This window comes from Pithys albifrons, chromosome 2 (assembly GCF_047495875.1).
Source record: "Pithys albifrons albifrons isolate INPA30051 chromosome 2, PitAlb_v1, whole genome shotgun sequence".
Lineage (NCBI taxonomy): Eukaryota > Metazoa > Chordata > Aves > Passeriformes > Thamnophilidae > Pithys > Pithys albifrons.
Genome location: NC_092459.1, coordinates 22,344,643 through 22,633,000, shown reverse-complemented (window position 1 = coordinate 22,633,000; position 288,358 = coordinate 22,344,643). Strand labels below are relative to the sequence as shown.

The following is a 288,358-nucleotide window of genomic DNA, read 5'->3' as shown; positions in this document are numbered from 1 at the left end:
ATTGCTGTCAGCTCAATCTGATCTTGAAATTTCTTTCCTGAAGAGACATCCCTCTGAGATCAGACTCAGGTGGAAAATGAGACTTCCTTGTCTTCTTAGCCAATGTGAAAATAAAGCCAAATTCACCTACTTTCTAATATACAATCTCTTGGACAGATGATGTGTCCTTTTCTGGGAAAGACTGCAGTGACACTAAACCTATATATGCTTTTATAGTACAAAGGAGGCCTTTTCATGCAGCAGCCACAGTCTGGGTTTACATATTCTGCCCAACCTCTCTTACTTGCATAGTAGGAAATTGTGCCATAGGTTAGCCACCTCTCAACCCCCAGGTTTGAGTGTGGAATTCATATCTGCTTTTTCACTTCTGGCCTCAAGTAGGAAGTCTCCAGAGACCACAGAAATCCTTAAAATATCTGAAGAGTCCTCATCATTGGAGGAAAACCATAGGCAATCAGTATATTTGAGGTAGAAATGCAAATGCAGAACAAACCAAGCACGAGGAAAAAGCGTTTCAACTTGCTATGTGTTATAATGTAGGCTGCCACAAAACTTTGGGCAAGCTATAATACTTTAATGAGAACTCACCTTTTGTTTGTGCTATTTATACAAAATTATTATATTCCTTTAAGACAATTTAATGGAAACACTGCTGTTTTCTTAGAATGCATAGGATTAATGTGAAATTATCTCTATTTCAGAGCAAGAAAAAGAATCAGGAAGAATCTGCATGACACAGAGTTTTTTGCCACTGGCCATTGGCTGCTGCTGAAAGAACCAGCATCTGCTAAAACTGAGAACTGAGAAATGGTCTGCTCGCTCTGGCTGCTCTTGGCCATTTGTCTAAGCTATCTGATCCATATACCCCATAATGCCTCTCCAAATCACCATTGCAATAGACTGAGCTTTATTAGGGCAGATTATACCTGTCACTTTTAAGTATCTAGGAGGATAAGAAGTCACTTGAAGAAAGTGAAACATAAGAACAGCCAAAGTAATGACTGTCAGTCCCTTTGCCACTTTTTTACCCAATTCTTGAAGCCCCATATGGATCTGGTTCATACAGGGTATGGAAACACACGTGCAGCTGAGTTTCCTAGGCATTCAGCAGCAGCAGGCTTTTTTTGGTAACAAATGTCTGGTTTTCATGTAGTGATAGGAGCTACCCATTTTTAGCAGCCATTGCAGCTTTTAGAAAAAAACACCTTCTGTCTGTAAGGTGAGCAATTGGAAAATCTCACACCAAAAGCCATATTAACAAATGGGTTGTCGGAGGATCAGGTTGCAGTTCTGTTCTTGCAGTCTCAGACTGAGCAATAGGTTTTGCTAATGTCTAAAATCGGTTGGAAGTAGCACAAATTAGTATCAAAGAATATGCAAATGGAAAGAAATTACTAGGTCATCTTGTCACCTTCCAGTAGTGTAGGACTGCTCCTTATAAGTGGCTTTAACAGTAAAATTAACATGGCTGATTTTAAACATGCAAAGCAATGTAATTTTTCTTCTGCTTCATAATATTCTTTCATACATACTTTTGGCTAGATTCTTCTGGTGAAATGTCTAAATTTTCCACACATTTTTCCCCATTTTGCTAGGAAAGGTTGAATGTCCTTCTCCATTTTACTTTTACAGCTCATCTGAACAAAGTGGACAGTGAGTTTGATGGCACCTGGCCTTCATCTCCCAAGTGGCTCGTGCATATTGAAACTGGAATGTTGTCTGGAGGAGGCCAGATAGACATTTCCACATGGTAACTGTGTAAGGACACAACTGCTTGGCTAAGGTGCACCTTCTCTTTGCTCTCAGTGCTGTCAGCACATAAGCAGAGAAATAGAAAGAAGAGCTTCGGAGACCTGTTCTCTTGGGAGATCTAACATCCACTGATAAAGATGTTCTTGATTTATAAAATCTGAGTATTTTTACGCTCTTACTTAATTTACTCTTTCTTTATAACTTCTTAGTAAAAATAAGTCCCTTGCCATTTCTCTGAACCATTTCTTGATAAGGAATCTCTTTTTTCAAGAGGATGTGAGCTTCAGTGGGCATAACGTTACTGTTATCATTCCTATTGCTAACACAATTACTATACTTCACTGCTCCAGGTATCATTCTCTGACACCTCTAGTCCCCAGAAACTCAGCTGATGCTAACAGGACAATTCACATGATCAGTGCAGGTATATTTGTGCAAGCTTCAATTGCTTTACATTTACAAGTTTCACATGTCATCTGCAGCATAGCTAACTGTTCACACAGAATGAAGTGATAATGAGGATGCAAGGGCCTATAGGTTCTATGGACGTGTAGCTCACTGTGAGGTGTTTATGTTTCTCTTGGATAAAAATACCACTTTTTTAAATCTAAGGAACTACTGGTAGACTGCTGCTTTGAACAAAGTCACAACAGGTCTCTAACAGCAAAGGAAAAATTTGGATTTTTTTTTGTTCCTGTTTCATTATTTACCTTTGTTTTATGCCTCCAGACCCATTTCTCAAGGCAATTTCTCATTTTGTCAATGTCTCTGGGGAAGGTTTTGTGACATATATGACACTAGGAAAGAGAGTTTTCTTTGATGGACACCTCGTGGTTTTGGTGAAGACCTCCAATGTAATATACATATGGCTATTATTAATAATTAATAGAAACCCACACCTTAGCACTCAACTCTCAAAAAAATTTATGAACTGGCACAAATAGTTTATATCCCAATGGATCCAAGGCCAAAATCTGGTTCAAGTAATTCAAAACTGTAAGACCGTAAGACTTTTTGTATGCTGATCAAAATAATGGCTGACAGTGGTTTTCAATGACTTCTGAACATCCTTCTGCACAGTTCTATATCTGTGGATATGTTGCCAACCCTTCCAAGACTACTTCAGCAAACACAAATCAAAACCTGTAAGATATCAACACTCCTTCTGATCTTTAGCTGGCATGGAAATCTCCACAAGATCAGTGAAAATGAAACTTTCCTGCTGTTCTTACAAGGTTTTGGTATCTAGAAATATGTATCCTGTTCCCTACTATATAGGGCTTTTCTCTCGTGGTTTAAAATTATACTGTTCACCTCCATATGTGTTCTGATACATGGCAAGCTGCACTGGGTATTTAGAAAAGCATGTATGAAGACATGCCTACATTGCTTAGGTATAGATTTGGCCATTTAATATTGTTGTATTTCAGTGGTTTGGATTATAGCTACCTAAAAAAATCTACCCTCTATTATCTGATCAACACTTGTATAGCATCTGTCTCTGCATAAGGTGAAAGGGGTGGTATATTTGCCTTCATGTACTACAGAGAACGTGCCAAGTCCTTGCTTTGAGATTCAGAGAATCCCCTTAATCATTCAGATTAAGGTGAGTTTGTCATTATGTTAGCTTACACGTAAGGAAAGGAGTGAAAATTAGTTATATTTCAAGCTGCTGTCTTCTTACTAGTGGAAAAGCAGCAAACATACTAATTTACAAATTTATCTCCAGGCTTTGAATTGACTTTGGAATTTTTTAGTAAGGAGACAGAAAATAAAGGACTAATTTGTGTGCAAATATCAGGTTGATTTTGAGATCAATCACTTGAAATAATAATAATTTTAATACTCAGCCTTTTCATTTTTAGATTCCAAAAAATTACAATCCCCTATGACTAATAAGAGCATCTTGGAATCAGGTTAGTTTTAAAGCTGTGCTTAGTCAAAATTATATATTCACTACTGATTTTCTTGATCTAGCTGATTGTACAGCAACAAAAGCAGATGATATAATCACTGGAGGCAGATTAGAAGAGATAAAGATTGAAGCAGTAAAGTGTGCAATGTCCTGATACAAGAAATACATAGGGCTGCTAGTGAAAAGACAGAAGCCCCATTTTAGAAGCAGCCTGTATTTCAGTCACTACTATTGCAAATTAATCCTGCTTTATACTACTGTTAATAACTTTCTGAAACACCCACAAAAAGAAAAAAGACAATGAGAGGTAATCACATGAAGATATTGAGTTTCTAATTTAAGGTCAGGTTACATATAAATTTATTCAGAACCAGCAGCTTCTGGTCAGTCATTACCAGAATTGCATAGCGTTGTGCTGCAGTCTGATCTGCTTGAAAGTCACGCAGTTACAAGCAGATGTTTGAGAAGATACATTCTAACTCTAGACATAGTAGAGAGCCACTCTTTTCCTCATGCCTTGCAGCAAAGGTTTGCATTGAATCACAATGTTTTTCGATCCACTTTGTGAGAATCCTTATCTAATAGATTTCAACCAGGAGAGTTCCCCCTTGCTTATTCATGGCATCATAGGGTGTATCTCTGAAGAGGACTGCAACAGCGGGTTTTTGGAACTGGAAGCCTGAGCAATATGAAGTTAATGTTAACAGACATGCACAAATTCAACCTCTTTTCTGCCAGGTACAAAATTCTGAAGGCACTTTTTCTGAAACTGGACCTCAGAGTTAGAATCAACTTTGGACTGCATGAGAATGAAACTTGTTTCTGGCAAAAAAATTCCATGTTACCCTTGAAGCATCAGTTTGGACTATCCATAAGGTTTTTGCCATATGTTCTATACATGTTGCTTCAATTAAAAAAAAAATTACAAAAACAAAATTATGAGAAATGGTATGTCCTCAAAAACAATGCCAACATAGTTGAGCATTTATAGGAATGGATATTAGCAATACTGCACCCACAATTATGTGGTGCAATCCCTGGCGTATTTTGTAACTGGATGTTGAACTCTGCCAACGCAGTCAGTAAGCTTGTGTTTTTACTGTAGTTTCAACAGTGTTGTTTTTCAATAGCAGAGACCCAACATGTGTACCAAGTAACAAAAGAATATTGCAATACTACAATATTACAATACTAGTAAGATATTACTAATGGAATTATTTAAGTTATTGTTTATTAGAAACACATTAGGTCAATGTTAATTATGTATTTTTCTAATTCTATCTATTGGAAAAACCTTTTTTTCTTGAAGAATATTTACAGATTTTAAAGTTTATATTTTAAATTCTATTATTCTGAAATTATGAAAAAACATTTACAAATACTTCACAAACTGTGGATGCTGCATGATATGGGTGAGTTGCCTTCTAGAGTTATTGCCAGTACAAAATGTTAACATGAGGTATAGTAGTAAAATCAGTGTCATCGGATGACAGGATAACTCAGGTCTGAAGGAACCTCCTGAGTTCCCTAGTCGGGCCTCCTGCTCTAAACAGGATCAGCTGCAGTCAGAACAGGTTGCTCAGGACTTTACCTCTAAAAATCTCAGATGTGGGGGCCGCACAACCTCTTTCTGGGCAACCTGATCTACTGCTGGGATGTGCTTAAGGTGAAAAATTTCGCCTTATAACCCCTCCAAACCTCTCTATTCAGCTTTCAATTTACTCTCATCCTCCTATGATACCCCACTATGAAAATCCTCACTCCATCTCCCAGATCACTTCCTTGTAGTTCTCCCCTGGAGCTGAAGCTCATCTCTCTCAGCATCTCCTCAAAGGCAAGTGCTTCTGCACTGACAGTCTTGGTGCATTTCCCCAAAATCACTGCAACTGATCAATTATTGACTTTTTACGGGAGGGCACAATACTGGATGCACGCTGTAGTTGTGGTCTAATGAGTACTAAACAGGGGGGAATAAAGTTGTCCCGGATCCACTGGCCATGGTCTGTTAACACATTCCAGCTGCCAGGGCCCACTGCTGGCACAGGCTCATCTGGGTGTGCATCAGGACTCCCAGGGTCTCCTCAGAATAGTTGACCCTCAGGCAGCCAGACCCCAGCCTGCATCACTGTCAGAGGTTATTTGCCTTTGTCTGTCCTTGTTGAATTTCATCATTTGTCCTCAAGGTGTGAGTTAAAGGAGTCATCATGTGTGGTACTGTTCCAAGCAGTACACATGACTGGGAATCAGACGAACTCACATGAACCAGGAGAACAGGAACCATCCCCCTTTCTGCTTTTTGCCTCCCTTGGGCAAATCACGTCAGCTCTCTGCTTTAATGTTGTCATCTAAAAAAGCATTTACTGGTATATTTATTTCCCTTTGCAGAGCACTCCTGGCCAGGTTTATGACCAATATTTGATTTCATCCTTTTGAAACCAAGAGGATGAGGACAAACAGGAATTGCACCGAGATTTTCACCTGCAGCATCATTTATGAACAGCTGTTCAACAAGTAGATAAACTCAGTATATAAAAATAAATATATGTGTCAGGCAGTGAATCAAATCTAAAAATATTTTTGCTTTAAACCTATTTCTCAAAAATACCTAAATTTGAACAAGAGCACACAAGCTTAGTATTCATCAGAAGCATCCAGCAGAACTCTGAGTATAGTGCTTGGAGGCTGACTCTAGAGTGGCTAAAATAGAATTCTATGTGATTCATAATTAATTTTGTCTTTGCCATTTTTTGTTTAATATTTTATCTTTAGGCTCATTTTTCCAACCTCTGTTATAGATGGTCAGTCATCTGCTCATAATCTTCTGTTGACAGAGTTCTTAATAGGTACTTCATGATGTTGTGAAGTTTGTCTTGGGGTTTACTAATTGCAAGAGTAACATCCCAAAGGCAATGTTTCTTAATAAGCTGAATATTGCAGAAAAAAAGGAAATCTCTTCCTTAAGTTGTTCCCAAGTAAAGTTTGCACATTTCAACAACTGTGGGATATCTGCACTCCGGGAAAAAAAAATCCAGGCCAAACTTTCAAACTGTGTTTCTGCCTGTGATTCATGCTGTACACCCCATGCAGCAGGGTGTGACTCTTCTTGCTGGGAACATGTTCATACAGGTCCTCGATGAATACCTGTGAAACACCATGCTTATTTCTGGCAGAGAAATAAATTTGCTCAGAAAGTAAAAAATACTCCTCAACTATCAGTTTTCATGCTAAGTTTTTTGTTTTAAAAGGTCCAGCACTGGCAGACACTCACAGACAGTACTTTGGAGGTGTCCATTGAAGACCAGATGTTCATTTTATGAGAAATACTCCAGAAAGTATTGTTTCTTTTCACCATTTCATCTATCAGGCTGTTAGCTAGAAGGTGTTACCCTCTAGAAATGGTTTAAAAGTATTATCTGAAGTGACACTGTTCTCCCACCTGATACCTTGGTTGTCTATTGTTCTTCCCACAACACAGATCATGCCATGGGTAGCTCTACTATAATTTTTTCTATCTGTAGACTTAGAAGAAACAATAAGTCTTTTTTATGTGATGTCTCCTTTTGACATTAGTAAGATTTCATACCAAGAACACAGTCCTCCCACTTGAAAGCTATACCAGCACTAGTGTCAAAGAAAAGAGTGAAACAAAGCCCAGATACCCACCCAAGTTTTTCCTGTGGATAATAAAAGGCATCAAAATTCAAGCAGTTCCAACTCTATCTTATCCACAAACAACATAACTTCTTTTGTATATATAAATATGTAAATAAAGAAGGACCTGGAATCCTTTCACAAAATTCCTCTGGAAGAGTTGTAATACAGAAGGTAGTTTGCAAAATCCAACAACATGAAAACTCTGATTTGAAAGAAAATACCTTCAGACTCAGTGAAAATGTACAGCAGACATTAACCCTGGAAAATAAGAGCTCTTAAAGGAAGTAATGATTGACTGTATTTTTCTCTCCCACACCAAGATGTGCTGTACTGACATTTTATAAATGCTATAGGTGTGGTCAGCAGTAAATCATGACTCTCTGGGGAGTTAACTTCTCTGCACCTTCAGCTGTATTATGCCTGGAGGGCAGCTGTCTCACAGCATACTCATGCGCAACTCAATACTTAGGCAAAGAATATTCACATTCATGTTACAACATGGGAAAAGTATTTCTGTAACATCGGTACTTTTCCAATTGAATTTTCTCATACCAGATGATCATCCTGATACTTAAGGGCTCTTGAAAAGAAATGTCTTGGCTGCTTATGCAGCTAGAGCCTTTAGGGTTTTGGCGTTTCTCAGCAAAAAGATGTTTACCTTTCTTTCAGAGTGCCAAGCGTTAAAAAACTCCTTCCTGAAGTATTACAGTTCAAGAAGGCAAGTTTAAAGGGAAAAAAAATCAAAGCCAGCAAGACAACCCCACCTTATCCACTATCCAGTTAGCAAGCTTGGAAGATGATATAAACCAGCAAATTTCCAAAATAAAAGCTAGCAAGTTATGCAATTTGGTGTTTCTGGTGGCAGAAAGAAGTATTTGGCTACCTAATCTCGGTGGTACCTGTGTCGTTCTCTAGCTGTTAGGTCTGACCCAGCCAAATATCTAGTTGAAATTGAAGTGCATTTGTATGACTAATACTACTGAAGTTGTATTCATTCCTTTTATTGTGCTTTGTTTTGTTAAAGATTAGTGTGCTCTTCTGATTGTCTTTTGTTCTTTGACTAGACTGACATATTCTGCATCATGCAGCATTGGGTTTAGTTTTAGGAATATAAATTTCAAAGGTAGCTATATCACATTGACATACAAGGAAAGTCTCATGAATTCATTCTGTCATGAAAATGTAATAGACCTCAATGGCTATTCACACAGAAACTCTGAGGAATAAAACTACAATAAACACTTGTGTTGAAGATACAGCTCAACCTTTGACTATTAATCAAAAATTTTTAAAAGCTGATTCACTCCTTCTGCTGATAATATTTTCTACATTTAAAATCAAACCCACAAACCAAATGAAGTAGTGCTGTTATGTCATCTTCTTGTTGTTGTTGTCATCAGACAATTCTTTTTTCAATAGTCAAGTGAGAGTGAGGCACTTTTACCAACAAAACAATGTCATGAGAAACCTCTTGTTTATACTGTTTAAATCAAATAAAATATTTTCCTTCATTTTCTGATTAAAGGCGAAAAAAATTTGTTGACATCAAATGCATAAAATCCAAATTTAGGAATTAATCTCTACTAATTAGGATTTTTTAAGATACATAGTAAAATTAATTAACCAATTATTATAACAATGTTAGATAGTATTTTACTGTACAAATAACACTAATGGAACAGGATACCTATCATTTCAGTAAATTTTGGATACTGTCAGTCTGTTTGCAGCAACTCCAAATGTTTGTGGGTTTTTTATTATTATTATTCTCCTTCTGATTGCTTCTGTTTCAAGAAGCAAACAGAAAAGAAGTGAGAACTGCTTGCTGTAAGTCTCATGTTTGTTCCAGATCAAGGCTGAGTGTTTGGAAGTTGAGCAGGTTTCTTCAGAACTTTCCTTCATTAGCTGGGAAGTACTTGGTTTCCCTTTTTTCATTTGGTTTTTGGCTTATATTCCATGAAAACCCCAAGAACCTCACCAACAGGCTAGTAAATCCTACAACTGAGCTCAAGTGTAATCCTGCAGTTCTGTGACAGAAACAAAAAAAACCAACAACAAGAAAACTTGACAAGCTAACCTCTCAGTAATGTTTTCTCCCTCAAGTTTCAGTTTTCAGTGAGGTAGGAAAAAAAGTGAGAGACACGCCACCTCCCAGAATTTACTTTGATGTGATGAGAAAGAAAAAATGCTTCAAGGTTAAATAGGAATGTAAAATTTGGAAGTGCTCAGTACTTTCTAAAATATTACTTGAAAAGACCAGGATACTAACCTTGCAATATTTATTATATACAGTCCTTCATATCTGTCTGATTGAATTTTGGGGAAAAATATTGTTGTGATGAGGCTATGAGGGAAAAAGTCACTTTATTTGTTCTCCCTTAAAGTTATGCTTTTGCAGATGAAGTCTGGTTTCTCAAATTTATGCAGAAGATAGCTCAGTAGTATAATCTCAATAGATAGTTTTTAATCCTGTTAATGACAGAAATGGGAAATCCAAGAAAGCCAGGTTTTCTCTGTGTAGGTTTGGTTGGTGTGTTTGTGGTTTTGTTTTTGTTCTTTTTTTAATTAATTAAAACTTTTTTTCCCAGCAAAATAGGAATCAATATTTTGCATTTAATGCTGCAAATGATATTGACATTTTAGTTTGCACAAGAGTGAAATTGCATCTTAGATACAAACATTTTTATTCAGCCAGAGTTGTAGCACCCTGAATGTTCAGCAGAGGTTAATACTCTTTCATTATTTACAAGTTACATATGGGTTAGTCATAATGTGGTGGACGCCAGGTAAATCACATTGTCTTATTAAGACTCTGATAACTTCAGATTTCATGCACTATTCATAAGGAAACCAAGGATGGAACCACTTTAGACTCCTAAAAGTTGTCTAAGGCAATCACTATAAATTCTGTTTTATATCAGTGACAGAAGGAAAGTTAGAATCCCCATAAGCTATACAGCTTTTCCTAACATAAGTGATGTGACAGGTGAAATGGATGGTCCTAGGAGCTTCCACTCACCAAAAGGAGAGCCAAAGATTGCAGTCTTTCACTTAGATGAATAATTCTTAAATGTATTGCAGTGTATTGCATTCTATTACAAGAAATGGTAAGCAATTATTCCCCAGCCATCCTTTGCTTCTCACACCATTTTTCTCAGAAGACATCTGTGCAGCAGCCACCCTTACCATTGCTGGGAAATCCTGTTGGGATGGACAGATACTTTTGTGCCTTTATTTTCACAATGACACGTGGCATCTTTTTTCTTTTGTCTGCATTTTGTAGTACCATCTAAGAATCTGAATTGAAATGTATAAACTTAATGTCTTCTTGGAAATGCATGTCAAGGCATCAAGGAATTGTTCCAGGAGTAGCTCAGCTGTCCGGCTGGTGCAGACCCAGAACAGTTTTTCATAGAGGGCAGATGGAGAAAAGGGAGAGCATTGCTCTGCCCACCCAGTAACACAACCTGTTATAGGGAACTTCCCATTATAGGTGTGGAAGGTTATGTTATCACGAATCCTTATATTCATCATCGTCCTCATGTCAGCTTCATTTTCAGTCTACATTGGTAATGAATACTTGGAATAATTTCTTCCCACTACAGTCTCCAGAAGCATCTCTCTTGACTCCAGATGGTCTTACTGGGCTCTAATTTGAATCTTTTTGTTACCAATAGAAAAATTTAATAAATTGCAAGCGGGAGAATAACGTATTTCAGCAATGGCAGGACTATTTTGGTTTCAGTTTTATTTTGTTGGGTTTTTTTCCTGAAGAAATCTAGGCAGACTAACTGTACCTTATATTTATTGCATTTCTATTTAAGCATTTATTGCTTGGAGCCAAAAACTAAACTGTAGCACAGCAAAATAAACTGATCTTATATTGTAATGCTTCCTGTATTAAAAAGATTTTTTCCATTGCTCCTTCAACCTTTAACAAGGGAAAAAACTCATCTCTCTCTTTTTTGTTTTACTAGAAACATCAGTCTCTCTTTGAGAAAGAGTTTCAGACGGATACAATTCACCTGAGATGTCATGTTGCAGCTGTCATCCCTCAAAGAGATGAGTTTAAAGGGAGGCAAAGGTGAAATAATACTGATTCTTATGCTGCAATTCTTATATCCAAATGGGGCAGAAGCTAAAAAGGACAATAAATTTTATTGAAAATTTGGGTTATTTTTAATCATTCATTATGAAGTAGTACACAGCAGGATAAAAAAAAAGTTATTGCTTTGTAGATAATCCTTTCCAATAACCTTGGTTATTAGACATAGAGTCATATACATCCTATAGAAATACAAATTTACCCTTATTTTTATAGAAATGGAAGAGAAAAAAATTATAAAAGGATACCAGTTTACATAACTAAAATACCTTCCTGAAACCCCAAGTTATATACATCCTGAAAGAGTTATACTTGAGACTGAAAAGACAAAGATAGTGTTGGAGGTAGGTAATAATTTCATTCAGGGAGAAAACACTACTTCAAAAACAGAGATAGATGGCTTCATACTCCAGATACTGCTAGAGTTGGAACAGTAAGTTGCAAGGAGATCTTTATGGCACAGTGCCTTTTCTGGGAAACATCTAATAAAAATGAATGAAGTAAGCTGAGCATCTGTATTGTTTTTTTTATCTAAAGTCATCCTGACTGAAAAAGAAAGGTGAGCTCCCTTCGTGATCTTCCTCTGTTACAGGTTATAGTGAGCCTGTAGGATCATCTGAGTGAGAGTGTTGTTTTCTTACCTGACCACAGTGTGTCTGGTATATGGATGTACCTCAGGCACAGGTCTACTGCAAGCAACAGGACTTTAACTTTCCTTCCTTTCAGGGAGTATCAGGCAGAGGGACACTTTGTAGTCCCACAGCCCAGCTGTAGGCAGATGGCTGCAAAACCCTGCTGTGACTTCCTTCCTCAGAGACAGGCCCAGCAGGTCTGCCTGAGCTGGTGTCTTTCTCACAGTGTGTTCTGATTAACATTTTGTGGTATACTGTGGTCTAAAGGGCTTCTTCACAAAATGTAGGTATATGAGTAATTCTTTTCTTCAAAAATCCTTCCTCATCTTGTGTGTATCAAATTTTTGCTGAAGTAAGTCATGGTTTTTACCACAGAAATGAAATCTGAAAGCTCTGCAGAAGCTACAGCTTCTTATTGCTGTTCAGTGACCCAGCTGCTACCATGGGTAGAAGAAAATAGGCTATATCTTAATTTGCTGTAAAGTGGCTACTTGTTCAATACTGGATTCAATGCAATACCCCAAAATGCCAGTTTGCCTGTGTAGCCTGTCTGCTCAGCTTCTCTATCTTGCTCCCTTACACCACTTTCCTCCTACAGCTCTTGCATTTGGTGGTGACACTGGAAGTCACATAAGCTTCAACTCTGATGGGGTAAAGGCAGAGCATCCCCATGGAGCATGCTGCTGCTAGAGATAAGCTTGTCCTTGAATCTAAAGGAGCATTCAAAACCAGACCACCTTCTTTATGTCTTATGAATGACAGAGTTGCTGTGGGTTATTTCCTCTTGAGGAAGAGATGAAAGCAAGAAAGTTTCTCTCAATGAAGGATTTGCTGTTTGTACTTCATGTGGCATTGCCTAGATACTGTAATGACTGATGTCTTTAAAAGAAATAATCTTACACATAAAAGAACATTATGAAGGTTGCAGAGTCAAGTACTCGGAAGACAGGACATGCCAGAATTGACTGCCTGGGCATCCTTAATTCAGCTGTCTTTTGCTGAATATACTATTCCAGTGTAGTTACACAGGACACATTCTTCATTAAGCATGAAGAGAGACAGTACTCCAACAGCGAGCAGTTGTTTATTGTATTTGCTTCTCACTGTTCACTGTATACCCAATGGCCTTATTTGCCTCACATTATTCAAACACTGCTGTAAGGTAGAAATATTCGTGTCCTCTGGAGTGTCAGGGTGCTTCATTCTGTCCCACAAAACTCAAATTAACTGATTTTTTTAGTAAGGAAACCAATACAGAAATTCTTAAGGTCAAAGGTAAAGATATCTATCAGTTTGAGGTGTCAGTCTATGTAATCTAAACCAGAAGCTTTCAGAGTACTTTGAACTACATGTTCAGGAACAGTATCTGTTCACTATAACTGCAACTTTTACTTATTTCATATGAAATAAAAGTTTGTTTCTAAATACATAGAGTTTACACATACAGATAAATATAATGTACCGAGCTCTTGGCAATATAATACCATGTATTTCTGGTCTGTTATGTTCTGAAAGATATTTTGAGTTCGTGTTTTCTAAGTCAGGGCTCATTGAGTCAGTACTCATCAAGTGCATTCATCATTGGAAACTGCATAGAGGCATCGTGGATTCCAGAGATGCCTTCAAAATGCCTTGAAGACTTTCTGTAATGCCACATTCTGAAGGAGTGGTTTTAGTGCAGGAATCACTCATAAAGATACTACCCCTGGACCTTCACCATAACATTATTCGTTATATAAATGAACTGCATTTGACCTTTCCTGAACCTCCATTTAAAATAAATGTCCATTAAATACATGTACAGCAATTGAATTTTTTCTATGGAAAAATATTTTTATGCTCTTGATATTTTCAGAAAATGTTATCCCCCATCTACATTGGTAGAGCATAAGCTACTTTATTATGTGAACTCACCTATTATAAGAACAAAATTCTGCTCTAAATTTTAGTATGAGAGGAGTTTCCAGGCATTTGTAAACCTCATTCTAAAATGTATTTGGCAGTTCTTATAGTATAGGAGGTTTGGACTCTGTTTGTCCACAGTATATTCCAGCATATCTGTGCCTGTGTAAGAAAATTTACACAACTGCACAGGTGGCAGTGTCATGCCATGAAAATATATTCGCCTTTCAAAGACATGGTGAAAGGGCTTTAGATGCTTGCTGAGCAATACAACAGTCTAACCACAGTTTTGTCAGATCTACTGTTAAAAAGAAAGGTATTTTGAAACAAAGACGTCTGAAGTGCTCTAGCTAATTATGAAGTTTTATATTTGGTTCAAAGGCTAAACTGAGAGCTGGACAGTTGAGGAAAGGACCCTGACAGGACTTCATTATATATTGAAACTGTTTCAGGTGCTTTTTTTTTTTTTTTTGTGATGTACAATTTACTGAAATAACTGTGTGTAAGTTTCACCAGGATAAAGTTACTTGTTCAACAAGAAATGAAAATGTAACTGCAACCCTTGGAGTCACATGAAAACATAAAAGTATAGCTTATTTCTGTCTGGTTTGCATAATGGCAATGTTAACTGAAAATATTATGAAGTGCAATATAGGGACCTAATTTGACATCTTTTTGATTTTAATGGAAATTGGATGAGGCACTTAGTTCATAAATCTACTAGTGATGTATAAACTAGTATAAAGCTTTATTTGCTGCATATCAGTATAAACTTTCTCTTGTTCTTTTTTGCTCAGTTATGAACATGTGAATTTGACTACACCTGTTAAGATGTGGTTTATTCAAGAACCTTCTGGATGCAATTCTGTGCAGCGGATGACCCTGCTTGAGCATGGAGCTTGGACCAGATGACCCAGTGTAGTCCCTTACCTGGTCTGTGATTCTGTTATATCCTTTGAGGTTTATTCTCCTTTAAAAGCCAGTTTTTAAAATGAAAATTTTGTTCTCAACTTCTACAGTTCAGCTTTATGCTGGAACAGGTCACCATGAATCCAAGTCAATGACAATTGTTGTTCACTCAGAAGAGATTCTGCCAACTTAGAAGCTGCACAGCAGTGGCCAGCAAATAATACATACAATGAAACCTTCCTGTTTTCAACTAGTAGAACCCGCCTAGTCACTTCAGTGCCGATGTAACTGCTGGAGTATTAAGCTCATCAGCAGACCATTAAGTAATATTTATTTGCTGAGAAGTTTTTGTGTCTGGAATTTTACTCCCATACTGGGATGAAAAAGGATGTCCCAAATTCTTTATTATCTCTATGATCCTCAAATAGCAACAAATTCACATTTTACATTATTTCTACTCATCAGGCAAGACACCTAGACCAGATGATCCTAGTAGAACATCTACTAAAGACAAGCATTTATCTGTTTTTCCTGGTTCAGCAGGTGGGACCAGTTTATCTCTGTGTGGGGGTAACCAAAGCTAAATAACCTACACCCTCTATTTATTTCCCATGAACCATTAACGATGGACCATTTGCAGCAGCTGCCCAGGGCACACCTGAGCCCTCAGGCTGTGAGCTGGGTGTGAAAGACACCTGTGAGACAAGAGCTGTGATAACTCCCCTCCAGAGAGTCGTTAGTACCTTCACACCCAGCCTGAGGGGGCGTGTCTGCTAATGGGCCATCAATGATTCCAAAATAGCGCATGACTCACGGAGTCAGATCACCCATTGTTTAACTCTCCACCCTAGGGGAGGTACTGGGTGCTCCCCACCTGGACCTGAGGGTACACAATCTGGGGGTTTGAAGACCTCAGGGAACCACTCGCCAGATCCGGAGAAGGATCAGAACCTTGACAGGTGGAGGCCACCACTCTTCACCAGACTGTGACTGTCATCTGCACCAGCAGTTTTTTTCACTTCCTTTTGCTTTGGGCTTGGGGGAACCACGTGGGTCTCAGTACAGGGGCTAACAAGCACCATTGTGTTCGTGTCCCAGGGTGCTGGGTTGTACTTCTGGGTTTTGTGGGTTGAGACCAATTTCTCTTTGTGCCATTGCATTTGTTGTGATATTGTTATTAAATTGTGGCTCTGACTTGTGATCTCTTTTGTGTTGGATTTGTTTTCTTCTGCTGGTTTACATTTAAACCAGCACACTGTTATGTAAAACTGATTATTTAAATATGCATCTGAGACCCTATCTTTTGCTAATGTCAACTAAGGGAAGTGATTTAGCCAATCTGGAGGTGAGAATTGCTTTCATAGCATTGCCAGCCCTTGGATTCAGTAAGAATCAGAAAACTATGAATGTCACTTAAAGGCCCTTTTTCTCCTCCTATGGTAGCTACACATTCAATACCACTTTGGTAATGTAGATGTGTGAGGAGGGAGAGAGAGGAGGTGGAAAGAGAGAAGGTATTCACTGAATAAGAGAATAAATACTGTCACCCTGCAGTTTAGGAGCAATATATTGCAATCTGAGCACTGCCTACTATTGTATTCTCCAGGGCTGTATAAAATATATTTTCTGCAAAAGCATCTAACTGTCCTTGTACTGTATTTAACAAAAGCAGTGTATTGAGATTTCAGTCAAGGCCTTAGCTAGAGAAATCTGAAAGGGAAATTGAAAAGGAGACTTGCACCCCTGAGACTTAATTCCAAAGAATATTATCATGGTTGAGATTTTTTCCTTGTGCTATATGTTTTAATCTCTAGACAAAACTCTTTTTAAGATAAAGTTATATATTTCATTGATTACTACAAGAGTAGTTAATTCTTACATTCTGCCTTCATTCTGTCCTTCTTTTGACCATTCTTTTGCATTGTTCTTTTTAAAAGTGTTAGATATTGTTTCCCCTTCAGTATTCAGGTTTTTCTTCTTTTTTTACTCTGCAGTACTTGTAACCTTTTTGGTACGATTTCGTAAAAGCTATATTTTGCATACTTTGCTAATATTTATTTTTCTAAGTTTTATGTCCTCCAGTTATGTTTTGGGTTCTTAAGCTATATTACTGTAAATAGTCTTTTTTCTTTTTTTTTTTTTGTCATGGATAATGCATTTTGTCAAAGTATACCTTGAAATAAATCCTACACTGTACAGTGCATAGTTTACTTTGTTAGATCTCAGTACACATCAGACAACTCGTCCTCCCTAACTGGTACTCAGAGGAGCTTATGTTATTCAAATTTAAAGCTTTAAAAATCCTATTCCTTTTTTTCAGGCTTTTGACTGAGTTGTATTTATAGATCTATAATGTAAGAACTGAAAAAAAAACCTCACCAGGCCTTGACACTTGATATATTTCAAAATTAGGAAAATAGAACTATAAAAAGGACAACAGCACCATCTAAGAAAAGGTCCCCACAGATGTCAGCTCTAAAATGAGCTGTGGAAAATCCACTTGAATTTAGTAATTTCTTAGGCACAACTTTTCAGCCAAAGTGGCAATATCTGCAAGTATTTGGTTTCTGCTTTGAAGAATTCGGCCTTTTGTGCCCTTATTCTGGGTTTTTACTTAGCTTAGGTCACTCTCTACTACCTGGCACAAGCATTTATTAAAAAAAAAAAGCCATAATCCATTTTGCGACACCTTTGAAAGTTCAAAGGTCTTGTCTGCTGGCTTACAGAAGTTTAATACAAAAACATATTTTTTCATTAATAATTCTTTCTGAATCTCCATCCCCTCAGATAGGCAGCCAAAATGTCCTGTAAAAGTGCTAAAGAACTTGCCAGAATAATTGATCTACTGAAGACCTGTGTTAGTCAGAGTAAATAAATTGACCAGGTTTGATACTGTGGTAGATGTGGCAGAATTTTGTGAGAGACTGTCATCTTCATAGGGAGACAACTTCAAAAGATTGTGTAGTTTGTAAGGACAAGGACACATTTTGTGTACAAATATCAGTGTATAAAGAACTGCAAAAATAGCACAGAGCACTTAGATCATGGAACTGTTGCTTGACAGTGACTCTTAGACAACATCTAGTCCAAACTCTTGCTCAGAGTAGGACTGTCACCAACACTACAGTAACTCAACTGTGTTTTGCCTGAATTTTGAAAACCTTCAGGGGTTAGACAACCTGTTTCAGTGTTGTGTTTCTTACAGGTTTGGGGATTCTTTTGTTTCCTTATTTCTGACCTGAACCTCTCAAGATTGCATATGTCCTTTGGCCTTTTTGTCATACTGATTGCCACTACCAAGAAGATTTTGGCTCTGTCATCTTTGTAGCTACCTTTCAAGTGGTTGCCACCTGGTGTATGAACTTCTTAGCCTTCACTCTGCAATGCTAAACAAGCTCAGCTTTGTCAATTAGGCAAAGGTTTGTAAAGTAAAAGGGAGTGTGAAAAAAGACTATTCAATTCAAACCGCAGGCAGTAGCTGATGAACAAATAAGTGTGAAATGTCTGAGAAAGCCATCAACTGAATTACTATAAATGATGCAACAGTTTTGTCAGCCTGTCTATTTAATACGAAAGTTGTAGGAGTCATTTCCAAATTAATATTTTACAGAAGGTATGGGAAAAGATGTCCAGTTTTGTTCTGTTCAGGCCCACAGAGATAAAAGACTTCAGAATTAAGAGGCTCAGAAAAGTCATGAAGCAAAGAGGATAAACTTCTTCAATCCTTTGTTCATTTTGTTTGCTCCTGTTCTTTATCTCCTTTTTTACTGAGTAAAACTATGTCATTTCATACCAACAGTCCATAGTTGACACCATACTACTATAGGTTAAGTTTACTCTGATGGAAAGAAGCATCTTCTTATTTTTTCCTTCTGTTTCGACAGAAATATTTCCAGGGAATTAGATGAAGAGGGAAAGGTGTTTTGCCCTGATAAAGATAATTCTAAGTTCATTTTCTACATGAAAAGTTATGCAGCCATAACTGAAAAGTGACTTCTGTGACTAAGCTACCTTTCAAAGTCATTTTCCATCTGAGAGGTAAATGCCCTAGATTTTTGCCTTTTAACTAAAGTAAGATAGTGTTTTGTGCAGTACAACTTACCTTTTAAAGCTGTAAGGTAGTCAAATACAATGTTTTAAAAGTTAAGAAGACCTAAATGTAATGAAAGTCTCTGTTAGTGGAAGAAATTCTAAAACCTGAAACATACCTTAAATTGTGGTAAATGTGAGAAATAAACATGAAGATTAGTAATAGATGGTTAAAATTAATTTTTCCTCTTTAAGATGGTGGGGAAAAAAAAAGATGAAGAAACAGTATTATCCATTCCCATAAGACCTTTTGTCAGCAGGTGCAAACACTTCTGTTCTTCCTGAATATTTTTTTTTCCAGGAGAGAGAGTAGCTGAGATTTATTTCTATTTAAGTGTAGCTGAAAAAAAAAAAAATGGAAGGGCAAGAATGGCAGAACAAGAAATCATTTTGTGTTATGGTTGGGAGAAAAAAAAAATACATGCTCTTCATAGTTACATTGTCAAACCTCACAACTCAGCAACGGAGATAGGTTAATAAATGGGCAGATAACAATATGACAGAGTAAGAAGAGTGAAATAAATGACTAGAATAAGAATTGGGATAGGACTAACAGCTTAGTTGAATGAAAGATCACTTATTACCTCTTTTAAGAAGACTTAAATTTCAGATTTGAAGAGTAAGTCAGATCTCTCAATAAGAAGAGCTGTAAGAAGAGCCTGAAGTGCTAATCTTCTAAATGGAAATTTCCATTGGCAGGTGGATATCACATTTAAACATATATGCTCACAAACATATCTTGGAAAATTTGTGTAAAGAAGAGGAAACTGGGCGCAAATACTTTTCTGGATGTACAAAGGTTGTATTTGCCCTTTATGTTGTGGGTTATGCATAAATTTATTTTGTATTGTATATCTGTTATTAAGGCAACTTTGAGAAAGCATACACAAATTGACAAAAAATTCGGAGAAAAAGACACCCCTTAATTAAATCATACATTAGACATATTGGTGTTTTGTTTCATCACAATCTTTTGTCTCCTCTAAAGGTATCAGGCAAGGGACAAAAACTTGTAAATACCACTGATTGACAGCTTTTGCACTTTTCAGCTTTAACTAATGGAATTCCCCGGATGCCTGAGTATGCACAACAGGCTAGCTGATTTTCTAACAAATAACCTAGCAAATTCCTTGCAGTGGTCTAGGAAAAGAGAATGTGAGCAGTGCATGCCCTGTCCTCAACAGAAGATGCTGTGAAAGGAGACAAACAAGTGAATAATGGAATGGTTGTTTCACAACCTGCCAGGCTTGGGTGTTTTTGTTATACATAAAAGCTATGTCATAGGTAAATTAGAATGTGACATTTTGGGATAAAAAGAACTGAGTCAGCTGTCAGCAAACTTCTCTTTTTGAACCAAAGGTTTCTTCATCAAGTAAACTAATTTTATTGCTATAAGCAGGACCTAGGGAGTGAACTAAACTGCATGCTGTGTAAAACAATCATTTGACCAGGCTACAGAGCAAACAAGGGATCACACCAACTTGGCAGTATAGCTGTATTCAAAGTGATGAAAAGTCACTTACATTTAGTTAAAACTGATATTTGCACCAACGGGTGACTCATTCCTACCTCTAGCAGTGAAAAAATGTTTTCTACTTATTGAATATGTTATAAAATGTACACTTGTCTGATATGCAACATCATAAACATAAAGCTCATGTTGTGAGGACTATTTATTGCAGTGACAACAGCAGCTATCCGTCTTAGGACATACATGGTGACAAATATTTCTAACATATATAACATATGTAATAAATTTTAAAGTATTCATCTCCTCTGCATAGCTCAGCAGAGAGGACACTGCCTTTACCAATAATCAGCAGTTAGACAGATAGCTCAAATTCTACAGTTAAAAATTATATATTTTGATAACAAAAATCCTATTGTCATAGGAAGATGACAAATTTTAGAAATTCATAAACTTCATGTATTAACTCTGCAACTTTTAGTTGAAGTGGATAATACCTTTGAGAATAATTAGAAGTATTTTATTTTCTAACTTCACATAAAAATATATATATTCTCTGAAAAAAGATCCTTCTAGTTTTCACTGACACAAATATCTCATTTTTTCTATTATTCACTTTCTGTGTTTCATCATGTAGAGAGGAAGACAGATTACTTGAAGTTTTTTGGATGAAATGCCTATGGTAATGTCATTGCACATGCTTTAAAAATAACTTTCAATCTTTGATTGAATTTATTACAAACAGATTTTTTTAAAAAAATACTCATCTGCACTTTTCAAATTTGTAGAATCTGTAGCTTCAGAATTTGCAATGCTCTTCCCTATTAACAGACATATTTTATAACTACAGAATTATAGGTAAGTAAATCCAGATGTCTCTTTCTTTTCCTCTCCTGAAACATCCAACATATCCTAAGAGAAGGGCAGGTACTTTTACAGTTGCCCAAAGAAGTTGTGGATGCCCCTGCCTGGGGCGTGTTGAAGGCCAGTTTGGGTGGGGCACTGAGCAACCTGATCTACTGAAAGGTGTACCTGCCCATGGCAGAAGGGTTGGAACCAGCTGATCTTTAGGACCTCTTTCAACCCAAGCTCTTCTATGATTCTAAGCATGAATCTGAAGCTAAGAGTTATGTCTTCTGTTTTTCTTTCAGTACATTGTAAAAATGTACTAGCAAAGGTTGAGGTCTAGTGACACAACATGCAGTGTGCTGCTGTTTGCAAAACAGCATGTCAAACTAACCAAAATATTTGCAGCACTGGATTAGGAGCTGGAAGGAGTCACAGTGTGGTCATGGAAGTTAAGTAAACCCCATGTTTGGCTGAAGGACAGAATGAAGCAAGCTTCAATCATCCTAATTTAAACTTGATACTTTACCCATTAGCAAAGCCTATATGAAAATAAGTGGCACCAAAATTAAAGAAGCTATCATATTTTTTCATGAGGATCCATTACAATCCTGAATTCTCAGGCAAATTATTCAGATGACTCTTAATATACTGATTGGAGTTTCTCAGAGTATGAGCAACATCCTTCCTAAATGCGTGTTCAGACCTGGTGACACAATCCTGAATCACCTTGCTCCATAAATGTTATAATCAGCATAGTCACAAAATATTTGTGGTAAAAGTTATAACCACTATTATCATGGCAATCTCCTCCCCCTCCCTGCCCTTAAATCTGAAAACTCTAAATAGCATGAAATTTCACAATGCATTGTTCACGTAAATGAGTTCTATTCTGGGAGGAGTACACAACATGAAAATTTGTGGCTACCTTTACTGTAGCTCACAAGTATCTTATTTGGTGAAATAAAGTGTATTTCTTCTTCCTTGCCTTATGAGCACAGCAACTCATCACAACTGTTTCAGAAAACCCAACAACATAGGACACAAGACTCAATTAACATTATGTCTATAGAACCTAATTACCTGTATTTGGAATGGCTGAAAAGTACAGCAGAAGTACTGAGCTAGGCAGCCTGGCAGGATGAAACATCACAATTTTATAAATTGGCCCCATTACTATCATATTGCCGAGCTCCAGAAAAATATTTTTGTGAGCTCCGGTTGAGTAGGTTATTCAGCAAATACATAAAATAAAGATGTGTATTTCCATAATGAAAAGCAAGTTTGAAGTGTGAACCCACATTTAATGAAAAATATTGGAAAAGGCCTTCCAAATAGGAAATAATGTTTTCAAATGTATGACATAATACAGAAGAGTTGTTGAAACTATAGAGGCAAAATGGCAATTTATATTTAGTTTCTGTTTTGTTTTAGCTTTTTTTGGTGAGGGGGTTTCTTTTAATTTCTTGGAAGTGATAAACAGTCATGGATTCAAACTAGTCTTGCCACTTCATTCCCACCTGTGTACGAAGTAGTGGTATGATCCTATTGATTCAAATAGGGAAAAACTGTAAGAAAATGCCATTTCCTTTGAAGGCTTTCTTAGTTTCATCTTAACAGAAAAGAATAAGTGTGTGAACATACCCTGTACTCGGTTCCTTCCAGCACAAGTTTATCTGCCTAGAAAGACTGCCTTTGTTGTCATGTCCTACATGGTTGTTCTAAGATGGCTAACCTGCCTTCTCTAGGAACTCATATCACAACTTTAGTTTATTTTTATTTCTGTCCAAGCTCTCCTCAGGTCCCACAGAATGGAACTAGGAGAAATAGGGTGTGCTTTCAGAGTCCTTCACACAAATGAGAGACCTGAGGCAAGGCAGAATAATAAAGTCATAGAACAGTTTGGGTTGGAAGAGATCTTTAAGGATCATCTAGTCCAACTCTCCTGCAATGAGCAGGGACATCTTCAACTGCAACAGGTGGCTCAGAGACCTATCAAATGTGACCTTGAATGTCTGCAGGGATGGGGCTTTCACCTTGCTGGGCAACCTGTTCCAGTGCTTCATCACCCTCACCATAAAAATTTTTCTTCCTTACATCTAGTCTAAACCTACAGATTTTTAGTTTAAAACAATTACCCTTTTTCCTACTAAAACAGGCTCTGCAGAAATGGTTGTCCCCATCTTTCTTAGAAGCCACTTTCAGGGGGAAGGCTGCTCTAAGGTCTCCCTGGACCCTTCTCTTCTCCAGGCTGAAAATTCCCAAGTTTCTCAATCAGTCTTCATAGGAGAGTTGATCCATCCCTCCAATTATCTTTATGGCCCTGTTCAAGACCTGCTGCAAAAGGTCCATGACTTTTCTGTGTGGGAGTCCCTAGTTCTGGATGCAGTGTTCCAGGTAGGGCCTCACTAGAGAGAAGTAGAGGAGGAGTAGCAGTTTCCTCAACCTGATAGTCACCTCTGCTTTTGATGCAGCCAAGGATGTGGTTGTGTCCGGATGAACTGGATTAGAAGTTCAAATGCCCAGCACTAAGCAAGGGGCAACTCTGTGAGAAAGGACCAGCACAGTTAATCAACTGCATGAGTAGAAAAGGCTCCATGTCCTGAATGTAGCAAAGGGCCTTTTTGCAACCAAGAATCAGTTGCTCCTCCTTGAGGAAGGTCAGAGTTAACTGGGTGTTTGTTTAACTTTGCTGAAGGGCAGCCTATAGAACTCTGGACTAGGCACTATTTTCTGAGTTTGAGCCTCAATTCTGCTGTCCCAGAGCCATCCTCTCTCTCTTCCCATCTTCAGGGATCATTCTCCCATTGCAGTTAGACACCACACTCTGTTCCAAACTTCTGTTTTCCCTACGTTTGTTTGCAAAGGCTGGCATAGTCAGAGTTGTGCCTGGGATGACCTCCTGCTATTGCCCCCTGGCTGTGGGCTGGAGGCAGCCACAGACACAGTCCAAAGCTGATAGCCCAGTGGCAAAGTGGTGGTCAGCCCCACATGAGCCACACTGAAACCACCCAAAACTGAGCATACGCAGGCTTTTAATGAGCTTGTTGATACTGCAATGAGGTTGTCTGAAAAACACTCAGAAATCAAGACTTTCCAGGCCAGACCCACTGATCCAGTGATGATAGCTCTAGAGTGGTAGAAAGCATGTATGCCTACCTCACTCTGAAAATTTGTGTCTTAGTTTTCTAGCTTAAGCTGCCAGTAGAGAGGGGTGTGAGCCAAAGTATCAAAGTTTTTCTGTGCTGACATTGGCAGGAGCTTTGCATGGAGAGAAACTGAACTGAGGATTCCAGCACACATGATTGTACCGTAGGCTTGGAAACTACCCTGCTCTGCAACTATATCTCTGTGCACTAGGTATTTGGGATGCAGGTTTCCACACTCATGCTATGTGAGCCAGGCAAAGGGAAAATAATGGGATTTTCCCCAAGTACTTGTAAAAGCTGGCAAATGGTCATGTCAGTAATTGAACTGTTTGTAAACTGAGGAGGAAAGAAAGTCCTGATAGGATAAAATGTTGTCAGAATAACAGCTCACTTCTGAGCACCTAAACACAGGGGAAACTCCTGGGAAGTGAGAGGAAAGCTGAAAATGCAACTATTAAGGCTTTTATTTAGCAGTTAACAGGCTAGCACATGCATTACTGTGTGCCTTTGCACAATCAAGTTCTAATGAGCTGAGCAATATCCTTTAAAAAAACATTGCTGTACTGTACTCATTGGGATGCATGATAGGAAAGTGTTTGTTGTTCCCAGTTGTGAACAAAGGTCAATGCAACTGGATCTATGTCATGGAATTTGACATGAGAGGAAACATGAAGGCTCATATGGAGAGGTCTTTTAGAGTGGCATCTACAAAACTGTCTTTTGTGAGAAGAGGACTGCCTTACATTGTTTGGGGTTTTTCATTGAATCACTGCTATGGCTGCAGATGTTCATGAAAGAGCAAATTAAAGTTGTTACACAAATGTTACAAATGTTTAGGTTTTCATGCTTATTCACTTCATACTTGTCAGAACAGAAGGTGGGATGAGTATTTGCCTGTAATGCTTCCCAGCAGCTCTATTGCTGTTGCAGTGCTCATACTTTTAAAGTAGTTGTTTGACCCGTCCCATCATTTCTGTCACTTTCCTTGTCTTAGGATCCCAAGGACAAGCAGAACTTGTAGGTTGTTGGCCCTGTCTTCTTTCGACACAATGGAAAGATATTATTGAAAGAATCTCTGCTAATTTCATCTCATGAAACCTTCTGGGTTTGCTAATCTCCTTCTATGACACGGGGAATGAAGAAATAGTAGGGCCCTACATTAAGCACTGGATGAGTTAAAAACTCCTCAATGTCAAAAGCAAACAAACAAAATCTGGTGACTATAAATGAAAGCAAGAAAAACAACAAAATTGTATAACACCTGTTGATGTGGTTAGAAAAAACAATTATTCTATGAGAAACAATTAAATCAAACAATTAACCAGTAGGTTGGCATAAGGCAGCTAGGTAAAGCCTAGGAGTATGGGAAAGCAAACAGGTTAAGCAGGTTTTACTGCCGTCTCAATATCCCTGAGGTACCTATGGATAATACTAGGCTTGCCCTGCTCAAGTTTCATTTGAGTTACAACACAGATGCCAAAAACTGGTGTTCTACTTAACGGAACACCCCCCTCCCTTCCCAAACCTTTGTTATTGAGGATTGTGAAGTCTTTAATAAATGTTTTCTTGCTCAGATTACATAAATGAACAACAGCCAAAGAGAATTCAGTGGGAAGGCTGATCTGAGGTTGCCCTGCTGCATCTGGGAGAAAATCTTTACAACTAGCTAATGTCTATTCAATTACTCATTTGGTTCAAGTTTTTCATCACTACAACGATTGTTACATTCAATTTTTCAGAAGGCAAGGTAACCATACATACACCAAAACTTTTCCACCAGATTGTAACTTGGGTTATCTAACTATGTTTAATATGTATGCATTTGTGAAACAAAACCAACAATTCTCATACTTATTTTTAAAAAGGCCAATCCAGAGGTTTTAAATAAATATAGATAGATATCTAATAAGGGTAATAAAAGAAACAAGATCATTTTAAAGTAATAATGCATGCTGAAGCTGTACCGAGATGAAAAATATTCCATGTGTACAGGGGAAAATATGCCTTCTGTTTAGCTCTACGAAGTGTTAGGTAATCTAAGCATTCACCTCCATTTGTCATTATATAAGAGCAATTTACAGATCTATTTATATTTATAAAGCCTTCTTGACTCAAATGTGACCAGAATGAATTTTCTAATGTTTTTACCAAATCTTCTGTTCCATTCTCTGACAATATTTTTCTAATAAATATTTCTATTGTAATTTTGTGGGTCTCATTCAATGTTTGATTCATATAGTTACTTTACATTTACTTATGATAGCCATTTAAAAAAACAGACCTGTAAAGGCAAAATAAGAAAAATGGGAAAAATATAGAATGAGGTAAAATGAAAACAAAATATACAAGTTTTAACTAGTGTCCATATCCTGTAATTTGCATACAGTTTTCCTGTTGTAAAATTAGTTGTTTATGCTATTTTATTAGGGATCCACTCATTAACATGAGGTGAATCAGGCAAAATTGTTGATCACAATGTTTTTGCAGTACCATGAAAGACAATCCCTGCTACAGATGTGTAGATCACTGATGGTTTGGGTTTGTACAGTCATTGATGCTGGGCATAGAGGGTCTGAAAAGGCTTAGCAAGGCAGGACTTTCGACAGAGTCCCCAGGTAAATTCTCTGTGTGAACTTACAGGAATTCCAACTCTGTGTAGCTTTCACTTTCCTGGTGTTTGGTGACCTGCTTTAATGTTAACCAGCTGGTTTTCAATTTTTGAACTGTCTGGGTGAAAACACCCAGGTGACCATCCAATTTGAATGTAACTACTATCCAAGAGAAAGAAAAGATAACTGCAATCCCTATTAGGAAGTGTGAATTTTCTTCTGCTTCAGGGAGTCAAGGGTTCTAGCAGCTCAACCACAATTTCCTCCATAATTTTGCTGTTCTAGTTGTTCTGTACACCAATCCCCTCATGTTTTCAGCTGAAGTACAACTTGCTAAAAGAAAGTGTTAGAGAGATAATGAATTCATGCTTATAAAGCACCATGATTTCCCAGAAGGATTACATGTAGCAAGCCCTTGAGATATGTCACATTTCTCGTGAAAGTGTATTTAGTCGTACAATGTATTTAAGAATGAATTATGTTTTTCAGCCAAAGTAATATCAATTTTTAAGGTAAAGTTTTATGTTATGAAACTGTTTATTTTCATGTTTCAAATGTCCTCTTAAAAAAACTTCAGCCAAACAAAAAAAATACAATCATTTCAGCAAAACATTTAAAATATTTCTTTGATCTTTTGAACATGAACTGTCTTATGTGTTATATGTGAGCTCGTAGCTCCAGGTAAGTTCCCTGTACCATTAGCCCAAGTTTGCTTATGCTTATATAAAAATAAAAGTCATGAAAAGGTAAAATTGCATAAGTCTTTGACACATTGCCCAGCACACATCTTTGTTCTGAGACTAAGACTATAAATGTATAGAATATTCCTGACAAATTCTTGTCTAATCTTTCCCTAAAACTATCCATTTTTGTTCAATTGCACTTCAAAACTATCAGAAATTATCATCCCACATTTGGAAAGAATATTAAAATAATTTAAATTGATAGTTTACAAGAATGGCCTATAGGTTTGGAGGTGTGTGAGGGGAAAATGCAAGCAAATAAAATACATTTAAAAGTTGATAAGAAAGTAAATAATATTTTGGATCTGAACATCAGCCCATTTAAAATGTGGCTTATCAGTAATCCTAGAAACTTCAGCATATAATAACAAAATCCTGTTAAATAAACATTTGGCAAAGACAAAAAAAAATGAACTATCATACATATTGTTCTGAAAATCTCATATAATTTAAAAAATCGTTGGAATCTTACTTTGTGGTTTAAGTCATCTCTTAAATATAGTGAAATAATTATTAAATTTCAGGTTTTATAAAAATTGTCTTTTTCTACTAAGTTCTTTATTTTAGAAAGAAAACTCAATTTGAGGTTGGAATAGTAGGATAGGAAGAAGATTTAAAGAAGGAATTCTCTTTCTTTCTTTCTTTCTTGCATTAACCCTCTGATCCATTTTTTATAAAGAAAAAATAGTATTATGATAAGACCCCAGGAAGAACTGAAATACTAATATGATTTTTCCAAAAATATGGATTAAGTTGTATTGTTTGCTAAAAGTTGTGCAGAAATGCTAAGTAAGAGATAATTCACACCCTTCATAAATTTTATGGCTTGTTGTCAACGACTGTTAATCTGAGATGAAGCTCGCCGGTAGGGGTGAAATGTGTAAACTGTAATGGCTCTCCCAGCATCAAGTGTGTAGGAGGTGTTTAAGAAAGTGCCAACTCTAGCAATGTTGGCACAAGGTGTCTCTTTCTCTGTGTTTCTCCTTAATGATACTCTTCAAATTACTTGAAAGCTCTTCCCATACATGATTAACCAGCACATTCAGGACAAGTAGATGAAGAGTTATCTGTATTACGATGCTGTACCCAAAACTGTGATTCTAAATTTTGACTTGCTTCCTGAGCAGGACCTTGACCCTCAAGACATATGTGCACTGTCCTCAACGTGCTGCAAAGTTATGCCTTGCATATTAATGTGTGAAAGGCACGTTACTCGCCTACTAGTCTCCCATGCACCTCAAGGTGTGTCTTACTAGTTCTAGCTTGCAGAAGCAAAGAGTTTTCACTGATATGCTATGGGATGCTCAACCAGTTCTCATTATATCTGCAAATAAACAAGCATGAGTGCAGATATAGATACATATTTTATGCCAGTGGAAGCCATCATATAATGCTAAACCTCAGAAGTGACAGTAACAACTTCTCTGTATGCTTTGCTTTTAGCAGAATATCCACATATCTCATTTTATGTAGTATAGGACTATCAGCTTTCATTTCACGTTCAAAATGTGACATGGCACCCTTCCAAACCTTTACAGGAATATGAAACCTGGACACTGAGAATTAGTAACTGCCCCATGGAAATTACTAATCATTAATGCCTCAAGAAAGTTATGATGAATACTCTATCCTCTTTTATATACTGGTCAACACAGTGGCATTGTAGAGAAATAAAGAAATGCAATAGTGACAATAAGAGCCCAAATCTGAGGTGAACCATGGTCCTAAATTCTCTTTCTAAGCCAGCCAACAGAGTTGTATGAACTTTCAAAGAGGTTCACAATGTTTGTGCTCTTTAGGAATGCTGAAAGGAAAAATGTATGCTTTGGATTCCTATAGCTTCACTATGATACAGAGTTGAAGACCAGAGGGGACCACTACCATAAGTTTGTCACTGTAATGCAAGCCACTGATCTTTTACAGATCCTCTTTTGCCCACCTATAAAAAAAATACATCAATATCCAGAATTATGTATATTCCTTCATATAAAATTCCTCTCATTTCCCTCTCCATTGGGGGATTTTCCATTTCTTTGATAGCTCCTCAGAGTTTTTTTAATTTTGTTTCATTACCTCTTCATGAGACCTATGACTTGACAACACCTTCACACCCATCTAATCCAGTATTGGTCTCTCTTTTTTTTTCCAATGGTACTATAATTAGAGTTTACCCATTTGCACAAAGGCATGCATTTAGTTATTTACACCTTCTGTGAAAAGAACTTTTCCTATTAAACAATGAATTTTCAGTGTACATAGCCATGAGTCAGTTATGGGAGTAACGAAGGATTAAAAAAAATAGATAAAATGAAAATACAGATAATAGCAAGGACGTGAATTACCCTGTGAGAGTACATTTAGTACATTCTATTCTCAAAGTTTAAAATGTCCAGTTTATCCAGTTTTTGCTCAAAAGAATGGTACTTTTACATAGCAACAGGCACGGTTCAAGCTGTTAGTGTCAAGTCCTCTTTATTATGCATTTTGTGAACAGTACTGTATGTCATATATGCTTAGGAGAAGAAGGAATGGGGAAGATGTGGTTAATACACAATTTAGGTAATTCACTCGGAAGAATTAAGTGAAACTTCTGGTCCTTGTATGTCTTCCTTTAGAATCAGTCCTGTTATTTCTGATATAACAGGCATGTACATTTGCCCAGTTTAAAATTAATATATATGATTTGATTTCATGGTTTTAGTTGTTTGCAACTACCCCTCCAATGAGGAATTCCTGGGAGCCCAATAGGGCTGTCATTCTCTTTGACCATAAGGCACATGATCCCATGATGCTCCTTATATATTCCCACACTTGTATGATATTTTGGACAGAACATGGTGATCTAGCTCTTCATAGGGAACCCAGATTTTGAATTTTTCATGACTCTGAACCTGCTTCTGACTGCAGTATCTTTATCTATCACTGTTGATCTTGTGTCAAAGATCAAGCTTCAGTCAAGGCTGGGTGATTCTCTTCTCTACAACTGTAATCCTTGTCTACATGTAAACTCTGGGTTTCCTCACCAAAGCTATGGGCTTTGACTTGTATTCCATTCATGATTTAGACTGTTATCACAGACTTCATTAGCCTCAAAAACTTGTAATACTGGATTTACTGCCTTAGAGATGAATGTGTTCATGGGTATGATTTTTTGGGTCTCATCTCCCAGGAAAATGTCTGTATTTTACAGAGACTGTTGTCTCCTTAAACATTCCTGATTTGTCATTTGATTGTTGGCACAGGTATAGGGGATTGACTGTGCCTTGTTAAGAGCAAGGCCATCTGTTGCCAGAAATAGGACCATCTTATAGCAAGCATGCATCATTTACAATCATGACATGAATTGTTATTTAAGTGTCTGCCAGTCCCACATGTTTCCAGAGAGTGTCAATAATGCTTTTAATTGAGCCACTGAAGGGGATTTTAGCTGTATTTGGTTGCATTAATGTGCTTTGCTCAGTCAACATCAAAAGCCATGAGTATTAGATAGATTTGAACATGATATCAAGTATTAGTGTGTGATTGCTCATACTGCACAATTGCTAGTGCATTCCCTGCCATATGCACAATCTGGCTGGGCTTGAGGGAGGATGCCTAGCTCTAAGGACACAAGCCATGATGTGCCATTTACCTGCAGGACCAAAGGACAGCACCTTGCATATTATATTTAGCAGCACATATGTAGCCAAAGAGTCTCACAATAACCTGCTTCTTTCAGCCTCTGAGTTTAACTGATCACTAACACAAGTCAATCAAGAAGACAGTTGTTTCCAAACAGTATGGTCTGTAGCAGTTCAGTTCCCAGTATCCAGAGCCTATTTCTCTTAAACTAAAAGTGGTTATTTTGGATTTTGTCCACAAAATGATACAAGTGCTCAGGAAGCAGAGGTAGAGAGGAGCTCTAAACAAGGTTTGGGACCAACACAGGAGCTACCAGGGAAGCCCCTGTGGCAAGGTCTGATCTCTGTCTTTGATGTCCTTGCAGTGTGCACTTGCAGGTGGAGAAATTCAGTCTCATCTTCCCCCTAGACACAGGGCTCTCAAGTGACATGTTCGCTTTATTACTTAATAAAATCAGGTCACATACTAGCTATCACAGTTTAATAGTCAAAAAATACTAAGAGACTACATATATTAATGTTATAATAAATAAAAGATACAGGCCATGGGTCTGATTATACAGAGACAGTGAACTGACAAGTTCACACTGAGGTTGCTGATAAAAGTGTTCTCTAATCTTTAGCCAAGAAATGTTTCTTGGAATACACTGCAGAAACATAATGAAGCATTCTCCCTTAAAACTGCAATTTAAATAAAGTATCTAATCAGCACATATCCTGTCAGCTCCAAGTCTTTTTAGCCTGTTCGTCAAAAAGTCAAGCAATAAAATTAAGTTTTTTAAAGTAAGTCCAAATTAACTAAACATAAACTATTGCACTAATATTCAATTGTTTGAGAGGATATGCTTATAATATAGAGGTCTTAAGTACTTGGTGATTTATATTACTTATATTATCATCTTCTACTTTTCTCTTATTAAAGATTGTTGTACACCTTTTTGTCATTTTACTCAGATTAATAACTTATTTTCATGCCTGACATTATCTGGTGGCATAATTCAGTCTTTAAAACACAACAGAGCAATTTTTTTTATTTATTTCTATGGTACTTTGATCGATTTCTGAAGATTTAGTTAGATATAAAAAAGCTTGTTGTCATTCTACATCATCTCCAGCTGAAGATTATGACTCAAAATAAAAGATTTATTATCTCAATAAACTACTCAATAAACATTTATTTTCACTTGTACGGTTACCAAAACCTTTCCACAGAAACCAAATACAGTTGTGATAAAATATACTGATTTTGCCATCAAGCCAGCAGTGAGCAGTATCAGTGGAGATTTTCTAATGAGAACTCCTTGATTTCTCTTCCTCTTAACCATATGTAAGAGGTTACTTGCAAATCAGACCTCATTTGCACATTAGTTTTTTTCAGAAATAGATATGTCAATGACAGCTGAACAGTAGTCCAATTTTCTGGTTTAGGTGGGGCTTGTCACATGAAAGGGAGGAGTGAGACAGAAATGCAAAGATTTCAAATCTTAACTGCATTATTAAGAAATTAATAGCAATAAGTGCTTCCACACAATCAGATCCTTATGTTCCCAACGCTGCCTATCAACTGTGGACAGCACGCAGGTTGGAAGGTTTTCTGACCTCTGATATGAAGCCAACACTTAAGCTGGGGAGAACTTATCAGCTAAATAAGCGCTTCCAGAAAATTAGAGCCTTATGAACCCAGCAGTGCCTGACGAACTGCTGGACAGAACACAGGCTGGAAGGATTTTTAACCTCTGCTTTTGAAGTCACACTTAATAGCTAGAAAAGAACTTTCCCCACAACAGCTCCCAAAATAACATTTATTAATACAAATATGTGACAGTTATTGTGGGTTTCACTTTGCCAGTGATAACATTTAGCTGCAAGATTGTATTTAATTGATAATAAAAGACCCCCAAAAGAAACCAGCACAAAACACATTTTACAGAGGCAAGCACATCAAACTCAAGTTTCAGTACAGCAATGTGTCTCATTTTCACGACAGACAAAAACTAGAGACAAAGAACTACTAACCAGAAACACAGCAACCTAAAACACTTCTCTAGACACTCTTTCAATAACATAGGACAATAAAATAGCTTACACACCACTCTCTCTGTAACACAAAAAGAAAGAACAGAGCTGCTTCTTATCAACACACATGTTGAAAAAGAAACTGCACATTGGGAAAGAAAGCAATAACTAATACAAAGTAGCAAAGTGTAAAGCAAGTTACTGTTATTAGTATTAAGGTATCAAAACACAGTTAGTAAAGAAGGTGCTTATAGAGTAAGAATCAAAGTAGCTGTTAGCGTAAGATGTAAGATAGAATGTATAAAGAAGTAAGCTTTGTAAGAAAGTAAGGTTAAGTAGAGTATAGAAAAATAGAAAGCACATGGTCTCCTTACCCCTCCATTGTTCCAGTAGGTGCTAGAAGTTACCCCAGCAGAGTCATGGCCTTTTACCTCTCCTGCAGTTAAAACTGCATTTCCTTTTATACTTCTTTTTTCTTCAGGTGGTTTAGAGTGGTCATAGAAGATATCACAAAGGAGGGCTGTGTCATTATTTAACAACACTCCATCCTATGTTAATCTTATCAGTTTGAAAGCTTTTGTCCTCTGCTGGGAGCACCCTTCCAAGGGGCTGAGGCATTTCCCTCAAACCATCCAGGCATATCAGGGCTATCACCCCACAGAGTTTCTTCCCACAAATTCTGATTAAAATAAACGCTGCAGAAATATGAGTTGTGCTGTTTGTTACACAGCAGGAGTCTGAACATGAGTTGCTCAAATACCAGATCATCTACAATGACAAATGAAGGTTGAAGCAGTTTGTTTCATTTAGTTGCTTTTACTTTATTTTATTGACTGTTTCCAATATTCCTATGTAGCCAGAACTATGTCAAGTCATTACAGAGAACTGTGCTCTGGAAGTAGTGGTGAATTCAAGCTGCCTGGTATTCCTGAGTCATTTCTGCAACTAGGCTACTGGTCTCAGGATGCTAGAGGTCAATTAATCTGTTTCTGAACATGGGTAGGGTATTTGTAACTTATTACCTTCCTTCATAATGGAGAAAATGTAGTGCTTTAATTGTCTAACAGAACTAGAGGATTTAGTTCTTCTGTCTTGCAGATTAAAGTCCCAGCCCACTGAAAGGAGTGGGAGTTATATCCAATTTCATTGAAGCTAGAAATTTATTCTAAGTTGCAAGAACACATTGAAGTGACAACACGGTTTAAGCCTTTATGCTTAGCTCTATATTTCCAGAGGCCAAGACAATCAAATTCATTCTAGAGGTATTTTTCAATTTAATTATTTCAATAGAAAAGAGATTGTTTAGGTTGAATATACAATATTTTGTATTTATATTTATTGTGGTTTTGTTCCTTAAGCGCTTAATTTTTTTCCATTCATCTTAACATACTTTGCAGAGCTTCAAACATGGTTTTCTGCTACTATTGCAGAAAATCAATTGTAAAATCCATCCATGATTTTAGATTGTTTTGCATTTGGAGTTTGCTTCTGAGTGCTCAGTGACCTGAATTTTGCAATGTATTCAGGTCTGTCAGGTAGGACACTGGCATCTGAAGGAAGACCAGTTGTTTCTGAATGTTTTCACAATTGTATTGCAGACTAGGTTGTGTAATTGTATTTTGCCAAGCAGTCTGCTGCTAAAAATTCAGATTTTTATTGATCAATAGACAAATAAAACAGAAAATAACTCACATGATAACTAAACAGCACTATACACAAAAAGACAGCAAGATGTCTAAATACAATTAGCTGAGCATTGTCACATAGATGAACGGACTAGCATGATCCACTTCTCTTTTGCAAGCTAAGCTAATACATGTGCCCAAATAGATTAAATAATTTGACTAACAGGAGTACTAGTCATTCTAAGAGTTGAAAATCATAAAATTTTCCATCTGGTAGGATGTACCTTATATTACATAATTCATACAACTAGCCTAACTGGTGTTTTTTTGTAGGAAATTTAAGAGAGTGGTTATTTTCCATTTCCATAGAAACTATTACCTCATTTAACAGTGCCTTTCCCCAGTCCTGGGGATCCTTGAGGGACACACAGTTAATTAAAGTGCACTCCATGGGCACTTATCACGTTTTGAGATTTTCCCTGTTTAATTTGCTCCCCACAACTTACCCCATAGGTAACTTGAAAACTCAACAGATCGTGTAGGAAAACAAAATGCCTGTTTTATAAAATGCCAAAGACAAGGAAATAGAGATGAAATTAGAAAATAGCTACAGCCTACAGACTCATGGGGGAGAGGGAAAGGCAGGGAATGGTCTTTCTTCCTTCTTTTATTCATCAGTTTCCCCCTTTAGTGCTCTTCCAGGGTGTAAGAATAGTGCTCCCGCTTCCTCTTAGCCTAGCAGTTGCCATTAGGAACAAACTCAAACCATCTTTCTGGGCTTCTGGGACCTCTTGGCAAGGTCATACTGTTTCCTTTGAGACAAAACCAGCAGAATACTGTTGCTCCAAGTGCATCGTGATGAGTGGTGCCAGAAGAGCTGGTCTGGGCCAGGGTCTGTACAGGAAGACAGGAGGACATCTCCCTAGAGAGGGCTGCTGCAGCCACCTTTCCTTGCACCCTGAAGCCGCTGCTGCCTTCCTTTCCTGAGGTGCCTGCCAAGCCTCTGCTCCAGCAAAAATGCTGTAATGCAAATGTCCTGCCTATAGTCTTGATTCCTTCTGAATATTTTTCTTCATTACAAGTGCTTCCCCTTGGATCCTGAGTCCCTATAGGGAGAAGTGTCAGGGCTTCCTCCTGAAGCCCCATCCCCTGCAACTGACTGCTCATCCAACAACAACACCTGTAATGGGGAAGTTGAAAATGTGGGTGCGGATGCTTTTGGGCCAAGGAGAGAAATCTCACTTTGGATGATGGTTTTAAGTACTAGTCCATTTAAATATTACTGAGGATGAGGGTAAGTATTTTTCTGGAAAAAAAAAAAGACCAAAAATAAGTTTTAGATTTTTAGGAAAGATAAGATATTTTTAGCACTATAAATACAGAGTGCAGATGGTACCTTCTATCAGAAATAAATGTCTCAAACAGATATTCCTGTCGGCTAATACCAGATTTCTCTGCATCCTGGGTTCTGAACTGTGTTACTGCAATAAACTGGAGGTACACATGGGTGGCTTTTGATCCTGCTACAGTAACTAGATAAATAGGTACCTCTGAGGAACTTGGGGTGAGGCAAAGAGGAGATTGGTATATATGTAGATAATGTTTATATATACATGTAATGTTTATACATATGTATGTGTGTGTATGTGTATGTGCGTGTGCATGTGTATATGTGTGTATATATGTGTGTGTGTATACATGTAAAATATTTCCATTAGGGCATATATTAAAAGTCTTAGAAAAGTGGTTCCTTGTAGATTAGGAACTCCAGTTTGCAGCTATTTCAGACAAAGATTCTGAACAGCACCAGAAGCAAGCAAGACAATTTTATCTACATAGTTTCATTGACTATGAATATAAATTTTTATTAAAGGAAATACAGTATGCTGGTATCTATATCACTTAGGTACTGAGAAAATAACTTCCAGCTGTGAACTTCATCCAGCGGAAGCTGTTACCAATGTAGATGGCATTTAGCCAAAAAGAGAAAGAGCAATAGGGGTCCAGTCTAGTAAAAATGGCATGAATCCCAAATAACTTCAATCTCAGAGTCACAAATGCTTCCAAGCAAGCTAAAGCCAACTTCCAGCAGAGAGCTATTGTTCAGGAACACTTAGGTAGATTAAATGGTAACACTTTTGATTTGAAGTAGTCTACCAGAAAGGGCTCCACTTAGCCATGCTTCTTAGAGCTACTGCTGCTCACAAGACCCCATTTTTTCTGTGCTCCTATTCTTTCTTTAAAAGCATGGTCAGGAAAACAGTGCTTTACTCATTATCCTGCTTTGCAGCAGGACCTGCTTGTACTGGGAAAGGTCAAGTGATGTCTATTAATTCAATACTCAAATGAGCTGTTGCTTGCTATGAGTTTTTGAAATGACAGGCATTAGTAAAGCCTTCACGTTTCTCAAGCGGGTCTGTTATGTGAGCAAAGACTTAAGGTAGGACTTACCAGAGATATATCTGCACAAAGGCATTGAAGCAGCCATTTTGGTGGGCCATCCTGGAAGCAAAAGAGAGGAAATGACATGCAGAAGACTCAGAGGCGTGAGAAAACTGCAAAAATAACAGGTCTCCAGGACACCAGCTCAGTAGTGCTCCTATCATCTGTACTATTTCTTACTAGAGTCTGTACAGATCATGTGAGTGCTTACCTCATTTATCTCAGCATTGCCTTTACACTGGCTGAATATCAGGCAGTTACTCCACCTCGAGCTATATCTCTAAGCATTTCATACATTCAGGGTGCAATCAAGATGACGGATCTTTTTGACAATATATACATTCCTATAAGTATGAAAAAAAATCATATAAACAATCATTTCAACATCAATGTGTGTTCCTATTTAAAAGTCACAACAATAAGCAAATGACATACGAACCTCTCTTTGAACTTCCACTCACAAATTGATGATCAGCAAGAGAAAATCCTGAATATATAACAGCAGTGTAGCAACATTGACACAGACCTTAGTGTTAAGAATGAAATATTTCTAATGCAGCCTGACCACCACCCAGGCTGGTACTCCTTTATCTTTATAGCTTCAGTCAAAACTACAGGCATGACAGTCTGGTCACTCATAATCAGGCCACAGAGAACTAGACATTGGGCCTATGGGCTCTGCTTTTCATATTATTTCTTTTTGAGGAGGAAAAGTAATGTTATCTCACATATTACATTCTGGACATCAGGATAAGGTTACTAAGGCAACATGTCAATCCATGGTATGATTTCTCCTTGTTCAAAGGGCAAAAATATTTAGTGGCTGTCAACTTTTAAATGGTCAACACTACTCAGCATTGAGAATGGGTTGATGTGAAGCACCCAGAGCTGTTGCACAGGCTTAGTTAAGGAGAGAGTTCTGATCACATTAGAATGGCTACAACTGAATAAAGCAGAATTACAGCTCAGGTTGTGGAAAATTAAGGAGCAGCATCAGACTTACATGTATGGTCAGCAGATATCAACCAATGATTTCCAGAAGAGATGAGCACAATGAGTAAAAATGCTATTTGCTATTTATGATTATAGCTGAGATGATTTTTTTAACTAAAATATCTGTTGTCCTCATGGATATGATGGTAGAGATGGACAACAACAATTTAAATGGCTAACCTCGTCAAAACCTTGCAATATTTTCAAAGAGAGTAATCTAAACTTGTGAAAAGCTCCATTGGCCCACTCATTGCTTAGTTCCAAAATCCATATGAAGGAGGAAGGAAAGTTGCATTTTCAATTACATGTACTTGATGTGGGTGCATATTGTTGAATTTTTATTGAATTGTTTAGGAATGTTAAGAAACACAAAGTCATACCTACAGATTTTATAACCCAAAGCTGGAAGACCTCTTTCTCACATGCCTACAAATTTCAGTAGGTTGTCTGTCTGAAAAATAGACTTACCAACCTGAGAAATAACAGCCAAGACTAGCTTAAACTGTATCATTTTAACTGCTTTGGACAGTTAAAAATAAAAATTTTGAAGAAACAAACAAACAAAAAACACCCACAATCCCCCCCCCCCCCCTCAAGCTACTTTGCAATATGTTTAATACTCATTTCTACCAACAGACATGTGAGAAGTCATGCTCTGAGTACTTTTTATTCTGTGGTGACACAAAATATCAAGTGCCAAATAAGAAGCATACAAACCTTCTGATGAAAGAAGCCAGCAAAGTCCCATGCTACTGAAGGAGAGGAAGTGTTAATTAGAGACCTCATAGTTACTGACCTGCCAAGAACTAGTAAGGGTAACATTCAAATTCAAATGGTGTGTTATTTCCTGATTATTACACATTCAGATATTTAGACCAAGGTCAAGATGGAAGATGTTTTTATTTTTACTTTCAAAGTGTTTTTCTGCACTTCATGTTAAATTCTGTTATCTGCAAATATAACAGAGAACATAAGGCAATAAAAAACTCAATTCAGCCTTAGATTAGAACTATTAAAATATCTATAGACCTGGAGACAAAAGCTAGTTTGAAGCAGACATGCTACACCAAGAGAAACCAGTGCAGCTCCAATCAGTGGTATCAATTTTCATTCATGTGCAGCAGCAAGTCCAGCACTGGTTCTGGTGGAAAATGCTGGTCCCAGTGGCCAGCTGTTGCTGCAGGGATCTAAGGCCCAGGGCAGTGTCTGTTCTGCATTGGCAGGATTTAAGTGTCAGCCTTCCTACCCTATTTTGGAGAAATGCCTCTTCATCGCCACAGCAGTTGTAGGCTCCTACATTCCTCTTGAATGATGTGTTTGAGTCCCTGGGCACTGCTAGCAAGTACCTTCAGGAGTGCTTCCCTGTTGGCTGCACTTTGCACAGGTAAAGGTTTACTCTACAAAGGCCTATGTGGCTTTCAGGTGAGGCACCTGTGTGCTCAAGTCTCTCTGAGACGTCAGTCCTGACTTTGAGCAGCTCTTGTGCTAATTATAACAGCCATGTGAACTTTAGTCTATATTTGACTAAACTAAGTCTTGTCACTGAAAGTCCTTGGGATTTCCTGTACACAGCCTGTTCAGTAGCGTGTGAGTAATTTAAACTCTTTGCAGCCATCTAAAAATTAAACTCCCAATCTAACCTACATCACCTCAGAGACACCTCCAGAAGACAAATTTCCCATACTGTGAACACTTCTCAGGTGCTCTTTTCTCTCTGTTGATCACAGATGGAGCTTAGTTCTTCATATAGCCTATGATCAAGGTTAAAAAGAAGGATTTAATGTTAAGGCAATTTAGTCTTGCACTTTAGTTTTGTGTAATATGTTATGTGCTGTGTATTAACTTGGTTCTTTATGGCAAGTGTTGTTTTTGTCATTGATATGCTTGAACAAGCAGTCATAACCTCAATACTAAGAAAAATACCTTTGCATATGAAAACTTAAACCTGGAGTGTCTTATTGGTACTGGTTTCAAATATTACTTTGGGCTAGAAGTAGATTATTTTAAAGCACAGTTTTTAAAAAGATAAGATGAAAGCAACACGTTAAACCATATGAGAGAGTACAGTGAGTGGTAAAAATACAGCTTTATGTTGATAGTTCAAGTGACTTGCATTATCCATTCTACAGCTAAAATTCCATTGTCTTTCTGTTAGTTAATCAAAAAATACAAGTCAGTTATTTTCCCCTTTAAGCCACACACTAAAATGTAAATGCACTGAATTAGCTGTTGATTTCCGTTGAATATCTAAGTGCACATACAAATTAGCTCAGAATCTTTTCTATTAGACAATGGTCACCTAAAATAATTAAAAATTAGTTATCGGAGATTCTTTTCTTCAGTAATTCATTCTGTAATTATTAATAATTGTAGATTAGAAGGATTTTATTGGTACATTAGTAGGTTAAATTTTTTAAATAAATACTGCATATGACATGTAACTGAAGTTCAAGCTTGGTTCAGAGTAACATACTGTTATGGACATCCAAAAAAGGCAGATTCAAAATATTCAGAGAGAAAAAATGAGTTTCCCAATGATTTTTAATAAATATGAAAAATGACTGTTATTTATATCTATAAAGTACTTCCTGAAGTGACTTAAATCAGAGGAAGACAGAAGGTCCAAACCCTATTGAATACAAGAAAACTTGGTGCATGCAGGTCAGGATTTTAAACCTGCATGCTATTTTGATACTTGCATGGTCTGCTTGTGCATCATATCCAAGCGCTGAACAACAGATATGCCCTTCTGCCCTCACATAAGACAAAATCATGGGTTAGATATTTTTGGGTTTCCTACCCCAACTTCAGGCAGTTCAATGCCTCCCTGACATCCAATCCCATCAGATCTCAGAAGCCAAGCAGGTTTAGCCTCAGTTAGTACCTGGATGGGAGACCTCCTGGGAATACGGGGGGCTGTAGGTTCTAGTCCTGAGGACTTCACTGTGACTGTCCAAGCTTGCTCGGCTGCGGCGGATGGACCTTAGGAGTTAAAGAGTGGGGTCAGTTCTGCGCACGCTGTGCCTCACCTAAAAAATCCACTGCGCAGGCTCAAAGGCACACACACATGGGTAGAGCCCTTCCCAAAATCTTCGTTTGAGAAGCCTGGCCATACATACATAGACATACACACCCCAACTCCAAAGCACATGTGAAAACTTATGCTGAATTTTTGGTTATCCTTATTTCACAGCTAATACCTAACACCAGTGGAGGCTGTGCTCCACTGCCTTGTAATGCTCATGATTTATGCTGTTGGGGTTTGGGGATTGCATGGGTGTAATGAAGTAACAAGAGCTCAAGGAATTAGGACTGCTGACTAACAAAGTGCCATTAGATGTAATTGTTTGGGGAATATGAGAGCAAAAGGTTATTTTTTGTTGTTGTTGTTGGGGTTTTTTGCTGACATCTCCTTCTATCTGGCTGCCATACAGCCTGAGGTATTTATCCTATCTCCAAATGTCATTCCATAATGAAGTATCATGAAAGTTTGGTGGTTATGATTTCAGCACACTATCAGAGATCCTGCTAAATCCAGATAAATCACACCTGAACTCCCAAAAATCTTCTGAAAGGGCTGAAAGAATATGGGAAATGAACTTATTTTTGTGGCATTTTATGGAAAAGGTTTGAAAAACCAGACTAACTTCAGACCCTGACAGACTAGAGTTTACCTGAAAGAAAGTACTTGAGAGAGGTCCCGTGTGCCTCAGCAGTTAGAAAGGGTACTGGTTATTAGCGGTCCATACTCAACAGAATATGCCCATACTCTCTCTTCTAGTCTGTTCTGGGTCTACACTTCAGACAGAAGAGTGTAAGATGTTAGCACCTGGAAGAGCCAAAAGATTTTTTTTATTAATTATTTATATACCAATACATTGATTATTTTTTTTCTTAGGATCCATTGTAGAATTTGCCATCCAAATGGAAGCTGATAGATCTGAACCAGTAATCTCTCCTTTTTTTTCCAGTACCTTAAATTTCAAAAACTAATAAAAGCTAGTAAAACCTAGCTGGTGTTAGTGTACTGGTAATTTCATGTGTAAAAACAACCCTCTTTGTGGTCAAGTCATCTGAAATGACATGAGAAAAAGGGCATGATGACGAAGAATGGGTTTCAATAGCCTTCAGCTTCCATGGTAACAATGGGATTAGTACGAAAGGTTCGCAGAGTACATTTCAGGAGAGAATATGAAACATTATTCAACATTTCAAATTAAGTTGGAGATGTAAGAAATGCATTATCAGAAGAAACATGATAAGCATTAATCAACAGATCCTTTTTCTTTCTGATGTTTTTATCTGAGACATTTCTTTCAGAAAGGAAAAGTTTTATTCTGTATAATCGCATTTCCCTACCAACAGTTTTAGACCCACCCGTGCCCACGTGGGCATTCAGAGCCCTCTTCTTGTTTAGACCTGAGTATAGAAATTCCCCATGCGATAAGCAACAGATTTTTTATTTCTTTGCAAGCTGCTTGTAGACACTGCTTTCTCACTAGGTATTTATCATGAACTAGTTTCCTGATTTATGTGACTCACTTTATGAAAATTATTTATTTCCTATTAAATCATTTCTATGAAAAAAATGAAGTCAATCATCACACAATTAATTTTATCCAAAGCCTGTGGTTTTGATTATACAGTGTTTAATCAAATAAAGAATGATATTTCATAAGTAGCATTATTTGAAGCTAAGCTGATGAGCAGAGTGACTGGAGGACCCAGAAAACAGAGCAATAAACAGGAAACGGCTTTGTGACAAGTAAGGTAATGAAGTAAAGGCTGTGATGAAAACTGAGGCAGCAGTGGAAGCTATCAAAAAAATTAAAGCTCCATGTTAACGTTGAATAGACATAAGCTAATAACTCAAAATAATTATCTTCTGACATATCTTCAATTTCTGTGTGTTCTGAAAAGTAGGGATAGAGTTTAAAAAGAATGGGTATTTAAAAGAAAAACAGATAAGAGATGATGTTTCAGGGACAACTGAGCCCTTGCAGATAAGTGCAGAGGAACAATGTCTGGAAAACAAATAAATGTTCAAGAACAAAAGATCTATGAGCAAGGCCAAGGACTGTGGTGCCTAGTAAAGCAAGCAAAGAGCTGTTGCTTGTCAGATTAGACAAGAGGATTAATTCATGATTTTTTCTGCTTTGACACAATCATAAGGCACAGAATGCCACTAACTTAACAGAAATCAAGATGTCATTAAATTTTTAATGACAAAAATAAGCATTCTGAAACACAACAACATTTGTGCTAGCCAGTTGCTCTACCATACCTAAGAGGATGGCTAGAGAAGGAAACACAATGCATGAATAAGCATGAAACTGCCCCTTTAGCCTACTTTCATTTGATTTTATGAGGCTTTTACACTCCTATGTGCATTTCCCAAATATATTTGAGGCACTTTATTTTTCTGGCTAATCTTCTTTCATTACTTTTAAATCTGTTGCATATCTGGAAAAAGAGTAGGAGCTCTGTGCACTTTATAAAAAAGCATCACAAAGTATCCTATCAAAATACTTGGCATCAAGTCATCCAGTCTCATAAGTATTTTGTAAGAATACCATAATTACCTTTTTAACAGCTTTTAATTCAAACAACCAAACACACCAAGTCTGTTAACACAATATAGATATCTTGTGTCAAACCCAGGAAATTTCTTTCCACTAACTATCCAATAAACTTCCCAGTTACATCTATCAAGAGAGTACCTTCTTTTTTATTATTATTTATTATTTTTTACATCTATAGCAACAAATGGCAAAAAAGAGAAGATAATAGAGAAATATGAAGGGTAGCATAAGTTTCAGATCAGAAGTGATGATGCTCCTCTGGAAGGTCTGCCAGGAAAAGGAAGCAAATAAGTTATGCTCAATAGTATGGTCTTGAAACCAATTTGAGTCAACGGAATTCAACAGGAGTTTCACAGTTTGATTTCAATGATTACCCACTTTTCTGTGAAATCAAATTATATGGTTACCTGTTAGTTTTACAGGAGTTATTAGTGAAATACTTCTGGAAATAAACTAGGATTTTTCAGACCAAATATATTTGCCCATTACTAATTCACTGACTGATGACAAAGAAATGATGCACACCCCAAAGCCATCGACAGACAATTTGGTTTCCTTATGAAACAAGAACAGATACCAGAGAAACAGTAGAAAAAGCAGGCAAGTTTCTTATTTTCTATTATAAGGAAAGAAAACAAATATTTTTTCTGAATAAGATGGTGCTGGCTCTGCTGTTGAAGACACCTGCACTGTTTTCACGTGCACTGTTGAACTTCACTGCCCAAAACCCTTGGAGGACATCTAAGTTAGCCAGTTAAGTGTTGGTAATATGTAGATTTTTACATAAATGCTCATGTTTTAACTTGCAATAAAGTGCAGACATTTAAGTTACTTTAAAAAATCAGTCCATTTTTTGGCTATGGCCATGGATTTGCTAGGAATTTATTTCACTGGACCCTTTTTACGTAATACATAAGATTTGAATGTGACCTTAATATCTTTAACTGCCATCTCTTATCTACTTAGAACATAACCATGGACTTTGCATGAACTTCCCACTTCTCTCCTTGTGCAAGCTTCTTACCATCCCCAGTGAATCCTTAGGTGTTTTCTTTGCTTATATACAGATTTTGGTTCATTGTCTGTCAAAAACCCGCATGGATTCCTCTGTCCTAAAGAGTCTACTCTGCTGTGAGGTATTCTGTCATTGTTTTTAAAGTAACACCCCTACTGCTATTTGAAACAATGCCCATAATACTTAATATTGATAAATTTTCAGTTGACCATTGCATTCTGAAAGGTATTTTGTTCATTTTTTTAAGTGAAAGCAAGAGTCACTTTCAGGAATATGCAACATGCGAACAAAATACCAAAATGAGTTGATCTCAAAGGTGCAACAGCAATGACAGCTCAGTTTCTTCAAGAGAAGCAAGATATTTGTGTTTCCAACGCCATTCTGCTGCAAGTCTCATAGTTCTAAAAAAGGTTGTTACAATTAAGTTGGGAGCAAGTAATGATACTTGGGGTTTCTTTACACGTTGACATTAAAACTTTGTGCATTCTACAATGAAGATTTTGGCTTCCGTAGGAATTTTGCCTAGAAGACAGAGTTTCATTTCTTTAGCTCAAGTTTCCTAATGATTTCCTCTATTTCCAGTTTTCAAGCTTCTTTTGCATCTGTCCCTGACTAATACTAATTAGGATATTTTCTTTAAACTCTCATCTGCTCCACCAAGCGTTTTAAAGTCTGCCAAGCACACCATCCAAATTTTGTGTGCTGCTTCTGCCACCTCCTGTATATCTGTTTAATCTCTGACAGCAAAAAGCAGGAGGGGAGGAATAAATTAATGTTTATTAGCAAAACCAGTTAAAATAGCATCAATACAACCGATTTATTCTTCCTTCAGGAAAAAAAAGGCAAACCAAACTAACAACACGAAACTTCTATTCATCAAAAACTTTTTGCATAGATTAGATATTTAGAAAAAGAAAGGCTTTCCTTTTTATACCATGACATTTTTACAAGTGGCAAGTATTTAACAAAAAATGCAAGATGGGAAATGTTTGAAGAATGTCCTAGTTTGGGAGATCAGCATTTTATTTACTTGGTGCAGAGCATTATGATAGATTTCATAAAATTAAATGAACAATAACAAATTTCTTGCTTTCACACCCTTTGAAATATTTACAGATACTGCAGTGGTCTTCCTAGAATTTAGTTATGAATTTTTTATAAGACTTTTCCAATTATATTTAATGAGATAGAGATTAAGAACTGACGTAAAGCCGACTTAAGTTACTATGTTGTTTATCTACTCAGGCAGGAAACCTAAACTCCGTTTCCTACATAGATTTCAGATCACCTACAAATGAGCTTTTTCTTTCTCATTTACAAGAGTTCTCCTGAACTTACCTAGCAAAAGGTTTCACTCTCAGAGAAGACAACCTTCCCTTTCATAAATAATTTTTTCTCTGTGTTGGAGGAAAGCTTATGTACAGCTTCCTTCTAAGATTTCCAGAGAGACAAGTAAAAATGCATGAAAAGGAAAGGGAGAAGAAGGAATTTGCAGATGCGTGGAAGACCAAGTGAACAAATGAAATACTGCAGCCTCATCTTTCCCTGCTGCTTCCTGAGGACAGGCCATGTGAACTGGCATTCAACCACATATTGTCCTGCTGTCCAGAGAGAAAGCACCTAATCAGTAATTCAAGAAAAAATGTCCAGTTGAAGATGCCTCTACTTTTAGGTAATAAGAAAAGACAGTTTCAAATGGTTCAGAAGGTCTATATGACTATTTATGTTGTACATTTCTTGCATACCAAAGGAAATAAAATTTTCCTACATCATACTCACAATTTGCAGTAAGTTCATCTTTTAAAAACCAGCATTTTCAAAAAGCTGTATACAGAACTGTGACTCATCACCCCCTATGTAGCTTAAGAGAAGAAGGTTAAAGTAAAAAGCAATGAAACAAACACAAGTCTAGTGTCTAGTCTCTCCCCCCCTCTTCTGCTTTAGTTCCCACCTTCCCAGAAAAGATTCAGAACAGTTTATAATGATGAAGAATCATAGCTCTATAAATCTTTAAAAAGGCAAACCGAAAAAGCTGCTTGTAATGCCTCCATAACACCCTTAAGGTCTTTATTACTAGTCATGTCAAAAGCTGTCGGAACAGAATAATTGAAAATTATGTGTAGGAGAAATGAAATCTAGATTTATTTAAGCCAGTGGGAGTTTTATCATCAACAATGACAGCTGTAGAATTTCACGTAGGATGCTTACTGTTGGCATCCAGTAAATAGTTCAGCACCTTTTTTTAACACTCAACTGGAAACTTGTGAACAGTGTAGTGCATCAAATCTTACAGCCTGACCTTCGTTGATGGATATAGTTACAGCAAATGTGAGCAAATCTGTAGAGACAGAGGGGACAATAGTAACATGTTTGTAAGATTGCTTGGACTTTTACAAATTGAAAGTATTAAATGACTAATATGGGCATAACCCCTAAACTCTATGCAGATTTCAGTTCTATGAGAATTTAATATTCTGTTTTGAGTTGTTAATTTTTTAACAGCTGTCATCCTTTTGACTATGCAACGGTCCCTTTCAAGTCTGAAGCACAATGCAGAAAATTTTGCACTTCTATTGCTGCTTGTTTATATCTACTTACTGTAATTCCTATTCAAATAATTTTGAAATTAAATTAACAGCCTAGCTTGAATTGTCAGTTTGAATGCTGTTCGTTTTTAAAAAAGTAAAAAAAAGTCAGCAAATATTTAAGAGCACAAAGAAACCATGACAAAACATTTTGACCACAAACTGTCAGGAATGGAAATCTGACATCTTTTTATTCAATGAAAAATATGATATCTGAATGAAAATACACTATTTTTCTGTCTTATATGGCTATGCATGAATGGACTTCAAATTTCCTACCAAAACAAGACTAAGAAGAAGCAGTAGCTTTACCAGATTCAGTCTTTGATGGAAAGACAGAAATACTGGAAAACAAGCAACAACTTCTTCTCGAGGTGGTGACCAATGACAGAACCTGAGGAAATGGCCTGAATCTGTCAGAGGAGGTTTAGGCTGGACATTAGGAAAAGGTTCTTCACCCAAAGGGTGGTTGGGCTCTGGAACAGACTCCTCAGGGAAGTGGTCATGGTACCAAGCCTGACAGAGTTCAAGAAATGTTTGGACAAAATTCTCTCGGGCACGTGGTGAAGTTCTTTGGATTGTCCTGTGCAGGGTGAGAAGCTGGACTCTGATGCTCCTGTGGGTCCCTTAAATTCAGGATATTCTATGATTTTATGCACACAAGTATATTCCTCATACATAACTCTGTGTCTGTTAGAAAATATAATTTCTTTTTTCTATCTCCCCTCCTCCTCTGTTATGTGGAAAACACGTGTGGAATACTTTGTAATGTCCACTTGCTTAGTTACACCTAGTTACTCAGGAAGCCATGGATCAAACCCATCACAGTGTCATTTAAAATTCACAAAGGCTGGGACACAGACTGTGTTACTGTAACTCATTCTTTTTTTTTTTTTCACTAAACTGAAATTCTGTCACTATTTATCTTTTAGACCTTTTTTAGGCTAAAAATAAGGTTTTCTGGATAAAATTTTCTAGAGTGACTCCAGAAGGGCATTTTCTTGCAGCAGAAATGGACTCTGCAATTGATATTAAAAAAAACAAAAACAAAAAACCAAAAACCCAACAAAACAACAACAACAAAAAACAAAATCAAAGAGCAAGACAGGCACAAAGGAAGGCACTGTGTTTATATGTTCTGCAGACTTCAGTTTTCCCCCTTTTTCTCTCTCATTCTCTGTCTACTCTGTTTATCCATTTCATTTTTTTCACTTCATGCTCCTTTCCAGGCCCTTTCAGACAAAATCTTTATTGAATAGAAGGTGAAGTATGCTGTCTAGATTCTCACCACTTGGCAACAGCAGAAACATCCTTGCCCATCTGAGGTTAGTAACTAAAAGGCATCTGTTCATTTCAGAATGAGTTATGATTCAATGTATTAATTCACTCCATTGAAATGACAGATTATTTTGCTAAGGAAACTTCCATGTCCTCTCCTCCAGGACCCACTCTGGCAGTCCCACTCTCACCATCGGTGATGAGACTAAGGCCCCTTTACAGCTACAACCCACACTCACACAGTCAGAAGGGTTTACTCACTGGCTTAACCTCAGGTTTCCCATCACAGACAGAGTCTCAGAGGTCCCAACGCTAAATTTAATCTTGATGTAATAGCTAAATAATGCAAAAACAACTTAAGCTGGTGCCTCCAAAGGGGACCCCAAAAAAAGGGAACCCTGAGCTTTTATACCCTCCCAGTCTAAGAGTGGCAAAATCTGTAACTCTCGTCTCCTGCCCTGTCTCTGAATGTCCAGTCCCCTGGCTGGGCCACAGGTGCCCTTTGTTGTGCAAAGGGTCAGCAGGTCACAGCCCTTGCCTCTGGTTTCCACCACCTCACTGCAGCGGCTCAACAAGACACCTGCACTGAATGTATCCCTCAACAATTTGACTAAAAGTTTTAGGGCTTTCTTTTTCCTTCTCCATTACGATAAATCTTCTCAGATTTTATAGTATTACCTTCTTTAATAAGACTTGTTAAAGCATGTAAATCTAAGTAATGTTTTCTTCAAAATAGAGCCTGACTGGTTTCTCACTATTGACCATATCAAGTCTTAGGAACAAGGTTCTTCCAATCTCAGTTTTTCAAATGCCTTAAAATCAAGTGTTGCTGATATCCTTAAAGGTATTCTATTTTCTGTCAAAATAGACCTCATATTTTCAGAAAAGCAAACAACAGATGGGTTAATCAATTTTTATTTATTAAATGATAAATCTATTGAATTTAAGAAACAAAGGAGACTGTACTGCATGTGTATGGATGCCACTAAATTGTGTTTCATTGTGCTTAGCACTGTGAACAGATAATTCTGTAGTGTTCTGCCAGGGTGAATTCATTTAATCTACTGGGTTCCATATTTGTATCTGAATAAAAATGAAATGCTGTGTAAAAGAAAACTTCAAGTAAAATGGTATTTTCACTTAAATGATACTTCTGCCTCTGCAGACTTGAAATATATTTACTGAAAGAAAGACAGCACTTCATGGTGGCAAGGCTTCTGTGAATGAAGATAAAAGAAATAAACAACAGTTTCCTGAAAGGCAATTTACAAATAAATATAATATTTCTTAATAGACATTATACTAATATATCTTCATATATATAAACCATGATCATATGTTACCCCTTTATTATGCTGAGGTAACAACTATCATAAACGAAAATGCATGCCTGAATAAATGAATATGTAGCCAGGTTTTTTTTATCTTATAGAAAGATCCAAAACATATTTCAGGGTACAGTTATGGTATCCTGAAAGGGACCATCAGTAAGACAGACAAGGAGTACACAAGGAGACTCTGGATGAGTCATTGCCTTTGAAAAATCTGGGTTTGTGGCAACTTTTATGATGGATCACCAAGATGAGACTATTCTGCAAGCAATTTTTGTGTTATGTAATTACATAGGCTCAGCTTGTCCCATTGTGTTTTTATCCCATAATAAACTATAAAACCAGATACTCTTTGAAAGTTTCCACCTTGATTTGTGAATTTAGACAAAGTAATCCAAATTCAATTTCTTAATTTTATGGGGCAACAGAAATGTGAATACAGACATCGACCTCCAGTGAATCTCTAAATGATGGAATCAAAGCAATGAAGGGAAACAAATTTAGATCCTACCTTACTCCCTTATTGACACACATTAAAACACAACACATCCCTGATGGAGTTGATTTGTTGCTCTGAAAATAACATATGGGTAAGAAAGCAGAGTACTTTAGTTAAATAAAACAGAACCATACTAATCAAGGAATTTTATCCTACTGCTAGTAAACAAAGCTAGTAATATGCACATGACAACTTTCTAGCTACAAAGAAAGGAGTTAGATTGCTGAAATAATAAAAGTTTCTCTCATTTTTTAAAATGTTTTGAATTCTACCCCTTCACCTATGCTATTCCCTTCAAACAGAAATACTTCTTGGGAAAAATGAGGAGTTCTAAGTTTCTCTATACACTTGTTGGAAAAAACAATGAATGGGAGCAATGAAAATTACATTTATTTTCAAATCTAGGAATTAACCTTCAGGTACTCATAATAGGATTTGTTCATAAAACCCATACTTTCAGACTGATTTGTTTTTTCTGTGACTATTTTAACTGTTTTTCTTACCTACTTTTTCTCCCCTCAAGAAATTAGAGCTGTCAAGAAATAATGCAGCAGATGGACCATCTTTCTAAACTACAGCAGAAAAGCCAACAGTGATTGTAGCAAGCAAAAGGACATCACTGAAAACCATCACTTGAGGCACAAGCAGCCACTTTACTAGTCAACACGTGGCATGTATGTTCCTGCTGGGCCAAAGTATTTCCCTGCTATTCTCCTGCTCTGAGTGACCACGAGTGCTGTTGCAATTAAGACGGTTGTCAAGGGATAAAAACTCTTCCTTATACACGTACTAGTGCTGCTGGAACAGAGCAGCCCCCAAGGAGAAATGAGTTGAGCAACTACAAATCAATTTCAAAACCTTTTTAAATGTCACCCAAGAAAAACTGATGTTGCAAACCAGATGCACGTGTGTAACCTTCTTTCTGTTTTGGTCCCATGTGTGAGGGGAGTTTGGAAAGCAAAATGTGGAAACAGAGAGCTCAGTAAAGAAACTGCCACACATGTTTTTGGCAAAGGACAATGTACTCTGTGGGTTTCTTTGAAGAAGGTTAAGCACAGGTGTGTTTATTTTCCGTGACTTCCCAAATGAACACTTCTTTGAAACAAGGAAGATAATTTTGGTGTCAGTTCCTATCCTCATTAAGGCAAAGTGGAGTACTGAGCACAGTTGCTCCTCTGGCTCTCTTCTATAGTATTTTGTGTATGAATAGGTGGCCTCAAATCACAATTTAACTCATATGAGAAACTGGTGGGCATAGCAGGGAACCTGTCATAGTTTTATAATCTTTTATATAGGAATAGCTGCCCCAATTGCCTCTGCTCTAATGTCCTTTAATCATTAATATTCATATATATCGATATATATGTGAATGTATATATATATGCATAGGTATGTGTATATGCCTGCAAATGTTTATATACATGTTCTGCTTTATTCTATTCCAAAGGACAGATCTCTGTACAGATAGTCCCAGTCAATATGCAGAAGACAGGAAAGGAGGTTGAAAGAGAAAGATGTGGTTTAGGCATGGACCTCCCAACAGCAGTGCCAGGAGTACTTGGGGAGGCTGGAGCCAGTTCAGGTGCCAGGGAGGCCTTGGAGAATGGGAGGAGAGCATTAGAAGGAGCACCAGGCCTGGAACATACAGCATATGAGAGCAGAAAGGCAGCAGGTTATCACTCAGCTGCAGGAGTAAAGGGTTTTAAGTTCTCATAAACAAAAGTAACTGAATGCTTTCACGATACCACATAGCAATTTCAAAATTATAAAATAGCATTATTTGGAAAACATACAATTTGCCACTACTGCCCCATATGAGGGTCATGCAGGCAGGAGCGGGTGTGAAAGAGCTGTTTGCCCAAATAAAAGAGCATCTTTGTCCTAGATTTGCAGGTTGTTTGTCAGTTTCTGCTAAATTTTAACATCTTGCTGTCTTTGCATCTGAATACAGTGACTATACTACTGTGTAGGTCTGTGTTTATGCTCCTCATGGACATTTGGACTTTTCAGATATGACTATCACAAAAATTAATGATCCAATTGTCTTACTCTTCCAGGAGGTTAGCCATCAGTGCCACCTCTCTGTGTGGCATGTGCTTGCCTTTTCTCAGGATTGTCATTATCTTTAGGCTTTTTTAGTGATTTACCAAAAGTATTTTCCACAAGTACTTTCCACATTGTTATACTATGTAGAAGGGCGTAGCAAACTGTGGTGACTCCAACGTTTCTGCTGCCCATTCCCAATGATCTCAACTTCCTAACTCTATCCATCAGCCACTCTACCACAACAACCAGGAAAACATTGTTATCCTGTCAAATAACAAATTTTTCTTGTAAAAGAGATTCAAATGGTGGTATTGTTTTAGACAAATTCTTCACCTTCCCTTTATTGTCACCTACTGTCCTTCCTTCTTACTTACTTTTTCCTACTTACCTATAAAGTCGTGACCATGTGGTAATCTGTACCAGCAAATGGAGCAGGGCTGCATCCTCACGAGCCTGTATGTCTAAGTGTCACCAACTGAGGTGACTGGGATCGTGGGGCAGCTACAGGTCAGGTTGCAACCAAAACCATTTTATGTGTCACTGATCAGATGTCAATGAAACAAACATTTGGATGGAGATTCAGACATTCCATGTGGTTGCCAATATAGAAAAAGCATCATTGAGACCTGATTCAGTGCCTGAGCCCTGCAGCTGATTAAAGTCTGTAACATCTCTGCTTACAATCTAGCAGAGGAAGGGGGTTTGCATAATTCAGTTAACTTCATGGTACCTGAGGTCATCATGCTCCTGATGATACAAACTGCATGAGATTTATGAGAAGGATGAGATGATAGCTAAGAGTCTGCCATCAACATTATTTTTACAAGGCAGGCTTCATTGACATCAGTGGTATGAATCATTATATGACAGCTTACAAACAGAATGCATTCAAACAGCTAATTGCTTTCATTTGAATGCAAGACGTGACAGACTCCCAGCTAACACAAAACAGTTGGCAGTTGCTTATGAGATGATTGCTATGACTATGAGAATGGATACACATGATTCTGCTATGATGTTTACTAAAATTCCATTTCATTTTTCACTGAGATGCTCTATCTAGAACATAAATCAGACAACAGATGCTTGAGAGGTAAAGATGATAATGAGGCAGATGTGACAGGACCATTTCTGTTGAGTCTCTTTGAATGAATATTCTATTCCACACACTCACTTGCCTCACTCCAAGGATTACCTACCATCAGCAGCTAAAAGTAGGAAAAAATAATAAAATTCTCTGAAAAGTTTTTGAAGTCATTCAGTACCTGGAAATACACGGCTGCATCCTTTTTGAATCATGATCCCACCGAATCTTTATCCCTGTAATTTCCTATGGTAATGCAGTGAGAACTAGTGAGTCAGTAAAAGGTCCTGCTTAGAGCATTTCTCAAAAAGCTTATATATCTTGAGTACAAATAACAACACTTTTCAGCTCATGATAATAGACAAGCAGGAAGACAAACATTGCTCTGCAGAGAGATACAAATTTTAATATTTATTACTGCTTTTTAAAGTACAAACATCTGTCAACTTACAAAGACAGAACAATAGAATAGAATATTTTCTCCCATCTTTTATGAAAGCCTTTGTTTTCATTCCTCAAATCCCTTTCAAAAAGGCTAACTAATCAGCTACCAGTTTAGTTTTCAGCTAAAGGACTTTGCAAACCTGACTCTGTATCCTCTCACAGGCGTTGCTTCAAAGTGAAGAGACAGAATGTCAGTGGTTCTATTCATTTGCTGCATTTCAGGTCATGAGTGCTTTGAAGAAAGGTATGATGCAAACAGCTCTGTGTGTGAAGAAAAGCGTGTCTTTCTACATGTCATGTCCTTGTGCTGCATAGCTTCCAGTTGCTCTCAGTTTCACAAGTGAATTCTGTAGCCTGTAATTGTCAAGGTCAGTTTCTACCTTGTTTTGGAGAGAGAAACAAGGGAATGCTACTCTTTGTCTTCAAAAAGTCTTCCAAATTATATCAACTGGATTTTAACTTTTGATCTTGTAAGTTCACCTTTAAGGTCATTTTGTGCAAAGCAGTATGTTTGCTGACCAGTGCTGAGAGAAATGAGAGGTAAAAAATCTAGAGAAAGGAGGGGTTTTTTCCACATTACAAAACCAAAAAACCCCATGACATTTCATGTTAATTGACACAGCTTAAGCTCCCTACTTTGTATCTAAATAATTAAATGTTCAGTGCGGGTTTTCAATGACCCATCAGTACAATAAATTCTTGCACAAAATGTAGTTTTGCTTGATTTCACTCTTTGTTTGCTTGTTTATTTAACCTGACCCATTGCAATTGTGATTTAATGATGGGAACTTGACAATGAAACAGAGGCTTCTCAAGATCTGTTACACATGAAGTTGTCCTATTCTTAGTAAGTGTGTCTGTCCTTGCCAGCTGAGTTTAAAGCTACTTGGTTTTGTTAAATCGTACAGAACTAAAGGTTATGGCAACTACAGGAATCATAACAACAACAAAAAAAGCATTTTTAAGTTCTGGAAATCTTTCCTTGTATTTGCCCCTTGTTTCTTTATAGTTTTCAGCAAGAATTGTGGCATAATAAGTTAACATTGTCTCAGTAGGAAATGAACCTTGCAAAAGTTTTAATCAATACTCTGGTCATCAGTATTCAAGACTCCTGTGTTTATTGTATATTCAAATATTGATTGTAATGCTGTATTAGAAGAAAGGCACTGCTTTCACAGCATTGCTACACATAAGTTTTGATAAAAGATTCTGATCTATATTCTGACCACCATATTTAATACATATCAATTATTTGTAGTGAAGTCTGGTGCTTAATTGATTGTTTTGAAGTGAAGGGGCAGGCAATGTTCTGTTAATTTGAGATTAAGAAGGTGAAATTTTGACATTTATCAACTTTTATATTCTAAGATTTTTTATTTTTTTATTTTTTATATTAGCTTTATTGTTAAAGAAATTATTAACTGAACATTTTTTGTTTTTTAAGACATTTAAGTAAAATAAGAAACATTAGAACTACAGAGGAGAATAACATACTTCAGAAATTCATTTAGTGGGACACTGTAATTTATGCTTTATGCTGTCCCAAAACAAAATCTACTATGTATTTTTGAATCTAGCTCTTCAGTTTTCTACATTACTGGGATGTTGTAGATGAGAAAAGAGATTACACATGCATCTTGATACATTGCTGTCAAGTGACTGTACAGAAATGAAATACAGGGCAAAGACAAACTAGTTGCTGCTTTGTATTTGTGGTAAAAATAGAATTAAAAACTCCATCTTGCAGAAAAACAAAGCAATATTCAACAGGTCTTTTATCCTTTTGACAGTTCTGTGTCTTTGGAAGGGTGATAAAAAAATGATTGCATGGGTAACATATAAAACTAATTTGGATAAACCTTCAGTTGAACTGTATCTATAGTATTTGTATGTGCATTGTCTACTTGAAGAATGAAGGAAATTGTCTACGGTGATTGATACCATTCTGGTCCCTTTTCAAATGGTCATTTTATAATCTAAGCACCTGTCACTTATCAGCCCGATGTTACAGCAGGCAGTGTGTGATGTATGACATACTGTCCTTTTCCACAAAGTGTAAAACTACCCCTTATAAACTCAATCCAGTCCCTTATAAACTTTGCTTTCCTGGCTGGATGAGTAAGTTTGTAGAGAGTGTTGACCAGGCTTTGGTATCAGCCTGGCTGAGGACTGTTTTATGTCACTGCTTTGGCTTCTCCATCCCTCTGCCTGCAGGCTCCAATACTGCTGACCACAGACCCTAAAAAAGGGAAGGCAAATAAGTACCAAAGTCCCCACCTTTTACTTCTCTCTATTGCCTCCATCCCATTGCTCTTAACAATGCTCGCTACACCCCAACTTCTCTGCCTCATTTCTTTCCTCTCCTGGCACTTCTCTGTTCTAACAATGTAATTATTTAATACTTGCAAATGGGAAGACCTAACTATGCACTCAGAAATGCTGTCACACTTTATTGAACAATTTCAAACTTTATCTGCGTTCCTGAAATTGTTCCTGCTGCTTTTGTAATTTTCCCTTTCCCTTCATGTTAATGTCTATGGCATAGACATAATGTGTATGATGACATTAACACATATGTTAATATGTGTGACAGGGAGGTGAGTAGAAAGATGTATGTGGAATACAAATTGAAATAAGGTTTCACAGAAGAGAAGCAGGAAACAATTTTAAAACAGATACTGGTAACCAACACCAGTATTGGTCATTGGAGTTCATGCAATGTCTAGAGCAGATTAGCAATATGATTTTTAGCTATTTAATCCCAGTTTGCTGATATCTTTGGCATTTATACATTTGTATGGCTCATTTACCTCTTCATGCACTTAGAATTCTTCAGCACAGAAGTTTCTCTGGACAAAATGAAGTCCCTGTAACCACAGGCATTAACCCAGCATATTTTGCAGTACTAGAACTAGTTAAGACTTGCTGGGATTCCCTCCCCACACCCCAAAAAAGTCTCCTGGTTTCCTCTCTCTCAGAACCTTCTTGATCTCTGAAAGCATGGGCCGTGATTTAGAAGGATGATCATTTTGTGATTCCTTTGTCTCAAGAAGAGATGGCTTGACTCCACTAATGAAATTAAATTATTGTGTAATATGAGCTTAGTTGTGACTTTTCCATTCATTAACTCTTCTTAATGTTATAAAAACAGAAGCTTTAAATTATGCTACTAGAAATTAAACACAAAATATATGGGTGTTATAGCTTATCCATAGAGTGTATATAGAATTCCAGTCTGAGCTTTGTAGAATTAAGTCTGGTTAAAATTAAATTGTAAAACCTCTGTTTAATTAAGGCCTCTTTTGTAAAACAATATTTCTGTAATTGCTCTAAGTTTCATCTTACAGATCTGAAATTTTAAATGGCGTTTATGTGTCTATCTGATTTTGGTTGGGGTAGAATTCACTTTCTTCACAGTGGCTGGTATGGGGCTATGTTTTGAATTTATGCTGAACACAGGGCCGGTTGATAATATAGAGATATTTTTGTTACTGTTGAGCAGTGCTTAGAAAAGGGCAAGGCCTTTTCTGCTTTTTGTACCACCATGCTGGGAAGGAATTTGGGGGTGCATGGGAGGTTGGGAGGTTACACAGGCAGAACAGACACCCTGTCTGTCTCACAGAGTGAGAGGAACTGTTTTCCTGCAGAGTTTTCATTGCAGGCTTTATTCTTGCAAGAAGATTTGCAGAGTCCTGGCAAGCAGAACTGCACCACCTTAGGTGTTGATGGGTCATCTAAAGTATGAGACATGTGCAGGCAGGCAAAAGTGGACAGCAATGAAGTGAAAAAAAGTACAAGACAAACTGAAATGTCACTATGCACCTCTGTGTTGTGCAGCTTTTGCAAGTGGAGCATCTGCAGACAAAAGAACTGGAAGATGCTTGATCGTTACAAAGACAGCTGCTTGAACTTTAGTAAGTTCTGTGGAAAGATGTGATCCTGAACACAGGAAAAGGAAGAGAGACTTGGAAGTTTAAAATATAATCAATGATTTTTGAACTAGAGGCACTAAAAAGTAGACAGTATACTTAATTCCTTATATTTCATTAGTACTTAGAGACTCCCATCACCTTTGCATTCTGTTGAGATATGTGTTATGTGGTCTGGCAGTAAGAAATACTTCCTTTTCTTCTTACAAAGATTGTGCAGAGTATCTAAGAGGTGATCTGACAGGCATCAAGACTAGCAAAAGTAGTGGCAAGTCTCTTGGAGAATACAATGTTATATTCTGTATTATTAAGCTTGCATCCACACCACTCATTTTCTTTAGAAGACTGAATTTTTGCAGTGGCCTTTCTTATTCAAAATAACCTGTGGTTTTTCTGGGTTTGGCTTTGGAGTATTTCTCTACATAGCTTATAGCTTGGAAATACAGTTCTAATACATTTTCCAGATCACGAAAATAATTTTCTTTCTTCCTCCAGGAAAAATAACTTCAAATTAAACTTGGCAGCATGGCTTTTTCTATACCCAAACCCAATGTCTTGTTATTGATAAAAAAAAAAAAGAAATGTCTGTTGCTTTTTAGATTGCCTTGCAGGTACACTGAGGGCTGGGCCTGTCTCATGGGTTGGTATTTGCCATGTGTTGAGGACCTCAAGAGCTCAGTCTATCTGATCTCTGCAGTCCCTCCTGGTCCTGCAGTCTCTGAAGTCCTCCATCCATTGCAAGAGTAACTGCAGCTGTTTCTTTCAAAGCTTCTTTCAAACTTTAAAGTTGGTGAACTGCTGAGCAATATCAGCAAAATAACCTCAACAAATAATACTATTCGACATCTGTACAGCATAGTATGAAGATATGGTTTGATCCAGTGTTCTATAAGTAGCATCTTCCACTGCTGAACTTTTCTGTCAGGATTTATTAAAAATTTTTTTGCACCTGTGCTATCAGTATCCATATTCTTCTCATTCAACCACTTTGGAAAATACACCTGTCTCCTGTCTTGGGGCTGCTTGGAAGCAGTCTGGTTTATCCAAAATCCTCTGTCTTGAGGCAGCCTTTCCAAGGTACAGTGACTATTAATGTGTTATGAGTACATAATTCCTATATTTGAAAACTGTCTAGAGCTAGAATGTTTATCAATTATTGAATATTAACAATGAGGTTTTCACTATGAAGTTTTCCACATGATCAGCTGCATCAGAGCAAATCATTGCTCTTTAAGACAAACCACAAAAACAGAGGTGGCGTGCAGCTTCCATTGAACTAGAGAGCCAACATTAAGCAATATTTGAAAATGAAGAAGTGTTACTAATTAGTGTTACTTTCTGAAGAAAACTGTTCTGCATCCTGGAAGATGGAAATCTCAAGATGTTTTTTTAAAATACTCCCATAATTGTAGCAGCTTGTTCCACTATGCAGGTAAGTTTAATTTCTACAGTACACACACTTTTCAGAACCAGAAAACAAATTATACAAAAGTATTTAGGACAGCATTTAGGACTAGATTGTGTCTTTAGATATAGCAATGCTATACAGTTAGATACCAGTTTATTTATGTTGTATTCTTTAACCAGGAGAAATTTTGATAGGAGTAATTTTCAAGCCAAAATTATGAAAACCTAACATGAATTATATTATAATTATCAAATTTGAAATATCTAGATTTCTAAACAGTGACTGGACAATCCTAGACTGCTGCCAGCTTCTTTCCTCTCTTTCCCAGGGATGGAGTGTTATTTGTTTTGTGCTTTAAAGGACTAAACTGCAGTGCAAGACCTCTAAGCTGCTTATAAGCCATCTCAGACATTGCTAGTAATTGAAAGGAAAGAGGGCTGAAGATGTTCAAACTTCGTCTGAATTCCTAGTTTTTTGGGTTTTTATTTTAACCAGCAACATCACGTGTTACTTTTTTAAGTTCATGTATATCTTTACACATGTCAGACTTGATCCTCAACCTGTTGCTTGAGCTACAGCCAGGCTGAGCCCAAATTTGCTGATTGGTGAGAGATCACTTCCCATCTGAGCAAGGAGAGGTGTTTGATAGGAGAGGTGACATAAGGTAGAATCAGGAAACACTAAGCAAGCAAATGACTACAAATAACCAAAACACTGGGAAAAAAGAGCTCTTGATACATGTCACACTATAGAACAGAATTAAATATAGAGTGACAAGGTTGTTTTTGTAATGATACAGGGGCTAAAAAAAAACTAAATCAAAACTCAGTTAATGTTTCATAATTTAGGACAAGAATTTATGAAGAAAGCAAAATTCTAACATTTAAATAAATGGGGAAAATCTTCTGAACAAAGGCACTTTTTTTTACTGCTAAAGATTACTGAGAAATCATGGTAGGAATCACAATAGGGTATTATTGCCAAGCAGAGGGAAAGGATCATCCTCTGGACCTGTCGGAGCAGTCTCCAATGCCGTTGGCCATTTCAGCTGCCAGGGCTCCCTGGTGGCTCTTGCTCTCATTGCAATCCAACAGGACCCCTGGACCTTCCTCACAGAGCTGGTTGACAGTCTGCTGTGGTGTGTGGGGAAATTCCTGCCAAGCTGCAGGTCATGGGTTCCTGTCGGCCCATTTCTCCAGCCTCCTGTGAGGAGAGGCTGGGACTGCCCCGTGCCCGACACAGACGGTTCCAGCTGCCTCTGACCCACCCATTACAGGGCACAGCTGAAGGGAAAGGTGTTTTAACGATTGCCTTCCTTTTTCTCACTACTTGAATCTATTTAAATTGGCACTGAATCAATGTTCACAAAGCAGAGGCTGTTCTGCCTGTGACAATGACTCTGGTGAGCAGAGTGTCTTTGTCATCATCTTGACTTACGGGATTTCTAATCCTGTTGCATCCCCATGCAGCTAAGTAGGGGCAGTGAGAGAGCAGCTGGGTGTGCATTTGGCCTCTGGCCATGGCTAACCCATGAAAAAAGCTTTTTACAAAGAAGAGGTTCTGAAGATACTTCATTTCAGAGGGAAATCAGAAATTCTGCATCAGAAGAATATACAATTTTTTAATTGCATTTCTCATCTTTATATTAATTAACACTGCAATATTTCATGATGCATAATTGCTGTGTAATGTGACACTGAAGCATTAATGTCACATGACTTATCACATTAAATGTCATGCAATTGTTACACATTGTGCCAGAAGCAGTTTAGCTCAATTTATCATTATATATTCAATAATATACTATAGCATAATATAATTTTTTTTAAGTATTTTGGTTAGGTACTTGTTGATACTGGCTGAAGATAGTGTTAATCTGCCTTCAGTAAGTATTTCACTATAGGTCCCTAAACTAGCAGTCTATTTGTCCCAAGATCTGTTTTCAGTGAGTAGTGAGGCAGAAGCATTTTGGAGAATGCTGATTGATGCACTGTTCTGTACTGTCATGAGAAAATAGAAAGATAAAATAGCAAAAAAGAAATAAAAATAAAGTGATTTTGAAAGGGTAATCCCACACAATGTCATTATTTAAACTAAAACAATAAATATTTTAATCTTAATGCATTTCTCTAAGAAAAATTTAATTTACAAAAGAAGAATGAAATCAATATAGCTTTCTGAAGAATGATTTAACCAATGATTAAAGGTTTAACAAAAACTTTACTACAAGGTTTTGTGCAAATCATCAGTCAGACTGACAGCTCAAATAAATGATCTACTTATATCTAAGAATGTGAGATCCCAGTCTTTGGAATTACCTACAGTTTTTTCCTAGTATGAAATTTTAAAAGTATGAGATGCTTCTTATGTTTGCTTTCAGTTTATTTATACTTTCATTTTCTGATTTTTAGAATGTCAATTCTGTGCAAATTTCTTTTTGGCATAATGTTCCACCCTTAAAACAGCCCCCCCAAAAATACTGCTACTCTTTCCCTATTTCTCAGGTTTTATAAATAAACTATCTGAAAAAAATCAACTCACACACCTGCTTTGGTTTGACATATCGTAGAGAAACCAGATACACTTAAGGATCCAGATTTTCTTTTATTCATTACTGTAAAATGCAGTGGCTTATTGCAGATCCAGGAGCACAAAGAGGCTCGATATACAGAGGATGCATTAGGACACAGATATCGGCTTTCCAGTACTGTGCAACTGAACCAATGCAGATAAAATAGGCTCTAGGATTTCCAGGTCACCAGTCATGAAAGAATATTTGACAGGTCCTGTTCTATTTAAGAATCTTATTTTTTTCTGCTTGAAATCTTATGCATTTACCGTTATTTCTTTCCAACATAATGAGCTTATTGTATGAGACTATTCTATAAACCTTCCTGGGTTTTGTTACATCTTTATCTTAGCTTTGTTTTTTTTCACCTCTAGGTCGTTTCTTAATTTCAAAGAGTACAATACATGAAACAGATCATAAAAAAATAATATTATCACTTCAGTTATAAGACATAATGTTTTAGTTGGTTTATATTTGCTTCTCTGCTTCTACTTTTGTTCTCTTCTTATTCTGTCCATTACTAACAGATAAAGGAAAACAGAAATCCCAAGCATGTGCACCAAAATGATTAGTAAATTGCACCATGTTTAAATCATAAGTCGTGTTCAATTTTCTTTGTAAAAAAAGCATACCGTATGAAATTAGACTTACAAGGTAGCATCTCTTTCCCTGAAAAAATGAGTTATCTTGGTTTCACATACATTCATTATTAGCTTATTTTTTTGAGACTTCCCTCTTCTCTTCTCTAGGGTTACTGAAGAGGGTACAAGATACTTGATGGTAGACACACACTTTGTGGAAAGCAGACTAGAAGTTTGTCATTATAATACACTGCTTAAAGTATGTTTTATAGACGCACAGTACAAAAAATGGCTTTAATTTCAATCAGTTTTAGTCAATCAGAAAATTTTGAATTGTAAAAATTAAGTAAAAATAGAGAGAGACATACTGTTGAGAAAAGTGAAGAAAATTTAAAAGGTGATCGTAGCATCCTTGGTTGCATGTCAACATTAAAATATTTGAAGTGTAATTCTTAATGAGTCACCACACTTTAAGAAAGGCTTTTATAAATAAGTTATTTCAGAGAATAAAGTGCAAATTTTCCAATTGTGTATTATTTGTTGGCCCTTGCTGTTAGGCATAAGAACACAAAGACATTTCAGTCCTAAGTATTCTCAGCAAGTTGAAAATGTGTCCTGTTTGCAAAGCACAGGCATTTGTTTCTGAAGAGTGTTTTGGGAGTGCAGCATTCAGCCAGTACCCAGTGTGTTATTCAGGAGCATTATTCATGCTCCCGTGTGTTCATTCCTATCTCTCCTCCATGCGCTGTGCTCACCTATTGGGTGGTCTGGCAGATATGAATAATTTCCATCATCTGTCTGACCATGCCTATCTTTGTTCCAAATGGAAAGTTGGTTCTCACAGCCCTTTTTTTCCTGCTCAATCCCCTGTTTGGTGTTTTGATTTTTCATTGCTCACCACTCTGTCATGGGAATTGCAGAAAATACCTTATCTTGTATTTCACACCACAGAAAAGAAACAGAAGTGAAAAGCATAGATTGCTATGACCTCCTTTCTGCTTCTGCAGCTGGTAAGGTGGATTTTTATGCTATGGTATAACCTTCTTTCAGGACAGATTGCCTCTGCCTCCCCTGGTTCTGCGTGCTTTGGCAGAGACACAGTGTCAGTCAGCTCTGCTGCCTTTCAGCTGAACACTCACTGATGGTTGACCAAATACTAGTGGCAAGTTGTCTGCATATTGTAATGGTTTTCGTTGTTTGGTTTTTGTTTGTTTTATTTTTTAGTACAAGATTTCACCTTAAAATAGTGACTGTTTTTGTCATCATTCTTGAGCGAGTGAGGCAAACAGTTGTAAATATGTCATACTGTGCAATCTCAGGGGTCAGGGCTGTACAGCTCGTGTGTCAAGGCACAATTTGACCTTTGAATGTATAAACATCTGAAATGTAATGTACATGAGGAAAAGGGCACCTGTAAGGGCAAGAGAAAACGTTCATTTTGCTAAAGCAACAATGACTGGCTGATCCTTAGAAAACAGCAGTTTACTCAGGCTCATTGCCTTGCTTAAATCTCTACCAGGTTATATTTCAATGTACTCACTGACAGGGATGGGGAACCTTGGAAGTCCAATTTCAGGAAGAAAGGATTTTTATAGAACTGGACTTGCTTTTCACTTGTAAATAAATAAAAGAGATGCCATATGGCAGTCTCAAACAAAAGGATTAGAGAAAACGCAGAAGTTGAATTATTAGTACCCACCCCCAAAAATTCAGGGTTTTGATGATAAAAATATTTAAATTTTAATATCTGTTCAGATCTTGGACACTTTGTATGTACCTGTGAGGGCTGCAGAACTTCATGCTCAGATTTCATGTATAATAGAGTGCACAAATACCTGACATAGGTTTTTTAGAGACCAAGCTTTAATTCTGGCAAGAACTGATTCCTTAGGGTTTAAATATCAGATCTCTAAGAGATAATATATTCTGTCTGAAAATCTTATCTGTCAGAAAGATAGAGGAAAATAGGAGTCTAAAAATGAAGCTTCTAGTTATTTCTAGAGCCTGAAGCAATATTTGATACAGTTCTACTGTTCAACATGAATAAAGGTTGAAGATGGCATTTATAATTTTAGATGGATTTAGCCAGCTTCTGAAGGCTTTGATATTAATAACTTTTCACCTCCAATTTAAAAACTGCAACTTCCATGAAAAATTCATCCAATTATTATATCAGAGAAAAAAAACAAAGCAGACATAGTTAGATATTTAATGGCATCAGTTCAGTATGATTACCAGCATGTCATAAACATTAAAGTAGAACTATGTAAATATTTGAACCTAGGAAAAAACCAAAAGGTAACACTGCCAAAACTTCAAGGATATTTGAGCCCCCTCAGTGAGTGACAATTGTGTCTGCATTTATTTATTAAATGTGCAAATGTACCAAGGCCTTAATATTTGCCCAAATTTTGGGTCACTTTTTTCTGTGAAAATATCTAAAATAGCAAATAAACCAACAAATCACTAGAACATCAAAAAGGTCTTGTGTTAGTTCAGAGAGTGCAGTCATTTAGAAGCAAAGTTTTATTCTTTGCAAAAGAAAAGAATGTGTCCCAAAAAACAAAAAAAAACCCAAACCAAACCAAAACAACAAACAAACAAAAAAAAACCAAAAAACCCCAACAGAAACCCAACCAAAAAGGATTAAGTGACTAGATAAAATTAATGGTTTTATTCAGAGTTCCATGAAGTCCACAGTTTTCGTTTTAGTTCCTGGGATGATACCATCTAATCCTACAACCTATTCATTAAATATTTTTTTAAAGTGTATACCAAATGCATGCAGTTATATCAGAAACATGTTCAGGGGCCATAGTTCTATCTGATGTCAGCACCCAACCTTGTTTAGTGCTGCAAAATTAAAAGGAAATTAATGAAAAGCTATGAAAAGTTATTGAAGCAGATAGAAGTGACAAGGTTTCACTGGAAATAATACATAGAAAAAGGATTTTAAGCAAATAATTAAAATAATAAAAAGTAGAATATAACTACCATACCACTTAGATTCTTGTTTACTGCTGTACTGGAGACCCTTCATTTTCCAAATATAAAATATGGATAGAAAATAGATGGCTACAGTGGAAGGAAAAAAATGTTAATAGAAACACTGATTGAAAGATGTGGTTTATCATTTTATGCCATATTTGACAAAACATTAAAATAGAAATTAAGAGCTCATAATGTACACTTAGTTTCTTTGAGACAAATAATGACAGGTAACAAGAAAGGCAAACAAGAAGGCTAGGAGCAAGGGCAGGAGTTGCCCAGGTCCCCTAGAAACTTGCTATGCAACTTCAAAAAATAAATTTCTTGCTTTTGCTACTGTACTGCTGCATGAATGTCAAAGAACTTTTAATACCTTTATTAAAATCTGCTGACTACCTTGTTGATAATGATATTAATATCCTTAGTTAATACCATGATAAATGATCTAAAAGACATCATTTGAAGGAAACAATTCCAAGGTGTTCTTTCTCTCCTAAAAGAAACCTGAATTCAGTACCATAGGCAGAAACAAAAGAGACTGCTGGCATTTGTGTGCCTGTTGAACACATCCATAACTTGTGAATGCTAAAGAAATTTTGCAGAAGGCAAAGCTGAAGGGCTAGGTTAATTGGTAAAGAGAAGGTTTAGTTTTGTTTTGTCTTACTGCTTGCAGTTTGTATTTATCCCTCTTTCTTTCAGTTGACTTACAACTTTGTTAACTCTGTTAAAATATTTTTAATTATATCTTGCAATTGATTTCCACTTCCAATTGATATTGCAGAAAGCCTTTTTGTGTTCAATGATACACTTATGGACTAATGAACTGAGGCAGCTACTAACAGCCATACAACAGTCCTAAAAACAGCCATTTAAGCAGTGAAAACAAAAAACAAAATGAAGAATAGTCACTAAATGGGACTCTCTTTCCACTAGAATACTTCTTTTATCAATCTAATGGGTCAGTTCCAGAGAGGGCCACAAAGACAACCAGAGGGCTGAAGCACCTTTCTTGTGGATAGATGTGCAGAGAGTTGGGGTTGTTCAGCCTGTGCAGGGCCGTTGCAGGCAGTTCCCCTTGGTCATTGGGAATAGGGAATCGGCCCCCGCTTTCCTAGCCCGAGGTGTGCTGCAATGGCAGAGACGACATGGCGCAGTCAGGAAGCAGAGGAGAAGCGGAAGGCATTTATTCAAGTGAAACACTCACTTATATAGACTTGGGGGTGGAACTTTCCAGAAGAATAGGTAGTCCCTCAATCCCCATTGGATGAGGAGAGGATTGAGAAATGCACCAATCACAATACAAGAATTGACCATAAACAACCAAAAGGAAACCATACCAAACAGCCAATAGGAACGTGACAGGCTCAAACTAGAGGGAAAAGAGCCTTAGGGGAATTATGGGAACAAGAACCTGGGTGGGATGACTAACGGGAAAACAACTGGGATGCCATGAAAGCTTTATTATAACTGCATCACAATATTTTAATATCCTTAAACAGCAGTAATATTGTTTTCTCTGTCATGTTCTGGGGCTGAAGCCTCCAGCCTGTCATCATCATTGTAGATGCATTGCTTATAATATGATTTCCATTGCTGATAACCTTTGTGTTCTCCCACAAGCCTGCAAAAAAAGAAGGCTTTCAGTAATTAAAGGGTACTTATTAGAAAGGTGAGAACAAACATTTTAGGAGAACCTGTTCTGATAGGACAAGAATGATGGCTTTAAACTAAAAGAGAATAAATTTATACTAGATATAAGGAAGAAAATTTTTGCAATGAGGGTGATGCAACACAGAAGCAGGTTCCCCAGAGGTGGTGGATGCCCCATTCCTGGAAACATTCAAGGTCAGGTTGGATGGGGCTCTGAGAAACCTGTTGAAGCTGAAGATGTTCCTCCTTACTGCATTGGGGTTGGACTAGATGATTTTTAAAGATCCTTTCCAACCAAAACTATTCTTTGATTTTATGGTCTTGGTTCTCTTTCCATCTTTAAGTATTTGCTTAAAAGTTTCATATATTGAGCTTTAAACATTTCAGTCACAGTAGAATAATATTTTAAAAGTGGAAAATAGCACAACAAGTGTTGTTTCAGTCAGTTCAGGCCTGGTCTGAGACTTCATGCAGTGACAAAGGGAGCACCATCCTTGATACATCAGGCAATAGGGGTATGAGTGCCAGACTTTTAACTCCCAGAAAATCATTTCCAAGTATTGTTTATCATGTGGAGAGATCCAACATTAAATTTGCATCTGAATTGGATAGTTGCTACCAGCAAGACAATTATAAATGGTTATTTTATAGAATGCTAGTATTTATTCTTATAAAATTCATTTACTATAATTAGCCGACTCCTATACTGAACTTCAGGTGGTATCTAATGCTATCTGTATCCCCATGATGCTAAGATGGTGCTGATGTTATTGGGATTTTATTTATTTATTTTATGATGTTGCATGGGGCAATTATGCTGTCTAGCTTATGATATCTTTTACTCCAGGTTAAAGTTTTAAAGGAGTTAGCATTCTTGATCATAAATAGTTGCAAATGCATTTATAAAGACTACAAAAAGCAGGTCTTGCAGTTCTCATTTTGCCTTACATTTGCTCTGCCATTTATGAGTATTTAGCGGATTTTTCAAATTAATACATATGTCACTGCAAATTTGTAAATGCTTATTGTACAGTGTGCTGGTTTAAAGGTGAATCAGCAGGGGAAACGAACTCACCACGAGAGAGATTATAAGTCAGAGCTAAAATTTAATAATAATATTACAATAACAACACTGACACACAAGGGAAATTGCTTTCAACTCACAAAACCCCAGCAGTATAACCCAGTGTCCTGGGGCACAAACCCAAGGGGGTTTGTTTGCCCTTGTGCTGAGACCCCTGTGGTTCCCCCAAGTCCAGAGCAAAAGGAAAAGAAAAACCTGTTGGTGCAGGCAAGGGCTGTGGTCTGGGCGAGAGCGGTGATCTCCTCCTGTCAAGGTCCTGCTGCTGCTCTGGATCTGACGAGAGGTTCCTGAGGTCTTCTTACCCACCACTTATGTACCCTCAGGGAGCACTCAGTCCCTCCCCCTGGGCGGGGACTCACACAATGGGTGATTAACTCTGGGAGCCAGGGGGTGTTGAGCTGTTGATGGCCCATTAGCAGCTCTGCCCCCCTCAGGCTGGGTGTGAAGGTGATACTGGCTCCCTGGGCAGCTGCTGCTAATGGCCCATTGACCTTGGGGAATGAATAGAGGGGGTAGAATACACAGCTTTGATCACCCCCACACAGGGTTAGCTGGTCCCTCCTGCTGAACTAGGACATACAGTTAGAAACTGTTTGGTTAGTTGTGAACCAAAGTCAAGGACATCACCTCAGACAGGAAAACAGTGCCTCACTGGAAGTGTGTGAGATATTTAGCTCAAGAGATGGTTATGAGATAAAGTTATACGGGTCTGCCAGATGATGAAAAGTACTTTTTTTTTCTGTATAGACATGTCAATGACTTACTCAGAGGTTTTGGTGTTTTGGTTTGTTTTGGGGTTTTTTGTGAGGGTATGAGATGTCAAAATGATAAATGTTTAAGTGATAACAAGTAAAATTTAGAAAAAACGTGGCCCATATGACATTATTTTATAGCTCAAAAATATTCTGGAATAAAAATATCCTTATCATTTATAGCTTAAAGTGCTAATTCATGTTTCCTTTCAGTAGCTTATTTAGAAAAACATGAATAAACTGATATTTGTTCTCTGAAAGAGAGCAGATTAATCAGATTTCCATTTCTATATATGAATGACTTGTCTTTTCCTGAACAATCTCAATAACAGAATTTTTTTTTACATAGTGCCTTTTAAAAACTTATTTTGATGCCATAGGTTCAGTTAAGGTCAGTCTACTCCTGTTTACAAATTCTCTTAAATAATCTGTAAATGTTCTAAGGAAATTTCCCAATCCTTACCTGAAACTATTTCCCTACCTGTAATAGAGTATGAGAGCAGTCAGCATTAATATATGAAATAAACAATTTCAATCCTATTGCAGAGGGAGCAATCCTAAAGGAATATTGTCCACCAAAGTTCTTAAAGCAGAAGTACCAATATGAGACTAACAAAATAAGCCATTTTTGTTATCTGCTCTTTTGGGTTGGCTCTGAATTTGCATTTTCTTTTTTAAACATGGTTGGTGGCTTTAATTACTGAATTTGGCTGCAGTGGAGGTGCTGTCTATAATTTGAAAAAGTTCTCCCTGAGTTAAAAGAGGCAGCCTTATTTTAACAAGGGGATTATGTCAATTCCCATTTGCAAAGGTTAATTTCAGGTGGAAAAGATCCCCAAAAATGACTCTGCTATCTAAATCTTTAGATGAGTCACAATTATTCTTTTCCCTTCCCTCTTGGCTTATGGATTTCTATGCAATTAAAAGCCAGACACTGTGAACTAAATCAAAGCTGAATCAATTATATAAGTCTGCTCTTATAGACCTAGTGTGCTCCAGGATCTAGTCCAAGGCCTTTAGGTAAAATTCCAATACTGGTACTTTGTTTCAAACAAACCTCAGTCTCCAGTTTGGACCAACATCGCAGTTTCAAAGTGAAGGTAACATAAAGGTAAGGTCTTCATTTTTTTTCCTTCCTCTGACACAAATCAACAGGAATGGAAAGAGAAAATTGTAAACTGCTACTCACTAGATACAATTATTGATAGGGATAACTGACACATTATCTTGTGCCCTCATCAATGATTTTTGAAAAATGATGGAATTTTCAAGTTTTTAAAAAAATGTGAAATTCTCAATGAAATGTTTTGATTTTGTTGTTGTTGCTGTTGTTACTTTGTTTTGTTTTGTCCAAAAAACAAAGATCTGGTTTTCACCAGGGTGAATTTATTGATATATTACTTATCTGGAGACCAAAAATATATTATAAAAAGGCAGCTTTAAAGCAAAATATATTAATTCACATGCTATCAACTCTCTCTGTAAAAGCCAGCAGACAGAAAGACCACTGTAAAGAAAAAAACATACCTCTCAGATACATAATTTCCAAAATATTCTAACTCTGGATTTGTAGCTTAAACTCAGTTGATTTCCTAAGAGAAAAAGGTTTATATGGGTAGAGGAATTAGCATTAAGTAAAGGAGAATCTCACTAATTTTCAGATAAACTGATAAACATTTTTGCAAGTACCAGAAACCTAAACAAAGGTAACAGTACAGATATCCATTCCCCAGGTAGCAGATAATAAGGATGTTCTCCAGATAGGATGGAAGGAGCAGGATGATCAAGCTGGGTCCTTGCAGCCAGGAAAGGCATCAGAGAAATTCCTTCCTGTAGTGAGAATAGGTTGAAATATTGTTTGTTTTGAGTTTGCAGATTCTTGTGTTTTCATGAGATCAGCTCAGAAGGGACCTCTGGTCAACTACTCCACCTCCCCCACCCCCGTTCTGTTCATTCTTTATAACTTTCTTTCTAAGTCAGTAAATAAGGACTTGGTTTTTGCTTACCTCAAGTAAATTTGTCATTTCTTTAAGTTCCTGCCACTGTGCAAAGATGAGACAGTAAGTGGCAGGACACAGAATCACAGAGTATGCTGAGTTGGAAAGGACCACAAGGATCATCAAGTCCAACCCTTAGCCCTACACAGGCCTGTCCCTGAGAGCCACATCAGGTGCCTGAGAGTATCATCCAAACACTTCTTGAACTGTATCAGGCTTGGTGCTGTGACCACTTCCCTGGGGAGTCTGTTCCAGGGCCCAACTCTGGGTGAAGAACCTTTTTCTAATATCCAACCTTTTTCAGACACAACTTCAGGCCATTCCCTCAGGGAAACATGAGGTTGATCAGCATTATACCCTTGCATCTGTTGCTGGTACTTACAATGCACAGACTAATTTCACAGAATCATCTCTCCTCACAGCATCATTTCTTTTCAACAGAACTTATAGAATCTCTCCTGTGTGGTGTAATGCCCTCCCTTCAGTTAAGATGACAAATAGAAATACGTCATGAGAAAGTATTGCAATAATTGTCACTTCCCTGGCTTTCAGAAGTGTGTGATTGCAAGGAGGTGTTTTGCCAAAGCTCATCTGTTATTAGCTTCTTTTATTGGTACATAGGCATTTATAATGCTTAATTTTTTCCTACATTGCCCTTGTAATTTAAGCCCAATTTTATTCAGCACCAAATATTAACTCTAAGCGCTTCACTCAGATACGAGAAAGTTGTACTACAGTGTTACAAAAGTGACTATGCATGGGATAAAACCAGTTCCCTTTTTTCAGCTTTAGATTTGCAACTTTTTTTCCCAGGATGACCTATTTCTTGTATTATAAAAGCCCAGCTCTTACAGTGCATGATTCACGTTCCGTGATTTGTGACTGTTTTATATACCTATAGCCCACATCCTCTTATTCATCAGCTTTACAAAACCAAGCAGTGAAATCCTGACCTGATTGAACTCAGTGGGAGTTTTGACATTGCCTTCAATAACACTGGGATTTCACCTAAAATCTTTGTACCCTTCAAATGAAACAGCCTTTGGTCTTTTCTTTTTGGAGGAAGAGGAGAAGCACTGAGACACAGGGTGATGGTATTTATGATTTAATTAGATGTATTTCTTCCATTTGTGAAACAAAGCAGTCAGTAGAATCAGAGGACATAAAGGTGAAGTAATCAGAATTTTCTCAGATGGGAACACATTGGCTGAAATCTGCACAAACATTTCTTTTGCCAGGATCTGTAAAGACCTAGACTTAAGAGACCACAGTGACTCATTTGGCTTGCCAGCTTATTTATAAACATAAATATGTTACAAAGAAAATGTCATTCTGGTCTCTATTAAAGAAAAGACAGACTTGGTTAATCAAAGTTTTAAATTAATCAGAAGTGGAACAAAGTTATCCAGAGATTTAATTTTAGCCTGAAATTAATGTAGTTTCCATTCTCCGATCTTTCTTTTATGGCCCATGACTGATGGATCACTTTCTTTCCTCCCAGTGAGTGCGAACACAAGGAGTGGGAGCCTCTCTCATGCTGGGTTACTGTTAGAGAGCTTTCTAAAATCCCTTCCAGTACTTTGTGCACTGAACTCCAGTGCAGAGGCATTGAAATTTATATAGGGTTTCACAGATGAAAAAACAGTACTGTCTTATACTTCAAAGGCAGCAAATGCAAGCAAGAAGTGTTGGCTGTGTGCTCAGCACATGAGACTTGGCCAGTGCAAACATATTCCTAACATTGATGTCATCACCAGGGTCACACTCTAAAATGCCCTGCTGGAGCATACTAACAGGGGGACAATTACTGCTGCATTGCCTGTGTGGTGATGGAAAATTGCTGCTTGGCCTGTCCTATCACTGATTCCTTATTTTCAGTCATTTTAAGGAATAACTGATTCCTTATCTCTCGCTCAGCCTGTCAAGGAATACACTGAGTCTGAGTAACAGTGGTCTGTTGTTAACCTGACATATAAAAGTCAAATGTAACAGTAGTAAAGAGGTGTCAAAACTGAGCTTTGGAATTAATACAGAGAAATATATTTTTAATATTTCTTCCCTCACTTCCCCAAACACAGTCAGAGGAGTTATATCTTGACTGATTAAAAAATGAGAAGCATTCAGCATGAGGTAAGCAAGTTGCCAGCAGCTCGCTGAGCTGAGCATGTTAGTCTCTATTCCTTCATTTATTTTGTTAAATTACATTGCTTAGTGGCTCTCTCATCTCATGCTTTCACCTCTCTCTATTGCATTCCATTCATATTACTTTTGACAATGACTGCCTGTTGAATCACAGACATGAGTGTACATATACTTCACCAGCTTCATTAAACTTAGCCACATACTATGCCTCTGAAATATTAAGGTTTTCCTTGTGTTATAGATAGAAATTCACAGATAACAGATTTTGTTTGCCTCCCTTGAGAGCCAAGAAAATAATATATTTCACAAAGCCTCCTCTCATTGTGCCTTGCAGAACCCAGGAAACACTGAAGTTTGATCCTCCTCTTTCACACAAGCTGAATGAAAGAAGGGAAAGTCCAAAAGAAATACTAAAAAAGCTCAAAAGAAATGCAAAAGCAAAACTTATTTAAGTTGAATAAGGAAGATGTTTAATTCTTGTGCTAACATAAATACCATACTAAAAAAAAAAAAAAAAAGGCGGAAAGATCTGCTCTAACACACTCTTTTTTACTTACTTAGACTATATATACCGAGAATTTCTGCAGGAAAGTTACAATCTACTTACTAAACAGAAAAGCTGCCACTATTTTCCATCACTTTTATCATCGGACTATAGCAAAAGATGGATCTACATTCCTCTGCTCCTCTTGCAACTATTCCACAGCCACTGTCTGAAAAAGTCACCAGATAACTTTCCCTCCCCAGGTGGAAATATCACTGAAGTGCATCTGAATGTCAGTCCTATGAATGTGTGCAACAGGTGTGGTGCTCTGGCAGCAGCTCAGAAACTGTTGAACTGGTGAGAGTCCCTTCCCTACAGCTGCAGAGCAGGATGAGGTGTGGTATCTAGGCACCCAACCCCTCAGTCCTGTCAGCAAAGGCAATACCACAAGTGACTAGAAACAGACTTTCTCGTGGTTGGTGATTAAAGGGTTCAGCAGTTTGGTTTGCCCAAAGAAGTCAAAATGCTTGTCTTGTCTAAGTACCTTCAGTTGCCAGCAACACCTGAAAAAAGACATTTTCAGGATCAGTTTTGGAGCCTAACTCCAAATTCAATTGAAATCCTGTGCTGTTCTTGGTCTCTTGCTTCATTTATTCTTCTCTGTGATGTCAGAGACAAGTTTTCACTGTGCCTTTTCACTTTGGGAAGACAAAAGGTAATTGCTACAACTTGTAACCATAGCAAGGGCTGGACCAAAGCCTTACAATTAGCTAGCAGGATTTTTATTGATTTAAGTAAACCAAATTCAATTACATATCCTTCAGTGATTGTTAATAAAATTCATCTCTTTCCCCTAACAGCTTCCTGATTAATGCTACTTATAAAACTGAGATGTTGCCTTTAGAGCTTATAACAAACCAATGCTTTTCAGCTCCCTTCAGAGCTTGGGCAGCTTCTATACTCAGCTTCCTATTAAACTCAAGATTTAGGCACTAACACTTTGCAATGCCTAGTTACCAAGCTTTCCTGAAATGGAGGCATGTAGGCTTTTTCTAGGAAAATGTGTATATTTCATCCCTCTTGTTTGGGTCCCAGGGTGAAGTGGAGAGCACTCAGTGGCCTGTGATGAGCCTCAAGAAGTTTCTGCAGTCAGACATCTTTGCTCCAAACTTCAGATTCTGTTTTGGAGAGTAAAAAGTGGATGTCAGTGATAGCAGGGAGAGGGAGCAACAAACAAGAATCCTTGATCCTCCTTCTGGGATACATTTGACATTAGCAGTGACTGAGAAACAAAAAATAGTAATTACTAGGGGAGCTTGACCTGTATGCAAGACTCAAACTTACCATCTAAGAGCTCTAACCACTGATTCATATTCCTTGCTTGTTTTTCCTCTATATATGCTTTTGAGTCTGGCTCTTAGATACATACGATGTGGTGAGTGACAAACCAGTTATCTGAGGGACTCAAAATGATAATTGTTTTGACCTACATCCCTGTGATGGTAGTAGTTATTCAGAAATCACTACAGTAAGTGGCTGCACTAATTTGTACCTTTGATGTATGCCTGCTGAGCACAGCTCTTATCTTTGACCTTGGCATCAGTGAAGGCATGACGAATCCCACAGGTTTTAAGGCATAGATTAACTTGTTTGAAATTATTACTTCAGTGACCTCTATTTCCAATAAAGAAGCATATTTTCAGTATGCTATAATGTCAATGAATGTTTTACATTGTACTCTTCACCAGTTACAAGTAGCTCTTGTTAATTCCACTATGCATTCTCCTTGGCTATATTCTGTGCTATCAGTTACAACACAAAAAATTGCAATCAGACCTGATGTTTTATTTTTATGCTTATGGTCTTATTTTTCAATGAGAGTGGAATATGATCAGACCACAGGTTCTCTTGAATTTTGTTTACATATGTTACATTTTATTGTCATTTTACTGCCAAAACCAAAATTTACTGCACTTATTTAAGGCAGCAATTCCCACTACTGTAATGAAGAAAGACTAATCAGCCTTCCAATATCATTTTTTAATATTTGAAGTCTTTAAAATGACAGAGAGATTGTAAAGGTAGTTTCCATAAATTTAGAGACTAAAACACTGCACAGAAAAGAAAATTAAAATAAATTAAATATATTTAAATAAATTATAAGAACACTTTTTGGAGGTATTTTAATCTAAATTATCTCAATAAGGCTTTTTACAGTCTGAAAAAATCAGAGTAATGATATTCTCTGTAAAGAGGTGGTGTCTGTTATAACTGATATAACTGATAAGAAAGACCAATTTTCTAGCTGATAGTAAGTCATGTTTAATGGCTATCTCTTGCAGTTATTACAGATTTGTTAGTTGCTCTTATCATTTGAATATTCTATATTTTCAGAAATTAATTCTTATGCACAGGGATTTGAACTGTTCTCTACATTGGTGTTTCCAACACTAATTGTTCTAAATATATATATATATATATATAATCCAGTCTGTGGATCTGGATTTGTAGTTTCCCGGGGAAATATGCTCCCCTTCCAGCCCCATATAGAATACAGTCTTTCATCATTTCACTTCCAACATGGTTCATGATGTTACATAGTTCTATCTGAGTGCTTATCTAGGCTGCCTTGAATTCCTTCTCAGCAGTTTTGAGGATATACATTTTTTTTCCTCTGTAATAATCCTGCAACAATAACATGTGAAGCAAATATTCAAATTTGCAAGGACTCCAGGAGGATGAAGAAAATTGGCTGGATACTGCTGTATTGTCAATATGTCTTCTGTCTGGCAGAGCAAGAATCCTCTGACTATATCCCTGTCTGTTTCCACACAATGTGTCTTCCACTTTCCTGACAAGAACAGTATCAGAAAGATCACTTGGTGTGATTGGTGTCTTCTATTAAGCTAGTTGAGCAGGAAAACTTGGATTATTGAATTAGTTTAATGAGTTTCAAGGAAGACCAGAAGCTTATCAACATAATGAACATACAAATCTCTAGTGAAGGGGTGTTATGGGTATGGCCAGGTGGGCCTAAATTTAGGTTTCAAAGTTCAGATTAGACCTGAAATTGTCAGCTGACTTGAGCTGGGCTGAGCTAGCTAACACCTGACTTCTTCTAGCCAATAATATTGTATTCCATACCATATTGCATCATCTCAAAAGGGGTAAGAGCTGGTGTGTGGGTGTGGCTTGGGCAGTTGCTTCACAGCTGTGGTCCCAGCAAGGCACTCTGCCGTCCCAGGAGGGATGGGGAGGCCCAAGCACGGAGCACCGGCTTAACATCATGTTATCTGAGGGAAGTAAAATGTTCTTAGCTCTTCTCTCTGCTTAAATCTGTCTCTGAAGAATTGACTTATCTAGAAAGATTTGTAGTTAAAATGGTAGAATTTGTGTTTACTGGGAAGTGGGAAGTTATTTCTTGTTATACATAACTTGTGTAAGTGTGTGTTATATTGTAGTTTCCTCTTAATTTTCTCTTTTCTGTATAAATACATGTAGTTAGTTTCAGCATAAACCTGGTTTTGAGGGTTTTTCTTTCCTCTCCCTCTTCTTTTTCCCTTGGCTGGTTGGGAGGAGAAGGAACCCTTTCACTCTGTCCTGGACAGCTGGCGTTTTGCCAGCTCAATCCAAGACAAGGGGGAACTAGTTAGGTAAGAAAAGATGCAGAAGTATCAGCAGTATTTTAGATGCACCTACACTGAAAAGAGAACTATGACCAAATAACAAAGAAAAAAAAGGGTATATGTTAACAACAATATTTTAGTATGAAAGGTATCGCTGAGTTGATCATTTCTATAACATGAACGCTGATGAAGAACAATCTCATCTCAAGGAACAGAAAGAAGTGTTATAATTTTGTATTTCAAGGACATATGCACTTTTCCTGAATCCAAGTTCTGATGATAATTAGATTCATTAGATCTCTGCACAATGATAGAAAATAAAAACCCAATAGTGTTGCTGTAAAGTATGGTCTATTGCTGGCTTCTAAAATAGCAAGATCAAGTGGAAAAAGCCTTTAAAAAAGAACAAAAAGGAAAAAGTGTTAACACAACCATCTGACAGGCAGGCTTTGATGTTAATGGCAGGTTTCTAACTCCTGATCCACTGAAGAAAGAGAATAAGACAATACAACAGGCAAGTGGGACATATCTTTAGATCCAGGAAGTTAAGAGAGAACCCAAAGAATAGCATTTTCTTCTGAACAACTTTGGAAAACTGGCAATATGGTAGACATTGATCATAACATCAGGCAGTGTTTCCTTCCTAGAGAAAAAGAGAGACCACACAACAGGAGAGGTCTAAAAGCTACTGCTATCATTGCAACTTCAATTCTCAAAGAAGTATTAGAAAAAAAAAAAAAACAACCTGAAAATTCTACTTATCTAGAAGACACTAAACTGAAAAGAAATATATCAGTGTGGGTTAGTCAAAAAGAAATCCTGTTGAACCAATTAAATTTTTATGATGTGGCAACAAATCTGGTAGTTGGGTGAAAACAGATGTTTTGAATTTAATAAAACTTTTCACCCTGTCCAGTAAGATATTTCCTTGGCTTCCTCCAAAAGTAAATTCCTGATTAGCTTCCCACAAATTGGATAAGTAATTGGAGAAAAATTTTCAATAGGTCAAAAGTTTAAGGATTAGTTATGTGCTATAGTGGGATTTTATAGGTTCCATAATTTAAAGATTTTCATTAGGGACCTGAACAAAAGGCTGTGCATTAAATGTGCAAGAAGCCATGTGGGGCTGTAAGTTTATTGTAGGAAGATTAGAAAGAAACATCTTGACAAATGGGAGAAACTGTCAGAAACAAAGCCAAACAACAACCAGAGGAAAAACAAACAAAAATCTGCAAACAAACAAAAAATACTAAAAAAAATCCCCACCTGCAAATAGGCCCCTGTCCTAGACAGGAAATAGTGACAATCAGAAATAAGTTATACATAGCAGCCAATGGCATATAGTAAGAGTGCAAATAAGAACTCACATAAAGATTGTTTACAAAAGAATCAATCATAATTAAAAAGTGCTATTGAAATACTGAAGGATGGAAACATAATTGTTTAAACTGAATCACTGGAAGTAATAATTTGTCTCTTCTCAGCACTGATATGACCTCCCCGGGACTACCATTTCCAGTTGTGAATGTTACAAAGAAAAAGATGAGCCCATAGGAATTATTAGACAGTAAATGTGGAAATATGAAAATGTGATTTTATTTCTCAGGAGAAAAGAAAACTATGGGGAGACAGGACGGCAAGTTTAAAAAGCTGTTAAAAAAAGGAAATAAACGTTTTTCATATCTGCTGAAAATGAGACAAGTAATATGGACTAGAATTGCAGAAGTGGAGTTGTACATCAGGCAGGCAGAAAGGAATCTAATGGGAAAGAGAGGTAAGTACAGGAGTAGACTGCTTGGTTATAATGTGGTGCATCTTCCTATGCAGGTTTTAAGAACTTAGCAGGGATCTAAGAATAGTTTAGATAGTTTAGATACATCCAGTCTTGCCTCAAAATGGGGAGGAAAATGAGATGGATTTTCTGATTCCCAGCTTATTTTCTTTGATTCTGAGAAAATTTCTATTAAAAATAAAACAAACAAACAAAAAGATAAAGAGAAAAGAGCATTCAGGTTAAAACCAGTAGGCTACATTGGATGACTAGTGTAATCATAGGAAATACTCATTTTCTGCATTTCTTTTCCACTGAAATGTGTGTGCTTGACAGGTATCTTTGTCTGGTTTAAAATTCAGCATTTATTTCTCAGTCTAGAGCATATATTCCCACCTGCCCAGTTTTGTCCTTTTAGCACAACTCACTTTGTGGTTCTGAAAGCTGGATAACATTTCTCATGCAGTGAAGTACAGTATAGTGCTTGTACAGTGTAACTAATGAATCATACAGCAACCCAAATGTTCTCAAAAAGACTTTTAATTGAATTAAACGTCCTTGAGGTCTAAAGTAATATTCTCTATTACTCTTAGTCCCATTAAAGTTTGTTCCTGTGCTGGACTAAGGCCATCTTTGACTCCCTGGTTTTGAAATCTCTTTTGCATTTTCTATTTTTATTTTTTTAACTGGAATTACATGTAGGCTGTAGGTTGGAATGAGCTATAAATTCTGCTTTCCTAATGGATCGCAAAGAGGCACAATCACTCAGTTAGAAGCATATTATTTTGTTATCTTAATAGCATGCAGGCAGCTACTGCATTTTGAATGTGAGTTCTGTTTCTGTACCTCTAATATGATTGTCCTGATGGCAATTTCATTACAGAAGCAAAGAGCTTCACATATTTTTTTTAATAAGGAAGGATAGTGTTCTAGATTTGTTCAAAACCTTTAGACTATTATTCACTGTCAGAATTTGACTCACGTTTCATGCTGTAGAAAAAGGGCATAATCCAAGCCAATTAAGTTTTTCCATTCACGTTCTTTTTCAAAAGAATAATCCAGCTTTCATAGGTATAAAAAGAAAACAGTGCTCAGGATTAATGTATGTACTTCTCTTAGCCATGGGAAATGTATAATGAAAGATCACTTAACAATCCCATATGCTGGGGGTTTTTTATGTTCCTAATGGACCCAGCAGACTAGCTAATACCACATCTTGTTTCTGGCAGGATTTAGTATAGGTGCATTAGCAGGAAGCACAAAAAACAGTATATGCTCAATGATCCCTCCTTAATATACTTTTTTCTCTTATTAATTTTATTAGTTATAGTTGTATTTACAAATACTTTCTTTTATATAATTGATTGTCAAATACATTCTTTATAAAGAAATAGGGAAAGGGGAGAAGGGAGAGAAAATAAGGGAAAGGAAGGGAGAGAAAATGCCCCATGAAAACCTTTATCTTTTATATTGCTCATTACTGAAAAGTGGAGGAACATTATCTGCATGAAAGCCAAATTCTACAGTGGTGGAATAAAGAGAGTGCAAAAGTTTCTTTTTTTATGCTTTTAGTACATTAGGGGTGTTCAGCCCCTTGGCCTATGGTCAAAACCCCACGAGGAAGCATTTAATCATGTTCTGGCTGGTTAGCACCTCTCAGAGGGCAGTCCTTTGCTGTTTCTGGAGGCAGGCAGAGCAGGGCTGCCCAGCTTGGCTGGGCATACAGAGCATGTCTTCAGAGTATTCAGTAGCCCATCTTCTCTGTCCCCCAGGAACAGAAGCTGCCAGCTGAGTGGACGAAAGAAGTGCTGCTGTCTCGCACACAGGTAGAAGCCTGTGTTAATTTTTTGCAACCACACCCTTTATACTTGCCATAAACAGGCTTGCAGGACACTGATTTTGAGTTAATTGAACTGGAAAGGTTCTCACACTACTGAGCAGTACTTGTCAGAGCAGCCAAAGTGTGCCAGGATGCTCATACTAACTTAGGAGCTTTTTGCAAAAGGGTACTGTGTAAAAGAAGAGTCTTCTGCTCACTGTCAGTAGCCTGGAGAGTTCCTTGGCACACAGAAAGAAAGGGATAGACACCTGAATATTTGGGATCCTTAGGGAGTTGGCAACAAATGCAAACAGCACAAGTCACTGAACAAGAAAGAGGGAAATACAGTGGCTAGAAATGTCACCTGATCATGTCTGTGAGACAAAACAAACACTTCTGAAACAGATAAAGACTGGAAGAGAAACATCTGTACTTTCACACTCATGTGGTTCAGATCTACTCCTCAAGCTCCAGAAAAACTAATTTTCACAGTCCTGAAGCAGCTGTTTAGGGAGAGGCAGCAGCACTGTTGATACTCACTCATAAGTGCATCAGCGACACTGATCTGTACCACATACAAACACACTTCTGCCTGACACAATTTAGAAACCTCACACCTATATATCTGAACAGACTTTATCAACATCTTCACTTACAAGACAGTTGGGGAAACAGCTCAGAGCATGAGCAAGCAGTGCATGATGTTAGTCTTCTGGAAACTGTCTCACTAGGTTCATGATTCTTACACAGAAATAAACCTTAATAAATACTATTGCTCTCAGTGGAATCGGCAATCCAGTTCACTGGTGCACTTTTTTACTGTACACTTGGACTATTTTAGCAGAGAGAGATCAACAGCTACGTGGTGAATTGTGACCTAAGGAAGACTGGGGGAAAAAAACTGGGGGGGAGGAAAGTGAAAAAAATGTAGTAAGAAGAGTGACTATATGGAAATGGATTAACAGAGCTTGCAAAAGAGACTCTGACTGAAGCTGTGAATGGCTGGAAAAAGCAAACAACATTTGAGAAATGTCTACCAAATGTAATTTTGCTGAGGTATCTAAAACAGCTCCAGAATTTTTCTTGCAATGCCTGACTGGTAGGATGGGAAGTGGTTGAAACAGTATAATAAGAGACAACATGGCAGCAGATTAGGCTTTTAACCCAGCAACAGGCTTCTGTCCACAGAATTACTGTGCCATGATTTATTGTTTGAATGCAAATGTTAGCATGCCAGGTAGCATCTCAGTGAGCTGTGTCTTGGTCCCCTGCTCATTCATAGAAATATCAATGCAGGCAAACTGGATGTGAACAATAGAATTAAGGCCATTTAATTTTGTTGAGTGGTGGGTTTTGGTGTGTGTTAGGGGGAGTATGGTTAAACTTCTTGTTCTTAAAGTATGTGTGAGGTCTAGCAAATACTCATTGAAAGAGCTTGAGGCATTTTTAATAGTTTTTCTCCAGAGTGACTTTACCATTGTGCAGTAAGAGGTGCTTCAACCCTAACAGGGAGAATAAGGTCTGGCTGTGCCTGCATCTCTAGATTACGTTCCTGTGTATTTAATGAAAATCTCTGAGTCTTCTACCATTGAACTAGGCTACAGCTAACAATAAGTTATTAAGAAAATATTCAAACTCATTCCTTGGGAAACCAAAGTAAAATCTGCAACAGGAGAATGGTGTTTTAGAGGACTATTCAAGAAAATACAACCCTAATAAAGGTAAAGTTTAAAGATCCATGATAAGGTCTGTCTACTTTTCTTCTAATTGTCAGATCAATTCTGTGGATGCTCTACTGACAGTGTACTTGCCCATGTCAATACAGCAGAGTCAACTATTTTCTACCAAATTGCTGCATGATGGGACACAAGTCACTTTTCTTCACTCTTTCCTCCATTTTAAAAGCAATGTTCATGTTTCTGTACCGTATGAAGATTTATTCATCAAAACTTTTAAATATTTTCAAAATATTTTTAAGGTTGTGTACTTGGCATTTGTTAATTTGATAGTTTTCCTTGTCAGAATTAACAAATCCACTTGGGATTATTGAATACTTAGAAAGCCAGGTCTATATCTAAAAACATCAGTCAATAAATGCTCAAATATATCTATCTATCTATATCTATATCTATATCTAGCTATATCTATATCATCTATATCTATATCTATAACATCTATATCTATATATCTATATATCTATATATCTATATATCTTTACTTAAAATATGTAAATAGATACATATCACTCCCAGGTACATAATATTGCTTTTATTAGGGACAAAATCCATTTGAACAAGCACAGGTGTTCTCATAAAACATGTTCTTGTGTTTCAGAACTTTTTATTTATGTTCCTAACTAAGAATTTTGAAAGTTAAGGGATATAAATCTTAATGAGTCACTTAGTGGATTTTGTCAGTTCCCTGTTTCATTAATTTGGTTGAATATTTCATAAGTATGCGTTGTAAGACCTTGATGTAAGATGAAACTGAAGTGTCAAATGTTTAATATTAAAATATATACAGAAAAGAAATACCTGTCTTTTGTAGCAGCAGAATCATTCAGACCTATGTTACCTCTCTCAAATAAACCAAGACGGTTATTATGGGCAAAGATTATAACCTGGGATGTATTGTGCACCATGAGGTCGAAGAAAAGCTATTTCTTTCTATGCATGGGAAACCAAAGTGCAGAAAAATGAAGGAACTTCCTCAGGGAGACAAAACCAACACTGATAAAGATGAATGCCAAGGTTTTCACATTGGGAACTGGACTATATATTTAGCTTTTAAATCGAAATGTATCTCAGCTTGCTGCCTAAAGCCAGCTGTCACAGGATAATTTTATTACAGTGAAATAGAAATGAAACTCACAACTCTGAGTGATTATTATATTTTTATAGGAAAGTATTATTATATTTTTATAGGAAAGATGTGATCATGGTGGTTAAGAATGACCTTTTCTATTCTAGTAAGAAGACATCTGCTAGGTAAAAGCATATAGGAACTCCTAATAGAGGTCCATCACCTTTAATTCATCTTGAAGAAAGGGTAATGTTGATGCCACTCAAAATAGGCAAAAACATAAAAAATAATTTCGTGTTTATTCAATCATTTAAATTAGAACTGGAAATGCCAAGAATTATTAAACAGAAGTCAACTTAAAATTTTCACAGCATACTACAATTTTCCTAAAGACCATGCCAAACTCACCCAGAGTACTGTCTTCACTGAATCTAAGGAATAATTTGTGTAGAATAAATTCAGACATCATTATTAGACATGGAGAGATACATGCCTTTAAATTTTACATTTCACATCCTGGAGGCTGCAAGTATTTTATGTTTCTGAAGTCAAGCGACCATGGGAGGGCTTTAGATAATTTTTACCATTTTTAAAGGCATTGCAAAATTGCCATATCTAGAGAGAAAGGGTTAGAAATACACGGTCTGTATGTAAACCAATTTCACATTAAGCTCTTGATTCTTTGAGATCTGACTAACAATTATTTAGCGGTAGGATTTTGCAAGACATACCTGCTAAACTATGCAATGGGCGGATGCTGCTTTACCTTTGAAACATTATATTCATTCTTGTCTTCTCATTGCAGCTATATTGGGTGTAAGCTGCAGTCAAGCTAAATAAAGCCCAACAAACCAGTTCCACTTTAAATGATGCACAGGTAAGAAATTAATGAATGGAATTACTTCATTTGTTCAGTTCCACTCAGCTCAGTCAGAATGACAGTCAGTCTGGAGAAACTGCTAATGAAAGATACTGCCACTCTAAAAATAGAAATCCCAGCTTGAAATGTAATGCCTGTGCCTCTGTGGAATCTAAAGGAAATAGAAATGTAGCTATAAGTGACTTTTTGGAAAGATATTGGTGTATTATAATGTTTGCTGGTGATCAATAAGACTGTATTAAACATTTTGAAGGACCCTCTATACCTCTCTGTGGCAAGGAGCTTTATCCTTTGAAAAAAGGAAAAGGAAGTTAAATCCCCATGTCCTGTTACCATTGTGAGAATTGCATATATGGGATTCAACATAAGAAATTTCAAATGGAACAAAGTGCTACTCTAGGCTCAGAAAATATTACTTTATATATATTTACTTATATATATTTATATATATATATAAAAACTTATTCCATACACTTCATTGTGTGAAAAGTTTTGTTTCACTTGAAAAAGGAAATCCTGTATGAAAATATTTTTTCTGAATGGTTGTAATCTTGAACATTTTATTTCTGTTTCAGGCTTATGTCATTGCAATTTGTTGTGTTAGAGAAAGGGACACAGGTCACAGGTGTCACACACAAGCTGATTTATTAAACTACGTATAACGCACTTAAAGAAAAAAACTAAACAAAGAAACTAAAAAGCCCTAACTAGTTACAAGTTACACTATATATATTCTAAATTTATGACAGTGTCCATAGACTTTATTACAGCTTCTAATTGGATGTTGCTCACTGTCCAGATGTACTTTTTGTTTCATGAGAAACTACACACATTGTATTCCCATAGCTTGCTTCTCTCAAATCCCTTCTTATCTCGCTTTATTTTAGTTATCTTGCCAGTTTTCTCACAGTTTTAGTTATATTTCACTGTTCCCATCTGTACAAGGAGGTACCACTCTACCCTAGGCCTGAAACTGCCTGCAGCCTCAAAACCTTCATAATTCAAAAAACCTTCATAATCCTCACAGGCTTACATAATAAATGACTCCAAACTCTTAGATCACACTCGGGACTTTATGAATGACTATGGATTTGGCGTGCATGTTCATCTTCTCTCCCAGCCTCACAGAGCTTAGGTGAATGTGCACTACATGTGTGTTGAAATCAATCTCACTGCTTTTTAAGACAAGAGTTTCTAAAAGCAGGTACAATAATAATTTAAAGCAGTATATATCTGGTTAAGAGCAGATGACTAATAAAGAGGTGGAAGCATCTAGGACATACAGATTTACTATGCCTTGCAAAGACAAAGCAGGAATAAAGAAAAAGTGTTTGCTCTTTGTGCAGCTGGTAAACAGCAGTGATACATAGTGCACAAGGAGTTTTATATGCACGGTAGTGTTCAACGCGTTGGTCGTATTTCCTTTACTACCCTTCATTTCAACCAGTCTTACATACTCCTCCACACTTGAATAGTAAATACATGGTTACTTGCCATCTTGTGTAGAAGATGGCAACTGTTCTCCTGAATCACAGGAGATCTGAGAGCTGATCATGGAGAAACCAATATAAATTTTCACCATTAATATAAGATCCTGTAGATAAATTCATACACAAAATTGTGTACCTCTAAGTTTAAATCAGGGGCTTAATTATTAACTTGCTCCAGTTCAGCAGGAGGGACCAGTTAACACTGTGTGGGGGTGATCAAAGCTGTGTATTTTAACCCCTCTATTCATTCCCCAAGGACAATGGACCATTAGCAACAGCTGCCCAGGAGGTCATTAGCACCTTCACACTCAGCCTGAGGGGGCGTGGCTGCTAATGGGGCATCAACGGTTCAACAATAACCCCTGGCTCCAGAGTTAATCACCCATTGTGTAAGTCCTCATCCAGGGGGAGGGACTGGGTGCTCCCTGAGGGTACATAAGTCGTGGGTAAGAAGACCTTGGGAACTTCTCCTCGGATCCGGAGGAGCAGCAGGACCTTGACAGGAGGAGATCACTGCTCTCACCCAGACCACAGCCCTCGCCGGCACCAACACGTTTTTCATTTCCTTTTGCTCTGGACTTGGGGGAGCCACAGGGGTCTCAGCACAAGGGCAAACAAACCCCCTTGGGTTTGTGCCCCAGGACACCGGGTTATACCTCTGGGTTTTGTGAGTTGAAAGCAATTTCCCTTTGTGTCAGTGTATTTCTTGTAATATTATTATTAAACTTTAGCCTCTGACTTATAATCTCTCTCGTGGTGAGTTCATTTCCCCTGCTGGTTCATCTTTAAACCAGCACATAACTGAAAATGGTTTATCATTTTGTTGATATCAAAAGTAAGCACACTGTAAAGTGAAAAGTAAAGAAAATGAGTGGTATCACATGATCATTCTAGTGGATGAAGGATTGCAACACATTTTCAGGCAGAACCTCTTGCTTCCTTATTCTGGGCACTACTTTTTGTGCCTTTTAGAAAGCAAAGGCTCTCTTTAAGAGAAATGAAATATTGATTTTAGGTTCTAGCTAGACTCCATTAAGATGCTCTTTTAAGTTACACTGTGTCTGAAAAGAGTGGAGTTTTATGAACATAAATCACTTTTCTAATATCCATAAGTGGGCTTTTCATAAGTACCCATAAATAGTTCACCCAACTTTCCTGTGCATCAATAGAACTTGATTCACAACTTTCTTAAGCACTTTCAAAACACATTACCTGCATGTTTGGTATTGAATAAATCAGTGATGAGTAAGTTATACTACAGACAGCCTGTTTGTTTCTGAATGTAGGAGCAAGAGAAACAGCATTGTGGGGGAAAAAACACAATCAATGACTCACAAAGCATTTCTCTGTGTGTTGAAAGCGGATGATTTTGAAGTGTTGTCTTGGGTTGAACTGACAAAATGCCAACTGGCCAATACAGAATCAAAGCCTTCATCCCGCTGCCGAGAAAAGGGAAAGAAGGAAAAAACCCCTTAAAATGGGTTTATATATTTATACAGAAAAGAGAAAATTAAAAGACTACAATATAACACATACCCACAAAAGTTAGAAATTACAAACGATCACTCTCCACTCCCCATCAAACACGAATCCCACCATTCTAGCTACAAATCACCCAAAAGAACTCAATCCCCTGGGGGACAGACCCAAGTGGAGAGAAGACTAAGACTAAACATTTCACTCTCCTAAGAAACCATAGCAGCAAGCAGCAGTGGAGCCTGGTTCAGGAGGACAACACAATACATCTTTCCCAGACAAGTACGCATGAGGAACTGAGAGAACTCCTCCTACTTTACTATATTTATATTTGAAATGATGTCAGAATATGTATGGAATCCCATTGGCCAGTAGGAGTCAGCTGTCAGCTGGCCTGACCCAGCTCAAGTCAGCTGATTATCTGAGGCCTACTCTAAAACTAAAGCCTAAATCTAGGCCTGGCTAAACCCATAACAAGTGTATTTGAATAAAGAAAGAATATCTGACTATGGTTTGGGATACCTCTGGGTCTGTTAGCTCTGTCTACCTTGCCAGATGTACCATTTGTCAGACTTTGAAAGCTGCTTTAGCAGAACAGACCTGGAGCCTAGGTCGGTGCAAAACACAGGAAATGGGGGGCCAGTCCTAACCACTCATGGGGGAACTCCAGCCAGGGTCAAGCTGTCCTGGCTCAGGCTCTGAGCAAAGGCAATTCTTCATCCCATTGAGAGTGAACATCAGCCCTGGAAATCAAATTAACAGAAAAAAAAATGGTGCTTCATTCCTTACCTGACTCTTAGAATTGTCCAAATTTTAACGGCATCTTTGACAATTCTGTCCAATTACCTAACCCTGGAAGGGGTGGAGTGCATTATAGGAGAGCAGGTCAGCCCGAAGGAGGCATAATGATACCCAGAGAAGCCTACATTTTCAGTACAGGGTCAGGAACAGTTTTATTTTTCAACAATTACAATTTGACACTGCTTGTTCTATACTGTTATAGTGTGTCCTGGTTTCAGCTTATCTTCCTACTAGCTGGTAGAGTGCTGTGCTTTGGATTTATTATGAGAATAATGTTGATAACAGATTGATGCTTTAGTTGTTGCTGATGAAGGACTTTTCAGTGTCTCATGTGCTACCACTGAGATGCTGCACGAAAAGTTGATAACGAGCATAGCCATGATACCTGATCAAAACTGGCCAAGTGGATATTGCATACCATGGAACATCACACTCAATCTGTATACTGAGGGGACTTGGCTGGGAGGTGCTGATTGCTGCTCAGGGACCAGATGGACTTTGGATAGCAGGTAGTGAGCAATTGCACTGTGTGTTGTTTCTAGTTATTGTTTTTTATACCTCTACCTTTTTTTTAATCTCACTTTTCATTACTATTATTATTGCTATTGTTATTTCGATTATTGAACTGTTCTTAAATAAATAAATAAATAAACGGCTGAGGAACTGGACATCACACACAGATCAATTTTATCAAGTGAATGCCCTTTATTACATGCCACACACGGTTTATATAGGGTTAAAGCTACACATCATTGCCTAAGTTAACCCTCACACCAGCAAGCCACAGACTTTAATTGGTTATAATCCTTGTCTCACAAGTTCGATATTTATATTATCTCATCCTGGATGTTTTCAAGCACCTGCGGAGTCCTCAGAGAAACTACTGTGTGAATTCCTGGGGAGTAACCTCTTTCCTACCACCTAGCAGCAGCTGTGCTCTTTGGTGCTTCTTAGCTGATAGGTAAGTCTCACAGGGTTTTTATATAGATCAGAATTGCTCATTCTTGATTTTTGTGTACCTACCTGTTCTTACCTCAACCCACGTGTTTTACCTTTTTCTGATTCTCCTCCCCATCCTACAAAGGTGAGGGAGGGGGAGAGGCAGAATGAGAGAATGGGTGCACGGTACACAATTGCTCTCTGGAGTTAACCCATGACACAGTGGTACTATGTTTTCTTAGCAGGTGCATCATAGCTGAAAGATGCTATGTATGTATGGAAAGTTGGTAAATTCTGCTCCAATGGATAAAAAATGCAGAGACAAAGAAATTTTTTTATTAAAAAAAAAAAAGGACAGAAACAAAGGCATTAACTTCCTTGATCAGATAATCACACACATTCCCCTAGAAACAACTTTCTGATGTGTAGATGTACACTTAACTACAGTGGTTGTTACAGTTGCTTCTGATACAGAACTTGACCTCTCTGAATAAAGACAAGTACTATTGCCCAGACTGGCCCTGCTCTAGTGCCATGTCTTTACAGCATCCTGAATGCTTTCACAGGCAATATAACCGAATCCCTTCAGAAAAACATGAACATTGAGCAGCACTAAACAAAAGTTTCAAGGGCTTGAAGAAAGAGATGTTAAAAAGAAAAAGAAATGGGTTTTTTCCCAGTTCAGCTAGGTTTGCAGTCTGGCCATCAGTCTCATGGAAATTTAGTCAGAGACTGGGTTTTGTGCACCCTCAGTATGCCAACAATGCTTCTCTGGGTTTCTGCGTGCATTTGTAGAGGAGCAAGGAAGATAGTGAATAAATTACAACACCACAAGACTTCAGTATTTTGTATTTAAGAAGACATATGAACAAAGAGCATTTCTTGCCCTATTTTTTGTATAAATTCACAGGTCTCACCATTCAAAATCAGCACTATGTTCTGTTTCAGAAATAAACCATCTAAAGGCATTTCTTACTCGTCAGCGAACTTTGCAGGTCAAGGGAGGTGATTCTACCCCTTGTTTAGTGCTGGTGAAGCAACACCTGGAGTATTCTAGCCAGTGCTGGGATCTCCAGTAGAAGGAGAGATGGGCATACTGGAGAGTGTCCAGAAAAGGTCCACAAAGACAATGAAGGGACTAGAGCATCTTCTACAAGAAAGGACTGAAAGTGTTGCCTCTCGTCTGTACAACATGGAGAAGACTCTGGAGGGGATCTTTTCCAACATATATCAAGGGCTGAAGTGAGGGTGAAGAGACTAAGGCAGGCTCTTTTCAGGGTTGTATAGTGACCATGGGCACAAACTGAAACACAGGAGCTTCCCTCTGAAGATCAGAAAATTATTTTTTGCCATAAGGTTGACTGACCACTGGCGGAGGATGTCCAGGGTGCTTGTGGAGTCTCCCTCTTTGGAGATGATACACAAAAGCTGTGTGCCTGTGGTGCTGGGCTGCCACCTCTCAGTGACTCTGCTTGAGCAGGGAAGGTTGGACCAGATGACTTCTGGAGGTACTTTCCCATCTCACTCATTCCGTGGTCCTGTGGCTCAAAACAGTCCTCTGCAAGCTTAGAAAGTAACTCCAGCTTGTCTTATATGGGAAGGTTTGAATGTTTCTATATGCTCATGAAGAGTCAGGTTCGCTAATGGAAGCCGACCATCCATGAGGCCTTCAAATCCTACTTCTTTTTTTTTCATCAGGGTACTTATCTCTGACAGCACAGAAAACTAACAAGAAAAACACAAGCATGAGGGCTGAAGTGAGTGAAACATCTCTCTAAAAGCATTTATTCTGTTTTCATAGTGTGTGTTGCCTGTGACCAGAATTTTCCCAATTGGTCAGCAGGTCACCATTTATAACGAAAGCAATTTGCAATTTGTGTCAGTGCTGGGAGCCAGCAAGTTGGCAGCTTGATCTTAATGCTTGTGTTCTGTGGTGGTCCTAGTCAGGTAGTGCCACAAGGAATGCACGTAGGAGATGTCAACTGTAGTTAAATACAAAAATTAAATACAGTTTGTCTTGGTCCAGTAGTTAATGTACTGTATCACCTTTGTCTTTTGAGAAAGCTCCTCTTTGCACCAGCCTTACTTGAAAGTAACAGTGTTCTTCATACACCACCGTTTTCAGACTTTGGTCATCTTTGAACATGGTCTGAAAAGCCCGTAGCATGCACTGCCACTGCAGGTATTAAATGTGAGGTTCTGTACAGGGCATACCACAGGCTTACTTTTAAAGTTTCTAAGGAAGAAGGAGAAGAAAATAAGCTTTTTGGAGGCTTGCTACCAGTCTTGGCACTATAGGCAGTGCCTCTGAGACAGAGAAATTGTAAATCAACTTCGCTTTTCACTGCCACCTTGTGAGAAGAGCGGTAAGTAAGAGGAGAAGTTATCCTGGGGGATATTTCAAGTAAAACATGAGGGAACAGGTAATGTAGAAGAACAAGAGAATTTCTAATAAGCCACTAGTGTTGTTGGTACCAAGGCAAGAAGGAAAAAAAGTGGTAATGTCCTCAGTTGGTCATAAGAAACACAATATAGGCACAAATATAATAAGGAATAGGATGACAAAACCAGCATTCAGGTTTCATGCTTGTTATCCTCCTAATCTAAAAAGGCCTTGCAAGGGTCTCTTTAGATTTTTCAGATGCATTTTGTGATGGAGGATAGATTCTTAGCCCCAGTCTTGAGCACTGGATTTGACTTTATTTTTGTAATTATCAGCAGGAGCTGTTTTGGTCTAAAGTAGTCTTGTTCCTGACATTAATAGCAGGGCACACAGTAGTACCCTTCTTGGGGTGTGCTACCAGGCCGTGCGCAGAGCAGGATTGCGAGACCTTCAAGGGGATCAGGTCCTTGCTGCCTGTGGTTCAGTGAAAGAAACCTGGCGACCATCCTCACGGTGCTCATTCCACCCTGAGGAGGTTGGGATGTCCCATTCGAGTCTTAGGGCTTGTCCCTCATCACGTTCCATCCTCCTCAGCTTCTCCCGCAGTGTTTGGCACCAAGTGCTGGAGGATCTCTGTGGGGATCGGCTCCTTGTTCCCCGCGGTTCAATGAAAGCAACCCGACGCCCTGCCAGACGGTGCCTTCTTCTCCTCCCTAAGGAGACCAGGACATCCTGTTTAGAACTTAGAGCTTGGCCCACATCATGATCCATCCTCCTTAGCTTCTCCTGTAGTTTTTGGCACTGAGTGTTGCTGGACCTCCCCCAGGTTTAGCTTCTTGTACTCTGTGGTTTGATGAAAGAAATTTGGTGCCTCCACTGACAGTGTTCAATCCTCTCCAGGGAGGCACAGATGTGCCCCAGGCCCTGCCAGTGTCCTTATCTAGCAAATTCTCTCTGTGCCCTCAGTAGGCACCCTGTAGGATGGGGGTCCTTTGTCTATTCCCGTGCAGATGTCTGTTCCTGAGATGACAGAGAAGGCCAAGCACTGTGGTCCTTCAGGGCTGACCCACTACTCCAAAAGGCTTGTTGTCAAGGGTGTCAGAATGACTCCCTTGTGACATCACAAGGCTTTCAGAGACCACACCCAGAAGATACAATCTCTGTCCTCAGGAACAAAAACTTGCCAGGTGGCTCAACTCATATGACTGCCCTGCTGTCAAGCAGAATTCTGTTCCCATTTTTCATATCAATTCACAGGTTTCACGGTTCATACCTATCATTATGTTCTGTTTTAAAAATAAACCATCTCAAGGCATTCTTATTCCTCAGATGACTTTCACAGGAGCAGTTTTGGTGTGAAGAAGTATAATTTCTGACACTAGTACTCTTTTTGGTAGGGGATGCTACGAGGCCCTGTGCCTGACAGGGCTGTGGGACCTCCACCAGGATCACCTCCGGGTTGCCTGTCCTTTTCTCCTCCTTTATGAATTAGGTCATCATCACTGATACTGAAGTGTGCAATGTTTTTGCAGAGCTTTCTGTGTGCTAAGTAAAAGTCTTGCTTTTTGGCTACAAAATAAATCTTGTATAATGAGTATTTTTTAAAAAACATAGGAAAGAGTGATTATACATCCTACCTTGTCAGTGTTCTCAGCAAAGCAAATTCACTTGTTCTGTACAGATATTCATTCTCTTCCCTGAGATTTGTCCAGTTCTGAATATCTTGAACACCCTGAACAACTGAATTTCCTGACATTGTGATTTGAAGCTCTCCTGAAGAAAAACTGTCTATTTATCCAGAAGCTCATATCCACTCACTCAGAGATGCACACATGTGTTGCATCTATTGTCATGTGTGATCCATGTTTGTTTTCTGCAAGACTCACATCCCAAACATCCTTCAGCTCTCTCCAGAGCTGTGCTTACACATGTGAACACAGGCTCAAGGGAGTTGTCATTGTTCTTTACAACTATCTAAAAGGAAGTTGTAATGGAGTGGGAAGAATAGAGAAACAGGCCTTAAGATGAGAGATGCGAGATTGAGATTAGGTGTTAGAAAACAAAATATTCACTATTAGAGTGGTCAGGCATTAGAATAGGTTGCCCAGGGTGGTGGGGTCACCTCTGGAGGTGTTTAAGAATTGTCTACGTCTGGCTCTGTGATATGGTTTAGGGGTTTAGGAGTGTATTGGTTTGAGTTAGCTAACTGCCAACCCCCCCCCAAGTACAGAAAGAAAAGCTATCTTCTGCCCACCAAAGGGAAAAAAAAGAGGGAAGGGAAAAAACCCTCAAACTACATTTATGCTAAAACTACTTATATTTTACAGAACAGAAAGAGAGGACTAGAAAGAAGTGCAGATACATCCTTACACAAGTTAAAAACAGCAAGGCATAATCTTTCACCTTCCAGTGAACTACAAATCATACAATTTTAACCCCAAACACCTTTGAAGACTTAATCTCCAGAAAGGCAGACCCAAGAACAAACATTTTACTTCCCTAGGGTTGTATGGTGGTGAGCCGATGCTGTGGGTCCAGGGCTCCCCCATCTCTCTCAGCATAGCACAGCACACCATCTCAGGAACCACAGCCATGAAGCAACTGCCCCAAGCCGCTCCTACACTGGTGCTTATCCTCTTTGGAAAGGATGTTGTAATCTGGTATAGAATACAATACTACTGGCTAGAAGCTGTCAGCTGCTAGCCCAGCATGACTCCAGTCAGCTGACAGCTCCAGGCCCACTTCTAGATTTAAAGCCTAAATTTAGGCCCACTTAGGTAAACCTATGACAAGGGGTTACAGTGATAGTGCTGTGTTGACGGTAGAACTTGATGATCTTAAAGGTCTCTTGCAAAGTTTATAATTCTCTGAAAGAAGAGTGGAACAGAATCAGACCAAAATCAAAGCTGGCGCTTTGCCCATTTGTATTCTTTCCCTTTCTACTATTACCATTTGTGTGGTCTGTTCATTAAGAAAATTCAGTACACAGGAATTATATTAAATTTCTTGTTCTTCTGGTGTCCTGAAGTAAATTCCAGCACACTTTCCAAAACACCATGGAAACTTATGGGAGCACAATTTTCCAAGTGTACACAGATGGCTTGCCTGCAACCTTATTTAAATATCACTTTAAGTGTTCCAAACAAGAACGTGTCAGTAATGACTAGGGTAATACAAGAAATGCAAACACATTAAGACGTAGCACACCACGAGCAGATAGAGAAGCATCAGAACAGTGAATGAAAATCCCCATTAAAACTAGACAATTAGTGAAATGCCATCTGTTCCTCAAAAATTCACTCAAGACATGAAATTATCCTGTTTAATGGAATTATTAATTCTTCAGGGTTTGAAAAAAATGAATGACTAGTTGTGGGGTTTTTTCCCTCCATCTTTTTTCACTGGAGGAATCATTATGTGATAATTTGCCTTGGGAATGTCACTAGGGCAGCCACCACCATAGTGTTGTAGTATTGTTTGTTTGCAGCATTGTATAAGACTTGGAAGGATCTATATTCCCTGGACATCAAAGATGCTGCCTGTTTTTTTTATTTTTAATTTTCATTCTGCTGCATTCCTTCAGTGCAGCTGTGATAATCTCCTGTTACCATTCATTTTGTGTTTGGATAGTTTTCCAAGAAGGAAATCAAAGGGGTGAGGTTCTGGGTGGAATAGAATCATTTCAAGATCCTATGCAATCCACGTTGCAGTAGAAGCATACTATTGCTCTGGGCTTTGTCAAAGATTGGCCCAGATTTGCAGTAAAATCTGTAAGTATGGCCTTAATTTTTGCTTTAGAATGAAATGAAGCACAGCAAAACTTGCTGAGTTTTTCCAAGACAGAAGTACAATTGGTTTTTACTTCCAGACCTGATGGAAACAAAAAAGAATTATTAAACCACTTCGACCCTTCCCTCTTCTTCCACCTTTTCTTCTAACATTAAGACTTCCAAAAACTTCAGCAATTGGGGCTCTGTTGATGTTGCACTTTTAATACAGTTTTTCATGCAAGTTAGGAGTACAGAATACTTTTTCAAAACGTCTTGTGTAGAGTGAAAAATAAGACAAATGCAGGTTCTAAAACCTTGATTGTCCATGTCTTAGTTTAAGGGAAACCAAAATGTTTACCGAAACCAGAGGAGAGGATTCCTCCTCAATAACCACATCACCTCTTATTAAATTTTTAAAAAAGGAACTTTAATTAGAAAATGGATATAAGAAGGATAACTGTTCTTAACTACTATATATAGATATATATATGTAGATATAGGTATAAGTGTAAACAGACCAGAGCAAACTACTCCCCCAGCACCAAAAAAAAAAAAAAAAACAACCTCCCTCCCCCATCCCCTGTAGATTGCTTGTGGTGCAGTATATTTATGGACACTCTCAGTGTCACACCTCGGCTGGCTGCAAGGTGCATTCTCAGTCTTTTCACAATGAGGCAGAGACAAGGGGGTGAACAACTCATGTGGTGCAGGAGGGAGCCTTTCTCATGGGGGAAAAGCAGACTCTCTCTCTCCTTGTCCTTTGTTCAAAAAGAAGGAAAAGCTGGGAGTTGAGGTGTGGTGATAATTCCCAGGAATCTCCTTGCAGTCCATGTCAGTCCCCAGGAAGAAAAGGTCTGCAGTATGTCCTGAAGCAGCTGTGACACCACCCCCACCCCCCACCCCCCCTCTCTCTCTGAAGTTCAGGGTGCCCAGAGATAGAGGGGGGAAGGCAAGGAGCAGAGTCAGGAAAAGCCCTTATCAACTTAGCAAATAGTGGCTCTTTTCCTGCAGCAGCCCAAAACCGAAAGTCGAGCCAGCACACAGGAGAAAAACCTCTCCCACCCCCAGGTGCTGGGGTTCTGTTTCTCCCTTCCACCCCACCATTCAGTTGGAATATGAAGTCATCAGCCACTTTTTTGTCCTCAGTCCTGGCACTTAAACGCCCAAACCTTTGTGTTGGTAGAATGAGAAAAATTCTCTGAGGGACTCCTCTCAACACCACCATCCTTTGTTTGAACCTTTAACATCCAGTTTCACTGCTTTCACATTTCTTGATGAAGAGAAGCCGTTTGGCTGGAGTCTAAGTCTTATAAGGGAAATTATGTTGTTTAGCCTGAGGAAAAGGATGCTCAAGGGGCACCTCATCGCAAGGTGGAGGTTGGTTTGTTCTCCCAGATAAGAAGGGATAGAACAGGAGGAAATGACCCCAAGTTTTGCCAGGGGAGATTTATATTGAATATTAGGAATAATTTCTTCACCGAAAGGAATGTCAAGTTTGGAAGTGGTTGAGTCACCATCCCTGGAAGTATTTAAACAATCTGTAGATATGGCACTTAGGGGCATATGTTATGTTATGGATTTGGCAGGGTTAGGTTAATGGTTACAATTTGCTCTTAACTCAGGCAAAGACACAGTCTCCTTCCTGCTAAAGGCTTGATCCTTGCATTGAGAAATGGGTGCAAAAATGTAAGTAATTTGTTCACATAGGAAATTGTTTTCAAATGGAAGGTGCAGCATTAAGTGCAAGCTCCCATCACATCTCTGGTAAAACATTAAGCTAAAGAGATTTACAAACATATCTCTCTCTAATTCTGATTTCTAGAAGTGTTGCTCATTATCTTCAGGCTTGCTCTTAGTCTGGCAACTTTCCTTGATCCCTGAAACAACAAGAAAATAGTTTCCTTGTCATTCATCTCAGGGCTTGTCCAGTCCCTGTTCCAGGTGCAAGTTCCTTATGTTCCTTGGAACTCTCTTTCCTCCTGTTTTAGGTTGCAGTCCCATAAAACACGTAATTTGTTGTACTAAGCTACACATAAAGCTTTGCAGCTTCAAGTCCCAGTTCTGGCTGTCAGCTTGAAGCCATGAAGCCTCCCTAAGCTCACCGTGCCCAGGGGAAGCTCTCCATGAGGAATCTCACTCTGGGCATCGAGGACAAAGCAACAACCCTAAAAATCTTTTTTTTTTCCTAACCATAGCCTCCTCAGGAAAGGTACAGGCAGCAATCAACAGATAGACAAAATCCAAGCCACATATTACATCCCCCAGCTAATGGCAGGGTAGAAAAAAACTCTGTGCTGGTGATATCTAGTCCCTCAATATTTGAACCAAACCTTGCAACTGTTTTTGTTGTTAATCAGTAATGAGCCAGTCTTCAGGGCAGCACTGGTACAGGGGCTTCTCATTTCTCTGAAGACAGGATTCAGGAGGATTACTAATGCCCTGCTTCTCTGAAGTGTTTAAATAAACATTGGTAAATCTTTCCCTACCTAATTTTACAGCCTGGCTGCCTTCAGCTTTTTATTTTTGAGCAATTGTGCTCATTAGGTAAGATGTTCAAATGCTTCTCTTTTCTCAACTAATTTTAGCAGGAGTACACACATACTGTGCTTTAATAGATGAGTATGGCTGTGTTAAAGCATTTTCATCATGCATGATTCTGAAATAGTAAAATGAAATGAAAATCCCTATTTGGCAAATGTCATCAGTTTTTCAGACTTCCTAATGGTAATGAGCAAACTCCAACAGCAGGGGAAAGCTGGTCTTGTCATGTTGTGTGCAGTGATCGCTAGCAAGAAGGAAGGGAGTTTTTTCTGCCTTTTGGCACCCTTAACATCTCCAACTGGGGCCAGGTGTAAAGGCAGCTGCCTGTGACTCAGTCTTGTTAGCAAGCCTTCAGGAATTCAGCAATTACCAGGCACCCCCATGTAAACAAATTACTCACTCAAAATACTTACTAAAGGATATTGATAATGCTTTCCATGGACATCTTTGGAGTGGGATTTACTATCATTTGTCAAATAGATGATGTTTCCCTAATAATAGGGTAGCAAAAAAGGTAAAAATAATGTGAAAATAACTGTGTTCCTTTATTTGCTGGTTAGCCATTTTAATTTTAAATTTTTTTTCACTTAAAGCCATCTCAAATGGTTTTAACAGTCTTCATCTATTAGATACTATCAGTAACATTTAGGATCTGATTGTGGGAAAACCCTAAATAATCAATACAAACTGGAAACGGCACCTGTTCTGCTCAGTTAATATTGGGAAGATTCAAACTGTCCCCAAGTTCATAGCTATTTCTATTCAGAGTTATGTCTAAAACTGTTTCTAAATATGTAGGAATTTAGACAGGAAGTTTTCTATGGGCTAGAATACTGTCAGGTCCCAGGTTGCAAGGCATAGATTCCTCTAGCTAGACCCAGATTTAACATTTCTCCATCAGACTGACATCTGTTCAAAACTTGATATATCCTGTTGTTAACAGAGCATATTGTTACGTGTAATCTAAGTGGACATTTATTTTTTGCTTGTTATAAAAATGTTACCTTTCTGATTTTATGGAAAAGGAAATTTCCTTTTATTATTCTATTATTCCTGCATTGTCTTCCCTTCCTGTAATTTCTCTTCCTTTCTGCATTTCCCACAGACCATCAGTAATATCAGTGTTTTTAAACCTGGTGAGCTCTCTATTGAATTAACCTGAGCCACATATCATTCCTTTATATTCAGTCAGGAAAAAGCTCCGGGCTAGATGATAATTTCAGTCCATGCTAGCAGGCATAGCTGAGTATTAGTGATGGAGAGGTCAAAAAAATTGAGAGAAATGAAAGAGGTGACACCTTAATAAAGAGCAAGTTTCCTCATACTCCAACCAAATAATGAACTGGAAGAAATTAAGGCCCTTCTGATATTTAAAAATCTGTCTTCAGGTAGTCTATGTAAGGCAGAGCCACTGGTGGCTCCCAGGCATCAATATCTCTTCAACCCTGTGAGAAGACCTGCACTAGCAAAAGACCCTTCACTTGTGCTCTGAATAGTATCACAATATCTGCCACTGAATCAAGGCTGCTTTTAAAGAGCAATTTGGCTTCTAGACGCAGATATGTTTGTTTGGCTTTTAATTCCAAGTACTGTCACTTATCCACAGACAGCAGCTTTATCATACTGAGGCAGTATGGAAAGGGCATTGAGCACATACATCACTCACAGTATTGTTTCAAATATGGGTTCCTTCAACATCTGTGCAAGAAGCTGATCCACACACAGCCTCAAGATATTTGTTTATTTCATGTCTATGCAGAGATGGGTGCTAGATGGTGAATCCACAAGGTTGGCACACCTTCAATATGCCAGATGCTTATTTTTATACACTTGGAAAAAATGGCATTTCCCAAATACATAACAACCTAAAGGTAGAGCAACAGAAGGTTAATCCCAGAAGGTGGGTAAACCAGCACTACTTTTCAGAACATTCAATTGCTTTGATATGGTTGGTTTTGTTTCACTTGCATATGGTGTTTTATTTAAGCCAAGATGACCATTTGATCAAGTAAATATCTAAGAGAAGAGTTTTGAGGTTTCTCCTCGCTGAAGAAACTTAATGTTACAACCCAGATTTTAGGAAGTTCTCACAAGTAAATCAGGAGAAGCAACAGCCACTGAAAAAAAAAAAAACCACAACAGTGCAAACCAACGTGAAGTTGAATGAATCACCACCAACAACAACACCAAGTTTACTGGATATGCTTTTATAGTGTCATTCACTCCAAAGTTAAATTCTACTCTTCTGGAATCTTGAGATTCCCATCAGTTTAGGAAATAGCCGTGTGGATGGCTCAGTACAAGTTCCTCTCAAGTATTGCTTTAGCACACTAAAACTAGAAGAGTTACTTCTCCTGGAGCACTTATGGCAGCTAAAATTGCTTGTGTTACAATTCACTACAAATTTCAAGTGATAAAGGCTTCTTTTGTCTACTTTCAGTTTACTATATGACACCAAAGGCCACAGAAGTTTGTTGTGCAGCATTGTGGTACTAACATTTTAATAATAGCTCCTCAGTAGGAATGCAATGCAAATTGTCTCCCTTTATTTTAAGAGATGTTATTTTATTAGCTAGGGTGTTTATTGTATGTCATTGTCCTAGTTAGAGCAGCCAGGACCAGCTTATCACTGTGTGGGTATAGCCAAAACTGTGTATTCTACAACCTTTTTGTCATTTCTAATGAACTGTTAATAATGGATCATTTGCAGCAGCTGCCCAGGGCAAACATGACCCTTCAGGCTACAGGCTGGGTGTTAGAGAACCCTGCAAGACAGAGTCTTCACACCAATGACTCAGGTGTGATAACTCACCTCTAGGGATTCATTAGCACCTTCACACTGAGCCTGAGGGGCCAGTCTGCTAAGGGGTGATCAAGGAGTCCAAAAATATCCCATGACTCACAGAGTCAGATCACCCATTGTGGAACTCCCCGCCCTGGAGGAGGTACTGGGCATTCCCACCTGAACCTAAGCAAATAAAATCATGGGGTTTGGGGACTTCTGGTACCAGTCAGATCCAGAGGAGGACTAGAACCTTGAAAGGACTGCAACTGTCATCCTCACAAACAGGTTTTCCTTCCCTTTTACTTTGGACTCTGAGGGACCATGTGGGGCTCACCACGGGGGCTAATATACACCATTCTGTTTGTGCTCCAGGGTGCTGGGTTATACCTCTGTTTTTTGTGGGTTAAGACAAATTTTTCTTTGAATCATTGTATTTATTGTAGCATTTTTAATGAATTTTAATTCTGACTTACAATCTCTTTTGAGTTGCATTAATTTCTCCTGCTGGTTTGCCTTTAAACCAGCACAGTCATCAGCAGTTCTTGAGGGAACTTGCTGATGACATTAGAAATCAAGTTCTTAATTTTCTAGAAGGAATGATTATTTTCTATTAAAGACACTGAAGGTGGTTCTCATAATTCTTTGTTCACTGAAATTTCATGGCAGTGGTTTTGCCTCATCTATTTCACATATATGTTTTCTTTCATAGATAATTTTATGACTGATTACTCCTGTTGACATCTGGTCTTTGGATTAATTGAAACTCAAAGGGGTAGAAGTAGTTAATTTTTTCTTGTATCAATAGTTCCAATATCTGTATTTCAGTTAACAAATGGGCAAAACAGTCCTCAAGCCTGCCAAGATTTGCAGTAGTGCTTGTAGGAGGGATGTATGCTAGAAAGCTGTTTCTATAGACAGAAGCAGCTATAGAAAGAGTTTCTGGGAGTCTCATCTGCACTAGGGATCCTGATGATCAACACCAGAAACTGTGTCTGCACTACAGATATGTCAATGGAGACAAACAACAGAATGTCTTTTTCATCTCTATCTATTGGAAACAGGTTTTTCACAATGGTCACACATGCCTGTTCCCCAGTTAAACAGGGAGTGGAAGGCAAGCAATTAGGAATTAGTCTAGTCTAGACTGAACTGAGGAAAAATTACATTTCCTCTTTATTTTAATTTTTAAAAATATTTAAATTGTACAGTTTTGGTTAGGGTTATGGGAATAGGAACACACTGTTTCACTGCAAGTTAACTTTATATTACTCTGAATACATCAACTTTGTGGGATTTACTGGGAAAAAATAATTTCCTGGAAGAGATATTGATACATAGATATAACTTACCGACTTAGTTGTAAGTAAGAGGATAGAACATAATTCTTCAGCTACAGGACCAGAACTCTCTTGATATTTCTTTGGAATTTATTATCCAGGATGACCATGAACTGTCTGAGCCAATTTTGTTTGGAGAGCCCATAATATTTCTGAAGTGATTTGTGACTAACAATGTAACTCCATTTATTTCAGGTACTATTCAATCATACATTAGTAATATAACAGCATAGTGATGAGATGTAAAGAACAGAGGAGGGAACTTCCTGCTCTGTGAGACGTCAAGGTTTTCTTTAGTACTGGATACAACATGCTTTTAGTATAAAAGGCTGTTTGTACCAGATGAGATTGAAGGGTGCTGTGATGTCTGCAGCGTGTTCATGTCAGGAAGACCTAGTAAGTGCTAATAGAAAGGTAACTTACAGAGAAGACATTTTATTTCTCCAGAAGGACTCAATATGCAACAATAGAAAAAATAGATACATCAGAGTATGGTACAGATAGACTATGGCTATCCCAAAGTAGCTAAAATCAGCTTCTCAATATCACACTCATTTTGTCCACGTAGAATCCTAAAATAACCATTTTCTCCCCAAGATTTTCCCCAGGAATTTGCAGCAATCTAAAAGTAAACAAAGCAGGAAAAATATTATCACCTTCAATTCTAAAGTAGTATTTAAAAATTCAAGGTGTAAGATTCAAAATTAACCTTTTGTGTTGGTTTCCTTTTAAGAAACTGTTTCTCAGATTTGGTGCACAGAGAATCAGCATGCATCCTTTTCTGATTTCTAATAACTCGTTCCATTTTACTTTGATAAAAAATTCAGTTCCAAAATCAGAGTTAATAAAAATGTAATACTAGACACTTTGATAAATTGAGGCAAAAATCTTTAGATGTAAAATCGACTACTGGCTGGTAAAAGTGAACATTGAAACAATAATAGTCAAAATTCCAATTAAAACTAATCTGTTAAAGAGAGACCAAAGATACAAAAAAAGCTGATTTTAATCAGTGAAGTTTCATTCAGGTAGCTTTTGACATATTGTGCAATATTTCTGATGAAGTCGGTAGTTCTCAGTATTTTTTCCCAGAAACAACCTATGAAAAGGTCTGCCATCAGCTATATAAACTTCAAATTACTTTCTAATGAACACAGGAGTAGTGTGATGAGTGGTTAATCATAATTCAATTTGACTTACTCTAAAGAAAATGTTCTTTGTTTGGCTAGTTTTTCATTTTGGTTTGTTTGGGGGGGATTTTCTGATAGACAGATAGGAATTGCTAACATTGCTTAAATAAACAATTTGTCTTTTCCAAATTTTTTAACAAATATCATTGATTACTTTTATTGAGTCTTATTTGTAGACATCAAAAAGAATGGACTCTTCATGAAAAATTTTAATAACATTTGAACAATTGAATGAGACAGAAAAGACAGTGAAAAACACAGATATAGGTGGGATGAAACAGGCTTCGAAACTGAAGTAGATGATGCTGTAGTTCAAGGGTTAGCTTGATCAAATTTGCCAGAGAGGAAATAGAATTATGCACAACACTTTAAGGTGAAGTTAAAAAAAATAGATGCAGAAAGAGCAAATGAAAATAAAGAAGAAACTTTTAGATGATCTATGTTGTTCTTTTCTTCTGTCTCAAAACACAGTCCTAAGAATTCACTTACCCAGAACTTCTGTTTCTCTCCATTTTTGCCAGGTAATGATCCCCACCTATTAGAAAAGAATGGTACTGTGATGCAACAAGTAAACAGGAGAGAAAAACTTGTCTTAGTTTGTTGTCCTAATTACCAGTGTCCAAATGAAGTACTAATAACAAACTTTGCTGATGATGAAAATGAGGATAAGTATCCTGCTAACCACAAGTCAAATCGCCATTAGGGATTACAAAAACTTAACACAAGTGTAGTTTTAGTTTGTCATTCCAAAAACCTGTTCACAGTTCATGATGCTTGGGTGCCTACAAAAGGGCACAAATGAATAAAAAAAAAACATAGTTGTGAAATTTGCACACTTTTCCACAGTGTAAAGGTTAACCCTATGATATACCAAACGCCATTAACAGAGTGTTTACTGGTGTATACCACACCAAAATGCGTTTGGGCTGTATTTGCTGTGCTCCATTCACTTTGAAAGGAAAGCAATAAAAATACGATGAAAAATCCCACATTGGGAGTGGACAAACTAAGTTTTTTCTGTCATCTTTGTATTTAAAAGCCACTTTGGCATCAACTCTCTTTGGTTAACAGTGAAATCTCTTTCACATGGAATACCTACACTTTCAACCAAAAGCAAAAAGAAAAGCAAGACAAATTGGCGACTAGCACAGAGTTGAAGTGTGAGTTATAGTTACAAACACAAAATGTAGCTACTGCTTGTTAAATGCAAGGAATCATAAAATAATATTGGTCATAAACACTATGAAAAGTAATTGTATTTTAAAGGGACTCATGATGCTTTTTATTTTAATCACCGTATAAAAGTTTGGGAATTATTAGTGATCTTTGCCATTTCTTTGCCATATACTTTAGATGTAGTCTGTCATGATCATAAATTTAAAAAAAAATCATAGGCTATCAGATTCATATCAGATTCATATTTATATCTTTCTTCATGATCATTTTACTAAAAAAAATACATCAGCTGTAGTGTGCATGCAAGTCCAATATTTACATCAGTCTTAAAGACAAAGGAAAATTGTCTTGAATTTATATTCATGTATTCTTGCCTTCTGTACTACATATTATTTCTCCCACTAGTTTGAGCAGAATGAGGGCAAGTTCCCGCAGATCCATATTTCTGTTATTAAATGTTTTTCTAACATTTGTTATCTTCTAAAAGAGTCAACTTCTAGTTTCATATACTGATTGGAATTTACTGATTCTCAGAAATGTTTTTAAATGTAAGAAAACTTATAAACCAATATGGGAAAGGATTCTTTTTTTATCCTTGACCATAACATATCCACAAATTTAATTTCCTAGGTTTTGTTCCATCATAGCCTGATACCTAGTTGCTTGGAATATGCATTTTATTTACAGTTTAGAAAGAAGAGTTGCTTACTCAGTAAGCAATGCCTATGGGCATTCATCAAATGCTCTAAATTAAAATACATTAAAGTAAAATACACATGAATGCAGCCAACAGGACAAAAGACGTGACTAATCCTCTTCTTACAGGACTTGACATTCTGTGTCTAGTGTCTAGTCTTGGACTTCTCCACACAAGAAAGACATTAACAGGCTGGAACAAGACCAGCAGGAGTCCACAGAGATGTGTGGGATCTGGAGAATATGATGACTGAAGCTGGTTTTGTTCAGCCCTCAGAAGAGGTGCCTCAGGGCAGAGCTGTTTATTGTCTTCTGCTTTTCACAGGGTGGGTATAGAGAAGATAGAGCAGATTCCCCTTATAGATTGTGGTGTCACTCCCCTGTCCCCTTCCACATTCCCTACTTGAACCACAACTACCAGCAGTGGTTGTGATGGCTGCATCCAGCTTACTCTGGACTTTGGGGAACAGATGACAACAGGGCCTCAGAGGTCTTACTGGCATGCAAATGACTAGAAGTCTATCATTTTATTCTATCAGTAGTGGACAGCCCAGAGATCACTGAGCATCCCTGCATGGCACAAGCCATTGGTCACAGTCAGCATAGTTTTGAGAGGAAAGTCGTGCTTATGAAATCAATTTCCTTTTATGACAAGGTAACCCACTTAGGTGATCAAGGGAAGCCAACTGATGTCATAGTTTTGAATTTCAGTAAAGCTTTCAATATTGTTTCTCAGAGCATCCTTCTGGACAAAATGTCCAACACACAGCTGAATAAACACATCATGGGGTGGGTGAGCAATTGGCTCATGGGTCAAGCACAGAGAGTAAAAACGAATAGGGTAACATCAGACTTGTGACCTGTCACTAGTGGGGTCCCACAGGGCTTCACCTTGGGCTTTGTGCTCTTCAACATCTTCATAAATTACTTGGATTTAGGACTGGATTCTGCATCTGGGATGAGGCAACTGTGGATGTTTGTACAGACTGGGGAATGAGATGCTGGAATGCAGTGCCAGCAAAAGGGACCTGGGGGTCCTCATTGATGGCAAGTTGAATATGAGTCAGCAGTGCCCTGGCAGCCAGGAGGGTCAACCATCTCCTGGGGGGCATCAGGCAAAGCATTGTCAGCCAGTCAAAGGAGGGGATTGTCCTGCTCTGCTCTGCTCTGCTCTGCACTGGGGTGTCCTCACCTTGAATATTGTGTGCAGTTTTGGTCACCGCAATATAAGAAAGGTACTAAGCTCTTAGAGAATAATTTACCTCTGTCTTGTATCCTCTGTCATTACTATTGTTACTGTTACTGTTCCTCCTCTTACCTCATTGCTGTTTCCAGTAAATCATTCTTATCTCAACCAGTGATCTTTTGTGACTCCAATTCTCTCCACGCTGATGCAGGAGGGAGGGAGAAGGGCGGGGGAGTGATTGAGCGGCACATGGTTTGGAGTGTTTCAGTAACACTAATTTGGAGAATACCAGTTCTAAACCACAACAGTGGTCTATTCTGAGATTTAAGCAGTACACTGTGGGATTTAGTTAAAAAGTGTCCCACAGTAGCTAACAGAGTATATTGGGATCCATTCACTTAAATGCAGGTGCCTGCAACTGTTTGAGTTGCCTTAGGGTGCCCTGGACACCCATATGTTTCTGGCAGACATGAAGGAGGACCTATGAGACATTCACATCCTTTTGGAGACACAGCCAGTTGGAAAGCTCTTTCCACTGCTGGTAGCACCAAATACTTGTGTAGGGGAAACTAATGGATCCACAAGCAGCTGAGTTGCCCTCCTGTCTCCAATTACTTTTTTGACTAGATCACCATCTATGGGGTGAGAATTTGAGTATCTAGCATATCACACTTGCCCAAACCTCAAACTGACTTCTGATTAACAATTAATAGCTAACTAATAATTAATAGGTGACACTAAAAATTTAATATTTAAGTGCCTACTGAAGTGAGATAAGGAAAGGAGAAAACTGGACTTTATTAGGAATATACAGTAAATAAAATGTTAGGAGTCAGCAGATAATAGGAATGTATGAGGTTTCAGAACTACACAACTGTAGCACGTGATTTCAGAATACATTATGAAGAGAATGAAGAGATTACAGAGTAAAAGACTTGGATTCTGTCCATCCAGGATAAAATAAGAGAATGTAGAGAAGAGGGTAAATTAACAACATGAATATTACAGTTCTGATATGTATCAGGTTTTCACAATATAGCACAAAATAGTAGATGCTACAGTTGGTTGAAAAAAATTAAAGCAGAAATGTATTGTGCTCAAAAGGTTGTCAAACTGATCTGGGATGCATTTTATGTTCCTTCACAGCTTGGAGCAAGAGTTGGTTTAGGGATCAACAGTTTGGAAGGACAAATTATGCTTTAGATAATAGCCTTGGAGTCTCAATCATGGAACAGAACCCCTTTGTGCTGGGCATTGTAAGAGAAAAGAATTTAGTAGAAGAACAAATACTATTGCTATTATCTGCTTTCAGAAACTAATATTGCAAGAAAATAAGTAGGAACCTACTCATGAATCTGAAAGATATCACTATTTTGACTATAAGTTAAAATCAATAGGAATTAATAAATGATTGTCACTACTTCATAAAAAATTATCATACTTTCAGAGTTTTTAACTGACACAATTTCTTTAACACAGTCAATATTGTATCTCCTCCTACAGTTCCTTCTCTTCCTCTGCCAGTTTTTGCTCCTGAGATTCTATAGTTCAGGTAGTCATGGCCAGTTTTTCCTAAAGTAGACCTACTAATATCCAAACTATATTTTCCTAATTAATGACATTACAAACTTGTTGATGGTAAATAGAGATTTCCAGTGTTTCTGGGGAAGAGAAACCCTTGGAAACTAATAGATGTGATAGTGAGCTGCAAATGAGACATAAAGTCTGCTTTAGATATGTTAACAAGATTAGAAAGAAAACCTAAGGAGCCAGAATTAAAAGCAGGCAAGATCATACATGTTCTGAGTAAAGAAATGCACAGCATATGACTGGAGCACTACACTAAATGTAATAAGTCACTGCAAGGAATAAAAACAATTACAGGTATTTGTGACAAATTGAGACAACAGGAAGTCAAAATACAGGAACTAATAACCTAGATGTGTGTAGGACTCAAAATCCAAGAAGAAAGAGAAAATTTAAAGTCATATCTATAGACAGAGAAGTCCAGAAAAGAAAACACCAAGAAAACGTAACCAAACAATTAAGGAATTTAACTCCTGGTGGAATTAGTTCCCCAATGGAATTGACAGAGACTTAAAAGAGAGTTGATACATTCTTGGACAACATCCATTAGAGAATAATGTTATGTTTTCTGGAAGGTGACCAAAATAATCTAATAGCACTCTTTTGTTTGCATTTATGATTATTTCAACTTGATATTTACTCCAAATGAATGACATTTCAAAAGCAAACAGATGCTGGACCTCATTACTTGGAAAGAGAGGGACTTTATTTGGGTTATTTTTGCAAAGGTTTAGATCACTACTGTCCCCACCTTTGGTATTTTTAGGAAAAGCTTTCGACCTTACCGCATCCAATGGTTACATTTATTAAGCAAAAAGATTTTAAGCAATCATTAAGGAAAAGTTCTCCCTATCAATACTGAAAATTACTTTTAAAAGGGAGTTTTTCTTCTGTCTGACAAAAATATTCTGAAAGAAATACTCCACTAAGCTTTTCCAAAAGAAACCATCACAGTCATCAACCAAAACTAACCTTGAACAAAAAGAAGTAATTTCACCAAACTGCATTCAGTCCCCTCAAGGGGAAAAAGTAAGCAATGTATTTCCACATTCACAAAGGAAGCCCTTTCCAACTGACTCTGTAAAAAGATTTCTGGTGCTCTTTGAGGTAAAAGGCTGAGCACTTGTGGGTTCATATAAAATGATTTTCATAATTATGTGTCCAATTCTATATAGTAGAGGCACCTTAGCTGTCCTTTTCAGTAATAACTTTCTCTTGATGTTAACTCTGTAGGAGCAGTCCCTGAATACACAAACTAGAATACAGACTCTTTCAGTATTTTTCTGCAAAATGGAATTTGCTTTTGTTTGAACATTTGCTAGTTTCTTTGCCAAAAACTTTATCACTGCAGTGAAGGTGGACTTCATGAGAGAAGCACAAATAAAATTACCAGAAAAAAATAGTAGCTGATAACTAAATATCATTGAATAGAACAATAAAAATCCTAGAAATACAACCTAACATAACAAAAAGGACTATTAGCAATGGATTCAAAACTGATGCCGAAAGGGTTTTTGTTCTGATTTTCACATTTTGTAGATTTTAGGAACACAGTAGTTGTAGATTTTTAGAGGGTTAATATTTCTAACAGTTTAAGTTTAATGCCTTTCTATCACTACCCCTGTCCCAGAACAGGGAGCTCAAATTCCTTTAGTTAATTAATCTTGTTTAGACTCCTTTCCAAGGTAAAGAGCTGAAGGATATCAGAAGGCCTACAGAATGAAACATAAACACAGGTCAGAGTAACCCAAAAGCCAGAATTGGATGAGCTCCAAGAGACCTTTGTGTGCCTGAGGAAGAAGAGCTGATGAAGACAGAGGGTCCTGATGACCCCAGACCCAACTCCAGGGGGTTGGACCAGGGGTGGGACTGGGGCTGAACTGAGAAATGTGTAAAGCAATGATTGGAGGGATCTTATTATAAAAGCCATGGAAACAAGAACTGAGACACATGCATGTCATCCTGTATTCCTGTGGGCTGTAGGCCCTGTGATATTAAAGGACCTTTACTTTTTATCTTACCCTACACTAACGTGGCTCGAAGTCCTTTTTTGGGGGGGAAGGGTCATTCACGGCATCAAAACCAAGGCATTCTGTCAGACAATAGAAACTTGATTCTAGACTGCTTTGTAGGTAAAATGCTGCTAACAGCAAATCCAGCAAAGACTTCTGAAGAGCGTGCTATATAATATTAAGACTAAAACTGTCAACTAGAAGGAAATAAAGCCTTAAAAGTAGAGTAGAATGACAGGTCTTATATCTCAAGCTAATAATTCCTGCAGATCTGTTGATGTTAGTGGAAGTTAGTGCTTTACATAAACTGTTTACTGGACAAAAATACATGTGATCTAAAACTACTCATCTTAATTTCTTCGCTGGACTTGATTGTATAACTGTTGTAATGCTACCAGAGAAAAAAAGTCTAACTCTTTCAGGTCATGTCCTATTTTTAGTGTTTTATCACAAAAGCCTAGTGCTTTTGAAAAACTAGGAATATTCTCTACTCAATTAGACAAAAGTTTGGTTCTTAATCTTTTATTAATAGTCAGAAGGTTAGGGTCAGTGACTAGTGTTTGCCATAAGAAAAAGCTTCTTAGAAAAATGGTTGCTGGAATTTGAAACTACAGTTTTGCCTGGACTTTTCAGCAGGAGTGGTGAGTCAAATTACCAGTAAGTCAATAGTTAAATCATTCCTACAGATCTACTGTGATGAATTACATGGGAGATAGTCTCATAGATTTAACAGCATTAATCATCAGGCACTGTGTATGTTTATTCCATGAACTTCTAATGTATTTCTCTTTGCTGTAAAATATGTTTGAGTGCTGCTGTTTGATATTTAACACCTGATGATTATCTGACAACAAAAAAGTAGATTATTTTTTCCACATGAACTCAAGCCAAAATTTCTTTATTCAGGAAGGAAATAATTTGGGTTACGAGTTTTGATGGTTTAAGATGTTACTTGTTTGTAGTTATTCTGTAAGTTTGAGGGAAGACAAGAGGAAAAGAGTGTCTTCAAAGCCAGAATCCCAATTCTCACTAGCAGTAGTCACTTGTATCTTTTTAAAGACTTTGGACTTTACACAGGAGAGTCATTTAATTGTGGGTTAAATCTTAGAATTCTGTTGCTCTGTCTGGCCATCCCCTCAACACTAAAACACAAGGTTTTTGCCTCACATATCAATTTTATCTCCATTAGTATGGCTTTTTGTGTTGAAAATTAAACCAATGTTTTTTTCAGTGCATAGGTGTTTCAATCTAGTAGTTGGCTAAGCCATTTAATTTGATGCAGGATTGCATTAAATCTTCCAGTGAATCATTGATTAAAATAGAGGGGAAATGTGTTCTCAGTCAATGTACATCTCAGTGTCCTCTCATTGAAAGTCCTTTGCCATTCTGAGAACCTTTCCATCTGAAAATTTATGTTGTTCATGAAAGAGTATCAAGGCTTTTAAAAATACTATTCTTATCCCCTCCAAGCCTTAAGATGATGTTCCATAGATGGAAATGTAGCTAAAGGCATGGGCTTTTGAGACCTTCCTGGATTTTTAAGTTTCAGGGCTTCAGCAGATACAGCATTTTAGTGAAGTTATGGATCATATATTGTAGGTTGGCACTGATACTAAAATGATGCATATGAAAAAGTCTGAGACAAGATTTGTCTGCTGCAAACATTAATGATGGATACTTCATTTCACTAACTTTGAAAACAGATTTATTTGGACTAGAACCACTGCTACTTCATCCAGTGTACTTCCTCTATATTGGATAGACTTTGGTACGTTTTAACCATCAACAAATCTGTCTCATGTCTTCTTTTTCTATGGACGCTATCTGCTATGGAACAGATACTAGAGCTACACATCCTACAAAGTAATTCAGTTCATCTTAAGAGAGATAACTAAGTGTTATGGGTTCACCTAGGTGGGCCTAGATTTGGGCCCTGAAGTCTGGACTAGGCCGAAGCTGTCAGCTGACTTGAGCTGGGCTGAGCTAACAGCTGACCTCTTCTAGCCAGTAACTTTGTATTCCATACCACATTATGACATCATCTCCAGGGAAGGAGGAACCAGTGTGGGAGTGGTTAAGGCAGTCGCTTCTCAGCCCTCCTCTGGAGAGGACGCACGATGCTGTCCCAGGGGGGATGGAGAGGACCAGGCCCACCACTGGCTCACAGGGTACCTCAGGAAAGTAAAATGTGTTGTTCTGGGTCTCTCCTTTCTGCTTGGGTTTGTCTCCCTGGGGAATAAGCTTCTTCTTAAGTAATGTGTAGTTAGGACAGTAGAATTTGTGTGTTTGTTAAGAAGTTGACGTGGGGAACTTGTTGTTGTAGACTTGTGTGAGTGTATATTTGTACTCTCTTCTAATTGTCTCTTTCTTTCTGTGAAAAATATATGTAGATTTAGTATAAATGCAGTTTGAAGTGTTTTTTTCCTTTCCCCTCTCTTTTCCTCCCTTTCCCTGGTGTTAGGAGGGAGGCTTTTCTCTCTGTGCTTGGGGGGGTTGGCAGTTGCTTATCTCAAACCAAGACAGTTAATGGTGCGTTGGCCGGGAAACTCGGGAGCGACGGAGGACCTTGGCAGGTGTCCCAGAATCTTAGCAGGCTTCCCGGGAGGATTGTTGTAGAAACATAGATTGATAAGTGCTTTGTTTAAGTACATCCAGAACAGAAAATGTAAACAACACAACTCTCCCTTGCTGTTGAATGCTCGTTTTCACTGTTTCACTGTCTTTGTGAGTTCAAACAGCTCGACTGGTGCCTGCTGTGACTGTAGCCACTGCAGAAAAGAGAGGCCCATGAAAGCTGTTCGTGTGTGGCAAGACACGGCTGTTTGAGTTAAATCCCTGAGGACTCATCATGTGAATGCTGATGTGCCCAGGAGCCGAGCTGATGAGGAGCATCTCACCTGGACTGGCATGGGGAGGAGGTGTTCCTGGCTCGATGGGCCCATCGTGCCTTAGGCCACCTGCAGGTGGATAAAGTCGAGGGGTGGATTTAACCGTGAACATTATTCTTAAAGTTATCCACAGTTGTGAAGCGTGCTTGCCATTGTGAGACCCCAGTGAACAGGGAAAAGAGGAGCTGCGGAACCCCCTGCAGAGAACCCTACAGATGCGGCACCCAGAACCAGCGCCCGCAGTGCTGAGCGACCCGCAGGAGCCGGGGCTGTCGCTGGCAGGGCTGCTGCCAGGGCTGCGAGCGAGCCGGGGGAGGCTGCGAGCCGTGGGAGGCTGTGAGCCGTGAGAGGCCACGAGCCGTGAAAGGCTGTGAGCTGTGAGAGGCCACGAGCCATGAGAGGCCACGAGCCGTGAGAGGCTGTGAGCCATGAGAGGCTGCGAGCCATGAGAGGCCGCGAGCCGTGAGAGGCTGCAAACCGAGCCAGGGCTGCGAGCGAGCCAGGGCTGGCGAGCCGCTGGGGCTGCCTCTGCCTCTGCTGCTTGCTTGTGCTGCTGTCGGGGCTGCTTCCGAGGCTGCCAAAGCTGTTAGGACTGCTGCTAAGGGGGATGGCTCACATGGTTAACTGTAGTACTGCTGTGTGACCGAGGAGAAAGACATGAAGAGAAGCCTGTGTAAGCTGTTGATGTGTGGTGGGACACTGCCGTTTGAGTTGAATCTTTGAAAACCCATCGTGTGAGTGTTGATGTGCCCAAGAGCCGAGCCAATGAAGAACATCACACCCTGGACTGGCTGGGGGAGGGTTGTTCCTGGCTCAGTGGGCCTATGATGCCTCAGACCACCTGTAGGTGGATGAGGCCAAGGGGTGGATCTGACTGTGAACACTATTTTAACCCCAGTGGGAAACTAGAGACTCCTGAAGAGAGGATGGTAACCCTATTGAAAGACATGAACCATCAGATAAGATAACCTGAGATGACCTGCTTTGTTTCCATCTGAAATATCTACCCCATCCTAATGGACTCTTAGCCACATTATGGAGGGGTGGAAATCAGCCCTGAAAAAAAAAAATAAGTGTTTAAGCATGAGAACCTAAGATATGAGTGACATAATATGGTATGGAATAAGGGGTGGAGAATGTTATGGGTTCACCTAGGTGGGCCTAGATTTGGGCCCTGAAGTCTGGACTAGGCCGAAGCTGTCAGCTGACTTGAGCTGGGCTGAGCTAACAGCTGACCTCTTCTAGCCAGTAACTTTGTATTCCATACCACATTATGACATCATCTCCAGGGAAGGAGGAACCAGTGTGGGAGTGGTTAAGGCAGTCGCTTCTCAGCCCTCCTCTGGAGAGGACGCACGATGCTGTCCCAGGGGGGATGGAGAGGACCAGGCCCACCACTGGCTCACAGGGTACCTCAGGAAAGTAAAATGTGTTGTTCTGGGTCTCTCCTTTCTGCTTGGGTTTGTCTCCCTGGGGAATAAGCTTCTTCTTAAGTAATGTGTAGTTAGGACAGTAGAATTTGTGTGTTTGTTAAGAAGTTGACGTGGGGAACTTGTTGTTGTAGACTTGTGTGAGTGTATATTTGTACTCTCTTCTAATTGTCTCTTTCTTTCTGTGAAAAATATATGTAGATTTAGTATAAATGCAGTTTGAAGTGTTTTTTTTCTTTCCCCTCTCTTTTCCTCCCTTTCCCTGGTGTTAGGAGGGAGGCTTTTCTCTCTGTGCTTGGGGGGGGTTGGCAGTTGCTTATCTCAAACCAAGACACTAAGCCAGTGCAGATAAATAGCCATGGAAGATACAGAGAAACATGTCTGTCTAGCAGAGGCATAGGAATTCTTCTACATCAAAACATAGCTGTTATGTATCCCAGTCTCCATTACCCACTTTTTCTACTTGTCTCTAGAATACTGATGCAGAAACTGCCTGAGATCCTTCTCTTTCTAATATCAGTGGGATCAGTCAATCCTGCCTTGAGATTGTTAAAAGCCCCATTTCACTGTCCACAGAGACCGTGATCAAACCCAAATGGCCTGCTAACATCATAACCCTCTGCCTGGCTGTTTCACATTTTCCTCTCCTCCTTCCATGCTCTCCTATTTTTTCACATTCTCTTCCTGAGCCTGAGGTCACATAGTACCTCAGTGGAGATGGACTTACAGTGCTGTCAGAGCTGATTGTACAAATAAGCCTTTGAATGAGAGAAAATAACTAGCAATTTCAAGCTGCAGAATGAGGGAAGCCAATAAACACATTTACAATCCTTATGATCCAATAATCAATTAGGCAGTTTATATGTACATTTCTGGTTTTGTACAAATAGCTCTTGCAAGCTTCACTAAAATTTATTTTCATTTTTATATTGTACAATTCATGAGCAATTTAAGGCATTATCAAAAATATTTCTGAGATCAGCATGTCACTGCTCCTCTTTTTCTCTCTGGGAACCATTTCAGCTAAGCAGAGTGCAAATAATAGTCAACATTTTTATTTGAATTACAACTTAGTGAGATTTTGATGAGTTTTTTATTTAGGTCAAGAAGTCTAAACTACTCTTTGCACAAAAAAACCCCACCCAAGCTCTATATGATTGACAATGAATTTATACCCAAGCCAGATATTTTGTGTTCAAATTAGTTGAAAATAATGAATAATATGGAAAAGTGATAGCTTAATCCTGAAGACATTAAAACCTATACAAAGGAGTGATTTAGACTTCATGCTGCAGAATCACATTTTATGACTGGATTTATCATTACTAGAAATACCTTTGGCTCCAACAGCCTCCAACTTGTCAAGCTCTAACTCAATTTTTACAGTTAAACACTTCTGCAAATATTTTTATCTGGCAAAATCTTGGAGGCCAGAGCATTTATCCATTAGACAATGAAAGGACAGTTAATTCTTTATATTGTTGGATCCATTGTATTTTTCAGAAATGTTGAATTAAAGTTAGTGAGTAAATGCATTCCCCAGATATTAAACTCTGAACCAGTCTGAGGTTTTCTAAATATCATCACCTTCAGTTTTTGTCTTTTTCCTTCACTTCTCATATCCTTCTTCAGTATATCATACCATTAAGCTTTCCTCCTACTCCACATTTTGCTGAGAACCCTCTGCAGGGAGCTGCCTGTCTCGGTGGAGGCACTCAGATTTTGCTCATGAGTGACTCCTTGCCTAAGGGCTGCTATCTTTTCTTTGCACAGTCTATCAGTTCCGATTTACATCAGCATTCACTTGAAGACAGTATTTATCCCCTTCTCTTTCCCTCCTCAGCCATCATTTTGTCCCCACGTGTTCTTGCTTAATCATTCACTCAGGTAGGTTATTCAGCACATATGTGGAGCAGCATGTCTTAGGGAACAGTAGTCATCACCCTAGGCTTGCACCACTCCTGCTTCATACCCTCTCAACACCTGAGCTGACAGCCTCACAGCAGCTGTGAGTGGCTGATCCCTGAGCGGCAGCATTCAAATTGCACTGCAAATTTTACTAATTTTATTGGCTTCTCATGGCTGTTCAAATATACCTTAAATACACTCAGAGAAACTGACATATACTGACTGTCCTCCATGAACATATTTTCCTATTTCAGTCCTCCATATTTCTACCGGAAATTCCAGTTTCTCTTTTTCATTGCTTCTCAACATTCTCTATAATCATAATTCAGGAGCTTTTCCTCTACTAGTCTGAGTCAATACTTTTTGCAGCAGTGTAGAAACAAGTATAATCTTGCGGAAGCCTGCTGCTTCTCTCTGCTGCTGTGCCACTATCAGGCACACTCTTGTAATTCATGGCCAGCAGTTTCCACAGCCATAGGCATGTCTATGTCCTTCCAAAGACAACTTCACTAAGAGCACAAGCACAAAATGCACCTTATTTCATAACTTTATTTTCTTGAACTACATGTTGGAAATGTTCTCAGTAATCTTCCTAACACAGGTCTGAATTATTATTTATTTGATATTCTAGACCACCAATAAACTATTTGTTTGAGATTCTCCAGTCATTTTTCTGTGTACTCAGTGGTTTATTAAATTTATCATTGCATATTCCATCCATGTCAAAGAATAAAGCCTCACAGTGTGTTCTGTAATTCAAATGTATGCATTACTAGATATTTGTCTTCTTAATATAATGACACTGTTCTACATTTGAGGGGAAACCTACCAGGGTACTGCACATGTGCTTCTGCAGCAGTTTCCCAAATAAAATCAGCAGCAGCTGATTCTGTTCAGGGCATAGAGAGCCCAGATTGCTGTGCTAGTAAGTTCTGCAAGTAAACTGAGAGGCCACTGACAACTTTTATGTTTCTATTTGCACTCTGCTTAGTGGGATTTTTGGAGAAAACTGTATCAGCTTTGTTCACAATTTAATGTGTACTTGAAATATTTGTGAATACTCAGCAAAATATTTTATTCTATAAACTATTATATTTGAAGTTTTAGAGCAAATATTAGAGTAGGTTAAAAGACAATGAGTCTACACCTCTTTCCAAGACTCTAAAATTCTCAGACAAGGCAAGAGTGAAAAATAACAATCTTGCATTGGGAACTAGCAGTTTTCTATCTGTGACACCGAAACCTTTGGGTTCCAAACTGGTCACTGACATTTTACTACAGTCATGACTGGCAAAGAAAAAGGGTAAAAGAACATGCTTTACTCACCCGAGGAGTTTGACTGAATGAGTCTTCCATTTAGATCCTGCTTTTGGCGTGTGTCGATATATTCCCTCTTTGTAAAGGAAAAAATCTTCATACACTTTCATTATAGCTGAAAAACAACAGAAAAAGTCAGCACAATCAGCAAATATTACTTCTACTCTTGTTTGCTCCTTGCATTTTACCAGTGACATTTTTGTTGTGTGTTGGACTGCATTGTGTAGTTTAAAATTATACTAAAAACATTAATTTCTCAGAAGTTCCCGCTGTGAGTCAACAGAATACTTGAACAGAGTTCTCTCAGTATCTCTTTATGAAGTTGATTGGGTTTCCTTGTCATGGAAACTCCTTATAATGGATTTCTTCCAATACAGTAAGAATTATTGCCACAATAAAGCTTACATAAATTTTGAAATCAGTTCAATAAAATTAATATCCTCAAGGTTCACATATAACCTACTCGGTTTTGAGTAGCATCTGTACAGTCAAAAAAAAAAATCTGACAACGTATATCCTGTGAAATATGGTGGAATTACATGTATGCCTTTTTCTGAGATTCAGAACTCCTCAAGTACACTGCCATCTGCTTAAAGAAAACTAGATTGTCGGTATACAAATATAAATTCTGACTTTCAGTTAAAAAGGTGGAAAAAACACCACATTTTGTCCATAAAAATGTAAGGTGAAAAAACTGATGAACTGGAAACTTTGTGCAAGTGAATGAAAATTATAACTTGCATTTTATGCCTATTCGTTATTTCATAGGAGTATCATTCACTTGTTTATTACAAAATATAGTTCTGCGTTTCTTTTCCACATTTGTTCTGCCACTTTAGTGCCATTTTCTTTACAGTGGCCTACTAGATACAGAGAAATAAAACCATTTTTCATGTCTACATACCTTTACATTCCAGTGAATTGGAAGCTTAAATATGAGTTTAACTCAAACTTATTTTTAGCTTATGATTTTAACTGCCACGCAGCTTGGAACATGAGAATAAGTGAAATCCCATTTCCTAAAGTCTTGCATCTTGGGAGTGCCATAAAGTTCAAGTTTCACTGACCATTTTTATGTGGTTGGAGCATTTACAAAATGTGTGCCTGGTATAGACTTGCTGTATCCAGTGAGCTAAGCTCATGCTGCAGTTTTTATTGCCTGGCACGCTTGCAAATTTCTTTCTCCTACCTGAATATTTTCATAAACTTGAAGGAAATAACTATCTTAATGATATCTTGGACTCTATCATACTTGGTTGAAAACAGAAAACAGTCACAAATTTTAGGGGATGAAAGAGAACTTCTCAGAACATGGTGAAATCAGGCCATTAGCCCAAGAAACCTGCATATAAATGTACCTTCTTAATGAGATCAGTCACATAAAAAAAATATGCTGATAGCAACACACAAGGAGTAAACTGATGCTACCTAGCTGGCAAGTCAGAGGTTCAGCTGTGTCAGTTAAATCAGAGAAAAAGTTAAATATTTCAAATTAGTAATGTTACAGCTTCTGCTGAGCTGCCTGCCAAACCAGAGCTCACTCAACTGGCAGCCACAGACCAAGTGGGAAAGAGCACAAACTTTATTCTTAGTTTCTAGATGCAAGTTCAAGACTCCATTGGAGCTCTCTGCAAAGGCTTCCCTCCTCCCTCTGTCCTCAGGCTCACCAGTATACAGAGCTAGAAATTTAATTCCTGTGGATGTTCCTGTCCCACTCTGTACAATGCCACATGTATAGGTTTCTGAGCTGCAGAGGGGTCTGTAGAGGGAGGGTTTGAAAGTGGTACAGAGTGAAGGGTCCTGCTGGCCTTAGTTTAGGCAAGAGTATCACAGGGCAAGTGAAGGAAATAGATCATTCAAAAAATAACTGTAGAGACTTCCCTGGATCTGGTTTTGATAGCTTGGCCAAAGGGAGGGAAAGAAATGGGGTTGAATGAAAATATTGCAAAATTAATTTCTCCCATGGGAGGACTGAGATTTGAAAATCTCATCTTCCATCAGGATCAGACACATAGTTCTTGAAATTAAGGTCCATGTGTTAAGTTTCAGAAAACAATCTATTCTTTACCAGCACCTCTAAATCATGGAATCATAGAATGGCTTAGGTCGGAAGGCACCTTAAAGATCATCTAGTTTCAAACCCCTGCCATAGGCAGGGACATCTCCTTCTATTAGAACAGGTTGCTCAGAGTCCAATTCAATCTGGCCTTGAACAATTCCAGGAATAGGATCCTGTTTCCTAGTTCGCTTCTGTTCCCTCATGAGTCACTTGCTCATCTCTGTATGACTACAAGTGTGCTCCAGTGTGGCCAGCACATTTCAGAGTCACCAGCAGACCTTGCCAGCATCCTGTCCCTCTGACCTTTGTATCTCATCCCGCACCTTCCAGGGACAAGCCTGATATTGTTCCCCTTCCCCCATCACATCTAGTTTAAGGCTCTGCCAATGAGCCTCCCTAGTCCCCCAGCAAAGACTCTCCTCCCTCTCTGAGACAGGTGAATCCCGCCTGATGCCAGCATGCTTGGTCCTTAAGCCCATTGCATTGTCAAAAATTCTCAATAATTTGGCAGTGACACCAGCCATTTAGCCCTGTATTAATAGACTCAATCCATCTGTATCTTCCTATGCTGCTGCCTTCTGCTGGAAATATAGAGGAGAATGTAACCTGTGGCTCAAATCAAACACATGTTCTTGTCTGAAGAAACATCATACATAAATTATTTCCATTGAAGTGAAGTAGAAAATTTTGAAGTGTATTTGCAGAATAACTTTAGTCTGCGTGAAAGAACTTTATCCATGTTTATCTATACATTGTCTGCATGTGTATACATAGATTCGTTTATGTGTAAATATCTATACTTCTGGATATGTCTATACTTTGTAATAAGGAGCTAAATAATGGTACAGCTTCTGGAGTTAGAGTGGTCTAGGTGCATGAAGTGTAGGGTGGACAGACATGATAATTCTAGATCTAGCACTGAGCTATTTTTAATTTCATCAGTGAGTTCATCCTGACACAGACTGTTACATGGGCAAGATGAGATGATCACAGTCCACCAGCTAACTTTTTTCCCTCTCGTATAGAAGCAACTTTTCATTTTACAAAATGAATGAATTAGTTAATAATTAATCAGTAAAAGTAACCATTTTCCTAAGGTTGACTGTAGTTCATGCATGAGCTAGTTCAGTCATGCTGAGCTTGTTAGATCTATGCATATAGATGCATCAGATTATAAGATTGATACCACTTTGAATTCCGACACATAAAATTCTTAAATAAGAACATGTGTCTCTAAGACATGCACAGATACAAGAAATTAAAACTGGTTGCTACAAAAGGGAACAAACTTCAGTACTGTACGTTAATGTAGCTGAGTGCTTCCTCCAGATTGTTTCCTAATGTCAGCAAATTAAATACTCCTTTTTTTTCCCAAGATCATGATAGCTGAAATTATAGGTTTTGTGGGGTCAAAACTCTTATGTATTTCCAACAATGTGTTAGCTTTTCTTTTGATTGAGTCTGACTATGGTGTCAGAGAGGATAACACTGAAACATCAGAGTATTTGCTTAAGTACATTAAAAACAAAAAGGGCAATATTATATTTGAACATTTTCAAAGTACTGATCAAATTTCATTTTGTTTGTTGAAAAAATGGATTTAATCATTTGCTGCAAATGCTAATTGCATGATTTCTGTACCATATAAGACAATGACACATCAGAGAGAAACTGTGATTCAAACTTGGAAGTTGCATAAAATAAAATTTTCAATTACATTTCTTTACCTACTGCTTCACAATTGTTAAAGAATAATGTTTTATTAACTTTCAATATGCCCAAAAATCAAAGTCCATTCATCACCAAGCAATATGACTTTCTACATCATGATCTTGAAAGGATCTTAAATGTTTTCCAGCTATTAAACATTACCTAGTACATTAGATAAGACTGGTCCTAAGCATTTTGCAAATTCCTGAGGAATGATAAGGGAATTAATAATCGAAAATCTCCTTCAGTATTTGAAGATCATTTACAGGATGTTTTTTGGGAAAAAAAGTATGATATGGTTTTAAAATAAGACTAATGCCCTCATTGCATTTGTAATATGGGAATACAGAAGAATCAGTGACAAATTACTGGGCCATAACTGTGGCTCTTTTAAAAATCATGTTATAGCCAAGTGAAAAAATGGAAAGCGATTTCACTCAGTGATGCACTCGGTTATATAAACTCTTATTTACATCTTGATTTTTCCACATACAGAATAACATTAACCTGATACACAAAAAAACACTGACGTTTCAAAAATTATGTGAATTATTCAGAAGTTAAATCCTAACAAATGGCTGAATATTGATTATTTTGTGTATAAGACTTAGTACTAAGAGATTAATCCAGCGAACTGTGTACACACACTATGAATACAATATTCAAGAGAGGTCTGAAATTCTGTCTTGAGGATCCTATTTTTTTCATTTTCTTAGAAGTTACTGTCCTTTCATCTAGATTAAATGCAGTGTGGAAAAGAATATATTTCTTGAACAAACAAGCTTGGACGGAGCAAAAAATGACTGATGATGTTGATCTTGGTAAGTGTGACCTTCAGATTAATTGTGGCTGCCCACACAAAGAGCTTTAAGAAGTCATTTCAACTCTATGCACAGAAATGAATTCTATCTAATAATCAAAACCATTTGAATAATAAATTGGAGATTATGATAATTCCTTATATAATTAAATGCAGCAGAAGTCTAGAAGTCCCTTGAAGAAAATTACTTTGGTTTTTCATCAGCCATCCATCCAAGATAGGCGGACACCCTGTGTTATGACCTTTCCCCATCCCCCAAGACCCACATCCCTCAACCTCCCTAGTTACACTGGCCTGAGCTGTGAGAGGAACATGTATTTTCACCTGCTGCCAGCACCATCCATTGCCACGAAGGGACAGTATTCGGGGTAAACAGGGTTTTTTGCAGTCCCTCACTCACTGCTGAAGTCTCTTTATTTCTGACCTCTAAGGCGTCAGGGATTTTCATTGCAAAGTTCAGCATAAAAAGTCAAAACTGAAAGGCCTCTAAAACCAACAAGAGCATTTTGGCTCTGAAATAGGAGATTCTGGGGGTATTTCAGTACTGAATGATTTGCTGGAGAGCTCATATACTGCAACATTACCTTCAAGGGAGAGCAGGCCTGGTGGGTTTGCCTTAGCCAGTGGGGAATTAACTTGAGACTTAGAGAGCAGAGTTTGGCTAACATTTAGTTCCTTCTGCATAGCCATAGTTGCTAGTTCACCAATGATCAAAGAACTCTTATGGGAAAAAGGCACATTTCCTGCACACATATTTTCCACAAATTTTCAAAGAGGTCATTTTACCCTTTACAGACTCTGAGGCAGTAGTGCTGCCTTTAGGGCTACTACTTGCCCATCAATACATCTGGGTGATCTGCAGTGCACACAACTGCTTTCTTCAGTGTGGCATGTAATTTGTGTTTTCTAATATTTTGATAAAAGGTCATTCCATGGTCTAATTATTTAAATAATGTTATCATCTTTCAAACTTACCATACCTTGCACTGGTCCTTTGTCCATGATTTCTTTCATTATATCAGTTTCCTGACAGGTGGTGAGGCACAGAGGGCAAGGGAAGATAATACATTTATTAAATAAAATTAAAGCTCATAACTAATTGATCATTATATACACATATATGTAGTATAAATATGCCATTTTACTTGTATTTCTGCTGGAGAATATTTGGTTTACCAAATGAGCAACACCTTCAGAAACATGTTTAAGAAGCACTAATGCACCGTTGTGACTGCATACTTTCTTTTCTGTCTCTAATTTCTACAGACCACAAAGCAACAGCTTTAAAGAGATAATGTATAAAGGAGAAACTATCAAGGATTTAAAATCTTATGAAATACAATGGCAACATAAATGAAAATTCACAGCTCTAGTCTTGAAGTAAAGTGGACATACTTTAACATGCCAGATGATATTGAAATGCCCAAGTAGTAAAATAAATAAGACAATGGGTGAACACCATGCCGTGAACTTACTTTTGAGGAGACCCTGTAGTGAGAGGCACATCGGTATAACCGATTGGATTTTTCTAAAGCATTGGGACACGGCCCATTTGTATAGTTTTTTCCATATTCACTTGACACATAACAGTGATTTTCAGCCGACAGCCCCAGGTGACTGTTCCAAAATGATGGATAACAAGCATATGATACAACGCTGTTTAGATATATTAAAAAAAAAGGTGATTAGAAGCTTGCTTAAATATTTTTGCCATTTTATTTCAAGCTTTTAACTATTTTGTTTTGTAACTGTCATATTTCAAATAATATTTTTCATAAGTGTGAATGATTCATTTTCAACACGATGGTATTTGCTTCAACTCATATACATGATATTTATGATTTAGTTTCAATTTGAGTAGTCCTCTCCCCACCCTTCTCCAAAGAGAGATAGGGTAGAAAAAGTGGGTTAGCACTTGCCATCTGATACATTCATCTCATTCAACATTCCTAAAACCTCACATCGAATAAGATCAATAAATGACTGATGTAGTCAATGGGATTCATTTAGCAAAAATGGCTTGTGAGGTGAGGATGGATTACTGCTAGGTATTTCTGAAACACTGTGCACATTGCCATGTTAATGCCATGGAGTCCTATGAGAGAGTTTATTTTAAAGAGAGTAATTAAATAGTTCACTGAAGCAAAAGGTTTAAAAATAGGCAGTCCTATAAAAACATATGTATTTAAGTATCTCATCAATTATACTGAACTTTCTGAATCTGTGGGAAACTTTATTTCTACACAATATGAAGTATAATCATGTTTGCCTGCATATACTTAGTTGTCAGGAGTTTTACAAGATGAGCCCATATATGTATTTCAGCTATTTTTAATAAGACATAGCATTTTCCCATAGCATTTGTTGGTAGAAAAAATGGCCCTGAGGAGAATGTCTTTTTCTTACCAAACTCTTTCTGCCCAAACAAGACCACACACATCCAGAAGCTTCAAAACTAATTCTGCTTAGATGAAAAGGGATGGACCATCTAAGGTTGTAAGGTTGTTAAGCTGTTATTGCTTAGGTCTTCAATCTGTTCACTGACAACCCGTTTTAATCCCTTCTGAACATCCAAAAGTGTTCTGGATTCACAGATTTCCAAGAGGGAATGGGAAGTATTTATGCCAAACACACACAGGTTTTTATTACTTACTTTTTAAATGTATTATGCAGTGTTTCTACTGTTGAGTAGAAGTACATCTTTGGTTTATATATGTACACATATATAAATGTCTATAAAATGTATCTACTCTATATACATAATTGTTCTATTCAGCACTGATGATAGATTTCTGAAAGAAATACAGGATTCCTGCTAAGTGCAATCAAGCCTGCAAGGCAGGTAAGGTGAGGAAATACAGTCCTTAGAGAACAATCCAGCATAGGCAGGGCAGGAGTACGTGACAACAGCCCAGTATAAAGAATGCTATGATTCTATTGTGTACTTAGAAACACCTCAGAGGGAAACAACAGAGGAAAAATTAATTAATTGGGTAGGGATTTTTTCGCCTCCTTTCAGTTGGATTGTCCCAATGAAGTTTTCACAGGTTTTGCACAGATTGGTCTTATTTCTATGTCTACATAAGTGAAGCACCAAAAGATGTAGTAGCACACTGGAGCCGCATGGTAAATCCAGACATGATGGCTCGTTCTGAACTAACAGTCACACTTGAATCTTTCCACCCACCACAAATTCTGCAGTAGTGACTGACATAATTTAACAGCTTTTTGATGAAACATGAGTTTGCACATGCTGAAACACCAGCACAACAGTAAACATTAAAAACACTTGAAAGAGAAGACCTTGCCATAAGAGTCATAGGAGAAAATAGAAATAGATGTGAGTATGTTTATATGGACAAATAGAGAGACACATACAAAAACAATATTAGAAACAAGCAGGATACAGAGAGAAGCAGGAGGATTCTTGTTGTGTTCATACGTTCTTGACAAGATTCATCTGAAGTCATGTTTGTGTGTTCAATCTAAAGAATTTTTTTTGTTTTATTGCATTTATATGTTTGAATTGTGAGATAAAATAATCCAGAACATTAGGCTATGTTATTAGCAAGTTGGCAAAATAAACAAACAACAATATCTTTTTCATAACCTGGAACTGGTAAGAGCACAAGGTACAAATCAGATTAAACCCTTGTTAGAACCAGTATTTGCATCCAAGAGTATAATTTTTATACTACCTGAAAATGAAATGTTTCTTCCTCAATCTTTTAACTTCCCCATAATATGGCTTCTAGCTGAAATACCTAAAATTAATAATAATTAGAAATAGAATATATATTTATTCTTTAATTAATGGAGGAAGACAGAGATAAAGAGTTACACAGTGTTTCAGTTCCACTTATAGCAGATTTCACTGTTAATGGGGTCCTCAGTGGTTCTGAAAAGTCAGGTCTCAGCACTGGGCTAACTACACTGAGCTTTATGGAAGCCTCCTGCTGACTTCACTGACTTTGAGTTTAGGCCAGCACTCAGTTTTTCTGAACATGTGTCAAAAATGTGAGATAAGCACAGTCCAGAAATAAGAAAACTAGAACCTTTAAAACACCACTGAACACCTACTGCAGATATTTACAAGGCCCCACAGAAAATCAATGTGTTTTCTCCCTATTGCAGGATATGGAGATAATGAGGAAATTATTACAATATAATGGTCCATAAAAATACATGAAAGTGTGAGGAAGCAAACACTATTTCAGAGGGCTCATTCAAAAGACACTTCAGACTCTTATGCCATAAATTTCAGGTTTTTTCATTGTCAAAGGTAAAAGATTATGAATTATGGGGTTTAGCTGCAAAAATTATTCAATTATCAGTCCAGTGAATCAAAAAGGGGTTTGTTGTTGTTGTTATTGAAATTATTGGCTCTTGTCCACTGTCAGAGACAAAATATTAAGCTAGATGTACCCTTGCTTGGACCTAGCATAGCTGTTCTTGTGTTATTCCAGTATCTGTTCTCAAAGATATTTGAATGTTTCCCTTAAGATGCTCATTTGTATCTAGAACTGTTGGAATAGAATTTGAAATATTTGAACTTGAGGAAAGAAAATCAGGATGAAGAAATGTTTACAAAAATATGTAAATAGAAATACTTTCATCTCTGATACTTTGATGACAAATCAATGATGGGGGATAAGAATGGGTGGTGGGCAAAGGTCTGTAAGAGCACAGTGATGCTGTACATGTTGGAGCCAAATCCATGGGGGAAAAAAAAGCTTAATAAATGACTAAGGAAATAATCTTGTATTGCTGAGACTTATCAGAGAGCTATGTAGTTTCAAAAAATTCATAATGGTTCTCAAAACTCCTCTTCAGATTCTTTACTCAGACAGCCACCTGCAAAAGGCTTGTGAATACCATGAGGCTGAGCAACATGCAAGTACTTGGGACTGTGGAGGTGGAAAGACAGCTCAGAATTGTGCTACAGTGAGCTGATGTGGCTGTATGTTTCTAGGCTTACATCAGTCATAAAGCCTGCTCTGCACACCACTGTCACACTGTTACTCAGTCAGGTCAATCCTCGCACTACTGCATTTACACCAGCACGAGCTCCTGCGTGGGTACAACCAGGTTGATAATGAAGTGGCTCATATAGCTTCAGCCTGTCTTGCTCTCCTTATAAAAATAACCTAACTCTTTTACACTTAAACTGCCTCTACAGAACAGACTGTCACTAACCACACTGCTTAAGGTGAAAATAATACTACTTGCTTGTATAGGAAGAATCTTATTATGGGCTCATGGTGGTTATGCCCATAGAGGGATAAGAGTCAGAGGGAATAGAAGACAAGGAGATTGTCCCACTGCTGTGTTCTTTATAGCTTTTCCTCTAAAAATAACTTGCACCAACTGTTGTCAAGATAATGCTCATTAAAATTAATCTCACCTCCTCTTTTATCTACACCAACACTTCTTGTGCTTCTGTCGTTAACAGTCAAGCAAACAGTCCAGTGAGAGGGAGTTGTAATTACTCTCTTTAGAGCATGAGCTACTGATTAAAAGGAGGCTGTTCTTCTAGCTGCAGAAAATTATTGCAGTTAAAAATTATTTACAGGTAAATTGTCAAGTTAGAACTTTCATTTCTTCATAAATGGAGCCTTTGCTTTACCCCATGAAGTGCTGAGGGGCCTTTGCTAGACAGAATTACTTACCCAAATGGCCTCTCACTCAAAACCTCGATCCAATCTAGTTTAGCATTTAAACCGTGAGAGAGGAAGACTGAGGAGCACTCGGTATGAACTCTCCCCATAACAATACAAAAATCTTTGTCAGATCAGAAATAGTTTGGCACACTTGCAGAAAGCAGGGTGATCATTTGTATACTGTGTCCGTGTGACTAAACCTGTATCCCCAGGCTGCCATGTCAAATATGATGCATCACACCTGACATTCTTTTGCTTCATTTGTTTGTTTTTTAACTAAAATTAAAAGTTGACAAGAAGCACACCTGAGATCTCTCTGTCAGTCAGTTTCAGATACATAAAAGACAGAGTAAGGGATGAGATTGCATGAAAAAGAAAGAGGAAATTGACTTTGGTGCAGAACAGAAAGGACAAAAAAAAATTCTGGTAATGCGAAAGCCAGCAGGATTTAATTATATAGTATATAAAATGTGGTTATTGAAATTCTCCTAGAAGCCCTTTCCAGGCACACAAAGTTCAAGAAGCTGACTGAGAACACGCAGCACAGATTTACCATGACAGGTAATGATGAGATGGTGAGACGATCTGAGCAAAATGAAATGACTGGTTCAGAGGAGAATAAGAAAAGCAGTATATATCTTTTACCTTGCCTTTAGCAACATTTTCAGCATGGTTTCCTGTGGTGTTCCTCTAGTTTATTGGATTAGATAAGTTGCTTACAAGGTCAGTTGTGGACTGGCATGCTGAAAGTTTGACAGATCAAAATGACGGGTGTCTGTTTCCTAGTGGCAATCCCCAGGAGTCAACACAAAAGTAACACTCTTGCATCTTTATTAACAGCCTGGACAGTGGGATATAAAGCAACCCTAGCAAGTTTGTGGAGAATGCAAAAGTGGTGGGGAATGACCTGTATGCATGGCTGCCATTCAGAGCTGTATTAACAGGCTGGAGAAATGAGCTGACAGAAATATCATGAAGTTCAACAAAAACAGATGGCAAATCCTGCCTTTGAGCCAGAACTGCCCAGGTACTGGCAGGCTTGTGTAGAAAACTGTCTCACAGAGAAGGACACAAGGTCCTGATAAACAGAAAGTTGAACGTATGTTAGAAGTGAGCCCTCTCAGCAAATACAGACAATCAATACTGGGCTGTATTATCAAGACCATAGCCAAGACATAGTGAAAAATTATTATTCTACTCAAATTACTACTCCACAGATAGAGTAATGTGATAAACACTGATAAACTGAGCAAGTCCAGTGGAAGGCACTGAGGGGAGTGGAGCTGAGAGGGATGAGACAGCTGGACTTGTTCAGTCTAGAGAAGAGAAAGCTGAAAGAGAATCTAATTCCTGTTTTCAAATACATAAGGAGAGGTATAGAGGAGACAGAACAAAGCTCCTGGAGGTGCGCAGTGAAAAGCTGAAAGGTACTATCATAAGTTGCACTGAGGAAAATGCTGATATAAGAAAACACTGTTTGACCACAAGAGTGGTCAAAAAAAGTGACCTTCTGTAAAAAGGGTTGTGGAATCTCCATCCTTTAAGATACTCAAAATGTGTCCAGGGCCATCACCTGAACAGTCTGATCTAATTTCAGTTAGTCACGCTTTGAGCAGAACATCAGATTAGGTAACCTTTGAAAGTTCCAACCTTAGTCATCCTGTGATTCTAGAAATGATTATATGCCATTTTAAAAAGTCTCTAACTCTCCATGTGGAATTTGACACCTGTTACCTTTCCTTAGACTGGCCTGAAGGAAGAAGGATCTAGGTACAGTCCTTGATAGTGTGTTGCATTCTGGAAAAAACTTGTGATGAGATAATTGCAGATTGCACCCTAGAGGAAATTGTTTAATTCTTTTGAATATTCACAATGTGGGCCCATGAAACTGGCTGCTTACTCAAGATTGTTTAACATGAAGAGTCTATATCCTAAGAATCCCGAGTTTTGAGTCCACTTATGGTATTGTCTTATTGGAACTTAAGCAACTGGCTCAAGTTAAAATAATCTAAACAACTAGATAAAATATTTACCCATGTGTTTTCAGATATCTCCAAGCACCATCAATATTTCCACCATTGCATCCATGTTGATTCCAGGTATCACAAGAGATCAAATTCTGAGCAGAAAGGTTGTCTGTGATCTGCCCCTTGGAATGAATTGCTATTCTATCTGCTGCAACACCTGTTTTGAAATGAATTTTCTATTATCAAAACAAAATAATTACTCAATTACTCACAACTTCACATTTGTCATTGTGAAAAGGGGACTGAAATAGAACCTCAATATTTTCTGCCTGTGTGAATATCCTCACTAAACAATACCCATATAATTTGCACAGACTTTTGAGAGAGAGAATTGTAAAACTGCAGTGTCATGAGCAACTTTGCTGTAATACTACAAATCTGAAGATTTACTGGTTATTGTAAAGTCCTGCATGTTGAAACATCAAATGAGGCTTTTACATAATTTAGTCTATAGTCTCTATCATATTTGTAAATGCATATTCATATCTGGTTGAATTCAGCAGAAGATGCAAATACTTTCCCAGCTCTCTGCAGCTGAGTCTCCAAATCTCTTTGCTATCTTTTCTACTTTTCTTTTGTTTGTTTTGGGGTTGGTTTTTTTTTTGAGGGGGAAAAAAAGCAAAAATCAACAGTCCTATGAAGAAGAAAATTCAATACTGAAAAGAGGTATTGTTTTTATTGGAAAGAATATTGCAAGATGTTTGTGTTAAAGTGCCTTCCCTTATACAAAATTCTCCTTCTAGGTTAAACACCTTAAATGTTTGAATTCAATCAGACAGTCATAATTCTTAGTACTTGTATATTTATGCACTGATTTAAAGGCAGAGTAGGTTAATTAAGTGTGGGTGAAACTAAGCTACTCCTACTTTTTTATCAAATGACAATGAAACAATCATTAAGCCCCAGTCACAGCCATTATCTGTGAATAAATTATATTTTTCTTACTTTTAACCCCTCATTTTTGAACATGAAAATAAACTTTAAAAATCTTGTGAAATCTAAAGCTCCATCAAAATCAACACTAACTTTGGTAAACTTTGGGCAAGACTTCAGAAAAGTGAATCTGCTGATGGAATGTGACAACAACTGTGTTTTGGGCTTTTGTGAGATGTCACATGATAATGAATTTATTTTCATAGTTATACAAGCCTTCCACTGAAAAGTCTTGGAATATTTCCAGAAAATGTTCACAATTAAAAAAAAGACACAGCTGTGCTCGTCTACTCATTGAGCAACAATTAATCTTGCAATTTGAAAATAATTATTTAAATTAAAATTTTAAAAATTGCTCATGAAAGGGAAAATACCCAGAAAGTCTTTCCTTCAGTGATCTCTGTACATCTCCACACTCATCTATCAGGAGAGCTATTAAAAGCTCTATTGGTTTTCTCTTTTTAAAACTGCAGTGGACAAGACATATTGGAAGAGCATGTTCAGTCTGGCTTTTTCAGGGAGCTGGGATTAGCTGGCCTAAATGGTCCTTTCCTTCTCTTACTGCTGTGATTTAATGAAGCAGTTCCAGAAACCTGCACCAGTGAGAACCCACTGGCCAAACTGAGTCATAAGATTGGTTGCGCAATTTTTTTCTCTAGTTTTATATATCCCAATATGCACTGAGATTTATTACAAGACCAATGTACATAACTGATTTTTTTAGCTTCTTTGGAGAAAGTGATCACTGTGTCCAGTTTTCATAAAGGCAGAGGCTGTTGGACATGAGCTTGAATTACATTACTGACATTGCTTAGGGAATTTGAAAGATTGTTTTTTCCACAAACATCTGAGCAGTTTCAGGGTTTTATTCTCATAAAATTTGAAAATATTATACCCAATTCATTTGAGTTGCAAGGCTTGCACACTGTTAAATGCAGCAAAATATAAATATATATAAAGAAATTAAAGCCTACCCATTTTATGATTTCAAGTCAAGCATGTAGTTGGACAGACAAGACATGAGGATTTTTTATGTTAAAAAAATTTACTAGTTACAATAAAGTGCATCAGTCAATTCATTTTCTTCTTTCTGTCACATAAGAAAAAAATTCCCTATGTTACACAATATTATGAAAAGCAAACAAAATTCTGCAGCTAAGATGGACTTTTTAAGAAATTGGGACAACACAGAGGGAAAGTTGTAGCAATTTAAAATGTTGCTACTTGCTAATAAAACATGAAAAGCAAGCTGAGGTTACTTCACTACTAATCACTACAAATTTTCATTACATATCTAGCATCAGTGATACTTTTAAAGGGACAAAAAATTAATATTACTTGCAGTTGAAAAAGCCCAGGATGCTCCACAGTTTCGTTGATCCAAAGGATCATGAATCCATTCAGGCCACTCATAAGTGGCTGAAAAAATTGCAGGAAACTTTTCTTCTGGAAGTGACTTTCCCTAAAACAAAATATAGAAGATTGCTTCAATTCATATTTTTATATTAAATTTTACCCTAATTTTATTTATAAAATTCTTAAGTTTTAAACTGAGGAAGCAAAGCATTGACTTCCTGAGCAACATTTTGGTGGTTACCCCATGGCTGGGTGCTGTGGACCCCCTGAGATAAGGGGCATTCTAGCACTGTAATAGCTGAGCTGGAGAGCTGAGCTCCACAACTGCCACCCTGAATGACCTGTCCAGTTTCTCTCCGATTTTTATCTCAAACAACAATTCCCTATGCAATATGTAGAGTATGACCCAGCTGGATTTTTTGAAAGAAAAGCCTTCTGCTATGAGTAGCTGTAGAGTGCAATATCTGTTACCCTCTTCTCCTTGACACATAGCTGTAGGTAGAAAATTTCAGTCACTGTAGGAGAGGTATTAGTGCAGTGTATCATTGATTTGTCTTTTACACAGAGCTTTTTCAATCTCCAGTGCTTATTATCGTTCCAGACCAAAACCCTGTGATTTTCCTTCTGCTTTGCAATCTGATGGTGAATTGATGAAAATTCGTGGTTGGCTCACTAAAGCCATTTGGCCAGCCATTCTTGGCACCTCCATCTCTCAGCCTTAATTTATGTCTTCCTGCAAAGTCCTCTAAGCTTTGAAGAAATATTTGCATATGCAAGAACCATCTGGTACAACTGCTAATAATCTGCTCTGTGTTCAACATATCAAAACCATTGATCCATTTTTTTTTTCCTGTTTAACTTTATGGAATGATTGATTATGCAGTGCAGGGAAATAAGAATGGCCACAGAGAATTGCAATATTAGTCCATTCAATCAGTTTGTCTTAAAAAAAATTGTTGATAACATCAGTTTCAGAGGGAAATACAATGCACAAAGCATGATGATCTGTTCCTAAGCAAAACACTTACTGATGATTCTTTCTCATAAGTAGGCTGAAACCCTGAAGCACAATGGCTTTTATCCTGTTCAAATTCTTTTATTATTTTACTTCAATTTAGTTATCTTTTAATTCTGTATATCCTTGCTGCACCATTTTTATAAATTGCTTATGTGATTTATAAAACTACACACCTTTTGCTAAGATGATTTAAATATTTGAGACCAGCTCTCTCAAACTATTTCAGGACTCTTTGGGGGAACATATTTTACCACTTTGACTGTATCAAGATCACTTTGTACATACACTGCAAAACAGCATTGCCCCATCCAGCATGTACACCTGGATTTGCTACAGAAAACCCCCCATTGAGAAGAAGTGAGTAAGGAAAAAGAAGATTGTACCTCAGGTACAATCAATCTGACATTAGATTGGGATACAGCCCTAACATGCAGCTTGATACAGTCTATGTGTATGCCCAACCCAGTCCTTCTTGATTCACTAGGTGCAGCCTGGGAGTCCCCAGTCCAATAAAGCACACTGCAAGCTGTTCAGTCACTTCAACAATTTTAAAAATTTCACCTCCACCCATAACCAGCCAGCAATTTTTTAAACCGTGGTAAAATATTAATCTCAATACTTTGGTTAATCACTTTCAGAAGTTGTTTTTTTCAGTTGGTTTTATATACATGGGACTTGCAATATGAAATGGCACTCAGGAAGAAGCAGTTAACTTAAAGAGCAACTTGGCAAGTTATCATTATGTTCATTGTTAGTGAGCAGGCACAAGCTCAAGATTTACTTTAAAGATGAAACATGCAGGAGAAATCCCAGAAAAATAAAATTTCTTTTACATGATGAGACTGTTCACTACCAGCCAGTAAATAAGCAAAATCTGGTAAATGTTGTTTAGCACACTTATGTGGACAAAGGCTGCTTACAATGCTAGAAATTAGGCAGTTGAGAAAAGCAAAATTCTAAACAGATCTTCAGTCTGTGACAATGTGTTACTTTATGTATTCCTGAACTACTGCCAATGTATTTATTAGCCACATGTTGTAAATCCCAGAGCAAATTACTCATTAACCCTTAACCTTGTCATTTAGAAATGTAGGAATGACCTGTAGCCAGAAACATTGGCTTTTTGTCTGAAAAATTGTTAACCCGATATTGAGAACATGGCTGCTCTGTGACAAATATTAAGTCTAGGCAACTGTTTCTCAAGGTATGCTCCATGAACCAGCATCAGACGACACAAGGCAATCAGCAAAATGACTGGTGAACTATTTTTAAACATTCATATGCACTCTCTGCAGTGAAGCCTAGCAGCCTGGCCAAAGCAGAAAGGTAAGTGGATAGAAAAGAGCACTCGAACTTCAATTACAACTTCTTCAGAAAAGTTAGATGACCAGTCAGAGAAAAAAGGCCAAAAATAACTGAATTCACAAAAGTAGAAATAGTTTTTCTGAGGGAAAGCAATTTTTTTTCTTAATGTAGGAAAAAAATTCTGGACATCACTTGCTTTGTGTACACAAAATGAGCATTCATGACCTTCAGTTTGCATAACTACCCTGCTGAGCTATTTTATTGCAAAAAGCCACATATCAGTGGAATAGCTGGTGTACTTTTTCTGCTTTCACATTATCTTTATGACTTCTTTGGTACTTAAAGAAAAATAGTACCTTATTGGTGAATTGTGTATTTCATTTTCTTCCAAGCTGGCACTTACATGAGCACCTTGTTTCTGGGAGTGCAGACCCCACCATTGCAATGTACCTCTTGCCAGAACATGTACTGACAGAATGCCATGAAATGTGTATCACAACGCATTTTAAAGGCATGGCAGTTATTCTTGTGCTACACAGAACTTCAAGAATGATAACACTCTCTCCTGCAGTGAAAATGCCTTCTCAGATTGAGGAGCTTCAGCTTTGCCAGGAATCCCACCGTTTTAGTGCTACATTTAGCTGTTGGTTTGTGTTCAGGTCTCACCATACTGTGCAACAGAGTCCTCAGTTTGGATTAAGTTCTTGCTCTATATCATTGTCTTTTAGGTAGTCTAATGTGCCATCATGTTAAACATTCCTCCCAGACAGAAGCATCGCCTTATTGAGCAGGTATAGTCGTGAATTAATAGCAAAGCTTTTGAAAGCTATGTGAGCTACTTCAAGAAGTTTGTGTTTTCCCTAAGATGAAATGTAGCTCTGTCACAATGTTTAATTTGAATTAATCTTATGAAGTTGTATTTGCAGTTGGATATGGCAGTCAAGGAAACAACTAAAAAGTCTCTATTCTACATTCAAACTTTTCAACACTGATGAGAATGAAAACTGTGCTGTACATGTACAGAAGTTAACACTGAAAAGCCAACATCCTTGGGTTGTTTTTTTTTCCATGAAATTGACTAAGAGGCCCCTTCTACACAAAAGTGCATTGCTCAATTTTACCCCAAGGGATAGTAGAAAATAATCAGAACAACATGCTCTTACTTATCAGAAACCATAATTTTTGCTTAAATAATAGATCAGCAGCATGCTAAAGAAATGGTTTTTATTTAAAGAAGGAGAAAAAAAAGGTTGTATTTAATGAAAGGTAGCTATGGTTTTCTTTCTACATTAGCAGATTGCCAGGTTTAAATCAGGTCAGTACAAGCCCAAAACTTCTGAATGTTAATTGTAGCATTTTTATCAACCAAATACATGATTTTGGGCAAAGTACTTGAAGTTTTCTCACTTGCAAAATGGGAAAGGTAGTAATAATCCCAGAGAACGCATGAACATTTAATTGGTATCAGTTCATACACAGTAACTAGTACATTGGCCTGCAGGTGAATTAGTACTCAACAAAGTCACTTAAAGGTCAAGCCATTAATGTTTGAAGTGTGTCTGAAAAATATTAAAAAGTCATTATTTCTGAATTTCATCTTCCATATCTCTTTTACTCTATTTGGAGTTGTCACCTAGTTACAGGTGAAGCTTAATGGAAACATTTTCATTACAAATTCACTAAGTTTTTCACACTTAGGCCTCTGTAAATGTGTTAATATGTTTCCCAGATTTTGCCATGAATCCAATAATTTTTCTTTCCATTTGTTCAAAACCCCAAAAAAGTCTCCACATCTTCTGTCAAAGGTAGCTGTCTACTGTCAGCTGCTAGCCTTAATGAACTATGCCTAGATTTACTTTTTTATGGTTACAGCTATGTGTTCAATTACTAGTAAATGGAGGGGATAGTACGGAGCCATCTTAAAGAACCGAACCACAAGGATAAACTAATATTGGTGCAGACCTTCACAATGGTTAGTATTTGCTTTTGTTCCTTCCTTGTTTGATTTCTTGGTAGACAGTGTATGGCTTGCAAAACTATTCTGAGAATTTCATATTCAACATGGAAGCATTTAGTGTCAAAACTCTGAATCATACTCTTATAATTTTCTGTATTTGTATTCCCACATAATATGAAACTTACTGGAGCTTCTCTCATATTCAGCAAAGAATAAGATGGAGGGAAGGTGCCCAGGCGCTTTCTGAAACCTTCTTCCACTGTCATTCCCCAGAACTGACTGTAGTTTTCAGCTTTCCATCTTCCTCATAGACAAAAAACCAAATAAAATCCATGTTAGAGATACCCCTCCCATTAATACATTGCTCCTTTATAAGAGTACCACTAGCAAAAACATCCATAAATAAATCTTCCAAATTACATTTCAAAACCTTGCATTCAATACACATGAGAAAATATTTACTACCAGCTCTTCAACTGCGAATCAGTGCAGGATGGAGCAGCATAGCAATATAGGAATAGCGGTGATTTGGGGTCAGCATCACGCAAGCCTGCAGGAGATGAGCATGTGATACTTCAGAGCAGTACTGGAAAACAAGAGGCTCAGTCAAAACAACTACTGTTGTCTTGAAATCATGCTCAAATTGTGCTTCAGGTCAGATGCCCACAGAGAACTAGCAGCTTCATGTAGTGAATTATATTGTCTTCCAGCTGTAGTGCATCAGCAGTGAGACACTGTTGAACCCAGTAGAAAACCAAGCTGACACCTTCTGCCTCAAGTTTTACACCAATAGCCACTATGAGAGAAAGGGCTCCCTATGGCTTTTTAAGTATTCCTGTGCTACTCTCAGGTAGACTCAACTCAGATTGTAGCATTAACCCTGCAATCTATATACAAACACAGAAATAAAATATCATTGCAGCCATACATCTTTGGAACACAGTGAAATTTATTAATGGATAAGAGCTGAATCAGAAGGGAGGGCATTCGCTCTACCCATTCCTTCTATGCTTGTCTATGAAGAACAAGGAGATGGGATTCATGGCACACTAAGGGGGCACCACATTACTCATCTCCCTGTAGTCAGTGAAAAGTGCAAGCACCTGGAGAAGTCATATCTCAAGTCAGCTTAACCACCCTGAAGCAAAGCTCACCAATCACCACTAAGAAAAAAGAGGTTAAGGGCACCAGGTGCCTTATTTAGGTGTTTATCCTAATTCAGTTGGTTTAAATATCTCAGTGTTTTAGCAGTCACCACAGCTTGAAATCTGGGCAGGCTTCATTGGTGAATTTAGCACCTCAGATCCTATGGAGGATCTGTCTGTGTGCAGCAAGCAGCCCCCAAGGCACAGATTCAGCACTAGAGCATCCCTAATTCCTATTCACTAGTTAGGGGAAATGAGATTGTTGGCAAGCAAAACATCTAGCCCCACAAAGTTTTGATATCTTTGTCCCCTACTGGGTCCTTCTTCTCCTCTTCCAAGGCTACCTAGACTCCTGTTATGTGGAATAATGCTCTTAAGGGAGGAAAAAAAAGACTTTTTTAAAATATCTATCCCAAGTTATAAATGATGTGAAGAATAAGGGAAGGTGATGTTGTCTTGCGTTGACCTGGCAAAATGCCAGCTGGCCAATACAGAGTCTGTCTCCCTCCCCTTCCCAGCTGAGAAAAGGGAGAAAGGGATAAAATTCCCTCAAACTAGGTTTAAACTTAAACTAACTACATGTATATTTATACAGAAAAGAGAAAATTAAAAGGAAACTACAATACACATTTACACAAGTTAGAAATAACGAGAAATAAATTCCCACTCCCCAGTGAACACAAATTCCACTATTTTAACTACAAATCATTCCAGAGAACTCAATTCCCCAGAGACAGACCTAAGCAGAGAGAAAGATTAAGAACAAACATTTTACTTCCCTAAGATAATATGGTGGTAAGCCAGTGCTCTGGCCTGAGTCTCCCCATCCTTCCTGGGATGGCACGGTGCATCCTCCCGGGACCACAGCTTGAAGCAACTGACCAAGCCACTCCCACACCAGCTCCTATACTTTTGAGATGATGTCGGAATATGGTATGGAATACTATTGGCCAGTAGTCAGCTGTCAGCTGGCCCCGCCCAGCTCAAGTCCGCTGATAGTCCCAGGCCTAGTCTGAAATCCAAAGCCTAAATTTAGGCCTACCTAGGTAAACCCATAACATAATTGTGTTTTGAGAGAAAAAAAGTGTTCTAAGTTTGGAGAATGTTTTAGATAAATGTTTACAATAACTCTTACCAGCATGAGACTTTCAGTATCTTTCCATTTAAAACTGTGTTATCTGCCAGCTATTTAGGAAAGTTTCAGAAATGTACACTTACTGTCAAATTGCTATAATGTTACTAGAGAAGGAAGGGGCTGGTAGGACTGCATAACTCGTAAATTGCACATACATACAATAGAGTGATTTATAACAAAACCTTAAAATGAAAGGGTTCTCACCCATAATCTCCAGAATTGATGTTCTGAATTAATTCTTGGCGAACAAGGCATACATCTGTTGAACATTTCCAGAGACTGTTGAAACATTTGCTGAAAGGACAAGAACACCATTGAGCAAAACACGAATTGTCAAAGGAGAAATATGCACTTTAAGAACAGAAGGGAGATGGATGAAAAAAAGTGTAAACAATATAATAGTCACATAGTATTTATGAAAAGATAATGCCACTTCTTCCTGCTTCACTACCTAATGAATCCTTATTGGAACAAGGTGGGAAGCTTTACAGCTGGTGGGAAAGGTCATATTTGAAAAAAAATTGCTTCCATTTTTGTGACACAAAATCAAGGAAAAAGGGCAATGTCCTGTAATGTTGATGTTGAATTCCTCAAAAATGAGATGTTATGAGGAAGTTTCATTCTGAAAATTCAGAAAGGAGCCATGTGGCCATAGACACCTTCCTCCATGGATCCTGGCTTAAAGGCAAGATAGTGGGAGCCCCAGCCCTATTTGAGTGCTGCTGGAGATGCCCTGGGACTAGAGGTGCACGGCTGGTTTTTTGAAGAGGGAAAGCAGGGAGGTGGCTCAGGCAGCTGAGTTCCTCTGCCTGCAATGCCTGCTCCTGTCCCAAGGCAAAGAAAGGGATGCTCAAACAGTTCATCCCTTTTCTACATAAATATACATACATATATCCTTCCGTTAGGAAATAAATAGTACGAGAGGAAGAATGCCATAAACAGTAATGACAAACATCTAGTCTTCATTCAGGTCAATGCCAAGTCTAGACTGAAAACATTTTGACTCAAGTTTGACTGAGCAGGAACAGAATTAGGCCAGTGAGGAGGACATTTAAATAGTCTAATATTCATATCTAGATTAGAAACCCTGGTTTCCCTCTGCCATTCTTCTAAGTTGCGTGTAACCTACCTTCACAAAATCTTAATACTTAGCACTGCTCTTTCAGCCATTTTGATTTGATTGCATCTTTAATATGGGTTTAAGGATGCTCTCTACCTTAATTTCTGGTTTGTGACATATGCTAGATAAAATTCATTTTTCTGTTCTCTGAAACATTACCAGGAATTGCAGTTGTCTTTAATTATTGTTCCTTCTCCGTAATATCGGCCATCTTTATAACAACCTGCCAACATAACATATAGATGTGTGAAAAAAATTAATATTTGAAGTGAATTACTTAAAACTCGTTACTATTTAATTAATTGGTTGCATGTAGTATGTTTGAATCACTTAGTTGAAAGTCAGCAATATATATTTTCAGTTTTTTCCAAGTAATGAAGATAGTTTAATGTATTTTAATTTTTTACCAAATACATTATCTTTCATAGTAAATAAAATCGGCATCAGATTCAAAACATTCACTGAAAAATTACTATCTTACATGTAAATAACAAAATAATTATTCAAATAAAGTTATTTTCCAGTAATAAAAAGAAAACATTTCTGATAAAAATTATTTTCTATTTGGCAACTGAAAGAAATATAAGTTTTTCCAGTTATAGAATTTAAAAAACTAGTGGTTATTCCAAATCTATTGTAATATATTTTTTCTTGCAAGATTAATTGCTCTTTGAAAAATAGACAGATCAATTATATATTCCAAAGAAATGTTTGCCTCATACACTCTCTAAAACCCAGTATAAAACTGAGTGATGATTTTTCCAAACAAATATATGCCTTTTATTTTTTTCCTTTGATAACACTTCCCTGAGAGAAGTTTCTGTGTGTGTTTTAAGATCTTCCACATAAACTGTTTTATCAGTGCATTTGATTGTCAAAGCTTCAGTAGAATAAAGATCCAGAATGCCTGCAAAGGGCTTTGGATTGAGTCAGTAACAAACATTGTACAATTTATCACATGGATTTTTTTTTCCAACCCATTTCGACAGGTGAGCCTACAAGAGAACATGTTCCTTCCCCACTGGGAGAGTGTCGAGTCAGAACCTTTTAGTTTTCCTTTCATCTCTATTTTCAAGAAGCTTAAACTGTATCATCGCATTGACTTGCAAACTGGCAGGTTATCAAACTTTTCTCCTCACCACAAGTATGAGGAAGGCCATCCCCCTCTCATGGCAAGGGCTGGAGTTTTTCTGCCCAGACACATGCACATCTGTATGTCCCTATTGCCAGGAGACAAATATGCACTCCAAGCCCTATCTAATTTCATAATAAAGTGCAGAAGTAGACTAGAGATGATGAATTAACTATAAGTGGCCTTTTTTCCCTGTTGGCTGTTCAGCAGGCTACAGTAGCTAGCATAGATGTAGGTGAAATAAATCCTACCTAAGCAGTCTGAGGTCCAAAGGGTCTGCTCTAATTCAACATCATCTAAGATCTGAGATATTTTTCAGAGGATACTCAAAGCAAACTACTGAAGTGCCATTTTTTCACAATCTACCACAAAGTCTTCATCAGACAGTAGCTGGCAGGAGGCCTCAAGCAAGATATTTCAAAAAAATTGAGGGAAGGAAGCATTGATGCAGCATCCGAGTGACAGGACAGAGCATCAGTGAGCTCTGCTGGCAGGGTTCACCACCCATGGCCAAGATAAAATGCAAAACTGGAGTGGTACAGAAGCAGCTTTCTAATGATGTATGCTTAGGGAATTGAAGATTAACATCAGGCAGTTTTTTAGCCTAACAAAATTAACATTTAGAGGGCCAGGAGTGCTGCCTGTGGCATCAGTGGCAGAGAGCAGAGATATCTAAGTTAAAAGACACATGAGAACACAGCAAGATTATCTGGTCCTGAATATTTTATTTTTGAATAATAATATATTAAGTGGGAAATTAATTAATTTGCATAAAGCTTGATGACTTTATGAATGGGATTTCACTCTGTGAAAATCATGATTGGAAAGAAGAGAATTTGATAAATGGTGACTTCCTTCCCAGTCCAGTGCTTTTATAGTGTTATGACTCTTAAATCATTTGCCTTTAATACTGATGAGAGTACTTCTGTCAGGGAAATGTCTTCAGGTTTACTCCCTTGTAGGCTAAACCCTGACTTTCACCTAAAAGTGATTAGCAAACTCTTTGAATGTCACTTTTATACCATCAACAGGGTGAGTCCCACTGTGTGGATTCTGACAGGGCTTCTTGTACCATCAGAATAATTGAAACAAAAAGAGAAAATAAATAATAAACACAGTCCAGAAATAAAACTCATACTGTTCTTCTAACAACAAACATTAAAATAGTACTAATAAAAAATTCCTGAACTTGTATTTGGTACCTAAGGCAGGAGGAATGTGCAGTTTCTTCTGAAACGAGAAAGCCATTGAAACATACTGAACACTGTGTTCATAAAGGCAAAGTCAAAGCAGTTCCACATAGTTAAATCCAGACTGGCCCCCAGTGTGGTGCATGCCCATGGAAGAACTCACAACATAGCTTGTTTCTACCGTACACCAAGTCAGTGAATATGTGGGGATCCAGAAATAAAGCACTGAGCATTTTCATTGCAGTACATTGCAGCCCATGTAAAACACTTTAGTTTATTGGTTTATTTAAAGAAATATGACTCAGGAAGCTCTGAAAGCAAAACGACAGGCAATCAAAAGATCAAAATCTTCCAGACAAAAAGTACTTCAGCATATGTGGTCTTCAGGTGTTTAAATAATTCTTAGCCTAAGGCAGAAGGGTAATCTCAGTTGCTAAAAGTCAGTTAATATACTTCTGTCATTTCTAAATATGCTTCCTAGTTTGCTTAATCTCCAGGTATTCAGTCCTTTTTGTTTTACTTTTTTTCTCATTCCAATTCCTCAGACATTCCTGTTCTAGAAAATTCCTTTAGAGTTGGTTTTTTTGTTGCTCTTTTATCTGCTGTGTTTTGGCTTTATTATACTCATTTTACCCTCAAAATTACTTACACAATTAATTTCCAAACAGATTTTTAAAAACTGCAGACTTTGCATCACTTTAAACATCAGAAAAACAGGATTTTTTTGAGATTACATATAAAATAATGGTATAAGATCATGATTAGGACAAATAAAAGTGCTTGAATAGAATAATTGCTACCTCTGGCAGCTATGGAGTTCAGGAGTTACAAAACAGTGAACACAAATGTAAAAAAAATGGGGTTAAGAAAGCAGTAAAGATGTTACTCCTAACCTATTGCCTTATCTAAACCTTCTGTTACACTTCTACCTTTGAGAGGTAGACTCATGGCAGTGCCCACATGGCAAACTGCTACAGGTTCTGTAGTGATTCAATTCCATGAGACTCATTGTCAAAGGAGACTCACAGGCTGTCAACTCGAGCAGAAATGCACCTACATGTTTATGTAGAGCTCTAAGACAACAAACCCATGATATGTTGGAAATCATACACACCATTGCACCAAATAAATATGAAATGAATGTCTTTATTTACGTAAAGTCACAGAACATTCTTTTAGATGGTTAGAAACACTTTGGAAAATCAAATTTGTTTTACAGCATTTCTGTCACTCCCAGTTAATAGTGTTTGGCTCCAGATTTATGCCTGACTAGGAGCACAGCCTCTTGAAGAATGCTGGAATGCAAGCAGCAAGGTTATTGCAAAGAACCAGTTTAAAAAGTCATTATAGTATTTTTGTTGATTTTAGGTTTTTGAAAATTTTGGTACAGTCTCCACATTTTCAGCCAGATTTCATCTACTGACAGTAGGAAGATATAAGCCTTAAAATCCACAGTATTAGATTTTGCTCACCAACAGAGATTTGGCCTGTGTGGGAGCCAAGGGAGGATAAACTGTTTGCAGATCATTTTTTTTGCAACCTCTAGTTCTAAAAATATTTAGAGTAAGTTTAGAGTAGTCCTGGAACTTACACTGCAAACTAACTAGTAAGAAAACAAAAAAGGCAAAAATCTAACCATATCCCTCTACCTACTCCCTCATCCGAACTGTTGCAGGAAATAGTGTTCCGCAGGAAAAACAGTGTCCCACAGGAAAGCTATGCTGTATCAAAACTTCTGCAGAATCCCTCAGAGTAGTATCACTCAGGATAACCCTCAGGTTTTTTTATGATTTGTTCATAGCGATGGATACAAATATTTAGAGCCTGCCATTCATCTCATGTTAATCTGTGAAGCTCTGTTGAAGTGATGAGATTATACTAATTTTGTCCCAATGAGGTTATTCCCTGAGAAGTTTCAAGTAAAGCAGAGGTCCTGTCCTAGAGAAATATAATCAAACCAATGCTAAAAGTATGTCCCTAGAGACAGAGAAATAACAGCAAGTGTAATCCTTGCTCCAGTTTCATACTTCAGGGTCTTTGTCCCCTATGTCTTTAGTCACATTTTCAAGATGTATGCACTCTAAAGATTAATCAGCAATTCTACTTCCAAGTATATTTTCATCATGATGCACTAAAGCCAACTGAGTATTTTCTTTCTACCTACCCAATGCTGGAGGCGGCCAAGGCTCATCTGACCTGGTGGGCTCAACAGGGTGGTCACAAACATCCCAGTAATCAGCACAACAGTCTACAGGGCCAGGAGAACCTGAAGTACAGTACTGGTCACAGTAACATATAGCTGCTTTGGAGACGATATTAAAGCTGCAGTCATCATCTCTTCCTGTGCAACAGCCTCGTACCCTGCAGGACCTTCCCTGATACAGATTCCTTTTAATCCTGTTCCACTTTGCAAATCCACCATCTTCTACAGAGTGAGGGCCTCGGGGCAAATTTCTTCTAGAAACAAGCCGCTTTGCCATCAAACCTTCACTTGCAATGCAATATAAGAGCAATATTTGAATTTTGAGCCACATTCTTGTGCCTCTAGCAGCCTTTTTGGGGCTCGTTGTCCTTCAGTTTGTAAGCAAATGTTCATTTACTGTAGTGTAGTACCTTCAGCTGGCAATCAGAAAAAAATCTGAACAGAAAGCTGCAGACTGTGGTTTTCTAGAAAGACTCGGTATATGTTAATTATTAGTCAGATATGTTGTAAACTGATTTATTTGCCCAAGATACAGAGATACTGGAAACAGAACCATAACTATGTATTTGTGATTATGAAACATCGGGTACATTCTCTTGCAAGTGAGGAAGTTTATAGTAGAGCTTCAGAATATACAAAATATACATGGTCCAATATCTTAGTTCTGTATTTCAAACTCCTAAAATCAGAACAGTCTGAGGAATGAGTGCATGACGTCAAATGAAGATCTTTCTTGTCCTGTTCTCCACATGACTAGAAACTCTGTAACATTTAGATTGTATTTTATGTACATTTCTCCTTCTGATAACCAGTGAACTTATCCTGCACCCCCATCTCAATTTTATTTCCAGTAATCCATCTTAGCCTTATATGCTTCCTTTTTCAATGCTTGAGTATTAGCAAATTCAAAAAAGATCAGCTAGTATTCAGTATAAGCTATTACACAAAGGTATTTTTTAAGGTTTGCATTTCTTTAGTCAAAATGAACTTGACAATCATTCTAAATAATGTAATAAATATCCACTGATGAGTGCTCATTCCTATTCAGAAGAAAATGGTTGTATTAATAAAACTACAAAGAAAAGCAGACCAGATATCAAGGAGAAGTCTAACAGCCTTTACTACTTGATCTGTGATCTCCAGGTTTTTGAACTGCGGGCCTAAAGAAATATACATGGTACTGTTTCCAAAACTTAAAAGATTCAGAAAAAAAGTAGCAGAGGACTTTGAAGTTCCTAGCAGAGGTACCACATAAGACTAAAATGAAAAAAACACCCAAACCCACAGTTTCATATCTGAACTAAGACATTTACGCCTCCAAAGCTGAACAAGCAGAGGTAAAAGTCAGTCATCTCCATCTCCATTTTTTACTAAGTGAGAGGATCATGGAGAAGTTGATGGCAAGCTGTTTTCTAGGAAACAAAGGGGATTTTTCCCTTCATGGCTTTAGCTGGACAGCTCAGGAAGGCATAGCATCAAAGGGCAGCTACTTTTGAAAGCACAGCTGGTGTGGGTGCATTGTCATGAATGGCAGAGACACTAAGAGGAAATGTGTGAGTGTTTATATTTATAGGTTTGTAATTCAGATGTTCAAGTCTTTAATACAATTTCTTGCCAGTAGGGCTTTTATTGGACCTGCCTCCCACACTGCCCCCATCCACTAAGGAAATGAAGATGAGGGAAAATTATATCCAACCACAAAATTTTTATTTTGCTCTGTTATGAGCAATCTTCTCTGTGAAAGTTAATAGAAAGGCCAAGGTCAGCAACAGGCAATCACTGTACATCATATTAATAGTACACAAGTCTTAGCCTTCAAATTTGCTCTGCAACTTTTTTATTAAGTCTTGTTTATGACAGAAAATTCTGGATAATGTTAATTCTTTCACTGACTGCTATAATGCAACAAACATAATGTGAGGAAAATTAGAAAGGACATGTTCATGGAAGCAGTGAAATGCTCACTGGAAATTATAATCCAGTTCTTTTCTTTACTTCTATGCAGCTCAATCAGCTCCAAGAGAATGACTTCTGATTTGCACTGACATTAGCAAAATGCAAATCTCCTTTGTGTTACAGATCTTCAGAAATATTTTTACATAGTTATCTCCTTGCTCTGGAAGCATAAGAAAGAGAAAAAGCTACCATATATGGTTAAAGTTGTCCACCAGTGAGATCAAGTGAACAGGCATGTCTGTGTTTTAAACTTAAAGACTTGCTGATGATAAACCAAAGGTAAGGAATTTCCTTGGAAATTTCATGAGCTCACTTACTCAGGAGTAAGATTTCTTTTAAAGCAACACAAAAATATAACTCGTGCTTCTAAGCAGCTTTGTTTTGGGGCACAAGAGGTTGTGCTGAAACTTAATAAAATCCATTTTCCAAGTTTTTGGCATGTGTTAAAACGTGTAAAAACCCATGAAACTATTCTATTGTGGTTCAGCAAATAGGTTTTTTTTAGTAATTTCCTCTGTAAGCCAAAGTAACTCTGTCTCCAGTGTATGAAAACATGCACTGACTTAGCTGTAACAATTTCGAAACAGGTAAAGATGATCCTTTTCCTCTATTGAAGATAAACCTATTCCAAGCATAACAGCTTTAATATTTTGAGCTGGGGTCCTAGTCCTAGTTCTAGTAACCAGAGTCAAGCACAAAAATATCTGTCTTGTACCTGTTTCAACATTCCTTGATGTATACCCTAGAGCTACAAAAACACTAAACAATTGGCAGGAATTCAAATATTAATATCACTGAACACTTGGTAGAGTAACAAATAAAAAATATTTTAATAAAAGACATTAAAATGTCCAAGAATCTCTCTAAGCTGGAGCAGACGTATTCCATAGTCTTTCTTTCAAAAGTCTTCCTAAGTTGTCTGAATGAGCTTACTGGGTGTCATAAAAATCTCCTTTCTCATCATCTTCAGGGAAGAGTAGATACAGTAGCTGGTAAGGCTCTGGGTACTGAAGGTCACTCCCAGAATGGACAGCAGAGCCCACTGCATCAGACAACCATGACACCTTCTCTTCTCGTGGCTGCCACAAGCAGACCGGAGTCAAGCCTTGTGCCAGACCCAGTGGGAGATTTTCAGTACTGCTACCTCATGCCAGGAAAAAGAAATTACTCTTGGCCAGCTAAGGAGGAAACCAGGATGTCAGACCCTAGTTCAGTCATTCGCCAAGAGGCACAACTCAGTGCATCAGAGAACCCATGTAGTTGCTTCTCTCTAGTTTCAACTGCAATGATACAGTCCACCCCTTAATTTGAAGGCAAATGGAAATTTAACTGCTGACCTCTGGCATAGAACAGGGCACTGATTTGTAATGGCCACAGTAGTTTATACTTATTACTCTTTATTAGTAATGGCTGCAATGCAAGAAAATTTTCAAAGCAAAACTAATTCAACAAAAGCATTATTCCCACAATGTTTTTTCTCTCCTTTGTGCTAATGAAAACCAGGATTCATCCTCCCAAACTGTGAGGGACTAGCTCCCAAATGTGTTCCCGCAGAGACAAGATGTGCATTAAAATTGATTTTGTCACTGTCAATTCGGACTCTGTATGTTTGGTGCAGGCATAGGACTGGGGCTGGTTTCACCAGGTTTGGCAACAGCCTGGCAGTTCACTGCTTTGCATTGTTGGTTTGGTATCAAGCAATGCCAGTTTTAATTCAAACATTTTGGATCTGCCTATCTCAACTCTTATGATGCCAATCCAAGTTACATGTAGCTCAGCATTATGGTGGCTTAGGTGACAAATTTCATCAGATGTCCAAGTTAGAGTCCTGTCACAGTGTGACTTTCTATAAACAGTCTCTAGACCAATTCCCTCAGTTCCTCAGATATTTAAATCAACAGATTAAGGCTAAAAGTCAGAGACAGAGGAAGAGCAACTCTCCCAAATTGCCCATAACAAAGAAATCTCATCTTCACATTCAGAGATTCCCACACACAAATGCTCAAGCACTTGGAGTCAACAATCACAGGTAAAAGGAGATGACTTCAGAGCTGTTAGATGTATATTACATATCACTATTATAATAGGTGTAAACCCAGTGCTTGCTAAAACCTCATAGCCTTTTCACAGTAATTCACAGTGCATGTTTCCCTCACCAGTTGCATCACTTGGTCAACCTCAAGGCAGCACATACCATCTCATTCTTCTTATTGTCAGCCACTCTAGCACTGAACCAAGCTCAGCCCAGTCCGGGGTACCGGTGCATGATGCAGCACAGTGTGCATGCAGTCACACAGCTGCAAGTGCTCTCCTAAAGTGGGTTTCACTGGGACTTACAGAAAGAATGGTAGCAGTCATTGTGGCTTATATCTGAATAGGAACCTTTGATGAGAAAAAATCAGGTATGGAAATCTTGGCAATGATCCCAGAATAGGATGGACCACCAACATAGGTGGTACCTCATGCCATCTTTGTTATGCCATCAGTGTAGACTGTTGTGAATATATAAAGCTGTGCTTGCCTGAACATAGCTTTAGAGAGTTGATGTTTATTGTGAACTTGCTGATCTCAAACCTTATCAACCAGTTAGAGGTGAAGGAGACAAGGAAAAATTGTATTTCACTGACAGTATGAGCTCTCAGAAGGTATTGTGCTGGTGTTGCATGGAAGTTACATACCTATCTGATCCCACCAGTGAATCTTAGAATCATAGAATTACTAATGTTGGAAAAGACCTTTAAGATCACCAAATTCAACTGTTAGCCCATGTTAAAGGTTCAAACAAAGGAAGGTGGTGGTGGGAGGAGTCCTTCAGAGAATTTTTCTCACTCTACCAACACAAAGATTTTGGGCTTTGAAGTGCCAGGACTGACTCTAGACTCTAGATTCCAACTTAGTGGAGGAGTGGAGGTGAGAAACCCACTGCCAGCAGCTGGGAGGGAGAGAAGTTGATCCTGTGTACTGGCTTCACTTTTGTTTTGGGCAGCTGCTGGGAAAAGCCACTGTTTGCTAAGCTGGTGAGAACTCCTTCTGGCTCTATTCCTGGCTTTGCCCCCTCTACCTCTGGGCACCCTGAGCTTCAGGTTGAGAGAGAAAAAGAGAGGAGGGTCACAGCTGCTTTGGGACACACTGCAGACCTTTTTCCTGGGGACCGACTTGGACTGCAAGGAGATTTCTGGGAATCACCACCACTCCTCAACTCCCACTCTTCATTCTTTTGAACAAAGGACAAGGAGAGAGAGAGAGAGAGAGACAGACAGAGAGAGAGAGAGAGACAGAGACAGAGACAGAGACAGAGACAGAGAGAGAGAGAGAGAGACAGAGAGAGAGAGAGAGAGACAGAGAGAGAGAGAGAGAGACAGAGAGAGAGAGAGAGAGACAGAGAGAGAGAGAGAGACAGAGAGAGAGAGAGAGACAGAGAGAGAGAGAGAGAGAGAGAGTCTGCTCTTCCCCCATGGAAAAAGCTCCATCCTGCGTCACATGAGTCATACACCCCCCTTGTCTCTGCCTCACTGGGAAAAGACTGAGAATTCACCTCACAGCCAGTCGAGATGTGACACCGCCACTGTCCATAAATATAATTGCACTAGGAGGAACCTACAGTTTTTGGGGGTTGGTTTTTGGGGTTTTTTTGGTGCTGGGGGAGTAGTTGGTTCTGGTGTGTTTTTATTTATATATATATATATATATATAGTAGTTAAGAAAATTATCCTTCTTATACCCATTTTCTAATTAAAGGTTTTTAAAATTTAATAAGGGGTGACATATTTATTGAGAAGGAATCCTCTCCTCTAGTCTTGGTAAACATTTTGGTTTCCCTCAAACTAAGACAGCCTATTAGCACTGTGTTCACCACCAAAGCATATCCCCAAGTGCCACATCTGCATACCACCAACATATCCAGGTTTGGTGATCCCATCACTTACTCAGCAGCCTGTTTCAATGCCTGCCCATCTTTTCACTGAAGAATTTTTTTCTTAATATCCAATTTAAACCTTCCCTGGCACAACTTGAGGCCATTTCCTCTGCTGTCTCTTGTAACCTGTGAGAAGAGACAAACCTGCGTCATGCTACAACCTCCTTTCAACTAGTCATAGGGAGTAATGAGGTGCCCCCAAGCCTCCTTTTCTCCATCTAAACAACCTCAGCTCCCTCAGCAACTCCTCAAAAGTCTGTATCTTAATCCTCATAACAGGCCGATCCTCAGTGTTGCTGAGTTGTCACTTTTTGACTCTCTGCTTTGAAGGATTTTTTTATACCTCAAGGTACATATTTTTTCATTTTGTATCCCTCCATTGCTATTATTACTCTTTTAACAAAATCCTCCTCTCTGTGCTTTCACTTTTCTCGTGTTGCATATCTTTAGCTTCTGAACTTCCTGATATTTAAGCAATTTTCTCATTAAAACTGAATCTGCATCACAGAGCTGTGCCCCACCAAACCAGGCTTTGGAAGCCAACCAGCTGGACCCTGGGGCTAAGTCCTGTCCTTACTCTAATGCAGCAACCACATTTTCTCAAGTAATGAATTCTGTCCCTCCTTCACATGGGCTTTTCTATGTCAGTGTCCAGATATATCCCTTGTGCTAGACACATCCCCCTTCTGACCACTTGGACCAACTTTAATAAATCATTTTTTTGCTAGCTTGAGTTGTAGCACATAGCAACAACAGAAACACCACAAGCATGCACAGTGTGTGGTGAATACTACAAGACTGTGAGAGCAGATGAGCCGAAAAGGTAACCATAAGCCCTCACTAAACATAGGCAGTCACTGTGATCCTGATGGGAAAGTGTATTTTATCAGAAAATAATGAATTAAAGCAGAGTGAAGGTGGCAGACCCTGGACTAAATATACTGTTGAATTAGCAGCATCCATTAATTTTTAGTACTATTGAAAAAGCAATTACTTTTATATTGTTTTGCTCACTGTATTCTCACCTTAAAAATTTTTTTCCTTGTAATACTTTTTCCTTTGCTTTTTTTCAGGATAGACTTCCTAGACTGTAACAGCCAATATAATCTCATTTTTCATTCATAGATGTAAATGGTTTGAACAAAGTGGGAAACTGTTTTTTAAAGTATGAAAAAAACACCTCACAAACTCAGAGGTCAAAAAATGAATTTCTCCTTTTCCTGTCCTCTAATCCCAGTAGTTCTTTCTTTTACTTGTGTTCCTTTCACCTATGGGCTTCAATCACCTAGGTAAATTTAAACCTAAACCATATCACACAAATAATTCTCTCAGTTAGACATCCTAGAATGGATTTGGGCTCTACAAAAAATGAATTTCAAAGGAAAAGAAATTTGGGGTTGGAAAAAATTCAGAACAAAGCCTTGAAAAAGATGAGCAGGAAAGCATACTAAGACTTTTGAGAATCACATAGATCACATTGGTTCTAGATACAAATTTTGCCTACTTCAGTGCTTTACTGAAAACAAGAATTACTATTAGGACCTTGGTGGGTATATCTATTACAACTTCTATAATATTTTAACACATTTATAATTATAGATGCATTTATATGTATGAATGTATACCTATTTTTTAAGTTTTCAATATTTTTAGGTACATTTTTATGTGTTGATTTCTGTTCCCACAAACTCTCCCTTGAACTCATTGATATGTTTTTCTCATTTTTTCCCCACCATCTGGTTAATAAGTATGCCATTCATAAGGTGTACACACTTACCTTCTATTATTTTTCCACTGAGAAAAGAAACTGAACAAACCCACCATCCTTATATGTGTATCCATATGTTCACAATATTCTGAAGGATGCACGTGCTCCTGTATCAAGGGAAAAAATTATATATCGACCATAGAGATAGATTTACTGATTGCTGATCTTCTCTTATGTTATTACAGTTCCAGTATCCAGCAGGTTGGATTGAAGTTACAACAAGTCCAACTGTGCAAGAGCCTGAATAGCCTAGGGACTATTTAATTTCATTTTAATGTTTTAACTGATAGTAGTATTTAATAAATTAGTTCATCATATAAATTTCAATGAAAGCAGCAGTGATTCTCATTAAAATATTAATATTAACCACAATGTGTCAAGAGGTAAAACGCTCCTGCACACCGGGACAGGGCTGTGATGCAAAGGTCCTGAAAATATACGTACCTGCAGGTGGTCTGTGGTTCAAAGGATCAAGAGATTGGGAAGAAGGCAATCAATTCATGCAAGCATAGACAATCAGTTCCTCAGACTTTTATAGTGCACTTTGGAAGCAAATTGTTTAAGATGAAGGCTTGGACAACATTGTGTGGAAGCAGCACAGAATCAAAAACCTAGGAATGTAAACTGGAGAGGAAAGTGGTGTTTCTTCCTCGTGCTGCCAGGCATGGAGCTGGGAATTTTGCCTGCACTCAGCAACTGGCACAGACCCTGCCGGTCAAAAGGGCTATCAATGCGCATGGCAGGGAAAAATTCCTGTGTATGCTGACTTGCTGTGGGTGCTGGCACAAATGTGAACAAACCCTGGACTATTCACAATACACAAGTGTCTGTGTGGTGCCAAAATGTGACAAAGGTTAAACGAACAGGAGCATTCCTTTCCCAGCAGTGCTGGCATTTGTTCTCACCTATTCAAAATACATGGAGTTAGATTTATAGGAGTAAAAACAAAAATCACAAAACCCACTTTGCAACAAAAATACAGCTTTATTTAATTTCAACATTTATATTATTTCTAAATAAAATATGCTGTGTTATATTGGACATCTCTCAAACCAGCAAATTTCAAGAAATGGCATATTGAAGTGTGTATCTCCAGGGTTAATTATGCTAGTACACAAGATTACCTCTTGAAAGAATATTTGATTGTTATAACTGCTTTACAATTAGCATACTGGAAGCATTTCTCTTTTTTAAGTGGTGCTTTCAATAAGATTTGTGATGTGGACTCCTTCAATATAGAAACAGGCCTCAAAATCCAGTTTTAGCTCTTGATCCTAATTTGAGGCTGCAAAAAAAGAGGTTTTGAATGAATACAAGTTGTCAAAAATACAGATCAGCAAGATGTGTAACACACACTGAAGTCACTTATTTTTTCTAATTTGTACAACCTGATGATCTGGATAACAAGAGAAATTAATAGTTTCACAGGAAAAAACCCAAACAAAACAAAAATAAACAACCCTAAAGATATATTTAGCCACCTCATTTGTGTGATAACTATGGAAGCAGATGAGAGCTGGCAGTCCAGATCTATCCGCTAAGATGCTTGCTCGTCTTTGCAGCAGCTGAAGGCATGCTGCTTTTAAGACTTAAAATTTCACAGAGCTACAACTATTCAAATTCAAACTAAATCTCTTTCCCTGAAATTAAGGACCATTTCTCTTTCCTTACTCTCAGGAAGGATGAGGAAATTACTAATATTCCTTTATAATAGTACATTGTGAAGAGACACAAACTGCTGTACCTCTACCCTGTCCTTCTTTCTTTTCTTCTGTGTGAAGACATTGGTACATTTACACCTTTTCTAAATCTCGTATCTGTTTCCTACATCACATGCAACTGATTTTTCACTAATACTGAACAGAGATGAGTAATTGTCTCTATCATATTATAAGCCCTTGCTTCAACATCTCCCTGGAAAGGCATTTTTTGTAAGAGCATTAGCTCTTCTACTCATACTCAGTTTGTCCTCCCCTATAATCATCAGGTTCTCACCTGCAGTAATATTGTCATTCCTTTTCTGTCTATATTCTTCATATTTATTATTTGTCTTCAATGAATTTTATGTTTATTTCAAGCCATTCTTGTAAATTATATTTTTTGAATTAAAATCTTGCCTTCCAAGCTGCTTGCAAGTCCTCTCAAATAAGCATTACCTAGAAATTGGGTAGGTCTACTGTCCATGTCATTGAGCAAGTAGCTAATGGCAAAGTTTTATAGTGCTAGAGCTAGAATACAGCATTCTGGAAACCTGTGAGATGTTCTTCCACTTCAGCAGCAAATAACTCTTCTCAGAACCCAGCTTTCCAATCAGTTACATATCTACCTTATGTGAATTTAATTTAGTCCATATCTGCTTTGCTTCCTTATGAATGCTGTGTGAGACTGTGTATAAAACACATCCCTCTATCTGCTTTGTTGTCACAGAAGGAAATGAGATCAAGTTGATAGGATTTGTTTCTGATGTGTCCCTGTGCAAGTAATCTTATCTTCTTACCGTTCTCTATATGCCTACAAATGTGTTGTTTAATATTTTGTTCCAGTGTCTTGGAAATGCTGTTAGAACTAACTTTACTGCAACTCTTTAGATTTTTCTTTCCTCTTTTGTTTAGCTGGGACATTGCATTTGCCCTTCTCCATTTTCTGGGAAAATAACTCATCATGCTAATCACTAGTGTTTGAGATATTCCTTTGGTTAAGTATTTTAAGGGTAAGTTTCATTGGGCTGTATCCTCCTGAATACTTGAATTTACCTCAGTATTCCTTCAAGTGCTAATCCCCATTTCTCTCCATGATTGTACTCTCAAATTCTTAGTAATAATTGAAATAAACTTTTAGTTATAATTACTCCTCCTTTTTTCGTGAAGGCTGAAACAAGCAAACAAACAAACAAAAGAAGGCATCAAACCTTTCAGCCTTTTCAGGATCACCTGTTTGCTGACCTCTGTTGTTAAGTGCTAAATTATATCTGCTCTCAATCACAGCACATTATTTGCAATATGGTATTGTCTAACTCTAGCATATCATTCATTTTAATGGCACTATGTGGCTTTATGCTCAAATAAAAAAAATACTAATCTTATTTCCCTGACATCACTTTACTATCTAATGCCAGAGAGTATCTCAGTTTCTTCCAACTTTTTGATTGCATTCCACTTAAAATTAATCCAATTATGACTTAATTCTGTCACGCTAAGAATGGGAATTGCTCTATGTTGGTAATTATTCAAAGAAAATACTTCACCAAACATTGCCATGTAATTATCCAAGCACTAAATTGTGTAGTTCAAGCACCCTACCATCTTTTTAAAATAAAGTCATAAAAATTTGTTAAAGGGACACCAAGTCACAATTGTGACTGTTATCAAGTTAGAAAAAATATTAATACTCACCATCATAGCTAAACAGAACTTCTTTCATTGGAATCCTACAGAAAAAATTAAAACAAAAGGTGAAAACAAATTGGAGAGAATAAAAAATGTGGTATGTTAAGAGCCACAGTTGAAAAAAAAAACAGTGGACTATTTCATAAAGTACTTTCTCTTTTTTTAAAGCACTGGTTTGCTGCACTGTTAATTTACAGCTGTGCTTACTGAACATGTTTGAGGAAGTCTACTGCACACAGCAGATTTCAACAGACAAGCATCACCTTACACATCAGAGGACATGCTGAGTTTCCACTTTTCACTTCTTTTTTGAATCTCATGCTGAGAGGACAGAGCATGTGGGGCCATCCTTACATTCACATGACATGGGTTTTGTTTTCCTTCAGCTTAGCAAGGATTTTGCCACAGTCTCATAGAATCCCAAAATGAGAAGAAGGGTAGACTACAGCTTACTGTTCCCTTTCAATGGCCCATCCATTCTGGAGGTCAAAGAACACCAAATACCTTATTTCTTTACCTAAACAGTAGTTATTCCTACTTTTTATGCTCATTTGCAGGGTCATTAAATTTTCAGTTAAATGAACCATTATAATGGAGAGAGACCAGGTTTGCAGTTCTTGGCTTAGTCAAAATAAACTGAGGATAGTGAAACCATCACTCCAGAGAGGAGTTGGCAGCAATGCTCTGCCATACCAGCTCTCCACTCGGGAACAAGGTTGAAAACTTATGCAAGACTGAAAACAAAAGGTGAACAGAACATCCACAGTGTGACAGGTGGAGAGGTCATATTCCTGTCTCCAAGGAAATCCAAAGGAGCAATGCAGACTTTTGTCTCAATAAGTCTGCATGCTGGAAAGGACCTGTCCCAACACTAAACTAAAAATGAAAGGGCTTGAACAAAGTTGTCATTTCAGTGAGAGTGTTTCCAATACAATCCTCTCTACTTTTATTAGGTATCTACCATACCCATTCTTTCTTTGGTAGGGAATTTTCTTTACAAGTTGAAAAGGTACTGGTATGCAAGAGCTGGATCATTACAGAATAATGCAGGATACAATGAGGGTTTTTTCAACTGGAAGAACATCAGCCGGCTGTGATAATGTCATTTGGGTTGGAACTTCGGTTTAATATAAAACTCCTCAGATAAATTCCTTAGTACAAGGACACTTCCCAAAATGGGTGCATTTTCCTCTTATATGTTGAATTTATCAATGATTAATACTGGTGTTGACTCCTGAGCAGGAACACTCCTTAAATAAATAAAGATTAAGAGCAACATATAACAGAACTTTGGACCTTATTGACATTATCATAGGATTTCAGATTTCAAGTACTTTTGCTACTTTGCACATAAGGCAGTCTGTGAAATCCTGTCACCACTGAAGTCAACAGAATCAGCTTTTTCTCAGAGGGGCTTTTTATGAATGTTGGCCTTACAGAAGCTATTGATATCTAAAGTAAATATTGCAGATCTTTCATGAATAACAAACAGATAAAACAGAGTAACAACTGCAGCAAAAGACTGTATGGGCCTAAAGTAATTATATAATAGACTTGGAATTTTGCAAGTGATAGAAGAATAAGGGTAATGAGAACATACTTTTAGCACCTGCATGCCATGTTTTTTGAGACTATACAGATACATATGCCTCATGTTGCCTCTAGAGATTCTGATTCATTACAGTTCTGAAAATGATTATAACATCGTTCACACATCATAACATGGGCAAACACCAGCTTTACTTGAAAGGAAGACAGTAGGTATCAGAAATTACTGGTGTATCTCTTGGTTAGATTTCAAAGGAGTATTTTTCAGACGTCCTTCATTTAAAATGCACTGGTTGAGAAGAGGATTTCACAAGAAGAACATCCCCTATTTATTTTCCTGCTTTCACAAAGAAGTGATAGATCTTACTTGGTACATGCTTTTAAAAAGCAAGTCTAAAATTACATGGAGAATAGAATGCTATTCTTCTGAACACAAAGGTAATGGGTTTTTTCCATTTCTTAAATTTATTTCCAGTGAATAATTTGCTTTGAGGAAAACAATACAAATTACTAAGTAGAAACTAGGAACACCTTCTCTTCTTTCCCTCTCTCAGTCCTTCCTAAAAGGTCAAAGAGGTGATTACATCTCACAAAGCATCTGTCCATCTATATGGTTTTTTTGAAACTGCAGAAATCACACTGCCTTTTCCACTCTGAGGGAGGAACATTTCAGGAGAAGTATGAGTCTATATGTAATTTTAGATAAAGAGGGTAGAGACTATAAGGCAGTGATCTAAGGTGGTTCTTATAGCAGTAAGAGTAATTTTGACCTTATAACTTGACAGAATTTTTCCTAATCAGTTTATCATCCAAATGGGATTCACAGATAAAATGGACATTTTAAATTAGGTGAAGACTTTTGGGTTATATAAACTCATAAAGTGTAAATTCAATACAGCAAAACTAGAATCTAATTTTTAAAAAAATAAATTAAAAAATCATTCTGTCATAAATGTACTCATATTGCTATTATTGGTAATAAGCTATGTCTTCATGTGTGAATTTTGAAAATAATATTGAAAACATTTAATTAAAGAAGTTATATTACATTCCAAAGCCAGAGTTAAAAGTAGGCTAGTCAATTACATTATGTATGTTTATTTCAACACTGAGGCTATAAATCAGCTTTATGTTCATGACCTTTTTGGTAAAAAGGACTTGCCTGTGCCAGCAGAATCTTTTTAATTTTTATATACTCTGTCTCAATAGAAAATTGATAGTAGATTGCTTCTGCTTTCACTGCATGAATTCTCTAGGGTTGTAACCACTATGATCCTAGAATTTAAATATGAAATAGTAATATGGAATTGGCAACTGAATTTAGACCTCAAGAAAATTTGTCTTCTTCTTCAAAGTCCAATAAGACTGACACTGAATTTTGATACTAGGCAAACTTGAACTACATTTTATGTTTTCTTGACTGTCTTTTATGAAATTCTCAGTAACTAATTATCCTAAACGCTTCTGGTAGCTTTTGTAATATCTGGTGTTTAAAACAGAAGTTATATCAGAGACTGCAAATTGTGAAATGTGCTATTTAAGTAGGACTAACTGCAGACTTCAATAATTCCCACTTCCTAACTTCCCAACAGCACCTACCAGGAACCTGAAATGTAAATGCTAGTGTTATTCCAAATTCACATACGTAACACAGGCTGCAAAACAACTCTGGGGTTTTTTTTCCTTCATTAATCATTAAGAACAATTACTGTTTATCAAGTCCCTGCGCTGGACAAAAGCAGCTTTGGAAGCTCAGCACACTTTTGCTGATCAACACTATACAAACTACGTAAATAAATGATAAAGATAACATGCAAATGCCTAAACCCATGAAATGTCAACTGATTACCTCCTTAGAGCTGAGTGTCTCGTTTTCTGGAATAGGCACCATGGGATGACTGGGCTGCTGAGCCAAGATGTCGCAGGTTGGAGTAAACATGGAGTTAAAAAACAGGAAACAGAAGTCCATTATCAGTTTAATTTTTACATAAAATATCAAGTAAATTTAATAATTAAAGCAAATACCATCAGACATGCAGAGGATAGCACAGGAATGAGATCTCATTTGTGTTTAGCAGACTCTCTTGATACTCCTTGTCTGTATGAAAATTTATTTCAAGGTATGGCCTGGGTTTTGTTACATTATATTCCCACAATTAAATGGGTGGGGAAAGGATTGAATCCCTTTTGAATTTCAAAGAGGCATCTCAAGTAAAAAATCACAGCAAGGGGACCTGCCTTGTGATACATTTAGCATGAGATAATGCACATAAAGTTATTGAAAATTGCAACTGTATTTTTGTCACTTTGAATATCTTCTAAAATCTCCTCCTGAAGAGCTTTGCTTAATTCAAAATTTCATAGACATAAATCATATTGAAAAATGCTGTGTAACAGTAATTAGTATGTGTAGAAAGGAATCTTAGATCTGAGTACTTTCCAGTGTTTTGAATTTTATATGTCTTGCATCTGACTAATGAAGTTTGATGGATATGACTCAAGTGAAGAACCATACCAATTTCAAGGAGATTTTAATTAGAACTCAGGTAAATAGATAAGCTGAGTTTAAAAGGCAATGTCAAGATCATAAGCTGGTGACATTTTCATATAGAGTGACACAGAGACATTCTCTTTAAAGAAAAGATTGTTGAAATATTTGGTATTTTAGAATTCTACATAAACAAGATTGGAAGAAGCCTGCAATTTTCAATGTATCAAAGGCATTAATTTGTTTTGGCATTTAGATCCAATAGTAAATCAACAAAGGAGTTGCTTAAAAACGTGGGTCTTTTCTGAGAAAATTGATTTTGACACTGTGCTTTTTGAAAAGCAAAACTGATTCGCTAAACCGGACAAGTACACAAAGAGAGATACTGAAGTGGAATATACTTTCATTTTCTGAATTTCCATTATGGATCCCCTATGTATTGCTCTCTCCCTTTGTAAATTTGCCCTGAGTCCTTCTCAAGGAAGAAGGAATTAGCTATAGCAACAACAGCAGCTTTGAACCACTTAACTTTTATTACTATAATTATTCACAAAAATAAAAAGACGTAAATAACTTTAGGCAACAATTATTTATTCAATAAATCTCTACAAAGAAATCATTTTAGGTAAAAGGAGGGCTAAAGCAGAGATTAGGACCCTAGATCCTTTCAGTGGCAACATCTCTCCCTCTGCTGCTCACCTGACTTACAGTGTCAGCCAGGCAGCCACCAAGGCATCCCCAGTACCTCAGACCATATTGATGCTGCAGCACACACAGGAGGTGTTTGATGGTCTGCATAGGAGACAGCAGTCCCATTTTCAAATCCAGCAGTCTGTGATTACCAAGGGTGGGAAATCCTTGATGATACACAGGTGCAAAGTTCTAGTAACACCTGCAGTATCTTGGCAAGTGTATTTCATTTGAATAAAGTGTATTTCATTGAGCTACCCTTTGCCTCATCAGAACATGGCATCTCTGTATTGCGGGCAAAGCAAGAGTCAACTACAAAGAGAAGAAGGAAAGTATTTATCATATTCTGTTCTGATGTACAGCTGAGCCCTCTAAGAACTGTCCACTGCTTGCAAAAAAGAAAAGTTCCCTGCTCAGGCAGTGATCTGAGATTGCAACAGCTCTTTTCCTCAAATTGCACTGGCAGCCAATCAATGAAAAATGGGCTTCTGCTCTGTTATTTCATCCTGGCCTTTCTTGCTGATATTCATTGCCTATCCTGCTAACCTGAAATGTTCCTCTCAGTCATGATCCTGCCTTGCCCTGCTCTTTGAGTATAAGGCCTCGAGTCCCTCCCTAGACCTAATAAAAGTAATTTTTTTGTCAAAAAATGCATTTGCTTCCTTTATTTTGATAGCATCCCCTTTTCAAACTAAAGGGCCAACAAGTATGAAATCTCCATAGAGAGGAAACATCTGTATTTTCTGAACACACACTTTTAACATTGATTATTTTGGAGAGGATTATTTAAAAGACAAGGAATTCGCTGATAAATAATTAAGAAAAATGGTGCAGGGTTAAGACTTGGAGAAAAACTGAACAATATATAGTTATCTCTGTTTTCACAAGGCTTCTCTGGCATAAAACCCTTGAAGTTATCATGGAAGAGTCTACAGATTTTACTAGCAGGTGTGTCTAGTCTTAAGGAAGTGACATACGAGTCATTTAGAAGAAACTTTATGTAGTACTTTAGTGAATATGGATGACATGAGCCAAGTGCTGCAGTGCTGAAATAACACTCAGTCTTGCAAGTCCCTGAAAGGAGGGTGTTGGCTTTTTCCCTGGAATCATACAGCTCTGCCTCTTCCAGCTGCAAAGGCACTGAGTGCCTTGACCTGAAAGATTTCATCCTAAAGACTTGAGGGCTGGTTATCTGTGTTAAATATATCATGTCAATATAATCTGAAATGTGTCAGCCTTCCTGTAGTCTCCCATGCCTATCCTCTGTTTAACCTAAGAGTCTACAGAATCTTATTCTTTCCTTCCAGGATTTTCCTTAAAAATACGATTTTTTTGTGCTTTTGAATGCACACCACACAGTTAGTGTAAAAGTACCAGAACACAAAGCAGACAGGATGAGCTGGGATTAACTCTTTCATACTAGACATTGTCTGACTATCATCCCTTAGAGTCATATAGGAATATGGCCATGTCCACAAGATCTAAGGTGTGAATGCAACTTGGACTATGTGTTTTTTATGGGTGTGTTGTGTAGTGAACCCTCATCAAGCTCTGTCAGTGGCAGTCTTTCATCTTCAGGTCAAAGCAGCTAGCAAGAAAAATTATTTTCTTCTGCAAAGGTGAAAGGATTGTGTCTGTTTGTGGTGGGAGATGAACATTGCTTTTCTAGTTTCTATTATTGTTTCCTTTGACAGTTACAAAACTGCATTACTCTTACAAGGTTAATCAGTAATACTTAACTTTTCCACACATTACTCAGATGTCTAGTAATGTGACATTTTCTAAATTATTTCTAAGAACAGTAAAAGAGCAAACTAAATCTGCATTTCTGGCTGCAAAATTGTACTGAGGAGAGCAGAACATCTTTACAATATATAGGTATTTGCAGCATGTAACTTCAAAGGGAAATTACATACCTGGCCAAAACAACCTCTTACAGACTCAATCAAGGCTTAGAAAAAGAGATGGTTATATAACATCTTCATTAGACCTTTGTTCATTTAGTTCTGTAATCAGCAAGACATATTTGCCTTTAAAAGGTCAGTTTACCTTTATTGTGCTATGAATCACAGATGCCTCTGAACTAGTATAAAGCGTTCTTAATTTAATACCTTTTTCATTAATTTAAGCCACTCTCTAGAGGGTTTGCAACGTTTGCTAATTGAGGCACAGGTTTAAAACTTGAACTAGTGAGAGATAACGTACATAAGAAAAAAGAACTTTCCACTATAATAACCATAGAACATTCATATTTACACTATTTTTTTTTCAAACTATTCTGCTAAGTCTTTAGTCCCTTCTGAAAAAAAAATTAGGTACCCTAGACTCTTATTAAGCATAGATACATTCACTCATAATAGGAAAAATCATTAATTTCTCAAAGACTAAAAATATTTATTTAGACATGCATAACAAACAACATTTTTAGAAAACAGTTTTATAGATATCAACTTTATCTGAGTACAAGAACATGAAATCTTGTGTACCAATAAATGGTGAAACAGTCACAGCAGCAGAGCAAGGACTACCTTCAACTAAGGGGAAAGAAAATAATATAATGTAAAGGGGCAATTTATAATTATGAAGTCTCTAGTCTCTTTGAAATGACACAGTATAAAATTTATTTCAAAGATTCAGTCAGTTAAGCACCTAATTCTTTTGCATCTTTCACTTTTCTATAAAAGAAAAAGTAAAATAGAAATGATCCTCACAATATAGATGTACAATGTCCCTTCAGACACTTATGCAATAGAACATCCTGAAAGATTTTCAAATCATTATTATACACTACTGTAGCTGTGAATTTTTATCTTGAAGATCTCAAAACTGTATTCAGGTACTGATAAGTACCTGCAAAAAAGGCATGTACTCCCATGCAAACATGGTCCCCTGGTAGGTTCTCACCAGACACAGGTCTGGAGGACACCAGAGTGTGGTGAGACAGGCTTGTGTCTGAATAGGATGAATCATAGAATCATAGAAGGGTTTAGGTTGGAAGGGACCTTAAAGGTCACTTGGTTCCAACTCCCTTGCCATGGGCAGGGCCACCTCGCACTAGACTAGGTTGCTCCAAGCCCCATCCAGTGTGGCCTTGAACATTGACAGGGATGCAGCATCCACAACTGCTCTGGGCACCCTAATACTGGAGAATACCATAGGCTAGACGAGTTACAGGGTTTTGCAGTAGGGATTCCCTATCTATAAGTAGAGTGGGAGGGAGTTGCATACAAGAAGTGCATCAGTTTTTCCTTGGCCTGCCTTTTCCCAGGACAAGTTAAACTTCACATGCAGGGTCAGTCTATGATGGATTTGACTGGGGATTTTCTGTCAAAATGATTTTTCAATTAAAAATATTCACAACAGAAAAATAAAGCTTTCTGCAAAATATTTTGTCTTGCAAATTCTCACCAGTAATTCAGAAAATTAACACGTAAGAAAACTCATATGTATCTAGAACATTGTGTTTTCTGTCCTGGAGGTTTCACATTGTATCACTTCCATAAAATATTAAAACATACTTCACTATCAGTGCACTTTGTGGTAATAATGGTAAGACCCTCTGTTTACTGCTGTGGACTAATGAAGAACTGCAGTTCCTTGCAGGGCTAATTTCACTGTTGATGATTATGGAAGCTGGTGGCCAGCAAGGTTTCCAGGCCCACAATGAAGACCTGAGGCATGAGAACCACAACATACACATCCATAGAGTAAGGCAGCAGAGGAGACAAACAGCTTCTAGCTACATGGATTAGAACTATCTGCTTTGAGTTAGTTCATATAACCCAAATTATGTATATTAGTTTCTGGAGTATTTAAATGTCTCCAAATTTTGATATGTATTGGAAAGAAAATGTCAGAATTTCCAACAACATGAATATTTGGAATTTCCCTCAGAATACTGACTGAACTACTTAGTGACTCACAGAAATAGAATCATTGCTTAGATCCTGGCCCAAGGAAGGGGTTCATTGCACATTGAATGATAACAGCCAAAGAACTTTAACTGCTTTTCAGGTGAGAGTGCAAAAGGAATTGAATTTAATTTTCAGAGCTGGCTTTCCCCCACATATTTTCTTACCAGATTAGCTACAAAACAGAATAAGCCCTGTTGTCTGAGTAAGCCTCTGATGCAGCACAGATCTTTGACCCTAGCTACTTTAAATCCAAATAACAAACTTTGACTGACTCTTCAAGAGTGTACATGTGTAACTGTCACTTAGTATATGAAAATTTGTATTAAGATCATAAGCTGCCCATAATATAACTACTAAAATGACAGCCAGTGTTTTACTGAGACAACAAGAAAGCTTGTTTATAACATCTTTGTAAATTGGTAAATACTGCTTCTTTAATTCAAGCTCTAAGTATATACTTGGAATTTCACCGGAACCAGCCATATTTTGTGCTTTTGTCTAACATAACTGAAAGTGCAGTGAGTTAAGACCACATATCAGAGTACACATTATATCTATGCTTGTAATAAAAGTTAAGTGAATTGTAATTGTGCCAATTTTTCCTTTAAAATGTAAAGTTTCCAAAGCTTCACCAGGTCACTCTTTACTTTTTCTTGATACCTGAGTAGTGTTATTTTACAATCAGCAGCACGAAATTGCATAGAAACACTTGTGTTCATTGTTGTCTGAGATGAAAAGTTCTTAAAGCTCTGGGTGTTTGGGGGTAATTTCCATTAATTATGATTTTCCTTCAGGCTATTCTTTCTCACTGTCAATAAAAGGTTTACAAGCATCATTTTTGTTTCTCATACACACTCCACTCACTCCAAATCTCATTTGATGTTTTTCACTCATTTCTGCTATTGTTGTTCATAACAACCTCGACCTCTGGGTTGTTTCCATTCTTTGTAATCTTGTCTTCTGTATTTTCACTATATTACAAGCAAAGACATGTTCCTAGGTGGCAATTCCCATTTGCCGAATCATTAATAGACAATTTTTAACATTCCATTTTCTACTGTTAAAAAATTCCTATAGAAATAAACTTGTATCAAAACCAAATCCACTCATGAATCAGGATTCTAGCATCAGAAGCAGGCTTCAAGCTATAACAAACTTGCCTCATCACCCTGTGATGGGTCACAGAATCCCCTTCTCAAACAGAGACATTAAAAGCAGGTATTAGGACTTAGATTTTAGTATTTGGCCAGAATTTCTATTATATTTGATAGTGTTTATGGCATAAAAATGTCTGATGAAATGCACTATGCAGAAGACTAGATGCTATCACCTTAGAAAGCCAGATACAAGGATGAACTCAAATTTTATATCATACCAAGACTTGTAAGAATGAAGACAAAGCATTTCAAAGCACTCTTTGGTGCTTAAGACTAGTTGAATCTGTCCCAGCAGAGACAGCCTGTAAAAAAAGAAAAGGTAGAAAGAAAAAATGTGGCTGTAACTGTGTTCCAAGATGAAACTTAGACACATCTAGGTGTTCACTGGAAGCACATTTCAGTTTCTAAGCATAGAAAGTGCTGCTGGGTCTTGATCCTACTGTGTTCAAGAAAAGACTTATTTTTTGTGTGCATGTTTTCTAAATGAACAGGGAAGAAAATACCAGGGTCCTACAATCAACAGCTTCTCCTACTGGAAATAGCATATGAAGGCTCTCAAACTTTCCTAACTACACAGGCCAAAAGGAGTGACACAGTAATCAATTCTTTTTTTTCTTTTAAGAGCTGTCTCCAGAGGTGCAGGTAGCAGAGTTCATTCCAGGCAATGCCAGACTTTGGACCACCTCCACGTTAAGTGTATGTTGCCCTCCTGCTGAGCCTAAGCTACCTTCAAGTTCTATTGCTAATTCAATGGTTTCAAAGACAGCGATTGATTACCAAGTTATGATCTTTCTAAAGTGCTTCAAGAGAAACGCCTTTCTTTAAAGATTAACTAAGCAGGAACTCTGGATGCATTTTCTAAAGGCGTTATCAAACCAAGTTAAAAGTGATAGAGATGTCACCTAAGTATAATATCATTAAAATAACTCAGAAAACCCAAGAAATGTGATAAAAGAATATACAAAGGAGACACAGCATTATTAAGCATTAGTATTTTCCCAAAAGGTGGTCCAATTTGTAGCACAGAACTAATGAACTGACTTGTTTACCTCTGATTTCTTTTTCTACACTAAAGCAATTGTTCTGGATCACAGTAGAAGATTGATCAACCACAATACACCTACACAAGTACAACTCCTAAATATCAAAGTTCAAAAGAGAGAAAGAAACTGTCTTCTAGAAATAAAAGCAGCTGGGATGATGTCTGAGAGAAAAATGCTTTTCCATGGCAACCTTGAAAGGCTGCTGTATCCACAGAATGTCAATTCCTACCATGCTACTATTAATCAAGTATAAACTCCAATGAGTGCGAGATTGGATGATGAGGTAAACACCACTGATTTCATTTAAAAAATAATAACAACTCCCTTTAAATATTCTGCTTACTTATGAGCCTTGAGACCTGCAAGTGATTATGGAAAGTTGACACTTTCAGCACAACTACGTTTAATGATTTCGACAAAATCCACTGAGGTCCAGAAAAAAAATTGACTTGGTCTGAGCCCAAGGTTGGACATTAAAGAGGACTTATCCTCTGCTACTGTTATAAGTAATGCCTGACCAGACAGAAATGGTAATTTTTTAACATTTCTCAGACCTTTTGCAAAAGGCCACTTCCCTCCTATCCATTTTCAAAGGTTGTGCTGCTAAATATTTAACTTACCGGGAGATTTTCACAGGAGTGTACATAAATCATTTATTCAGCCCTTGCTGACAGAAAGAAAAGGCAGTTTTGAAAGTCACTAGGGACCTAGAGGCGGACCCCAGCCACTCATTCCTTGCCTCTTCACTTGGGCAGATGAATCAAAATGATAGACAGTTTATTAAAATCTAATGGTCTCTGCCCTGACAGGTATTTACATTGATTGTGTCTCCATATGAATCATAGAACCATAGAAGTGTCCAACCTTTTGTGGAAAACAGCAGGAGAGAGGCTACCTAGCACCTTGTCCAGACACATCTTGAAAAGCTCAAGTGATGGGGACTCCACAACATCCCTGGAGAGGTTGTTCCAGTGATTAGTTCCTTTCACTATAAAAAAACCCTAAATTGTATAAAAACACAAAAACCTCTCCTACTACAAGCTGTCCCAAGTGTCCCTTGTCTTCTTCATGTGGCTCCCCCTGAAGAGAAAGTCTGCATCCTCTTTGTAACTACCTTGTAACTACTGGGATATTGTGATGAGGTCCTCCCTGAGCCATCTCTTCTCCAAGGAGAGAAGACTTAACTCCTTCAGTCTTCCCTCACAGGGCAGATTCTCCAGCCCCTGATTACCTTTGTGGCCCTTTTTTGGACTTTCTCCAGTCTGCCTGCATATTTTTTGAATTGTGGAGACCAGACCTGGACCCAGTATTCGAAATGTAGGGTTGCACTCTTCCACTCTACACAGTCTTTGGTTAAAGGCTGGAGGGATTCCCATCAGAAGCCTGCTTTGGAATTAACCATAGAGGTAAATGTTACATCTCCATCGCTGCAACAGCTGTGTCCAAGTCCATCTTCCTAAGCTGTTTTGTTGCAATCAAAAGGAAATGGTGTTTTTTAATAATAAAACTTTAACTCATAATTATTCAAGACCAAGGAATTTAAATAAGAGCAGAGTCACCTGTGGCTGGGGAATAGAGTGGGGGAGGAGAGGACAAGAGAAGTAACAAGGTGGACAGGAACAGAATCAGTTTACTTAAATGGGCAATATTTTTATTTCAGAAGCAGACTGTGCACAGACACAAGGAGAGAACTACAATACTTTGGTTCCCACTGCCTCCTCCCATCAAAGCTAAAACCACATTGCGAAATTATTTGGGACACAACTTATGGATTTCATCACTTTGAACAGTTATGATCTGAAAAACCTGCCAAGTCTATCTTTCAGCTTCATCTGCATAATTTCATCATCTGTGGAGATTCAGGTACTTGGTGGAGCTTCAAACAAAAACAATCCGGCACCAAGTCAAGCCTGCCTAAACAACACCACAGTGCCCTTGCAATGAAGTGTTTCATATAAAGATAGCTGTTATTTTCATACACATTGAGTCAACAAATTAAATGATCCTGGGTTTAGGACCTCACTTTATCTAATCTCACTAATGTAAAGACACAGGTGATCATTCTGTTTTTTCCCATTTCTAAGGGAACACTTGTTATAGGTAATTTTTTAATGAAAGTACAGGTGAAGAATAACAATTCACTGGGACCTCCTGTCCCATCTCAATAGCGTATTTATAACATATTTAGAATGGTGACAAGAATTTATGCCAGCAGGTTTTGCCCTCTAGTGGGAGATGAAGCAAAAGACAACATATAATTAGAAAGGTAACATATATAGACTGACCACTGGTTTAGTGGATGGCTGGAGAGAAAGCAAGTGAATCATGTTGCATATTATCCCTTATCCCAAAGGATGAGGAGTGGAGAGGGAGAATTCCAGGGAATTTGCAGAAATAACAGTCCAGGTATAGTAGAGAATGGAAAGAAATTCCCATTCTGTCAGGATGTTGTTTGCAAAATGCGTCTAGCTGTTTGAAATGTCATCACCTGATACTGTGTCTGCTGCACTATGTTTTCTGATATTCAATTATCTATGACCATAAACTAAATAATTTCTTTCTAAAAACATTGGTAGCTCAGACTGTACTTGGGTGGTACAGGAAATAATAGGCAAATATTGGCAGGGGTTTTATCAACATATATTTACTGAAATATTGAATATTGATCATGTGAAAAAATCAAGATTAAGCTTCCTTTGGTTATCAAAGAATATTAATATAATAGACCAAACCAGAAACATTTAAAAAATCACACTGAGAAATATTTACTTTTGGGGTGAATAAACCTCTGTATTAAACTATCCCAGTATTGATATCTGGTTACGGTTTCCCAAAAGAACAACTAACATGATATACCAAAAAATTAAACTATCTTAATTATCTTCAGATAACTTTTCCCTGCCTTATTCACTTTCTATTCAAATTTCTGAGTTTCTAGCATAGCTTTCAGTAGCAACAGCAAATGACGTTTTTGATTATAAAAAATATAGCTTTAGTGGCCATATGAACTCTTTGTTCATGTGAATGCTCTCCAATGAACCAGGAAACTTGTCAAAAAATACCTGATCATAAAATCATTGCTGCCTAAGTAAACATGTCAGCCCCTTTCACTAAAATTTTAAACTGAACAAACTTCAATTTATCAGATATGGAAAGGTGCTTTTGTTCAGGATATCTCAAAGACAGAATGAATGGTTGGTTTTAGTCTTAGTTTTAGTTCTAGTTCATCCTCGTAAGTGTGTAAAATGGTAAACTCTATAAATTCCACAGGATGGAGGGGCCAACATCAGCCACTATTGGCACTGCCTATTAACCCAAATTATGCTTCTAGTCAATGAGGACAGAAAGGCATTTCCAGGTATTTCTTCCGCATCTGGTGACTGATCAACATGCATTCTCTGCAGTGATGGTATGTCATTCCAAAGCAGTCTCAGCTCCCAGAGTGCCTGAAATTAGTAACACATATTTCACCCTGGTGCTACCTCTGATGGGGAAACCATGACACAGACTAAAGAAACAGCATCTTATGACTGTATTTTAACCTCTTACATCCCAAACAAAACATGCTGCACTTCTCAGAGTGGGATAATCTTCCTGGCACCAAATAATTTGCAGATTCTGTGTTAGAAGAAGAGGACACGGAAGTGGTGCATCTGAGGGGTTCCAAATATCTTCTATGGACTTCCACAACTGATGGTTTCCTGACACCAGACAGGTGCTGTCTTGAGGTACCTTGTGCCAGCTCCTTTTCAAACAGACTTTGTTAAGACATGGGGCACAGTGTAGACCTTACTGAGCATCAGAGATTAATAGATTATTCCTCCTTCAGAGAAGAAATAGTTTGAATGAAGAGTGGTGGTAGCCCTATCCTAGCTGGTCTGGAGGAAGTAAGCCCCCACACAAGCTGTGCCAAGGAAAGGAGAATCTGGAATATCTCCAGGGAAGCTGGAAACACAGGCTTATCTGAGGTGCATCTCCCAGAGCACCTGCCAGCACTGAATCCTAATGACTCAGCTATATTCTGCCTAGAATTAAAATTATAAAAGCCTTACAAAGCTCTTGAATCACACCACACTTGACGCTCACCTTATTGTACAAAGAGTTGTGTCTGTAAGGGCTATAAGGATTCTTGTGAACATCACACATGATGGAAGACAACTGGCTGAAACGTTCAGGGTTTAGACAGTCAGTGGGGGAGATGGATGGAGGACACAAAGGGGACTTAGTTGGAGGGATCAATTTAGTTGGATACAGAGGATGTAGGAGAGCAGTCTCCTATGGGGGGGGGAAAAGGAGAAAAGTACACAGAAAGAGATTAATGGGTGCAAAAAAGAAGTCTTGGCAGAAAGTAAGGTGCATGTCTTGCACCGTTTTTAAATTTCACAGATATTAATGATTAACCAGGAAAGATATTCAATTTTCATGCCAATACTTCGCATGAAAGCACACACAAAAAAATCTGCTGTAGGTGTCCCATTGAACCAGTTATAGTTTGACTGAGGTCCAGTGCATCTCCCTCCTGCTGCTCAACTGATGCTCATGTGACAGAAGAGGAAAGCCCTGAAGGATCTTGTGCTAGGATAAAATGGTCACATTTGAGATGTTTTATGAGAGGGTGGACTGGTACCAAAACCAGTATGAAAACGGTGTCTGAGAGATACAAAAGAAACTTTGCCTTACCTATGGAGCATTCCTGCCTTTTTAACAAGACTCTAACAAGCCTTTTCAAACATTTAAGAGTTAAGCCAGTGAAGGTGCATACACAATATATTTCACTGCTCTAAGTTGTCGGTAGTTAATAGTATTTCTGGCTTTAAAACCCCAATAAGTACATTCTTTTTGCACCTAAAGAATATAATACATTTTAAAAAATATTTTCAACAGTTTGGGATAGAGTCAAGGAGGCATACACAGGGTTTGATACACATCGTGCTCTTAGGTTTTGTCAAGGCTGTTGACACACACATTCTGAGTTCCCACCCACTTGGCCAGCTGAGTTTAGATCAGAAACTCCTTCGTGCTGTGCCTTTTGAGCTCAAGAACCAGCAAATTTTTGATAAGAGCTGTGATTAATTCCAGTAGAAGCTAATCTATCACCAACTAAAAGAGTGAATGTGAGTAAACAGGCAGATCAGAGCACAGAAGCAGCAAAAGCAGCAGTCACTTCACACCAACACCTTGTCTCCTGCTGCTCCTCGTCAGAGACACCAGTGCTGCTTCTGTTAATGATAAACTTTGGTAAACTGGTCTCACAGGTTCACTCCAAGTGTAATGAACATCTCTTTAGTTCATCCTTATCTGATTTCTTCCATTCCCAAAACAGTTTCTTTTTTATATGCCAAAGGAACATACGTACATGATTGCGAATAAATATTTGCAAGTACATTAATTCTCTAAGATTATTTATGAGTCTTTTCATATTATTATGTAACAAACGGCTTTATTTTCCCCCCAGAAAGATTCTGTTTCCCTAGTTTGAGATTAAAACCTTCATAAAGCCATTATGTCACCACTTCTCATGAGTTACATCTACTTCCAGTGTATTTTTTGGTGTTTTTTAAAAAAAACAATTGGAGTATACTTGCAAAATTACTGAAATGCTACTGAAATGAACTAAAAGGGAAATAAATCCTTCTCATGATGTGAAAAACACCATCTCAAATAAGGGCATCTAAAATTGTGGGAAGCTTAATACTGCAGGAACGTCAGAAATATTACTCTGTAAAAAGTGTTTGAGGGGGGATAACAGTGATACCAGTTGTACATGCACTTGGGGGGGAGAGGGGGGGAGAAACAAAAAAAGTGGCAGAATATGCTAACATGAAAAAAAAGCCAAAGTAAAGTGGGATTTTTCGCTGTTTTATAAATTTAATTGGCACATGAGTATCAATTAATTAGCACATGAGTATTACTCTATTTACAGTGTATTGAAAACACAGATGAAGAGGGCTATCGGTGTGCTGAGCTACATCCTTTACAGATGATATTTACTAATTTAGGTATCTTTTCTTTCTCATCTATTCATCACTTTGGATTATCTGAATGAGAACAGCTACCTGTTAAAGAAAAAAATACTATTATTTTATAAGGGAAATATTCCACATAGGGATATTTCTTAATTAAATGAAAAGCGAACAAACTATTCTCTGGTGTGCAAAAAACCATTTGCATTCAACAGAGGGATGTGAAGCTGGAGGTCAGCAGTTACAGAAGGCTGCATCATTATGTCTCAAAGTGGATGTCACCCACATAGTCACCAGTAGTCAGTGTCACAATGGGAGGTTTGACAGGGCAGGGAGATACTTCAGAGGTTTAAGAAAAATTGAAAGAGAAAATAATCAACCTGATGCCATCTGGAATCTCATCCAGTCTCTACTCTCTTTGAAGATACAGTTTGAAAGGGTCTGTCCTTTCAAAATGGGCTAGGTAAAGAAGGAGCAGCAACATCACCTAGAGAGGTTGTTGCTGGCAATGGTATTAGAAAAAAAAAAAAGAAAAGAAAACTCAGAGAGAGGGAGAGAATAGAAAAGTAAGAGCTGAACCTCCCAGCATGACTCGAAAATGTTCAAAGAAAACCAGGGAAAATTGGTAACATTATGAGCATTTTTCCCCTCAGCCACATTCTATGCCTGCTAAGTTCTTATTTGAGGACAAGTGGATTAGCACTGGCTCTTCTGCAGAGGGCAGAATGCCTAGCTTCTAGTCTCCTAGTTTTAATTCCCAGCTCTTATATCCCACGAAAACAACAAATTAACCTGATTTGGAGGTAATATTGGTAGGAATACCTCCCCCTCTCTGGAAGGCTGCCACAGTGCAGCCAAAAATGCGGACTTATTGAGAGCAGGCGAAGAAGGAGAGTGTCTTTAAAGGCTGAAAATACTGTAGTCATGGACAACCATCACAATTTTCAAGCTGTTGTTTGGGTACCAACCCCAGTCCCACAGTCAGTGCTGCAGCCCTCTTACAGCCACTAAAACCCCTCAGGACTGTTCACAGGTGCTGGAAGATTGTGAACATCCTCATGTAAGCAATCAAGTCTCTTACAACCAAAAGGGACTTAAGACAGCACCATAAACATATCCTGAGAGGCAAGAGAAATTAAAAGAAAATGTTGTCTTGTTCAGCTCTTTAATGTTTTCCCTAGATTTAGGTATTATTGTACTCTTAATTGTTCTATTACACCACCACTAGAATCATATAGCCATTTCTCACACAAACAAAACCAGTTTTTGTTAAGTAAGTGAATCCATCTAAATACAAGTCACAGTACTTCTTTCTTCAGAACAAAGATGTCTTAATAGACAGCTTCTAAAATCACAAGTATTTTATTGCAACTTGTGGTATTACTAAAAATATGAATTTAGCAGTACTATAAAGCATAAAACATGGTTCTTTTAAATAAAGGAAGAAAAATTGAACATATTAGTAATGAAATTAACTTTTCATTTGTTAAAGTCAATGCACAACTTCTGTCATTCATTTTAATATGTAGATTTATATAATATAATTTTGGCTTTGTTGTAACAACCACATTGATTAATGGACTTATGTCCTCAGTACTTTAGTAACATGTACCACAAGTAATTTATAAAGTGTAAGTTGATTGGTTTCCACAATTAGCTTCAAATGTCAGAATGCTTCAAGCTATGGCAATAAACCCAAGTTTGTATTTGCCTGAAAAGACCAAGTTTAGTGATTACATCATTCTTTCATCTGCAAACCTGTAGCCGGCAGAATCAGTGCTCAGCCCTGATGAAAGAGAGGTATGAGCTGCCCTTGTCTTTCCAGAAAGGCTCTGCTGAGGTGGCCTAGGGCAGAAGTTTTCTAGCAACAGCTCCAGGTCAACTCTCCTGCTCTTTCATTCCAGGCAAATGGCAGCACAGTACCTTGGCATCAGAAGCTTTTCAGTAAGTTAAAACATGAATAAAGTACTATCAACCCACCTGCCATCTCTGAACTCAAATATTCACAGTCAACCTCGAAAGTTCAGAGTCAAATGAAAATCACTATTTTTATTCATTTTTTTCTAATATTTTGTATAAACTCTAGAAACTTTCTGATGTCACCCATATGTGTTGGTGGAATACACTAATACTATAATCAATTTGCTCTGTTTGTAGTGCTGCAATACTCTTGAGAAATTCTCAGATTTTTCTACACCAAGACAGAGCTATGGGGAGGAAAGAATTAAAATTACAATCTTAATTAAATTCTCTTGTAAAAGGAAGAAGAGAGGGCTGCTATTGCTAAAATCTCTAGTGTGACTGGAGGCATAAGAAAAATTCAATAATTAAGGTATTTTATTCACACTGTGTCTGACAAGAGGACTGTTGCCTTCATTTTACTTCCCTCCAGATAGAAGATTCAGAACATACAGAATAGGTTAATGACAGGGACATTCAGATTATGTATCAAATTTAAAGTTTATTTTGCAATAATGCACACAAACACAAAAGCACAAGAAAAGGCTGTCAGAGCCATTGATCTGGTTTTTTTCCCAGCTAATGCCTCATACAGGTCAGCAAAGTTCAAGATGTGTTTTTGAAAAGTGATCCTATGTCTTCATGCAGAGGGCTGTGGGAGAAGGCAGCACCTTTGCTGCCCCACAGACTGCCCATTAATGTCCCTCACATGTGGTAGAAGAACTGTACCCTCAAGCTGTGGAGGGACATGGATATGGACCTGGGGGAGCTATGCACTAGGGAGTTACACGGAAACACACTGGGGCTCCACTGCACTCTCCCTTGGAGAGGGAAGAGTGAACCTTGACCAGTTCTTACTGTTATTTCTCTTTAGAGAGAATTCACATCTAGGCCCCAGATGAAGGAAGCACTTTCTAGTAGATCTGATCTAGACGCCTGCTTGACAGGGAAGCATAAAATTTCAGCTTTCTATTCTATAGTGTTTCCTACAGACATCATAAAAAGGTCTTCTCCTCAACATACACATTTTTATATCACCAGGAAAAAATGTTCCTGTAGAAAACCCAGCTGCCCATTTCCAGCTTGAAGACTTCCCTTTAGGAGCCAGGTGCCCCTTGGGGAATCATCTAACTTTGGGAAAAAAAAAAAAAGACCAGGATAAAATGAGGACAAAATAGGAAAATAGCTGAGGTTACACAATCCTTCAGAGTGAAAGCTACTCACCTGCTCAATACCTTTATCACTGATTTCTTCAAGGTACTTTTTAAAAGGATTGGGTTGATAGGGCTCCTCCTTTTGCTGTGCACTCTTTCCTTTCACCAGCATGGGACGAATGACACCGGGTTTTGTCTTGACCCATAGCACACCCAGGAGGAAAGAGATGGAAAAAAAACCCATAAAATTCTTTACAATTTACACAATACTTTATAGACAAGTCAATTCTAGTGAGGCTGTACTCACTAGATTTTTTAAAGTTTTATAAATGTTATGGGTTTAGCCAGGTGGGCCTAAATTTAGGTTTTAAAGTTCAGATTAGGCCTGAAATTGTCAGCTGACTTGAGCTGGGCTGAGCTAGCTAACAGCTGACTTCTTCTAGCCAATAATATTGTATTCCATACCATATTGCATCATCTCAAAAGGGGTAAGAGCTGGTGTGTGGGTGTGGCTTGTTCAGTTGCTTCACAGCTGTGGTGCCAGCAAGACACTCTGCTGTCCCAGGAGGGATGGGGAGGCGCAAGCCCAGAGCACCGGCTTAACATCATGTTATCTGAGGGAAGTAAAGTGTTTGTTCTTAGCTTTTCTCTCTGCTTAAGTCTGTCTCTGAAGAACCAACTTCTCTAGAATGATTTGTAGTTAAAATGGTAGAATTTGTGTTTACTGGGAAGTGGGAAGTTATTTCTTGTTATACATAAGTTGTGTAAGTGTGTGCTATATTGTAGTATCCTCTTAATTTTCTCTTCTCTGTATAAATACATGTAGTTAGTTCCAGCATAAACCTGGTTTTGGAAGTTTGTTTTTTTTCTTCCTCTCCCTCTTTTTTTTTTCCCTTAGCTGGTTGGCGGGAGGAGGAACCCTTTTCACTCTGTTCTGGACAGTTGGCGTTTTGCCAGCTCAACCCAGGACAATAAATAACATACTTCACCACCAAAATTATTCAGGTGTCATGCTGCCTGGCCTATTTTTAATACAGACTGCAGACAAAAATGGCAAGAGCTGCTTTTAGGCACAGAACCTTATCACTGGCATGTGTTTATTACTGACAAAAAATAGATACTGAGCTGTCAGACCATGGTTTGTGGGTATTGCTGTCTGTTTTTGTGCTGGCTGTTCAGCTACCTCTTGATACGTTCAAGTTACACTTTATGCACAGTCACACATCTGCTTACATGCTGGGCTCCTCAAAACACTAACTGTGAAACAAGGACAACATGTGATGCTGTAATTTAACTTACACCAGGTAGAAACATGTTAGGGGAAAGTCTGGGGAATAACACTTGTGTTTGCATGCTGGATTTTATAGTCATAGAATCATAGAATCATTTAAGTTGGAAAATACCCTTAATATTGAATCCACCCATAAACCTAATACTGCCAAGCCCACAACTAAACCATGTCCCTAAGCACCACATCTATACATCTTTTAAATACCTCCAGGATATTATGTCCAAAGAGTTTAAATTTTAAGACATATTGCCAACAGTGGAGACATACTATCAAATTCAGGTACTGTAAAAGATACAAATGTAGAATCATAGGTTGGAGAAGGCCTCTAAGATCACAGAATCTGACCATTGACCTACCACTGTCAAGTCCACCACTAAGCTATATCCCTAAATACCACATCTACATATCTTTCAAATACCTCCAGGGGTGGTGACTCAACCACTTCCCTGAGCAGCCTGAAGAAATTTTTCCTAATATCCAATATAAACCTTCCCTGGCACACCTTGAGGCCATTTCCTCTTGTCCTGTCACTTGCTAACTGGGAGAAGAGACCGATTCCTACCTTGCTACAACTTCCTTTCAGGCAATTGTGGAGACCAATAAGGTCTCCCCTGAGACTCCTTTTCTCCAGGCTAACTCCAGTTTCTTCAGCGTCTCCTCACAAGACTTCTGTTTCAGAACCTTCACCAGACCCATTGCCCTCCTCTGGACACACTCCAGCACCTCAATGTCTTTCTTGCAGTGAGGAGCCCAGAACGGTAAACAGAAGTCGAGGTGCAGCCTCACCAGTGCCGAGTACAGAGGGACAATCACTTCCCTGGCCCTGCTGGCCACACTATTGCTGAAACAAGTTAGGATGGCTTTGGCCTTCTTGGCTACCTGGACACACTGCTGGCTCATGTTCAGCTGGCTGTCAGCCAGCACCCCCAGGGCCTTTCCTGCTCACTTTGGGGCAGCTTTCCAGCATCTCTGCCCCCAGCCTGTAGTGTTGCAAGGGGTTGTTATGACTCAAGTTCAGGATCCATCACTTGACTTTGTTGAACCTCATACAACTGGCTTCAATCCACCAATTCAGCCTGTCCAGATCCCTCTGCAGAGCTTCAATACTGAGCCCTGGGGAACACCACTTGTGACAAGCAACCACCTGGATTTAACTCCACCACCACTCTCTGAGCCTGGTCATCCTGACAGTTTTTCACTCAGCAAACCACACATACAAGTCATGAGCAGCCAGTTTCTTAGGAGAATACAGTGGGAAATAGAGCCAAAGGCTTTACTAAACTCTTGATAGACAACATGCACAGCCTTTCAATCATCCACTAAGCGGTTCACTTTGTCATAGAAAGAGATAAGGTTAGTCCTCCTTCTGGCCCTTCTTGTAGATGGACCTCTCATTTGCTCAGCTCCAGCTAACTGGAACCTCCTCAGTTAGCCAGCACTGCTGGTAGATCACTAAAAGTGGGTCGATGAGCACTTGCACTAGCTTCCTCAGTACCCATTTGGCCTCATGGACTCATGTGTGTCTATCTGGTATAGCAGGTATCTGACCACTCCCCCTTGGAATACAGGGACTTCATTCTGCTCCCCAACCCTTTCTTCCAGTTTAGGAGGCTGGTACCCAGAGAACAACTGGTCTCACTATTAAGACTGAGGCAAGGAAACATTAAATACTTTAGCCTTTTCTTCATCCCTTGTTATCATTTTTTATTGTCCTTTACAGAAGTGGTCAGATTAAGATCCAGCTGGGCTTTGGCCCTTCTAATTTTCTCTGCATAGCCTCTAAACATCCATGTGGTCTTCCTGAGTTGCCTGCCCCTTCTGCCAAAGAGGATAAACTATCATTTTTTTCCAGAGTTTCAAACAGAACTCCCTGTTTAGCCAGGCTGCTCTTCTTGCCCAAGAGCTCATCTTTCAGCACATGGGGATGGCCTTTTCCTGCACCTTAAAGAGTTCCTTCTTGAGGAATGTCCATCATTCCTGAATTCCTTTGCTCTTCAGAACTGCCCCCTAAGCGACTCTGTCTATCAGCCTCCTAAACAGGCCTCTCCCAAGGAAAGTAGGGTGCTATACCAATAATCTCTCTCTCTTTTTTACTCCCTGATACTCTTCAACCTATTCACCTCCTTCCAGGGTGCTGTCACTGAGTGGAGGAGTTCCTTCACATGGGCACACCACCTCCCACAGGGGTGCTCACTGCTATTGTGAGAGCTGCAGTCTGCTGACAGGTCTCTCAGCTGCCTCTGAGGTTCCCTTGGCTCTGGAAATCCCTCTCTGCACCCTGCTAGAGCACTCCACTGCAATTTTAGAGAACTTAATTATGGGTATGTGATACCCATAATTTCAGATAAATTGGACTGTTTAATCAAGAAAAGATTCCTTAGTTAGCTACCAGTCAACCAAAAAATTTGACTATTAAATTCTCAATATAGTACATCTGTGATTTTTGGAATTCTTACAGTAAGATCTAAAAAAATGTGTTGTGGCATAAACCCTAAATGGAGGCTAAGGGATGATTTTAAAATAGACTTGTTCAGTAAGCAAAAAAAAGAAAAAAAAGGAAGAAAAAGCATTCTTTCTCACTGGAATTTCATAAGTGATCAAGTCTTAAAGTTTTAAATAAGTCAGTTGTATTCTTCTCTGTTATGACTACTGTATAGAAAATGGGTGGTCTCTGTTACAACTTATATAGGTAACAACAGGACTGCTGCTGAGTTCTTTCTGTGGTTGTAGCATAGAGAGGCAGCTTGCTCAGCTGGAGCTGAGAAATAGATGCTATCACAACTTCCCATCCCCAGTATCCAGCTGTGTATAAAAAGCAGAGAAAAAACTTGATTCACTATTAGATTCATTTATAAAATAAATATAACCACTTCATAACACCATGCTGTCTATTTATAAGAGCAATACACTTCTGCAGTCTGTCTGGAAAAATGAGAAGTTTATTATAAAGGAAACTTAAAATTATGCAGCTGTCATTGCTGGATGTATCATGCAAACTGAGTTATGGATCATCTTAAAATAAGATCTGCAAACCAGCAAGGACAAGGCAACAGAGAGGTCCATTGGAGGGGAGGGCATAGGAGGTAGGAAATGTCTTCATGATTTGTGCTCTGCTTCTTCCCTGGGAGAGGGCAGAGCAGTGCCCAGGGTCTGAAGTGAAGACAGCACAGGAAGGGAGGAGCACAACACACCTGGGAAGAGCAAGGCCCAGGAAGGAAAATATCTTCCCTTAGCTTTGTGTTTTAACCCCTCCCTCCTTTCAACAGGTTGGGACACTTTCATTTGCCTCATTAAATAAGAAAACTATGCAACTGAAAGCAAAAAATCAGCCATGGCGCGATGGTAATTGCTTTTAAAGAGTAATAACTGTCAAGCTGTATGAGAAACTTTTTCATTACAAAGGTCAACCTAGTGAAAGATGCAGTGCTCATTGAATGAATTTATAGTCCATAGTTCTTGACTTATCTTTGCAGGATTCACCATAAAATACTTATTTTCCTATCAACATTTCTGAAAAGCATCCATAAAATTATCTGGCTTTCAACAGAGATGTAAATATAAAACTAAAAAGAAAGGTACACTTGTAATCAAGTCATCATTATACAAACAAAGGACCTGTGACCTTCTAGCACTTTTCTGTACCATGTAACCACGCAATTAAAAGTCCATTGAGTTACCTGAAATCATCAAGGATAAGCTACTCTCCTTATGTAAGAAACCTCTTCCAAAAGCATGCTGTAGATGTGCTTTCATAAGGAAGCATTTTCTAAACAACATTGTGCACTCAAGTGCTGACTGAGTCATATGTTTATGTCTGACTTTTCTAACAGAGTGACAGATATCAGCCAGCAACCAGAATTCTAAATACTTTATTAGCTCCCTGACAAGCTACATAAAATCTTTGATCCAAAACTGAAAACTTGAACTCTTTCCTTGATGGCAGTTGTCACAGTTGACACTGCTGAGAAACAAGCTAAAATTTAGTTTTGCCAAGGAAATTGTTGCTATTCCTACAATAACATTAAAAAATGGTAAAGTCTGTTATGGTAGCACTGAACTACCAGATACCAGTTTCTAAATGTCTTTCTCATGCTTTTTGGTTTGTGTTAAGTTCCTGAGCTTCTGTTTAAATGTCTTTTCAGGGAAAGATTTCAGCATGGACATCTTGTTTGGGACACATGCACCTGGACTGGAATAAGAAGACATATTGTAGCCAAAACAAGTTGTAAGGCTCAGAACCCTTGAAGGGGCTCCAACAGGGCAGTTCTGAGGGTGGTACCAAGGGCAAAAGGTTTTTGAGTTGGATGCACCCTTTAGATACCATAATTAAGTAGTGGTATAAATTTGTAAGAACCCTCTACTGGGTGTGCACCTGTATACTCCATACACCTCAAAGCTTTCATTAAAGAACTGCTCTCTACTCTATCTATGCTAATATTGTCTCAAATGTCTTTTTCCTCTATTTTAGGCAACACAATTTTCCTCACAGAAATACTTAGAGAAGTTCTCACACTGTCAAAAACACACTTTGGAGGAACTGTCTCAAGTACAGTGTCAATAACACAGATTTAAGAACAAATCGATAAAATAAGCAAATAAAGTGAACAGAACAAATAAAGCTATAAAGCTATTCTAATATGAAACCATGAAGGGGATCAGGAAACACAATTCAACATGTTACTTTTCAAGCTGTGTAAAGTAGCAGGAACAAATTATACTAAAAGGCAGAACACATTTGAACAAATAATAGGGAATGACTTTTGTAAGGGCACTCTTGTCTGACAAGTCTTATAGTTATTTTAAAGAGTTATCAATCTAAAAGAGCTGGCTGTTAAAGCAGAACTAGGTCATTATTAGCAACATGAAAAGATTTCAATATCTAGGAATACACATTACATGAGGACAATTGCAACAGACCACCTTATGTGAGGCTCAGTGTTTGGAATTTTTTCACACTGGATCCCTAAATGCATGACCAAGGATAACAAAACGAGGCTGCATCACTATAAAATTCAGTGGGTGTGCATCCATGCTGCCTGGAACAGGCTTTGATGATGGTCTTTCAGCGAGATCTATGAAAAAAATTAAACTGCTAAGAAGTAAAAGATAATATGTCCTATGGACCAATTAAAAGATAGGAAGGAAAAGATTGGAATAAATATTCGAATTTCACAGTGGAAGGAAGTCACAGAGCACCTCAGACATCTTCTCTGGAATCTGTGCTTCAAATTATGGTTGCAGATGAGCTAGAAATGAATGGCTGGTAAGGTGGCAGAGTTTGCTAGTAATACTGATTAGGGGAGTAAAAACAAAATATCAGTGCAGAGTTGCAGAGAGATGTTACAACACTGAGTGAGTGAATGAATGATAAAAGTCAGGTGAAACATAACTGAATTCAGCATTGAAACATTTCACAGGGTAAAACTTAACTACATCCTAAATTTGCACAGCATTGACGAACTGAGCTCAGAAACAAGCTCTTGCTACTCAGGAAATATCTCTTAGCTTTATTGTATACAGTTCTATGCAAACCTTGGCTTACTGCTCAACACAAGTAAGAAGAACTAAATAAAGTGCTACAAATTGTTAAGAAAGGAATAGAAATGGCAATAAAGTCCCTTATCACATGATCATGTAAGTAGGAAGAGCTGTATTCAGAACTATACAAGAGCAGTTTATGGCTTTATTTTCCCAATCTCAAAAACAAAAATGTGAAAAAATATAGAAAAAGGGAAAAAGGATCATCCATGATATGAGACAGTATCCACACTTCTCAAGAGTGATGAAGCAATTTTTAATTGTCTGCATGAAACACAGGTGACTGGTAGTGTATTATTTATGAGACACAGAACATCATTAATATTACTTAGAAAATGAAGAAAGAAAACTTATTTGCTGTTTTACAACAAGAACTGAGGTCAAGCAGTAGGTTTAAAATAAACAAATAAAATACTGTTTCACAGAATGCATAATTAAAAAGTAAAGCCTATTGCTACAGAATGTTATAGAGGCCAAAATAGAACTAAATTCAAAAAGTAACTGGGAAAAAACATGAAAGAAAACATAATCAAAGATTACTCAGCAGAAGAAATTGATACAGGAAGTCCCTAAGAATCCATTAGCTGAAATACAATGGGAAAAAATTCTCATCCACATCTCCTTTTTTCCCTCAGCGTTCAGTAGTGGTCATTTGGACAGACTCCATGACTTCTCTTCTGACTCTACTTCAGGAAGTTTGGCTCCAACAAGACTAAATTGTGATCAGAACTAAAATTAACATCTGATACATAATCACCTTTTCTTATTTGATCTTACCCTTGCTTTTTACTAGTTAAGCTGGTTTTGATGTAAAACTACGTAAGAGGAAATTGGATACTAGAATCTTGTCGTATATAAATGAAATAGTAGAAGTGGAATATTGAAAGAATCCTTGAACCAGCAACTACACCTCAAAATTCATCAAGACTCTACTTGGTCATTTGGTCCCTGGGATTACCTCTAGTGTTAGGATTTATAGTTACTGAAAACAGGTGTGTATTCAGCACAGAAAAAAGCAGTGCAGCTTTGTAGGAATATATTGACTGCAGTTTTTTGCAAAGGACTAAGAAAGCAAATTAATATGATTTTTGTGCTTGTGCAAATTTTGAAAAACAGAGCTGTGCCATACATACCAGCTGACTCTCTGTTACCGTAGGCACTGATTTGTAAAGACTCGCCTGCAAAAAAGGTGAATACATAGAGTATTATATACAATGTCATAGTGATTATAATGGTGACAGAAGAAAAATCTGTGTACAGCACTATTCTTAGCCTCAGAAGCTTTTCCCACTAATGCAGTGATATGCAATTGGTAAGAGAATATAAAACATTCTCATTTCCAGTTTATTTCTAGATATAATCAAATACGTACACCTGTGGTTAAGATTTTAGAGATTGTTTTTTCCAAGTGCAACATAATTTCACTTTTTCACCTTGATCTAATCTTGAAATTTAAAGCCTTATTTTTCTGAGCCTGTCATTGCCTGTTGATTTTCAGCATTAATGTTATTAACACTACCAATTATATTGGGAGCTCAATCCAACCTTCTCAACCTTTTCTGACTTGAACATCAGGAATCCTATTTTCCATATCAAAAACAAAAGTAATGAATGCAAAGCATTTGAGTGTGTATGTGAAATAGCCATTTCTGGTGCATTGGTCTCTTCAGCCAACTCCTTCAAGCTCTGTAGGAATTCCACTGGATAACAGTGTTTCTGTATAAATAGCATGACCTTCCTTTGAGTAAGTGTGATTTGGAGGCCTTGAGATTCTAAAATGTGAATATTCCTCAGTATGGTGGTAAAAAAGTACAACAGTCAGATGTTATAGCTGTAGTAGAAGACAAGTCAATGCCATTACAACTTGCACCCTCTACAGAAGGGCAGTACAGCTGGGTTTTTATCGACTCGAGTGCTTCAAGTATAGAAGTAAACCCAGCATGTTTAGAGGGAAGAACATGATCTTCTTTTGTTACCCCATGACAAAGATCTTTAAGAGATTTAGCCACCGAACTTCAGTTGTGGACTCCAAAGTGCTAAGTAGAGATGTTTAGTCACTCCCTGGACCTCTTGGTTCTACTTCTACATTGGTCTTAATAGCAACATCAACATGAGTCATGGTGGACTGTGCTTCTCACTGAGAGCACCCACATCTCTAAACACAGATGCTGCTGGGGGAAACCTCTCAAACCAGTGAGGGACTGTGATTTAGCACTAAATCTACAAAAGTGCCTCTTCTGCCCTGGACAGAGTAAACTAGAGGTTTTAGTTAGTATTACTTATATACTAGGGACTCTTTCATATCCTGAACCAAGTGTGATGGTTAATCTCATTGTGAGCCTAAAGACATCAAAACACTTCAGAATGATCTACAAATACAAGTGGGCTGAAATAAATTCTCTCACTTCAGTGGTGCAATTTAAGAATAAATCTTGTTTCAAAGGGGTTACCTGACGTGTTAAGCACATCAGGTCATATAGAAAGAAAAGCACTACTTATTGCTGCATATCTGTGCGCATTTTTAGCTGCTTTGTGTTATCCTAATTTTTTTCACTTGAAACTCATGTCTATAACTCTTAAAAAACATTTTTTTAGAATAGAACTTTCAAGAACAGCAAAAATGTCAATAATATGGACATCAATTTTTCCAAATAATCATGAGAAATTCTTATTTAGAGAATTATTATTCCAGATCAGTGGTATGACCCTTATAGCCATCAGATACGCAATATGGAAAAATGGTGAATGGGATCATATCAAAGAACATACAGTTTTAAAAGTTACTAAATTACAACTTTAGTACTTAGTTGTTAACTAGTACAAATTGCTAATTTCACTGAAGTCAGTGATGTTTTCATCCTTTTTATACACTCCCTTGCTATTTGCACAATCATTTACATTCCTAAAAGCTTCTGAAGTACATGAGAAAGTAAAAGGTAGTTGAGGCCAAAGCAAATCTATTGCATTTTAATTGCTAAATGGCAGACTATTTCAACATATATATAATTTACTATGCCATATAACTTATCGAAGTAATTAACAGTATTATCATGTGTGCATACATATACCTTTATATTTGTCTGGCTATAAATAATACTTTAACACTACTTATAAACAAATTAAAGCTACTCTTTTAACAAAAAGTGCCCCTAAAGCAACATTTTGGCAAGCATCTCAATATTAGACATCATAAATACAAAATGATTAAGAAAATTATATTGCTAAATTAACATTCTAATTATTTCCAGTAAAATTAATTCAGTCACAGAAATGAAAAAAAAACCCTACTAACTAAAAGCAAAAGAAAGATTTGTGGAAAAAAAAGGCTGAAAATTATTACTTCAAGACAGCTCAAAGAGTCACCAGAGACCTCTTGGTGTCACCCACAATTTGATACTATGGTAAGTGTCCATACAATACTCAGTTCCCGATTTTACTGGAGACACTGTTAGATTGACTCCAAGTGCCCCTTGTTTCAAAACAAACATGCTGTACCTATTGTGAAGAAATGTTGCCCCCTGGACTACTACTGCTCTAGCAGACAAATATGAGCACATAGAAAGGCTCATTTGGGAAAGGTGCATTCCTGTTAATGGCCAGCACACTCTCTGCAAACTCTGATCCACACTAACTACCACTCTTCCAGACTGTTTTCCATCATGGCCTGAATAGCACATAGAGTAGACCCCTCTTGGTGAGCTGAAGGGATGAGGACACCCTGGGGCTTGTGCTGGGCTGGGGCCTCCCTTGGAGGGGAGGGGAAGATAAGAAGACAACTCTGTGGAAAACCACCTCAGCGTGGCCTCACCCTAAGGGCCAGAGGACAAACCACCACCCAATTTATTAGCTGGAACAGAAATAGCCTTTGTATGTCCTACCAAGGAAGCAGAGCAAGAGAAGGGGAAAGATCTGTGATGTATGGATGCTATTAGGGACACCTGACACATCCCTCAGGGAACTCTGCTGCAATGGTGCAGCCCAGCACAGCCTGGACCCACCAAGGTCTGGTTACACAGCACAGCCTTGAGACCCACGTCTGTTCTCTGACATACAAAAAAATCAACATGCTTGTATAATTTATAGGAAAGGTTAGCCTACCAATAAACTTCTGTGGTATTCCCAAAAGTATTTTAAATATTGTTTTGTTTCATTTATCTACAAAATTCCAGTGGAGACTGGAAAAAAAGTGTTTGTAAGGGTGATTTCCCATGCCAGCAAAGAGAAACTAACTATCCCTACACATATAAGATGGATGCTTGAATTATGGGATATGTCAGCCACACTTTTAGGAGCTGGAGATCTGGATTGGAGTTATACTAGATACACTCTCTTTTCACAGACTACCTCTGAAGTACACTCTTTTATTTCATTAAAAACCTCTCTTCCAATATTCTTCCTAATTAGTACTAGCCAGCACAATCTGTCAAGTAAAAATCAAAGTATGCAATAAAATATCTTCTGCCACATTCAAGAAGCAAAATTGAATTGATCAGTCAAGCACTGTGCTGGCATAAAATTGGCAGACATTTATTGCTTTGCCAGTACAGCTTTGATTTGAGGTTCAGTAGAAATTCTGAATGATGAATAGTAAGCTGAGATTTCTCACCACATGACTAGATGAGTTACAAGTAAAATGTAGAACCTGCAGTAGCTGTGTGTACTAGGGAGAATTAAAATGTTTACTGAGTTTAATGTTTCAATAATTGAGCAAATTATTCAATATAGATACTTTTGTCATATGTTGAAAAGTGTGAGTAAGTGACAAAACAACTTTTACTCATCTAAACTGTGGGGTTTCAGCCAGCTCTATACCTTGGAAAGAAAACCTTGGGTCAACCCCAAATTCTAATGGATAACCAAGAACTAAAGGACTTCTACTAAAGGAATTCCCCTCCAGTGCAGTCTGAGTCCAATGAAATGTACCCATAACAGTCTGTTTACCAAATAGCTGAGCTCTAGCACTATGCTTGAAGGAAACAACAATAAAGTGTGTGAGAAAATTAATTTTAACATCATATTCACACAGGTAAAATTATCAACAGACACTACACTGAAGAGACTCCAGACATGATGGATTTACAACAGTGGGAAGACATCTCAAGTCTCAATTGCCAGCACCATAATATAGTCACTTTACTGCATTAGTCAACACCCAATGTTATCAGTAGCTGCCTGTGCAGACTCACCCAGCACTACATAAGAGGTGACAAAATAAACATTTCTCCATACAAAACACAGATTAATTATAAAAGTACTTACATATTTGGTTTCACGTCCTGCTGCTTTCTGGAGTGTTGTTGACATCTTGTAAAAATTAAATAGATAAATAATAGATATATTGAGCTACTCAGAAGAGTCACTCCAAGAGATTTACAACATTGTGAGAAGTTATTATTTGCTCAAATTCAGAAAAACTTAGGTTTTCCAGAAATATTCACACAATACATATGAATAAGGTATATTTAGGTTTTGCTTGGTAGAAAATACTACTTAATTTTACTGCTCAAAAGCACTGATCCCACTCTATTGAGGATGGCATTTATCTCCAAGAACTCTTGTAACAAAATGTGTATTATTAGATAACCATAGATGTGGTTGCCCCATGAAATTTTAATAACATTTGCTCATAAAATATCCTGAAATGTTACCTTTTCATGCTCTCATTTGCAAGAACTTGCTTAAATTGACTAAAAGCATTTACTCATACACTCTTTTTTCTTTCTCATCTATGATTTATTTCTTGTCTATCATCTTCTTTTACCCTCTGTTAAGCACTTTTTTCCTCATTCTAAGATATTCACGACCTTTAGCATGGCCCTTATCCTGCATCCTGTTAAACTCACCTTTTCCCCCCTTTATTTGGTTTCATGACTCCTAACAGATGCCTTCCATTCTCAAGTTTCCGAGGAAGTGGGGTTTAGATGCTACAGCTCAACTTAGTAATTGCATTTTAACAACTTCAGATTCTCCAGGCATTGCAAAACATACTCTCAAGAATACTGTCTGCCTGCTCCTTTGGCTGCTATCATGTTTTTGTCTTTCAGTCTCTTAAAGTCCAGTGCACCACTGCATGCTGATTGACAAAAGTATTTCAAAAATGAAACCTAACTTTGAAGTGTATATTGAATATAGCCACTCAGAACTGCTGCATCTGTCCCCGATTTTTGCATGGTGGACTGGACATTCTGCAGGATATTTTGAATGCATTAACTTTTTGATGGGTTCATCTGACAAAAATTCTTTTTCTCCCATTTCCAGTTGGGTTTCTGCCATTTCACTTTCCTATAGCTACCACTTAAATTTAGCTGGAGCAAATGGAATACAGGACCTTCTTCCCTTGGCTAGTTGTACTTCAGAAACCAGAAGGCACATCAGTATAACTTAATGAAACTAGAAGTTTAGAAATAGAAAACTAAGCTCTCACTACCTGTTTCTTAGTTATACAGGATAAATTAATATTGTAGACATCCACCTTCTGGGAGGGGCCACAGTAAAAATGAAATGAGAACTTTAGAGCAAGTATACATATTTATTTAAGTATCCCATTGTCTGACAATCAATAATAAACATGAAAAAAACCCCAATGTTCTGAAAGATGCTTCCAATCATTGAAGATAGAAACATTGGTTGCTCTGTAGTAAGGTTGCTTGTCCCATAGGTGGGACAAAATCTGGGAGGTGGCCAGAGACCCTACAACATGGCAGGCAAGGTATGAAGGATTTCTTCTTTGCAGGTGCTGGCTTCTGAAGCCTTAATACACAGTTCTGTTTCATAATATATCTTCTGACTTCAGGAAAGCATCCTGCAACAAAGATTGCACTGACTTCAGGGCTACATGTCTGTTCTTGAATGTCTTTTAAGCCACCAGACACTACTCCTGATGTTGCATCTCTCAGCTGCTTTGTGTTGCCAACAGTTTCACTATTGCAGTAGGCTGTATTGTGATTTTGCTTGCCTTGATATCTACTTGGAAAGAGCCCTTGGTATGTGGGTGGGCTTACTCACCTACCTTGCCAACATCTGACTCCATGCTCATCTGCAGAAAACTTGGAGAAGACTCACACCGGCGCTGAAAAATTATTTTCGACAGAGAATGGACTTATTAATTACAAGAGACAAAAGGAAGAGAAAAAGTCAATTCCACATACTGATGGGTTACCATAGTCAATGGGTCCTGCAGGACTTGGTCAATGACAGCACACAGCTCTTCTGTTTGTTGTCTAAGCTGGGCAGGGGAGCACATCTGAAAAAGAAGGATGGATCACTCAGTTACTCTTTGTCTTTTGTTTTCAAATAGAGATGTGGAAGATAAATAACAGCACTACCTCTGAATGAGTGTCGAAAGCAGTGTCTTCAGTCACAGTCTCAGGCTTGGTTGGCTCTTCTAATGCCTGCAATTCAAGAGATATTGGTGGGATACTGAGTTCAAAATTTTAAAAACCAAGCAAATATACACTTTTTGCAATACTCTGTTTCTAAAGCTGGCACATTCTGTTTCACCCCAGAAAGATGGGACAAAATGCAATTATAGGCCTAGTAATGTTCTTTAGGTTACTGACATCTGATTCTAAATTAGATGGGGTTTTACAGAGAAGGAGCGAGAGTATTCAAGCAGGGTGAATCATCTCTACTTTTAGAAATCAGAAACTACCAGTTTAAATTGACTTTTCCTTCAACAATGTTCCTTCCCAGTAAATGTGACACTGTGAGTGTGCACTGTGTGCCACAGAGGTTGTGGCAGGGCTGCCTGCCACTTACCATCAGAGAAGAGCCACCAGCTGTAAGCAGGTGGACAAGGCAGATCCTTTATTTTTCTTCAGTAGATGTTTTCTGTAAAAAGTGTTTCCTGTTTAAAGAGGATGGTGATTTCACTTTGCAACAAAAAGAGTGCTGGACATTCTTGGGTTTTAGCTTGAAATCAGAAATGTATAAAGCAAAATATGTTCTATGCATTCATGATCTCACACTATGCAGGTGTACAATCTCTCCAAAACAGAACACAAGATTCTTGCGTTTGGATATACCTCTCATTTTCCTGTGCAGGTTTGAGAACAGTGGGAATCAGATTGCCGATCCCTTCACTCCATAAGGAAATTCACAAAACACCCTCAAAAGCCAAAATCCACCGCTCAGTTCCCTTTTCATCTTCATCCAGCATCTGTGAAGCACATTCTCCCTGACATCACCCACTTTTGCTTTGAAGTGATTTTCAAATAGACACCGTGCTGAGACAAAAAATTACTCTGGAAGCCTGCTGATGTATGAAGCTGGACTACAGGGGAGGGAAGTGCAAGGTTTGTGGAATTTATTTTTTTTAACACATTATGTTTTTGTGAGATTTCATTTTGCTTGTTACTAAATAAAAACAAAAACAAAAACCAACAAAAAAAAAAAAACACAACCAACCAACCAAGATTAAAAAAGGCCATTCCAGTTAAGCACTTTTTTATATATGTGGGATTCTGTGAGAATGGACTGATTCCAGTGAGGTAGGTATGAGGCCTTCCAGATACAAAAGACATATGTAGAGCTGTGAGGAAAATGTCAGAATATGAAAAAAAATTCCAAAATAAAACACATATTTATTTCTGAGTTTAAATTTGCTGAGTACCTTTTTTATTTCTTTCCTTGCCCAGCTTACTGGCAGCATACATCTGTTTATGCCTAAGCAAAAAGTTAATGACAATATAGTTCTAATATTATTTTAATACTCTCCACATATGTTTTTTGCACAGAAGTACATTTATGGAACACTATGTCTTCTACTCAAATGAAGGGTAGTTTCCAAATATTTCTTCCTTCCTCTCCATCTCTAGACAGATGTGTTGGCCTTAGAGTAGTTGTACTTCAAAAGCAAAAAGGAAAAGAATGATTCATCTTAATATACAGAAATTAATGTAATCTTATCCAAAGACAGACCAGGAAAATATAAATAGTCTTGCTCATCTCTGCTATCTCATCACTGTTACCCTGCTAAAGTTTCAGATCTACAGACAATCCTGTCAAAAAGAAGAGCTCAACTAAGGAGCACTCAGCACTGCACTCAAGTAACTGTGTCCTTGGTTCAACTTTAGTCAAGATTACATCCTCCTGGTAAACATAAAAAGAAGTGGTAAAATTAAGTACAGGAGTCATTTCAGTACTTACTAGGGTCGGGATTGACAAAGCAGCCTGTTGTAGAGAGATGATGAGTCTGAATATCCATTAGGAAAAATGAAAAATTTTAATCAATCGTGGGTTTGGAACAGGGAAATTGCTAGGCTTCTCAAAACCCCCAAGAAACCAGTAGGACAATAAACCTAATCAAGGAATTGTTAAGCAAAAAACACGTTTCTGTTTCATATTCACTTCACCAGAGTAGCAGGTCAACAAAATCAAGGGTAAGAAACAACTGTACCGAAGATTCAGGGGAATATTTCTAGAGGAATTACAGCCATATCCCAAAGCCTCTGCTCAGAATCAAGACTCTGGCTAATTTAAGCACCAAACATCCATCAGTTTCAGCAGAAATTTGGTTCGACTTTGGAGCCTTCAGTGAATAAAGAATGCAGGTGAGTGCAGCACTGAGGTCTGTGTTCTCTACAGTCCTCTGTGATACAACCATCATGCAGGAGCCACGCTATAAAAAGCTGCAGCATTCTTCCTTTTTGGACTTTTGGGGAAGGAGAACTTTATTCTGCAAATCAAACAATCTTATTTCTTTCACTGTTTCATCTCTTTTTTTAATTATTTTTACTTTTTCTTATTTGAACAGCTGAATCCTCCAAAGAAAGAGAATGAAAAGGAAACTATATTTTTGGCATCCCTATCACTCCTACAAAGATAAAAGTTTCTGTTTAATCTGTTGTTAGCTTTTCAAAACACACCTCAATTTTTTTTCCAATATTGCCTTCTTTTTTTTGTGCTTTCATGTAAATGTGAGATAAAAAAGTGCAACTAGTTTTTTCCAAAATTACTTGTGTTATCATACAATAATGTTATGATTAATTTAAAGCATTAGTGCTATCTACATACTTTTGATTAGCACTATCAACAGTATTCAGGATTCTTTTGCTATGATGATGGTCTCACAATATTAAAAGTGGAACATTCTTATTTAGGCTTTCAAATTTTTTATTATCTGTGAAACAACAGTGGGACCACAGTTTAAAAGAAGATTACAATTTAGATAATTTAGTGTGTTTGTGACAGAATTTAAATGTCCAAATGAAATAACGAGTTGCTGAACCACTAATTTTTGACTTGAAAAGGGCAACTCTGGGGGTGTGACGCATATGTGTCATTGACATCAGTGATGACTACAGCCCTTCCCTCCTCTTTCTTCCCTTTTGATTGCTAAAGCTGTTGTCAGAGCTCCAAGAATGCTAGTAAATGATCCAGACACAAACTCCAGTATTTTGTTAGAAGAATGAAAGGTCTTGGCAACATATAGGAAATAGAACATTTTTTACCCACCAGAAGACCACATTAATAGTAGGAGAAAAAGTGAATTTTGTGACCTGGATCTGGCACAGATTTCTTCTTACTGTATTGTGAAAACTCTGGACTGAGCATATTTTTCCCATCCCTATCTGTTACTGAGCTCTCAGCACATGCAAAAAAAAATCCCATTGTATAATGGAACTTCACTTACCATTAATTCCTTTAACTTACTTCTTGAAGATCCTGGGAGATTATACAGAAAAGACTTGACCATTTTTCCTCTTATAAAATAATTAACACAGAAAGCTGCAAGGCTCATGAAGGAAAGAGGACGTTCATACACTGCTCCTACACTGGCACATTTGGTTATTATTACAGATGAACTAGGTCTTTATGTAGTCCTTCAACTGCACAAGTTATTGTCTTTCTTTCTTACCATAAAGTATTTATCTCTAGCCTTGAGATAATCTGGATGCAAGAAATTTGTGGGGGTGACAGTGTGTGTATGGATCTCTTAAGGTCTGAGGTGATTGATGAATGCATCCTTAAGGACTAGAGAACCACCTGTAGAATGTGGATACCTTGTAACCAGTAGAATCTTTCCATGTATGTTAGGTGAACTACTGACCAATAGTGTACTGGCATGTTATATGCAGGAGTAGATAAAAGTGAAGCTGTTACTAAAAATAAAGTCCTTTGTCTTCAATGAGCCTTCTGATCACACAGCAGCCTGAGTTGTCTCTGCCTCCTCGACTACAGCTAAACTAACTTACTTTACCCCAAAAAGGGTGATCCCAATAGAAATTCACTGTACTAGTTCAGCAGGTGGGACCAGTTAACACTGTGTGGGGGTGATCAAAGCTGTGTATTCTACCCCCTCTATTCATTTCCCAAGGACAATGGACCATTAGCAGCTGCTGCCCAGGGAGTCATTAGCACCTTCACACCCAGCCTGGGGGGGCGTGGCTGCTAATGGGCCATCAACAGTTCAACAATACCCCATGACTCCCAGAGTTAATCACCCATTGTGTGAGTCCCCGCCCTGGGGGAGGGACTGGGTGCTCCCTGAGGGTACATAAGTGGTGGGTAAGAAGACCTCAGGAACTTCTCATCAGATCCAGAGGAGCAGGAGGATCTCAAAAGGAGGAGACTACCACTCTTGACCAGATTACAGCCCTCACCTGCACCAACAGGTTTTTGCTTTGGACTTGGGGGAACCATGTGGGTCTCAGCACAAGGGCCAACAAACCCCTTTGGGTTTGTGCCCCAGGACACTGGGTTATACTACTAGGTTTTGTGAGTTGAAAGCAATTTCCCTTTGTGCCAGTATATTTATTGTAATATTATTATTAAATTTTAGCATCTGACTTATAATCTCTCTCATGGTAAGTTCATTTTCCCTACTGGTTCACCTTTAAACCAGCACATTAGTAAGTAGTAAGTGCACAGCAGAAGTCCTTTGGGAAAATTAAAATCTCTTTTTATCAAAATATTCTCAACAAAGTCTTGTCAGAAATGCTTTCCAGGTCCAAAAAAGTCCTGAAATGCTTGATAATAGCCAATTATCCAGCAGTTAGGTCAATCATCAGAGAGTGAGAAAAATTTGCTTCCAGGTTCCTGCTAATGATTTCAAGAAGGGACTTGGATGTGCATTTGCCATGACCAATTCATAAAGCAATGGATTTGTGATACTACAGTAAGTAAGAGTTTCCTCAAAGTGAGAACTTAAAGCTACATCTTCTATGTAGCAGACTGTTGCCATATTTCTTCAGTTGCATTTCTTTTAATTAAAAAAAAAAAAAAAGAAAAAAACAAATCCCTTTTTTTCCTATAAGGAGAATATACTGCACTGCTTATAGTCTGCCTTGTAGGTGATGGGATGCAATTATTAGCTCATTGGAGTTTTCCTGGAAGTGTAGCAAAATTTGGAAAGACTATTTTAGACTCTCTTGAAGTTAGCTAGATTGCATTGTGACAAGAGAAAACATGAAGTACAGCCATAAATAGACAGAAACAATCACCTAAAATATTTATTCTTTAAGAAAAGATTTTTTTCTACATGTATTTTTAATTGAAAGTATTGTTCTCTACTTGTAAATTGATAAATACAAGGCAGATAAGTCAACATTTGCACCTCTTCCATTCATAGCCTGTTATACCTAATGTTATTCAGAAGACTTATTAAGTGTGACATAAGTATCAGCTGTGAAGCAGGTGTGCATTACGGTGTGATGCATATGTGTCATTGACATCAGTGATGACTACAACCCTTCCCTCCTCTTTCCTCCCTTTTGATTGCTAAAGCTGTTGTCAGAGCTGCAAGAATACTGGTAAATGATCCAGACACTAACTCCAGTATTTTGTTAGAAGAATGAGCCCCTGCCATCCTGGGGTGTGCCATGTGTGCCACAGTTCATGCCCAGTTCAGACAGGGATGTCTGAGCAGGACATTTGCAGTGCCTCTTCCACCACAAGGCTGAATGCCCAGGTTTCCTTCCCATAAGGGAAGGGATAAGAGAAGTTCGTCCCAATCACCATATAAGAGGAGGTGTGTAGCTGGACAAATACAGCAAACCCAAGTTGCCCTGCATAGGCCTTGCTGTAAACCAAAGACCACTAAATTGTTAAGAGAAGACTTTTTTGGCTTGCAAATCCAAGGCCTCCAACAGTTTTTCCTTTCCATCTCTAATATTGCATAATTCTGAAGAAGTAAGATCTGTTTTAAGAGACTGTTTACTTTCAAGGCCCTTGAAGGAAGGAGAAAGCTCATGGGCTGCTCTTACATTAGGTATTATTACAGACCAACTAGGTCTTTTATTTAGTCCTACAACTGCACAAATTATTGTCTTTCATTCTTACCATGAGGTATTTAAAGTTACGAATTTTTCTGTAACTCCTTGAAATAAACTCTTCATTCCTCTCTATTTTGACTGAATGATACTCTAATAGATACTTGATAAATACAACCTCTAAATAATAGACCCATTGCTTTTTAAATAATACCTTACTAGGAATGGAATTTTTAATTATACTAGGATCACATCTATGTAATTGCAGAAGCTACACAAGACTGAGTGTCAGTAGAGGGGTGATTCACTGTCTCAATGTTAATAAGACCAGAAGGAATAACAGAGCTCACATAGTCTGATCTCTGTTTTAAAGGACAGAACTACCTGGAATTGCTATATGAAGGGCCAGAAAAGCTTCCTGTCTTGATTTTTCAGTTTCTCTGACAAAAAGCCTGTTTCAGACATCAGAAATTTTTCTAATGGTTAATTAATTCTTTCCATTCATTTTTTGCCTCATGTCTATATTAAATGTGTTCAGCTTCCTCTTCTGGGCAGTGGATCCTATCATCTGCTGGATTGGAGAGTTCATTATCACAGTCTGTAGATCTGCCTCATTGCTATGAATTTGTGTTGCTACAATGGCACGGCTGCCTGATCCTGCTTATCATCAATTTTTTATCAGCATCTCTGCTTTCCTTGCTCAGGCACTGTGGAGCTGTGCCCTTGCTGGTGAGGACATTGTTCTGCTCTCCTTGCTGCCACTCCAGCTCCTGACTCACCTTTCCTACAAAGCAACCCACTCTTGCTGCTCCCTGACAGACCCTGACCATACTGAGGATAAGTGACTTAAAAACAAGTTTTAGTCTTCTGTCTGTGAAGGAAGTTACAGGCCAGTCTTCCAAGAGATATCCTGTACAGAGCTTTTTCTGAGCAGAGCACAGGTGATGTGAGGAACATCAGGTTTATACAAACTCAGCAGCTGGGAGGTATGCCAGTTAGATTTGATGAGATCAAGCCACTTCTGGGTTAGTCAAGATATCCACATATATAGTTAATCAGCCTTTTATTCTTTACTAAATAGCACACATTTGAAGAATTCTCTGAGTAAGAATACTGGAGGGCAAGAACAACATGCTCTAGAAAGAGCATTAAGATGATGATAGCCTAATGATTTCATAAGAATAAGTTGAAAAATGCTGACTGAAATTAAAGCATCTACATAAACATAAAAGAAAATAAATGACTTGAGAAACAAAGTTAGACACAAGGAGACAACTTAGAGGAAGACAAATAATTGTACCTTACATGGCACATCAGTGGCAGTTTTCTGGCATGGGATCTAATTAATACTGCAGATGAATTGTCACTAAGATCACCCACATCACAATTCTGACTAATCTTATTTCTCATGGCCACTTAAATTAAGTCATATAATTATTCACACAGTGGAAAAAGTTGACTTCTGAAAATATGCATTTCCAATTCAATCATACAGCAAAATAATTTTTAGCACATTAGGCTAAAAAATGCATTCTAAAAAAATTTCTATTGCTAATCATTCATTCAGCTCAGTAACAGCTGTGCCTTGCAGATACTGCATGCTTTCCATCCTTGCCAAAAGAAAAAAGACACTTGAAAACTTCTCCACATGGCCATAATTTTCATGCTAATAAAACATCACTTGCATAGTTGAAAACTTATTGTCTTAAACACCTCCTTTTTTTAATCCAGTGCACAAAATGCTTTGCATATTAAGTGAACAGAATTACTGTCATTGAGTTACAGTGTAGCAGGAGTTCCATATCCAACAGTTTTGAGGAAAATACTTGGATATTAAGGCTTGTCACAATGAGGCCTGTGTCTTCCCTATGACCACTTCATGCTTTCTTTTCAGAGCCATACTCTAAAAAGGTACCAGCTTACACAACAGGACTAGCTTAGGGGCACTGCACTTAGATGCTGGTATAGACCAATAGGAGATTATCATCCATAATTTCCAAGACGGGAGAATGTAGTCAGACCATGCTGAAACATACAGTTTACAAAGTTAATTAGTCAGGAGCCTCTCTTGAAGGCAAATCCTGCAGCAGGGAACTGATTTCTTATTAGTACTACATGACTACTTTTACTACTGAGGGATACACCAAGATTACCATTTTTCAATAAAGCAATGGGTAACAAAAAGTCTTTCTAAACACAGCTGTCTTTGGAGTTTTTACTTTTTCTACAGCTAATAACATTACATTGCACAATTCAGTTTTATGTATTGGGGATAAGTAACACGCAGGTTGTGAGTCCATGCCCTGAAGAGCACACCAAGACCATTAAAAGAAATCAATTTTCTTCTGAAAAAGTGTAATCAGACAGCTGACATTAACCCACTAGTTCACATTAGGAGGGTGCTTTCAGAGTGAATAACCTGCTCAGAGTCACCTACCTGGCTTGGCTTGCAAAGAGATGCAGTGTCAGAGTGCACAAACCAGATGCTTTCTAGTCAGCTATGAAGTGGCACTTCAGCAGTCCACCAAATTCTTCCACCCACTAAGAGGCTTTCTGCTCAAACAAAATCCTCCCAAAATACATTCTGTAGGGGTGCAGGATCTCCTGCATCAGCTATTTTCCTCTACAGAGCTATGTCTACTGCACCACATTGTGTGTTAAAGCAAACATAACATTCATTAGTACATTCAAGATTTAAGTAAAGAAAGGATTGGGGTTTTTTGCAAATTACTTTAAAACATTAAAGATTAAAAGAACATCAGAAAAGAAAGGAAAGCTTCTATTTTGCAGAAAAAAATCTTTACATGAAGGAACTGATCATTATTAAATCACAATCAGTAATACTTCAACAACAAAATTATCATCTTCAAAATCTCTACACAGTTAAGTTCATCCCCTTCAATATCTTTAGGTTCTACGAACTTCTGGTGAAATCAACTGAGGTGTGTATTGGAATAAGTATTTAGATATGTAATCAGGAATGTTTCATCTTAGAGAAACCAATCAGAGACCAAGTTCCTGAACGGGGTTCTGAACAGAAAGCATGTTCTGGTAAAGTTACAGAATGGATGTCAGCATGATTAAATATGTCTTTAAATATGTAAGATACGTAGCTCATTGCTTATGAGAGAATTTTTTTTAAAACTTAGTGAGCTATTCTTCTGAGTAAAACTAATTATGGAAAAAGATTTTAAAAGTAAACATCCACAGGTATTTTTAACCCTTCATGCAAAAGTCAAATTTTCAATTGACTTTCAAAGTTTGCATTATCTAAATAAGGACTATACAGCCCAACGTTTGTTTGCTGTGACTTTGGTAGTAAATTAATGCACTAAAGTCCGTTCTTTGAATCTATTTGTCTATCCCACGGAAAAAGATTGTTATCTCAAACTACATATGCTGGCCCACGCTACCTGTTAAAGTGTTCAGGAAAATGGTAAACAGAGGTCAGAACAATGGCCAGGACAGTTCTCACAGTTTAACAAAACAGATAGTCAAAATTGCATATCTTGGGACGTTAAATTTACTGTTATAAGCACAGCTGTTGAATAATCATTAACCGACCAAGATTTACTGATTGTCAGGTCCCAAAACTGCTCCAGTTACTTTTCAAAATCAAAACATACTTTGAGATGTTGCCATAAAAGGCAAATTTTTTAGGACACTTGGGTTTTTTTCCTTTTTACAGTAAATTTATTTGAAAAATTCTGATTAGTGAAGTCTTTGATCTTTAGTGAAAAGGGGTTGACCCTAGGAAATGTCTGGAATAATAATCCTGAGCAGTTAGTTCCCAGAATTTATATTCTGCAGTATCCCCCAACAGAAATGTCAGAATGTGTACATAGAGTTGAACGATCTCAAATACAAAATGGAATGCACATGTCTTTGAGCATACACTAACCTTCTGTTCCATAAGCAATGTGTTTGTAGGGATTGCTGCAAAAGCCTTGTAGCTTGTCTTGATCTTGTACTGCTAAAAGGATAAACCAGAAAGCAGGAAGAGAAGTAAAACAAGATAGAAGAGGGAGAGAGGGAGGAAAGGTATGACAGAATGAAAGACAATTCCAATTGTCTTGCAAACACATTGCAACAAAACAATGTTTATATATTTCCTAGGAAAGCTATTTCTTAAGGAAAAATGAGTGTTTCTGTTAAGATTTTAAAGGCCTGTAAGAAGGTATTTTGCTTCTAGGAATGAAGGCAGGACAAAGCAAATTCCCTGTACCAAGTTATAGCTTCCAAAGAAAGTTTAACCACTTTCTGCTGACTACTATCCTTAGATGAATATCAGGAGATGCTGTAAGTCTTTCCACATTTTCTTGTGATTTGATATGAAAATGCACAGCTATTTCTGCCAACAACTGCTGCTGAGCAGTGTGAACTTGGACCATGAAGTCAGAGGGATTTCCATAATTGGCTTTAATGAGACTGATTAGGATCCTTAAATGCTGAATTACTTGAGTGAGTGGATAGATCATTTGAACCTTGATGCAGCTTTTCATCTCCCGAATAAGTAACTCTACCAACCAAACAAATAATTCCAATGAACTATAGGAACTTTCACACTCTAACGAAGCTCATAGAACAGTCTAAACCATACAATATACATGAGTTTGGGTACAAAAATTCTAAGATCAGCCTTAAATAATTATTCAATTTCTATTTTAGACTATATTAGCTTGTCCAGTTGTTTTTAACTCTTTAGAAACTATATTTTTATATTTTCTTTGTAATTATAGAAGTTGAATTCACTATTTTTTAAAAGATTGATGAGAATTTTCTATATTTATATGAGTTCAAGAGCTAGGATTCTTAATCATAAGACAGCTGAAATTTATTTTTAAAAAAATATTAAATAGGATTTTGCTACATTGTTCTCTTTTAGGTAAAATTCTAATTAATAAATCATAAATTTACACCAGAATAGACTTTAAGTTGCCAATTGATTATTTCTGTGATAGTCAGCCAAAAATAAAGGTATTTCCCAATCAGGTCAGGTTTTTTAATGTACCATCACCTGCAACAGTAAATACTGGTGATTATGAAATGACAGTCCGGACCAGCATGTTGTACTTCAGGTCACTCTTTTGTAATTTTTTTATTTTCTTCATATCTATTAAAAGTCTCAATGCCAGCAGAGGGGGCAAAATTTTGACTCAGATAAGAAACTTATATCATCCTCGCACTTATCTTGAAATGCAGTAGCATACAACCTTTTCATTCTTTCTGTACATAATAATATGATAGCTTTTGACTTCACTCATTCTTAGACAGAAGTTGGAGAATGACAGCCATTCAAGAAGTCAATAGTCACAACACTCATATTGGAGTAACATGCTGACAAAGTAGATGAATACAAATGCTGGAAATTAGCTCTTTTTCTATTTTTTTGGTGGGAGAGGCATTGGAGACTGGGATAGTAATTTATATGAGACTTAGGGATTCTAACTTGGGTGTCTACCTTTTAGGTGCCTCAGCCAAAACTAATGCCTTTTATAATTATAGGCATTTCGACAGGATTAATCTCATTCCGCAATAGGCAACTAGAAAGGTAAAATAAAATCATCCTGTAAATATTCCATATTTTCTCCATTATCTGTAATAGAAATGTCCAAGTTTTGCTGGGACATCTAACTTTCAACTGTCAAAAGTGATGTGAGTTTAATCCTGCCCTTCGAACATTTAGACAGCAACTCTACATGGCTTCATACATATACTTGTGTTTATACAAAATCTATAAGCAGATAAGACGTTAAATACTGCTCATTGAAGTAAGTTGGAAGACCAAAATTCGAAATATTAAAATAGACATACTCATAAAATGTATCCTCGTTTGATTATAATAGAAATTCAACTTTTAAAAAGTGTGTAATTGAACATCTAAATGAAATACAATGTCTTTACTAGCCTATAGGCTTTTACGTCTGATGAGATGTATGATAAAAATACTATGATCACTTTGAAGTTAGGTGTACTGCTATATGAACTAACCAAAGACATAACAGACTGTTAAAAGACTGTTTTAACTGCTTTCTATACTGTTTCTATACTGCTTTTGTGTGCTCTATCACTTTCAGATACTCTAGAACATGTATCATGCCATTTTCACAATGTCTGAGATGAAAGTCTTTACTTCAGTTTTTCATCTATATGAATACGTTTCTTTATACATTATTTCACATTACTTAAAATTATTTTTTCAATGCCTAAATATATTTAACAATCTGCTTCACAGGAATCTAGGAGCAATTTTTTAAAGCCGTGGACTATTAGGTCTACTGGCCTGCGCCATGTTTTATTCAAAACCAAACCAACTCCAGTATCAGAGCTTGGGAAAATATCAGCCTGGGGAGTTTCAGGGAAAATGTCCTACTTTTTTGTTCAAATGTTCACCTAAGATACCCACAGGGCATTGCAAAGTGTGCTAGATACATGTCTGTAAAGGTTTAAGATCAGTGACTAAAAATGGTAGCATAGCGCTTACCGTGAGTAACCTTTCCTGCTTTGTGGTAGGTGCCATGCTGAACTCCATGTTAGTAAAGTTAGTTTGTTCCCCAGCTGTTTCAGGTAGATCTACATGCAATCTTGTGTCTCATTCAAAGAGGAAAAATCAAAGAATATCTAGAAGTGATGTCCCATGAAACCACTGCAAAGAGTTTTCCAACCTCAGTCAGAAGTTGTTATTCTAATCTATTCCCACAATCAGAAATTTATCCGTCCCTGTTCCATTTTACTGTCTATTTTGCTATGTTAGGTCCATGAGAACCTTATCAAAGTGTCTACAAAGACCAGGGAGAGGCTTTTATGTTGCTGTGCCACCCAAAGTTCACACTTCACACTACTTGGTGGATTTACGTTTATATTTACTTTGCAAAATATTCACATTTTTAAATCACTAACAAATATAAACCATGGGAAAGCACATGTTTATATATACAAATACAAACAGTTAAATAAATCCATAGGTTATTCTTTGATTTGCATTAATTTGTGCATACATAGGCATAGACATATAAAAGCTTTCCATTAAAGAAATCTTTTTGCATAATTGCTTTGATAAAATGTGAATGAAACAGTTTAATGTAAAGACTGAAAAGTACTCCTAATGTCAGAATTCTGGTTTAATAGGTGTTGGTTTAATCCCTTAATGTCGTTGCAACCACTCTTGAAGAAACATTAAGGTTGAAAAATTACACATGCCAAAGTCAAGAATTTCTAGATGCTGTTTTTTCCAAAATGTTCACTTAGCATATTCATACATGCAAAAATTTTGTCATGCATCAGCAGTTGTCATGTGGAGCAACCTGCTTTTTGCGTAATTCCAAAGTTGAGCCAATTAGGGCTAGAGACCTAAATGCTTAGGATGTTAAAGCTGTCTCATCTCAAAATTTTCCTTTTTTCTCTGGAATTAAACTAAGATTTGAGGTTGGAGTGTTATCAGACAGCCTAATACCATTAACACATTGGCAAAGTTCATTGAGTTATGCCATAAACTCGGGATGGAAATAATTGAGGGCAGGATGAAAGGTGGGTGTTGAATGCACAGTATCAACTGCAAATAAAGTCTCAGACTCCCATTTTAAAGCCACAAGAGACTTTTCCTGCACTGAACACCCAGCTGCATCTGATTTAGAGATTTTAGGGTTCCCACATTTCCAGAAGAGCCAGCTTTGTCTTTATGATTACAAATTACACCAGACTAGTGGCTCAAGTCTGTTATACTGGCAGACACTCTCCCAGTTTCCATGGCATGATGGGACAGTTTCAGAAGTGCCACCATACAGCATGATACAGCCATATTGGCAGGAAAAGGGACAGTAGGGAAGTCAGAAAGGGTATAATAACCTCTGCAAACATAAATGCAGGCAACAGCTCTGTCTCATAAGTGGAGAATTTCCTTACTGTCAGAGACTCTTAAAGTGTTCATTGCATCAACTAGCAGGAAGAGCAACTGTTTTGCAATCTGCAGACTTGATCATGCCTTCCAGTTTTGTTTTGGGGCTTTTTTCCTTGGAATTTCTATGATTTTACATCTCTTTTTGTTTCATTAAGTAATACTGACAGGGTGTAGAGACACTGTACAGCTGTGTTTGGTACAATGGTTCCTCTTGGGTTGCTTGGTTTTCAAAAGAACCAGTCATGACAACTGCTACTTTGTGCTGATTTTAACCTCTCATTTCGAATTAACATTTTCCAAGCAGTTCAAGTCACCCCTGCCATGGTCAAGCTGTTAGTAACATATCTGACACAACTTGAGCTGGCAGACCAGGCTATAATTTTGTGCTGTGAGCAAATAAATCAATGAAGTATGGTAGCCTTTCTGTGATGGGCAAGCTCAAATATGGGTTAGAGGAGGCACAAGGAAATCAGAGGGCAAAGATAAGATAAAAGACGTCCGAAAACCTTCTGCAAATCTGATGCCTTCTGCAACTAGCTCTTCCTTTCTGCACAGCAGCTCCTCTTGTTTTCATCTACCTGCTGTATGTTTTTGGATCAGCTCTCCTTCCCCTTCTCATTCTTGAGATATACCTTTAGATTTAGAGAGCAACTGGTTCCCAAGCCTTCCTGCAGCAATTGCCGTCATTGCTTATTCTCATTCTGCAATGGCTCTCCCACCTTTGGGTGGATAAAAAACAGCAGGAGCTGTTTGTGAGACTTTCGTATTTGCAGTAGGTCATGTTGTAGGAAGCTTGGCTTTCCTTTCCCCCTCATCCTCTGTCTAGCACAAGATCAGAGAAGTACCAAAGATCAAAGGAGTACAGAAGAAAGGGAAGAAGCAGGAGACTGTCCTTGTCTTCCCTTGGTGGGTTGTAGCCCCAAAGTCCCTGCTCAGGCTGAGCTCCGTTGTGCCTCTGAGCTAGTCCCAGGACAGCTGGGGTGAGTAAAGTCTCCTGGAAAGTGAGAAGGACAGGTGAGATAAGGTGCTTGAGAACTACTTATCACTGGAACAGCCAGTTCAATTAGATTAAGCTGTCTCTAGCTCAGCCTTGCACCTAAGATCACCGTACTTCTATTACTTTCAGTGGGAACACGTGAATTTCCATTATCATGAGGTGAATAGAACATGTTTCATATGGTTTATTTTTGACACACCAGGGTTTTCAGTAAGCTTCAAAAATAAGTGTGCCAAATGTATATCCAAGCCACTGGACACAAATCTAGCCTTAGTAGTATCTCCTCCCACTCATAAATAAATAATTTTCTTTTTTATGCTAGAGGATTCCTACAGCATCTTCTCCACAATACAGAACACTTTGCTATCTTCACTATTAATACAAAATCTGTTCCCTTTACACATTTTTTCCACAGTGCATTTATTTTACTAGCATTCTGCAACATAGATGTGATTTTTTCCTACAGGGACAAAGAACTATTAGAAAATAAGCATGCACCAAGGGTACCTTGGGTTTGATGTTGTCATGGTCAGGAGGCAGGGAAAAAGACTGTGGTGACGTCAGCTCTCTGGGTCTTGATGGCAGTATACCTGATGACTTGTCTGATATGGAAGATCTGCACTTTAACACTGGTGAGGTGGCAGATTGTTCAGGTCTTGGAGAAGAGGAATTAGACCTATAACTTGCGTGCACCAATGAAGAATTAAACTGCAGTGGGTGGGAATTAATATTACCAGGTTTTGGAACTAGTGGGGTAGAGTAAGCCTGAGGGAGAGACCACCGCTTTGAGACACTGGAAGGGGTAGAAGAGGAGGCACCTATCTCCTGAACGGACATTTGGGATGAATCTAACTTAGATCTAGAAGATGAGGGCGAAAGACTTGGGGTAGGAGATGAGGGTTTTTCTAAGGTGGGGGAGAATACACCACTAAGTCTGCTAGAAGAAAGCAAAGGATATGACCGGCAGGTAAAGATGGGTGAGTAAGTGTGTACTCTCTGTGACTTCTGAGGTGCCCGGGAACTGGAGGCAGCACACTGCAGCCCTTCTGGAGAACGAGAGGTGGGGTATGCTAAGGCAGAGTGAGCTGGGATACAAGGAGGAGGCAGTGTAGACTGCAAATCTGGAGAGGCAACTGATCTTCTATGGGAGGAGACAGGGGATGAAAGAGAACTTTGGGACTCTAGAGAAAGTGTTCTAACTTGAAGATGCTTTTTAGGAGAAAGGGACCTTGCTCGAGAGGTGGAATGAGGTTTGGACGGTAAAGGCAGATGCTGAGCCCATCCTGAAAGCCAGTAATCCTCCCTGCTGGGAGAATCTGGCTGTATAGGAGGGCTTGAAACAGATTTCTTGGGGGTTGGGGGAGTTGTTTTGGACTTTTGATCTATTGCAAGTGTTGAGGAACCAAGGGAGCTAGGAGAAAATGTGGGACAAGAAGCAGGAGAAAGAGGTCTTCGTTGAGAGGAGCCTGATCTCAAAATAGCAGTCAAGAGAGTCAGTCTGGTTGGCAGAGGGGATTTGACTCCTGACTTTGTTAAATTTCCTCTAGATGACATTTGTGGGCAAGACTCATTTATACTACATATGGTTGAAGAGGAGCCATAAAGAGAGGGTGGAGACAAAGGTTTAGGGGTAGGAGATAATGAATGTGTTATTATATGTACAGGGAGAGGCGACAAAGGCTTTAATCTTTTGGAAGAACTGGGAAAGAAAGACTTAACTGAAGATCCTTGACTTTCAGCTGAACATGGAGGATTGGGGTAAAGACTTGGGCTCTTTGCTGGAACAGAGGATGTGGTGAAGTCTCCCATTTTGCAAACACAGCCAGGAGTATAGAGACTTGGTGTTTGTAGATTATCAGACAACTGAGAAGTGGAGTACCAACACTTTGATGCAGAAGAGGATATTTTAGACATGGAAGGAGGTGAACTATGGGAAGCAGACTGAAAGTAGAGAGATGAGTCTTGCTTAGAAAACCCGGTTGCTGACTGCCACTTGTTACAGAAATCTTCCGGCGAAGAAGCTTGATTCATGTTAACGGCACCACACGCTACCTTCTCATTAATTGGAGAAATTAAGTGGACAGCAGGTGGTTTAGAGGAAAGATGATCAGAGGTGGAAAGAGTAGAAATTAACTGGAGAAAAAAGAAAAACAGAAATGTTAGTACAGGTGGAACCTGTGGAACTGTTAAACACCCCACATTTCAGTCCTGTGGTCGCGCATATAGGCTTTCTGTTAGTACTGCTGTGTGGATTAAAAGCACAGGGCTATCTTAAATTTGGACATACAGCCTGATGGATAATGCTCTCGTGTGGAGATGACTGAGGCATACGTGTTAAGTGTTACTTTGGTTTTATGAGACCTCAGCTTTGTTCACATAAACAAGGTTCAAGGCTACAGTACTTTTCATTTTAGGTAAAACCCAAGAGACTTGTGCCATGAGTGTCCAGAATCATGAGATGTCATTCCCATTGTATAAACAAAACAGAAAGTGAGGAAATTGCAATACTATCTCATCTCACTTTACCAGTTCAGTGGAAAGCAGCTTTTCTGAAAATGGAATTCAAGTAAATTGCTTATTTTCTCATTCAGTAAACAACTCCTTCTGCAGCACTGTGATATCGGAATGAGAAATTTGCTCAGAACTACTTAAATCAGACACACAGTTTGTCTTCCACTTATACTTTCATTTACAGAGCAAGGCATTTGACAGTTTGCAGGCATGTAAGAGTCCTTGTCCCCTTCTCCACAGTCTTTTGATACACTAATGAAACAGTAGCAAGCTCTTTCATGAGTGCCTTTTTTCTTGGGTCTATTCTAATTAGGATTTGTCAAAACTAATTAGAGCATACAAGTATATTATCAACCCTTTATACAGCTTCATGCTTCTAAAGAACAAAATTATCTTAAAATCTTACAAGTTATTATAATGCTGAAATTAAAAACTGAGGTATACAAAATATGAATAAAACATATCAGCATGAAATAGTGAGTTAAGCCAACTGTAAAAACAAAAGGCTACAAACTGTCACCTAACATTTGACTGAGCATTTTGAAAGCAGAGAAATTGACTCTAATTTCATTGAACTTGATATAAATACAAGAACACCTATTTAACTACTATTCGACACTCTGAGAAGTTTATGCAGCTCTATGAAAGACTGTACCATTCAGTTTCCACACACAACTTGCACATGGCTGTGGCTCAGCCATGAATTATGTTTTTTTAATACAAATGTCTTACCCATAGTAGAGAGGAATTACTATTATTGTTATTGCTATTATATAATATAGTATTAATACATCACAAAACAAAAATAAGAACTAATCAATTTTCAAGTGAGAGCACATACCAGAAGTTGCAATGAAAAAACAAGACTTAGAGGTTTCCAAGGGCTAAACTACACCTAAAACATTAAATATGGGCTAAACATGCACTTCAAAACCCTATTAGCCCTTACAACTTAAAATGAGTGAGCTCTTACTGCTAAGTGTTACCATATAAATAGCAAGCCTTGTAAATCAAAGACATTTTCTGTCTGAGGTAACTTCAAAAAAGCAAAATCAATGCTTTGATTTATAGAAATAAACATGAAACATCAGAATACTTTTACCATCCCACTACCCCTTGTTTTATACATGTGTTAAGGTGTCCCATTTCAAAGTGGAAAGTCAAAGGATGTATACAGGATGAATATCAGAATATAAAAATTAACATCCATTATATCACTGCACCATATATTCTATAGATTATGACTCTTGCTGTAAAAGCTGCTAATTAAGAAGCAAAAATACTGGAAATTGAGAATAATTTACCAATCTTTAAGCATTATGAAAGATTATTATTAAATATGTTATGAAACGTAACATTATTTAACAAGTTTAAAAGCAATGAGGTAATAAATCTGATGATTTGGAGCAGCGCCTTGAATTTAATAAGGAATTCTGGAAGCTGATCAAGTACCAAAACAGAACTCAGGTATGAAATCTTTGTATTTCAAAACAGAATAGATAAATTATCCCTACGAAGACAACAGATTAAAAGAAAATGAGGAGCAAATATGAAACTTCATAATAGAAGAGCAGGATGTCCGAAGACTTCTAATTAGTTAAAACTTAATAAGAAAGATTTATAAGCAGCTAGGAAAATGTTCATGGTAGCAGATAATAAATATGCTCCTGCAAGTATAATGAAGATGCTTTGCAGTAGTCTTCCACTTTAAACACCACTGAACATTTATGTGATGAGCTAACTGAGCCATGAATCAAGTGTTCAGGAAAAAAAATTTGCTCTTGTAACACAGTATTAATAACATCTGTGGATGATCAGCCTCTTTTTACAGGAGCAGGGAATCATAATCAGATTGGGTTGGAAAGTGACTTTTAGAGGCCATCTAGTCCAGCCTCCTGGTCAAAATAGGGCTCTCCTCAGCAACTTCCCTCCTCAGTGGAAGTTTTTTCCCTTTTATTTGTATTCAGTTACTCTACTGATTTTTAACCCTCCTGTAGCTGTGTTGGATCAGTGAGTCAAGAAATTTCTCCTGGCTGGGCTCATGTCCTGGTATTCAGGAGAGCAGACATTCCACTCAACCCAAAGGATAAAATCCTAAGGGCAGGTGTCAGTCTAACTCTCTCTTGCATGGCTAGACACTATTTAACATTTAAAAAAGGGCCAAAACCCACTAAAACAAGATATAAACAGTAAATTATCACTAAAAAGTTCCAAATATGACCAGAAAAATGGATTAGCTTTTTCAGACTTTGAATATAGCATGGCAGTTTCCAACATTAGTCAGACCATTTATGTTTCAAAGAACAACAGAAGCTTCCAATTTTTTCAATGATTGTCTTTTTTCTTTCATTTAAACAAAGTCGGAAATTAATGAAGCTGTAGGAGCCCTCTAGTTCCGTTAGAGTGATCCCTTCTGCAACACAATGTTCCCCAATATTTGTCCTTGCTTTTTTCACATCTGACTGGAAACTCATAGTCTAATCATACTTTTAAATTAACATGATGTTATATGTAACAACTCTTAAATGGCACATGATACTGCCTTTATAATCCAAGAATTGACAAGGTAGCCCATATATGAAATCCTTTTTACAAAGGAAATGTACCAACAGATAAACAATGCAACTATTTAATCTTTACATACTTTTCCTGTATTTCAGAACTGATGATACTTTATGAGATATCAACCAGAAGGAGTGATACCTAAGGAAACATGTTAGAATCAGAGTAACAGTGAAAGGCAGTTTAGTAAAACCTTCTTCTTATGAAGCAATAGAGATGGCTAAAGATACTTAGATAATGAAGACTGAGGAAGTATTTACAGTCTTGAAAACTTGTGACTGAAGAACAATGGTGAGATATGCAATTAGCCATATTACATTATTCCATGCTACACATTCACATTCAGGTGAACAGTAAGCAAAGTTAGGCTTAATCTCTTATTCTGTGCAAACTGGTTTTTTTTTTTACCTAACAAGCCAAATCCCTCTTTACTTATGAAGTCATCAATCTTAAGAAAGATATAGCATATGAATTTTTCTGTAGAGTACTCTGAAATCCACCCAATTTCTGTAATAGCTTTTTAAAAATCCACTCAAGTAAGCATGACAGAATCTGAACATTGCTGAAGTAAATTTGTATTTCCCTAGGACACGTATTCCTTTAGAGGCTACTTTTTCTATGTACGTTTATCTATGCCTTCATACCTTCCTCAGGAAAAGTTCTCACTGACTTCACTGGGAGTTTCTCAGAAGAAATGAACATTTAATAATGCTGTGAATCCCAAAACAGAGTGGATTTTTTTTCACAATTTCCTCATTCAAAAATTGGCACTGAATTTAATGAAATTGTGGCAAATGCTTTTCAACACAAGATAGGAAATCTTATTCATTTTCAGAAGTGAAGCTGCTGTGCTTAACTTTTGGTTTTAAATGATTCATGAAGAATTTCATTTTCAACTGATGGAAACCCTGTCAAAGTCAAAGGAAATGTCTGAATTTATTCTGTGTGAGAAGGATGTTGTTATTCTGCTAAACGTGGAATTTTACAATGTATATACACCCCTGAATACTATCAGTGCTCTTTCCAAGGTGGGAGACATTAATTTTCATGCAGTAGATTGAATGGATGCATTTTGTAAATGAAATATTTCAAAGACCCTTTTTTTGAAATATCCCAGTGAGAATTTAAAATTTAATAAATCAAAAAATGCACCCTATAAAGATCATCATAAAAGGAACTTTTATCTTCTTTAGGTCTTTACACCTGCTCAAAGTCAGTGCTAACTAACAATCAGAGTAATAGGATTTTTTACAGTCTCTGTCTTGCAGAAAGAGCTGCAGAAGGTGCTGAGAATAAAAATCTAAGTCTGGGAAGTCTGATGAGAATAATTCAAATAATCTCAAAGCTTCATTGATTTCAATGACCTTAGCCAATTTAGACTAGTTAGGAATCTAGCACCTTCCGAATTAACTTGCTGTCATGATAAGCTGCTCTTAAAGGAAAGAATAGATCTGCATTACTGCTTCAGGCACATACCAGAATCATATGGAGAAGTAGTAAGTCAGAAGGGCTGGGCCAACTCCTTAAGGTCCAAGTGTCACAGAAATAGCCAACAAAAATGCTAATTAAAGAACAAATTGACAAAGCTGCTTTACAAACTGGCTCAGTGTCCATGTCCTGAAAGCTTTAAAAAGCAAAGGTTATCTCTAGAGTCTAAAGAACAGGTTACCTGATGTTTTTGTGGATCAGTAGCACTGTGGGAAAGTGCAGCACCTGGAAGGTGCCCATCGCCAGTGGTGCCAGAGGAAATGTGGGACGTGGTCAGCAGCTGAGCACTGATAGGACCATAGCCATTGGAAGGCTGATGAATATTGTTCGAGGCAGCAGCCACTTCATCTTCATCACCGGAGTCCGTAATCAGGATAAACTCAGCCTTAAAAAGGTCATTCTCCTGCATTTCTCCTTTGCTTGAATTACACCCCAGGGACTGGAAAACCGTTTGGGTGCTGCCTGTACAGACAGTGGACACACAGGCTTGTCTGGCCCCACTCTTTAAGGCCAGCTCATCAATGACTGTGTCAGTCTGAAAAAGATACAAGGAGAAAGATGTCAGATAACTGTATTTTATTTGTGTTCCTCAAAATGTGAAGTCATTTTGGCTTTCAGTGGTGGCTGGCTCTGTGCTACCAAAAGTGCAGAGGGCAAATGAAGACTTTGGGCATGAGCACCCACCACACCAGGGAGCCCCCTACTTCCAGCCCCCAGCCCATGCTGCAGGGCCTCCTTCCCAGTTACTCACAGAGCAACAGGGGGCTCTGAGCACAGCAGTGGCCTGAGACCCGGGCTGGCAGGGAAATTGAGAAGGAAGGTGCAGCCAAGCCGAATGAGCTGTCAGACCAGACTACACTGGACACGATGGGAAGGCATCCTGACTGTGGGATCCACGGGAGCAGACAATGCTCCTCAGAGGAGTCTGACAGACAAATCTGGGACAAAACCTATACATATTAATGAAGAAACAAAGGCCCTTAAGACAGGCATTCTCTGAAGAGAGCAGACAAAGACACAGAGGTCAGAGAGCTCAACACAGACCACAATTGTTCTTCAGATTTTCTGCAATTTCCACATCCAGTATGCAACTTCTCAAGCATGCTTTAAATGAGAGCAGGATTAGTGCAAACTGCACATATGATATACACAACGTCAAATAATTTAATATTGAAACTTCTATTGTAAATCATATTTTCCTTGGAGGAGGAATAAGCCAAATGAATAGACACACTGTGTACTGCAAGAGGAAACCTCCAGATGGGGCTCATATTTGAATACTGCTTGACGAATGCAGTAATTACAAATTTCCAATTCACTTGCACCTCCAGGAGTCCCTGGAGCTCAGTTCTTTGAAAAAATATCAGACCACAAAGGAGGATGCCACCAGTATGGGTTTTACAGTGTTATTTTGATTATCTGATGTTGCTAAGTTTCTTAAAATATTGTTCAGGTTCTAGACATTTTGGAAAAGGGGCTGATCTGTGCTATGAAGGCCTCAGTACTGCATCAACTGCCAGAAAAGTATTCTCTGCCTACTAAGAAACACAGAAGGATGGATGATGGGAAGACCTGATTCTGCTTTATCCAGCACATTACCTACAGAAAAACCAAAACTGAGTGGCTGGAAATGTAACTAATGATCCTGAGGATAATATTCCAGTGAATGTCTTTTCAAATACATCCATCCTCTGCCCAGACCTAACTCATTTTTAGACAGACAGGACACTGAAAATGTTTGAGCGTGTTCAGGTCAGAGGGCTGTGAACTCCCATGAAAAGTTTATTACATGGAAAAGCACCCAGAACTGTAGCCCCAGCAATGTCCCATGGAAGGAGCTCTTACCCAAGAGCAGAATTGCCATAAGTGTTAATATTAACCTGATGGTTGCAGTAGCCTTTCAGGCAGCATGGAATAAAATAAAAGGCTATAATTGTTGTGAGGCAGGAAAGGAATAACAAATACTGTGGATTGACTAAACAAAGGAGAATGAGGAATGATGTGCTGCTGGCTTCGCCATCACAGGAAATCACAGAGACAAGCTTTCTGAAATAAATATCTTGCTTCTACTTTGATGCATTACTGCACAGCTATGAAAGGGATTGGCATCGTTGCTGGAAGCCACAGCAGTGGCACTTGCTGGCACCAGCATCCAGTGAGCAGCTCTTGATCAATTCTCATGCAATAAGATCCTTTGCACACCATTCTTGCTGTCTTGAAGAGCAGTAAGGAATTCCCCCTCATCTGCCAAGAATATAGCCTTGCATGACTGACAGAGGACAGTATTGAGATGGGCAAGAACTTCCTTCCAATATAAACTCTGCCAAAGGCAAAAAAAGCTATTGAGCTGACATCCGCCTTCTCTTGCACAATTATTCTACATTTTGGTAATTAAAACCAAGCACAAGCCAAGAAACCATTCAAGAGCCTCAGTTCAGCAATGCTTAGAATAAACTTTTTTGTATGTTTTGAAAGAGTGGAAAAATTAAGGCAAACAAGAATCTACCTTATTTACAATTTTTTGATCGCTCAGATCCTTTGGTTCCTCTGGAATTGTCACAAGAAACTTAGAGATGTCCACAACCTCAAAATGAGTTGGAAGTCGTCCAATGGATGGCACAAATGTGAAGGTCAAGGGTTTGGCTCCTGATTCTTGAGAAATAACCTACAAAACACATAATTAGTTCAACATTTTTATCCAAATAAATATGATTTTTGTCAGAGTTGAAACAACATGAGTAATATTTAATAATCTATGTAACTTACAAGCCTGTTATTAACTATACAGGTCGTTGGTTTGTTTTGGTTTCATTTTTATCAGGTCATTGTATATTAAAGTCTTCTTTAGCAGACAAAATATTGCCTTGATTATACCCATCAACATCCTATATATTCTAGTAGTGTAGCACAGCAGACAGGACATATGTTCAAACATTTTTTATTCTTTCAATTTTCCATAAAAGCATCAGAAAATCATATTCAATTAATTTCAAGGCTGTTTTTATCTTTATTTAACTCTAGTAGAACAACAGTTTAATCATACCAGTGTATCTGGTCATATTATAGAATCATAGATTATAGCCCTTAGTGTATTTGCTTAACAACTTACACCACACTGGGAATACATTTGCTCTGCAAAAAGAAAGCAAAACATGTTCACATTTTCTAATTCAAATGGAGTTAATTCTGAACAATATCTGTGTGATGAATTCTGATTCAAGTACCTTCTCCCATTTTCTATGGGCTATTCAGCCACATACACCAACTAATTGTGTGTCTGGCTGCTTATTTCGCCCTCCCCATGTTGCCTTCTCTCTAGATCTGAGTGCATAGGGCCTGAATGCACCAAAGACAAGAGACTAAGAGAAGGTAATTTCACCTAAATGTTCAGTTTTATCACAGTGCATTCCCATCCTTTCCATCTCCTTCACAGGAGATACTGGAGAGAGAAAATAAGTCCACACCATGCTACAACTCTCAGTTGCTTTGCCAGATATAAAGAAGAGGAACTGCAAATGCCTGGCAAGGGAAGTAGAGGGAACCATATCCCAAACAATGGAAACTGACATGCTGACTTTCCCACTACTTCTTAGTGTAAAAAATCCTTCTTTCTGATTCAAAACTATGGAGTATATTGATTTTACTCTGTTTTATCATGTGATTTAAAGCTTATGGCAGTTAATTGCCTTTTCAATAAACTGTAATATGATGAGGATCAGACTGTATTGAATCACACAGGAAAACAGGATTATTGTTTTGGTTCTTTTTTTTTTTTTTGCTTGCTTGCTTGATAGTTTAAAGTGAAACAAATTGGAGAGCTGTGACTCTCATTATTCTTCTTTGTAATTTGCGTCCATAAATAAATAGCAATTACAGAACAGAGTGGAATCTTGGCTGGAGCATGAAAAATGATAAGACATTGATATCCAGTTTTACAAACTACAAGTAATATTAGTTACTTCCACTGACAGCTGCCTCCCAGAGTGCTTGGGTAAAACAGTCATGTTATTTGTACAAATGCTATCAACTATTTTTCTCTACAATATGGGAGAACTCTGCTCTCTCAGACACATCCAGCTGTGTAGGCACAGGGTGGTCTCCTACTTTTCTTACTCCTCCACTTCACACAAGTGACTAAACAGTAGTGTATATGATGCATGGCTTGAATCAATGGCAAAAAATTGACTGCTAAATGCTCCAACATGCCAGGAGCCCAGGGTGTTATTTTATGTGCAGGAAAAACAACATAGGTCTGTCCTTCTCTCAGTAACCAAGGCACCTGAGTCTGATCATTGTTTTTCATAAAACAGCAACACAAATATTAAATACTATCAGCCAGCACATTAAACACTTAATCCTTGCTCCTGATAAAAGTCAGAGCACCATCAGTACTCAAGGGCGTCCTCACTAGTGATCAGCTGCCAGTCCCTACAACACAGACAGGGATGCTCCATCTGAGCACCAGCTGTACCCAAAAAAGGCTTTGAGAAGCAGGATTACCTGCACACAGGCAGAAGGACCCTTCACATTAGCATTAGTAACTTCTGTACAGCTGACATGATTCACTAAAGTCCTACACAGTACCTGAGTTGACTAAAATCAGCTAGAGATGGCCTTTGCTTTCCTGCAGATCTAGAGCTGTGCTTTCATCTTCTATCTTTAATTAGGAAATGCAGCTTGTAACTCTGGTACCTCGGTTGTCCTTACTAACATTTTTCCCCCTCTACTTCACCCTCTTGTCATGCTCTTGTTTTTGACACTTGACAGCAGCTATTCCATATCAGTGGGTATTCTTGTGTCAGAGTACAAAATATTCCTTATAAAAGAAAAATTAAGAGAAAAAGTGTGCAAATAGCAAGCCCAAATACCAACAGATTTATGTAATATCCAGTCAAATGTAGTAACATTGTTAAACTCCCAGTATTTTATCTGCATATTTGTAATGAGGAAATACAAACAAAAAGTCAAGCTAGAGGCTCCAGGCTGTTGCATAGTAATAGGGAGATCTAGCTAGCACCTAATTCTGTACTGTGTCTTACCTTGCACTTCCAATTTTATTGCTTTGGTGGAAAAATTAAAGAACACACAACAAAAATGTAGCTGTATTCAGTCAAAAGACACTGCGGAACTAATCATCAAAATTGCTTGCAAGTTAAAATTAAGATTGGAAAACACATAAAGATAGGCAACTAAGAATATTTTTTCAAGTGGAAAATGCCATTAAAGCATGACACTATTTATATTTCCCTAGTGTACATTATTTCCCAAGAGTTCAGAAAGCATACACAAGCAAATAGAATTACTGCATTTGAGAAAGTTTTAAGTTGCCAGATACTGTGTGAGGCAGTGACAGGAACGCACTCCTCTTACATAGCAAGTGAGAAACAGGAACTTCCAGCAGGTAAAACTAATCATGCAATCTAGGCTGCATCACAAAAACCTAGACAACAATCAAATATCAAAAACTAGCCAGAAAACACAATCATTTCCATTGAGGAGAACAAAAGAGAAATATTTCTCACTTTAAAATATCTTGTAAGTGATTATTTTCATTTTATAGACTTCAAAAATTAAGTAAAAAAACAATGTGAAGCAAAAGGAACTGTTACATAATTCTTTTTTAAGGTACAGAGAGAATTTTTATGACTTTTTTCATATGCTCATTCACTCTCTTTCTGGCTGATGATTCTGTCCTTGAAGAACTGAAAGAAATTTGCAGGTTGGACTTCCAGAATTTAATTACATCTATTAATAGCCACTCTGACGTGTAAAGGTAAATAATAGAGATGATAGAGACAAAATTCAAATATATATAAACATACATGAAACTTCTCATCTTTTCTCCATAATTAGTAGTAACAGCAGAAGGAATCCAATGCCATACAGTTACTGATGCCTTAATTCACTTGAATCAATGCAATTACCGTGGCAGAAAAATACCAAATGTGACATATATTGAAGTCAATATTAAGGAATTCTGGTTTCTATTATATAATCTACTTTATGCCCAAAGAAATAATTGATTGTTTTTAATTGCAACCTTCATGTCAGTTAGTTCTTTGAAGAACATAAATCACAGAGCTTAATATAAATAACCTTTGAATATCCATCAGAGGTTATTGGCTGCTGCATAATACATTGCCAAATAGCTTTGAAACACAAAATTTATTCTAGATGACTTCCATGAGTTCCAAGGTAATCAATTTACAAATGGGTTTGTTGCATAATTAGTACCATCGATTTACAACTGCCCTGGGGATAGTAACTTAAATTATATTGACTATTGCATTCATTACCATAGCTTCTACAGTCCTTACTTGTAGAGCACATATTTAATGTCTCAGTTACCTTATGAACACAAAGCAATGCTTCCATTTAATCTCTCATATGCTCTATATGCATTCAGCATACTGCCTATTTCATAATTTAAATTGAGGTCCCATTGTCAATGATTGCTTCCTAGGATTTCCTTCTGAAATACGGATTGATAAAGGGAAATTGAATATGCTGGTTCACATTACAACCTCTTCACTGATTTGCTCACATAATTCATTTCGCTAATAAAACAACATCCAGAGAAAATCTCACTCTTGAAGCATCAAGTACTTCATTTTGAAGATATTTTTTGTTGGTTTAGAGGACAGAAAAGGAAATACACATGCAAATAATAGTAAAATACTAAGTGTGTACATCATGACATAGAAACATGAAATACGTTGACTGAAGCACTGTTTTGGTCAGAGAACAAATTCACATTCCCACAATTCCTGAATGATAAATATAGCTCTAACACTCAGAGAGCACAGCTAATGCCATTCACCCAGCCAGGAAAAGGGGGCTTCAAAAATGCAGCCCAGGTTCTGTAACCTCTTCTTAAACTCCTTTTCTCTGTTCAGACTAAAGGCAAGCCACAAAGACACATTGTTTCCTCCTCAAGAAAAAGTCTAGTCTACTACACAGATGTAGACGAGATGAAAGAATTTTCAGCCTATCTTCATATCCTGACTTATTATAGTTATCACAGGAAACTAATATGGATTAGCTGTTTATTGTGTAATATGAGCTCTGGCTTATCTAAACATTTTTTACAAACAGCATCAGATGATTATCTGAACACCAACTTTATATCTGTGAAACTTCAAGGGAAAAGCTAAGTCCATTCCAAAAGGACAGGATGAAATTACAGCCAAGCTGAAGTTTGTGCCAAAGTTCCCAATGACAGTTGTGGCTGGAGCTTCCCCAAGCCCTGTGATATGCTCATTGTATCACCTTCAACGAATCACTTCTGCTTCTTTCAATAAAGCAGCACAAACTAAAATGCAGACAAATATCTTTTGAAATTAATATGTGTAAAGCACTATAAAGAGCAAATGAATAATAGTATAAAATTGTAATTTATTATTCAAAATGCAAGACCTTGTTCAGATGAAGTGTTTCTTTTCAAACATCATTTCACTTGGCTCTTCAGCCCAGCAGACTTTATACAACTCTAATAGCTCTTTCATACTGCTCTACACATATGCAGCTAAGTTTGACAAGAAGTAAGTAAAGATAACCTTTAATTTCCTCCTTTTGCAAAGTGTGAGTTAAAATACTTTGCCTGTTATGCTTAACTGATTCAATAAAATGCAGTTTGAGTAAATGGTCATAAAACGTTAGACCCTAAGGTGACCTGGATCTTTAAATCATATTTTAGGATCGCTGACACCCTTAAAGCCCTCATTTGCTTCAGTCCTCTAAACCTCCTATGAAACAACATCTACCAAGTTAAAATACTTCTGTTGTAACATCCCAAGCTGCTCTAGTCCATCACCTATGTGTAAACTCCCAACTAAGCAGTCTCACACCCAGACTGCCTCAGCAGGTAGTCACCACTTCTTTCTTTCTATCCTGTGTTTATATTACTGTGTGGATCAATTAGAAATCATGCTGAAATGTTTCTGCTGATTTTGCATTAGTGTGGGCAGGTTTGCCATCTGGTTTTGCACTGAAGGCAGTCAAGGATTGACAAAAGTAGACTGAAAAAGTTTGAAGGCTGATTGCAGAAGAAAATAGAAAAAAAACCAAAACTGGTGCTGTCTAACATGCACATGGACTGCTGACCAAATACATTAGTAGGCAGAAGTGGGTGACTTCAGATTAAATCCAATGCCTGTAGATACATAAAGATATCTACACCTAAACTGGGGTCCTTACAAGGTCATAGGACCTATGAGTTCATATGTAGGACATGTATACTGGCACATGCACAAATATATTTACAAACTCTGATATTTAAACATAATACATGCTTATACAGTGCCATGATACTTCTGCCCAACAAAAAGCCTACAGACTGTTCAGTCACATTAGTGTAAAAGCAGAAAGGCACAACAGATTTGTTTTCCAGTCCATTTTTTAACAACTCATCTCAATTACTCAGTGAGAAATTGCAAGTTAGAATATAACCTTTTTCCTATAAAAGTTTCTTGAATTACAGCCCTGGAAGAGAGTCCCAGAATATCAATACACAGGTGCAGTTTTCCAATCAAGCAGTGAGAGTAGAAATAAATCCCTACTTATATCTGTCAGAGCTGAGAGATCAGTCTTCTGTGATGATGCTAGCAAGAAATTTGAATTTTACAGTATCAATCATCAGTCATTTTCCCTTTGGTGTTTCGAGACATCTGAGTGTTTGAGAACTAGAGGGATTTCAGTCAGACCAGCTCTCTCCCCATAGAGCTGATGCTCACCTGTGGTGAGGTTCCATCACCACACCACTGAGCACTGGCAGTCCTGCCCTCAGCACCACAGGAAAATCAAACCCACATGGTGCTGCCACCACAGATGAGCATCTCAGCAGTTTCTCTCTAAAAAATGCATTGCAGAGCAAGTTTGGTAACACACCAGTGACGTTGTTGCAAGCAATATATTTCAGAAGCAGGTGGTGCCCAGATTCACATCTGTGCCTATACATATCCCTATATGTGTCTCCTAATAGACCATTAATTTTGTAGTATTGAATAAAAAAAAAAAAGAAAAAAGGAAATAATTAATAAGTAAAACATCATTCTAGCATAGCTTGAAGACCATGGAAGAAAAATAGAGGATTTTGAAAGATGCTCCCAGAAGTACAAGCACAAGATAAAAGCAGAAGCCTTGCAAGTGCAAGTATGGAATAGGGGCCCTAGAGCTACGAGCATAAGTCATTCATAATCAGTTATTACTCATTACAGGAGCATACACCTGTGTGCTGCTATTACCGATAACAGAGGAAGCAAAGAACCAGTATCCAGCACATGTAAAACACAACAAACATCATAGAATTTGGATATAGAATATATCCAAATGAAAAACAAACAAGTAAACTGTTAGCAAAGATAGAAAAGTGACTTCAAGTGAGATCAAAGAGCACAGTACGCCCCACCATCAACATCATACACCTCTCTGCAAACAACTGAAGATGCTGACAGCTTCCATTAACAATGCCTAGAAAATAAAAGAAGTGGTAGAAATGAGAAAGTTTGTCTAGTTTGGTTTTAATTGTATGGTCACGGAGAATGAACTGTAATAATAGGACCACTTAGGTTTTAACTGTATCACTGCAGTTTGACTACATCATCATATAAACCCCATGTATGTGAGAGTTTGTGTGCATTTTTGTGACCGACCAGTACAATAAGAAGGGGCTAAGAAAAAACAAATTGAGGAGAGGGTAAGTATGAGAGGTAGTGCATGAAAGCCTTTTCCAAATGGATAAACTCAGTCGATTTGTGGTTCAGTTGAACACACAAGAAATTATAAACCAAGGATCAGGCTAATCTGCCCAAGACCACCGACACACTGGAATCAGCAACAAACAAGCTGTACCCCATTCAAAAGGGTTGTATCTGCTATATAAAGAGAAAGACTGCAGAATTACACTTACAGACCACCCATCTAGAAGCCAAAGGCATAGTAGTAGTACCTTATGCTTCTGCACAAAGGACTGCCCTGTCAGCTGTGGCTCCAGCTGAGCAGCTATGAGTTAGTGCACGAGTATATGAGAAACCTGCTTGAGTAACCAAACACTGTGAATACTTATTTGCTGTTAAAAAGAACAGCCTTATTCTGTTAATGAGAGTATCTTGGATAGCAAAAAGTGTTCTGATAAATGTTGTGATGAGTGCCTCCTCCTCCGACCTGTCCCCCTGTCTGGGAAAAGGGAATTAAAAACATTATAACTCTGTGACTAGTGTGCTATTATTTCAATTAGAGTAACTACAAATTTTTGCATCTCTTTATATTTCTCAAGCTTGCATAAGTTGCACAGGGTATTTGGTCTTCTACTATACCCTTGAGGCTTGGTAGTGATTTGGATGCAGCATTTCCCACCTGTGCAATATTTCTGCTCCTTTCTGAAGAACTGCCTTGCTGGAGCTGAAGGCAGACTGGTACAGTCTCACTTTAGCAGATGAGTTACACTTTAAACATCTCCAAGGTAACAGTTGTGCATGAAATACCTCATGGATTTTCATGAGGATATGCTGGATGTCAGGGCTCTCAGTGCTTCACTGTGAACCTGCTGCTACCAAGAGCACTTTAGCAGTATTTTGGTGAACAGAACAGCCTTTGTTTCACAACAGTATTTTCTCTGTGTTTCCCCAGGTATAACTCTGTCCAAAACAATTCAACACAGAGTGTGAACACTCCTGTCAACCAAATATGACAGCCAGAAATGAACAAGCATGGCCCTTTGTACTAAGGTCACCTGGTTTTGCAGCACTAACTCTAAAAAAATACTCTTCAAACCCAGAGGACCACAGGTTCAGGCTCAAATCCACTCTCACTGCCAGGTCTTTCAGCAAAGAAAACTGACTCTTTCCAGGAGAGGATAAAAGACAGTTTCAAACACTCCCTACCCAGAGACTTCAGCTACCTCTGTGTGACTCAAATGTGCCCTTTCCCACACCCCAGGTTAACCGCTCCTGTCATTTTACCTCCTGCCCCTGATAAAACCAACCAGCTCCATGTGCTCTCACTCAAACACCAAAACACAGGAGCATGTTCACACATGTCCTGCAGGTACTATATGCATATGTCTCCACTGACAGCTGTCTCCTCATTTTACTGCTTATGCTTGCCTAAAATTTTCTTTTCCTCTAGTTTTCCTCTTATTACTTGTGTGTGCTCAGCTAAACAATGTTTAAAGTATGTTTAATTTTATACAGCCTTTTCAGTTTAGTTTATTAAAAATATTTTTATTTTGAAAACTGTAAAAATTAAGGTGTTTTGAGAGCTTAAATATTTTTGACAAGTTTGGTTTAATTGTAAAGCAACTTTATTTAAAAATAATTGATCTGGCAAAGGGAAAAAAAAGGTTGATGTGATTTGCTTTTGGCAGCACAGATTCTATCAAGTTCTCTCCTATGTTTGGACTCTTCTATTATTATTATTATTCTAAAACTTTCAGGGTTTTACTTATTTTAAATCTCTGAAGGATCACATTTTTTAACAGACACTTCCTTTCCCAAACTGCTACATCTTTTGCCTGGGCACTTGTCTGGCTAAGGAATTATATTTTTGCAACAGTGATCCAAGGGATATAAAGAAACACACAGAGCTTGACAGCTTAAATTTTCAAAGGCCATACAGCTGCCACCCACATATCAATGACAGTGAACAACACATATTTCACATTTTGGAGTTATCTCCCTAAGTGATCCTGACATACTCTCAAATACGATTCTCAGGACTCAAAAAGTCATCTGGCCTCTGGATTTATCAGGTTTTTCTATCAATCAGAAAAGGGTATTTTGAAAAAAATAAAAGTTATGCTGTCATAGATTTCATGACATGCAAATTAAAACCTTAGCCTTTATCCACTCATATATGGCCAGACTGAGGGCTTCTAGTTAATTTGTTACCACTTTTTCTCTGCCATTCCAGGAGACAGCAGTTCAAGTCTTATGATATCAGCTAACCCATATTGCTCAGCTCCTTTCCACAAAGAAGAAAACAGAGTTCTCATTGATTGTAATTAGGGATACATAGAGTATTTTGGAAATATCAGATGTAAATTTTCAGCTTTTGAACAAAGCATATATAGAAGAATATAGTTTGTATTTTAATCACTAAGAAACAAATTATTTCATCCTGAATTATCAGCAATAGGCTTCCCATCAGAAGCTGTACCACCCTTTACAGTCATCCATGCAAGTGAATTAAGAAATAATCAATACAGGCCCATCTACAAAGCATTCTTACCTGTCCTCTGCTAGTAAAACTCAGTAGGTTGATAATTCAGATGACTCTTTCTCCAGACTACTGCTGTCTGTTGTATGTAAAGCACAGTTGGAAGATAAATAAAAAAATTAACATTCAAAAATCAGCAAAGAAATGTCTGTGATAGAACTGGAGAAGAAGTCCTATTTTCCCCTTCTCAGTAAGGATTTTTGAGGTCCTTTTAATGAGTTATTTTCTGAGTAGGTCTGTGTGGGCCCAGAAGAATGCTGACTACAAAGAGTAATTATTCTGGCACTCAGCTACTAACAAACAATAAGGTAAAGCTGAATGGCTGTTGGCTTCTTCTGCACATTCACAGGAGGGCAGAACAATAAACTCAGAATCTTGTTTTCTTCTCTGTGCTAATAATTAAAAAGCAGCTGTCTTTAAAGATTTAACTTGAGCTTTCCCAGATATCAAGAATACTGCATGTTTAACAGTGCCAGGGTCATTTTCATATGATTTGGGAAGAATAGACACACTTGCTCCAATTAAATAATTTTATTTTTATTTTTTGAACAAAAGTGTTTGTGTGAAAATTATCAGTTTACAAACTTGACTTTGTCTCATCAAAAAAAAAAAATTCTTAGTCTTCCACTTTGGCATAATCATCCAGCTAAACCCAGTCATGTACCATTCTTCGGATATTTTAGAATGTAGGAGAAAGAATAGAAGAACTGTAGGAGAACACCAGACTGTAAATTTTGCATGAAGAACAAGCATAATTTCTGTAGCAAACAATCTGGGCAGCCTCCAAACTGAAATCTGTCCTTTGCCTCAGGCCTCCTGTGCAGCTCTCAGAAGGCACCTATAACCTTCTCCATATTAAAATATTCTGACAGTCCATGGGTAACTGTAACCACTTCAACATACATTCCCAGATATTCTACATCCCCATGACATTATTTGACTAGTGTTGGTGAAGGTAACATACATAGTTAACACGTGCCAGCCGTACCTTGAGACAACTCCCACCTCTCCGGTTTCTGTACCTAGGAATGACAAGGTATCTATCCAAGCTCCCACGTGAGTCCAGTCAAGTGGCTCTTCCTAACTAAGACTATCCCCTTCAGACAGTCATGTTTACCTATATCAAGTCCTGGTTTTTGCCCTACAGCTCATACTTCTGCCACAAGAGAGAGATAAAGAATGTTGCTCACTTTCAAAACCAGGTTTTCTTCTTTCTCGTCTTATGTTCTTACTCTTATTATTTCAGTGCCAGTTAACACTATTGACCAGTGATTCTTTCCTTCCTCTTTTTATAAATTTACTGTAATTTACTAATCTCTTATCACTTAGGTTTCTCTTGGTCACTCTTATTTCCATTTCCGGTTTGCAATCTGCCTTTAAGTTACAGCAGAATTTACAACACCTGAAGTGGACTTCTAGAAAAGTGAGAAAGTACTTCATGAACAAATGTGCTACTAATGTCAGACTTGTAAAGAAGATTCTTCCAAATTTAAACAAAACCCTGACAATGTTAAAAAGAATACTTTAGATTTTCAGTTGAAAATATGTGTAAGTAACACTATCTCTATAGATGTCATGAACTAACCAAAAGGATCACAGTATTATAAAAAGGGGAAAGGAACGTAGTTTTCATTCAAAAAAAATCCACACATTGTCATTTACTTCCTACCCAGACTTTCTCTTGAAGTTCCCAATATGAGAACACAGGTGACAATGCAATGGAAAGCATTCTTGCATGTAGTAAGAAAGAATGTAGATTTAGTATTTGATTCGTATGGTTTTGTACTTTCGTGTTGTATCTTCATTCTAAGCAATTGGAAGAAGGCAATGCTCTAAAATGCTTGAATTGAGGAGAATCCTGCAAGACTTCAGAAGAAATGCTGAATTTTTGGACTTTTTTTTTCCTGAAATTTATTTGAAATATGTCAAATTTGACCTGAGAACTGAATGCAAATGGATGTCATTCTGAGTTTCTGAACTTGGTCTTATCTTTGGAAAGGGAAGAAATATATCTTGGATGTTAATTAAACCTTATTTCTGTCATTACCAGCAACAGAGCAGTGCCATTTATCATCATACTCCCAATTATAACACTCTACATGATTTCAAAAGGAGACTAAACAATGAGTTAGAGTCAACTCAAAACTCTGGAAAATAATACTAAAAATGCACAATTTACTACCAGCAGAGATTGCTTTTTATTTTTCATTGCTCTTCTGAAAAATGTATTTCAGAAAGAAATGAAGATTGCAATTCAAATTATATAAATTAGGTTAATATTAAGTTTAAAAACTGAAATAATTTCAGTTATCAGTTTGTTAATTTAAGATATCAGTCGTAGTTTTCATTTCCAAGAGCAGGAATCACTAAACCAGGTACCAAATACATATCCTTCATTTAAATTCAACAGGAAAGAACCTATAACTCATGTATTACTTTTTCACCCAATGTTTTGGCAAGTTATAAGATTTAAAGTTAATAAACCAATCTGAACCTAATAAAAGTCCCTTTTATGCATCAGCAAATGACTGTTGGTAGTATTCTTTATCCCAGAGATTATATGTCTTGTGAACAATATTAAGAAATCACAAACATTTTTAATAAAGCTCTCCTATCTGTCTGTACAAGGCATCATGCAATCTGGAAGTTTCATAATCAATGTTTTCTGAAGAGCTTCAACAGTTTACATAAAACAGAAGCATATCTAGCCTCAAATAATAATAAAAAATTAGAAACAAAACTGAAAGTCATGTATTAAGAATATACTAACAGCAATGCATTAGCAATTCAATGCAATTTTAATTATTCACACTTTGCACTAAAACTTCAAGTTATTTTAATATAGTCTTAATTTTTACAAAAAAGACATTACTATACTATTTATGTCAAATTCTTTTTCACCACATTTTATGTTCCTACTGACTATGGTTGTTTCTTCAGGAAAAAAAAAGGGTGATTAGGAGCTCAGTCTTGCCAATGCTATCCAGCTGAGGTTTTGATTACAGCAAAGCCTACACGTCAGTGGGAGAGCTCAGGCACTCAAGAAAAGGACAAGGCAGATCTGCCCACATAACCAGTCCATTTCCCTGAAATACTCATTCTCTGACTCTTAAAGGAAGTGTAAGTAATGATATTTTTCTTATCAAAAAGTAGTTCCCTCATGCAGTATTTGTGTCCCAGTTCCAGTCTGATTTTGCATCTGCCCTACCTATTAGGTCTGGTTTGTTAACTAGCCAGGAGCTGGCATGGAGGAAAGTCTGACAGTTAAGGAAATTAAATTATTTTTTGTAAGTAACTCAAAAGCCCTCTTGTACCAAGTACTTGTTTTTTTCTCTGATTTCCAAAAACATTTCTTGTAGAAAATTACCAAATAGACTGGTAGCTGATAAAATTTCAGTAATTTAAAAGGTTGTCTTTAATTTCATCAGAAGTCAGTGTTGTGGTTTGTTGCATATAGTAATCCTTCATCTGACTCTATGTTGCCATTGTACATAGGAAATCTCATCTCCCTTCCAGTTCTGAAGTGGACCGGGAATTTTTCAATTAAGTACTTTCTTCCACATTAAAAAAGTTTGCTTGAACAAAACCTTTTAACAGAACATACTTGGTTTCATTCACTTTTTATCTGGAAGGTTCCTTGAATCCAGGATGGAATGACTACTGGAAACAGAGAGACAGAACTGCTTTTAAATATGCCTCTCTTTGAAGGACAAGATGGAAAGTTTTCCCCAAGTTTCCTACAGCACTGACAAATGTCCCAGCTACCAGACTATTTTCAGATATCACTTTCTCAGCTTTTTTCAGCATAAGCATCAGAAAACAAACTTTCCTTCAGATAAACTTTTTTCCTAGTCAGAAATGTCAGATCCAGTCACTGAATGCTATATGGTTATAGGACCTTCCAGGGTCAGAGAAACATTTGGCACAGAAATCCTGACATAAAGGCCTTGAGTGAAGGATTTGAGGAGCGAGTAAGGAGCTTTAGGTAACTCTGAGATGACAGGATTTGTTCAACATCACTCACTAGAACCTGCCTTTCGCCTGCAAGCAGCAAAGCCCCACTGCAGCACCTGGTGGTCACAAACAAGCCAGAAGGCTGCAGGTGAAGGGTCTGTCATCAGCCTTTACTCTTCTTCCAAAACAATGCACCTGAGAAACAAATGTGGTCACAGATAGATTAGAAGCAATTGGCAGACATTTTCATTTGGCTTCTCACCAAAAATAAATAAACACAAGATTTAAGGCTGCACTGGCTTATAGCTGTTCTTGACAGAATTCAGCAGCAAAAACGGTTTAGAAAGGATTTGTGCTACAGAAACTAAATCAGGTTTGCTTAAGAGCTCCTTGTCTGCTATACAGTACATAAACTATTTCACAGTTATTACGCTTTCACTGTTCCACTAGAACCTCAAACATCCAATGGAGCATTCAGGACTAAGAGGCTTTGACTGCTTTCTGGAGAAACTATGTGTCTATGTGTGTGTGTGTGTGTGCTTGTAAAATGAAAGACCAGAGAATGCTATGTGGGTGGAGGTGAAGTGTCAAGAATTTGGGATTTGCTTTTGCAAATAGTAGCTAGGTCAGCAGACTATATACTTGTCCTATTACAATAAACTAAGACTTGCTCACATGAAACTCTAGTTTTTAATGGTTACCTGGGAATAATTTTTATTTGAGCAAGAGATTATGAAGTTTTTGATATCACATAAAAGTAAAAATAGAATGAGCTGTCATATATTTGCACCTTGCAACTTAAAAATACACTTCATTCCATGATTGAAGTGTATTTACTGAAAGGCACAGTTCTGTAAGAATTATGCTGTATCACATGAAAAGACCAAATTCTAAATGATCACCTTGTTTCAGCCCTCATAATTACCTAAGTGGCACTCTTCAGAAGTTGCTTTTCTCATCTTAACTTGGTTTATCTCTCTTAGAGTGCATGCACCTGATTGTGAGTCTATTTTAAAAGGTTATTATCTGTCGGTGGAGCTAAAGATAGTGAATCAACCATCTGTAAGCTGCTGGATATCTGAAACAGCAAAACAAAAAAAGTAAAATAAAATAATAAAAAGAAATGAGGAAAATGGGTTTATATAAATAGCCTACTATTACTTCTTCCCTGGACAGCATGAAGATTTGTCTCAACTAACACAAGATGTGTTAATCAAGCAGTTGCATTCATATGACTTCTCGTATCTGGTAAAATAAGCCCAAAATATCATGAAAAACTTATTTCAGGATTTCTTAGTCAGCAAGACTGCAACTCTGCATCACTTCTAACATGTTTTGCACTTTTGTTTGTTTGTTTGTTTGGGGTTTTTTTGTTTTCTTTGGTTTTTGGGTTGTTGGTTGTTTTTTTTTTCTGTCACCCCTTTAAAAGAGCTGGTATACAAATTAGTTAGAAAATATATTCTGGGTAAGAATTTTTATACAATGTGACCCTCATTACAACTAATTGGTAAAACAAACTTTCTGGTAAGACTTCAAATTTCATCTCTGTTCAGATTCAGTTCACACTTTACCAGCACCCAAAAAAATCTACTAACGAAGTTTTAAAATAGACAGCTTCTGGGGGCCTAATGAGTGATGGTTCAATGCAAAAACTTTCTTTTTTAATTATAAAATAACAACATAATTATTGAAAAATTAAATCTAAAATAAAGGCACGGTATCTTTGAAAAATATACAAAGAATGTAATTTACTAATGTAGCAGCAAAAGAAGGTGAACAAAAAAGCCAGCAAATATTAGCTAGCTGTTAAATCTTGACAACAAAATATAAAATATTTTCAAACTCAATTAAATTCCATTCAGAATGCAGACAACCATTAAAAGTGTCTTGAAACTTCTAAGGAAAATTGAATCATTAGGGGGAACAAGCTCACAATAAGAACATTCAGAGGGAAAGAAGTTAAAATACCAATAAAAACCAGGTTAGTATGAAGCAACACAGTGAGATTAATCTAAAAATAGATAGAAATTCTACAAAAACATCCATGTAAATAATTAATATTTAGGGCAATGCAGAAGTAGCTAAGGACTAGCTGTTGATCAGGACATGGGAATGAAAAGGACAGCTTAGGTCCCCCACTGTGGCTCAGTGAATATTCAATTAGTTCAACAACAGGAAAGACTTTCATTAGGAGAAACTCACTGACATACTCTGTGCCTAATGATGAGGTATTGTAATTCTCCTGCAAATTAAGACATCTGAATTTAATTCATAATGCTGGCCCATTTCTCACACTGTTCTCTAGATGTCAGCTCTTTGCCGCAGCCTGAGGCAGGACACTGGACCTGCCAGGGACTCTGGCTGATCCAGTGTGGCAATTTTTATAGCTTCATTCTTGTAAGAAACTGATACCTAGTTTAGAGGCCTAAATTTGGAACGAGTCACAGCTGAGAATGCTGAGCAAGGCGAGCTGCTCCCCAGTGGTTCCATGACAGATGTGTACTGTTTTCAGGGGCTGGGATTTAGGTTTTTTTCTACAGCTGGCTTTTCCTGATGCATCCCTGAGACAGCTCCTGATCATGACTTCAGAGTGATAACTTTCCTGGGTGATTACTGCAGATAGATCCAAAAGACACCTTCTTAAGCTCCTGAGCTCGGGAAACCTGAACCAGTCTGTGTCAGCAGCCATAGAAATAAAAGGTAATTGTATTACATGTCACCTAACTTAATAAGTACAGCAGAGCTCTGTGCTAACCAAATGATTCATCCTCCACATTGTAGTGGCTCCCATCCAGAAGGTGAACAGCATGGTGGGAGGCACTAGCCTCCTTTCCTTTAAATGTGGCTGGCCCTCCAGGCTTCAGAGGGAACATGCATATAGCACTGCCCAGGGGTTGCAAGAGATCCCAAAGCACCTGAAGGTTAGTGCTGCAAAGGCAATGCTGGACTGAGCCATTGCCGTCCAACCCCAAATGACTCAGAGGTCCCAGCAAGCACCTCTCAGTTCAAATTTCATTTCCTGTACTGCTGAACTGTTTATGCTTTAGAGAAACCCCCACTCCTACTGTACCCTTCCATAGTACCCACATGGTGAAAATGAAAGTCTATGGCCAAATCAACTTTAGTGAGATCCAGGGTGGTAAGTCATCAGGAACTTGTGCAAGTAAATTTCTCACAGCTCAGGTTCCCACCATCTATCAGAGTCCATGACAGTTGTAGTCCCCTCCAATTCCTGTACTTTGGAGGGTTATGCAATTTACAGTGTGTTTTTTACAGAATACCTCTGCTAGATCAGTCTAGTAGTTTCATACCAGTCATTCACATTCACAAGTTAGCAACCTCTAATCAATTTGAAATTGCAATCAAATGTTTGGCACAATTTAAAAATATATCAGTCATTACACTAGTAATACTACAACTCCATTTTCAACAGAAAAAGTATGTTTTTCCAGCCATATGATTTTGATGGAAACATCAAAGATGGATTTGTATTCTGAAAAAGGAAAAAACCTTGAATGACATTGAATCTGTTCACATCTTGAATTGCTGGCAATAAAATTAATTGTATGACAGCCTCTCATAAGAAAATGTTACCTATAAGTATTTCATGTCTAAACCAATTAATGCTATCTCTGTCACTAGCGGGGAAAAAAGGGGAGGGGAAAAAAACAAGGCATAAAAATAAATATTGCCTTCTGAAGGAGATGTTAAGGACAATGCTAACAAGTGAACTGAAGAAATATACAATAATCTTGTTCCTGCCAAGGACTGTCAAGACAAAGTCAATATGATATGTATGTCAATACATGCCAAAATTTTTATAACATCAAATCAGAGTCCTAGGTCAATGTTTTGAGTAGCTAATGATAAAAGTGACATGGGTAATAGCAGTATTAGTTATCAAGATGCGTTATGTCAGCTTTCTTCTGTTACTGTCAACACCTAAAATGTATAGTGATAATGCACTACATATGCTACCCGCCTCTCTCTGCTGGCATCAACCTAACTTATGTCAAATCTTCCTCGAAAACACTAATCAACACGCTCTGCTACAGTGAGCTGAGATACCAAGGCTATCTAACATAAGGTGCTGATGAATAAATAATAAACTCTCAAGCATTACAAGTCAACTAAGGTTCCATAAAATGTAGATATTATAAAAGACTGACAATGACTGCAGTTTGACATTCAAATAATTTTTATATTATGAAAATGCCTCATTTTCTTAGTACCCCATATAGCATCGATTAATACCTGAGCCCAAGTATCACTTTCAGGAAAGACTAATCCTTAAATTTCTAACAACTTGGAACTACTCCTTGGTATCCCATTCCTACTTAAATGAGCTCTGGTGAACAGTGCCTACAGTGGCAGTAGCAGATGCTCTTGTCACTGTCACTAACCAGTGTGTCCATGTGTCACTCAGACAGAAGGGTCCCAATGCAGTGTTGTATCTGCCCAAACAAGTGAATGAGTTCTGAGCTAGGGAGAGGTGGGATAGAAATTCTGGGGCCAGAGGGGCCTATGAGAATTTTGTTATTGTTTTCAATGAATAAATGTCCTCAAATTCTGTCAGAAGTACTTTAAGGAAAATGTTTATGTGAAGTGAAATCTGTTACTCTTGCTTCCTCTAATCAGAAAACAAAAAAAAGGTAGACTTGGGTTTTATTCTGTCATGGAAAACTAGACTAATCTTGTGCTAGATCCCCTCAGAACATGAGACAGAGGACTATGCCATTAACAAGGCTAGACATTATTAATGGGCTACATTCACAACTAAATGTAAAATATACATTATAGCTTACTCTTTATATGAATCTCCAGAACAACAAATTTTTTATTATCATTATCCTTATTATTATTATTATTATTCTTGGCTTGGCTTCACGAATGAAAATTTGGGAAGGGCTCTACCCATATGGGTGTGTCCTTCGAGCCTGTGCAGTGGATTTTTTAGGTCAGGCACAGCATGCGCAGAACTGGCCCCACCGTTTAACTCCTGAGGTCCATCTGCCATGGCCTACTGAGCTTGGACAGTGACAGTGAAGTCCTCAGGACTAGAACCTACAGGCCTCGGTATTCCCAAGAGGTCTCCCATCCAAGTACTGCCTGGGCCTGACCCTGCTTGGCTTCCGAGATCTGATAGGATGGGGCGTCAGGGTGGCATGGCCATAGTTATTATTATTATCATTGGCATGAATATCCATCTCATTAAGCAGGACACATGACAGATACTAAGAGATTGGATAAATCACTGACAAAAGTGACAGTAATATAATTATTTCAAGAAGCTGATGCTTTAAAAAGTTTAAACACTGGAAAACTGACAGATATTTCCTCTGCGCTGTCCAAATTCAGGAGCGGCATATCTTGTGTGACCGAAACTGCACCACAAATATTATAGATGGTCAGAAGAAATGTATTTATTTGTCAGATTTTAAAATAGATGCTAAACCGATAAAAAAATGACTTAGTTGTTTGTATGAATAAATTACATCAGTAGTCTTTGTACTAAGTACCACCTAAGGCCAGCTTTTACATTTACAGTGATTAACAAAAGGTTAATTTCCATCAGTCAGCTGAAACTGTAATAAAATACACTGATAGCCCTTGAGCATTCAGTATGCAATACTGCAAAAGCAATTACATTTCTCTGCCTGTTATGGAAGTGAAGTTTTTTATGACAGCCAGCCAAGTTCATTACTAGTGATACAGAAAACCAATGATATAAAGGCAATAGCCACAGGGATGTGTCTACCTGTTACCTTCAAAAAGAATTAATTTCATGTTTAAATATACATAAATATGTATAAATATTACTGCACCTTGTTGAACCTTAATTTTCTAAAAGCATTCCCAGTAAACATACTTGAACTATTCAGTAAGTACCACAATAGATAAAAGAAATAAACTAAACCAAATAGCCTCAAAATTGACAAAAGACATGACACTAAGAAAAGGAAATGCTAATGATACTGTGCTCTTGGACAAAATCCCCATGACTTGTAAGCAAATCCTAATCAAACAAGACAAAGAAAACAGTAAATTTCTAACCACAAAATCACTACAATATTACTTACTTTGGGATGGAGAATCTCATAAGAAAAACAAAACTCTGTTCATTAGCACAGGTCTGGGTTAAACTAGTGATCACCTAGTGGCCACTTCAGCCTTTTTATCATCTATACTCTGTTGATACATAGACCCATATTAAATATTACATACTATATTGCACCATTCCTGTAGAATACTCTGCTGCAGAGCATCACTTCAACATCATATAAAATATTGCAAGACCCTTCTTTTTTCTTAAAAGCTGTCTAGATATGTTAGCAATAGTAAGAAAAAAGTCTGCCACCACCTTTCATAGGACAAAGCATTAAAATAATGATGGAGCAAAGTTTATAAAGAGATAAAATTGTACTGTAGTAAAGAATGAATCCTGTGGCTTCAAGAAATCATAAAAATCTGAAGTGTCTGAGATAAATCCTTGTACAACCCCACCTAACCCAGCTGTTCTCTATGCAACTTTGCAGAGAAAGGGCTGTAGTACTGAGTAGCAGAAAGCTGTTCAGACAACCTAGACCATTCAACATCATTTGGTGTCATTTTCATCTCTGAGACCATTGTCAGGAGATTTTACCTGGCTACAAATATGATGGCCAAGCCTGTATTTCTGTCTAAAGAATTAATTCCGAAACACGGCCACCAGGGACTGTATGGGTAGCTGTCACGTGAATGTTTATTCACTTACAGCTTGGTTTTAACTATCAAAACAGTTACAGATGTGGATTTACTGCTGTGGTTTGTGCCCTCTCCTTTCCTAAATACCATTTTCGCCCTTACACGAATATTCACTCCTGTAATGTTGAATTGTTCATCACTAAAGGCAAGGATTTGAATGAGCTAGCTCTGCTTGGGAAAGATCATGCTGGGAAGCCCTTCAGCACTCCAGCAAGCCATGTACTCCACCAATACCTTCACCAGCCCTGTGGGGCATGTGGCTGCTTTCCATGGACATTAGCAAAGGTTTGGACTTTTGTCCCAGCTGCGTCTCTACTTTTTGCCAATACCATGCATCACATTAAACCATTTTGTTCAGAAGGATCAGGTTGGGAAGGCAAACAAAAATTAAGATGCCATTCCAAGCTATCCCTTTGGATCTGTGAATTAAATAAGTGTGGATATTCTTTTACAAAGTCAGGGGAAAAAAGGCAACCAGCTCCATGGTCTTATACATATCTGGGGGCAAGTAAAGGTACAGAATTTTCTAGAGTCTGGAATAACATCACATCAGCTTTTAGTAAACAGATTTTTTTTGTAAATTCTGATGAAATATATTTTATATATACTTATTTCCACTTCACACTTTCCACTTCAGGCAAGTGCTCAGTTGAGCAAACTTGGTATGCAGAGGCTGTAATACAGCAAGTAATGTGACTGAGAGAAACAGCAGCTCCCTTCCCAGTTCTCTTCCAGTCTGATTCCTTGTCTACAGGTGATGGGCTTTGTCTCCTTAGTGTAACTGTCCGGACTTTTGCTTTTCGTTAGGTAATGTAGAATTTTCCCCTGGAGAGCAAAGTTTTCTCTGTATCAAGCACTCTACCAAAAAAAAAAAAAAGAAACAAACCAAAAGTACTGCTAATGACTCCTTATTTCATCCCAATAAGTATAACTATGAAAGAAATATTTAGGACATAGTAGAATATTAAAACATGCTGTGTGAAAGTTTTCAGAAAACATGAAAGACAAGAATGTGTAAGACAATAAATGCCTGACATACTAAACATGCTGTAAGTACTCTTTCAGACTGGAATCCCCTATGCTATCAATCAACAAGAGTGGCTCTTAAAATAGCCTAACACTTTTACAGAAGTAAGAAGGTCAATGGCTGTTTCTTGGGACTTTGCCCAGATTTCACTCTAAATTTTCTCTTTTGTATGTCTTGAACTTCACATCTAAAATTTTGGTGTGTCTGCTGGTACCTCTGTTCCACACCAAAGATAACTCTGAGCAATGAATTAAGTATTTTGAAAGCCAATAAAATAGCACTGCAATATTATAAAAAGCCTAAGTTTCTGCAGACTTAAATTGACATTTCTTGTACAGATAGTTAAGGAAATGTAAGTATTTACTAAATCAACATTTGAGCTTGTTCAAGGCTTCACTGTGGTCAAAGGAGAGAGAATAGGCATTAGAGAACCATACATTTCACTGATACCTTTCACTGTAAGGCATCTAAACTACATTCAGAGAATAATGCCTGAGAATTTCCTATTTTCATCCAGTGACTGCAACAGGAGTCTAGACAACCTCTTCAGATGTAAATGCAGCTGTCTAAATTCAAGAGAGATGAATCACAGACTGCTGATTAGCCCTGTTATCTAAAATAAAAATTCCGAAATTTCCATTTTTAGGGAAGGAAAATCAGGTAATTGAAGCAAGATCAAGAGTCTGAATTAGCAGGTGAAAAACAATTGTAACCTGGGGCCTACCCACTCTCATCTCTTTAGTTATTCCTGAAGACTTGTGTATTGGGTTTCTGTGAACAACAGTGCAGACACCAAGGTCAGTGCAGAAGGAGGGGAGGAGGTACTCCTGGTGCTGGAGCTGAGGTTTCCCTGCATCCCATGGTGCAGACCATGGTGGAGCAGCTGTGCCTCTGAAGCCCGTGGAGGACCATGAGAGTGCAGAGATTCACCTGCAGCCTGTGGTGGAGCCCATGCCAGAGCAGGTAGATGTATGAAGAAGGCTGTGACCCCGTGGGAGGCCAATCATTGAGCAGGGTCCTGGCAGGCACTTGCAGCCCAGGGAGAGAGGAGCCCACACTGGAGCAGGTTTTCCCTGGTAAGACTTGTGTCCCTGTGGGGGACCCACACTGGAGCAGCTTGCCTGCCAAGGACTGCACCCCATGGAGAAGTGACCCACGTGACAGCAGTCTGTGAAGAACTGTTGCCTGTGGGATGGAGTCACACCAGCGAGGTCCGTGAAGGACTGTCTTCTGTGGGAGGGATCCCATGGGAGCAGGGAAAGGAGTCCTCTCTCCGAGAGTGGCACAAACAACTGACCATAACCCACATTCTCCATCTCCCTGCATCGCTGAGGGGAGGAGGTAGAACTTGGAAGGAAGGAGGGATTGGGGTAAAGGTGGTTTTAAGATAATTTACTTCTCACTCTTTTGTTCTGATCCTGTTAGTAATATATTAAATTAATATCCCCACTTTGAGCCTGTTTTGCCCATGATAGTGATCTCTCCTAGCTCTTAACTCATGAATCCTTTGTTGTTTTGTCCACTTGTAGAGGAGAGGGAAAGAGCAGCTTAAGTGGATACCTGGTGTCCAGCCAGGGTCAACCTACTACGACTTGCAAGTAAAATATTGAGATCTACTGTAGGTCTCAAACACCTAGAGCTTGCCTTCCACATTCAAAGTTCATAGCATAGGGGTTTAATAAAATTGTATTCTGATTTCTGTATTGAAATCTCATGCTGGCACCTGAAATTTCTGTGGGATGGAATGCTGAAATGCCATAATAATCAAGAAATGGGTCTGAATGCCTTTTTTTGTTTGTTTTGAAGAAAGTATACCATTAGAATGCCAGAAAGCACAACCAGAAACTAAATGCCATTTGCAGTTCGTTTCAGAAACTGTAAAACCAGGGTAAGTCAAATGCTAGAGGTTTTTGAATGCTTATTTATTGGCTCAGTCTAGGATGGTTTACAACTTTGAATAAATTTTTATCTCATACTTTTCCATTGAAAAATGGTTAAAAGCAAAATATAATTTCCAATTGCCATGTGGAATCAAATGCTATGGCTTTGGCATCAGGATCAGAAAAGACTTAACATCAAAAAAGCAAGACAGTATGTTTGTGCCAATGTGTGGTATGGCAGCAACAGTTTCATCAGCCACAGGGCAGATCAAATTTTTGGAGTGGATTTAAGATGGCAAGCTCTCAGCTAAAGGCACGCCACCAAGGCACTTGGAACCTGAGGCTCACAGATGCAGAGACCAACTCTCCTCTTCCCTTAGCCATGGGATCATTTCTTATTCTTCAACCCTCTGTGCACCATGTGCTTGCGAGGATAACATTTACCTGCCACCTTGCTTCAGTTAAAGGAGCAAAGTGGGTCTTTCATCTTGCCTTGCTTTTTTATATGTTCTCTTTTCCTGCCTTTTGCTAGATGCCAAACAGAAAAAAGAGAGCATTTAAGAGTATTAGTTGAACATTTCCCTGTCATTTCTTTCTCTGCTGAGAAAGTAGCTTTGCTAGTGCCCAAAGGGTCTAGATACCACCTGCCCAAAGTGTGTCTGAGGAAGGACAGCAAGTAAAATATACTTTACCAGCCTATTATCTGGTGCAAAATTTCCTAAAGCACAGCTGTTTCCCAGGATTATGTATATATCATCTTCCCTAGTTAATGACCATGCCAAGAGTGATATTCATCAGACTAAAAGCAAAAGTATCTAGAATGTAGTATCTACATCTAAGTTATGTTCTCTTTACATGCAATTGAGAGAAATCATCATTTGTGGGATGCAATTCATTCTACTTAAAGGTAAATGTTTCATATAGATCAGATTAATCATACTTTAGAATTCCTGTGCTTTTTTTTATTTGACTTTAGAAGAAACTCAGATTGGTTTCTCACTCAGATGAATACTATAAGCACTTCAAAAAGGGGATATTCATCCTTTCTAAGCAACATTAATTGAATCATTCATGCATAAGATTCCCTGTAAACATGAGCCAGTGGTACCAATGCAAGACTATGCCTACTGTAATATTGTATAGAAAAGCAGACATTTATAAAGGTAAGTATGTCATAGATTCTTGGTGCAAGACCAAAATTATCATGAGGTACCACATGAGTTTGTCAATCAGAAGTGTTAGGGTTACATATAACACATAATTATTATGAAACTCTCTGCCTCAGGAAATCCCAGAGGTAAAAAGAAAAACAGATCAAACCCCAAGAAAATACATCGATGGTGAACAGTCCACCCGTTTACACTGAGGCCAGGAAGAACAGAAAAGCACAGGAATATCTTTTTCACTATGCCTTTTTTTCCATAGGCATGGACTTCAGATAACAGTCAGGGACAGAAAACCACTCATTTTCTGACCTAATATTGCCAACACTGTTACTACAGCACTGAGCCAAGCAAGGAATATTATAACCCCACCTCAAGCACACCATTTCTTCCAGGATTAACAAATGCAAGTTAAGACTCAGTTTTACACCAGGAAACACCCGAAAGAAAAACACAAAATGCAAGCTATCACCCTACCTGCTTTTACAATATTATGTCAAAAAATGTACTTAGTCCAATCCCTGATATATTATTTTAGCACATATATTTACTGGTGATGACTGTTATTGTTGGAGCCAAACACCTACTTGACATTATCCATTCTGCTTGTCATCAATGTGACTCATCAGCAGCGGTCTCATCTTCCATCTTTTTGGTCAAGGTTGAAAAATTAAGAATAATGCTTAAGAATAGCAGAAGAACTTGACTGCAGTGTGTTTTGCTGGGGAACTCAAATCTTAGATTGTGACTAATGCTATTAATTAAATTTTTACCTCCATCTTTTTAGGGGAAAACAAAACCAGTAAGACATAAGGCTGCTTTTTACAATGTTTGTTTCCACTACATTTCCCCTGTCCCTTTGTTTCAAGGAAGTGAAACACCAAAACATTATTTAAAACCCTCTTCTTAAACACCTGCAACTACTTTCTGAAGAATCAGACACATGAAGATTTCCCAGTAATAATCTGGAGCTCAGTGATGACCTAAAATTGCAAAACAAAATAAGTTCTGATCTGTTTCTGGCAAAAAAAAAAAAATCACATAGGACATATACTTTTTTTTTCACTCCGCCTTCCAACACCCTCTCTTCCTTTCTTTTAAAATTAGCCATCAGATTGACTACTGTATTTCAGCAGTGAATGCAGCTATGCGTAACCAAATCTGAGCTCGTATGACAAGTTGAAATAGATACATATCTTTGATATTAAATATTTATCCTAGATTACTGTGAGAATAAAAACAGTCATATTAACCCAAGACAATCTCTTTTAAGCACTTTTAAATCAAGTCTACAGGAAAAAAAAAAAAGTAAAAAATCTAAATAAACACAAGAGTCCTAAAAATATTTCACACTACAATTCCCTTCATCCCATGCTAATCCAGAGAGCAGAGAACTGTTATCTTCCAGTACAATAAGTTATTTCAAAAGTGGGTAGAAAAAGACACAAACACACACTCCAAACAGGAATGTCCAAATGCTGATGAAACCTGGAAATAGTTAAAAGAGTTTACAAGGAAAAATAAAAAGCAAAACCAAAACCACAACGCAAAACAAAAAACTCCACCATGACCAAAGTTTCCTATGTGTTTTCCCCCCAAATCTTGCCTGTGTTTATTGCAGGCAAGCCAGTATAGGAAGCCCACAAAAACAGACAGGAACAGGGACTATTTCAATATGCAAACCATCTGGCTTGGATAAACCTGTGTTCAGTGGTGGTAAGCTTTAGAAAAATATTTGAAGTTGCAGCAGTTTAGGCATTGTTGCTGGGTTTTTGAAATCAAAACAGAATGGTATACAATCAAAACTGGCTGCATTTGTAGAAGAGGAGCCACATGAAGCTGGGCACTAGAAAATAAGCATGTGAGTACTTTTACTAGCGAGAAATACTGACGGTGCTTACATTCATCTCATTATTGGCAGCTGGTCACACAGTACTTACAACAATTGTTGTCATAGAGTTACCAAATTTTTCAGCTGCAAACTCCGATCTCTATGGATATTAAATCACTGAAGCAATCCAAACAAAATCACTGGAGTGCTACTAATGATGTGTGTGCATATATCTGCAGAAAGTTGCAGCCCCAAGTATTTATCAGACAGAAACAAGCTGGTAACCAGATGCCACAAAAATAAACAATATGTCAGAAATTACAGCCCAGTAGCAGTCAGTCTGTTGGTCCTGTAAGTGACAGAAGACAACTGAAATGAAAAGAAGAAAAATATAACCTTGTAAGATCTCAGAGCAACCACACAATCTAATGTTATCTGATAATACTTCAGATTTCCTAATGCTGAGAAAATCTGAGGTTATCTCTAGACTCAAATAGAGAACCAACCATGGGACTTGAATAGCTCTGCAAAGCTGCGAAAGGACAATTCTTGTTACTATGCCCAGGCTGGAGCACAGCAGCTGCCTCACGTGCCCTAAGTGTAGCAAGCAGGAGAGGCACAAATGCTGTGGACACTAGAAAACATGGGAGAACAGGAGGTCAACCAAAAATGTGACATTGCTTCATGCCATTGAGTAAGAAGGCAACCTTGTCACTGAAAGAACACAACAAAGCAGGATTGTCTGCGGATGCTGAAGAGATATTAAGCATGGAAATAACAACAAAATAGATCAAGCAAAGAGCCGAAGCATTCTCACTTGAAGATAGGACACAATGTATCACTTCCAGCTTTCTCAGTAGAAATATATCCTCTAGTTATACAGCAATACTGGGGTATAAAACTCTTCTTTATATCTATCTGTGTCCATTTCTAGAGATCAACACAGAAATATTTGGTTAAGACTGAGTTACAAGCGGAGTCAAGCGCATTATATAAAGTGCCAGAGGGAAAGGAGGGAAATCTTGTTTACAGTTCAGCTAGCTCAGGTATGGAAATCAATGGCAAAAACTTGTTTGTACAGAAGGATAAGAGTTTTCCATAGTATCAGTATCAACCCACGTGGAAAGCTGTGCTGATGAAGGCAGAAAGCAAAATGCAACAGCAGGAAAATTTTGATGTCCTTACACAAATCTTTTATCCTGCAAACTGTGAAAATGCACAAGTCAACCTTTCCACGGAAAAGGCTTGTAAGTATCTAGTGGGGAATTAACAGATAGTGGGAGAAGCACTTCATCAATGTGAAAGGTTGCTTTAAACACATTAGCAGGAGGAGTTTCTGTTACAAGGTTACAAGCTACTTCCAGGTGTTCTCACAAGTGATCTGTGAATTCTACACAATTATTTACTGAAAGTGTGAAGAAACTTAGTGCAAATAACAGAAGTATTAGATTAATCAATAGAATACAACTATTTACACATCAATTATTAAAAGGTTGCTGAATAGTCAGCCCAACATGTCCCATATTTTTGTTCTCTATCTATTCCCATCTTTCTTGAACTTTTTTAATTGACACTTACTTAATTCTCAGTCCCATCATCTTGTAGACTTTTACTTCATTTTTCAAAAGTAATTATCTTTTTTTCCCCTTTTCTTTCCTTTGTCCAATTTCTGACTCCTAGTACTTTTTCTCCACTTTCTCATGATTTTTAGGACTCCCTGCCTCTCCTGTCTTAGTATCAGCTTTCTTCTGGAGTTTTGTTTAAGGTGTGCATTGCAACTATGACTGTGATCTGCAGTGTAGTACTAAAAAATTTGAGGTGCACACCACCTGCTTGGAACTTCAACCAGATTAATTGAGTTACTAACACTGCAATTTTCACATTTTGCCACAGCACCACTGAGTGCAACAACCACCCAGATTCACTCAACTTTTCATTGCACCAGTAGTTTTCCCTGCAGCACTGATTTTAGTGACCTATGCAACAGAGAGTAAAATGATTTAGTTGAGTCCCATTGCTTCAGGAAACAACAAAGTACTGAAACTCCCCATCAAAACAAATTTATCAATTCAAAACTGCACTTCTGCCTCAAAAGTGCTCCTAGGTTAAATTTTTCAACCCCTATTCCTCCTCCTCTTTTCAATGTCCAGCCCTTTTCAGTGTCTGTAAGCACGTACATGCCTAAATCTGGGGACTAAAATGTCCTTAGCTACCTGTACCACCACTATTGCTTATTCTAAGGTGCTACTGCCTTGGCTTAGCTCAAGATCAAGGTGCTGATCTCACACGCAAAGCCAGACTGGGACTTATTGCTGAGGTGTCACAGACCCGCATCTCCTGATAGGCAACACAGAATTTCCAGGAAAAGCAGAGACACCACATTACTAAACCAAGTGCCAGATGCATTTGCGACAGTGGAGCATTGCTGTTCAGCTGGAAGAGGACAGAGAGGGATGAAACATTACACTAATGAACCAAAAATATGAACTTAAGAGGCAATAACACAATGAAACAAATTTGAAAAGTAGCAAGCTGCAAATAAACTTCATTGAGAAACCATTTGTTGTTCCATGTCTATTTTTAAATGTTAAAAAGTACCCTTCTATTTCTTCAAGGACTAATAGTTCCAAATATCCTGAGTACTTGCCATTCCACATAGCTAGCAAGTAATCTCAATCATTTTCTAAATAACTGATTTCAACATACAGATAACTGCCATAAATGTACTTTCTGATTATTTTTTCCTTAGGTATGCTCATTCCTTTGAAATGAAAGTAATGGCAAAGAAAACATTTTAAACTTAAGATATAATTACAGTTTTAAGACTTCATTAAAACTGCTTTAAAACATGCCTCATTTTCCATCACAAAACCACACATAGATTGTAATTTATGGCAATAACTTTTTGTTTATGAAAAATACCTTTTTTAAATTACAAAAATTTAACTAGAGAACAATTTATTGAATTCAAAAATATCAAAAACTTTGGGATGGTAAATCATAAATTAGGAAAAAATGAGCTGTTTACAGTCTTCTGAAGATTGTTTCAAGATCACTTAAATTCATGCTTTTATCATATATTCAAAAGCAGTTTAAAATAAACATCAGAACTTGACTTGAAAATCATTTACAAAGAGTTCCTATGGAGAATATAGTATACAATGGCATATGCAGTGTGTTCTGCAGACGAGTAGTCACTAGTTAAAATAAACAATATTTACAATGCGGAGGAATAAGGACACTACGCACAGACCAACATGATCAAGCGAATGCCATTTATTACACACAGCACAGGGTTTATATAGAGTTAAGACTACATTCTACTGGCTAAATTGAACCTCACACCATCTAACTGCAAACTCTAATTGGTTATAATCCACATCTCACAAGTCCAGTGTTCTGGTGAACTTATTCTAACTGTTTTCAGGTACATCTCCGGAGTCCTGTGGGAAGCTAGTTCTCATGAGAAACTTCTGGGGAGTGACTTCCTCCCTACCACTAAGCAGCAGCTGTGGCTTTGTTTATTCTTAACTGCTGATGCTTCAGTTCTCACAAGGCCCATATAGATCTGAATTGCTTACCTTTGATTTTTCTGTACCTTCAACTAGTTACGTATTTGCACTTTAGCTAAGAGGTCCTGATGTAGATGACTTGTGGGTGAGATTGTTACATACACCATACAAAATTACAATATTAGTAATGCAAATGATGATGCAAATATTATTAATATTTTTGAGATGGTTTAGAATCTCCATTTGTTTCAAACCCAAGCATTTTGAACTCAAATATTATCTGCCTCATTTTACATTCAGTAAGTTGGAGCACTAAAATGCCCCTCCCAATTTCCTCCACCTCCTAGGTGACAAAAAGAGTATGTGGCTACAACATTTCCCAGAATGGCCCCATTCTTTCAGAAGCAAGCACAGGCATACTCTGAACAAGTTCTGGTCTCTTGAGAGCAAAATCTGGTGCACTGAACTCAGAAACATCCAATAATGCTTAAAAATACCTTTCCATTCTGTTTAAAAGTGTTGACAAAACAGGTTATCAGAACCCTTCATACTTTATGCTGCAAATTCTGTCCCATACTTGCAAATACAAAAATAATGGGGTTTTTTTGGTCTGGCATCTGTTCTACTATAGGACAGTGTTTCAGACATGCCACACAGGTCATCACTTTACATACTATAATCTATATATGAGAAGACATACACACGTAAGTAGCAACTGATTTACTGGAAAATCATAGTGTGCTCACTCAAACATTGATTGAAATTGGCTATCTGCTTTTGAAGGGACTTAAATATACTTTAAGTCAGTGATTAGCCCTCTAAATGAAGTGAATATTTCATCAGTTCTTGGACTACACATGTAAGCAGCTTGATATCTGTTTAGAAATTGTACCCTCTCACAGACATTAAAAATAAGATACCTACAATATAAGACTATCTCATACTTACAAAAGAAGACAAACAACTATTAAACTGAATCACAGAATATTTTCAGTGGGAAGGGACCCACAAGGATCATCAAGTCCAACTCCTAAGTGAATGGCCTGTACAGGGATCAAACCCACAGCCTCAGTGTTATTAGAACCATGCTCTAATCAACTAAGCTAATGTTATGGTCACTGCTCAGTGAGAAAGCTCTTGGGTATGATTTATGTTTTATACAAAAGTCATTTTTTCAAATACAATTCCATTACTGTGACAAATTGCTCCTGGGATAAACATTTCAAGTTCTGAATTATAAGGAGTATGTAATATTGTTACACCACAGTATATTCTGAAAATCTACATCAACCAGTGTCAAAGCACATCCTAATACTGCAATGCCCAATATCACACCCCTTCAAAACCTTATACTGCAGAGAGCATCACAAAAATTATTTCCATACTTTTACATGACATTCCTGCAGTACTCGAGCACTTCAAAGAGGCAGTGATACAGCATTCCTAGGAAGTCAAGTGGTCTGATCACTTCTACATCTTAAAAATGACTACCATCCAAAAATGAACCTGTTTTTAAGAAACTGCTTTAATTTGCCCCTAGTAATTTTGAGAATATCATCTTCACCCCTTTCTGCCAGTGGGTAATTTCTGAGAGCACTTTGCAGTGTGCAGAACCATTTCCTGAGCTTGTCCCTTTAACTGCCATTGTGTGGAAGGGTGAAAATACCAATTTTCTTTTTCTTTGCACATCTCAACCATTTGACTTAGATTTTCTGCATATGTCAGGAAGCATAGGTTCTGAAAAAATGCAAAAATATTCTCTTGGAAACAGAAGGATGAAATACTGGAGCTTATTTTACCATATTTTACTTACAAGATTACTAAGGGTAACTATTCTTTTGCTCTGATCACATTATATCCTGATGTAGTTGGTTGTGGTGATTCCTAAGCAAAATCACCATTTGAGAAGAAAGAAATAGCCCATAATCCTGTTATTAACACTGACATCATAACACTTATGAATAAAACTAAGTGAATAAAACAAAGAGAAAATTAAATTTGCTCTGATAATTGTATTTTCCAAACTTTCAAATGCGCTGGAGCCCTTGAAAAGCCCAGGCAATCCATCACACAATACAGCATTGTGTCACTACAAGTCATTGGCAAGGTTGGAGCACCTCAACCCTGACTCCTTCTCCTTAGAAACTGTGGAGGAACTGAAGGTTAACTTCATTACAGGAATCATTTATCACTGTAATCCTTCAGCACATCACTTTCTTTCACAGAAAAGACACTACAAACTAGAATACACTGCTATTTAAAATAAAATGGAAAACAAAATCTTTCTTGTTAGATTTAGCTACTTCTCTCCTGACAAATAAACCACTGAGAGCTTCTTCGGATTTTTTTAATATGTAAATAACAGTGGCAGTTTGCCTAATAGACTGTAATAACATTGTTATAAGGAAAGCTGCTCTATTTTCAACTGAGATCTGTTCCATCACATTAGTGAAAATATTATCTGCTAAATAAAAACAGAGAGAAAGACAAATCATGTCCTTTTCTCTGCTAGGATTTCAAATACAAATACTTTGCATTTCGCTTTTGTTGTCTCAAATGGAAAGATGAGTTTTGGCTCAGGAGCTTTGCTAAGAACTACTATCTCTGTTTGATTCTCACATAGCTCAGTTGATATTTTTGTTTTGACTGTGTATATTTCAAGGTGCGTTTACTGAAGAAGAATATTAAACTATTTAGTTCTTGTTGAGGCCGAAAAATCTAATGATTTTTTCTAACATTCTTGTTATATTACATCATCAGCAACAGCTGTATTTGTAAGAAGAAGTAAAATGGTGATAAATGTGCTGTCAGTAACTTCTTATAAGATGCATGGAATTTCTATGAAAACAATTTAAAAGTTATTCAACAGGGGATAAAATTTTGATAGCTCTTCCCTGAATATTCAATTTTAAGTGGTTAAAGTAAATCCAATTGATTCATTTTGCTTAATTTAAAAACATAATATTTTAAAAACCTTACAATTTTCCCATGGTTGTTTTCCAAATGTTCTTCAAAATCAAGATGAGGAATGTGAAACACCAAGGACAGAATGGCAATTATTCAATTTCTGTCTCATAGAGGCAAAAGTGAAATGGCTTTTGGGATTTCTGCATATATGGCAGTTCTGGTGTATGAATACATTAATTTGTGTACAATTCAATATATGAAATGCTTTCCCCTTTTCAGACTCCTGAACAAACTAAAAGCTGTTGACCAAAATTACTTTTTCAACTATGCTCAACAATAAATCTGCTTTTGTCCCTCTTCTTCAAGAATGGATCTTCATTACCAGGAAGGTATTAATATAGTAAAAAAGCTATCAGCAAATATTTTGCAGTATGTACTACAAGTCATCAGCAGTCCTTCGGAAAAAGCTACCAGTTAACTCTAAAAAATGTGTATTAAATGCAGAAAGGTTTTCTGCATGACCATCATGTTCAGTCAAGAGCTGCAGATCTATTGCCTTGATACACAGAACTTAGGTGCTTAGAGTAGAGCTCACCTCTGAAGGAGAAGCAACAGAAAGCAAAAGTTTTGCATGGTCATAGAAATTCAGGACCACCAGGCATTGCTCCATTTTACACCCTGTTAGGAAGTGGCAGGTACTCATCAGTGCCGCATCGTTCATCTGCAGTACAAACTCATTCCGCACATAATTTGTGTTTCTTGAACCTGACTTTGCCACCATCAATGCAGTGGACTATACATTTTAAAAGTGAAATACAAGCTACCCTACTCCCACTTCTCCTTGTCCAGTGGAATCTTGTCCTTAATGAGACGTGAAAATAACCAAACAGCACTTGAGAGAGACTTGACACATTATTTAGAGTTCCTTTAATAATCAATATGCATTATATGACCACATTATTTATAAAAAGAGAGTGAAAAAGCAATGAGCAGAAAACCAGATACCCTGATAGGTCAACCATTTCATTTGGAAAACTTTGTGGTTTTTTCTGGATAAGTTAGTACTTACGGTTTTTACACTCAGTGTCTAAAATGCATTTAGGAAATTTATTTTGAGAAACAATCAATAATTACCAGCATTTAAAAATAATCTAATGGTGTATCCATGGAGGGCAATATGGGCAAAACAAACTGAAATGCTATGCATTTCACAGTCCACACAATGCTAACACAGAAGAACTGTAGAAGCCCAGAAGATAAGGGGCTAATGTGTAAGTCTTGAACACCAATAGGCAGAAAGCTACGGAGACAACTAAGGATTGTTGGTAAGAATACACTGTGAGAAATAACAGGATGTGACTGGAGAAGGGGAACACACGGACAGAGGTAGGGCAACACTTTTCTGGGATAAACGTCCTTGTTGTGGCTTCTGGAGATAAGCACAACACAGTACAGCACAAATGCAGGAATGAGGTCTAGAAGCAGGCATGGACTGCTGGTCAAATGCTGACCCAGTAGTGGGGCATCAAGGCCATCAAAGAACCCCAAAGCTCTCCAACCCATTTCCAGAACGCCTAGAACAGCGAACTGCATATGATAACCAATTTGCATAGAAAGTGAGAAACTTAGCTCCAGGATGGGGAAAGATTATCTGTAAAAAGGTATCCCGACAAAGCCCAGGTGCACATGTGCTCCAGGACAGTGGACATCCCATCAGCTGGATTGATGCTGGAGCCAGGACTGGTGATCTTTCTTCTTCCTCTCTCCTTCTCTTTCTCTCTCTCCTCTTTCACCCTACTCTTTACTCAAAATCCAGTGCAGTGTGTTTATGCTATAAGGGACTAACATACCAGTTTCTGTGTCATGTGCATAATTTACTAATAAAACTGTAAGTTTTTGTGTACCCTGACTTTTGTCTCTCCTCTTTGGCCACAGGCAACTATAAATCTTGGGTGCTTACTTCCCCTTAAGCATGGAACACCACATGCATGTTGTCCTCTAAGTCTAGCTCAGTTAATATCCCCTTTATCCCTTTCTTTAATCACTTCTCTATTTTTATTCTGTTCATTATCAAGTAGCTTGTCCTGGTTTCAGCTGGGACATGGTTCTTCTGATGTTTCAGTTGTTCCTAAGAGTGCTTACTCTGAATCAAGTACTTTTCAGTCCCCCGTCCTCTGACACTGAGCAGCTGCACAAGAAGCTGGGAGGGAGAATGGCCAGGATAGCTAATCTGAACCAGCCAAAGGAACATGTCGTATCACAGAGCGTCCTGCTCAGTACATACACTGGGAGGACTTAGATGGGAAGAGCTGATCACTGTTCAGGAACAGGCTGGGCACTGGTCAGCAGGTGGTGAGCAATTGCATTGTGTGTGACGTGTCTTCTTTAGGTTTTATTCCCCTTTCTCCTTTATTATTAATATAATTTTTATCATTAGAACTACTATTATGATTTTATTTTGTTTGAATTATTAAACTGTTCATATCTCAACCCAAAAGTTTTCTTTTCATGCAATTCTCCTGCCCAGCAGGAGGGGGTGGGGATGGGCATGGTGGGGGTATGACTGTGTGGTATTCAGTTGTTGTCTTAGGTTAAACCATAACAAGGTCTGTTTCCAGGGATTCATATAAATGCAACAGATTTAGTTCCACTGCTGTATTATGGAGTGCTTTCAGAATTCAAAGAATAGTGAATTGAAAGCATTTGGTTTTAAATGTTGGGATAAGGATGTCTTAATGATAAGCACAGTCTCATTGTGTATCCATATTAAATGTGTTAAAAGGAGATTTGCAGATGGAAAAAGCTACTAGCATGTTTCATGACAAATGTTATAGTGCAGCTTCAAAATTAAATGACAGAAATGTTGCTTGGATGGGAACTCCAGAGGTCATCCACTACGACATATGGATCCAAGTAAGAATACTGCCAAAGTGCGGTCAAGTCAGCCATGGCTTCATATGGTTATGTCCTGAAAATTTCCCCGAGTGGATAGACCACAAATTCCCTGATGGTTTCAGTGCTGCTCTACACTTCTAATGAAGGAGCTTTTCCTAGTGTTCATCACGAATTTCAGCATTAGCAACAGCAATGGACAGTAAACATCTTAACAAGTATCACCAATAACTCATTCACACATTTCTGAAGAATATATTTTGAAAAAAAATAAGACTTTTCTCAATAATGGTCTCATAGCCAAACAATTCTGGAAATGGTCTCTCACTGATTCTAACTCTCAAGTTATAGAAGTATCAAACCAATACTGTGCCACAGAACAATCTTTCAATTTAACCAAATTCAAGAGAGTTCCACTGCTTAAAAGTAGTACTCACAACTGCTTTAATTCATTAGCAGGGGGTGTCTCTCCATTCTAATACTTTTTTCTTTGCTGCCTCACCTAGAATTTAATCACTTGAAATGCCCTGCATGACTCTGTGTTAGCAATTGATCCAGCTGTTACAGGGGCTCTTATATTTCTGCATCCCTAAACATTAAAATATGCAATTACTACTTGTTCATGGAAAGCCTCTTTTACTATAATACTCAAGGCCTTGCAGGAATCTGCTGCCCTCCTCTTCTGAACCCCTGCGTGAGATTGCACCGTAATATTTCACATAACCTCCAGCCAAAAATGTACAGAGGAGATGTCTCCAAGATAGCACTTTTCCCACTGATCAACCAAAGCCTGCTTCAAGTGTTCCTGTTGGGGGAAATTTGAACTTAGAAGCTTCTGTGCACAACCCAGCCCATGGAAAGGGAAACAGGGCCCCTGTATGCTTGAGCCTGCTTCAGGATGAGCAGTAAACAGTAAGGTATGCAGCAGCTGCTAGGAGATGCAGGCAGGGACAGTGATACAGAAAGGCATAGTTTAGAGAGACGTACCAATCAAGTTGCATAGTAAAGAAAGCAAATCCTAGCCACTAACCAATAAAATTCCTGTATTATTCGTGGACTCAGAAAGTATGTGATAAGTGTGTGTGTAATGTAAACAATAAATCAGAGCACTGACGATACTTCTGTGAAGATGATGTCTTTGACTCTGGTGCTGGACCCTTGGGAGCTCAAAAACAAAATCGACATTTTTTACTTTATGTTCCAGCAGTGCCTCTGTAGGATTAGTTTTAGATTAAAGAAAAGGTAGCTCTTGCATTATTGCAGTTGTATTATGTGACAGGATTAGAAAGAAGGGCAGACCAGAATTCAGTGCTTCTCACTTGCTCTGGTCCTGTTTAATGTCACATCAACTGTGCTAAAAATATGCTGCTACGTGCAGCCTCCACGTTTCCTCCTTTCTCCTCAGTGACCACTTGCTGAAGTAATCCATTCCTCCACACAGCTAGGCAGGAATGTAACTCTAGGTATGCAAGAGGAAATGCTGATCTCCTAGCTTTAGTGCTGTCTCGGCCATTTTCCTATACCTGTGCAGCAAAGGTGCAATTGCCTCCATGCTAGAATCTTAGCAGTTTCTTGCTATCGCTAATAGAAAGCCTCAGTCCTGATCTTCAAAGCTCAGGGATATTTGAAATTGTCTCATGAGAAACCCTTTTATCCAAGGCTGCTGTAATTTGGTCCAAAATGCCTTAAGTGTGTCAACTCAGCTGAACTCAGCTGCATGTCAAAAGCTCCCCAAGGAGGTCATATACAACCTCCTGAGCAAGAACTAATGTGTTCTCCTCAGATAAACAGGAATCATTTGAATGTGTACACCACAAAACCTTCTCTTCCTCCATAGTAAATATTTGCAGTTATTTAGTTTCCTGTGCCATGAGATGAGAACGATACTCCCACTTCAGCACTGAATTATCAAATTGAGAAAAGGATTCAGAATTATTTTTAGGAATTTCTTTTGTGGGCATGTGTGTTCTTATAGGAGGAAGTAGAAAAATCAAGGTATAAAATAAACCAGTGAAGAAAAGGACTTAATCAACCAAACACAAAACATCTCGCTTTGCCTTTCACCCCTACCCTCTCACCCAAATGTAAACCAGTTGCCAAGGAGCCACCAGCCTGTCTTTTGCTAGGGAAGAGAACAGGTGGAGAGGAGGAAGGGTTTTTATTGGGCAGTCCTCCCTGTTCATGTCACCAGCTTTCTCACAGTGCATAACCTGCTGAAGCACCTGTATGTGCTGCATTCTGGGCTGTATCACTGTTTCACCCTCTCTGAACCCCTGCCATCCTCACATGCAGAAATTATCCCCTCCTCTTTCCAAGGAGAAAGATGTCCTGGTGATCTCAGCATGCTGTTCCATAACCTTACACAGCTGTCCTGGCCAGACACATAGGAGCTTGCAGATCATGAGCCCTGCACAGATGCCGGATACCTGATTCACAAGGAATTACAGATCCAGCCCTTCTCACAAACTCCAATCCAAGTTGCTTCCCTAGAGCAGCAATCATATCCTTCTCACCTCAACCTTTCCAGGCTCGCTCCCCCCACCCACTGCAGTGAATCTGGAAGGGCGCTTGCTTGAGGAATCCAGCGTGGGAGGCTCACAGGTTGGTGTGTCCCACAGGAATAAGCACATGTCTTCTCCAAAGCCATGGCCAGAAGCAGCTATTCTGTTGTTACTAAACCACAGAAATTTCTGCTGTTACCAAAGATGATCTGTTGTCCAGGTATTTCATTCCTTGTATCCGCACAAAGAGTCACTCGCTCTTCCCTTGGCTTCTCTTCCTTCCCTGTCGTATTTTACCACGCCTCTCGGGCAGGTGCTGCAGCCACTCCATATCATGCAGCTGCCCACAATGAGCATTGCAGTGCTGTCAGGCAGTAGCTGCACTGAGAGCCTGCTGCATGCCCAGAGACAGCATCCCAGAGCACTGGTCATGGGGTCCTGCTCCTGGCAAAGAAGGGACAGCCTAAGCCCAGAGGGTGTGCTGCCATCTCTACCTCTCTGACAGCAGTCCTCGACAGCACAAAAGCAAGGGTGAGCTGGTAGAGGGGGTCTCTGTGGGGGTATGACTGTAGCCAGTGCCTCCTGCCATGCCCACTCCCACCAGCCTCCACCCAGCTCTTCTCTTATCTTCCGTTCTTCAAACAACCCTTCCCATCTCATACTCACTTCTCACCTAGTTTACGTGTCATTAAATTAACAACAAAACCTGCATGCAGGACCAGTCAAGAATCACAGAATATGCTGAGTTCGAAGGGACCCACAAGGATCATTGAGTCTGACCATTAGCCCTGTACAGGATCCCAAGGGTCACACCATGTACCTGAGAGAATCACCCAAATGCTTCTTGAACTCTGTCAGGCTTGGTGCTGTGACCACTTTCCTGGCGATCCTGTTCCAGCACACAACCACCCTCTGGGTGAAAAATATTTTTCTAATATCCAACCTAAACATCCCCTGACACAACTTCAGGCCATTCCCTCGGGTTCTGTCACTGGTTACCACAGAGAAGAGATCAGTGCCTGTCCCTCCTCTTCCCCTTATGAGGAAGTTGTAACCGCAGTGAGGTCTCCCCTCAGTCTCCTCCAGGCTAAACAAATCAAGTGCCCTCAGTCACTTCTCATACGGTTCCCCTCAAGGCCCTTCACCATCTTCATTGCCCTCCTTTGGATGTTCACTGAGAGCTTAATATCTTTCTTATATTGTGGTGCCCAAACCTGCACACAATATTCGAGGTGAGGCTGCCCTAGTGCAGAGCAAAGCGGGACAATCCCCTCCCTCAGCTGGCAATGCTGTGCCTGATGCCCCCAAGGACACAGTTGGCCCTCCTGGCTACCAGGGCACTGTTGACTCATATTCAACTTGTTATTGACCAGGATCTCCAGACCCCTTTCCCTGGCATTCCTTTCCAGCATCTCATTCCCCAACTCTGTATGTACATCCTGGGTTGCCCCATCCCAGGTGCAGAATCCGGCACTTTCTCTTGTTGAGCTTTCTCTGGTTGGTATTGCCCAGCCCTCTAATTTGCCTAGGACTCTCTGCAGGACCTCCCTGACTTCAAGGGAGTCAGCAGTCTCACCTTATTAGTTACCATCCTCCATTCTGTTTGGGCTCCCTCAGGTGACAAACTTGAGGAAACAGACTGCTCTCTTCAAGGAGTGTATACTTCCCACACTTCCCATGGAGAAGACTTGATACTGACAGGACTCATGTTCTACCAGTATATAAAGATTAATCATTGTTTTACTTGGGTGGGCTTAATCTAAATAGCCTTGCCCTGTATGAGCTGCGTCCACACACTGTTTTTGAGAAGCAAATGCTAAATTCCCTGAATGAAGTCCTGCAGCCCTCTTATCAAAAACCTAACCTTAATTTAATTTCAAGAAGTGCATGGCATAATTTTTGATTCATATATTCATTGGTGGAATTTATCTTCTCTATGGGACTGTAAAAAAAACCCCTTCGTAATACAAACTAAAGCACAAAGATTGAATGTTCCCTGCTAAACATGCTAACATAAACATTATTTTAAATGCAATACTTTATGTGCTTTTTTGTGGGGATAGAATAGATCAAGTGGGAAACAAATAAGTGTGAAATATAATTAAAATAAATTCAAATAATAGAGGCAATATGCTCTAAGGGAGGAGGACTTCAGAATGTCAACAGACTATTTTGAGCTGAGCCGTCATTTCAATAGGGAAACTCTAGCATTACTCTGTCCTTCTGAGCTATCAAAACTATGAAAAGGAAAATTGAGTCCATCTACTTAGTCCAATCTATTTTATAGTGAGTCATTCTATTTTCCCATCACAAAATGGGCCCTCTATTATATTTCATTTCCACAGTCAACTCCACACAAAGACTATTCAGGATTCTGGTGCTGAGGAGTCTTCATCCAGGAAACAAGGACAAGAATTCTTTAACAATAAATTTCACATATATTAAGTGAAATAGCCTGAAGTGGTAGAGAATTTTATATTATTTATCTCATCCACAGTACACGATGAATGTAAAGGTACAACAGCACTTCACAAAATTGTCTGTGAGGTTGTCTTCCATAGATGTTCAACCTTGAGCATCAACTAGTCTCTAATTGGCACATTACAATCAGAATACTTTCAGGATAACATAGACTTTGTTCTTTTGAAAATAGCTAGAAATATTTGTAACAAGGCAGACAAATCCAAAATTTGCCTTAAACACACAAATATATATCCAAGTTATAGACTATGATATTTTAGAAATAACTGAGATGCTCTGGGATAGCTCACATGGCTATAATGTTGCAACTGGCTCTACACAAACACAGGGAAAATAAGTAAGACAAATCTCTGCGCGAAGCAGCAGCTCAAATGTGGAGAACTTTTGTACAGGTTGAACAACAAGGCCAGGTGAGCACTTGTGGGTCAGGATCAGAGGAGAGGTCAGTGAGGGTAACATCACGGTGGGACTGGGCTACATGTTGCACGGATGGGGTGAGGAAGTGGGCAATGCTCCTCCCAACAACTTCTTTAAACAACTCAAGGAAGTATCTGGATTGCACACCCTGGATTTTTTCACATGAGACTTTAACTTCTGTGATACTTGCAGAGAACAAAATGGCAGTGTACAAGCAATCCAGACAACTTCCGTAGGTTGTCAAGGATTACTTATTGATTCAGGCACCAGATGGGCCAACTAGGGTTATGCACACCTGGATCTGTTATTCAGAAACAAGTAAGAAGTGGCTGCAGATATTACATTCAGTAGCAGGTTTGGCTGTAGTGAGTGTGAAATAGTGAGGCCAAAGATCTTGTGAGGGACTGAAGAAGACAAATAGCAAAACACATTCTGGGCTTCAGGAAAGCTTACTTCAGCTTATCCAGGAGCCACTTGGTAAGTGGGATATCAGGGAAGGTAGCTTGAAAACATGACGAGCTTAGGAAAGTCAACATATCCTTGATAACAACTTCTTACACATGTAAGGGAGTCCATGATTCAGGAATATGAGCAGACTTATGAGGACACCAGTGTGGCTAAACAGGGAGTTTGTGACTGAGCTGAAGTGCAAAAAGGCAGCACAGGATGTGGAAGAAAAAATATGAAACAGTTTATGTATTTGCTCTACTGAAGCTAAATATTTGAACAGACATCAACAATAACATGTAAAAATAGTATCCATACCACAAATTGACACTGATGTCATGCAGTCAGTTGACCTGACCCGCGTGTAGCAAAGGGAAAAGGGCGGAATCAATAAAGGCCCAGGAGATACAAAACTAGGGAAGAAATGTAGGGGCAAAGGGAAATCAATCAAGCAAAGAAAGAAAGGCAATAGAACAGGCAAACACAGAGAGAGGTGGAACAGACAGGAGATTAAGGCTCAAATGGAAGGTGACAGGGAAAGGGGCAGGAAGACTGGCACAGAGCCAAGGCATTCCTCCACTGTCAACAATGCTGTGAAACACACTGAGCCAGGGCATCCTCCATCTCCTCACTGAGTACCCACAGGAATGTGACCAGTCACTGCTAACAGGGACTCTCTCAGCTCGACAGGATGAGAGGATTAAGTTTTGAAACTACTAAACAGTGTGTGAGCTGACATGGGTATTAGCGTGACTCCCAATAGTGGGGTCTCTGTTTGCTCCAGTTTGCTATTCTTAAAATTAGTAAGGTATGTACACAGAGAGTCATCAGCAGATCATTAGGGTTCCAAATGAAGCCTTCTGCATTTCGGAAAAGCCTTACTTAAAGTTGCCTGTTCAATTCTTTTTGCATAAGGATGTAGTCTGCAATTAGATAATCATACTGGTTGATTACATTGCTACATATTTTCTCTATGCATGAGCTAAATAAAATTTCAAAGGTTTCCTTTGAAAAGTTTCCTGAAGCTTAAGAGGATTTTACACTTGTTTTTAATTTGGAAGAGTTTTTGTTATATTTTACATATCAACCACAAATCAAACATAAAGTCACTGTCTAAAGAATTTATTCATTAATGAGAAAATGAACAAGTAAAACAATAAATAATACTCCTATTTGAACTTCATGCTGCAGTTTTAGTGATGCCCTTTCAGATACTACTCTTTAGATAAAAAAAGAAAATGTGCTTCAAGGCCAAGTCATTACTTTCAGTTTCAGCACTGTCCCTGTTTCCTACCCAATGCCCCTTGCTTTGGTGAAGTATTTAAAATTCTTACACCATAAGCTTGCCAAGACTCATTTAACTGAGGCTAGTTGAGGCAAATGCTGTGATTAAACAGGAGTAAATATTGGCCTACTACGAAACAAAATCTACACAACACCATCACTATTTAAGATAAGTGCTAAAAAATTCAGTGCTAATTTGTTTCTTAGCAAGAATGATGGCCAAAAGCCAAGAATAAACTGCTATGTTAGTTAGAAATAAGCTATATTTTGACTGTTTTCACTTTTTCTTAGTAATTTGTTTTGTCCACACCTCTTTTCAATAAGTTCCAGATTCACTACAACACAAACAATTTCTTTAGCCATTTACTGGTTTAAAGTTACAGAAAGTAATGTGCAAAGATATTAAATAGTCCCTTAAGAAAAATCCAAGGAAACCACAGACTATTAGATACCAGTTTGGGTTGCGATAACAAGTCAATGTTTAACTAGATTTCAGTTTTTGCATTTCATGTGCACATAAAATACATTCACAAATTTCCATAACTTCCACAGAAATGCACCATCATAATTAATTTAGCATACATGAATGAAGTTTTAGTCTTCAAGGTCAGAGGTTAAAGGAAGCCAGGAACTGCTCCTATAAAGTAAAAGGATTATTTCCCTTCCCTTCTTAGAATTAAATTTCAAAAATTAAAAATATCAACATTTCTCAGTATATCTTACCGTTTGCTTTTCCTCTACAGCTGCTCTTTCTGAGACTTTGCTTTCATGTTTTCCTAACTCCATTTTCCAGGGGGAAAAAAAACCTACCTAATATCCAGAGCAGAAGTGATTCAACTTGACTACATGTTAGATATCCCTGTACTTTTGAAGTCAGGAGAGAAAAGTATCAGGCAGCGCTGTGGTGATTTCTGATCAGCGCATGTTTCCATTTATAGCCAATGAAAATCCAGAAATAGAAGTGTGAAGAAAGGGCAGACAGCTGCCTCTGATAACAATAAACATTGGTTTGGTATCACAGCAAATTCTTAACATCCCCATTCACTCTCTCCTTGCCCCCTCTACCCCGGAAGCTTATACTGAAAAAATCCATGAAAATTAATTAATAGCTATGACTCAGTAGCACTAACTGATATTCATGGAGGTTATTAAGCAAGGAAAATTATGAATATTATTAACTGGCACCATGCATTGTTATGTAGAGATGAAAGTCTACAGAAAAATACGTTAGAACATTGCTTTAGCATGACTACTGGTCTTTCCCTGTTGAGTGCTTGGGACTGAGCTATTCCCATATTCCCTCATGCAGAGTGTATTCCCCTTTTCTAGCATCAGAATATGACACCTTGCACTTTCAAAATGTAGAAAGAAATGCAAAACTTTCAACAAGTAACATGAAAAAATGACCAGCAAACATCTAAAATGGAGCTAACAGCCATATAGGAGGTGGTTGCGAAGTGTGTTATTAGACTGTGAAATAATCTGGCTCTGATTCAGAGTGATAAAGTCAGGAGGCCAATATTAGAACCTGTAGTGCTTGAGGAACCTCTCAGCGTCTCTGCTAAGGATGCCAAGGTTTACAACACACCCTTCTGTTGCCACATCAACTGGGCTCATGCTGTCTAAGGGGTGATTCACACACAAGGCTGGTTCTGCATGTACCAGCAAGGGAAGGGGAAGCATGATGACACAGAGTAACACAGAAAATGTTTGCAACTGTTAAAGAAGAATGTGCTCTCTTGTCAGCCTGTGGTTCATTAAGAAATGCTGTAAAGCTGGCCATTTAAGCATCTCACTAAATCCCCAGGAAACACATCTTTTCCGCCTCTTTCCTCAACACATTGGTAAGAGAAGACTTGTAAAATAAGCAAAAAAATAGATAGGGTAAATAAATAATACAAAACAGTTGTTCATCTATCACTTTTCAACAGTCCAAACTAGGCAGACTTCCTTCTGCAATTTTCTTTATAGAGGTTAAACTCACATGATCTTTGGAGATTTAGACAGGAAGAAAAGGCAGACAGTCATCCCCCAACAGTCTATACACTTTACATGCAAAAATTTGACAAAAAAAACTCTTCTAACCTTAGACTGTACCTGTTCTGAAACATTTTTTAGAACAAAGAAAAAGTTACTTCAGTGACAATTACTTTTCTTTAGTTTTTCTTTTACCTCTGTTTTCAGAAGTGTGAGACAGACAGCAGAAGAGTAAATGTGGCAAAGCAAATGCAAAGAACCAGTAAAATATGCAAGGGCTGGTGTAGCACAGGGAATAAATATGAGATTGATGTCGTGAAAGTAAAAATACACCCCCCTATGTCTCCTGAAAATGCTGGGAGAAAAGGAAGAAGAGTAAGCGACATAATACCCAGAGGAAAGCTGCAGTTCTCCACTCTTCAACAGGAAGGCAGTAATAAGGAGTTCATATCTCCAAAATCTTCTGCGAGGCTGAAACTTACCCCTGTAGCAAGGGACTTGCATAATGTCTTTGCTCCACCTAACAACCTCAAAGGAGGTCTTCAGCGGGATCCAAACAGCAGCTTACATTATGTTCGTGCTTCCATTACTGACTATTCCTGTGGGCAGGTGAGAAAACCTGAAGCACCTCCACTTCCATTTACCTGCCCATTTGCAATGGTTTTCAATCACAGACAAAGACCTCAGGTGGTCACATTCAACTGCTTCTGCTCCGTGTGCTCCCAGCCCTGTCCCACTGGTGGCTGGGATACCCCGCCTGTCAGCAAGCTTCCAAATGGCAGCTCCCAGGAGAGTCACTCCCTCCTTGGGCTGGGGAACAGATATGCATGTCAGTAAACAGCAGGCTGTCAGCGCTACAATGAACCAGCAATACAGGACTACAGACATATATATAAGCAAGCAATGGCAGATTTTTATCTGGCATTTGTGCCATGTGTAACTTAGCACTCATTCTAACTACTCTAGCACTTCAATCATGTTTATTTTCTTTACTTTCATGGTCTTACACTGTTTCCATGTGTCAGCTCACCCATGTCAAAGACGATCACTACAAAAAGACCCAAAACAGTGACTATGGAGTGACTGTACTAAATAATTTTAACCTAAGATGATGATGAGTGTATGTAGTTTCACAAGTGGGTTTTCCATTAACATTCTTGTAAAAGCATCTAGTAGCATTCACTTGAGAAGCTCCACTTCTCATTAACAGAAATTTATATTCTGGATGCATCACGCTGCTGACTGTACAAGTGCAAGGGAGTTGGAGCAAACTGCACTGGAGATGGGAATAGGAAAAAAAACCCCTGTGAATGCAAGAGTATGACACCAAACTTCATGCCATCATGCTCAAATCAGTGAGCCCAGAAAATACTGGATGCAGGGCTCTTCCATAGCCTGAATGCTATTATATAAGGACCCTGGAGAAATCTCAGAAAAGCTGGTATCACCTTATTATCTACATCTTGCTCAGCATGACATTTCATCACTAAACCTGAGGAAAAGACCATGATCTTAACCATATGAGAATTTGGGTTTATATAACTATTAGAGTACATTTCTTATTCCTACATAGAAATAATGGTTATTCTACTCCAGGAACTTTCTGAGACAGTAAGTGTGTACTTCCTGTTTTTCTTTACAAGGGAAAACATAGCTAACAGGTGCTAAATAAAAAGCATGTTCTAGACATTGCCTAAATTACTGGGCTATTTTCAATTACTTCATTTTATTAGTCACTCCTCTCGACACCTTTTTTTTTTCCTCAGAGCAGGATTTAACAAGAGACCAAGAGATGAGGTTGATGAAAGGAGGTCTGTGGGGTTTTTTTGTAACAGGTAAATGTCGAATAACACAAACAGCAGTATTGTATAAACAAGCCATTCAAGCAGATGTATTTTCTGTGCTCATTTGATCTGCTGTTCTTGGAGAAGGAAGCAAGTGACTACCATTATGTGTAGGTGTCACTCCTAGCTATGTTTTCACTCGTGGCTTCTGTAATTGTTTTTCTTTGCACATTTTCATTTCCAGCCTGGCTCAGTGATAGCCCAGGGCTGCCAGCCAATGGCTGCACCACACATCACACATCTGCACTGCTGCTCTCTGAAGCCCGTAGCTTTTATTTGCTCAGCACCAGACACACCATAAGCATTCAACAGTTAAAGTATTAATCATTACTCTGATGTGGTCAATTGTATTATGCTCAGTTGAAAGCCATCTACTTAAGTCACATACACCAGTTAAAACCCTAAGAGTAAAACAAGCATAATACTCACAGTGATTTTTAAAAATCTAATGTGAAGAGAGTTTTTATCCCTCACTTAAATCAAAAAATTGAAAAAAACAAGCACAAACCCAATAGGCTGTCTCACTACTCATAGTTTGCAGGCTGGCAGATGCCACAAGTTAAGCTTTCCAGGTTACTTTTCGTGCTCACCCTTCTCTCAGTCCCACCGTGCCACACCAGCAAGCAGCCACTATGTTACTCCAGGTCACATGCAGCCAAGGTCACATGCACACGCCTGGAAATGACAGGACCCCAGCAGTATTTCTAGCTGGTATTTCATGGCACGATCCCTGCAGAAATGAAGAGCACGACAGAGTTACCAGGACAGTATATGAAGCAGGCTTACCTTCCAGGCAGCCAGGAGCCAAGTGTGGGAAGCTGATCCTTAGGAGAGGTGGGTCTGCATTCCTGCTGTGGCACCCGGCAGCTGCTGCTGTCACTCCCTGGTCCACCCCACGGGCTTTGCAAACATTCATGGAGCAGGAGGTAGCAGGTGTGGGAAAACAGGGAAACATCCGAGGCACCCCAAGTCTCCGCTTTGCATTTGAGGAAGCAGAATCCTACATGTCACGTACAGAGAGCAGGAGGGCTCCCTAACAAATTTTTACCAAAAGGACAAGTTTGTATACATTTGGGGATGAAAACGAGGAAGGTTATTTCAACATTACAATAAATTGATTCCAAGAGCTCTGATCCTTTTCTGACGTGGCAGTCCATGTAAGCTGTAAGTGCTTTCTTCTCTTTGCAGGTCTTTTCAGTCAATTATTTTAAAGAGGACTATCCCTGTGCTGTCCTCAGGAGTACAGACAAGAGTGGAAAAACAGATCTCTTTTCTGACAATATCCATTGTTTCATCTATATACACATGATGTCCCTGAATATTACTGCTATATCCCAGCAAACCAAATTATCCTGGGTTGTAAAATATACTTCAATAGATGAGTTACACACACACAAAACATTTTTCCCAAATTTATTGGTACTGTTTGCCATGCCTTCCTCTACAACGATGGATGTGAGAATGATGAGACATGGCTAATGACAGAAATTAGGAAAACATTAAATACCTTCTTGGCTATCTTTTAAATGAAGTGGCAGCAGTTCCCCAGAGAAAACAAGTAGCTGCTCCATAGCCAGACAGTGGGCTTTTTCTAGTCTCTTTCCAGGTCAGCAGGAAGCGAGAGCACAGGATATGAGCTGCCATTAACAGACCAACTCCCATTGGACCCTCTCCACCTTCTGTCTCTGCCCACTCATCAAACAGCCAAACCTCAAAAGAGACATTACTCAGTACTGATAAGGACACCACCATCTGACCTTCACCTCCGCCCCTCTTTTGCTGAACAAAAGCAGAACATAATCACCTGCTACTGTGGGGGTTTTGCCGCATGTCCTTTTACAGAAATACTTGGGTTGATTTGTAAACATGTGTTCAAATTTTTTCCAAATTTTTTACCAACATAAGTTTATACCCACATCAAAATTCTCTATACTGCAATATGAACTTTGCCTTGGAAACAAATTCAGTTGAAAAGGACAAATAAAGATTTACGTGTTTGAAAGTTATCTGAATGGCAACAGCATTTAATTAAAAGCTTGGAATTTTGATAGCAAACATTTTGACTTCCAAGACCTAATGAAAAATCTAAAACACATACCTGTGTATGAGAAGGAAAAAAAAAAAGAAAATAGAGTTCTCAACAGAACTCTTGCTTTTATTTTACTAACTCTCAACTACAACTTATTCTCCAGCCTAGGGTTGGTTAATAACAACTGAATGAGTTTATTTTTTTTCTGCAGTCTGGGTAAGCCATAATAAAGCAATAATAAACTGTACAGTACTAGTTAGATTGCCAAAGCATTTGTGGGTTCTGAGCTTGATATTTTTGCAATATGCATTGATCAAACATTAAGTCAGGGTGGAAGAACCCTGCTTATTTCAGAGGAAGAAAAGGGATGGGAAGCAAACATTTTAAGTACGATTTCACTTATCAACATTATTTAAGCTAATGCTTATGCACATAACACAGTCTTTAATATTAAAGTCATAGCAGATTCTAAGATATTCATTTTACAAATGAAAGAAATTAGCTTAATATTCCTATTGCTATCTTCAATTAAAATGCAGATGTACAAGATAATAAAAAAGCCACAGTGGATGGAATTGATAGGTTATTGCAAACCTATCTGTTTAAAATAAAACACATCTTTTGTCAGTAGGAGGTATTGTTCTAACTCTGTGACAGCCATACTCTCCTGGGAACTTCATAATTATGGAAAAGCCAGCTGCCAGCATTCATTGAAGTTATATATGAATGGTCACCTGAGAAATCTTTCATAATATGAATAAAAGATGGAGATTTGCCGGATCACTAAGTCGTGCTATATTTACAGGAAAAGAAACTGTATAAACATCATAGAAACCATCCATGTACACTTTATGTACATGAAAAGGAAGTCATGACATCCCAGTCCAGCAGAGCCAGATCCCATTTCTGAGTTAAGGCAGCACCATGGAACCTCGCATAAAGATCAGCCCCAAAAGGTTCTTCTTAAACACCTCAAAATGCACTAGAAACCTGAAGAGCAGGGAAGAGAATTAAAAGATTGAACACTTGTACAGGAACATTTTCTCTTAAATTCTTACCTCATATAAACACACACACACATATATACATGAAATACTGGCATACCGCAGTAAGGCAAATTAAAGGTGTTCTGCTTATATGCAAGTCAGGAAAAGAAATAAAAGTGTGTCAGGCAGTTCCTCAAGCATGAGAAACTGCTACTCAGTTCACTCTCAGGTACACAGTTGTATAAGGTGCCTTCTGAATTCACATCGAAAAAAACACAACTTACAGGTCCTGTTCAAATATGATATACATTCACATTACTGATATACCTGGAGAAACTATACTTTATTACACTAGAATGAGATACAGAATTCCAACACAAATAACGTTTCTCTGTGGGTAAAAAAAAAAAAAACAAAAACAAAAAATAGCACTATTAAAAGACTGAAATTATTTTTTAAAGTCACCTAAGAAACAACATTAAAAGGGACAATTCAAAGAAATCTGCAGGTAGATAAAAGGAGGAGCTGTATAGCTAAAACATAGGTACAAGATTTTAAAAGTCCCACCAAACTATACAATTGTTTTCAGTGTGTTTCCAAATAGTTAAAGTACCTTCTGAATAAAATCATGCACATTTTTTTCCCATTGCATTTAGGTGCTGTAGGATGCCCTTACAAGTGGCTAACTAAAATACATGGTGACATTCATATAACTTCACCCAGTGCATTTTGATTCAAGTCTGGTCATAGGAAAGTTCAAGGCAAAGAAATACAAACAGGCTTCTGCTCCCCCAGCTCAAATCCATCCTCCATTTAATGCTTTTCACTATAAATAAGGCATGGTGGTTCAACTACTACGTTAAATGTAGTCAAACAATGGGAAAGAAAATCACCCATGAACTCTTTCCAGAAAAGTGCTTTATTAGGAAGGATAAAAAGCACTGCTCAAACAGTCTGAATAGGTATGGCCTCCTGTGCTGTCAGGTTCCTCAGGCTCAAAGTCGTCAGGATCGGGGGGCAACTGGTCGGTATCTTCATCAGAAGTGGAAGGGCGCGTGAGGATTATCCGAGGTATCTTCAGCAAGATGCGAAAGATTTCAGAGAAAAGAGTCAGATCAAGACCAGAAAAGTGTTTAAAGGGGATATTTTAAAGGTACAGGGGAAACAGGCAATGAGAAAAATTTGTGAGAGGTGTAACACCACAGAGCTTCAAAGAATCATAGAATTATTTAGGTTGGAAAAGACTTTTAAGATCATCAAGTCCAACTATTAACCCAGCACTGCCAAGTCCACCACTAAACCATGATCCTAAGCACCACATGCCTTTTAAATACCCACAGAGACAGTGACTTAGCCACTTCTCTGGGCAGTGTATTCCAATGCTTGACAACCTTTTTGTAAAGAAATTTTCCCTAATATCCAATATAAACCTTCCCTGGCACAACTTGAGGTCATTTCCTCTTGTCCTGTCACTTTTTACTTGGGAGAAGAGACTAATCCCTTTCCTTATGGGAGCTTTATTGTGCTCCCCATCCCTGTCTTCCAGCTCAGGGGGCTGGTGCCCAGAGAGCAACTGGTCTTGCTATTAAAGACTGAGGTGAAGAGGGCACTAAGTACTTTGGCCTTTCCCTCAGCCTTTGTCCCTATGTTTCCTCCCACACTGAATAAGGGATGGAGATGCTCTTTAACCCTCTTTTTGTTTTCTTTTGTTTCCAGTTTCCTGACAGACTAGCTGTACTATGCCAAAACCTATATTGATAATTAAAGTGAAATTCATATAAACTGCCTTTTCCTCTCATTACCTAATCTTTTTAAAAGCCTTGCAGAGGTAAAAAAAATTTAAAAAATAAAGACAAGTAAATATTAAATATATATACATACTTTAATTAAAATTCATTATTCATTTAATTCATGTACCTGAAAGCAATGAAGGATTAATTAAGTACCATAAATCATATGAATTATTGATCTTTGAAAAATTGCATATTCTACTTTCTTTACTGACAAAGTATATTTAAGGGAAAGATTAAGGCTAAATATCAATGTTTAAATTTGTCAGTAAAATATGCATACAGGGATTGGATTCATGTCAATTTTTTTGACAAGAACTTTGTGTTCTTTAAGAATTATACTGCAATGTTTTAAAATTAATTTAATGAGAAAAAGTAATGTCAAGCTCTTTATGTATAGTCAAATAACGTACCAGTAATGGTTTGTATCAATTAATGGATTGTTACGAATTTAACTCTGATGCTCAAAATCCTCTTACTTTTTACTAATTTAAAAAAAATTTTAACATGTAATGAAAACATAAATAAGAGTGAGTCAATATATCTAATGAATAGGTAATATAATAATATGTAATAAATCAAGTGGTCACCTTACCAGTAGTCAGAAAATTTTTAGGAAAGTTAGTACTTCTTATTTATCAGCTAGTTGGTTGCATTTTTTCGCATTTTATAGGAACATTTAATGTTGATACCACACAATTTAATTGTTTATGTATTATTTCATTGCTGTACATTAATTGATTTAAGAAACTATACAAGCATATAGATGTTTTATGGATGTTGGGTTAGACAACCAGGAGGCTTCTGCATTGAAGTTAAATGAATTATTCCCTAGGCTCCACTGACATTAGCTCCGATTCCCCTGACACTCCCCTGGCACTCCCCTGGCACACAGCACACTACACAGACACCAAAATGCAGGTGTCAGTCCAGAGCTGAATCTCACCCTTGACAGCTGTAAAATAATTTTAAAACCAGGCATAAATTTAGTTATACTCCCTAGTGTATTGAGTGACCAATTATATCTTCCTTTTTTTTCTTCCTTCTTTTTCTTTTGCTTAAACTCACAAGTTCACATTTCTGGAAGCTTCAAATAACCTGTGTAGATCCTAAGTATTTGCCAAGGTAACAACTCCTGAGAAGACTTACTTCCATCATGCCCACGTGACAGCATTTATAATCTTTCCATGTACTGGATATTTCTCTTGGCTCTGTTCATTGCTGAAAGATGCTTCTTGCTAATGAGAGCCAGCATCCAGAAGCTTTGCAGTATAGCAAATGCACATCCTGTTTGCATAGGTGGTTTACTGGGTCACATAATGAAATTCTGACACCTCAAAAACTAGTGCAGAGGCCTGTGCCCTATTTGAAGTTTCCTATAGTCATATCCAGGCTTTACATTTCATTGAGCTTTCAGTTCAAAGCTCAGGGGAGACCTTTCTGTGTGTACTGGGCTATTCAAAAATAGACATATGCATATCTCCCCATGACCAGACATGTATTCCATTAGCAATGAAGAGTCACTGGTACCTATTTTATCTTTTGAAGAATAGACCTTAGACATTTTGAATGTCAGTTTTTTAAATACTCTTTATCAGGATGGTTTCTACTCCCCAGCAATCTCACTTCCAAGGAATCAAAACCAACTCTCTAAAAAAGCTTTTCTTCAAACATTTCATGACTTCTTTCAAATATTATGATAGGACTAGGTCTTAAAATCACAAAGAGAATTTTATTCATGAAAATTTCTCATTCAACATTTCTATGGTAATGGTATTAACTGCTTCCACAAAGGGCATGGTGCTGTGGAAATCTTACAACTAATCTTTTATGTTGCTGCAGATAAAGAGGAACCAGCACTAAATGACCAACCAACTTTCTACAGCAAATACTGAACAACATCTCAGCCCAGAAGTGCTGCAAAGGCTGGAAACCTGCACTCCTGAGAGCAGAGCAGGCTCAGCTCTGATGTACAGCAGTCTCTGTACCCTTGTCAGGCAGGCAAAAGGCCATACATGCACTGACTCCCGCTGATTTGGAGGCATACTGTTGAGTCTTTCTAACATATCAAATGTTCTGGTCCAAGTGTAGCTGTAATCTTTGTCCCTCTGCTTTCTGCACATCTCCCTGTCCACTCTCCCTCTGAAACCCCATGTGAACCCATACCACTGCTGTTCCTTCACCCATTGCTGCTCCTTCTCCTGTGACCAATCATCCTGCTCTGAGCCTTTCCCATGATGGGACACTGAGAAGCCCTAATTTCCTCAAATCATAGGTACCAATGACAAAACAACTCTTGGTTGCAGATTGCACGAACTATGCATTTGCAAATCCAAGTAAGTAGTAGAGTATGCAAGAGTCTCAGGCTTCTACTGCCTCTCTCCTAGCATCCAAAGTTATCAATTTATCTCCTCCATAAACCAAACCCAACATAAAACAGATGTAAGAAACACATATCACATTTCTAACCACAGTGGCCTTTCCATCTTCACCTACCCATCGCCTAAGAACACAGCACTCTGTATCACTGCCTTCACATTCACCCTAGCTCCACGAACATCACAAGATGAGCTCCATCAGATTCCTTTCCTCTTTCAGTTTTGTTTAAAAAAACCCCACACAAACAAAACAAAGTAACAGTAACAAAACTGAACAACTCTAAACTTGCATTATATTTTGTTACATCCTTCCTCAAACCCAGTGCTTCTCTTCCCAGAATCCAGTGAGGGAATTTTACTCTTGTTTTCAGATTTCCCTACTGATCTTCACTGACCTCAACTTTACCCTGTTAAATTGGTAAACTGCTCTTGGAGCTTTTCTTTACTATTCATATTTGAATGTGCATCTCCTGTTGCAGCATGACTGAGGGAAGACAGGAAAACAGATTTCCTGTGTGAAAAAATGGCACAGCAAAGAGAAAGCAAACTATTTCCACTGCCCATTAAAGACAAGGCAAGACAGAGACATTTAGGATGGCAATAAGGGGCACCTTTTAAGTACAGACACCTGAAAGGCAGTGAAATGCCTCCCTGATGCCCGATCCTGTCAGATTTCAGAAGCCAAGCAGGGTCAGCCCCGGTTAGTACTTGGATGGGAGACCTCCTGGGAATACCGAGGCCTGTAGGTTCTAGTCCTGAGGACTTCACTGTCACCATTCAAACTCGTTTGGCCATGGCAGATGAATCTTAGGAGTTAAAGGGTGGGGTCAGTTCTGTGCACGCTGTGCCTCACTTAAAAAATCCACTGCACAGGCTCAAAGGACACACCCATGTGGGTACAGCCCTTCCCAAATCTTCATTTATGAAGCCCAGTCATGATGATGATGACAGGCACCTGAGCTCGAGCTGTTCACCCAAGGCATGTGGGAAGAACTCTTCCAAAAAAGGTGGTGCTGGTGTAGGAGGACAAATTATCCAGATTCTGTATTATTCCATTGTTTTCTCCACTGGTTGTTACTGAATAGTGTTTGAACTTGTTTAAAATATTTCTGTTAAAATTGCAAAGTCCTCCTACTCACTTTTCATTGTCATGCACTTATTATTTAAATAATACTTGAACTACCATTCAATCCCAAACCATCAAAATATGTAGAATACTTTTTCAGAAAAATGTATAATTAGTAAATTAAAATACATTGCTTTTTTTTCCATTATCCCCTGAGATCGTATTTTCAGTGCCAAAAAAGTAAACTTCACAAATTACATGTCCTGTACTAGACCAGTATCTAGTGCAGTAACTAGAACCAATAGGTTCACTATGAAAATTTCTTCCAATACCTTGTTTGTGTCTTTCTTACACTTTTTTCAACATAAAGACTTTGTACAATTAAGAGATTCACTAAAAATAACTTTTATTCAAATCAGGCATAACTAAAAATCAAATTATTTCAGGCACTCTCATTTAATGAATTTAACAGCCTCCATTGAAAGCTGGAGTCCTTCAACTGGAACAAAAAAACAGGTTGCCTGTGCACTCCTAGTTCTCTGCAAGAAGCAGTAAAATAAAGCCATCTAAATAAACTGGAGGAACTCAGCTGTAGCATTGGCTGCAAAAATTCTATCATATTGAAACTGGATAGGAACGAACTCACAATTAGCTATGATGCTTCAGTTGAAAGTAGCTTCTTAAAGTGTTATAAATGAGTTGTCCTGCCAACAGGTTAACATCCAAGAATTTTTAACTTCCAGATGTGCACTATGCTTTCCTAACCTACTTCTAATAAAAATGTTTTGTCCAAAATATTATGCCTTTTTTTATAGTTTATTCAAAACTAAAACTGAACAAAACCAAACCAATCATCTTTTTTTTTTTTATACATGTTTCCCTTCCTGTGACCTCCCGCATCCATAGGTCCATACTCCAATCTGAGCAGAAGAAAACTCTCAAGGCAACAGTTAAGGCTAAAACCCAAGCTTCACATCGAAGGCATAACCAGCAGTGACAGGGCAAAGCACAGCTGGCAGCAAGGCCAGCCACTGGGGACAGAGGCTACAAATAAGAAGGTGATCCGACAAATGAAAAGTCAAAGTTTGTTGGAATAGGGGCAAAGAGAAAGAATTTGGATTGGCCTTTTGGAAGAAAACCAAACATACTTTCAACATAGTTCAAATAGATAACTTTCTAAAGAAAATATTCCCCAGCTAGAAAATACCTATAATAGAGATGCCTGCCCAGCTCAGCTCCATATATCTGAATATTACATATATTTGAAATTTGACTTAACAGCTGATCTTCACTGACACCAGTGTTAAGGCTGGTACCCTTCAGTTGGTGGAAACAGGGGAAAAACAAAATTATCTGCTTGGTTCAGAACATTTGCAGTGGTTTATACACCTCATGAATAATGTTATGATTTCATACTTAGTCTTACCTTTTTTGCATTACTGGTGATGGAAGTAATTTTTTAGACTTTAATGGGAAATTCAGCTTTCTCGCTAAACAATTAAAATGTGCCTTTGCTTGATGTAAAAGGTCACATGGGCTAATGACTGTATTCACAGAAGAAACTGTCTAAATTAAATTTAAACTGAAGACGTGCCTAGTCATGCCTAAAAAATGTTACACGGGATTTTTAAGTAAATATTTTAAAAAGAGGATGCCAGAATGCATCCAACAGGAACAGCAGAGAATGGGCAGATCAGTTGCTGCATGGTTCATACCAAACTAGCATCTGATGGCTTTCTCAACTGAAGTGATGAGATGTTTTGCTCCCAAAGTCAGACAACAGAAAAAAGGCCACCTTCTACCCAAAACAAGTGAATACAAGTGAAAGAGGGTAAAAGAGATCTAAATAATTCCTTTTGAGTTCATTACTCACAAGAATCGCCACTGCCAGGTGGGAGTGGGCACAGCAGCCAGTGAGGACAGAAACCCACTAACGCACAGCTGCCTGTATGAAACCATATGAATCTGCAAACCCTGCCTAGGCATTCAACACATCTTTCCTCTTATAGCAGATCAGAAACATTTTAACCAGTATGTGTTTTATGGTGCACCCTCAACTTTCCTGGCCTTGGAAATCCCTGGCTGCAACCCTTTCCTTGGCACTTTACTAGTGCTAGTATTTCACTGTTGTGGAGGCCTGTGTCCAAACTCCAGAAGTTGGATGGAGAGTGCAGTATAAGCCTCTCCTGCACCCCTGGGAAGATAAACCTGTGGCCAAACTCCAGAAGTTGGATGGAAAGTGCAGTATAAGCCTCTCCTGCACCCCTGGGAAGATAAACCTGTGGCCAGGCATGGTTGAAGCACCTCATTACACTTGGCTGCAGAAGATCTCTGCACAAGGAAAGCAGGTGGCCCATGCTTCTGTGCTCATGGGGCAACTGGCTTGGGAAAGCACCTCTCGTTGCTTGAGGTTGGGAGAGGAGAGCATATAGTTCATCCTTACACTTGGAGCAGCCACACTACTCTCAAGCACTGCCAGAGAAGCTTTGGCAGTTTTGAAAGAGCTACCTCAGTTTTGTGTGTGGCAATTTGGTGAGAACCCTGAGCAAGAAGCACCCAACCAGCCCACCCCTATTACCTGAGCTTATTACTCTTCCCACACTGCCTGATGATTTACTCTGATATCTAATGCAGCTCAGCATGATTTCCTGGAAGTTCAATGCACCAGGCAAGTGGTAAAACACTAGAACAGGTTGCTCAGAGAGGTGTGGATGCCTCATTCCTGGAAATATTCAAGGTCAGGTTAGACAAGGCTCTGAGTAACCTGTTTTAGTTGAAGATGTCCCTGCTCACTGCAAGGGAGTGGACAAGATGAACTTTAAAGGTCCTTTCCACCCCACCCTATGATTCTATGAAAATTTCTTCTGCGGGAATTTTCTAGATATTGATACATTTTACAGCTCAGGTTTAAAACTGGGTATTTTCTCTGCTCTTTGGAATAGCAAGAGATCATCTTGCATGTTTTATCTGTCTTCCAGTGTGTAGTATATGTAACATTTGGTCACGTCACATTTAAAGCAGAGCTCCCTTTTTTACTTCCTCTCCACCAGCTCAGTGTCTTGCAAATGGAATGCACAAGGTAAGAAAGGTGGAGTTCTGTCAAACTCATCATAAAAATGGAAGATCAATGCCCGTCATCTCATATTTGTAATGCTGTTAGACACAAAAAGGCTTTTATGTGATTCACATTGCATATGAAAATTGTCCTTGCTCCATTTCTTTCATCTTCTAATGTACCACTGGATAGTGACTCCCCTGACACTGGAACTGGATAGACAGATTTTCATAAAAGTGCTTTCTGTGTAATCACTTATGGCCTGTTGCTATAAAAATATTGAAGAAAATATTGCTTTGATCACATCAGGACACTTAAAAGGTACTGCTCCCATAAGCAGTGCTATCCACAGCCTAAGTTACCAAACCTTTGATTTTGAAGAAAGTTCACCAACCCTGCAAAAGGCAGTAGCTGTATCTGAATGCTTGCAGGAATTCAGAGCAGTCCCTTCCCCTGCTGAATGCCCAGAGAGTCCATGAGGACATCTTTTATAGGGGGAGATGTTGCTAGTAGTTTGTGTGATTGTTCAGATACTTATCTTCTTTTATTCTCTTTTGTCCTACAGCACAGTTCCAGCCTTGCTTGAGTCTACCTGTCTGTTGCATATGGTTTTGCTTATATCATCTACCATATGATGGGTTTACTTTGTAGATTATTTTTCTCTAACTTGGAGGTATTTTAGTGTGGTATCTTGAAAAGATCAGTTAATGACTTGTCTTTTAAAGGTTTTTCATATTTAGCACTATTTACTTACAAGCTCTGAAAATCCAAGAATTGAAAGTCTGAAGTGAGTCAGTTCTGACAGAGTCCTTTGAGAAAACTACTTAAAAGGAAGAGAGGAAAAAAGATACTGTGCAAACAGAAGCATTTGTTGGGAGCAGGAACTTAATTCCAAATTCACAAAATAAGTTCCCTAACCACTACACTGTGGAGGTAAACACAATGTCTACACCACACACCTTTTATGTTTCGTCTTTCATACTGACTTAGAAATATACAGTTTTTTAGATAAAAGCAAAGTAGCAGATGGGTGCTTGGACTCCACTGAAGCTCACAAGACGACTACAGGGTTAGCTAACCAACAAGGCTCCGTGCACAGGCTTCTTTGCAAATGTATATAAACCTGAAGAAGATGCAAGGCAGTGAAGAGTCAGATTCCTGACTTCAAAAACTGACTCAGCTTGTCAGAATAGAAAAAAAAGTATCATGAAAACACCAACACCCTTAACAAGGGACAAGATTAAGAGTCATGAAAATGTTTTGGAGAACGGATAAAGCAGTTCTTCATAAGAAACTCAAAGTATTAGGTCTTACGGTGCTATGGGAACAGGTCAATCAAACCCTGCATGTGATGTGAGCAAGGTCTTTACTGTTTGAAATATGCTTCAGAAGAAACCTGGCTTTTTTGATGATAGGGATGTGCTGAATCCCACTTTAGTTGTCTTCTTTTTACACTGTTTCTATGACCCAAGTATTGCACCAGCTTTGCTTTTAAAATTCAACAAAGTAAAATGATGACTAAAGAAACAAGAAGGAAGTTTTACTATGTTTTTGTTGTGTGATTTCAGGTTTTTTATATGTTTAAAACTAACATGCTCAGATGAATAAAGAAAGGGTTTGATACTTAGGTTTTTGAAAACTTTTAACTAGTATACGTGCATCTAAGTTTCTTCCTGAGAAGTCTGTATCATTCTGGAAATGAAGAAGGTAGATCTGCTGGGATTCCCATCCATGTAAGGTTTCTCACAACTTGCACACAATGTAAGACAGAGGAGAAAACCAGCAACCTACATATTGTGGAAGCACAGTATATATGCTTATTCACTTTCTGCAGGCACAGGAGTATTTCATTTTGATACACGTTCTAGTTCACTGAAGTCTGTTTTCTCGCTGCATTTAGGAACACTTGGTATCGCTGCATTTTTAAAAGAATTACCAAAACATTTGGCTTTTTTAGCTTGACAAAGTTCTTCAGATTTTTCCAATACTGTAAGCTTTTTTTTCACACAATTGCTAACTTTTGCTTTTAATTGCTAACTCTTACTTTAATCGTCCTTGGAAATCCTCAATATAAGTGACACTTGTACCCCTGGTGAACTACATGAAAAAATCTGAGAAAATTCCCAGGGCAAAGGCATAAAATTAGATAAAATGCTACGGTAAGAATTAAAGTGAAACATTAAATTAAAATATCTAAGAGACTTGATATTAATGATGAAGTATATAAAATCCTCATGATGTTGATAGAGCCAAAAATTATGATGACATGATGATGTGTGTTATGAAGTGACAGGAGATATGCTGAAACCTGTCAACATTCATCCTTTATTCATTCAAAATTCATTGGGAATTTCAGTCAGAGCTTGAATGAAAATATTTATGATAGAGAAAAATTGTGAAGAGTTGGCTCAGTGTTTGAGACCATGGATAGTAAATAACAGAGAACTGGAAATGAAGACTCTAGAATCCAAGTTAAAGTTCCTTCTGTTATAGTCAGCATGGGGCACTGTGTTTGCATTCCTGATTTTTCCCCCCTGTAGTTAGACATGCAATATTTTATTCACAGTCTGCACATAGACAGCCATATCAGCTGTAGTTCTAATCTCTTTTATTTTGATGCACATCTTTATATAGTCTTATTTTAAGATCACTATTTTAAAACCCAAAGATTTGGTTTAAGTTAAAATATTTTTATTTAGATATATACATATTAAATGAAGTTAAATAAACTTTTCATATTTTTGAGCATAACATTTTTATTAGCATAACTGAGGCAAGTCTATAAAATATTGTATGATAAAAAGTATCTAATTGTAATTAAAGTTCTGAGGTCTCTACATTTCAATAAAATACTCAATCATAATTAAAACCAAGGGAGATTCTCGTATTTCCTTGCAGAACAATGACTCAGAGTGAAAGAACATTTTATTTGTCCAATTAATTACTGGTCATTCACACTGTCATGAAATCTTAAAGCTGGCACAAAGGGTTTTAAATTGAGTTTGGCTGGATGAGTTAACAATTCAAATGAGCCTTTTAAAAGCAGTTAGAGCAACCAAGCCTGTGAAAAACAGAGAGGAAACCTGAACCTGGCAGCAGCATTGCCCTTTGTAATGTCAGAGCACCAGGCTCAGAGAAAGGATGGGCAATGGCAAGAGATGGATAGAGGGCTATGGCTGGTAATCACAAGACAAATATTGTCACAGATTTCATATGCAAAGAGAATGTGTATTAAGGTTCAATAAAAATAAAGAGATGAAGAAAGTCTCTGCTGGAGGGCAGGGTGATGACATGGAAGAGACAGGGGAGGAGGAAGATGGGCACCATCCAGCACATATTCAGTTTTTGCAGTAAGAATAATAGCAGTCTTTGGTTTTCCAGCCATCATGCTTCTCTCCTTCCCTCCCCTGATGTGGATGAACCCATCTTCTCTTGAACCTGATCAGAAATATGAAGGAAACAAACCTTCCTATATTCCTAGCACAGAAGAAGATTCTGCATTAAGGTCCTACTGCCACCTGCTTATCTGAACATGCAAAGCAAGTCCTCCATAAGAAGCCAGGCTTATCTTTCAGATAAGACAGTTACTGAGGAATAAGAGGAACTTCAAAGTGAGAACAGATGAGATACTGAGCAGTTTCAAAGTCAGCAGGATACTCCCAACAACCCCATAATCCCTAAGGCTGCTGAATGCTGCTCTAAGTTATTGGTAATAATATGCACTGTTTGCTACAGCACAAAGATTTTTATTTCAACAAAGAAACAAAACCAAAAGCACAAACATTGTTTCACAAAAGAACTTGCACATGTGCTGCTTTAGACACTTGGAACATACTCAGCTAGTTGACTCCCTCTGTGTACTGTGCTTTAAGTTAAGTAGTTTGGTCTGATCTTTCTCCTCCTCTCCCTACAGCTGAAGAATTTTAAAGGAAGGTATTATATTCCAACAGGCATACAACATAAAAATATGGTCATTTCCTCTTTCTGGCTGAAAACAGTAGAAGTCAGATACTACTGCAACAGATCCAGGACATTAGCAATGTGTGAATAAACCTTTTCAACAGTGGTTTTTCTAATGTGAAGTTTCATGCTTCCTGTAATGCTAGTTAAGACCATATAAACAGCTACCAAGTAGAGCTGGACAAAAAAAAACCCAAACTGTGTTTTCAACTGGCAAATAAAACTGGTCTGAATGTTTCACAAGATGATATTGAAGAGCAGAGACCTCCAAAATAGGTTTCTCTAAGCAACTAAATAGAAAAGAAAACCTTTCTTAGTCCACCTCGTGGACAAATGCTGCAGCTCAACCCTTCTCAAACAGTGAAACATAAGAAACCAGAGAAAATCAGATTTGAATGGTCTATTTGTTCACTTTTTCAGTCAATTAATAAATCACATTATTTTAAAAAATCTGAATGGTTATTAAAAACTGAATATGGACTTCGATTATAGCCTTTTATATAATATATCAACTTTCTTTTTTTGCTACTAGCTGGGGTTTGAATGATATTTGTGGAAAAGGATAAAAAAAAAGGTTAGAAGAAGAGGAATCAAACAAAGCATTCCTCTGGCATTTGCTGTAGGAGAAACAGTTGTTGCTTCCTAGTACTTCAGGCTTCAGAAAAGTAGGATGGTTTGGGACCTTAATTATTCAGATACCTTGAACTGATTGTATCTTCCTAGTAGCACTAAAGTTTCAGGTGTGCAGGTAGATGACCAAGACTAGAGTAGATCTTCAGAGAGTTGAATTTGCTGGAGAAGTTCATAAAAGTCGATTGGCTTTCTAAAATCTCAGCTGTTTCCCTCTGTGACATGTGCAGCTTACCCTCATCTGACATCAGTCACCTCAAATATGGGCATGTCTTAGCCTATCACACAAGTTTCCTCCTCCAGTCAAAAGACAAAAATGGTCACCTCCAGGTAGCAGTTCAACCTCTCCCTCCTAAAAGAGGGAGCCTGGAAATGCTGCTCCTTCCATTAGGCAGAGAGGGACTTCAGACAATAGAACAAACACTTAAGCTGGAGGGAATGGACACCATCCTTAAAGCCCCCGAACCAGAGGGGTTCAAAAGCTCTGGTCTGCTACACTTGCGCTTACCCAGGAGCCAAGCTCCTCCACCAGCCATGTTCCAGCTGCAGTGACAGCCAAGTAAATGTCTGGTAGAGTCTCTGATCTTTGGTATATGTCTTGCTACTCACAAGATCTGTGACAGTCTTGATTAGCATTAATGATAGACAACACAAATTACTTAGGTAAGAATGATTTGTTATTTATGAGGGCCATCTTACTTACTGTTATGATGTGGTTTACTGTCGGGAAGGGGCTGCCCTTGGGTGAAGCTTCAGGAGGACCAGCATCAAGGACAGCAGGTTCTGAAATGAAGGTTGCCTTTAAAAAAAAATACAAGAAACACAGATTTTTATTCTCAATGCTGTTTAAGAAAAGCAATTACCTCCCTCTCAGGTCAGTATAAAAATGCCTGGCCCTATTGTTACCTGTGGTTGCATAACGAAAGCAATAAAATTGCAACTCTTGCTATTCCTCATTTCTGATGAATTATGTAATTGAACTATTGAACTGATCAGCTCAAGAATAAGAAGTTGTAACACATGGTATCAAGAGATAAATGCTTGTTAGTTGTCCACAAGTAAGCCCTGTGGTCAAACATTAGGATTCCTATAGCACACCTGATTGCATTAATTCCTTCTCATCATCCACACACAAAACCCAGAGATTTGTCTTCTATATTCTTTAAACAGATGAATGACTCTGCCATCTTGTGGGAGATGGAGAAATCCTATTTGTATGATAATAACAGCAGGGCCGAACAGTATGGAACAGAAATTTCTTCTACTTTTCACTTGTTTCAGTACTGATTAAGTGAACAGACATTAGCAGCTATTATATTTCAAACAGCCCCAAAAATAAGAAATTAATTACAGCCTTGTGTGGGAACCGGACCAAAAAGGTTCATTTTTAAGATACTGACTTTACCAGAAACTCAGAAGGTAAAGGTACAGCAACTAAAAATCCTGCGTTTTTTTTCCCTGATGATGAGATAATGTGAAATATGTGAAGAATTATTTAAAAATTCTCTCACATCTGTCAAAATACCTTTCATAAAACAAACAAATGTAAACTTATACAGAATTTTATCTCTAATTAACCTTTTAAAAACTGATAAACTAACACAATATAGGAATTGTGGAACCCCATTTCTGTTACTAATTCCACAGCATAGTTTTACAAAATTAGTAGAGTAATTTATGATTAAATAGTCTTTGGCTGATATAGGTTGTATCCTTATTCCTGACAATTTAACAGACTAACAATATTGCTTGCTCTATTCCACTTAAATTCAACATGGAGTATTCTGGAGTAAAAACTATTAATTTAAGCAAGTATAAATTATAGTCTAGGAAAACAAGAGCTGAAAAAAATCATGGACCAGTTTCATCTCAGACCAATTTTGTAGAGGCTCCCCTCCTACTCATCCATTCTCAGCAAGTCGAAATCACAGGACATCTAAAATACATATCATAAAACTGTACGTGCTCTTGAGAAACTCTGAAGCTCAAGAGAGTGGTTTCTGTTGAGAAAGATGAGGCTTGAGGTGGAGCAGCTCAAGAGACACATTTATCCCTTGGCACTTGGCACCGTAAGCCTCCAACAGGGGAGTTATTTTGAGCTGTTCTCTCCCCACCAAAAATTAGCTTGGAGAAACAAGCTCATCTAGTTTGTATTTCTTTGTTACAACTGCAATGAACTAATCTAGTAAATCAAATACCATGTCATAGGAAAGGTTCTTGGACCAAGTACAACTGCATTTTGTTCTTACATAACTGCTTACTAAGACCATTATTTTCCTTTGCAAATCAGTCACTTAAGTGAATAATATTTTGTTAAGCACTTTGAACATAAAGATCTGACAATCACAATACAATAGGAAGAAATACAACAATTTAATATTATTATAATTCCTTCATAATGACAAGTTTCTAAAAGCTAAGGCAAGCCTAGGTCTAGATCTCAAATTCCCCAACTCCAAGTTATTTAAAGACAACAAGAGAACACACTCCACGTTGACAAACAACCCATCTACCTCAGCCACTCTGTCTCCTGCCACGTCTGACGGACTGTCTTTCGGCAGCCGTGCAATCAGGATCCCCTGGTAACACAAAGGACAGATGTCAGACCTGACAGAGTTTCTTCCATTGTTAGGGAACTTATTTTAGATGTAAAAAGCAAAAGGGAAGTAATTAATTTTCAAGACTTGTTGTTCTGTTGCCTCTAAAAAATTAAAAACTAAATGCCTTTGCACATTAATAAGACCAAACAAAAAGTCCCCATAGCTAACACACAAAACAATGAACAAAAGTCAGTAATTGTTTACATCGTGCCATGAGGGACAGACTGGGAAACAAAGATTTATTTAAATGGTAATTCATTAAGATGTGAGAAATACTTCTCTCAAGTCTAGTTAGCTCCTGGGAATGAGGAAATGAGATAGGAGATGCATGCGGATTGCTAAGGGAGTGATCCAAAATTGAGACAGAAAATGGAAATTAGACAACAATGTTTCAGCCATCAGGTTGCCTCTGGAAAATCACTGGTTTACATTGGGTTTTCTCTCCAAAATCATCCCTCCAGAAGCTTTCCCATCAAAAGCTAGTGCCAGCTCCTACTTTGGGAAATAAGGTACCCATGTTTACCCTTGTTAGCTTTATCACAAAGACAAAAATGTTTTAATAATTAAGGATAATCTCAAAAAGAAAACAATACATCAGTCTATTTGTAATGATCACTAAATAAATTTTCAACAATGAAATGCACCTCATCACTGTCTTTACACGAGGATGAGCCCTTTCCACCAGCAATGCTAATACCAAGACTCCCCATTTGACTGCATACAGTAATGGTTACCTGGAAAAGAATTACAGTGGATAAGTAGTCTGATTAATCAAAAATATTGCCTACTAATTACAGGAGCATTAAAAATCTACCTTCCACTCTCAACACTGGCAGATATGCCCTTATAAAGCTCAGACCAGAGAAAAATGGTGCTACATTTCAACACTGGTACATGCAAGACTAGTCTTTATTCTTCAAAAACACCAAAAATGTTAGATTTCTCCAGGGTTTAGAGTCATGCCAAAACCATATAAGGCTATTTATAAGGCTGCTGACCAAACCACTTGCTTCACAAACCCCACAGATTCACTAAGCATTCATGATGGCAACAATGCCAGTACACAGGAGAAGTGTAAATATTGTTTGATAAACGTATGAAAAACCTTTGTTTTGGAACCACATCTACAGTCCAATCTGCTTACTCTCAACTCTTTCAAGAACAGCTAAAAGTGAACTTGAGCACTACTATCATAATTTTCTTTTTTTTTAAAGCAGGCTTTCTGTATATGCAGATTAACTCTGTCAAAAGATTCAACAGCACTCTAACCATTGGCTAGAAGTAAAAATATCAGGAAGATTTTTAAAAAGCAGCATAAATTGTAATCTATTCAGTCTATTTCCTGCAGGTATCAGAAAGGTTTAGTGAAAAATGTTAGATAATTCTTCGAATCTACAGAATTTACCACAAAGGCCAAATAAAACTAGTTTCAAGTTTCAAAAACAGCTTATATTTAAGAATTACTCCCTCCAATTGTTGGCTTTTTAGTTTTTTTCTTTAGTACATAATATGCTTCATAGCAAATAATAATTTGCTAATTGCTAGAACAACAATCACATTAAATTTAAAGAACACTTGCCATAGCATAGTGGAATCAGAATGCAAATTGCATTTCACCTTATCACATTAGGAAAATGCTCTTATTTTCATGGATTTGCTTCACATCTGTAAGTCAACTTGATGAAGTCATTGAATAATGTGTTATAATTAAGAATATGTTAACACAGCTGCATGTTTAAAATTTAAGAAATATATGCAGTTACTCTTGCATGTATAACACACTCATCTGAAATTTATAATTCCTAAAATATATAAAAACACTGTATCAGTCGATGATAACCACCCTGCCACATGTTGCTTAGACTTAGCATTATCTGTGAGCTCAAGACTTCACAAGCCCATGATTGCCAGCAGGGCTTTGGTGACAGGTCCCAGAGCCACTTTTGGGCAAGCTGCCTTTCCTGGAACTACATCCTGTATCTTCTGCCACACAGGCAGTCAGCAGAGGAGTGCCCTGTACCCTCCCAAGAGCCAACCCATAAAGTATGTTTCCTCCTCATGTCCTCCAAACCATGACAAGATGGGACATATCCATTGAGTTCAGATCACAGCTTTTTCATAACTTTCAGCTCAAGTTTTGCAGTTTTCACTGACGAATTTTCACTTGAACATTCCCATTCCTTTTCACAGGGTGGAGGCTTTCTCCTGACATGAGGTTAAGACCATGCCACTGCTCCAAAATCATGGTCTAAACAAAGACTTAGCTGAGGGCCCTGCACATACCCTTTACTTGACCTCACAATACCAAAGTGGATATATAAAATGAGACACATGGCTATAAGAAAAGTGGGTCTTGTCAGGGTTTTTTCAGTGGAAAACTCTTTTTCCATATAAGCTACGGTGAGCAAGGTCAACCTTCAGCTTACTGTCTGTGAAAGGTAAGTCTTGTGACATCTACCATGCAACTTTCTGCCTTCTCTGCATCTTCTATGAACTGTCTTGCACAAGAAAAGGGCTTAGCTCCCCCCAGACACCTGGACTTCCACACACACCCCCAGAGTCCTCCCATCAGCAAGCCCAACCCATGCCATAGTTCAATACCTTCAGCGGGGGCTGCGGTACATCCATCACCCTCAGTTCCTCTGGGATCTGGCCACTCTCACTGGGGAAGCTGCCCGCTGTGGAGACAAGTGGCTGCACCTTAGTGTTAGTTCCTGGAAGAATCTTCCCTTTCATTGCCAACTTGTGCTTTTCTTGAAGAGTTGTTCTGGTATTTATTTGATCTCTCATGCCACCATTCCTATCAAAAAGGCTGCCGGAAAACTTGGAAATAGGTTCCTGAGGGTTAAAGTTAAAAAAGGTAAACACAGCAACAGCAAGCAGAGCACCTATTTGATACACACACCCTACATGTGGTAACCTGGATTTTTTCCTCACTATCACATTGCTGTATGGCAGAATTTGTTTCACTGAAAACAAAACCGTAACTTTACAGCAAACATATGAGCATTTCTTTTACCATTATTTTTCTGGGCATGTTTTGCCCTCAGCATTGGGGTTGAAATGGTGGGAACAGGGAGGGCACTGTGATTCATATAGCCTTTCACCAGATCCCCCGGCATGCACACTAACACATGTGTACCCAATTAAATCCTGCAATACCCTGTGAAAAGAATAAAGCATGAGAAGAAGACTATTTTGGCCAGACTCTGGCAGCTCTGTAGCACTGAATCCACTGTCTCAGGGCAATAGAAAAATAAAGCATTTCTCATAATACCTCAAGGTTCACATTCCATTTTTGGGAGCATAGGTGTGAGAGGGAAGGCAAGCCTATCTCTAAGACTTTGTTTCAGTAATTTGATTTACTTTATTCAGTTGCAAATGGCAGTGAGTGGAGACCTGCAAACTTAAGTGAGTTAAGAGTCCTCTGGAATTGGAACCTCAAAGGTGAGGCATCCCTAAGGCTGCTTTGAAGCCTGGCTCTAGGCTGCATCTATGAGATGAAGTGAGGAACTGACAATCATACCCTATACTTAGCTAAACCACAAGGCCTTAAAGAGAGAAATAATTAAAACACATCCAACTGAAACTGTGGGAAACAGACCAGACCATGAAAAATGGAGAGAACAAGCTCTGATACAGACCCAGAAAGAGGACAGCGCCGGCAAGCAGCAGACCTGACCAGCCACATACATCAGAGACTTCTTTGGGAGTTTAAAAGATAGCATTTTCTCTGTATGGGTTCTGGTTCAGAAGGCTTTCTGTATCCAACCCTCCTGTCTTCCCCAGGGGCACTGTTCACTGGTGTCTCATCACGCCAATCAGGCATGGGCATTGTCTCTCCCCAGGCCCGGGGGGTGTCCCTTTCCCCCTCCCCTCCACACTGCCATGGTGGCAGCAGCCGGAATTTGCTGGGGCTTTCCCCCGCTGGTCTGGGACGAGTCAGGGCTTGCCCCCACCGGTCTGAGCTGGGACGGCACAGTGTTATGGACTGCTCTGTCTTATGTAGCCAGTGCAGCCTGCAGTAGCATGGCTGCCGCTCCTGTCTGTTTCCACCCCTGTCCTAACCCTCCATTGGTTAGGTCACCAAGCCTATCCCCAATCCTTGGGTTTTCTACTGGCTCTGGTCCCTCCATTTTCCTATTGGCTAGTCAGCACCTAAGCCCTCCCATCTGCTCGAGCCCTTACCCAATCCAGTCCCAGTTCCAGCACCTTACCTTCAGAAGCTTATAGAAGCCAAATGATTGTGCAATAAACACGATTTTGCTATGAGTCTTCTCTGAGTGAACATCTCTCTCTTGCGCCCCCAGCTTGGAGGACCTGCAGGGACCATCTCTCCTACCCCCCAACACCATATATAAAAAATATCCACCAAACAATTAAAGCTTCAGACAAGCCTGACAGCAGAATACAATGACATTTCCCAGCTATCAGTTATGCTTGGCAAAGAGTTAAATGAAATTCAGACATCATGCCCAAACTCTGTTCATATTTTATGAATGCTTTATTTATAATTAGGTGATTTTTACTGCCTACTTTGATGGGTTAATGTCGAATCAGACCTTCAAATTGCCCAAACCCTTCTGACTTCTGTTGGCAGTAAAATGATGCCACAAAGATCAACACCTCTGAAAATAAGCCCTATAAATGTTTTCCTATGCTTGGAAGTTTAATGCCAGAAATTAAAAGCTCTGGCATTACCTTGAACAGCTGTGCAGAAACCCCATTAGTCACTTTGTTTTTCAATCTGTATCAGTGCTTTCCCACAATCTCTTTTGGTTGGGATGGAAAAAAGCATTGCCAACTCCAGGGAGAGCATACAAGACATGATTGCTTCCTATTGTCACTTAAAAGGGAATTTGTTTATCTTTAACTCACATAAAGCATTCATTATCTTTCTTCTCTTGAGAGAGATTCCTCTTTACAGTTCCAGGCTGACTAACCCAGACCCATCAGCAGTGCTGCAGTGCCATAGGTGCCAGGGGAAAAGGCCAGGAGCAGGAGCCAGGACTGGGGGCCGGAGGAAAGGGCACAACAGCAGCACTCACAGGTGCTAGGAAGGAAGCAGAGGTCCTGGAAGAGGAGCAGGAGACCCAATTCCTCTCTCATTTCCCAGCAAACACCAGAAGAAAAGACTGGTGAGCAATGCCCTGAAAAGGCTGCAAGAGCGCAATCACAACCCCCTTTTCCCAGGCTATGACCAAGAAGACAGCCAGGCTGCCACACAGGTGAGAGACACCTGGCAGGCACAGGCTAAAGAAACCACAGCATGGAGGGTTTCCCAAATACCAGCATCCTGGAAGACCACCATCCTAAAAATCCAATGGAGTAGCTCTGAAAACTCAATTTTTTACCATCCAGTCCTAAGGAGACACTGAGCTTCAAGTGCTGCTAACCACCTACTTACCTGAAAGAGATGGGGGGAGGTTGATAACTGGGGATATAAGTAGGATTAAAGTAAAAACATGTGTCCCATCATTGCTCAGCTTAGTCATCGTAACCTGCAAGTTGAACTGTGTTCTTGAGGGTTGGATGATTAATTGCAGCAAAGTGAAGGAATAAAACATTGAACACGACTCTGTACCCTCTGCACAAGCAAGAATGTGAGAGTATAAGCAATGCAGCCTTCTACAAACTCAAAGTGCTCGACTGCCCACAACTTTGAGCTGTTGTAGACTCTTGATGGATACATATCTTCCCTCTTGATTTCAAGGAGACTACCTACATCATCAGGATCCTCAAGTTCCTCTGCTTCTTGCTCAGGACTGCTCCTTCCTTCCCTCCATTTTCCATTAGCAGAGCTGAATTTGTACAGGTTACCACCAGGAAAACTTTCCTTTCCTTTCAAGGAGGCCCAGCGAGAGCCCTGGGAGCTCCAGTTATGGCCACTGTACAGTTTAGGAGACTTGGGAAGCCATTTAACAGAGTCCTGAAGGGAAGATGACAAAAAAAAAAAAAGGGCAATGAATAGATTTTAAGACACTGATTTAAGTATGTAAGTGTAGAAACTCTAGGACAAGTTCTGGTAGGTATTTTAGTATCTTGTAAATACTGGATTTCCCTTTTTTACCTTGAGAGGTACCTTCAGTCCCAGAAAGAGACTGCCAGTTAATGGGCAATGCTGGTAATACAAAGAGCAAGCAAAGGATGCTGAAAATAACAGAAGCCTTTAGGGACTTACATGAGCATGGAAACAAGTCTACCTTCAACATCGTAAAGAAGAATTAATGATCAACAACAGTCTTCAATAAAGTGTACTATTAAGAAAACAAACAAGAGCACTTAGACGTTTAGTGACCATCTCACGACCTGAGTTACAAAACCTATTAAGTCACTCCCCTCTTCATTATTGATTAAATAAAATGTTTCATTTGTTTAATGATCCCAGTAGAAAGTACAACACTGAATTGATCGTTCAAGGACTGCTGATAAAGTGACAAAAGTCCAGTTATCCCAAAACATCCATTACTTATTTACATCCAAAATACTCCATCTCTCTCATTCATACACAGAAGTTCATACATGACAAGTTGTGTCAAGGTTGCCTATGTACTTTCACTGAACTTCAGAAGTCATTTTTCAAAGGAACCTTTATCTGTGTTTTAATCTCGCCTCTGCATTTCCTTACAGTGACACAAATCCAACAGCAGAAAGTGGCCTGATGCCACATAAACAGATACATTAAGGCACATGCTCCAACAAGGCAAAGAGATGAAGAAAACAAACTAACAAAAACAATTACCAACAACCTTATGGTGTGGCTATCAGCAGCACACTGTGACGTTCACATTGTTTAAATGGGTATTGGGTTTGGATTTAACAATTCTTTAAATTCCCATTTTCCTTTGTAAATGCAGAATGGTTATGTTCACAGACATGCAGATTTCTTGCTGCTACCAGCTGTATTAGATCTAAGGCTGAGAAAGACAAGGAAGTAGGACAAGGCTGTTCATGCTGGACATACTGATTCATCTTTAGATGCCAAAGGAGCTACCCTTGAAATTCTTAATTTCCTTTCAGTTTTAGGGCAGCTGAAAAGACTAGGAAATGGACAAGGATGGTATCTCGGCATCTCATTGGAAAACACTGTAGATCTTTCCATGAGTCTTGAAAAGATGATAACCCCAAAAAAGAATTCTTTGCGTTGTACAAGGAATTTGCCTCTGAAGGAAATTTGCTGTTAAACAACATTTTGAACTGCACTGACACTCAGTGACACTGCTATTCGCTGATAATAGCCTGTATTTCTGGTTATTCTACAGCACATTGCTCAGAACACTACACCTTATTGCCAATTTAGCTGATCAACGTGAAAGCAGCACAATCACAACATGGCAGTAGCTACTGTTCCTCCTGACAATTCAAAATGCAAGGCAGGATATCTCCTGGTATTTCTTTACGCTTGTCTTGAATAAGGAAACAGAGTAACCTTAAACAGAAACTATACTTTCCCTGAATATTAACTAGGGGAATAGCAATTCTAATCAGACAGGTAAACAGCACAGTAGGTGAAATTGTTTGCTATTGGTCTGGTCTGGTTTATTTCAGAATAGCTAATGTGACACCTCCCAGTGTTCAGGGTACTTCCAGAGAGGGTTTAAATCTTTGTCAATTTTTAAGCTCATTAGGAAGTCATAAAGCAATTTCACTCTAAACACCACTACAGCAAAGCATTTAAATTCTTCCAAAGAAATGCCTCATCTTTGTTTGATCCCAGTCCCTAATTCTAAAAAACAGCTTCTCAAACCCAGCCTGCCAAATTCTGAAAGACAAGTAAAAGGCTATTCTCTTCAACAAACAGACAAGAGATTTTGAAATAAGCTTATGCTGACAATCACTTCATCATTTTAAGCATCCATTCAACTGCAGTGGCAGCCTGCTGTATGGTACGAGGAGAAAGATGATGAGCACCAGTCGATTTTATGTTCCTATGCCCCTGGCAGCTCAGCTGGGAACACAGAGCTACATGCATGCCTGGTCCGTCTTCTCCTGTAGCAGGATGCTTCTCCTCATACTGACACACAAGTGTAAGGAAAGTTCAGTACTTGTTTAATACCTTTTCTGTAGCCCAGTAGATTTTCGTCTTCAATATTCTTGATCTATAGTACTTTAAAATAGAAACAAGAGGACAATTCTGGGGAAGAACTCTTCACTTTTTCACTAGGTCTTGGTATTATGTTTACAAAAGCAGTTTCACAGTTTGGTTATATCAACGGCAAAAGATGGAAGGGAACAACCAGAAATGCCTTTTAGCCTATATTTGAACACGCACGTTACACTTTGATGAAATAAGCCAGAGAAACAATGCCAATGAATGCTGCTGCTGGGAGCACTGACTAACATTACTTTGAAAGTAAATCTTAATCCTCAGTTGTTTTTTACAACTTAATCTTTTGATGAAAGAAAAGGGTGAGGGGGTAGAAATTAGAAGACAGTGAAGTTTTAATGCAGAGTTCAGTAGTAATGTAAGGTAAGGAACACAGAATTCCAGGGATGCTGTTGCTCAACCCACTGGTTGCCAGGGTGTTATGGTGGCCAGCTCTTCACATCCTTTTGGACAAAGCCAAGAGGAGCCAAGGTGCTACACAGTGCTGAAAGGTCTTAGCAAGGCCACTCACACGCAGTTTGCTTCAAGGAAGATATAGAAGGTACAGGTACAGCTCTGCTTGCTATGCTCATTCTCATTATATTAAATACCAAAGGACCATACTTTCAGACAAGAGACTACTGGCAAATATCCTAATATTAAGAAAGAAAAATCAGTTCTTCTTACGGAGTTTTACAGGTTATTGGTCTTCTTACCATACAGGTAAGTTTGGAAGTTCTCTCCTGTGTTTCATATGTAGGGAAGCTAAGACCAAGAAAGATTAAAAACATCATTGTTTTAAATAATTAGTAACAAACACAGAGTGAGATGTACATAGATTTACATTCTCTCAATAACTGGAATAAAACAAGTAAGTCACATTCAGTACTTATGACTTTAAGCTTCATGGGTATGTGGGCTGTGTAACTGATACTTTTTAAATACAAAATGTTTGGAGAAAGTATTTTTTGGCTTTGCAGTTGTTACGCTCCATGGAAACACACTTTCTTCTCCTTTCATGACTAATGATCCTAATTGATTGGCAACAGATCATTTTGCTTCAATATTTCACCAGCAAGTCAGATGGGCTCCCCTTTTATCTTCTTTCAAGATGTTTTTCACATTTTAAGAAGTGGCCTCTTCATAACATAAATACTGCTTTGTATCCTACCCCTGTACATTAAGAGGACAAATTGTTCTCATAAAGTACACGATGTCGGTTCTGGTAAGATCTAAGAAATGCTCTAAAGAATGAATTTCCTCCAGGCACCAAAGGTGTGCAAATGCTATATATCACCCTAAATCATTCTGGTGAATGAAAAAGAATCCAAAACACTTTAACAATAAAAGCCAAAACATGAAAGCCCTCCTGTGTCTGAAGTACCATACTGAAACCATACAGTGACAATGAAACACCTTGCTTATAGTCACAGCCTGGTCTCCAGAATCCAGTGCTTTCAGTTACAGAACAATTCAGTGGTCATACAGTTGCTACTACAATTGAACTCAAAACCCCAAGCACGCATTCTCACCTATTTTTCTATTTAAATGGTGATTTGTTTAAATAGCCCAATTGTGGGAAAGAAAATGTCTTTAAAGATGCATTTCCAAAAACAAACACTCTTTTTCATTTAAGTACAACTATACATAACACATTCTACTAATTGAAAATTATTTCAGACTCATTCCCTTTTTAAAGTACAAAAGGCTGTTCCTAAGAAAGCTTTGTGTAATTGGCATGAAACAAGAATGAAAGCTAAACAAAATGCT

The 288,358-nt window shown here is 38.0% G+C and overlaps 2 protein-coding genes across 2 annotated transcripts; both read right to left on the bottom strand.

The window, feature by feature from the left end:
• Positions 1-99,880: 99,880 nt before the first annotated feature.
• TINAG (tubulointerstitial nephritis antigen) lies at positions 99,881-144,915 on the bottom strand. The gene is made up of 11 exons (XM_071548483.1): positions 144,459-144,915; positions 140,132-140,195; positions 139,057-139,146; positions 136,758-136,872; positions 132,275-132,398; positions 130,010-130,160; positions 123,792-123,972; positions 123,297-123,342; positions 117,737-117,842; positions 104,017-104,062; positions 99,881-102,959 (listed from the first exon to the last, which is right to left on the bottom strand). The coding sequence occupies exons 1-11, from the start codon at positions 144,826-144,828 to the stop codon at positions 102,849-102,851; spliced, it is 1,404 nt and encodes a 467-aa protein (XP_071404584.1). The 5' UTR covers positions 144,829-144,915; the 3' UTR covers positions 99,881-102,848.
• Positions 144,916-153,154: 8,239 nt separating this feature from the next.
• MLIP (muscular LMNA interacting protein) lies at positions 153,155-256,973 on the bottom strand. The gene is given in 17 exon segments (XM_071548152.1): positions 153,155-153,422; positions 155,530-155,564; positions 158,921-158,974; positions 170,450-170,638; positions 175,510-175,635; positions 183,402-183,446; positions 187,528-187,572; positions 189,278-189,337; positions 189,428-189,511; positions 189,594-189,659; positions 199,381-199,452; positions 204,881-206,506; positions 211,116-211,469; positions 213,441-213,599; positions 223,160-223,270; positions 223,272-223,295; positions 256,911-256,973. Coding segments are annotated over 16 exon segments (3,105 nt in total). The 3' UTR covers positions 153,155-153,422; positions 155,530-155,537.
• Between the last annotated feature and the right edge of the window lie 31,385 nt (positions 256,974-288,358).

Coding starts and splice junctions, on each gene's coding strand:
- TINAG (XM_071548483.1), bottom strand. CDS start 144,828: ATGTGGCTCAAAATTCAAATATTGCTCTTATATTGCATTGCAAGTGAA. Junction 123,973..130,009: donor AGATATCTGAAAACACATGG/GTAAATATTTTA, acceptor ATATCTAAACAG/CGTTGTATCATATGCTTGTT. Junction 117,843..123,296: donor GGACAAAGGACCAGTGCAAG/GTATGGTAAGTT, acceptor GTTGTTTTTCAG/CTATAATGAAAGTGTATGAA.